Source organism: Sorghum bicolor, chromosome 9 (genome assembly GCF_000003195.3).
Source record: "Sorghum bicolor cultivar BTx623 chromosome 9, Sorghum_bicolor_NCBIv3, whole genome shotgun sequence".
NCBI classification, from domain to species: domain Eukaryota; kingdom Viridiplantae; phylum Streptophyta; class Magnoliopsida; order Poales; family Poaceae; genus Sorghum; species Sorghum bicolor.
The window spans coordinates 5,192,049-5,452,740 of record NC_012878.2 but is presented as its reverse complement, the minus strand read 5'-3'; the positions used below and the strand labels follow the sequence as shown (position 1 = coordinate 5,452,740).

The 260,692-nt window shown below is 41.6% G+C and overlaps 20 protein-coding genes, 4 long non-coding RNA genes, 1 other non-coding gene and 1 pseudogene across 36 annotated transcripts; 13 read left to right on the top strand and 13 right to left on the bottom strand.

Annotated features, from left to right (window-relative positions):
• Window positions 12,303-13,627, bottom strand: LOC8080913 (gibberellin 2-beta-dioxygenase 2). The gene is made up of 2 exons (XM_021448041.1): window positions 13,172-13,627; window positions 12,303-12,658 (listed from the first exon to the last, which is right to left on the bottom strand). The coding sequence occupies exons 1-2, from the start codon at window positions 13,625-13,627 to the stop codon at window positions 12,377-12,379; spliced, it is 738 nt and encodes a 245-aa protein (XP_021303716.1). The 3' UTR covers window positions 12,303-12,376.
• LOC110430382 (gibberellin 2-beta-dioxygenase 6-like) lies at window positions 13,771-17,149 on the bottom strand. The gene is made up of 2 exons (XM_021448040.1): window positions 16,710-17,149; window positions 13,771-13,819 (listed from the first exon to the last, which is right to left on the bottom strand). Exons 1-2 carry the CDS (start codon window positions 17,147-17,149, stop codon window positions 13,771-13,773), a joined length of 489 nt encoding a protein of 162 aa, XP_021303715.1.
• LOC8080910 (serine carboxypeptidase-like 33) lies at window positions 43,940-48,169 on the top strand. The gene is made up of 10 exons (XM_002440600.2): window positions 43,940-44,308; window positions 44,675-44,782; window positions 44,867-44,962; window positions 45,137-45,229; window positions 46,173-46,261; window positions 46,695-46,967; window positions 47,060-47,211; window positions 47,318-47,413; window positions 47,582-47,687; window positions 47,804-48,169. The coding sequence occupies exons 1-10, from the start codon at window positions 43,984-43,986 to the stop codon at window positions 47,948-47,950; spliced, it is 1,485 nt and encodes a 494-aa protein (XP_002440645.2). The 5' UTR covers window positions 43,940-43,983; the 3' UTR covers window positions 47,951-48,169.
• On the bottom strand, window positions 48,007-57,956 carry LOC110430506. Its single transcript, XR_002447848.1, has 2 exons — window positions 57,684-57,956; window positions 48,007-48,384 (listed from the first exon to the last, which is right to left on the bottom strand). It is a non-coding gene; the product is annotated as an uncharacterized LOC110430506 (long non-coding RNA).
• LOC110430381 lies at window positions 59,826-61,339 on the bottom strand (annotated as a pseudogene).
• LOC110430114 (endonuclease 8-like 3) lies at window positions 67,081-69,532 on the bottom strand. 3 transcript variants are annotated; one of them, XR_002447343.1, is made up of 5 exons: window positions 69,260-69,532; window positions 68,962-69,123; window positions 68,569-68,846; window positions 67,788-68,049; window positions 67,081-67,696 (listed from the first exon to the last, which is right to left on the bottom strand). XR_002447343.1 is itself a non-coding variant. In XM_021447117.1 (3 exons), exons 1-3 carry the CDS (start codon window positions 69,440-69,442, stop codon window positions 68,805-68,807), a joined length of 387 nt encoding a protein of 128 aa, XP_021302792.1. In that variant the 5' UTR covers window positions 69,443-69,531; the 3' UTR covers window positions 68,200-68,804. The 3 variants fall into 3 exon arrangements, 1 of the variants encoding a protein (XP_021302792.1); XR_002447342.1 differs by having other exon boundaries at window positions 67,081-68,049; window positions 69,260-69,530; XM_021447117.1 differs by lacking the exons at window positions 67,081-67,696; window positions 67,788-68,049 and having other exon boundaries at window positions 68,200-68,846; window positions 69,260-69,531.
• LOC110430091 lies at window positions 75,218-81,270 on the bottom strand. 6 transcript variants are annotated; one of them, XM_021447048.1, is made up of 9 exons: window positions 80,948-81,269; window positions 80,757-80,846; window positions 79,574-79,608; window positions 79,359-79,480; window positions 76,267-76,923; window positions 76,104-76,193; window positions 76,000-76,008; window positions 75,730-75,874; window positions 75,218-75,655 (listed from the first exon to the last, which is right to left on the bottom strand). In XM_021447048.1, the coding sequence occupies exons 5-9, from the start codon at window positions 76,439-76,441 to the stop codon at window positions 75,643-75,645; spliced, it is 432 nt and encodes a 143-aa protein (XP_021302723.1). In that variant the 5' UTR covers window positions 76,442-76,923; window positions 79,359-79,480; window positions 79,574-79,608; window positions 80,757-80,846; window positions 80,948-81,269; the 3' UTR covers window positions 75,218-75,642. The 6 variants fall into 6 exon arrangements, 3 of the variants coding, with proteins under 3 accessions (XP_021302723.1, XP_021302724.1, XP_021302725.1); XR_002447304.1 differs by having other exon boundaries at window positions 75,219-75,655; window positions 75,948-76,008; window positions 80,948-81,270; XR_002447305.1 differs by lacking the exon at window positions 76,000-76,008 and having other exon boundaries at window positions 75,221-75,655; window positions 76,267-76,409; window positions 76,540-76,923.
• LOC110430092 lies at window positions 79,049-79,481 on the top strand. Its single transcript, XR_002447306.1, has 2 exons — window positions 79,049-79,108; window positions 79,349-79,481. It is a non-coding gene; the product is annotated as an uncharacterized LOC110430092 (long non-coding RNA).
• On the bottom strand, window positions 86,832-87,405 carry LOC110430380 (bcl-2-binding component 3-like). The gene is made up of 2 exons (XM_021448038.1): window positions 87,252-87,405; window positions 86,832-87,127 (listed from the first exon to the last, which is right to left on the bottom strand). Exons 1-2 carry the CDS (start codon window positions 87,403-87,405, stop codon window positions 86,832-86,834), a joined length of 450 nt encoding a protein of 149 aa, XP_021303713.1.
• LOC110430100 lies at window positions 92,177-93,985 on the bottom strand. The gene is made up of 2 exons (XR_002447318.1): window positions 92,552-93,985; window positions 92,177-92,458 (listed from the first exon to the last, which is right to left on the bottom strand). It is a non-coding gene; the product is annotated as an uncharacterized LOC110430100 (long non-coding RNA).
• Window positions 105,724-107,142, top strand: LOC8080908 (aspartic proteinase nepenthesin-1). Its single transcript, XM_002440599.2, has one exon. The coding sequence runs from the start codon at window positions 105,832-105,834 to the stop codon at window positions 107,140-107,142; it is 1,311 nt and encodes a 436-aa protein (XP_002440644.2). The 5' UTR covers window positions 105,724-105,831.
• Window positions 114,758-119,122, top strand: LOC8071190. Of its 2 annotated transcripts, XM_002440598.2 has the most exons (12): window positions 114,758-114,972; window positions 115,355-115,403; window positions 116,016-116,168; window positions 116,360-116,496; window positions 116,584-116,653; window positions 117,008-117,098; window positions 117,198-117,267; window positions 117,394-117,489; window positions 117,832-117,931; window positions 118,031-118,117; window positions 118,237-118,313; window positions 118,534-119,122. In XM_002440598.2, exons 1-12 carry the CDS (start codon window positions 114,796-114,798, stop codon window positions 118,696-118,698), a joined length of 1,272 nt encoding a protein of 423 aa, XP_002440643.1. In that variant the 5' UTR covers window positions 114,758-114,795; the 3' UTR covers window positions 118,699-119,122. The 2 variants fall into 2 exon arrangements, with proteins under 2 accessions (XP_002440643.1, XP_021302671.1); XM_021446996.1 differs by lacking the exon at window positions 114,758-114,972 and having other exon boundaries at window positions 116,002-116,168; window positions 118,534-119,028.
• Window positions 120,162-122,887, top strand: LOC8079540 (universal stress protein PHOS32). The gene is made up of 4 exons (XM_002440597.2): window positions 120,162-120,464; window positions 122,132-122,241; window positions 122,324-122,442; window positions 122,544-122,887. Exons 1-4 carry the CDS (start codon window positions 120,278-120,280, stop codon window positions 122,629-122,631), a joined length of 504 nt encoding a protein of 167 aa, XP_002440642.1. The 5' UTR covers window positions 120,162-120,277; the 3' UTR covers window positions 122,632-122,887.
• Window positions 123,267-125,946, bottom strand: LOC8071189 (DNA-directed RNA polymerase V subunit 7). The gene is made up of 2 exons (XM_002439280.2): window positions 125,768-125,946; window positions 123,267-124,052 (listed from the first exon to the last, which is right to left on the bottom strand). The coding sequence occupies exon 2, from the start codon at window positions 124,040-124,042 to the stop codon at window positions 123,515-123,517; it is 528 nt and encodes a 175-aa protein (XP_002439325.1). The 5' UTR covers window positions 124,043-124,052; window positions 125,768-125,946; the 3' UTR covers window positions 123,267-123,514.
• On the top strand, window positions 128,381-131,792 carry LOC8076017 (pyrophosphate-energized vacuolar membrane proton pump 1). Its single transcript, XM_002440596.2, has 3 exons — window positions 128,381-129,332; window positions 129,764-131,032; window positions 131,115-131,792. The coding sequence occupies exons 1-3, from the start codon at window positions 128,490-128,492 to the stop codon at window positions 131,319-131,321; spliced, it is 2,319 nt and encodes a 772-aa protein (XP_002440641.1). The 5' UTR covers window positions 128,381-128,489; the 3' UTR covers window positions 131,322-131,792.
• LOC8071188 (serine/threonine-protein phosphatase 4 regulatory subunit 3) lies at window positions 132,509-144,453 on the bottom strand. 2 transcript variants are annotated; one of them, XM_021447010.1, is made up of 24 exons: window positions 144,070-144,390; window positions 142,743-142,823; window positions 141,695-141,794; window positions 141,525-141,609; window positions 141,390-141,439; window positions 140,499-140,554; window positions 140,034-140,093; window positions 138,792-138,891; window positions 138,642-138,719; window positions 138,438-138,502; window positions 138,290-138,358; window positions 138,110-138,187; window positions 137,931-138,026; window positions 136,862-136,932; window positions 136,056-136,133; window positions 135,853-135,961; window positions 135,120-135,212; window positions 134,622-134,836; window positions 134,391-134,502; window positions 134,014-134,145; window positions 133,791-133,928; window positions 133,417-133,526; window positions 133,241-133,300; window positions 132,509-132,986 (listed from the first exon to the last, which is right to left on the bottom strand). In XM_021447010.1, the coding sequence occupies exons 1-24, from the start codon at window positions 144,187-144,189 to the stop codon at window positions 132,875-132,877; spliced, it is 2,268 nt and encodes a 755-aa protein (XP_021302685.1). In that variant the 5' UTR covers window positions 144,190-144,390; the 3' UTR covers window positions 132,509-132,874. The 2 variants fall into 2 exon arrangements, 1 of the variants encoding a protein (XP_021302685.1); XR_002447280.1 differs by lacking the exon at window positions 132,509-132,986 and having other exon boundaries at window positions 133,248-133,300; window positions 133,831-133,928; window positions 144,070-144,453.
• On the top strand, window positions 148,500-155,126 carry LOC8071187 (dihydrolipoyl dehydrogenase 1, chloroplastic). Its single transcript, XM_002440595.2, has 15 exons — window positions 148,500-148,880; window positions 149,562-149,708; window positions 150,289-150,423; window positions 151,019-151,136; window positions 151,881-152,005; window positions 152,343-152,468; window positions 152,567-152,647; window positions 153,324-153,386; window positions 153,479-153,553; window positions 153,643-153,721; window positions 153,808-153,908; window positions 154,107-154,220; window positions 154,318-154,431; window positions 154,545-154,616; window positions 154,708-155,126. Exons 1-15 carry the CDS (start codon window positions 148,590-148,592, stop codon window positions 154,753-154,755), a joined length of 1,689 nt encoding a protein of 562 aa, XP_002440640.1. The 5' UTR covers window positions 148,500-148,589; the 3' UTR covers window positions 154,756-155,126.
• Window positions 163,968-169,044, top strand: LOC8071186 (tubulin gamma-2 chain). Its single transcript, XM_002440594.2, has 12 exons — window positions 163,968-164,364; window positions 164,998-165,198; window positions 165,272-165,383; window positions 165,599-165,999; window positions 166,218-166,271; window positions 166,353-166,457; window positions 166,980-167,054; window positions 167,156-167,200; window positions 167,314-167,442; window positions 167,811-167,915; window positions 167,986-168,047; window positions 168,435-169,044. Exons 1-11 carry the CDS (start codon window positions 164,236-164,238, stop codon window positions 168,037-168,039), a joined length of 1,410 nt encoding a protein of 469 aa, XP_002440639.1. The 5' UTR covers window positions 163,968-164,235; the 3' UTR covers window positions 168,040-168,047; window positions 168,435-169,044.
• On the top strand, window positions 171,001-179,035 carry LOC8076016 (putative disease resistance RPP13-like protein 3). Its single transcript, XM_021447034.1, has 5 exons — window positions 171,001-172,097; window positions 175,088-177,222; window positions 177,749-178,009; window positions 178,231-178,479; window positions 178,743-179,035. Exons 1-5 carry the CDS (start codon window positions 171,259-171,261, stop codon window positions 178,787-178,789), a joined length of 3,531 nt encoding a protein of 1,176 aa, XP_021302709.1. The 5' UTR covers window positions 171,001-171,258; the 3' UTR covers window positions 178,790-179,035.
• Window positions 180,778-182,712, bottom strand: LOC8071185. Its single transcript, XM_002439278.2, has 3 exons — window positions 182,347-182,712; window positions 182,155-182,269; window positions 180,778-182,070 (listed from the first exon to the last, which is right to left on the bottom strand). Exons 1-3 carry the CDS (start codon window positions 182,710-182,712, stop codon window positions 181,511-181,513), a joined length of 1,041 nt encoding a protein of 346 aa, XP_002439323.1. The 3' UTR covers window positions 180,778-181,510.
• LOC8076015 (F-box protein At4g27050) lies at window positions 186,587-190,254 on the top strand. 3 transcript variants are annotated; one of them, XM_021447256.1, is made up of 4 exons: window positions 186,593-187,529; window positions 187,624-187,761; window positions 187,901-188,299; window positions 189,194-190,254. In XM_021447256.1, exons 1-3 carry the CDS (start codon window positions 186,675-186,677, stop codon window positions 188,261-188,263), a joined length of 1,356 nt encoding a protein of 451 aa, XP_021302931.1. In that variant the 5' UTR covers window positions 186,593-186,674; the 3' UTR covers window positions 188,264-188,299; window positions 189,194-190,254. The 3 variants fall into 3 exon arrangements, with proteins under 3 accessions (XP_021302932.1, XP_021302931.1, XP_002440637.2); XM_021447257.1 differs by lacking the exon at window positions 189,194-190,254 and having other exon boundaries at window positions 186,587-187,529; window positions 187,624-187,778; window positions 187,901-188,038; XM_002440592.2 differs by lacking the exon at window positions 189,194-190,254 and having other exon boundaries at window positions 186,594-187,529; window positions 187,901-188,436.
• On the top strand, window positions 203,416-203,489 carry TRNAN-GUU. Its single transcript has one exon. It is a non-coding gene; the product is annotated as a tRNA-Asn (tRNA).
• On the bottom strand, window positions 205,056-209,520 carry LOC8070101 (dnaJ protein ERDJ3B). Its single transcript, XM_002439277.2, has 10 exons — window positions 209,204-209,520; window positions 208,821-208,969; window positions 208,606-208,732; window positions 207,515-207,635; window positions 207,184-207,300; window positions 207,013-207,099; window positions 206,188-206,247; window positions 206,015-206,092; window positions 205,572-205,643; window positions 205,056-205,497 (listed from the first exon to the last, which is right to left on the bottom strand). The coding sequence occupies exons 1-10, from the start codon at window positions 209,284-209,286 to the stop codon at window positions 205,339-205,341; spliced, it is 1,053 nt and encodes a 350-aa protein (XP_002439322.1). The 5' UTR covers window positions 209,287-209,520; the 3' UTR covers window positions 205,056-205,338.
• Window positions 213,292-217,451, top strand: LOC8076014 (protein disulfide isomerase-like 2-1). Its single transcript, XM_002440591.2, has 11 exons — window positions 213,292-213,509; window positions 214,591-214,675; window positions 214,847-214,944; window positions 215,024-215,079; window positions 215,638-215,755; window positions 215,850-215,877; window positions 215,967-216,058; window positions 216,315-216,471; window positions 216,551-216,675; window positions 216,794-216,893; window positions 216,981-217,451. The coding sequence occupies exons 1-11, from the start codon at window positions 213,334-213,336 to the stop codon at window positions 217,047-217,049; spliced, it is 1,104 nt and encodes a 367-aa protein (XP_002440636.1). The 5' UTR covers window positions 213,292-213,333; the 3' UTR covers window positions 217,050-217,451.
• LOC8069544 lies at window positions 217,598-220,748 on the bottom strand. Its single transcript, XM_002439276.2, has 3 exons — window positions 220,528-220,748; window positions 219,702-219,799; window positions 217,598-218,525 (listed from the first exon to the last, which is right to left on the bottom strand). The coding sequence occupies exons 1-3, from the start codon at window positions 220,666-220,668 to the stop codon at window positions 217,880-217,882; spliced, it is 885 nt and encodes a 294-aa protein (XP_002439321.1). The 5' UTR covers window positions 220,669-220,748; the 3' UTR covers window positions 217,598-217,879.
• Window positions 246,237-246,902, top strand: LOC110430084. The gene is made up of 3 exons (XR_002447292.1): window positions 246,237-246,451; window positions 246,526-246,620; window positions 246,715-246,902. It is a non-coding gene; the product is annotated as an uncharacterized LOC110430084 (long non-coding RNA).

The window sequence follows — 260,692 nt, the reverse complement described above, 5'->3', positions numbered from 1 at the left end:
TTTTATTGGGAACACATATGAGGCTAGTGACAAACTTCTCACCAGCTATGAATTTATTTAGTTGTTCTCTCTCCTCCACCTCGAAAAATATGACACCTGCTTAGAGTCTGTTGTTAAACCTTGTTTAGTTGGTGAAAATTTTTGACTTTGGCTACTGTAGCGTTTTCGTTTGTATTTGACAAATATTATCTAATTATGGACTAACTAATCTTAAAAGATTCGTCTCGCAAAATATAGATAAACTGTGCAATTAGTTTTTATTTTTATCTATATTTAGTGCTCCATGCATGTGTCCAAAGATTTAATGTGATGGGAAATCTTGAATTTTTTTAGGGACTAAACAAGGCCTTACAATAGAGACACCTTTACGTGTGGTGATGTGGACTGGTGTGGTATGCTTGCTCGTAGTCGTTAGCAAACCGGAAATAGGACCCTAGGCACAGTACACAACCACAAGTACCGAGTACCCTAGTTCAACTTAGTCATAGTTGTGTGCTATGGTTTAGATGAAAACTTAGTTGTAGTTATGTGCTATGGTTTAGATGAAACTTGTAGTTATCTCTTTTTTATAATGCCTAAGCTCATCGTCAAGTTTGTTATCATAGGTCTTTTATTTGGCATTGTTAACATATTCTTTATAACTATATAAAAATACTTTTTTGGCTCTCGAACTAAGGATAATCGGAGAGAGAGTGTTTGTCAATTTCTGCAATGGACCCAATTTTGGGGGAATAACTTTTAATTATTTAATGTTAGATATATAACATACATTATTACATGAATGATTTTAGAAGTCAGGTTGATTAAGAGATGCAGACATTTTATGCAACTGCATATGTAATTGGTCATCATTTGTAGAGGCATGCACCTAAAATAACCGCATATGTTAATTAATTATCAACTATTAATACCCCGTCTCTATAGACCAACTATTAATAAAGACAAGCATTCTAAAAGGTCCACTTCTAGAAATAGATTAATAGTGATGGCCATTATAAGGCCCCATCTCTCTAAAAATATTTGGATCCATCTATAGAAATAGTTCACTCTGGGCATTCGGTATTTCGGTTCGGTACTTCAGTTCTTATAGAAATTCGGTTCCTCAGAAAATAGGTACCGATCGGTTTCTTCCAAAGATCGGTACCGAGGAAATTCGGTTTCAGTATTTACCAAAAAATACCGACTTGATTGCATGAACATGCAATAACATGTTTAAAATCTAATTTTGACATAATTTAGAAATGATTTCATAAAGAATAGTAGTGTCAAACACATACATATACAAGTTCACAAGATTATATGAGTAGAATACCACATATACAAAAATATAATAGACTAAAATAGTGCTATTAATAATATAACTACACTCAAACTCAACATATTTTGTTAAATTTGGTTTCCGAGGTATAGTACCGACTTTACCTCGGTAAATTCGGTTCCTGAAAAATAAGAACCGAACAAGGTACCAAAAAAATTTGGTTTCGGTACTTTCAGTTCGGTTCTTGGTATTTTCGGTTTGGTTCTCGATTCTCGGTTTTCTGTGCCCAGGGTGAGAAATAGTTGTCTAAAATATTCATAATTCATAACTTTTTATAACAGCTCAAACAAAGACAAACTTTATACAAAAGTTATAGAGCTTGGCATAATCCATGACTTTATACTTGATTTTTTTGTTTAGAGTCCTAAAATTTCATTTTAGCTATCGAATTTTAAATTTTAAATTATATTTTTTAAACAACCCAAGTTGTAGTTATTAATAAGATCAACAACTTCATACTTAACAATTTTTTGATTTGAATGTATTTCTAAATATTCATTTTAATTTCTAAGATTTTAAAATTTAAAATTTAGAAATTTCAAATGACATTTGATGTGATATGATCTATATAAAACTTGTAGTTGTCAGTGAAATCTACAATTTTGCAGTTTACAAGTTTTTTTATCTGAAGACATTTAAAGTCTTATATATTTGTTTAAAAGTCTTAGATATTGGGATTCAAATTTTTTATTTGTAACCATTCACATAGATACACACCTAGATTGTTAGACCTCAACCAGATAAAAACTTTTAGTTGAAACTTTTTTATTTAGAACCATTTATTTAAGAGCTAAAATATTTAAAATATTAAAAAATGACATTATATATACACACTATTTATAAAAGAGCCAAAATTTCAGTTTGCCTAGTATTTTCTTCTGTTGCTCGTGTCCGCGTTCGGTTTGCCGAATCCATCGCCTCCTCCGTCCAACGTTTGTAGAAGAGCAAAAAGAAAATAAAAAACTTTTTAGAGTTCCTAATGCAAAATCTCCTATTACTTTTGTGCCGCTCCCGTCGATCGCCTTCCGTCGGTCGGCCCAATCAGCCCATCCGAAATCGGTACGATGGAAGAGAGAAAAAAAGAATAAACATTTTTCTAGGGTTCTCAATATAAAATCTTCAATTTACTTTTCTTTTATTCTTTAAATCGGCTAAAAATTGATAAATGCGTAGTAATTCATAGAAAAAACTAAAAATTATAAAACAAATTTTGTTTAGCTCCACATATGTAGATCCATGCAGTAAAAAAAAAGATCACAAATTTTAGTACACTTTTTTTTGTTGGAAATGTTTGCCTATGCTTTTTAGTGTAAAATTTAAACTGTAGTTATCTTACTCTAATTATTATAAAAATTTTATGGTAGCCTATTTAATGTGATGCTTGATTCAGATTTTATAGCAATCCTAATCTAAATAAAAAATAATGCTAGCATCAAACTTCTCATGTTTTAATATAATACCGAGGTATATTAAGAGGTAATATTAGAGTGAGATAAGGTTTAACTAATTTCTATTTTCATTATTAAATAAATATGTCTTCAAGCTAAATATTAATTTTTTTTGGAAATGTTTGCCTATGCTTTTTAGTGTAAAATTAAAACTGTAGTTATCTTGCTCCAATTATTATAAAAATTTTATGGTAGTATATTGAAAGCTCTAGTTTTGTTTTGGATAATTGATGAAACCCTAGTACTAACCTCTATGCTAAGTGTGTGTAGACTTAATGAGGTTGGTACATGCCAAGTAATGGAGCAAGAGATTATCATGGTGATGATGGTGATGACCACAAGATGATCAAGTGCTCAACTTGGAAAAGAAGAAAGAGAAAAATAAAACCCTATGGAGATCAAGACAATGGTATTGCTTAAGATTTTGGTTTTGGTGATCAAGACACCATAGAGGATGTGATCACATTTAGGATAGATAGTCGTACTATAAAAAGGAGAATTCTTTGGCTAAGCGGTTATCAAGTGCCACTAGGTGTCATTGTTCATGTGCATGCATTTAGAACCTAATGAGCTAACTTAACTCCTTCGAAGAAAAATAATTGTGAAAATGCTAACACACGTGCGCATGTTGGTTTATACATTGTGGTGTTGGCACACTTTGAGAAGGAGGTGGAGTTTGAAGGGTAGAGAGAGGATGCGCAAGCTCGGCGGGATTCAACACTTTTGAGAAAATAAAATGCATATTTTCTATTACGCCGGTGGAAAATTTTGGAGAAGTCACGGTGAGAAACACTCACCGGACGCTGGCCACTGAGGCACCGAACGCTGAGTCTATGCGTCCGGTGTAGTCAGTGCCTGGCCCAGCTAGGATAAGGCACCGGACGCAGGCTTGTGCGTCCGGTGGTACGTGTTCGGTGTGAGCTCCGTTTGTTTTTCTCCCTGGGTTTAAGTCCGGTGAGCACCGTACGGTCCGGTGCTCAGCGTCCGATGCCCTGCGCGTTTTGCGAACCTCCCTGCGTTTAAGACCGGTGTGCACCGGACCTTAGGAGCGTCCGGTGCTCTGTAGGTTACCGTTAGAGATCGACGCGCGGTGTTCGTTTGACTGACACGTGGCTGACTTTGGAGCACCGGACGCAGGTGTTGAGCGTCCGGTGACCCCGCGTTTTTGCCTAGTGAAAGAGCCAACGACTGTATTTGTTTGAGGGGTTTATAAATAGTTGTTGGCGGGCTTGGGGCTTACACTCTTGGCATTCTAACATACTTGACATTCTTGTGAGCCTAAGCAAACACCTCCCACTCATATCCTTCATAGATTAAACATCTTTGTGAGATTGGGAGTGATTCCAAGTGCATTTGCTTGAGTGATTGCATCTAGTGGCACTTGGGGATTGATTTGGCTGCGGTTTTCTTGTTACTCTTGATGGTTGCCGCCACCTAGACGGATTGGAGCAGCGGAGGAGAATTGGCACGAGTTGGTGATTGTTCGTGGCCATCTCCCGGTGATTGTGAGGGGTCTTGTACCTTCTCCGGCGGAGAGCCAAAAGGTAACTCTAGTAAAGTGCTCGTGTCATTGAGTTACCTCACTTGTGGGTAGGTTTTTGTGGTGTCCTAGTGAGGACGAGGTTCGTGCTACACCTCTTAGCCACCGAACCACCAAGTGTTGGTCGACACAACAGGGACGTAGCGTGCCGGCAAGCACGTGAACCTCGGGAGAAAAATTGGTGTCTCAATTGTGTTTGATTGGCATTCTCCCAGTGCTTGATTGTTTATATTGGTGATTGGTTCATCCCCTACACAGTGGTATAAATATATCATCCTATCCTTTACTTACCGCAAACTAGTGTAATTAGTTTAGTTGCTTACTTTGCCTTGTGTAGCTTAGTTCACTAGTGTAGCTTGTAGAGACTTAGTTCTTGTGTGCTTAGTGATCATAGCAACTAGAATTGTTGGGTAGGTGGCTTGCAAACCCCCCTTAGAGCTAGAGCAAAAAGCTACGCTTTGTTATTTACTAACCACTTGCTCTAGTGAGTTTTGTAGAATTTTTAAATAGGCTATTCACCCTCCTCTAGCCATATTAGGACCTTTCACCTATTTAATGTGATGCTTGACTCATATTGCATAGCAATCCTAATCTAAATAAAAAATAATGCTAGCATCAAACTTCTCATGTTTTAATATAATACTGAGGTATATTAAAAGGTAATATTAGAGTGAGATAAGGTTTATCTAATTTCTATTTTTATTATTAAATAAATATGTCTTCAAGCTACATGTTATTGTAAATATTAACTATCTAATACCATAGATGTTATGGTTATCAATAAAATAAATTATGGACTTTAAATTTTATAAAAAGGATAAATATAAATAGATATGTAACATTATGTCATCACTTTCTAGGGTTATTTGATGTTTTTCTTCCGTTGCAACGCACGGACATTTTTGCTAGTATAGATTACTTGGGATGAAACTAAAATAGAAGATAGAAGGACTACAACCTATTAATATGAAAACTTACTATGCTAACATACTTTTGCCAGGCCACTAGGATTCTTTGAACTGTCCCATATGAGGCTTGTATCGAGGACAACTATTGAGTAATAAACTTGTGGTAACATTGCACTGTTGTACAGGTTTCACAAAAGTTAGGAGCAAGAGGAGCAATTCAGTTAACCCGAACTAGTTCCATTGAGGTCTTCATGGAGGAAGATACTACACACTATGTTATTTACCATCTTAGTGTTATAGTTTTTTGAAGAACCGTTCAAAATTACTACAAACATATATTTCTAAATAATTATCTCCTTTATATTATTATAGGGAACTTGCTCCGCCGGTGCCTAAGACCCAAATCCTTCGGTTCTAAAGCTCAAGCAAGCAACAAGCAAAATCCTTAAGAAGTAAGTGTAGCATAGCTCTTGCTACTTCACTTTTTATGGAAACTATGGAGAACTCATAGCGTCCATGGGCTTATGCAAGTGTTGTAATCTTCTAAATTATGTTGCCTTATTATTGATAGAACTGCAGATCTCGCAGGCTTATATGAATCTAATAGCTACACAAAATAATCTACTTCTACAAATTCTGGTTGGTTCTTTCTGCTTGTTTTTTAATATATCCTCTGGACTAAGCTAGTGTATTTGTCTTTTCTATATCTTTTTTCTTGATTAATTTTTCTCAAAATAAAAAAACTAGTATATACACATACATATGAGTGCATAGTACAGGTGTTGTATATGTCGAAAGTCTTTTTTTTTTTAGAATCGTGTTGAATCTAGTTTGGGCGAAAAAGAAGCTACCCCAAAAGAAAACTCAATTATCTGGAACTAATGGGCCAAGCTGGCAAAGCTGTGGGCCGTTAACGTCTGGACTAAGATTCGGCCCAAGCCTTTCCCATTCCCAGCTGGCCGCCGAGGAGTCGCCGCCGAAATGCGACGGCGGGCGGATCTGCTGAGGTTCGGCGGCGGGCGAGTCCGCCGAGCTGATGGGCTGGGAGTCTGGGACCAGATGCTTGCTCCGTTAGGTCTTCGTGCCGCCGCCGGTAGCACCCTTGCCCGCCCAGGTGGGCCGGCATCATCAGGACTCAGGAAAGCTCGGCGATTTCCCTCGCTAACTGCATTTTGCGTGCCTGCAACCTCAAGCCCGGAGATCAGGTAAAAGGATGGGGGATTACTACTCAAGTATGGTCTTTTCTTGTCTCGGTGAGAGTAGACGTGTTGGGGGAGATATTTATATTTTTGCTACATTTTGTTTGTGCTCAAATGGTTCGGCTTTCAATTTACGAACTTTTTAGTGCGAAATTATCTATTGTTCATTCATCTCTCTAAGTAAAGTGAGCTTGCGTTAGACCAAGTGCCTGGAATTATAGGGATTATGTCGATTTGATGTGGATCTTTCAAAAAAAAAAGAAACTAAAACTGGCAGGGTATGAAGTCTGCCGCATGTTTTGAACTGCCAACCTTTGGGCCTTGTTTATGTTTTGAACTGCCAACCTTTGGGCCTTGTTTAGTTCCCAAAAAGTTTTGCAAAATTTTTCAGATTCCCCGTCACATCGAATCTTTAGACATATACATGAAGTATTAAATATAAACAAAAATAAAAACTAATTGCAGAGTTTGGTCGAAATTGACGAGACGAATCTTTTGAGCCTAGTTAGTCCATGATTTGACAATATTTGTCAAATACAAACGAAAAAGCTACAGTGTCGATTTTGCAAAATATTTTGGAACTAAACAAGGCCTGCAAGTGAACATTTTGTTTCGTGGACTTACGAATCTGGAAGTGTCCCCTTCTGTGCCATCCTTCAATGCAGAATCCACATACCATGCTGTGATCTGCTGGATGTAATTTTGAAGAATCAATTTCACATACAACAGGAATGAAATTGACTAATCTAGGCTCTAGTAGCTACTTAAATGCGTTCTCCATTAGAAGCTATTTTTTCCAATCAAATACATTAAACTAAGCATCTCAAGTATGCTCTACCCCTAGTCTAGTGTATGGATTGTTCATATAGGCGTGTCATGGAATATCTCATTGCCTTTCCGCACGCTCTTTCAAGCACCATGCCACCATGTAACATCTAATCCAGAAATGGAATTGCAGAAGCTTGAGGATTTGTAGGTAATGAAGTTAAAGCATGAATAAAAAGTGTTAACATCTATTTGTCCACTTAGTTGCTTAAAATTCTAACCTGTTAGACAGATGGTCAGTGCCCTAGTTCGGCTGGTTGGGCCGACATGTGACATGCCGCATCAAGCCTTGAGCCCTTGCACATTGTGTGATTAGTCATAGACTCATAGGCAAGATCTTCATTTATTGGTTTTGTTCCCGTAAGTCATAGATTCATACATGCGTGCATATTGCACCTCATAATCAATCTATTATTTCCCATGTGCAAACCTTGCTTACATGTCCTTGAACTGATATTTCCAGATTCTATCATAAGTGCAAACAATTTAAGCAATTCGGCTGATGTCTTATGATTTCTAGAGCTGGAAACCTGGAAGTATTCAGGGATCCTTTAGAATGCAGATGCTAATCCACATCTTATTTCCTCATCAAATTCTAGTGCTCAGCTGCCCTCCTGACTACAAGCAATTTAATACCTAGTACATCAAAACACAAATATCTTCTTTTTTTCCCCATCAGCATCAAAATTCTCATCACTAAAGCATGCCTAGAAGTACTGAAATTTTTGTTCACCGGTGATTGTAATTTATCCAGTTACTCTAGGCTTTTTTCGTTGCAGTCTTGCAAGCAACCAGTGCAGTTAATATTTGCAATTTGCTATGGAGACCTTTTCTCATCTGTTTGGTAGCATATATTTATACCATAGACCTATTTTTTCTTTGAGGTCTCACAACTCAAAAAAAATCACCAGAGCATGTCTGTTCTAACAAGAGTTAACCCCCTTTATTTCTGCTCATTGTGTTATCACAATGTTGGATCTCAGTTTACTCCATTTTGACATGTATATGCCGTCATCAGAAATACCTTTCAAGTTTTTTTCCCCTGTTACTGATCACTATACCTTGTTTCCTTAAAATAGATTGCATGAATATGCAGCGATTAGAGCTGTCTTGAACAACTATAAATGCATTGGTCAACTGCAATCATGGCTCATGCAGCTATGACGATGGCATCCTGCATAACTATCTTGGATGTATTAGGCAGGGCTCTTACTGTTTTTGTGAGATTCAGGATTATGCTGTAGTAACAAACATGGTGCTGCCATTCTAGCTCCCAAATAGGACCATAGCTGCTCGAGGTCTGCCTAATTTTTTTGAAATAAAAGGCAGGAGCTCTACCGCTCAATTAAGTAAGGATAAAGAAGTTTATGTGCACAAGGCACCCTCTGGTGCCAAACACTACGGTCCTAGGACCGGGGCAAGACAAGCATGTCGCACCGCTACTGGTGTTTACCCATCAAAGGATACAGCCCTGCGTCTTTGCATGATATCCTCTTTTGTCAATGAGGCCACCTGTAGGACCGTTTGCGAACACAAGGTTGAGAAGTACCCTTGTGGTTCGTTTTGTGATGAGTGATTGTCAACGTGATCCACGAATAGGTTGAGTCAGTGACTAACGTTACCATGGCGAAAGCTATGTGTGCGACATGTCTTTTGGCTTGTGGTCTTCAGTTGTGGAGCTCGGAGGCGGTGGTCGATGGCGAGGAGAAGGTCAAGTAGAGACGTGCCATGCCGATGGACCTGGAGCGGTGAAGGATGGACGTGAGGCTTGGACTGACGGACCAGGAGGCCGGATGACCAGCCGCAGTGGCTGACATCTGGGACATCGACAAGTGCAAGAGTACATGGGAGTGACCGTGTTGACCAAGTCAAGACGGCAGACGCGAGTCGAGCGAGGCTCAGGAGGACTTAGCGGGCCGGCCGGTCGAGGACGGCGGTGACACGTGTCGAGTGGCGGGGAAGCGTATGGAGTACGCTACTCGCGGCGGGTTTCGCGGGTTTGGGCCTCAAAACCCGGGCGGAGGTCCCGATGCAGACGGATGGCACGTGGCGGCATCGGTGAGATCGCTTTGGAGCGAGGCTACCGGTGAGGAGGCGCGGTGGTCGTCGGATTTAGGTCATGACGAGTTGGACTAGAATGCCCCTGGGGCTAGCTAGTTCGCTCAAAAATATTTAGGGACATTTGGGAAATATGTAATATGCCTGATAAATAAACCGGGAGTTCCCCATCTAAAAAAACCCTCTCCACCTACCGCTCTCTCTCTCCCGTAGCGCGCTCTCTCTCTAGGGTCAGTTTTTTTTTTTAGATTTTCTCAAGAGAGAGTGCCATGAACTGATTTTTCGTGGTGATTTTTCGTGTGATTTTGAGTTGGGAATGGAGGCCCAAATCCTCCACTTGTCCTCCGGGATTCAACATACTTAGCTGTGATTTTCGTGTATCATTAAGCAGTGTTTGTGTCTGTTATTTTTGCGAGTGAGTTACTGTTCACCTGTTTTTCGCTTCCATGATTCGTGCTAGTTTTAAGTTTTCTATGGAGTTTGTTTGGTCAGTTTGATGCTTTACCAAGTGATGAACAGGATGACCGAGTGATTTGAGCAATTTCCACTTGTGCATCAAGATCTGAGCAATTTTCGGTTTTGGGGATATTTTTCGAGTTCTTGCACGTGATCTGATTTTCCTAGAGATTGGCTTAATCCTAGACAATGATTTTTTGGGGATGAGTTCGTGCTAGGTTGAATTTGGTCTATGCCAAGTTTAAGAGTTTTTCGTGGAGTTTTTGGTTGAATTTTTTGTTGTTTTTGTGACCGCTCCTCTCTCTGTCTGTTCAGCTTCGTTCTTGTTCTATAGTTCGTGCTTCATACGGGAGTCTGGAAGGGTGCTGTCATGGCCTGAACTAGCAGCAGTGCTACCAAAGCAGCATTTAGTATTCAAGCACCTTGCTGGCTCACTTGAGCAGCACTCGTTGCAGTCCCAGGAGGGCTCCCGTTGCCTAGCGTTTTGCTTCAGTTGCCCTTCATTGCAGCGGCTCCTATGGATGACAGCCGGACAGCTTCAAACACTCAGCGCTGAGCCCGAGCAAGTGCTCATCCAAGCACGAACTGGCAGCTGCTAGTAGTTCGTTGCTCAGGCTGCTGTTCCATTCAATCTCTTGTTTCAGTTTGCAAGCAAATCGTTTCATCTTTTTGTCAGGAGCTAAGTAGCAGTTCGTTCATCTCCTAACTGGTTGTGTTTTTTTTATTGGTAGGCCGCGCACCATCGAGTGCCGAGCAAATCCAATTCAGTGATTTGTTTTGCAGGGATCCAGTTCTCGCTGGTAAAATAGAGTGCTCCATTTTTAAGCCGTTACTCTGTCCGTTTTTCTTGGCGATTTTCTAATGAATTTTCTCTGGCCCTAATTTTCCGTTTTGTCCACAACTTAGTTCTTTGGACTTCGATTTGTATTTTGTCTCTTGCATTGAACATCTATAGTCCTAAGAAATTTCTCTAGGTACTTCCGGCATCAGTTGGCGTGAGTATTCTAGATTTGGAGTTGTTGCGCGTTTGGTGGTGAACTCGGGACAGTGGCTAAATATTTCGAAAGAAATTTGAGGCTCCCATTCACCCCCCCTCTGGTCGCCGTTTTCGGTCCTTCACCGTTTTGTGTTTGTTTTCGAAAATCCTCCTATTCCTCTCCTTTTACAAGTTCCATATAATGTAAATGAGGATTCGGGATTCCATTGAACCACCTTCAATCCTGCTTTGGCACCTTGCTTGCTGCCTCCTCCCACCATTTGGCAATGCCTGTGGTGTCTTGCTGTGGGAGTTGGACATTGAAGTTTTCCCAGGACAGCACTCTGCCTAATACTTCTCCCAAATAATAGGCATACTCACTCCATGCAGCTAACTCTCTCTCTCTCTCAAAAAAAAAGCCATGCAGCTTCACTGAGTCTCTGTCTTTTCTTGCTTTTCTTGCCATCGCATACAATGTAAGGTATTAATTCTCAATCAGAGAGATTCACACTGTATAACAGTCTGAAAGACTGTAGGTGTGTGACTATATATGAGAGGGGCCAATACATTGATTTGCTCAAATCATGTTTTTTTTGTTCTCTCATCATTTAATATGGACAGTCGAGGACAACAAAACCAACTTGGGTTGAAATATCATCGAAATAGGCCATTGCTTTTGTAAATCGATCACCATAAACTCCATTTCAGGATGTACTGTGATATATTCCCCCTTTACCATTAATATGAGATTTGCTTATTCTTTTGTTGAATCCACATTTGGTAATTTACTTTGATTCTGATGTCATGAAGAATGGCAGATAACTAAAATTAACTCATTTTGTATTCGCTGCCTATGATTTGAAACTGAATTAGGTTCTTTTTAATAGTGATGAATAATGCTGGTCCTTGAGCCAGTTGGAGGCAAGCGCCCTTTAAGGCTGTAGCCTCTAGGATGTGGTCAGGTTGTTTATGGGCATGTGCAACTCACTGCAAGGTGTGAGGCATGAGTGTGTGGATTTTGTATGGAGTCAATCCGCTTTCCTTTTCTTCTTAATATAATGATTCATAGCTCTCCTGTGTGTTCGAGAAAAAAAATGTGCTTATTATTCATATAGATAATATGATATAGCTCAATTTGGGTCAATATTTGCACTGCGAAGGTGATAAAGAGTGGGGAATAGTTTGTGATGGAATGGATTTGCAGAATTAATTACTGGAACATTCTATCACTTCCTTGAACTAACTTATGCTTATAGTATATGTGACATTTGAACTCCTTCTAGCCTTTAATTTTAGATTTCTTAAAAAAGGATACTGTATCAAAATTTTCAGCAGGAGTCTGAGTTAGGTCTCACTTTTGTGCAAGGAAGAGGTTTCTTTAAGCAAAGGCAACACTAGAAAAGGGGGAGAGAGTAAATAAAAGTTAGGTGGAGACAACAAACTGCTAAAACAGGCAATAGTACATCAGTACCATACAACAAGGACTTCTGTACAATGCTAAATACTATTACACATTGGCAGACTCACAACCCTACACCATCATAATACTAGATATCTAGCTGTGGAAGCCAGAGAGCCAAAATTTTGGGGACAATTCTACCTACCTAGTCCCCACCATTAACTCTGCCTGCAGTTCAGCAAGTGCTCCCTATTCTTGTTCTCCTTTGCCGACATTGCTGTGGTCATCATGGTCGATGTGGAAGAGGTTGAGGCGGCTGTGGCTCAGGCGGAGGGAGTACATTGTCTTCTTGTACTCGGCCCAGGTGAAGGGCCGGTACTGGCGGGGTGAGTTGGCTGTGATTGTCTCTGGGAGGGCCAAAATTCGTGCATGCAGTGGCGGCGCAGCGAAGTAGATTGTGGACAGCCTTGCCCTGCAGGAGTTTGCAATTACCCTGTGCCGGACACTTATCACCTTCCCATTTGTCAAAGCCTGGGAACAAGAAAGGGAAAGGAGAGATGAATACAAACCAAGTATGAGAGACATAATATTGTATTGTTGCACTATGGATTGATATCTGGTTATTGTTAGATTCAGATGTAGTAACAACTAACAAGACAAAAACAGAAATTCTTGTCAGTTGGTATGATGTACTTGATGCAGTCCAAGAGATGTGTCCAAAAATATCAGTGCCGACCCATCTTTTCACAAAAGGAGCAATAGCTAACCTGGTGTCTATTTAGAGTTCGAATCAAATAGAGATACATTTCTTTTTCATGTTTTTAGTAAGTGAAGAATCTATTTCTATGATGCACTGAGACGGGAGTTGCATAATGCAATTTCATATGTGAGTACTAATGGTGGGGGTGCTGAGTTGTGCCTAGCCTCTGTGCTTGTTTTAGACTTAAGAGTCTGCTAATTTAATTTCTAAGTAGCTCATAGAAGCAATTTTCATTTACTTTATCTACTAGTGCTGTTTATTTTCAGGTAAACTGATGCCTTTACCTGGAGGAGATCACCAACATTGACAAAGAATGCTGATGGATCGGATGGCACCTGAACCCACACCTCCCTGCCGTCGCAGTTCAGAAGCACCTGAAGGCCGTCAACATCGTTTGATCGGAGCAAGCTAAGAATCTGCGGGTCTGAATGCTCCCCGAATCCGATCCGTGCACCTGCTGACTGGTTCACACCATTGCCAGTCTTGATTCTGAAACTGCTCTTCATCTTGCATTGGTTGTCATGGTCAAGCTTCTGAATGGTGCATGCTGGAGGGTAGTGGTTGATCCTCAGGAGTGAGTCGCTGTCTGTGTCAGTGATGAGCTTGCTGAAGGATCTGGGGTCCTTGAGCCCTAGCCCCTCTCCTAACAGGTCCAGGATCTCACATGCAAGCTGCCTCATTGCTCCCACATACTCGTTCACCACATTACTGCAACAACAGTGAAGAAAAAGCATCAACATGTGAGTTAAAATCTGCCCAGGATCGATTTGATCAATATAATGGAGTTATCACGAAGACCAATTGGATGTGTGCCATGAGAGAAAAAGGAGACTGAAGAAAGATGAGAAGATTTTGACTGATTGATGTATGAATATGCAGCAACTCAAAAGCTGCAGCCTTGAAAAGACGGTAGCTTGATGCTATGGATGCATCTGGGAGCAGAACCAGAATCCAGTCACATGCTATACATATTCGGTTCTTGTGATGTATGGATAGCTCCATCTTTCAAAAAAAAAAAAGCATGGATAGCTCTGGATCAGCCGTACATGAAACTTTGGTGTGACCAATTTTCCAATGGGCAAATGGGTTTTTTCGACAGGATTGGGCATGCTTTTTCGACTGCTCCATGGATAGACCCATCAGTGCTTGGTATCACTCATCACTGCCCCTGCCACTACACCCCTCCTGGGACATCTCATTCATCTTGCCATAAAGAGGACCCGTTGCATGTGTGCCTCCTTTCCTTTGCTTGGCTTTATATGGATAGCATGGATATGCTCTTTAGGGGGCCCTGGGGAGCATTTTATTTCTTATCAAGCTTTTGTACTTCAGTGGACCCTACTTGCTATTACCTATACTCGTGTTCTATGGCAAAATGGCTACTGCAAAGATTCTGATGCCATTTCCATTTTTATTCTTGTTGCTAGCATTCTTAGATTAGTTGGGGGTAGCGAATCCATATGGAATTTATGCAATACTCCGTAGCATTTTTACAGTTGTATGTTTCCCAACTGCTGTGTCTGTAAGCTTAGATTTTTTATGTGATCAAGGCTCTTCTACTTCTTAATAGCTGCTACATTATGAATATTGGACATTGGCCATATATTAATGATTCATGTCTAGTTGATAGAGAACAAAGGGAATTCATTTCAAAGTTCATATATGATGTGTATCCTGTGACCATCTAAAAACATCATTTTCTGTATGGAACTTAGTGTACTTCACTGAAAAAGCTGTAAGAGGTATCCAATAGCCATGGGTTCTGTTGCTAGCTGCATCAATTGGTGGTTGGGTATGTCCATTAATTGAAGACCACTGCGCCGCAGATATGTGATACTGATTGACATGCAAATACACATAGTTTGTTGGAGAGGGACCTGACACTGAGAGGGGTCTTCTAACTACCTTAGAGGGAGGAGGGTTTTCTTGTCCCTTTCATTTTATTTGCTCTCAACCAACTCTATTGAATTAGGCCACTGCCTGGGCCTGTGTAGTGTGTGAGGTCTCTCCTAGCAGGCTAGCATTGTTGTTTGGATGAGATCTCTCCCCTTCCCAATGCACAGAAATAGCTAAAGATATCTCATCTGTTATGTTCAGTCAATTGTTAGGCATTTAAATGTTTTCTCAGCATGGGCAAGGGCTGTCCCTCTCACAAGCAAAATGTACAAGCCATTTTACAGTGCAAAATGAAAAGCAGTCGATTGTAAGCCTTTGGAATGTTCTTTTGGCAAGGCAATTATACCTACCTTTCATCAGAAAATCGCCCAAGCCCATTCTGTGGAGCTGTCGAGTTTGTTATGTCCCATCAGTTTGTGCCTTTTCTTTTGCTTTAGAAACTAGCTGCTGCTACTACTACTACTGCTACTATGTATGCTCTTGAATTGTTGGAACTAACATATCATTGCTCTGCCTATTGTGGCATCAATTGCGCGCCATTATTGCGATAATTATTGTTTTGAAAACTATGTAGTTATGCATTTGCACAATTTATTTGATGGGGGCCTTTCTGACTACGACAACATACAGGAACATCCCCCTAAAGCTATCATAATCAAGGATAAAAGCATATAACTGGAAAAAAAATCAGTAAAGCTAAAAATCATGAGTAAGAATCTTGAATGAACTATCTTTCTTGTCTATCCCTTTATAGTGTAATATTCAGATTAATATATAGATGTTTGGATTTCGAATGCCCACATTGCTGTTGAACTATTATTCTCTTTTCCGTCGAAAAAAGTTGGCACTATCAATTATCAAAGGATGCTTTCTCAGGAAGTCTAACACTTCATGCTTCTTGCTGGGCTTAATTAAATCTATATATACTCCAAAAATTCAAGGAACACTGTCCAAAATAAACATTTTTTTTGCCATCTTTTCTTAACATTATGTGGATGTGTGTACTCCATCAGAAGTTGGCTACAAGCATCCCTAGTTGGAAGCTCTAGAGGAGTGCATACATGCATATGACACCATACCCCAAGTGGTCTTGACTTCTAAACGACCAAAGTACCAATATTGTAAATTAATGAGCAGGAATTAACAAAACTATACCAAACATGCATGCATGTACACATCATGCATGTTGACCTTAAGTCCTTAACTATAATATGCATGCAACAAAGGTTAATCTATATCAAATGCTTGCATCACCTTCCACACACAAAAGATAGAGAAAAACCTTACAAAAACAAACCTACTCTCACTACTATATATATGTACTCATCATTTGCTAGCTGCTGCTGAGAGCTTAGCATCAAGCGAGACATTCCGACAGGTGTAGGACTATGATATGCAAACCACACATCTATCACACACGCACTGTCAGTAGCATATATAGGCTGTTGGTTAATTAAGGAGCACTGCAGGCACAGTGCAGAGGAGCATGACACTCCAGGTAGCCATCAACATTAACACACACCTCACAACACCTGTTCTCGTTCCTTTGGCGTATGTCTCTCTTTGACAGCTTAAGCTTTTAAAACCTCAAGGCCTGCTATTAGCATAATAAATCACCATGACCCAGAGTGCGACACGTATGCTGTGTATACATAAACTTTTTTTTGAAGGTTTATACATATATTTATATACTTTGAGTGTAAAACATTGATGACGATAATGCAATAAAATTAGCTCTAAATCAGATACATTTGTGCCTAATTAAAATGAGTTAGCTTCGAGATTCGTGTTGGAGCTTTGTTAGAAGGATTTCCTTTCCCACTCTATAGCTAGCATGGATCACAATGAAAGATGTACATGCGTCATGCATGCATACTTGCATAGTGTAAGTGGTAAGAAGTAAGTGTTGTAGTGTGGTGTATATACCTGAAGCGCGAGGGGTCGTCAGTGTCGATGGACCTGGCCCTGTGCGCGACGGCGGCGGGGTTGGCGTGGAGCAGCAGGTACTCGAGCTCGCCGGCGTCGCCGTTGAAGCCGATGGTGCGGCAGCCGTAGCCGAGCGGGCTGGGCGGGCCGGCGCGCTGCTTGTCGTGCGGCGGCAGCGCGAAGAACGTCCTGGCGGCGGCGTCCAGCCGCGCGGCGGGGCCTGCCGCTGGCGCCACCGCCACGCCGTGGTTCACGGCGCGGAAGAAGCCGTGCTCCGCGCACGCGCGCGCCACCTGCCGCGACAGCGCGCCGCGGCCGCCCGGCGCCGACATGTCCACCGTCGGTATGCCTATTATGCCGTCGTGGGACGGCGGCAGCGGCAGCGGCGGCGGCGGCGTTTCTTGGCGCACCACCACCGGCGTCGTGGAAGGCACCACCATGCTGGCGGCGTGTCGATCGTGAGAGGTTGGCGCGCGCTGTGTGCCTTTGTAATAAGCTGGCTGTAAGGGCGTTCCTCGTAGTAGTAAGCTTAGACGTAAGGTGCAATGCGAGCTGAGGCCGGGGAGAGTAGTAGTGGTGTGCTTATATGGAAGTCTGGAAGAGAGAGAGAGCGCGCGCTAGAGAGAGAGAGAGAGGTGGTTTCTATTGAAATGCTGACCAGACCTCTGGACCCTGCTGCCCTGTGGATCTTTTTGACTTGAACTGCTGTGTGCCACGAGTCTTGACGACGACAGTAACCTCATGTTTAGTTTTAGTTTGACACTAACAGATCTCTGAACGTACGACAGATCAACAGCACGAACGATTATTTATTTCTGTAAATAATATGATCTATCTATCTAGCTAGCTATAGTACGTCGTTTCTCTCTCTAAAGCGGCAGTGTGAGTGAGCTCTTAAACAATTAAATCCATGCCGGCCACTGAAATGCATACACACGCGCGGCTGACGACGACGGTGGTAACCTTGTTTAACCTTTTTTCCAACCCTTTATTTCGCATTTGATTCTTGGGACGGATATATAGGATGGACATCTCCTTCTCTTTTTTTTTTCTTTGGAAAGGATGGACACATCTCCTTCAATCTAGCTATAAGCCGGTTGTAGCTAGCTAGATTCAAAGTTATCAAGGTAGATTTGTTGTGGGGCTCGAAGATCTTTTACGACCACTACCATGTAATTAATAAGGATCATGCTCCGATCGGATCCATCACTGTTTGGTTTGTTTAAAATTGATGGTAATAATGCATTGATAAGGATGGGCATAATCTGAGAAACTGAACCAAAATAACTGAGACAAAATTGAAATGAGGTTCGGTCTTGAGTTCTAAGGCCATCCTCAATGGGAGTTTCATGTCACAGTTTCCAACACATCAATATTTTGGAAACAGTGCATATGAGTTTTATGGGGATGAAACTCTCTCTACTCCCATGAAACTCTTATCATCTCTCTCTTCATTAATATAGCGCCACAACAGCATATTTAATGTGCATGAAACTCTAATGAAACCCCATTGAGACTGGCCTAAGTAATCAAAATTACAATCGTTACTCGATTTTAGATCTTGGTTAACCGAAGTAACTCATGAGATCGATTTTACAAAAAAAGCACACTAAGATCTTATTTGGCACAACTCAGCTTTTCTAGTGAAGTTGTTTTTTAGAAAAGAGCTTCATGAGCAACTTTTTAAGTAAAGCTGAGCTGTTTTAAAAAAAGTTGTTTGACAAAATAACTTCATGCATAAATGAAAGAAAAAAATAGGAGACAGAGCTAGAATAAGCTACTTTTTTCAGTTTTATCTCAACTTATGTCTTTGTGAGAGGAGAAAAAATAGCTTTATCAATGAAGCTATTTTGGAAAAAAATATTTGGCAAAAAAAAACCAGCTCAAAACAACACATGAAGTTGTTGTGAGCTATGGCAAATAGGCTCTAAGGCCTTCCAACCCTCCCCAAGGATGCAAAACCCTTGCTATACAAATCACCCATCTCTAGTTCTCCACTCGCATGGTGAAACACTTCGGACCACTGTCTTCCTCTTTTGTCTTCTTCCTGCCTCCCTTTGACCCTCGAGAGTCCTCTAGACCTCCACTTGAGCGTTTTCTGCATCCTCTACAACAAATGGCGGCACCTATGACCCTATGCAGCCAACCCCTATACATCTTCTGCACATTGTAGTGGTTTCTCCTCTATGCTAACAACAACATCTCGTGTGCACCCCTTGGTAACGTGTTCTCTGGAGCCGGCAACGGCATCTTGCCTCTTCGTACTCAAGCTGCAGCTGACGCAGTTGACAACTCTTCCTAGATTAGATCCGATGGCCCCTCCTATGCCTTGACGATGAGCATCACACCACATGCCCCTCCTTCCTCAATAGTTTTAGTGCTTCTCTTGACCATGAGGCTTAATGAGACAATATCTGTTCTGCCTTGGCCACTGCTCCCACCACCCCACACCGTGACTGATTAACAAATGAAAATTTTGTATATATTAGCTTTGTTTGTTGGATGCAGATATGCTTGATTCGTCGAGAAGTATGTTTGATTGGGGCTTTGATTTTGCTTTGTAGATGAGTTTTTTTGCTAATTATTTGGGTCAATTAGTTCAGTCGATGATCGAGACCTAATAGAACGAACCAAGACCTATTTCCTATCTGTAAGTGCAATCAAGCCCTATTGTGGGTTTTGGTGTTAATGACCATCAAATTAGAGGGCTAATGAGATTTATCGAGATGTTAATCAGGGAATCAAATACTGAGAATGATGAACAGGTTGCAGATATCCAAAAGTGTGTATGTGAGCTCATCCAAACTCAAGGAAGCTATTTGTTTATATTATTTTTGATTATTGAGTTTAGGAAAAGCCGTACTATAAAGGAGAATTCTAGAATAGTTGGTCAACTGTGCAACCAAATGCTTATCTTCTAAGATCAACATTCTCCTTCACAGCCAAAGCAACCTGCAAAATAGTTTGACATAATACCTGTTTTGGCCAGGGCGTCAGTGCCGCCTATTTCTAATCGTTGGGACCCAGGGGTACCTATACCTCTAGACTTGTTCCACAACGGTCGTCACCTACCTCAGTCGACACATCTCGAGTACAGACAGACCAGAGCTCTCTCTCTCCCTCCATTGTTGCTCCTTCCTCCCTCAAGCAAATCCTTGATTGCCACCATCAATCCTTGAGAGAAAAAGCAGCAAAACTTGATTGGAGAGTAGATCCACTGATTCCCAAAGTCTAAGAGCATTTGATTCACATTCGGCCGGTGGTTCTAGGGTTTGTTACTCTTGGAGCTTGCTCCTAGTTGGCTAGGTGTCGCCCTTGAGCTTGCCCCCTTGTGTGGCAGCCTTGGGAGGTTTGTAACCTTAGTCTTGCAGCTAAGAAATTACCCCTCATCTCAAGAGTTCACTCTCTTGATTTGAGAACGAGGGTAGAGAAAGCCTTTGTGGCAAGCCTAAGCCTTTGGTGGCTTCCTCAACAACGTGAACATAGGCAAACCTTGGTGGTGAGCTGAACCACAGGATAAATCACTGAGTCTTGTGTGCTTGCAGATTATCTCTTGTGTTTGACCCTTTCTAGGGTTTGGTGGCTCGATCTAGCTTTGTGAGACATTTCTGTGGTATTCAGTCTTTGCACTGGATCTTGGATTCATTTTGTAGGATTGTGGAATTTATAGTATCAGTTTACTTTCTGCAAAGTCTCTTTACTTTATGCAGTTTCATTGAAGGCCAACAGTGCCACCCTATAAGGCCGGCAAGCCGCCCTCTGTTCTAATAGAGCTTTGAGTTAAATTTTTACAGGCCTATTCACCCTCCTCTAGGCCTCATTTACCTTCCAGGAGATCCTACAAGTGGTATCAAAGCCTGGTTACTTCAGATACGCTTCACCGTGTGAAGTATGGAAGTCGGAGGAAGCTTCAAGAATTGCTCGTGAGCCAAAAGATGGTGGTGTGCTTGTCGAAGATGCTAGCAGCAGCAGTGACATGGCACTCTCGACAACAAGCAACACCACTCTCAAGAATGACAAGACCACCGATGCGGAAAGAAAGAAGGAAAGAAGAGCGAGAAGAGAAGCAAAGAGAAAAGCAAAAGCATGATGAGAAACTGAAAGGAAAAGAAGAAAGAAGACACACACATGAAGAAAGAGCCAAGAGAAGGGTAGCAAGAACAAATCAAGAAGAAAAGAAGGCATATGATGCTTCATCTAGTGAGCTATCTAGCAGCTCGGATGATGGTGATGATGATGCATCATATCATGTTTCCAAGGGAAACGAGAAGAACAAGAAGAAGGAAAGCAAGGACAAAGGCAGCAGCACCAAGAAGAAATATGCAGTCGTATCCTTTAATTATTCTTACTTGACTACCCATGACCGAAAGTCTTTCATCAATGTGCCCGTGGGCAAATTGCCTCATTTTGATGGGACAAACTTTGCCAAGTGGAAGCACTTCATATACTTCATAATTCAAAAGTAATACCACAAGATATAAAATCATATACTTCAAGTTAATGCAAAACCTCAAATTTTAGATTATGTGGTTGGTGTGAGATACTGAATACTTAGTGGAGGCAACTCAAACAACAAAGCTAAAGCATATAGACCACAACACCACGTTTACTTGTCTTCACTGAAGATCAAGAGTGAGAGGTAAGCAAGATCCAAATGTGCACCACCTAGTCACAAGAATGTCTTAGCACCAATACCATCATAGAAACAAACACAAACAATGGGTAACAAACTAGATCGCCCCAAACCCACCATTTAAGCACCTACCACTGCTCTACTATTCATGACAACAACACTATCTCTTCTATTTTCCATAAACATACAACCATTCATTAAGATGATCTATCTCCAACAAATGTGTTCTTTAGCAATCTGGAAACTACAAGAAAACTCCTACAACTTTTGTTTATACCAAAGGTTCACATTCTTCCATTATGATGGCAAAAACGAATAGATGTAAAACTGTCTGGATTCTTGTCACTGAAAAGCAGTCTACTTAAGATGATCATATCTCCAAAACTAAAGTATATGAGGGTGATCTTGGTGTGAAAAGAAAGGTATTGAAGTCCTCTATGACTTGTTTCATTGTGACAAATTTTTTTAAGGCCATTAAGATTTAGCTACTCAGTCTGAGAATTTCAAAACATGAACAAAATTAATTTGAACAATTTTGGGAACTACTCCAACTATACCCCTTGTAATTTAATGATTTGATTCACACAACTTGATCTAGAGAAGTGGATTAGGATTCGGCATCTCACCTAGGGCAACCGCAGTGAGTATAGCAACAAGTCTCCGATGATCCACTCCTTCCTTCCTCTTCTTCTCACAGCAATCTATGACACTATGACTGTCTCACCAGTTATTTACGACAAACATATGGTATCCATCATGGACGGGAGGGAACAAGAAATTTGAGGGTAAAAAGGAGAAGAAACGATGATGTCTAACCAAATTCTAAGGAAGAACGACACCACGGAAAGTCGTTTGGTTGATAAGTCATGTTAGAAAGTATTGTTGGTTGATTTATTGTGAGAAAAAATACTATTGAATGGCTGGTAGATTCGGCTGATAAGCCCAAACGAACAAGTTGGCAGCGGTAAGCTCTAAACCGTTTCATCTTTTTTTCCTTCTCTCCTCTTTTTTTTGTGCATCCAGGGGTGGCGGTCTGTCCAAGGGAAGGGTTTTTCGACAGGAAAAAAACGAAGAATTAAAGGAAACCACACCACGCAAGGGCAACGACTCCAACACGGCTCTGTAGCTGGTTTACGGTTACTGTAGCTCGCGTGATGAAAACGGATCGGATACGGACGGATATCGTCGATATTATATTTGTTTTCATATTTTTGGTCGGATTCGGATTCGAATACGGATAATATCAATCATGTCGGATAAGATACAATTAGATGTCGACATCATAAATATACGATTTAAGTATTCGGATACAGATACGGTATCGGATATTGAATATTCGGACTCGGATACGGACAGATTTGAACCTCTCTAAACGAATTCGGTCTCGAATACGGTCGGAAAATATCCGTACCGTTTTCATCCCTAACTGTAGCGCCTTTTCTTTTCTACACCATGCAACGAACGTAATTATATGATCTGAACTGCAATTAATGCGAATAAGCAGTCAAATGGAAAGTACTCCATATATCCTAAATTATAAGTCATTCTAAGAATCTTAAAGAGTTTGATCAAATTTATATAATAGGATAATAACATTTATGATATCAACTAATAAGTATCATTAGATTTTTCATTAATTATATTTTTATAGTATATCTATCTGATGCCACAAAATTTGTAATTTTTTATATAATTTTGGTCAAACTTGAGATGCTTTGACTCTCCAAAATTTTTAAAATAACTTACATTTTGGAATGGAGGGAGTATTCGATAAGCTCTACATTTTATCTATGCGAGCAACGGATCAAAAAGTCAACATTTTCATCTTTCCTTGAATCCGGTCAACCTTCGCCAAAAAAACATTTGATCCATATTAAAATTTATATTTTGGGCACTCATTCTTGGGGCATCACACTAGTATCCCTCTTTTACCTCTTCCCGCTTCTTTCTTCTAGGGATTGCACATTTTTTAGAGGATTTGCCCTCCCTATCCTTAAAAACATGTTTATATCTTGTATATCAAATATAGTTCCCCCGTTGGAAATTATAAGACGATTTGACTTTTTTAGATCCATTGATTTTACTAATAGCAAAAATCTATATATCTAGAAATACAAAAATGTCTTATAATTTGGAATAGAGAGAGTAAGTTGCACACACTACTCCCTCCAATTACTTAAAGACGATGGCTCAAGACAGCTCAAAACAACCGCATACATGCATGTAGCTAGCCAAAAAATTTAGTTTCAAGCGTCATATTTAGATGTTTTTTTGACAAGGAACCAAATAAATTATTTAACAGCAACTTGCTGTTAGAACCATTACAGAGTTATTGGTTACATTGTGAAGTGTCGTCAATAAAGAACACTCCTGCTCATGAGGTGGAAAAGAACAGTCACCATTGAAGGAAATCTGATTGGCCCTAATACATGTAAGAGCTTGTCTGGCGAGCCGATCTGCTATTTGGTTTTGTGTACGCCTGATCCTTTTTATAGATGATGTAATGCCCTGCAAGCTGATCTTAATTAACTGAGTAAAAGGTTTAACTCTCCAGTCAGGTGGGTGTTCCTGGTCTTGTCCATTTAGGAAGTGGACAAGCTGTTGATTGTCAGAAAGCATAGTGGTATGATCCAACTGCAAAGCCTTGATCACTGCAGCTGCAAGAGCAAGAGCAGCCGCTTCTGCCATAAGGATGGAAGAGGCATCCCTCATGGCTGCTTTGATAAAAATACTATGAGGGGGGTGCACCTGGGTGTTGACCAAGAAGATGCCAATCCCAGCCTCTCTAGGGGCAGAGACTGAGTGGTCCGGTTGAATGGAAGCATCCACATAGCATCTATTTCCTAGAATCTGAGAAGGGAGTAGGACTAGGCACCTATCCACTATAGAAGTGGCATTGTTGGACACCAGTATGGTGTCTGTATTGGTTCCTGCATGGAAATTGTTTGTACCTTGATGATGTGGTACATTGGGCAGATTGTCACCACTTGTGTTCAGATGGTTGTGGGAGTTTAGTTGATCAGCTTGGTGAAGCTGCGTGTTTGGGACACCTGTAACCGAAAACGCTGTACCTTGGTTGGGGATTCATGTAGTCTGGTTGTTGACAGCTATATCTTGAACTTGTAGGAGTGTTTTGCTTTGGACATCAGATGTTGTCTGTGCAAAGATGGCCTTAAGGTGGGACTGCATATGTGTTGACGTCGCCTGATGTACCTAAAATGAAGTCCATGTTTTTCTTTGGAAGCGGTTATCATTGCGGGCTTTCCAAATGTAGCAAAGAGTAAATAGCGTTTTGCATAAGGTAGTGTCTGAAGGGTTGTTAGATGTTGTACGCCGTCTTCATCTGCAACAATAATATTAGTAGACATTGGAGGAGTGGCAGTGGACCATACTTGTTTGGATAAATCACAGTGGAAGAAAAGGTGAATGTCATTTTCAATATTCCCACAATAGGAACAATGTTGATCTATATGCGAGGAGTACCTCCCGACTCTCTCTCCGGTGGCTAGAGCCCTTCTAATCAACCTCCAAGCGAAGGTTTTAAGGAGGGGAGGGATTGTTTTACTTTTCCATACCTTGTGTAGGATACTGTTGGCATCAGAATTTATACTCCTGGGTCCTTGGGTGGGAAGAATGTGAGACACTTGAGTAGCTAGGTATTTGTAAGTTGCTTTGGTGGTACATCGGCCATCAATGGCAGGGGTCCACCTCAGAATATCCTCATGATCAGAGAGCACCACCGTGGTCTCTTCAATGATTTGTACTGCTTGATGGGAGAATGTAGTTGATAGGAGCTGATGATCCCAGGTTTTGGTTCCCTGCATCCATAAATCTGATACTTTAGCTGGTAAGGGAAGGTTGACTACCGGTGTGATCAGGTGATCATGGATGTTATTCTAGAAAGGCGACCTTGGGGATGACCAAATGGAAGAGTTGCCTGCATGTAGTTGACAGGTGGAATTGGCAATGATATGGTGCCGAACCTGCATAATAGAGGACCAATAAACGGATCGGGGATTTTTGTTAGGAGCGGTCCAGAAAGAGTCATTAGGAAAATATTTAGCCTTTAGGATGGCAGAAAGAAAAACATTTTTATTGGTAGCAATATTCCAGGCCGAGTGAATAAGCAGGCTTTTGTTGATAGTTTCCATATCACGAATTCCTAAACCCCCTTGTTCCTTGAGTTTGCAGATGTCGTCCCAGGATCGGTATGCAATGGGACTGGTGCTCTGCTCTTCTTGAACACCTGTCCACCAGAACCTCTTAATTATAGTATTAATCTTTTCGATAAAAGCATTAGAGAATAGGACAGTCGACATATAATAAATCGGAATCGAAGAAAGCACAGATTTAATATATTGTAATCTACCAGCGTGATTGAGCTTGTTAGCTTTGAGCGTACCAAGTTTGGCAAATAATTTATTGTAAATAAATTGATAGGCTCTATTTTTATCCTTGTGGCTAAAAATCATGGGGTGACCTAGGTGCATAGTATTGGTTGGGAGATCAGGCACAGGGAAAATGCCTTTAATCTGGTTCCTAATGTTGGTAGGCACATTTTTGCTAAAGTAAATGAAGGATTTGTGGAGATTAGGTGTCTGTCCAGATTGACGACAAAAATCATATAGGATAGTCTTGATTGCTCGTGCTTCATTTATGGAGGCCTCTCCACAAATAATTAGATCATCTGCAAATAATAGGGAATGAATAGGTGGCCCGCCAGGTCCCAAAGAGATACCTTGAAGGTTATTATGCTGAAGAGCTTCCTGCAACCTTATAGAAAGTTCATTAATAGCAATAACAAAAATGTAAGGGGATAAAGGGCAGCCCTGTCTGATACCCCTTTGAGAGATGAAATGTTCTGAAGGTTCATCATTGATGAGCACAGCAAAGGTAGGAGAGGAAATGCAAGCATGGATGAGACCAATAAAAGTATCATTGAGTCCTAGCCTCTGAAGAGAAGCAACAATGAAATGCCATTCAATCCTGTCAAAAGCTTTAGCAAGGTTAATTTTTAAAATAAACGCATTGGATTTCCAAGTTTTTAAATTGAAAGAGTGAAGAATTTTCTGGGTGATGATGATATTAGAGGAAATATGCCTACTAGCAATAAAGGCGGATTGAGCTTGGTCAACATAATTAGGGAGATGGTGCTTCAGTCTGTTAGCTAAAGATTTAGAAATAATTTTATAAATAACGTTGCAAAGGCTAATAGGTCTTCGGAGGCCGTATCAATATAATTTTATTATATCATATGTACATCTTTTTATTCTAATACATTCACACCCATAGCTTTGCGCCTTGGATCGTAACTTAGAAATATACTGAAGAGAGTAATATACTCCGTCCATCCTAAAAAAAAGTGTTGCAATAGGATTCGTGTTGGTTAACTTCTTTAATTTGACTAAGTTTGTAGAAAATATTAGCAAAATTTATTATAAAAATATATTTAACAATTTATCTAATGATACTAATTATACATTATAAAAATTAATAATTTTTATATATTTGGTCAAAGTTATGAGAAGTGAGAATGACATATTTTTACAGGATGGAGGATTTATCTTCATGTGTGTACCCTACTTTGCTTCCCTTCTCTGGTTATCAAAGAGTGTGGAAAGTTGTATTAATAATCTTTCCTAAAAATAATAGAAATATCATTTCCATAAAAGTCAAATAATCTTTAATTTAATCAGATGGTACATAACCAACATCAAAAAGAATAGAAATCACATTTCCAGAAAAGTCAAACAATCTTCAATTTAATCAAATGATACACAACAAACATCACTAGATTAATTGTTGAATATATTTTTATAATAAACTATTTAAAAACACAATATTGATAGTAATTCTTTAAACCTAGTTAAAATTAGGATAATCTAACTCTTCGGCGAGATTTACAATTTGTTTGGAAACCGATGGACCAGCAGGTAGCAAACGGAACTGAGAAATAGATCAGGAATATATATACTAGCTTTAGGAAAATACACAACAGCAAAACAAGTTAGAACAAGCGCTAGGTACAAAGGCAAAAAAACACTTGCTCATCAATAATCAATAGGACGGAAGAGGAGAAGGGATGAACCAGATTTCATCAACACATCAATGAAGCTTGACTCTACATCATTTGGATTGATGTCATACTCAAAAATCTATTCCCCCACTCATAAGATGACCATTTAAAAATTAAAATATCCAACTATATATAATTCCCCACTGTCAATGTCTAACCCCACGTTCGTTCGGATAGCAGTCATCACCGTTCACCAGCCATTGGGGTCCAATCCACAATAGAATGATAGAGCAACCTATGACATCAACAGATCAAGCCTTGACGAGAATTCTGTGTTCTTTATTTTGTCCATCGCCAACAGTCAATTCATAATATCAATGTGATGGATGACGTGCAAATAAAACAATTATATTGAGTATTATTTACTTTTTATTATATGATTCGTATAATGGTTAAATTAGAATGCTAACTCTTAGCACTAGTTAGCAACCTTTATCTTGCTAATTTTGCTAGTACTAATATAGCTTTTAGCACTTGCGTGTTTGGATCATGGGTTGCTAACTTTTAGGTGCTAAGTACTCTATCTATTAGCACATTGGATCCAAAATTAACCTAGCTAGTTGGTATAATAAATCGTGCACCCACTACTATAGAATAGACAATCACTGCTGGTCCATAATTGTCGGACAATTTGAGACTGGCAATGATAGATGTATAACTGCAGGTTCATAAGCGAAAAGCCTATCACTGTTGGATTTTAAAACCAACTGTGCTGGTTGGTAATATAACCCCAGCTGATGGGAACGTTACCGCTGGATTGTATTTCCATCCAGCAGTTGGTACTCAAACCCAAAACTTTGTTTCAACACGTTTAAGTTCAAGATTTCACATCCGCCTGCACTCTCCCTCGTGTTTTTCTCTCCCTTATCCTTTGTTTCTATGTCATGTCTTTGTCTCACACTCCATTCTCATATCAGTAGATATCTCGATCTCCTCGCCTCACCCCGGCCCTGGTGTGCGGGTGGAGCTCCTCGACGAGTGCACCCTAGAGCAGTGGTGGCAACCCCTATACGGGGAGCAGCCGGTGGATCTAGCGTGAGAGGAGTTGGGGGAGTAGGCAACATCCCTGACACGTGTCCCCAGTGTTGAAGCCGTGCCCTAGCCTATGGCTAGGCCGATTTGTTGAACCGATATGTGATTCCATCTCTCTATGATGTGATAAACTGATATATGATTTGTTCAATCTCTCCCTCTATGTGATGTGGATGTGGATGAATCGACATGTCATGTGTTTAATCTCCCTCCCTCTCTCTCTTTCTCTCTATGATGTGGATGAATCGATGTGTGATGTGTTTAGGTCCTGTTTGGATATCCTGTGATCATAATAATCAGATTATATAATCAAGCTTGATCTAAACATGATTGATTATATATGTGATAGAGAGAGGGGATCACAACCCCTGATCTTATCTTATACTTCTATAAAGCTAAACCCCACTACTTATTTCTCTCAATATGCAAGCTGTCCAACTAAGTAACCCACTATCACACACAATTAAAAATATACTAGCCCATGTAATTGTAGTGTCCACAAGTCACTACATTCTCTCAATATGCAAACTGTCCAACTAAGCAATGCACTATCACTCACAACTAAAATCTACTAGCCATACAATTATAATGTCCACTTCAGCAAAACACATAAGTATTTTGTTTGTCCATGTTATCATGCCACGTAATCCACTACATTCTCGCAGCAATGCGTGGGGTATTCTCGTAGTTACTATAATCTCATAATCCAGGTGGGACCTTGTTTTAGGGAATTAGGGATGCTGAAAGTCTAACTTGCCCTCTTATCGATTGTCCAATTTGTGCCAATCTAAAGGATAATATAGGAATTTGTCACTTTAACAACCACATCTATATTATAATATATAATCTTTATTGTAACAATTCTATGCACAATCTAATTTATAATAATTTAGCCATGATCCAAACAGGCCCTTAATCACTCCTCTACACGGTGCTCACATCATCTTCGGTGGCTACTAGGTGGGGCCGTGGTGGCGGCAACTATGCGGCATGGATATTTTTTATTTTTTGAAACTAGTATCACTATCGAGTGAGAAACCGATTCCTAGGCATCATTCTTGCTTGCCCACTGCAAGATTTCAAAATCTGACAATGAAGCAACTTTATGAAACAACAGAGATTGATATATAGTCCCTCCATCCCTAAAAAAAATATTATTCTCACTTCCAAGAAGTCAAGCAATTTCAAATTTAACTAAATATAAAAAATTAATAACATTTATGATACTGAATAAGTACTGTTAGGTTAATTATAGGATGCATTTTTATACTAATATAATTGGAGACCTAAATGATGATATCTCTACTAGCTTTTGGTACCCTCATATAACTATGATTCATTTATTTAATTAGATCAACTATGACATAATAAGGGAAATATATATTTATTTATTATTTTTTGTAAAATGGAATAAACAAAGATATTTTTAGATATAAAAACTTTTTTTTCTAAATCCGATTGATACATGTGTGATCTATTAGATATGATAAATCTTTTTATTTTGCAATTTTAGATATGACATAATTTGATTAGCAAATAACTTAATTTGACTATCATAATTTGGATATGATATAATATGACATGATACGATTAGTTATATTAAAACTAACTAACAAATTTGCCCGTGTATTGTTACATGTAAATGCCAAATTATTCGATTCAATATGTATATTTTTGTGGCCATGCTCTTCTACCGACATGGAGCACCTCGTGGCTTGAGAGTGCGAACCCGGCGAGCACGCGGATTTGGTGGGATGAGCTCCCTCGTTGGAGGCAGAGGCGGCCAGCGTCGCACGTGCCTCGAGCGGCCTACAGCAAAGGCGAGGAAATTTGGCGGCTCTATCCACAATTAGCACAAAATCCGGACTCCTGACTCCTTGTGCATGTTAGGCTTCTTCTTGGAGAAAATTTTCTTTTATTTGAGCTGTTATTTATTTTCTCCTGGAAACAATCAGTCCTTGTCTTGGCATAGCTTCTCAGAGTTCTTTTTATCTTGTCTTGAATCCTTTTCTCTCTTAGTCTTTGCTAATAATCTGTCTTAGTTTTGAGTGTTTGATTCGATTGATTAATTTGATTCTTGGGAAGCTATTTTTTCAAACATAGCCGTATCAACTATCCTCGGATCCCTTTCTCTTTGCCTCTTGATCACATTCCTTTATCTCTTTTCCATTCACGCATCAGCGCCGCTTGCATACACTGTCGAGGTCAGCGCCCAGATCAGCAACAACACACCCCTCCTCCCTCCTCAGCCCTCCCTCCTCTCTTGTAAGACGCTAGCGCAGTGCACCTCCTCAAGAGATCCGATGACATCATCTCTTCAAGATCCGAGCGGTCGTTGCACTTTCAAGATCTGTCACACCCAATTTCAAGGAAGAAATTGAATGCATAAACTTATGTGCGCCCAGAGATCAATCACACACATAAGTCACAAATTAAATACCATCATCGCAGTGTTTACAACAAACGTAGTTATTACATCACAAAGTCTGGTATAACAGCGGAAATATAAATATGATAATCTAAGATAACTATCTCATGGCCCTCACACAGGGAAGGTCGACTGGTGAAGCACAAGCCTAATAGTCCTCAGGGTAGTCCTCGTAGCCACCACCATCTGTTACCCATCCGGGATTTTTATCCAAAGAAAAGAAATATACAAGCGTGAGTACATCTCGTACTCCACAAGCATAGCATGAGGATTTATGAGACTCAAACAGGCTAGACTAGGTTTACTGCATCAGCTTTTTAGTAGGTCAGTGTTTTATCATTAATTATTTTAGTTTATGCTTAAGCTCCCAAATATCCCATATGATCAGTTATTAGAACCATAGTAAGTCAATAAGTCACATTAAAGCATAATTATACATCATCATGCACCATATAGCCATCAGTAACCAGTTATTCTGTGAGTTTTCCGGGCCGCTCGTGACCGTGAGCACGGTTGTTATAACAGTTTTACACTTTGCAGAGGTTGTGCACTTTCACCATGAGTCGTGTTGCCCATATGCCCGGGATCCGTCGACCCCCAAACACTACCATGGTGAGCGGGCAGGGTACACTATGAAGCCTTCCATAGGCCTATTCTAACCAGTTAGGGCCGCGAGATTTTCTCGGCAGGCAGATGTAGAAAACCCCCCTTTCCTATGGCACATTTCCATCGCGGCTATACTCATAGAAACAGGGGCAGCCCTACACCCAAAGTGGCAAGCGCCTCTTGCGCCTTTTCGGGTAACCTCTAACGAGTTAGAAAAGGTCCTATTACTGAGCTAAAGTCAGAGCCATATGACTCTCCCGGTTGCACTGTAAGTCCCAGCTTTTGCCGACAGATAAGTCCTTACGGAGGGTCTAGGACAACATGACCAACAGTCATTTGTACCATAGCCCTATGTTCCATTTATCATAATCATGTTTAATCAATTAACCATGGTTCCATCACTGATTTCAGATCATATATAATTGGAGTTAGAGCACTAGCACTTCTACCCATATGCAATAAAAACCCTTGGGAACAAGGTAATTGTCATCAACAGCTAGGATGTCCTTATAGTTTGCAATATTATACAAATGCAGGGTGAAATGCTTAAAAATGAGTAGGACAACAAGGTAGGCCCATGCTATAATTGCCTTGGTTCACGTACTCCTGCTGTTCTTGCTGGTCCTGCTAGTCCCCAAAGAGCTCCGGACTCCCGAAATACTCCTCACCGTCTGGGCTCGATCAATACATCACAATCATCACGCATACCAAGACAAACATGCAAGAGAACAATTCCTAAAGTTAGAACAGTACACCAGCAGTAAATAAATTAAATAAAAGTTTTCCAAAATCATCTACGTGCTGCTACGATCACGTCAACGCGAAATTCACGAAAAACGGACTTACGACGCGAAAGTTACGCTTTGAACGGGATTTCAACAGCGATCTACGGACTTGTAGTTAACTAGGAAATCTAACAGTGGTAAACCTAAACAACAGTGGTACCAACGCGAAGCTTACAAAATTACGAAACTAACGCAACTTGAACGGATCGATTCGGAGTTCAAACGACGATTTTATAGCTAAAACAATGTAGTGGCAATTCTGTAAATAAGGTAGAGTTTAAACGATTTTAAATAAATGAATTAAATCCTGGAAATTCCTCTGGCCGAGGACTGCGCGCGCAAAATTGAGATTTCCGGGGGTCTCTTAATCAAAATCGCCCCCGAAGGGGTATCGGCTCTTCTCAGCCGTCCGATTAGAAACGGACGCGCGGGATTAAACAAAAAAAACAGAGGGGGAAAGGGGTGGCGCGCCGGCCGGAGAGGGGAGAGGAGGCGGCGGCGCCATTGCTGGCAGGCCCGAGGCTCGCCGGAGTTGGGCGCGAGGGGGCTACGGCAGACCGTTTTCTAAACCGAGACCGCTGGGAGAGAGAGGAGGGCGAGGGGAACGCGTCCCCGGCCTTGGAACGCTCCGGGAAACACCCGAGCTGCTGCGCCATGGCCGGCGGCGGGAAGCTTCTCCGGCGAGCGCGGCCGGAGCGACTGAAGACCCCGTTTTGCTCGGGAAACGGATGGGGAGAAAGAGGGAAGGGAGAGGAAGCTCACCACGGCGCCAAATCGGAGCGAAACCGGCTCAGGAAGGGAGCTTCACGCGGCGGGCGAAGAACTCCGGCGACGGTTTCTGCGCACTCGCGATTGAGAGCAGAGCCGAGGGAAAAGAGGGGGAAAATGAGGAGGGGAGGACTCGAGCGCACGGACTCCCTCCACTTGAAGCCGAGACGCGCGCGGGGGGGGGGGGGGTGGGGGGGGGGGCGGAGAACGTGGGCGCGGGGAGAGCGGCTTCGGCGGTTTCCAAACGGGAGAGAGACTCGGGGCGCAGCGGTTGGAGGTAGGCGGTGGTCCTGACGGGTGGGCCCCACCCGTCAGCCGCCAGGGAGAAAGAGGGGGGAGAGAGGGGATCGGCTGGGCGAGGCCCAAGAAGGGGAAAGGGGGCGCGCGGGTTTTGGGCCAAAATGGCCGAGAGAAGGGGAGGGAAGAGAGAAAAGCTTTTCCTTTTTATTTTCCAAACAAAATTTTCAAACTCTTTTCCAAATGAGTTTTTGAATTCAAACATCTTTTCTTTAAATCCACTCATCACATAAATAAATGCACCAGCATGTATGCAACAAAGTATTGGCCTAACTTATATTTAATTTTATTTTCTCCAAATTTATTTATTTTCCTATATTGAAAATGCTCACAAAATTAATTAATAAAGTCAAATTCATCTATTTTTAAAAGAGCCAAATTTTGAGTGTTACAAGATCCAATCATGGCGGATGGCCCTAGTACGGTAGCAGCACCCGTCCCCACTTCCAACACCACGGTCGCACATCAACAACAATTGCCAGTGTCTAAGCGGTGGCTTGGCGGCTACGGGAGGGGATGAAAGGGCAGTTGCGGCGGCGAACTAGCGAACGACAGGGTGGCTACGAAGGTGAAGTCACGGCGACCATGTGGCTGTGATGGCGAACTCGTGGAACGGGCGAGCGACTGGGACGGCGAACTCGCGGACGAAAACATAGATATTTGCATTGTTATGTGTGAACATCTTGAAGAAACATTTATTTTAATTAAATTGGATGAAAAATTGCTCAATATTAATTTACAATTTAATAAGTAGTTAAGCCATCGGCTAATTCATGTCATAATTTATTCCTATTTGAAACTAACAACTTAGTAATCAAAGTGTTTATTTGTTAAGTACGGATCAAAGTTTCAAAGAGAAAACCAGAGTTACTTCATCAGAAAACTAAAACCAAAAAAAATAAAAAACGTAGAAAGAATAACAAAAAGAATGAATGGAAATCACCGTGGGGGGGTGGAGGCGCCACATTCACCGAGACCCCACGTACGGGCCCATAAGCGGTATATAAGGAAAAAAAAGAGAGAAAGCAGCGGGAGTAAAAACAAAGATGGAAACGAAAAAAAAACACGAATACAACATGAACGTAATGATTTTAGGTTGGACTAAAATCTAAAAGTGACAGAAATTTTTTTAATATTATTATTAGATATAGATATAGATATAGATATCGATATAGATATCGATATCGATATAGATATAGATATAGAGTGGATATTTGATATTGATGATTAAATTTAACCTTGGTCCACAGGTAGCTCGGCTGCACGAACCAGAACGGCCGCACTCACACGAACATGGAAGGTCCGCAGTCCCGCTTCTTTTTCTCTCCGTGAGGAGGAGATTTAGGAATATTCTTTTTTTCTTTTCTTACCTAGGTTATTTATTTCATAAAATTTTAAAATGATCTAAATTCGTTTAAGGTATTATCTCTTAGCAAGTAAATGGAACCATATCATTACTCTTTTTAAGTATAGATGGTCAAAATTAGAAAAGTTTAACTTGCTTGAAACTCATAATTATGACATATGGATGGAGGGAGCATGTACTAGTGACCCTATGGTAAAGAAAAAAAAAATACTCAGAGTGTTCAGTATGGTGTATGTCATTTCATTGCAGTACGGTAAAAGGAAATATACCACTATGAATCATGGTTTAATTTAGGCCTTGTTTAGTTCGTAAAAATTTTCAAGATTCTCTATCACATCGAATCTTTGATCGCATGCATGGAGCATTAAATATAGATAAAAACAAAAATTAATTGCACAGTTTACCTGTAATTTGTGAGATAAATCTTTTAAGCCTAGTTACTCCGTGATTGGACAACGTTTGTCAAATAAAAACAAAAATGCTACAATAGCCAAAAACCAAAATTTTTGCCAACTAAACAAGACCTTAGGGGCCGTGTTCGCTACAGAAGAAGTGTACTACTACTGCAGGGCTGGGTGATTGCCGAGGAACATGATTACATGACCAAGAAAGGAGGCTCATGCATAGTCACGTGCAAAACATACAACTAAGAGCATCTCCAAAAGGTTTTGACAAATTGACTTGATATTTGTTGCTATTTGCAAACTTCCAAAACAAAATACAAAGCATAAAAGTAGGCCATCTCCAAGAGAATTGGCATATGGACTTGGCAAAGGATAAAAATAGAAGGTCTCCAGGCGCGCGCGCTTTCTTCGCGCGATCAGGTTTGCAAAGTCGTCCACAGCTTGGCATTTTTGTCAAGTTTGCTCCCTCATTTGCCAAGTTGACCAAATTGCAAACTCCAAATGCAAAACCGCTGGATACCTCTTTTGGAGCTTTTTGGCAAATTACTCAAATGCAAACCTCAAATGCAAAACCCTTAGAGATGCTCATGAAGAAGATCACGACGACAGTATAGCTAAACGTTTTGGGTGAGAAAATGACGATAAACTTCATATTTTGGTTTTATCACAGGAGTAAAAACAAACCAGTCTTTACCGGTATATTTTGCTTGAATTTTCCCACGTATTTATATTTCCAATGAATTGTGTTTACCGAGATAACCTCTAGAATTAAATAAATAATATGTAGACAAATCTTTCATCCATTACCTCTACGATATATAAGGTAATAGCTCATATTTATCTAGACATAACTAAATAGATGGCCAAACATGCGGTTCTTTTGATGTACCGTAGAAATCGTATGAGACCTTGTTTAAACACACTTATATCCACCTTAATTCATGTACGTTGGAGATCCTAATCCATTCTAACATAAATGGATTGAGGTAGATACACAAGTGCATCCACAAAGGCCCTGAAGTGATGCTCTCTAACATCCTCGTAGTAGCATATGCGTGTAAGTTGCGAAATGAGATCATCACATACATAAACATGCTTTGTGTAAGAATATATTGATTCGCATATATAGTGCCAACTTAACTGCCTCTCGAGCGCTCGGCCTTAACCGATCGAGCATCAAACTGAGAAAATTAATGAAAGCAGGTGCATCCATTTCCTAGAGTCAAAGAAATTTAAATTAGAGCAGACAAAAAGGCTACAAAGCATCCGCCTTTTGGTTGCATAGAGAGAGCTACAACACGGCATCTAACCCTACTTATAGTCTGTCCGATAGATATATAGAGAAGCACACATGCGCCAACAGATTCCCAAACAGTGGTCTTCAGCGTGATCAATCTTAGTCTTGTTTAGTTCGCAAAAATTTTCAAGATTCTCCGTCACATCGGATTTTTAGTCGTATGCATGGAGTATTAAATATAGACGAAAATAAAAACTAATTACACAGTTTACCTGTAATTCGTGAGATGAATCTTTTGAGCATAGTTACACTATAATTGGACAATGTTTGTCAAATAAAAACGAAAGTGCTACAGTAGCAAAAACAAAAAAATTTACGAACTAAACAAGGCCTTAGTCTAATGCATGCAACAGGCACATCACTAGCTAGCCACATATATAATTAATCTATCATCCTCCATCATCAGCTACTGCCTAATGGCCTAACTAACAAAACAAACTCAATTAGATACATAATTGGGGCGTCGATCGAAGACATTGTTCAAGTGCAATGCTCCTCCATGCATGCATGCATGAACCGTCAATAATGCATGCATGCTGATGCATACTTGCTTCACAGTGTGTGATTGTACCTACGTGCATGCATGAATCATTATTGGTGTATAGTTTCACGGAACTTTTGCTTAATCATGTATCATAACAGTATTAAATTAAACTACCTGTACTTATCCTCTCAAACAGGCCGGATGGATAGATTATGATATATGCCAGATGCAATGTTTTCAACATATATATATACATACTTCATTCATCACTTTCTCACCTGATCTTTATAAACTACAAGTGCATGCCATCACTGAATGTCGTTTATGTAGTAGTGATAATAGTATATATAGTCAAATGAAATTCAATTCGTAGCAGGAGAGTAGTACTTAAATTATTGGCAGACAGGACCCAGTTCCGTTCGGCGCAGTGCATGATTGAACAATGTCACGGATTAATTAGTGGTGCTTGCTAGTTTGATAAAGCTATTAGGGCATGCACGTAAGGTCAAGTGTTAGTTTGGAAGGTACTACCGGCAGGACACATAGAGTCCTGCATAATTTATGCCTTAGATTCTTGGAACAAATGTCATCAGATGATAAGAACAACATCTATCATCCCGGCCGGCAGGACGATGGCGCTTTTAGTTTTAATTTTAATTAGTTTCGCTTGCACACGCACGCATGCATGGAGGAGGAGGTGTAGCGAAAGCTAGTTTAATTAATTATGGTCAGAGGGCACCGACTTTACCAGACAGAAAGGATTTGTGCAATGCTAGCGTAGTTTAGCCTCTCTTTTTGTCTCTTTGTCTGAATATCTTTACAAAAAGTTGTAGTTGCCTGATGACTGCCTGATCTTACTTGCTGTGATGTTAATTACCAGCTCCTCCTCCGATCCTTCTCAAAAAGAATACAATTCCCACTTCTCTAGAAGAGAAACAATGTGAAATTTAGCAAAATCTATATGAAAAATTAATAATATTTATGATACCAAATTAGACGTGATTGGATTAACTCTGAAATATGCTGTTACTATTTTTCATAAACTTTATTAAACTTAATTAACAAAGTTTAACTCATCTCAAAACTATAGAATTTCATTCTTCTTGGGACGAGGGAGTATATCCTAGATTCTAATCTTTGTAAATAATAACTATAGCAAATGTGCGCAAAGTAAAATAAAACCCTAGGCAAGTAGGCATACACATAGCCTTTTGTCACTGTATTCTTGTGGTTCCTGTGGTCTTGGTTTCTGGTTGCACCACGGCGACATATCTATGTATCTAATCTACTATCGTTACGATCGTGGATAATTGGGATGCACACTACATGTTCGATCGAGCTAGCTAGGTACATATATATAGCTACTATAGCTTATGACTTGTGCACTTAAGCTCACTAATTTTAGTGTTTACTTAAGTGACGCATGATCGCTAAACGTGGCACTTACTACAGCCATCCATTAATTGTAGGTTGATTTGAAGAACACCAACATGGCAACATACATGGTTTTATTTGAAGATTTGATGGTTAAGTATTTGTGGGATATAAATGAGTAAAACAGTGCTTGTGACAACAATTTTGATGAAGTTATATTAACATGACAAATTCAAATAATTGTATGCTCAGTATATGTGGAAACTTTGGTTTTTTACAAACATATACATAGTGGCACATACATATGGACTCTCACTTGTCTATTCCTCTTGGCATCCAATATAATTAAGGACCATGATGAAGGCAGCATTACTCCATTAGTTAACAAATCTAAGTTTAACACTTTGCTTAAAGTGCTGATGTGTGTAGATGCCAATCAAATAAAGACAATAATTAAACTTAATAAAAAAAGGCAATAATTAACATGATGAGTGAAAAAGGTTGGTGTTATTTATTTGCCTAATTGTACGTGATGTATTTTGTTTATCTTGCACTTTTTTTCTTGTCGAAATAATACATTCTGTGAGAGGAGAGACCACACAAACACACGGAGAGAAATTAAATGAAGACACATACACTGCGCTACTGTCTACAACAACAGTTACCCAAAATACAAGACCTATTCCAAATTTAGGTAGCTGAAAGAGCATCTAGGCCCTTAGTGATTTCGGTGATTAATGACATTGTTGATTACTATGACTAACGTGTGTTTTGCAGAGGCAAAGTCATAGGTAAGGTCATGGTATATAGGTACTCGATGAACAAGGACGTACATGCCTGCTTAATAGTGGAAATCGTTTTGGTTTTCAAAGGATGGATGGACATCGTCAAGACTAGACTAGGTCTAAGTGCCATATGGTGAAGAAGGGCACTTAGAGTAGTTTAGGACTTTGTTTTCCTTTGACCGTACTATTAAGAGGGGCTTTGATCTAGTAGCTTGACTTAGGCAAGGCTTTAGGTTTAGGTGTGGTGCACACTTGGTAAACCTAGCACTAGGCAGCTCAGAGATCGAGAGGAACCAACTTCGTTTTGGAGCGTTCGCGTTTCGACGAAGTTTGGGTGCCCAAAGGGGCACCGGACGCTGCACCGGACGCTCTGTGAGTGCGTCCGGTGAGGTCCTTAGCAGTTAGAACAGGCCAGTGCTTAGGGTTAGGCACCGGACGCTAGCACCGGACGCACCGGGTAGCGTCCGGTCCCATGCGCAGGGAGCATGTAAAATTTCCCCGAGCACCGGACGGTGCACCGGACGCTGGGAGTTAGCGTCCGGTGACCTGTCAGAGAAAAGTGCAGGTAGCCGTTATGTCACACCGGACGCTCGGTGCAGTGCGTCCGGTGCAACATAACGTGCGTCCGGTGACCCCGTTTTCAGTGGAAAACGGTTGGCCGACCTTTGGACTTCGTGGATAGTATTTATACTTCTCCACCTCGTCCATGAGACCTCTCTTGCCCATTTGAACATCAGAGAAACTTGTTGTGGAGAAAGAGAGTTGCAAAGAGCCTAGAGAGGATTGAGTTTTGAGTGATTTCTTGAGAGAATCCTCCTCTAGTGAGTTCCAAGAGTCAAGTGTGCATCCACCACTCTCTAGTGCCTTGTTTGGGTCAAGTGAGAGTTCTTTGCTTGTTACTCTTGGTGATCGCCATCACCTAGACGGTTCGGTGGTGATTGGAGGCACGAAGATCACCCGGAGTTCTTGTGGGTGGCTCGTGTCAAGCTTGTGAGCGGTTTTGGGCGATTCACCGCGACGGAGTGTCGAAGAATCAGCCCGTAGAGAGCACTTGGTCCTTGCGCGGACCAAGAGGGAGCAAGACCCTTGCGCGGGTGCTCCAACGAGGACTAGTGGAGAGTGGCGACTCTCCGATACCTCGGCAAAACATCGCCGAGCATTTTCTTCCACTACTCCTTTACTTTCTAGCATTTACTTTGTGTTTTTACATTCTTAGAATTGCCATGCTAGAATAGGATTGGAACTAGGTTGCAAAACTTTTATCTGGTAGCTCTCTAAGTCACACTAGGCACAAGGGGTTGAATTGGAGCTTATAGGTTGCTTAAATTTTTAGAGAAGCCCAATTCACCCCCCCTTTTGGGCATCTTGATCCTTTCAGTAGCGCTGCAGGCAAATGGTTCCATACATATTTTTAGTTTTCTCCAACAATAAGACCCAAAAAGAACTCTTCCTGCAAATAGGTCTCGAGAAGAGAAGATACTTATATTTGGGTTATACCTCTCCTCGTGCCTAAAATGAGATTTCTATATAGATATTCTGTTGGAGGTTATACGTATTGTGACTCATTTTGAATTTGGGACTTCTAAAAAGTTATCTGTTGGAGACAGCCTTTACGTTGATTAGTTTGCATAACATGCATAGGTGTACCAACGGCCTCCTCGCCTTTTTGGAACATGGCCCCCAAATATGTTTACACTATGTAGAAGACGCCTTTTAGGCCTTGTTTAGTTGGGATTTTTTTTTTGATTTTGACTACCGTAGCACTTTTATTTGTATTTGATAATTATTATCCAATCGTAGGTTAACTAGACTTAAAAGATTTATTTCATAAATTAAAAGCAAACTGTGATTAGTTAATTTTTTATCTATATTTAATGTTCTATATATGCGTCTAAAGATCCGATGCGACAGAAAATCTTAAAATTTTTTTGAACTAAACAAGGTCTTAAAAAAAAGTTTCCCGCCGTCTACAAAGCAAAGGAAGCAGAGCACTGAGCCACTGACAAGGAGAACATAAGCGACGACGTCAATCGCCGTCTAATAATTAAGTGATTAGGCGAACAAAGATTAGATTAAGACAAAGCAGGTCGATGATTCGCTTCGCATGCATGCATGCATTAGGCCGCAAACACGACACGTTGGATGCATATGCATGCATGACAACCTACGTGTGCATGCATGCATGTCGAGCCATGCATATTATTATAATGTGGCCGCGATCGATGATCGTCAGAATTCAGATGGAGAAAATGCAGACGCCGGCAGCTTGTCATTTTCATGGCCGGTTTGTGACGACTGTCATTTGAAAAGTCCGCCAGTGCTTTAGGCCTGGTTCAGTTGCATGGGAATAAGGCCTTGTTTATTTTCATCCCAAAACCCAATTTTTTTTTAAGATTTCTCGTCACATGGAATCTTTAAACACATACATATAGTATTAAATATAGATAAAAATAAAAACTAATTTACAGTTTGGTCGAAATTTACGAGACAAATCTTTTAAGACTAGTTAGTCCATGGTTGGATAATAATTACCACAAACAAACGAAAGTACTATAGTGTAACAAAACTTTTTTCGTTGAGGAACTAAACACGCCCTAATTCTCAGTTGCACAATTTTTTTTTGTAAATTTGTGCTAGCGCGGAAGATTTGCGCACCTGGAACGGCAGCTTCCGGTAGAACGGAACGGGGCCTTACGATGTGTGCAGTGCAGCTGTGTTTCACCCTTCTTTTTTTCCCCTCATCGTCATCACGCTCTTCCGTGGCCAAATTATGCGTTCATGTTGTTTCTTTACTTGTTGGCCCATGGGCCAAGGCAGCCCAAGCCTAGGTCATGAAGAGCTTCGGCCTCATGGGTATGCATGCCATTTGTGGGCCAGGATTCTCCTAAAAAAAATAAAATCTGTGGGCTATGATGGCATTGCTGGCTTCAACTCGGGGGCATGCATACCTGAAATACAAAATGTGTCCCTATATTTGAAAAATGCAAATAACCGAAATGTTTTTGGATTTCATTGTAGCATTATATATTTTATGTATCTATCTCTATACCTTTTAATAATCTATATCTATACCTATTAAATTTTAGGCTCTTTTTTTTCATCCATCCATTTTTTTGGTTCGTCTTCCTTTGACTACCGAACGACGTAGACTTTCTTTAATCTAGACTTATATATATAACCTGTGTTCATACGATTTAGAGTAGCTTTCGGCTAAACCAATATAAATAGGAATTCTAATCTAAATAAATTTTTCGTACTCAGAATAGAACTCTGAATAATCAAATAGAAATTTTTCAGGCCACTTTAGATTTTGGTCCATCGCCCCCTTCCTTTCTTATTCATCCACGATGGTTTCCTTTCATGTCCCTATCTCAGTTTGTTTCAGTTTCATTTAGTACGAGATCGCAAGGAGGGCATACAAAAATACGAGTCTCCATTACCTCTATCTTCTTACTTCTACTTAAAGAAAGACAACATTTGTTTGGAGCATTATTCAAAGTGAAATCTTCAATTATATCTTCATCATCAATCATTATTGTGACGAGATAAAATTTCTGCAGCAACGCGTGACGGCATGAGTTTCTCTAGGTTTGAGTAGGAGTAAATTTGTTTTTTATCCTCATTTTTCAATCATAAACCCCGATTGATTTGTGTCCCATTTTTTTGTCACACTTTACTGATGGTCCCTTGCTGATGTGTCAAGACAGAAAAACGGCTAAGTATGATGTGGCCAAATGTCCAAATTAATGTTTTCAAGGCCTAGTTTTTATGCCTAAAGAGAGACAGGAGGCCGGCTAATTATGGGCCTTAAAAGCTGGCCTCTCAACCATACCCGGCAACGGCACGCTCCAAGCCCACTGTAAGAAACAGCTAAATAGGCCGACGGCGTCTTAGTCAGGTTTATGTCTCTTTGTTAAATTTTCAAATTCTTTATTTTATTTGATTTGAACCGGCGCAAAGTGCTGTTATAGGGACCACTTATAATTGGAGGATTTTTTATAGAACGTTAGTAAATATACTATGTTCATAGAAAACTTGACATTATTATTTGGATAGAGGGGATGTGATCGGATTGGATGGAGGGGATGTTTATAGAACGTTGGTAAACATTTGACATTCTTAACACATGCCCTTAAAATAGCATGAGCACAAACAAAGGTTTAGTCGTACATAACAAGACACAAGAGAGAAAGAAAGAATGAAAAAAATCTAAAAGGAAAATTACAACGATTTTAGATCAAAATGCTTGTCTTTGCTCCAGCAAAGAGATTTGACCATTAGGCTAGTCCCAATATGAAAGTTTCATGTGAGATTGCCACATAAACATTTTTGACGACATGATTGTGTATTTAAGATAGAGAAAAGATCTCTTGTCACGATTAACAATTCTCTCCAAGTTATTAAATTAAATACCTATGCATCTTTCATTCAAGTTTCATTTTAATCTACGTTATATGTTTTTCAGAAACAACGCTATAAGATCATTTACCTGGCCTTAAAGAAAGTCCCGCAATCTTGGGCAGTGCCATGAATTCCTCTGAATATGGACCGAAGGACATTACCAATCTCATTCATATTTCTTTTTAGATTTGGAATCGGACATGGATAGCTAATGGATAGTACCTGTTTGCTTGTCTAAAAAGCCGTAACTAAAAATACTATTTGTAAATTTGTTGTGAGAAAAAATACTGCTAAATGATTCGGTAAATAAGCTGAAGCGAACAGGCTTAAACACGAATACAGATCATTTCAGTTACTATAATATGAGTAAGTGCATATCGAATACGAGACGAGTCAATCCATGTTCTGCATTTCAGTCAAAAGTTATTAACCGATCACAATATCTCTCTCGAATTTGTCCATTTGGACTGTCCGAAACGATGATGCCATCTTCTTCTAAAATGTGTTGCCCTCGGTTGATGTGATCTCTGTATCGCTTATGCGAGTTGCCAATCATTCCCAGTCCCAGGCGCCCGCCCAAACCATAGCCGTGGCGATGGCAGCAGCACCTCTCTTCCTCTGCCTCGTCTCCGCTCTCGCCTTGCCCACCTTCTCTTCCTCCTCGCCGTCGCCGGCCAGCACCAGCGACCAGCGGGACGCCGACAGGGTGGCGCGCCTCCCCGGGCAGCCGGAGAGCCCGAGCGTGTCCCAGTTCTCCGGCTACGTCACGGTGAACCAGCGCAACGGGAGGGCGCTCTTCTACTGGTTCTTCGAGGCGCAGACCACGCCGGAGGAGAAGCCGCTCCTCCTCTGGCTCAACGGAGGTCGCTTCTTCTGCTCTACCGTACCTTTTAGCAGTTACAAAAATTTCAAAGCATTAGTTTCCATTGGAAATTAGTTAGTGACCTTTACTCGATTCTTAATTAGTGTACTTCTCCTACCATTTGGTCTGCTTCTTCTTTAGTTGTTGAGCAGCCATGACCTCTCATCAGTACATCTGTTCTTGCTTTTGTAGTTTGTTCTTCTCTGTGCCAATTCATGTTCTTGGTATTTGTGATCATTTCTATGCATTGATGATAACTTTTCTGAATTACTACCTTTTTGTCTCATTTTAGAACATGAGTTCTTGCTACTTTTTTTGCGTGTTTGTTTTAATTTGTAGAAGGTTTAACATGTGATTACCGATTTAGGACCTGGTTGCTCCTCGATTGGCTATGGAGCTGCATCTGAGCTAGGGCCTCTCAGAGTTGTCAGACGTGGAGCAGCGCTGGAGTTCAACGAATATGCCTGGAACAAAGGTGCCCTGCTTCCTGAATTTCTGATTCTTTTTCATTCTCAAGGCTAGTTGCATTTGTTTGAAAAGTCTTTTCTGTGCTTGCCAGAGGCTAACCTGCTGTTCTTGGAGTCTCCTGTTGGAGTTGGCTTCTCCTACACCAACACATCCTCTGATCTCGACAAACTCGATGATGACTTCGTAGGTAAATTGATCATGAAACAGAGTTAAATTGATTATAAAAGAATGCGCCCCGCTAAAGATCCAATTCTTCGAAAGATTAAACTTTGCTTTGCTGTTCAGCTCCGTTCATTATGTGGTCGTTTACTGATTAACAGATGGGATTCTGTGTAATTAATTAAATCCTTTTCACTTTTAGCGGAAGATGCGCATAGCTTCCTAGTGAATTGGCTAGAGCGGTTTCCGGAGTACAGGGACAGAGAGTTCTACATCGCAGGAGAGAGCTATGCAGGTAATTTTGGCTAGAAATCATGAAAGTTTTTTTTTTTTGAATGGTTTAGAATTCTGGACTTCTGTTGAGAAACGTAGACAATGTGCTAGAAGGAATCTACAACACACAAAATCTGGTGCAAAGCAAGGGAGTGTAGCTTTATATGAGTCCTTTTCCATATTCCACTACCACTATGCAGTCCAAATGGAAGGCAGCAACTCAGGCTTTCACCAACCTTCTATTCTTGCTTGGATTTCTCAATATGCCAAGTATTCCTGTTTCTGGATTGTTTTATCAATATGCCAAGTGTGCTTTTTTTTTTGAGTGAAATATGCCAAGTGTGCTTGACAAAATAGTTCCACCATCTTATCTGAAACTAGAATTTCCCTACAGAAAAAAATCAGTTACTTTCCAGAAAAGCTTGACAGCTTGGTTTTCCACTGGGTTGGCGATTATGACAACTCATTGTCCACGGTCTCCTACGTGAATAATAGATATACAAAATGGAGAAAATGTCAGATCAGAAAGCTGCAATTCGAAAGATTGTTTTTTCGAAAGATTGTAGGCATCATTTTCAGCCTTCATTTTCATGACGTACTATGTGCTGACTGTCATCTAATTGCTCAGAACTAAAAAGAAAGCCCGAGTTAAAATGATTTTTTTTGCTTGGATCTTAATTTGAGGATGCAAATGGTGCCCATACTGAATTAATTTGCTTAATTTGGTTGAAATCAAGTACAAAAATTCATTTCTGTGTATGTGAACATGGACACGGATAAATATTTTTAATGGTTCATTGGATCTCCAAACGTATGTCTCTTAAAATAATAATAAAATAACTAGTGTGGTAGGTTCACGAGTCACATCGGTCCTAGTTGATAGCAACATCTATGGAGAAATATGCCTTCAAAACTGTATCTCCTGTACATCACTGAAGAAGAAATCTCAACTTCCTATGCTGCAGGTCACTATGTGCCACAACTGGCTGAACTTGTTTATGATAGGAACAAGGACAAGGAAGGCAAAACATATATCAACCTCAAGGGGTTCATTGTGAGGATATGAATTAGATTTATGCTGCAAGAATTTTTTTTCTTTTAAATAAATTGTTTCACACATAAAAAGATACAGCACCTGAATAGTATATCTGCTGGTTGTCTGAATGTTATATTGCTTAACATATTTTCACAAAAAAATATTGCTTAATAAATTTTTTTGAACAAATGCAAGTCTGACTAGAAGTATTCACAATCTCTAAAACAAATGAAATATCACGTGAATTGAACATTCAGAAAACCAGAAGAAAACATTTTCCACCTTTTTTTGGGATAGTAGTACATGTTTCTAAACTTTCTATATGGATATTTTTTTAAAAAAGATTACATTGGGTATATGAACCAAAAAAAAATGAATGAATGTTCAAGTTATGCACATGAGAAATCAATTCCTGCAGGAACATGACACATTCAGAATGAACTTATTGTAGGTTGGAAATCCTATTACTAATTATTACTATGATTCGAAAGGGCTAGCTGAGTATGCCTGGAGCCACTCAGTTGTGTCTGATGAAATATACGACCGCATAAAAAAGTATTGCGATTTCAAGAACTTTAATTGGTCTGATGACTGCAATGCTGTCATGGATATCGTGTATAGTCAGTACGACGAGATCGACATATACAACATCTATGTACCAAAGTGCCTTCTAAACCAGAGTTCAGCGTCTTCTGAAAATCATGCACCCTTCAAGAATGATCAGGTATAGTATCGTTGCATATGAATGCAGAAAGTTCCAACAGGTCAAAGATACTTCCTAATTAAAACTATTGATGCTTATCTTCGAAATGCCAGGAAAAGTTCAGGAGAAGGGTACGGATGTTCTCTGGCTACGATCCATGCTACTCATCCTATGCTGAGGACTACTTCAACAAGAAGGAAGTGCAGAAGGCGTTTCATGCTAATGTCATCAGTGAATCGCTTCCAGTGAAATGGCATGTCTGCAGGTGGATTTCTCAAAGATGTTCAATTGGATATACTCTACTTATTTAGTACCAGTCACTGAATTCTTCTGGAACAAAAAGAACATGAACTCATCCATCTCTTATGCAGTGATCCCATCCTGAATTCCTACAATTTCTCCGTATTCTCAGTCCTACCCATATACTCTAAGCTCATAAAAGCAGGGATGAGAGTTTGGCTCTACAGGTCTGGTTCTTTGAGGACTCCGAGAATGTCCTACATCTGTGCATGTTAGGCATAACATCCTTCTCATGTGTACCTTCATAAAATCTCACAGCAAGTGCATGCTCAAGTGGATTCTTAACACACATCAATCACTCTCTCTATAATGCATCCGTTTATTTGTCAATGAAGCGGTGACGCAGATGGTAGGGTCCCAGTGATCGGCTCCCGGTACTGTGTGGAAGCACTCAAGCTGCCGATGAAGACCCAGTGGCAACCCTGGTACCTTGACAAACAGGTAGGTCTGAAGTCTGAAGTCTGAACTAACAGCTTATCTGAACATATTGCGTGTTGAACATATCAGTAGCCAGTGATGCTAAAAAATTAAAATGAGGGGCACAACGAGGTATGCAGGTTGCTGGGAGGTTTGTGGAGTACTATGGGATGAGCATGGTGACGATCAGGGGTGCCGGCCACCTGGTGCCCCTTAACAAGCCTGCTGAAGGGCTGACACTGATCAACACATTCCTCCGTGGTGAGCAGCTTCCTACACACCGTTGAACGTTGATATGATAGAGGGAGCGGTGGGATAGAGCAAGATTTCAGAGAAGATGACATAGGATAAACTGCAATGATTGTGAAATTGGAGTTACCATGATGCCCATTAGGGATCACGGTTCCGTGTTACATAGCCAAGAACAGCCCCTGAGTGTGGCTTGTACAAGTGTAGCTTGCATTACATGATTACAGAGAAAGGAAATAAAACAATTTGTGCTAGCATTCCTAATCTAGAAATACAAGAATCAATCACTCATACAAGGGAACAAGCTACCACTGATATCTTAACACCCTCCGTTAACCACAACTTTCTGTCAAGTTGAGATTACTTCGAAATGTGAGCAGCTGTCGCTCGGGAAGTGCCTCTATGAAGCCATCAGCCACCTGATCTTCTGAATGAATAAACCAAATATCCAGAAGCTTTTGTGCAACTTGTTCTGTTACAGAATATAGTCAATCTCAATGTGCTTAGTGCGAGCATAAAACACTGGATTAGCAGATAGGTATTTTAGCACCCCATGTTATCCCACCATAAGTGAGATCTGCAGCGGCGGGAAGGGGGGGGAGGGGATTTTGTTCCTGACTCACGAAGTAACTTTTGAACCTACAATCAACTCAGCAGTGGCATTAGCAAGTAAGGGCATTAGCAAGCTATGAATGGAGATTTCGGTAAAAACTACCCTCCAACAACTTCTCTAAATGGTCATCTAAATATAGTCATTGTCTATTCCGGATAGCCAAATATAGAAGACGAGAATGACTTCCTAGAGTGCGCATGAGATTTACCAGAACTGTTGGATTTAGAAAGTGAGATTTAGAAAGACTATTGGAGATGCTCTTACGCTCACTAATTTGCTACCAAATGGTATAATTACCAAAAAAAACTCTAAAGCCAGGAGCCATTTAACAAGTTATAAAACCCTGCCTTTTGCAACAGAAGGGTGTACAAACTGCGCAGACAGGAAGACCAACATGACCTCAACTCCACTGCAAATTTCCAATCCCAGGCGATGGCAGCAGCAAGTCTCTTCCTCTACCTCGTCTCCTCTCTCGCCTAGCTCACCTGGACCTTCTCTTCCTGCTCGCAGCGACCAGCGGGACGCCGACAGGGTGACACGCCTCCCCGGCCAGCCAGAGAGCCCGAGCGTGTGCCAGTTCTCTGGCTACGTCACGGTGAACGAGCCCAACGGAAGGGCGCTCTTCTACTTGTTCTTCGAGGCGCAGACGACACCGGAGAAGAAGCCACTCCTCCTATGGCTCAATGGAGGTCACTTCTGCTTTCCTTGTGTTACCTTCAGCACTCAGCAGTTAAAATTTCAAATGTTTTGCTTCCAATGGAAATATAATCAGTGAGCTTTTACTCCTTGAGATTCTGAGTGTACTGTTGCTACAATCTGTTCTCTTCTTTAGTTTTTGAATAGTGCATACTCACTCCATTACAAATTATAAAGCATTCCAAGAAACTTAGAGAGTCAAAACCTATTAAGCTTGACCAAAATTATAGAGAAAAATTATAAAGATGGAACAATGGGCAAATATAGGTGCCCCGTTGCAAGGGCCAAGAAGTATTTGTGCAGGCGTGCAACGCATTCTCCTTCGAGCCGGAAGCACAAACTCATTTCGCCTAATGTGAAAACCTTCCTCTTGAGACTCATAAAAAGAGCACTTGCTACTTGAGACAGAGCTGGGAGCTTATCAAACTCTTGTGATTTGGGGAAGCTTCTGGTGTGTCACACACACACCCACTCTCTATTCATTTTGTTTCACTTTTACATAGAAACCCTCTTACAAACTTCTATTTACACCAACACTCCCCCTCAAGATAGGCTAAAAATATCTATCATGCCCATCTTGTCACAACTTAACTCATTCTCACTAGGTCCTAAACCCTTAGTAAAACAATCTGCTAGTTGACTACGTGACTTTACATATTCTAGCCTTAGAACCCCACTATCAAGTTTTTCCTTGATGAAGAATCTATCAATCTCAACATGCTTAGTGCGATCAAACTGGACCGGATTATTTGCAATATTGATTGCAGCAACATTGTCACAATGAAGCATCATGGTCTCATTTCTCAACACTCGCAGCTCCTTCAATAAACCTTTTAACCACATCTCGCATAAGCTCAATGCCATTGCCCTATATTCAGCCTTTGCAGTAGACCGCGCCACAACCGCTTGCTTCTTGCTACGCCATGAGACAAGATTGCCTCCTACGAACACACAATAACCAGATGTGGACCTTCTATCATCTCTGCTACTTGCCCAATCTGCGTCACAATATCCCTCCAGATTTAAATGCATGTTCTTCTTGAACCATAACCCTCTTCCAGGTGTCCCTTTTAGGTACCTCAATATCCTGTAGACCAATTCAATATGTCCTGTTCTAGGATCATGCATATATCTGCTTACCACACTCACTGCATAAGAAATATCTGGTCTTGTATGGCATAGGTATATCAATCTTCCAACCAGCCTTTGATATGTTTCTTTGTTAACAGGATCTCCAGACTCGACACTAATTTGATGATTTTTATCAATAGGGGTACTGCACGGTCAACATCCTAGCATCCCAGTTTCTGTCAATAAATCAAGGACATATTTTCTCTGAGAGAGAACTATCCCCTTAGGTGACCTAGCAATTTCAATCCCAAGGAAATACCTAAGTGGTCCAAGATCCTTTACCTCGAAGGCCTTTCCCAAATTCTCCTTCAAACATTTGATTTCCCCCACATCATCTCCTGTAATCACAATATCATCCACATAAACCGCCATAATGGTGATAAACGCTCCCCTATGCTTATAGAAAACCGTATGATCTCCATTACATTGAGTGTAGCCCATACCACAAACTGCCCTCTTAAACCTGTCAAACCATGCCCGGGGTGATTGCTTTAGTCCATCGAGTGATTTTTTAAGTCTGCACACCTTGCCAACAGTTTGACTATTAGCAAAACCCGGTGGAATTTCCATGTAGACTTCTTCTTGTAAATCTCCATGGAGAAATGCATTCTTCACATCCATCTGATGTAGAGGCCAACCAAAGTTAACTGCACAAGAGATTAGGGTCCTAACGGTACCCATCTTTGCCACAGGAGCAAAGGTCTCATCATAATCAATACCATATGTTTGACTATACCCTTTTGCAACTAGCCTTGCTTTGTATCTGTCCACCTCTCCTTTTGGATTTTGCTTCACAGTGAAGATCCACTTACAACCCACAGCTCTTTTTCCTTTTGGAAGTGAAACTAGTTCCCATGTCTTGTTCTTTTGAAGAGCATTCATCTCTTCTTCCATTGCTGCCTTCCATTTAGGGTCCTGTTTTGCACACTTCCAGTCCCTTGGAATAGACACTGTTTGTAAAGATGCAACAAATGCTCTATACGCGGGTGAAAGGCGAGAGTATGAGAGGAAATTAGCAATGTCATGATCTGTACTAGGATGCTCAAATCCATATCGAACATGCGGTTTTCCAAAATTAGATCTAGTGTGTCTACGTTGTGCAAGAGATAATTCTACATGCTCAAGAGTAGTAGAGACATTAGTGTGTCTACGTTGTGCAAGAGATAATTCTACATGCTCAGGAGTAGTAGAGACATTACCACTTGGCCTAGATTGGGTCGAGGAGCTCAATGGAGAGAGGTCCGTGGAGAGATCTGGGACTGGTGAACCAGGCTGCTGTGGCTATGGTATACCAACTTGCTCCCCCTGACTCCTAAACCATCTCCTTTGATATACAATTGGCTCCTTTGCAACTATTTCTCTATTCTCTTTAATTCCTTCATCAATTGACTCCTCAGTCCCATCACCAACTACCTCATTACCAACTATTTCTTCACCTTCACATTCACCATCATCCTGATGAATTACCTTCTCAATTCCAGACCTATCCATTGGACATGGAATGGTACCAACAATTACCCCTTTTTGAGCATCAACATCAGCTTCTTCATTCTCCCCCTCTCTACTGTCACCATCAGTGACTGAAGAGAATTCTTCCAAGAATGGATCAAGATCCCATGATTTTGTATAGTATGGTTCAAACTCACGGAACATCACATCCATACTCACAAACAATTTCTTTCTAATGGGGTCCCAACACTTGTAACCTTTTTGTGTGGAGGAATATCCAACGAAAACACACTTTACTACTCGAGGATCTAACTTGCCAACTGAAGGTCTATGGTCCCTAACAAAGCAAACACAACCAAATACCTTAGGGGGTACCTAGAATTCTTGATGTCCCAACAAAAGTTCAGCTGGAGACTTCATTCCAAGAATCCTAGATGGCATACAATTGATTAAGTATGCTGCTGTCAACACTGCCTCACTCCAGAGATACTTAGGCACATTCATTTGAAACATCAATGACCTCGCTACCTCCAACAAATGTCTATTCTTCCTTTCAGCCACGCCATTTTGTGATGGAGTATTAGGACATGTGGTTTGATGAATAATGCCATGACTCGAAAGATATGCCACAAAATCATTATTCACATACTCCTTTCCATTATCTGTACGGATAATTCTAATCTTGGCATTAAACTGATTGACCACCAGATTATGGAAGTCTTGAAAGCATCGGAGAACTTCATGCTTACCCCTAAGCATGTAGATCCATGTCATACGAGTATGGCAGTCAATAAAAATGACAAACCACTTAAACCCACTCAACGATGTAACTGAGCAGGGACCCCACACATTAGAATGTATCATCATAAAAGGTTCACAACTACGAAGCCCAATACTAGGATATGTTGTCCTTGTATGCTTTCCAAGTTCACATGCATCACACACAAGTTTGTTTTTGTCCACACCCTTAAACACAGCAGGATATAATTTGTTTAAACTTTCAAAAGGCACATGTCCTAACCGACAGTGAAGCAAGTAGACCTCCCTCTCCTGTGCTCCAACAGCTGCTGCCAATGCTGACTCCTCCTGGTTGATTACCCACAACCCATTATGCCTGACTCCAGTCCCAATCACTCTCCCCATCCTCTTCTCCTGAAAAATACAAAGGTTTCCATCAAATGTAACAATGCATTTGAATTGATCAACTAGTGAACTAACTGAGAGGAGGTTGACTAGGAAGGAAGGGACATGCAAGATAGATGATAAGTAAAGGGATGGGGTACACTCTACAGATCCTACACCATGAATGGGTTGAGATGTGCCATCAGCTGTTTGAATAGTTTCAGAGTATGAGTGTGGAGTGTAAGTTTTAAAGGAACTAGATATGCCTGTGACATGCTTGGATGCTCCTGAATCAATAACCCATTCTATGTTATGCCTATATGTGGATGCAAGTGCCTGTGCCTGAGTACCTTTGCCCAAATGGGCATAGTTGGCAAAGTTACCAAAATGACTGGTGGTGGCAATTACAGGACCATCTGAAGTACTTTTGAAATTTTCGGATCCATCTTCTGCCATTGTTCCCACTGCTTGACCTGCTCCCCGATCCGTGTGACTGATGGAACATCACCCGTGGTAGCAGTTGTGACCTGAGAACCACTCTCAGAGGTAGCCAAATTGGCATGAGGACCACCACGACCTCTGCCACGTGCTCATGCACGTCCTCCACCACGACCACCACGACCTCCTTGATCACCACGAGCACCACCATGACCTCCACGAGTTCCACTTCTGCCACCATAGCTTTTGGGAAGGGGACAATTATAGCTCAAGTGCCCCTCCTCTCCACAATTGTAGCACTTCCTCTCTGCCACTGAGGTGTAGGCCGTCTTTACAGGGTTATTACCACTCATCATGCGCAATCTGCTCTCCCCAATAACCATGGCTGACACGGCCTCCTCCATGGTAGGAAGACTATCCTGATGGCAAAAAGCAGCCCTCCTTCTTTCAAACTCTGGGTCTAAATTCTTCAGAAAATGAGTCACTCTCCTGTCCTCTATCCACTTCTGGACATCCAATGTATCCTGTGGATCCCTCATACGAAGTGGAGCATAGTAGTCTAGCTCTCCCCACAAGTACTGTAACTCACTAGCATATTGCTCCACTGATTGCCCCGCTTGTTTCACTGCGTCAGCCTTATTCTGAATCTCCATCATCACCATCACGTTACCTCGCCTGGAATACATGTTACTTAAGGTTCTCCATATTTGTGCTGCAGTGTGCATACCTTCCACCATTTTACTGACTGAAGGTGACATGGATGCCAATAACCACCCCACTATGGTAGAGTTTGTCATACGCCAAACTCTCCACTCAGGACTAAGCTTGTTAGGTGGCTCAACACAATCCTTCGCCAAATAGTGCTCCACCCCCTTTCCACCTAGGAGCACTTGCACTCTTCGAGACCAACTCAAATAATTCTTGCTTCCCTCTAACTTCACATCATTCGGAATGAGTTCTAATTTTAGTTCACGCACCTCCCTCGGGCCAATCAAATTCATCTCCATGAGTCCCTGAATCCAGGATCTCATCTCATCTCTCAGCTCACTTTTGGTAATTAGCGAATCATCACCACCATTACCACCACTCCCTTGCTCAACTGCTGCCTTCTTTGCAGCTTCTGCCACTTTCCTCTTTTCCTCCTCTGGATCCATCTTCCCCTTGAATCAGGCCTCTCACTAACAAACAGATCACAACCAGCAAGCAACAACACCTTTTCCTCCCTTCTTCTCAACTGGAGGAGCAGCACCACCAATCACCCAACCACTGAAATCACCACACACTACTAATCTACCAGGCCAGCAACCACAGGCATTCTGGTCAGACCGCAAATAAACAGAAGCTTGGCCTCACGCTTGAGCTGCCCAAGCTCCTTCCCTTGGCAAAAGCTCCTGCTCGCAAAAGCTCTTGACCACTGAAATCCCTCCTGTTCGCAGCTTCCGTACAGCCACTCTCAGGTGCCTGCACGCAAATGGCAAAAGCTCCTGTCCGCAGCTTTCGTACAGGCACTCCCAGGTGCCTGCACCTGCACTCGTGGAGTCGGGCCACAGCTCGGTCAGTGTAGCCGCACTGCGCCGCCTCGCGTCCACCCAGCTGCGCCCAGCAGCGCCGCGCCGCCTCGCAGCAGCCCAGTCGCGCCCCCAGCAGCCGCTACGCCTCGCAGCCGCCCAGTCACGCCGCTCTGCTCGCGACCTGCGCCAGCCGCGCCGCTCACGACCCGCTCCAGCAGCAGCGCCCAGCAGCGCTGTTCACGACCTGCTCGGGCCGCCGCGCCGCGCCCGTGCCGCGCTCACTGGACCGCACGCTCGCGCCTCCACCACCACGCTCACACTCGCCTGTTGCCGCCACCGACGCCGCCGGAGGTAACCCTAGGCTTGGCTCCGAATACCATCTTGTGATTTGGGGAAGCTTCTGGTGTGTGTCACACACACCCACTCTCTATTCATTTTGTTTCACTTTTACATAGAAACCCTCTTACAAACTTTTATTTACACCAACACAAACAAAATTGACAAAAACTGTGCTTACTGTGGTATGTCTGAAAATGACTCTCACTTATTTTTTTCACATCAATTTCCCTAGAGCTGTCTGGTTCTCTAGCAGAACTCTGTTCAAATCTACTTTGCTTCCACAAGAGCATAATGGTGTACAGGCAGCCCTGCAAGTGCCGATTATGCCTCAGACCTCTGACCACACCATGTTCTTAACTGTTACAACTCTTTGGTATATCTGGAAAGCTCGAAATGAGCTACGTTTTCGTAAACAAAAATGGTCAGTTTTGCAGGTTCACTATGCTGTTCAGGCACATATCAAAACCAACATTTTGTCCATAAGCAGGGAGGAGAAGCAACAACTGACATCACAAACAGGTTCAGATAGTTTAGTTTTTGCAGGTTGCCAAAATGGAACCAGCACCTTCCGTCAGGGTGACTGACAGTTCAATAACTTGGAAGCTGGACGAAGCAGAGGAGAGACCCAAATCCTTGCCTTACTTGAGGGCTCTAAATGTTTTACAGATGCCTCCTCGCTCCAGATGGACAGGTGGAGGAGCCAAGGAATGCAGGAGTAGGAATCTTCATTTTTGATCCAGGGAGAAAACTCAAGCTCTTCATCAAAGCGTGTGCTGAGAATTGCAGCTCTGTCTTGATGGCAGAGGCCATTACTCTTTCCTTAGCCTCTGTCATCAGCGCAAAATTGGGGATGCAACACACGAACTTCTTCACCGACAACCAGATGATGCAACACATTTCTGAATGGGAATCATTTTGAAGACCCTCCAGATTGGAGGATTAAGCCTTATACTCAAAGCTTCTTATCTTGCCCGCTAGGTGAAACACCCCGGCAGATCCCCTCGACGCAGCCACGCGCGACAAAGTCACGCGGGTGCGCCGGGGAGAGGGCCCGCGGTGGCGCTGGTGGTGGCGTGTCGTGCCGTGCGGCGCTTGCTCACGCTCCGTGGACAGCTAGGGTTTCTACGAAGAGTCGGGCCATCCAGCACCAGCAGGCTAATTTGGGCCACTTGCGCCAACAGCGGTTTCTCCCGACAAGGCATGTGAAACGTCTCAGCTTGATGAAATAAAACAAAAGAGATCGTAATGGGGTGATTAGATCGATGGATTCTTCAGACAAGGCATGTGAAGCTTCTCGGTTTGATCTCCCTCTCCCACAAATAAAAAGTAAGAAAGTAAGATTACTGTTTCATACTTATGATTAAATCAACAGATTTCTAAAGGCAACACCGATAGTCCGTTCTGGCTGGTACAGTGCTTGTCCGTTTTGGCTGGCACAGTGCTTGTCCGTTTTGGCTCAGCAATTTATGTTGTTGTTATTTAAATGTTGTAATATACAAATATGTTCAAGCTTTTAGATATGTGGTATACATAAATATGTTGATTTTCATTATATGTTGCAGTTAGTACACATGTGTTGATCTCTATGAAAATGTAGCTTTTGAAGAAATGTTTCACTATACAAACGAATGTTCCTTTTAGTTACATATTGCGGTATACACAAATATGTTGATTTTTGATATATGTTCCTTTTAGTTACATGTTGCGGTATATACAAAGATGTTGATTTTAGATATATGTTGCTTTTAATTACATATTGCGGTATACACAGATATCTATATTTTGCGGTATAATATATGTTGATTTTCACTATATGTTGCAGTTAATACATATGTGTTGATCTCTAACCAAATGTAGCATTTAGAAGATGTGTTTCACTTTACAACCCATGTTGTTTTTACAATACGTTCACTTTAACTATATGTTCACTTTAATAAACATATGTAGCCTGTACGAAACCCAAATGTAGCATGTACGAAAAACGAATGTTGCTTTTAGATATATGTTGCGGTATCCACAAATATATTGATTTTCAAAATATGTTGCAGTTAATACACATGCGTTTATCTCTAACAAAATGTAGCTTTTTGAAGATATGTTTCACTAGACAAACGAATGTTGCTTTTATATATATGTACTCCCTCCGTCCCAAAATAAGTGTCGTTTTCGCTTCTCGAGAAATAACTTTAACTAAATATATAGTAAAAAAATATTAGTATTTATAGTACATAATTAATATCATTGGAAAGATCTTTAAGTCTAGTTTTTTAATAAATTTATTTAGAGATATAAATATTGCATATATTTTCTACAAATCGAGTTAAACTTATGGCACAAAAACCTAAAACGACACTCTTTTTGGGACGGAGGGAGTAGCTTTTTGAAGATATGTTTTACTAGACAGTATATGTTGCATTTAATACACATGTGTTGATCTCTAATAAAATGCAAAGCATCTCGTGTTGATCTTACCTCGATTCAGCGCTCGTGGCCCCTCCCGCCGTGACGTGCGGCGCTCGCTCAGGCTGAATCCCCATCGCCGGACTTCTACCGTGATTTCTTGCCTGCCAGGTGAAGCACCCCGGCGGATCCCCTCAACGGAGCCACGCGCAGTCGCGCGGGTGCGCCGGCAAGAGGGCCTGCGGTGGCGCTGTTGGTGGCGTGCAGCGCTCGCTCAGGCTGAACCCCATTCGCCGGACTTCTGTCATGATTTCTTGCCCGCCAGGTGAAGCACCCCGGCGGATCCTCTCGACGCAGCCACGCGCGACAAAGTCACGAGGGTGCACCGAGGAGAGGGCCCGCGGTGGCGCTGGTGGTGGCGTGCCGTGTCGTGTGGCGCTTGCTCAGGCTCCATGGACGGCTAGGGTTTCTACGAAGAGTCGGGCCATCCAGCACCAACAGGCTAATTTGGGCCACTTGCGCCAACAACGGTTTCTCCCAACAAGACATGTGAAACGTCTTGGCTTGATGAAATAAAACAAAAGAGACCGTAATGGGGTGATTGGATCGATGAATTCTTCAGATAAGGCATGTGAAGCTTCTCGGTTTGATCTCCCTCTCCCACAAATAAAAAGTAAGAAAGTACCATTTTGGCTCAGCAACATCTCTTCAAAACGCTATATTTTCATACAGATCAACACATGTGTAGTAAGCTCAATATAGAGTTACAATCAACGTACTTATGAATATAGAGTTACAATCAACGTACTTATGAATAGGTCAACAAATTTCTAAAGGCAACACCGATAGTCCGTTTTGGCTGGCACAGTGCTTGTCCATTTTGGCTGCATAGTGCTGGTCCGTTTTGGCTCAGCAACATCTCTTAAAACCGCTACATTTTCATATAGATCAACACATATGTAGTAAGGTCAACATAGAGTTATAATCAACATACTTATGAATAAGTCAACAGATTTTTAAAGGCAACACCGATAGTCTATTCTGGCTGGCACAGTGCTTGTCTGTTTTCGCTAGCACAGTACTGGTCCATTTTGATTCTTTAGAAAAACAATAGAGGAGGTTGCAAAAATGAGAATCGACAAGCAGAAATAGTGAAAAAGTGACCTATACATGTAAGAGGAATCAATGAAAAAAACAGAATCCTAACTTGACAACAAGGATACTACAAAATAACAAGATTCTACCAGATAACATGAATACTACAAAGTACTACTACTATTATTATTACATCCACCTTAATCATACAAGTTCATTACATCCACTACAACAAGAATACTACAAAGTACTACTAATAATATTACAAAAGGCACTCCATATGAACAAGGAAATCTTGCACTTCCCTTCCACCATGCCTGCAAATTAAATAACAAACAATTCAGTGACAGATTTCACAACAGGTTAAAAGAAGGCATACACTAAATAACAATAAAGAAGTGACAGTGACAAATTCAGTGACAAATTAATTAACAAGGAATTCAGTGACAATAAAGAAGGCATACACTGAGAACAAAGGGTTCTCTCGGTGACGACGGGTGCGCCCACGGGTGTGACGGCGCCTCGCAGGTCGGACACGGTGACCTTTCACCCCCGGCCTCGTAGGTCGGACACGGGTGTGCCCACGACATCACTTGAACCCTAGAATGGGGAATCTCTAAAAAACAAATGGTGGGTTAGGCAAGTACTTCCAGTATCAATCAATCCAACTGGGTGATCGCCTCCTGCTTCTACCCGACACCCGACTGAATTGAACCAGTTCAATTTTCTCAAGCTCAGCAAGCGTACTGGGATCTAGTAGCTGGGTCGAAGAGACAGAGACACCGACACGCACCTTGAACGTCAGCAGCGGACGAGGTGACGAGGCGGGGACGGTGGGCGACGCAGCGGTGGCGGCGGAGCCTTCTCGATCCTCGGCACTCGTGACGAACCTGCAGGAGGAGGACGACGATTGGTCGAGGGCTAGGGTTTCATAGCGAAGAGAAGCGAGGGTGGAGGAGGAAAGCAGTAGTGCTTGCGCGGTACGAGGGCATACCCGGTGATGTACGGTCCGCGACGAAGAGTTGCGACCCTAGCCGCGACCCGAGGTTTATGTGTTTGGCACATTGTCTGTACTGCTTTCACTGCAAGTAAAATGCACAGAACAGCTACCACTTGTCATCATTCCTTGTTCAGTACAGTTGCACATTCAGTTACCACAGATGCATTGCCCTCACACTGCATGTATCACTTTGATTTTCAGATATCATATAGCCCAAATACCAACAGATATGAGATAACATACATACTAGTTTTCAGATAAGAGGGACCACTAGTGTTCAAATAACAGTACACTGGTTGGTTTTCAGAAGCCAAAATTCGACAAAGAGGTGTCAGTTAGTACTGTAATCACATGCATGTGTCTTAGGCCAGTTAGAGAAAACATGCACAATATCAGGCCAGGCCAAAATATTTTAAGACGCGCCGAAAATAGTAGAGTATGTATCATATGTGTTCAACAAAATGTCTCATTGGTAGAAAATGCAGAGACTTACATGCAAATAGAAAGATCACTGCCCATCTGAGTATAACATGCTTGGGTAGACCCAGAATGGCCAATACCCAATGCCTTGGAAGATGTTTTCATCCACCAAAACGACATCACCCAGCCTAGGAGAAGCACAGGGTTGACTGTAATGGGCACAGTACAGGCAGTTGCTCCTCCCGCCCCATCGTCCTGGACTCGTACAATAGAATGGCGAGCTCCTTGGATCAAGCCCAATAAAGAGAGTGTCATTCTCCAGATTCACCACCTCCACGCAAGTTGTAGGCTTAGTTGACATGTCCAGGCGGTAGACTTTGTACACACCTGAGCTAGTACGAAAGCACAATGGGTCCTCAACAATATGAAGGATTCCATTGCATACCACCATGAAATGTCTTAATGGCCATCCAATGGTGGCCCACCACTCAACTTCTATCTCCTGTAGACCAAGCTGGGGGGCTAAGGACAGGGTGTATAGCTTGGACCTGAATCCCCGCCTAGGCGCCAATCCCATAGCGATGAAATCACCCTTGAACTCCACAATCTGCACAATCTCTACATCATTATTGCAATCTATGCAACATAAATCCAATCTTGACCAATCATTATTGCTGATCACCCAATCAAGCAGGAAATGATGATTGCTATGTTCTAATAGTGCGCAAAGTAGGAGGTGTGAGTCTCGTGATGAAAGGGGAGCTGTCAGCATGCCATACAAGCTAATAACACTGTTCTCAAATGGGAGATGTGGAGGTACAACTTGGGCACCAGTGAACACATCCACAACACGACAATCTTCATCACAACCACAAATCAGCTAGCCATAGGAAGAACCAGCGAACCACGGCTAACCAAATAACCACGCCACATCAAATGTTAATTCAGGAATCTGACAGCAAAGGGTTCTTCTCAATTCTGCTGGATCAATGACTTTGCATGTGCGAAACACACAACTGTCAGTGCTGGAAGGGACAGTAATGTGGGGCTGGATGAGGAGAGGTGGCAGAAAGGTGAGGAGTGTAGATTTGGATGGGTGTGATGACAAGGCAGCGCGCCAAGAGTGGCAGGTGCTGGCAAAGGCAATGAGCTCAGGGACGGAACCCAATAGAGGAATGATGAAATGGAGAAGACCTTGTGGGAGATCTGCATGATGTCAGTGCCTATGCAACAAAGTAAAAAAATAATGAAAAAGTTAGAACTAGATGAACTGAATGAGAAATCAAAAATAGACATGCAAAATGTTAAGACAGATAGACAATTGGCAACAGGAACGATGGAATGGAGAAGACCTTGTATCACTTGCTTTTTCTTTCCTCTTGTGCTAGGTTTCAGCATCACTGGCGATTTGTTAGGGTTTCAGATCACAGGGGCATTACCGGTGAGGTTGGTGCTACTCTCCTGTCCGCCTATGCTCAATCTATTCGCGCTGTCCAACACTTGATCTCATATCGCTTGTTTTTTCTTTCCTCTTGTGCTAGGCGACGGCTGGTGGCTACTGTGCGGTGGACCAGGCAGGTCGTTCTCGTTCCCTAGTCGAGAGCAGGACATCTAGCAGGCAATGGACCCAATTGACAGAGCAACGCGGCGGCAGGTAGAGTCTGCGCCTGGATCCCCTCCCGTATGATTTCCTTCTGTTTTCGTGTGTGGGAATACACTCTGTCGTAATAGTACAGAAGAAGATAAAGTTCAAGTTCCACAAAGCACCATACAGTTCAAGTTCACCAATTACACCATAGGACTTGCCACTGAGGTTTGAATGTCGACACCAATCCCAATCTTGCACACCTACAGTTTGATGAATGAGTTTGAGATGAAGTCGGCACTTCCATTCATTAAAAATTAATAAGCAACACTAAGGTCCAAATTATTTGGTTCAGATCGATTACAAACCTGGAAATATCAATACTCTTATCGCTTCTAGTAATCGTTCCATACACTTGGGCCATCCATTTTTTTCAACTCATTCAATTGCGCTTTTTTCAATCTATCAAATTTCGCTACAGATTTGAAGTTATATTAGTCAATGGCATCACTAGGCAAAGAACCAACTGAAAATTTTGAAGAACCAACTAAAAATTTGAACAATACCTTTTGCGTATCTGAACTCTGAAATTTCAAAAAAAAACATATTTAAAGTCAGTGATATCACCTGATGATCAGCAACACATCAAAATTCCAAACAATACCTGGAGCATTGATGACACTGTCATCAACATACGAACACCGTGTAAATGCTGTGGACTTATAGGGAACACCAATATTTTATAGTTAACTTATATGCTTTTGGGCGTGAAATCAGCCAATCAGGGACATGTTGCATAAATAATTTGCTAATTTGTTAGAGCATGCTGCATAAACAAAAAAATTATTCTAAGTGGCATCATGTATTCTTCTTCAGCCAGTAGTTTACCATAAGATATTCATCTTCAGTAAGATGCAAAGTCTTTTCTTCTTCATCGGATGGTACCGCAGCATTGCGAGCACGGTGTGCTTCTTGGACACACCACCAATGAGTCTGCTCTAATTTTCTAGTCACGAAGAGACACCTACACGCACCTCGAACGTCAGCAGCGGACGGGGTGACGAGGCAGGGACGGTGGGTGACGCTGCGGTGGCAGCGGAGCCTTCTCGATCCTCGGCACTCGCGACGAACCTGCAGGAGAAGGAGGACAACGATTGGTCTAGGGCTAGGGTTTCGCAGCGAAGAGAAGTGAGGGCGGAGGAGGAAAGAAGCAGCGCTAGCACAGTACGGGGGCATACCCGGCGATGTACGATCCGCGGCGAAGAGTTGCGACCCTAGCCGTGACCTGAGGTTTCGCCGGTGAGGTCGCGGAGGGGAGGCAGCGGTGGTGGCGGTACCCTAGAATGGGAGAGGGAGAGGGGTTTTGGAATGGGGAATGGGTGCTCGAACCCTAGGAGCAAGGTTATGTGCCTGTCGCGCCACTCGTTGGGCCCTGGGCCGTCGCTGGAAGCTAGAGCTAAAGTGAACCCAGTAAACTCACGCTGAGCACTAAGTGAACCCAACCCCATAAGTGTTGATCTGTATGAAAATATAGAATTTTTAAGAGATATTGCTGAGCCAAAACGGACCAGCACTGTGCCAGCCAAAACGGACAAGCACTATGCCAGCCAGAACGCACTATCGGTGTTGCCTTTAGAAGTCCGTTGACTTATTCATAAGTACGTTGATTGTAACTCTATGTTGACCTTACTACACATGTGTTGATCCATATGAAAATGTAGCATTTTTTAAGAGATGTTGCTGAGCCAAAACAGACCAGCACTATGCCAGCTAAAACGAACAAGCATTGTGCCAGCCAGAACGGTCTATCGGTGTTGCCTTTAGAAATCTGTTGACTTATTAATAATAACGTTAAGTTTAACTCTATGTTGACCTTAATACACATGTGTTGATCACACGAAGATTATATAAGAGAACGTTAATATTGTATTGTTTGTCCACACACCCCGTACTAAGGCACAGAGAAAACGTTGTTTGTCCAGGCACCACACACTTACAACACATGAAATGACATCACAATCAAAAGAGCAACACGCCGACAACAGAACACTCCGGCAATAGCAAACACGCCTGCAACTACAATACCAACAATTACAACTCTTCCAGAACATCACTGCAGGTCTTTGGGAACTCAGAGGTGTTTTTTGCATGGAAGAGAAGGTACTCCAGGACCGCAGTACTGTATCCCTCCAAGCAGAGCTCAAATAGAAGACCACCAAAAAAGCAATCCATAAAATGCAATGCCAGTAAACCATTTTTATGGGGAGTAGTCAGGTCAACCCTAGCATTGGCGGCAGCCTGAGTGGATTCTTTTGTTTTCGCCTGCGTGGGGTGGACCTTCCTGCAAAAATGTTCACTCGTGAGTTCAGAGTTTAAATTCTATCATATATATATAAAGTGACACCATAGATTAATTCTATCATATATAATAAATATATGTTAAGCAAGCATTTGCATGACAGGGACAGTGCCCTAATATGATACACAACCTAGGTGGGCCTAGCCGGCCGACCATTGTAATAGACACCAGCAGGACACAGGTGCATCATACAAGCAAGAGGAGTGCTTATATTAAAGGAAAATATGATTCTTTGTCTCTCTTTGGGTGCCCAGTGCCATCCTGTTTTGGAGTGGTCTAGAGACAGTGATGATGGTTAGGAGGGAATCAGTGTCCCCCATCGGGTAAGTCAAGAAAATCTGCAACTATCCAGAAAACATCAGGTAAGTCAATATAAGTTCGACAACTTCAGAAAACTTAGTCTTTCACATATTTATAAATCATCAGAGCCCCTTCTTCAAGTGCACAGTTCTCTATTATATTAATCTCGCTTGGGGCTTGCACTCGTTGCCTCCTCTTATGACCTGTACTTAAGATCTCGGTTGGGGATAGGTTATCAATCCTCTTCGGTCTGTGCTTCTTTTGTCCCGCTGTTGGTGTAACATCTTCATGCTTGTCCTTAGACTCCCCTTTAAACTCCTCTTGGCGAGGGCGCTTATTAATCTTTGCTGGTGTAACCTTCTTATGCTTGTCCTTAGACTCACCATGGGAGGGCTCCTCACAGCTGCATCGGCCAGTCTGTAACACCCGGCCCAGGGCTTAATAGGATTAATAGAAGACTCATCAACAAGTTGCAACTTCTTTCCGGAAGCCCATCTCCAAAGAACTCTAAAGTTAAGAGTGCTTGGCCTAGAAAAATTTAGGGATGGGTGACCGACCGGAAAGTACATCTCGGGTGCGCACGAGTGAGGACAAAGTGTGTAGAAAAGAGTAGTGTTGGTCTGTGGGGGCTGACTATATCCTAGAAAAGCTGCCAGATGTAAGCGGGTCCGGCCTCGTGAGGCGGGACGTTACAGAATGATATCAGAGCCGACTCTTACGGTTTCACAGACGCGTGTGTCACAATTGCACAAGCATGGTGTGCATGACTGGTGTGGACCTAGAGTGGTCACACAGCATGGCACATGCGCTAGCACTGGATGCACAGACGTGGCCAAAAGAGGATGTTCCTGGCTTAAGTGACACGCATCTGAACGGGCATAAGTGACACAAATAACACTATGTGAAAAAAGCTTAAATTCGCATGTCATGTATAAGAATTGTTAAACATGCGTCTGTGATAAGTACTAACACAGACGTCTGTTGAATCACAAGCGTCTGTAATAAGCGTCTCAATAAACACCTGTCTCTGATTAGCTGGAACACAGACGCGCATTGCACAGGCGTTAAATTACAGACGTATGTTTGGTGCACATGTCTACAATATTCTATACTCAGACGTGCGTTTAAAGAGGTGTCTGTAGTATTGTTTTGGAGCTGGGCCTCTAGCCAAATTGGGCCTGTTTGAGTTGGGCCTAGTGTCCAGTTGATATTTTTTTATACTAGACATTTTGTATCATAATAGGAACAGTCCCAAAACCTTCTTTTAAGGGTTATCTGCAGGTCTCCAGTTATATAAAAGAGGTCTCTTGCCTTCTCGTTCTTTAACAATGTGACTTTCAAAGTCTTCTTCAGTCCAACCCTCGTCTTCCTCTTTATTAAACACACCCTCAAGTACCAGAATGTCCAATTTCACAGATGACTCAGGTCCTGAAGTGACAACATGTCGAGTGTTCGCATAGCAGCACAACATGAATTGCTGCTCCCTGCTCGCCTTTTACTTACCCTGTAAAGAGTGGAAGGGATAACCTAGTCCTAAACTGAAGCTGGAGGTTTCTACCATCAAGGCCTTCAATTCGTTTGGGAGAGCTCCTGTTTTTATTTGGTATATGAAGTTCACAATTTATTGGAGCATATCCAGGTAAAACTGTAGAAACAGATCAAGTTGCAGATTTTGTGCCTTCCTTGGATCCTAGCAGGACCTGCAGGACCCAATTTGGCTAAAGCACGCTCTACATCTTCAGTGACCTACACAGCAAACGTTGGTTGGCTAATGACAAGAAAAGCAATCAGATGGTTATATAAAAAGTTGTCCAAAGGCTTCAACTCACAACTCTGCGCAGAATTGGCTCCAGTGATGAGCAAAGCTTCTGTGTGTACCTTGAGTGCTTCTACAATGACACTGCAACCATCAAGAAAATATATTAAGGCATGGTAGGGATGAACTTCAATTCTCACCACACAACACAGCTGAAATAATTGTCCGTCTTGATTTACAGATATTGTTGAGGCATATTCATTGTTTTCACACACTTCTGCAGAAATGGATATTCAATGTCTCGTAGAAACTGCAAAGTTGTAAATACCTTTTAAGAACATCATTCGTGAAAGGATCTAAACAATGCCTAAAGGGAAGGGGGGTTACATGACGTTTCTTGATGAAGTTTTAAGAAACCATCATAACATTCTATTATTTATGACGATCATTCATTAGGTGATTTATCTATGACGGTTTGTTTAGTAACCGTTACTGTTGAACGTCATCAATTATTTTGGCAATTGAGTGATTTATCTATGATGGATAGTTTCCGTCACCGATTATTTTGGCAATTAAGTGGTTTATCTATGATGGATGGCAATTGAGTGGTTTATCTATGACGGATAGTTTCGTCTAACATGTCCACGGTCATAGATGAATCATCCAACATGGCGCTGACATGTTCACATGGCATTTTTTTCTGACCAAATGGACCCACCAGTCTTTGAGATTTAGGCCTTGTTTAGTTCCAAAAAAATTTATAATTTTTTTCATATTTTTGTCATATCAAATCTTGCGGCACATACATGCAACATTAAATATAGATAAAAGAAATAATTAATTGTATAATTTACCTGCAATTTGGGAGATGAATCTTTTGAGCCTAATTAATCCGATTGAAAAATATTTATCAAAGAAAAACGAAATTGCTACAGTACCTATTTTCCAAAAAAATGGAACTAAACAAGGCCTTAATAGGCAATTTCATTACTTGCCATAGTCTGAACTAGGCGCTGGAAGTGCAATTTACATAACAGAGAACGTTGCCATTGTCATTGGAACTGCAAAAGAACTAGTTCAAGGACACTCTACCATTGTCCAAACTAGTCGCAAAAGAACTACATATTACATCAGTCTCCGAACTAGTGGCAAAAGAACTACATACTACATATTACATTGCAACTGTCATTGTCTGAACTACATTTTACATACTACACAATGCTACTAATCAGTCTCAATTGTCAATAGTCTTCCAGCACACACCACACAAGACCCCAACTGCAAACACAAAGACAATGCTACCCATCTGAGTTCCAAAAGTCTTCCTTGCAGCCAACACTTGCAAGGCTGCATCCTTTGCATCAACCTGTTTCTCTTTCTCCAGTAGCAGCTCCTGTTTCACTCGCAGCTGTGCCTCATACATGTTTTGCATTTTGTAGCTTTCTTGTTTTTCATCAGCAATATCCCTCTTCAATGTCCTAACTGCATTGTGAAGATCTAACAGGAAGGTGCTCAGAAACTTATTGTACGGAGGATCGATCCATTTAGAATAGTTACAATCCTGACAAGTCTACAAAATTAGTTCAAAAACAGGTCAAATATGTCATCGGCATGTCAGTTTCATCAGTTCAAATACCCAAAAACAAATACAGAAAACTCACCCACACATTACTGCATCTGTAGTACCTCCGGCCTTGGTAGCCATCAGTCCATGAGATCAGCTTGAGGCATTTCAGGTGCAGGAGCAAAGTACCGGCGGGTCGTAGTCGAGAGGTTCATGGCGGGAAGGGACAGAGGGGGCATTGTGGGATGCAAACCCATCACGATGGGCTGTAGATGTTGGCACCTGAGAAGCAAGGGGGCTTGGTGCAGGCTGCAGCAACCAAGGTACAGCTAGCTAGGGGTGTGGAATCCTCCCTGCTCCTGTTAGTAAGACATGTGAACCAATGCACTCTGTCTGAGTTAGTCAGTGTGATGTGAGATATCAACAATGAAGCAAGTTGTCACTAGTACTCATGGTATTTTCCAGTGAGCACATGTGACAAGCAAAAATTGAATCATTCACAATAAAACTGAATCACGAAGTGCAAGCAGGCACATTACTTAAAGCCATGATGGCCATTAGCATATTTACATATGTGGTGCATGCATCAGTTATAACAAACTGATTTGCCCATAGACAAAAGAAGCGAACTTGTGGCTGTCAAGTTCTGAGTTCTACCCTTAAACTAACCTAAGTGAGCTGACTGACCACCAGAACCACTAACCTAAACTACTGGAACTAACCATCAGCAACTACGACACACATGACCATTTGAACAAAAGACCACAACCCATGCACTTGACGATATGAACAAAAGATGATCTGGGTAGCATTAGGACTTGTGGACGATAACAAGCATAAGGAAGAAGACCACTGCTAGAAGTACGTAGAAGACGTACATCAACCGGATCTTGTCGATGGTTGCGTAGCGGACCTCCTCCTGGCAGTGGGTATAAGCACGCTGAGCGACACGCTTTGTCTCTTTCACTTCCTCTTGCAGAGCGACCCTTGCCAAGGTTGCAACATCACTAGCCTCCAGGGAATCGTGCAGTGCTTGAGTCGCTCGTGCTTCACTGCGCTTGGTGGCCTTCAGTTCCTTCCATAGGTTCTTGAGGGTTTGTTGGGCCCTGTTTGGCTAGGGGGCGTCCAGCCATTCTGTAAAGGCACACTCGTTGTCCTACAGATTCAAGCAATGCAATGAGCTAGTTAGCAGAAGTCAGGAAACTGTATTTTTTTGAGATTGATAGGAAACTGTAATTTGAGAAATAGAAATAGCAATGGTCGGTTGTTACCTCCAAAGGGCACCCCAAGAACCGCCTACCGGTGTTCTTCCCCCCTATGACTGTTTTCATCACAGAAGGACGACCATGCTCACACCTTGTGACCCTCACCACATGCAAATCACTCCAATCGGTCTCAAACTTAGCATCAGGGACAGACATTTCACTTTCGCCCTATGAACAAAATGGGGAAAAATCACAAATCGGACACAGTACACCCTATCCAAGTTCATCAATCTTGAACAATAAAATTGGTGTGATTTGTTTATACACAACACATAGGGGTGGCGAGGGAATTGCAGTTGTTTACCTCGGATTCGGATGCCGATGGGGTGCTCAAGCAGCAGGAGTCTGTGTCATCCCCCTCCTGGGAACGGCTCCTCGATGGCGAGCCACTAGGCAATGGAGGAGAGGGGGATGGCGAGCCACCCGTGCACTGCACGAGAGCGCGGCGAACGGCGAAGGAGTCCTGGACGTCGACACGGTCGCTCATCTCTCCGGTGCAGGAGCCTCGATGGCGACGGCAACGAGGCAAGGGAGTGAAGGTGTGAGGGAGACGAGAAGCCACGGTCGGTGAGCGGAGTGATTGAGGCCTTGTTTAGTTTCTAAAAATTTTCAAGATTCCTATCACATCGAATCTTGTGGCACATGCATGAAACATTAAATATAAACGAAAACAAAAACTAATTACACAGTTTGCCTGTAAATCGCGAGACAAATTTTTTGACCCTAGTTAGTCTATGATTGGACAATATTTGCCACAAACAAACGAAAGTGCTACAGTAGCGAAATCCAAAAATTTTCATGAACTGAACCAGGCCTTAGTTTCAAAAAATTTTGTAAAATAGGAATAATACCACTTTTGTTTGTATTTGACACATATTATCCAATCATGGACTAACTAGACTCAAAAGATTCATCTCGTCAATTCCGACCAAACTGTGCAATTAGTTTTTATTTTCGTCTATACTTAATACTTCATGCATTATAACACTCCAAAATTTTAATTTTTGGATTGTTATTAGAAAACACTAAATTAAATAAGGATTTAAATTTTTTTTAAAATATTCCAAGGGTTATTTAATTATTGAATTCAAAAAGAGAGAAAAATGTGAAATTTTAAAACTTTTATAAAGATAAGTGATAAGTGAAGGGTGTTTGGTTTTGATGTGTGCTTTGTGCTCTAGTTTTGTTTGTCTGAGAAAAATAAATTTTCAAAATTTCTAGCGAGCCACGTTTAGGTCCTGTTGGTTTTCGGAAAAAAATAAAACTCCAAAAGTCCTATTTGAAAACTAATTCAAATTCGAGTTAAAAAAACAATTTAGAAATGTGTTTTAACTAAAATATATTTGGATTTCAAAATAGTCTAAAAACAAGTTCCAAATGATCCCAGGTTTTGTTTGAATTCAAAAAAATGGTTTGAAATTTATTTTGCAAAATAATTCGTAAATCACTTTTTATTAAAAAGAAAGGAAAAGAAAAGGAGTTTTCTTCCCTTCCCAGTTTTTGGCCCAGCTCTCGGCTGCGGCCCAGCACCCCGCTCGGCTTGCTCGGAGCCCGCGCGCGCCTCCCTCTTGGGCCTGGCCCAGCAGTGCCACAGCCCAGCAGCAGCCGCGCAGCCCGCCTCGCCTGAGCCGCTGCCATGTGGGACCCGCCTGCCAGCCCGCATCGTGCCGCTGACGCCCCGACCCCACCTGTCAGCCGCGCTGGTCGTCCCCTACCTCCGGCCGGATCGGAGCCGGACGCAACCGCCGCCTCGGTTTCCGCGGGCGCGCAAAACGAGGATCGCCTCCACCTATTTAAGGGCACCCGGCCGCCGCCCGCACGCCTCCCTAGGAGCCCTAGGGCACCGCCGCGGGCCACCCTAGAACCCTAGCAGCGCCGCCACCATTGCCACCGCTCGAGCTCCACCCGCCGTCGGTGATCTCCTCCCCGACCCCATCTCCGACGACGACGACCGGCCCTCAACGTTCGCAGCGAGGTGACGACCACGTCCGTTCCCTTTCCGCTCTCTCTCCCTCTTCCGTTTGCGCACACGAGTTCGCTGGAGCACGCCACCGCCGCGGCCAACCCCCGCCGCCGTGCGCGCTCGCCCCGGTCCCTCTACCGCGCGGCCGACCCGCGCAACGCACTCGCCGCGCCCCGCGCGTCTCGACCATGCCCTCGGCGTGGCTCCCCACGCCCTACAGCGCCGCCGCGGCGAGCTCACCGGCGCGGCCATGGCGCCGCCGCCGCGGCCGGCCGCCCCGACCCGCCCCCGGTCCACGGTGGACCGGTGGACGAGCGCCCGCAATCCCGGTCCACAGCCCCGCCGTGGACCCGCCACTCCCAATCCGACACGTGGCCAGCCGGGTTGGCCATACTTTTGCAAAAAGGTCCCTCAGGTTTTGCGAAATAAACCCGCAGTCCCTCTCAATTCAAAAGTAATTAGATTTAAGTCCTGTTTTAAGCAGACTAGCCCCTGGATCCGTTGGTATTCGTAGATTTAGTCCAAAATGCTTTTTAAATTCAGTTTTTATTTATTTAAAATACGAAAATTAGTTTGGTTTATTCACAGTGTTGCCACTCATCTAGTTTTGGCCATAGAATGCGCGTTTTAACTCCGTTTGGGCCCGTTCTTGTCGCGTTAGGTTCGTATCGACGTGAACTACGCTTTAGCAGTAATAGTTACCTCGTTTGACCATTTATATTTTCACCATAAATATAAAATAATTAATGACTAACTAAATGCCCTTTTAATCTACAAAGAACAATTTAGGTTTACACTTTGGTATATTCTTTTATAATCTAATATCAACTTTGTTAATATTAACCTAAGTATTTATTAACTATGATTCTTTTAGTTAAACATAAATTATATAATTAATTTGTTTAATATTTATTTAATGACTTTTTGATTAAAAGCAACTTAGGTTTATAATTTGATCTTTTGTAAATAAATAAATGCCCATGTTATTAATATCAACCTTAATGTTTCTTTATTAATTATAACTTGATTAGTTGCTTTCATATATGCTATATTTCAAAAAAAACTATAAATGCTTTATTAGCTTCAGTGGTATATAGTTATTTATTAAATAAAATACGACTAGCGTACAGTCGTCTTCTCCGTTACACTTCGAACCCCGAAAGTCGTGTCCGATTAACGATAGCTCCGTTCTCAATCGTTCTTGCATTGTCACGATCGTAGCAAATAGCAATAAGTCGTGTCGTTTAGTGCGCTCTTTCTAAGCTTTTCTTTTGATTGTTGTTTGTTCTTAGTCGTGATTGTTTGTTTGTCTGTTCGTGTTGTTTGGTTGCTACGAGTAGAAGCGTGGTTCATCAACAGTGAAGATCAGGAGCTGAGGACCGACAGTCGAAGCAGAAGTTGGAGATCAGAAGAAAGAAGCTAAAGAATTCTGAGCAGATATACACTGGGAATTAAGGCAAGTGCAGACACCCTTTGATCATATTGTACCTATGAACTTTAAATACATTTACTCTCCATTGCATGTGTCTTAATACTGCAAACCTTAGGACATGACTAGTCTTCTACTATATTCCTTGTATACCTGGGTATATACATGGGTAGTTTAGTGAACAGTAGATATGCTTAGTTGCTCTACTCATCTAATCTATATAATAATAAAAATAATGATCTTGCCTAATAAATTCTTCAATGATGATAAATGATTAAATGATGAACAATGGTCACTTCGGTGATGGAGATGTTGCGGTGCTTGCGAGCATCGTGGTTTTGTTGAGGACAGGGGGAGCGGGTACTGTTGGTGGTCCGGTTTGCCGGGCGTACCCGTCTCTGCTCTCCGTAAGGACTTAGTCAGGGAGCGGCCCCCTGGGACTTACAGTGCAGCTCCAAGCTATATGGCTCTGGCTTGACTAATTATCAGGACCTCCGCTGGTAGGGTGTTACTTTCCGGGTAGGCGTAAGGAATGTAGCTTGGGTATTCATATTAAGAGGTCGGTCAGTTCGGGGTCCCATTGCTATGGGCACGGCTGCCGCGCGCTCCGACAAAAACTTACGAGTGGCATCCTATTAGTTGGACCCTGTGAAAGGTCTCGTAGTGAAACCCTGCCTGCTCACCTTGGTAGTGTTTTGGGGAGTCGCGACCCCGGGCGAATGGGAATCACGACTTGGAGTGAAAGTGCACACCTCTGCAGAGTGTAAAACTGATATATCAGCCGTGCTCACGGTCACGAGCGGTCCAGACCCTCACTTGATGAGCAAATTGGATTCACTGGATACTTGGAGATGGATCTTGGCGAGGTTGCTACCTCGTGTTTTGGCGGAATGGCTATTCCGTGTTGGCAGGATTGCTATCCTGTGTTAATAATTGGGGTTAATCCCTGGATTACTATAATAATTATGATAGTCTTTTATAAGATGCTAATTTACTTTCACCTAATTAAGGGTTGGGATGCTTTACCCATATTTAGTAATAGGTTGTTTTAATAATAGAGTTGTAATAAAAGCTTGTCAACTTAAAAAAGCTCACCTGCAGTTAAACAGTGTCAGCTTTTCCATTGATTAAGCCTTGCATGTCATATACTTTCCGCCTGTACTTGTTGAGTTCGACATGAACTCACCCTTGCTATTTTCCCCACACCCCAGTGTGTAGTAAAGTGCTGCTCAGAAGAAGGGCATAGATGCTATGGAGTTTTCTAGAAGCTTATCAGAAGTGCTTGGCGTACGGAGCCCCCAGTCAACCGTCCCTGAGAAGATTGGAGCCTAAGAAGTTTAGCTACTGTTTCCGCGTACTCTGATGTTTGTAAGTGTTAATATAAATATATTTTCCGCTATATATATAACATTGTTTCTGATATTTCTATTCTTTTGTTATATGTGTGGACTTCCTGGGCACACATATGACGACTCTGGTTTCTTTTAAAAGCCAGGGTGTGACATACATGCGTCTAGAGATTTGATGTGACGGAGAATCAGAACTAAACAAGGCCCGAAGTATAAATGAGCTTAGGGGCGTCGATGGGTGTAATAATTTCCTATGAATTTTTTTAAGATTTTTGTGAAAAAACTTTTTTAGAGTGCGTGGGGTGCTCAATTTCTTGATAATTTTTCTAACTTTTTACCCTATCCAATATGCTGAAATTAATTATAATCTTGTTTAGTTCCCAAAAATTTTCAAGATTTCCATCACATCGAATCTTGCGGTACATGCATGGTGTATTAAATATACATAAAAATAAAAACTAATTGCACAGTTTAACTGTAAATCACGAGACGAATCTTTTAAGCCTAGTTACTCAATAATTGGATAATGTTTGTCAAATAAAAACGAAAGTGCTACAACGTCAAAATCTAAAATTTTTTGCAAACTGAACAAGGCCTAAAATAAAAATTATACAAACTTTTGATATTACAGTTACTAAAAATTCTATACAAAACTCAAAGTCATTTGTCAACAACTGTCGGAAGTCTCAACAGTCACGTGTGCTTGATATGCATGTATTTATTTGAACCTTTAGTTTTGGCTATATATGTGTTTGACATGGAAATTGATCTCATGGCCATCACTTCCTGCATGGTGACACACATCATGCACATATACCTTGATTGTTTTATGTTTACAATAGAAGAAAGGGTAATTTAGAAGCATATATAGGAATACTTTGGGATTTTCTATAATGGCATGGTAGTTGATTTAGATGCAGGCTTTGGGCTTGGTTTAAGTCAGTCTTAATAAGAGGTGGATAATTTAGATGTAAATTTAGGAGGTTATTTCTTTATAATGGCATAGGTGGATAATTAAATGAAGATTTAGGGGGGTAACTTTAGATTATTTTCAAAATGGCAGAGGTGGTAATTCATATATAAATACATAAATTTAGGAAAATTACTTTAGACTATCTCAGAAATTTGTCAAGGTGGCTAATTATTTTTAATAAAAAAAGCGGAATAGCTACAATGTCTATTATTGTCGGTGGTTGTTATAGTATGCCGATTTTATGCCAATTTTCTAGTGCATATGATGAGGATTAAGGTGGAGGTTGCAAAATGAGCGTCAAATTAGTAATGGTAAAATGTCACTTTAAACAAAAAGGAACATGGGCATTGTTTAGTTCTAAAATTTTTTGCAAAGTAGGAATAGTAACACTTTCGTTTGTATTTGACAAATATTGTTTAATTATGAACTAACTAGGCTCAAAAGATTCGTCTCGTCAATTCCGCCTAAACTGTGCAATTAGTTTTTATTTTCGTCTATATTTAATACTTCATGCATACGTCTAAAGATTTAATGTGATGGGGAATCTGAAAAATTTTGCAAAATTTTTCAGAAACTAAACAAGGCCATGGTTTATGTGCTCCTCCAGTTCAAGTTTGATTATACATTTAGGGTCCCTTTGGAACGCAGGAACTTCACAGTAATCGTACACAAGTTTAACAGGAGTCTTCACAGTAATCTTCACGGAAAAATACAGAAAACAAGGAAAACAAACAGCAGTCCAAAGGGGGTCTTAAAGGTAAATATGTAAGATCAAGGATGTCTGGAAGGGTGTGGGAACTGGGGAGTGCTCTCCGCTCTTTCATAATCCCAAACAAAGGCACAGATTCTATGTGGAAGAAACTACAGTATAGAGCTGAAATCGCCTCATTCTAAGCACTTCTTTCAGCAGTCGTCCGATCAGGCACAGATTTCTTGAGTGCTTGAAGCTCCTCATGTCTCCATAACTTTGGATTTAGTCGACATTGCTGTAAAGGAGTTGTGTTATCATAGAGTAGGAGGATTGAAGTTCAACTAATGAATGAAGTTTAAGTAAACGTACTCTTCTTGTGTCTCTGGCACTTCGGTGATTTGGCTAAAACTTGGTACTAGGCTCAAGGGTAACTCAAATGGATCATAATCTGGTGTTACCGGTACTGTGCAATATGAATCTTCAGATGAATCGTCGCGTGACTCAACAAAGTAGCCTACATGAGAATCCACATAAGGTAGTTTAATATTTGAATTGTGATATATCTCAAGTATGTGGTTAGGGGTGACCTATAGGATGGTTGTACCATAACTAATAGCCCAAGAGGCATTTGTTATCTACCTGTGTAACCTACATGAGAATCAGCATGAGGTAGTTTAATATTTGAATTCTGATATATCTTAAGTATGTGGTTAGGGGCGATGGATAGGATGGTTATACCATACCTCCTTGATGTCCATCTCCATCACCATGTCCAGACAGACCTACACTAGGTGTGGGGAACAATGAGAACCGGACCCTCACGTTGCTCACATCTGCAATAAGAGTGAGATTTGTTAGCGTAGAGTGTAACATTAATGGAGCAAGGTTCTGTTGTAACTGAATTACCTTGTCGGGCCCGCGACACTTGGGTAGGAGGTGCACAGCTTTTTACATCGATCCAGATTGGCCACAAGTGCAACATAGTACCTCGACGGATGCCTAGATTCCATGTACTAGGAATATCAGCACGACATGCATATGTCTTGAAGCTATAAATGATATTCTCCTTGTCAATATGCATATTGGAAGGCTGACATATGTTTGGAAATACTCTAGGTATGGTTTGGGCTTTCGTAAGATGCGGTGGCACTCCATAAACTGTAATTTTTAGATGCTCACAAATTTCATCTCGGGGCCGTTTGGCTGGTGCAATAGAGTGGTCGTGGAGTGGCAAGTTAATTAAAGGTAGGAGTCCATGGATAGACAACAATCTTGACACCCGCAATGTCGATATCTGTTATCTGCATGATTTGAGTGGCGTGATCGGTTGAAGCGGTCCACAGCACAAAATCATAAAAAACTTTAAAAATGTTGTCCTCCGGAACATCAATCCCACACTTCAAATTAATTGCTTGTTGTATTAGCCTGCGATTAAGCTGCTCTGGGTTGGCTGTTGGTGGCACCCTAAGAAGTACAGTCACACCATTTTGGATCCTCCAAGTTGATCTCATCACAGCTAAAGATTGTGGTGTTTGACCGGTGGAAAATTGCCATCAGTCTCTCCTGCACAATAAAGAACAAAAGTAGTTATGGAGTTTAAAAAAACTAGAAAAATGAGTACATCTAATTTGTCCAGATGCAAATAGCTAATATAAAAGTACACATGGTTTTCTGTTCTTTAGTACCAAAATAGTTGTCAATAGTTGTCAAAAAATACCCAGTTTAAAACTTTGAAGTAACACATTATAAACTTTATACTGCTAGGTTCAAAACTTTAACTCAGGATTTATAAAGTTTCAACTTATATTACAAACTTTATACTTCTAGGTATAAAACTTTGAGCTATCATATTTAAAACTTTGTGTTTCTAGGTAAACTTTTAACTATGACACTACAAATTTTGAATTACTAGTTTTAAAACTTTAAATTATTACACTAAAAACTTTATAATACTCGTTTGAGAACTTTAAACTAGATTTTATAAACTTTTGATCCACGACAATATAAACTTTGTACTAATATTGTACTGCTAGTTTCAAAACTTTGCACCCAGAATTTATAACCTTTAAAAACTATGATACTACGAACTCTGTATTTCTAACTTCAAAACTTTATACTCTGAATTATAAACTCTGAACTATGAAATTACAAAATTTGTAATGCTAATTTAAAAGTTTGAACTATCAAATTATAAACTTTGCACTGTTAGGTTCAAAACTTTGAATTTATAAACTTTCAACTATTAATTTAAACTTTGTACCACTAGGTTCAAAAAAAACTTTGAACTCTTACATTATATACTTTGTACTGGTAGATTCAAAACCTTATACCCAGAATTTATAAACTTTGAACTAACTTCACAATCCTAAGTGCAAAACTTTAGCATCACGAAAATTGTTACTATTTCAAACGAAAGTTTCGAGTAGTGGACAGGAAGCTCGAAACTTTCAAATTTGAAATGAGAAACTTTCATATGTTCACAGAAAAACTTTCATACATGGCATATGTTCACACCTACTTCTATATGTTAAAAAAAGTGAGAAACTTTCACAGAATTTCACATAAATATTTAGGCCACCACAGGCCTTGTTTAGTTTCCAAAAAAAATTCAAGATGCCCATCACATCGAATCTTACGGCACATGCATTGAGTACGAAAACAAAAAACTTTTTACCCTAATGAGTCTATGATTGGACAATGTTTGCCACAAACAAACAAAGGCCTTGTTTAGTTCACCCTAAAAATCAAAAACTTTTCAAGATTCTCCGGAGCACATGCATGAAGCATTAGATATAGACAAAAATAAAAACTAATTGCACAGTTTCTCTATAAATCACGATATGGATTAGTCCATAATTGGATAATATTTATCAAATAAAAACAAAAAATGCTACAGTGTCGAAATCCGAAATTTTTTTTGGAACTTAAGGCCAAAGCTGATACGGTACCCAAAATCCAAAATTTTTGCTAATTAAATAAGGCCTTAATCCAAGATACAAGTTCTCATAAACAAGGCCTAAATGTGAAACGGGAGCGAGAAAGTATGAAATACATCGTCCTTGTGCATTTCATGAGCACACGCTGCTCTGCTTCGGCCAGGCAGGCGCAGCGGCAGGCTGGCTACGTCGTTCGCCGCGAAGGGCTAGAGCCTAGGCAGCTGGTTAACTCGGGTGGGTGGTCAACCGGACGTGATGCGACGAAATGACGAGACGTCGGGCAGTTTTTTTAATACGGACTATCAGGCAGTTTTTTTAATACGGACTACAGCTGCATCATGAAGCCAGTGGTCGATCCACGGTGCCAGTGCTCGATGCTCGATCTATACATTCACATACAATCTTGCGTCACATGTATAAAATATAATAAAAAAACTAATTACATAGTTTGTCTATAAATTATGAGACAAATTTTTTAACTCTAGTTAGTGTATAATTAAATAATATTAGCAATAAATAAATGTAAATGCTACAATATTGAAATCTAAAAATTTTCACATTTAAACAAGGCTTTAGAGCAGCTCCAGTGTGCATTGAAACCGAAATATGGGGAGAGAGGAGGAGTATGGTTCGCTTTTGGGGAGAGAGGAGTATGGTTCACTTCGCAGGTATCGAAACAAGGCGTTTAGATGTGAAAATTTTTTGAATTTCACTTTCGTTTGTTTGTAGTAAATGTTGTCTCGCGATTTACAGTGGAATATCTTGCATTGGAAGGAAATAGTGGAGATTTTACATCATTTGGATTGCTTGAGGTCTGAATACCCCCTCTTTGTATAAGCTTTCTCTAGTTTTTTGGTCTTTTACCAAGTATGATATGTTTATTAACTACTGAGTGATTATAGTTATATAACAACTTGAGTGCATGACCAAGGATCAAACTCATTTCTTTTTTTTATATTCCTACTTACTACTGTATGATTTAGTGGCTCATAGTTTTTTTTGGTGTTATACCATTATGTCATGTTTTAATTTGTTTTTAACTTTTTTAACAGCTGAAGGAACCTGCTGAAACTCCATTTGTAGTTGCTTCAGTATCTTCTTCCAGCTTTGCAAGATTGTCTGCCCAAGTTGAAAGCTTCATACAGAACTTGACGTCACATAATGACCAGTCCAATGTAATGACTCTGTATTTTTTTTATAAAAAATCTATTTGAAGATCCAAGTAAATTTAAATATAAATTTTCTTAAAAATAGAACTTGACATCATGTTTTCTTACCTTATTTTCCTATACCATCCAATTCGAATAAGTTTCTGTGACATGAAAAATATAAACATAGTTAGATAAAGGATACGTTATGAATAATTTGTATTAATCTATCTTAGATTATAGCACTATATATCCCATATTCTTATTTCGGTTAATTATGAATTCATAATGTGACGGTAGCCTATAGTTCTCTAAGACAAAGAAACAAGAGACCATACTGGCCTAGATTTATTTTTTTTCTTTAATCGGTTGACATCTCACAAAATTAAAAGTAGGATAAGAGACCCACACGAATATACCTACCAAGGAAAAAGAACAACATGATAACTAACATATTTGTGATCAGGTTGATGCAATTCTAAACTTAATATATAACTAACACATTCGACAGAAAAAAAATGGTAAGTTACAGATTGGCCGTCTCATCTAAATGAGTTAACGCCAAAGAAAATATACTACATTGTTGACAAATCCTTAGAAAATATATAACTCTCACAAATAATAATAATAATAATAATAATAATAATAATAATAATAATAATAATAATAATAATAATAATAATAATAATAATAATAATAATAATAATAATAATAATAATAATAATAATAATAATAATAATAATAATAATAATAATAATAATAATAATAATAATAATAATAATAATAATAATAATAATAATAATAATAATAATAATAATAATAATAATAATAATAATAATAATAATAATAATAATAATAATAATAATAATAATAATAATAATAATAATAATAATAATAATAATAATAATAATAATAATAATAATAATAATAATAATAATAATAATAATAATAATAATAATAATAATAATAATAATAATAATAATAATAATAATAATAATAATAATAATAATAATAATAATAATAATAATAATAATAATAATAATAATAATAATAATAATAATAATAATAATAATAATAATAATAATAATAATAATAATAATAATAATAATAATAATAATAATAATAATAATAATAATAATAATAATAATAATAATAATAATAATAATAATAATAATAATAATAATAATAATAATAATAATAATAATTTGTCAACCAGCCTAATTCTTCGGACGGCTACTCACCGTTAATTAAGAAGAATTATATAGTTATTAACGCCAAAGAAAGAAACAAAGCCACATAAACAGCATCATACCACATCACATTCGGGAGTAGCATGGTTGTTCGCTGTCCGGAGGCTTCTTCCTACTTTTGCTCATCTTAGAGACTAGATGAGTTCAAGAACCTGACAACATACATATGTACCAAAGAAAAATAACAAATCAAACAGATGTTAACAATAACGTCTAGTGGAGTACCGTAGCTGGCATAGATGAAGCTGCTCACCTTCGCTCACCGGCTGGCCAGTGATGAATGACCGTCGGCGGAGAAGGCAGAAATCCAGCAGAGCCAACTGTGGTGCTAGCTCGGGAACGAGAATGGTTTTGAACGCAGATGGAGATGCAGATGCTTTGACCCTGAACTCAACAAAAGTCACAACTCGTGGTGACGGAATCTGGTGGCGAAGGAGGGTGTGCTCGACCGGCCGGTGGGGATCACCGGCGCCGCCCAGCAGGTAGAAATCAGAAGAGCTGGGGTGAAGCGGTGGTGGTGAATGAAGTGAGAGATAGCGCGGCCTGCGGTATGTGAGAGAGTGGGCCTGGGAGGATGAGCTTTTAAAGAAACTCGCTGCTGTTCACGAGACGCTTGCGTTCCTAGGCCTTGTTTGGTCCATGACTATAATTTAATTTACTTTTAAATGTTCATAGTTTTTACTTCTTCTGCTCCAAAGTAAATATACATCTCAATCATATCATATATTTAAGTTTGACCAATTTTATAAATATGTATGACATTAAATAAATATCTTATAAAAATATATTCTAAGATAAGTCTAATGGTATTAATTTGGTATTATAAATCTAAGCATTTTTTCTAAAAAATCAATTAAAGTTTTAATAGTTTGAGACAACTCTAGGAGTTGAAGCTTTCAGGAATAGAGGGAGTCAGCCTGGCAGTTCGGTTCTTCGGTTTTTTACACAAATTCGGTTCTCTATAAATAGGAACCGATCGGTTCTTCACAAATCTTGAAACCGAGCAAAATCGGTTTCGGTTAGTTCGGTTCGGTTCCGGTTTCGACCTAACTAACCGAAAATTTACACAAGCATAAAAAAATAGAAAAATAGGGAAAAATATTTTTTAAAAGTAAATTGTCGTTATTTTAAAAAAATGAGAGGATGTGAAGCTATGAGAGGGTGTCATTCACCTTTTATATTTAGGGTTAAGGTGGTATCAGGCCTATATTGTAAGATTTATTGGACTTGTTTTATGAATTTCGCTTCTTTCGGTTAACCGAGCCTGGGAACCGAAATTTGATCGGTTAACAGCTAACCGAAATTTTCGGTTTCGGTTATTTTGGTTTTGGTTCCGGTTATTTTAGTTTCAGTTTCGGTTCTCGGTTATTTTTGCCCAGCCTTAGACTATCTCCAACAATCATCACCCAAAATACAAGACCCATTTGTCCTTTGGGTAGCGCTACAGGTAGAAGGTTCTATACCTATTTTTAGTCTTCTCCAACAACAAGACTTAAAAGACAACACTCTCTGCAAATGGGTCTCGAGGAGAGAGAATACCCAAATTTGGGTTATGCCTTTTTTTATACCTAAAATGGGTCTTCTGTATGAGTACTCTGTTGAAGGCTATAGGTATTGTGTTGGAGACTCAGTTTACGACACCCTTAAGAGGGAGTACACTTAGTCAAATCAAGAAAAAAAAACTTCTTGATAAGTAAGGTCTTGTTTAGTTCCCAAATTTTTTTAGTTTTAACTACTGTAGCACTTTCGTTTTTATTTAGTAATTATTGTCTAATCATGGAGTAATTAGGCTTAAAAGATTTATCTCATGATTTATAGGCAAACTGTGTAATTAGTTTTTGTTTTCGACTATATTTAATGCTTCATACATATGCCGTAATATTTGATATGATGTAAATCGCGAGACGAAGTTTTTCATCTTACTTAGTCTATGATTGGACAATATTTGCTACAAACAAACGAAAGTGCTACAGTAGCGAAATCCAAAATCTTTTTACATCTGAACAAGTCCTTATTTTCTCAGTATTTTTTGTTACTAGTTTGGCTTCGATTTTGCTACCCCTTCTTTCAGTGGCAGCTACAGTTTTAGCTGAGATTAGGCATGTAAAAAAAGGTACTAAATACGAAAAAGGAATCATATCTACGTAACACTAGGCTCTAGCTCTTCCTTGAACTATACTCTTTCATCCCATTATACATGGTCTTCTATATTTGAGCACGAGAATTATGAAGTACAAGACACGAGAAGAAAAAGAGGCAAAGTTGAGATGTTTTAGGAAAAAAAATATGCATTGAGGAGTGATATTTCCTGGTCTAAAAATTTTTCACTCGTCATATCAAATCTTTGAACACATGCATAAAATATTAAATATAAATAAAAAAACTAATTACATAGTTTAATTATAAATCTCGAGACATATCTTTTAAATCTAATTAGTTTATGATTAAACACTAATTATTATAATTATGATGTAGTATCTAATTAATTCATAATTAAACACTAGTCTTTGGCAGCAAAAGCGGGAAGTGACTGGACATGGACAAAGTTTTTTTTTTCTTTTCAGAGCCACAGCCCCCGTCAAATCCCATTATCTGTGCAACTGCAAACTAGAGAGAGAGAGGTCACGGGCCAGGAAAAATTTGTACTCCGTGTGCGACGCCGTTGCCCTGCGCCATCAGAAGAGGTCTCACGGGTCACGGGTGTACAGGAATCTCGGGTGCCGTCGCTGTCACACGCACCTTCTCCGCTGCTGCTGCTGTGCATACATGCACATGCACGCTGGCGTGGCTACAGGCCCACAGCGGCGGCTTTGTCACCGTGCGTGCATGCACGCCGCGCTATCACCTTCTCTGCTGCTGCAGCATGCAATGCATGCGCCAAAAGTTGAACAGCTAGCCTGCATGCGCCAAAATCATCAGTATTTTTTATTTCAGGCCATCACAAATTATTTGAAAAAAGTTTACTTGAAAAAAGTTTATAAAATAGATACTATAGTATTTTCATTTTTATTTTATAACTATTATTTAATTATAGATATCACAAGTTACAGATAAATTATACAATTAGTTAATTTTTAATTTATATTTAATGATTCATATATGTAACAGAAGAGTCGATATGATGAGAAATCTAAAATTTTTTGCAAAATTTGTAAGAAACCAAAAAGTTCTATAAAATTTTTCAGATTCCTCATCACATCGAATCTTACCGTACATACATAGAGCATTAAATATAGATAAAAAAATTAACTAATTGCGTAGCTTGTTTGTAATTACGAGACAAACATTTTAAGCCTAGTTAATCTATGATTGGAAAAAAATTGTCATATATAAACTAAAGTGATACAGTATCCATTTGTAAAAAGAAAATTGAAACTAAACAAGACCTAAAATTAGAAAACTTTTTAAGACTTCGCTTGTAGTACATGCATAAAGTATTAAATATATATATAAAATAATGAATTGAACGTTTGATTATAATTTATGGGATAAATCTTTTAAACCTAATTGGTATATAATTAGTACACGCAATTTTTTAATCTATGCGCATGCGTGTACCACATTCAAAGGGAGCATGCGCATGGATCGGCCTTGTTTACTTTCGAGACAATTTTGCAAAAGGGTAGAGTACTGCATGCGTGTACTGCATGCGACTCCTCTTTACATATTTTTTCAAAATGAAAAAATTTACATTTTTGTTTATATTTAACAAATATTATCTAATCATAAACACTTAAAAAGTTTATCTTACAAATTATAGTCAAATATATAATTCATTATTTTTTAATTTATATTTAATATTTTATGTATGTACCAATGAAGTCTTGAAAAGTTTTCTAATTTTAGGTCTTGTTTAGTTCTATTTTTTTCAAATGTACATTGTAGTACTTTTATTTATATTTGATAAATATTGTCCAATAATGAATTAATTAAGCTCAAAATATTTTTCATAAATTATAGGCACACACTGTGCAATTAGTTAATTCTTTTATCTATATTTAATGCTTAATGTACGTGCGGTAAGATTCGATGTGACAAGGAATCTGAAAAATTTTACAAAATTTTTTTACTTCCTCACAAATTTTGCAAATAAGTTTAGATTTCTCATCATATTGACTCTTACGGTACATCTCTACAACTAAAAGTTACGAAGAGGACCCGTCTACCACATATGGTGAAGCCATGATTTCAATCTCCTTTGTTGACACATGGGCCCCATCACTGACACATGCACATAACCAACATAGAAGTCACTTAGATTTGCGTGCAGTGACCATATTTACAAACTAAAAAAATCATAACCGCAAAACCAAACATCCAAATTAAATTTCGATTACACCATCAGATTTCTTGTAATAAATCCTTCAAAACAAGATCCCACATAGATATATTTAGATAAAAATATTTTAATGAACATTATCTTATAAAGTATTAATTACTGTTGTTAATGAGTATGTCTAACCTTGTGGTTCTGTTTTTCAGTGGAAATCATAGGGTATTAAGGGGACCTTGAGCTTCGAACTAAAAAATAATCTTGTACCTTTTTTTTCAATCTGATTCTATACTTAGTGTCTCATGAAGTGTTTCTTCCTTTGTTGGATGGTTTGATTTCAAGTGTCATTGGCCTTGCTACAACCCATTTATAGTTTTAGTGATGCCCTTTCAAATTTGTATGTCAGGCAATTTGTTCTTTATTGGCTGCATGCATGGGCTGAATAAGAAACTAATGGAAATAAGAAGAGAAAGGTTGGACGAGCGTGTTCAGATGTAAATTGCTACCAATCAAGAAGAAAGTGTTGCTCTTGCATGTGTTCCTATTGAATTTAACAAATCATTTATGTCTAATAAATTAGTTATTTTTAGTTGATTGATTTTCAAGCGGCACTAAACTAAAGTGAACTATAATCTTCGCTCACAATTTGCTTGTCCATACAAGATGTTTTAAGATGTTTGACTATACAAGGTGTTTGGTTACTGAAATCGAAACCATGATGTCATAAGATTTTTTTTTATGTGTTAGCTGAAAATTACTTAAAACTATGTAGATTTTAAAACCCGTAGCAACGCACGGGCATTAACCTAGTATATATATATATATATATATATATATATATATATATATATATATATATATATATATATATATATATATATATATATATATATATATATATGAAGCATTAAAAATAGATTAAAATATAAATAATTGTATAATTTGTCTGTAATTTGTGAGACAAATCTTTTAATCCTAATTAATTTATAATTGGATAATATTTGTTAAATACAAACGAAAGTGATATATTGTTCATTTTGTAAACTTTTACTGTGCAATTAGTAAAGAAGCCCGTGTGATGGCCTGAAATAAAAAAAATACTGACAGATTATTTTATCTGATTTTGGCGCATGCCTGTTAAACTTTTGGCGCATGCATTGCATGCTGCAGCAGCAGAGAAGGTGATAGCGCGGCGTGCATGCACGCACGGTGACAAAGCCGCCGCTGTGGGCCTGTGGCCACGCCAGCGTGCATGGATGCAGCAGCAGCAGGGTGCGTGTGACAGGGAGGACGGCACCCGAGATTCCTGTACACCCGTGAGACTTTCGGATGCATGGCGCTTTTTTTTATGAGACGATTTTTTTTTAATTTGTGGCCACGCCAGTTGTAATTTGTGAGACGATTTTTAGGATTATTTAGTTAATGATGGGATAATATTTGTCAAATATAAATGAAAGTTCTACAATGTCTGTTTTACTGAATCTTTTGGAACTAAACTAATTATATAATTTATCTGTAATTTGTGAGATAAATCTTTTGAACCTAATTATTTAATAATTGGATAATATTTGTCAAATGTAAGCGAAAATACTATAATAACTATTATGTAAAAATTTTTGAAACTAACTAGGATCAAAAGATTCATCTCGTGAAAAGTGAAAAGTTTTCGGTACTGTAGCACTTTCGTTTGTTTGTGACAAATATTATCTAATCATGGACTAACTAGGATCAAAAGATTCGTCTTGTGATTCACAGCTAAACTGTGTAATTAGTTTTTATTTTTGTTTATATATAATGTTTCATGCATGTGCCATAAGATTCGATGTGACGAGAATTTTAAAAATTTTTTAGTTTTGAGGATAAACTAAACAAGGCCTAAACCATAGATGGCCATGCGGCCCGTGGCCCGTTGGCCCGGCCCGCGGCCCGTCATTTTGGCCCGGCCCGGGCACGGCACGGCCCGACTACTACCGGGCCCGGGCCGGCACGGCCCGACGTACCGGGCCGTGCCTGGACCGCCACCGTGGTCCGTGGCACGGCTCAGGCACGGCCCGACGTACCGGGCCGTGCCTGGACCGCCACCGTGGTCCGTGGCACGGCTCAGGCACGGCCCGACGGCCCGATGTTTAATATCCCAGTAAAAAATATAGCTTTTTAATTCTAAAAAAATGAAAATATAAATCTGTTGGCTCATCCATTCATCCTAATTGGCCTGTTAAAAAATGTAGCTTGCTAATTCTAAACAAAAAAAGAAAATATAGGCCTGCTACTGGCCTGGCACGACCTTGGCCCGGTGGCCCGCCGTGCCTTCGGGCCGGCCCGACAGCCCGCGGGCCGTGCCTTGGGCCATACCCGGCACGAGGCACGGTGGTGGCACGGCTCGGCCGGCACGACGGCACGGCGCGGCCCGGGGCAGGCACGGCACGGCACGCAGCCATCTATAGCCTAAACGAGGACTGGATTCTCTCAGCTACACATGCACATGCACTGACGGTCCCGATGCAAAGCTGCCGCTCTCGCCTGCAGCTGCACGGACGGTGAGTCGAGCCACTGGTCGCCCCGCATCGGCCAGTGCATGGCTACGCTATGCATTGGCGGGCGTGCGCGCTTTGGTCTGTACAGCTGCGAGCCTACGCTAGCTTTTTTTTAGCAGCCTACGCTAGAGGCCGCAGTGCTTTGCCATCGCCGGACCCGACGAGGCAGGCCTCTGTGGCTGGAGCTCTCTGCGTGCAGCCAAGGAGGAGGACGGCTTTGCGCCCGTGACAAACAGAAACACGGCAACTTGACCGCCTTCTTTACTTTCCAAAAATTTTCAAAATTTTTGATTTTTTAATTACGTCGAATCTTATGTCACATATATAAACATTATATATATATATATATATAACAATTAATTACACAGTTTCCCATATAATTTATGAAATGAATCTTTTAAATTTAATTAATCTATAATTAGATAATATTTGTTAAATACAAACAAAAATACTACACTATTCGTTTTGTAAAAGAAATTTTAATTAAACAGGCGACAATGCGAGGTGACGCGGTACCAGCGTCGCTTGCCTCGAGAGTCATGGGCCTTGTTTACTTCCACCCAAAATCCAAAAACTTTTCAAGATTATTCGTCACATCAAATTTTTAGACGCATACTTGAGTATTAAATATAAACAAAAATAAAAACTAATTGCACAGTTTCGTCGAAATTTATGAGACGACTCTTTTAAGGCTAGTTAGTCAATGATTAGACAATAGTTATCACAAACAAACGAAAGTGCTACAGTGTCGTGAAAAAATTTCAGAAATAAACTAAAAACTTTTCAAGATTCTCTGTCACAGCGAATCTTGTGGCACATGGAGCATTAAATATAGATGAAAACAAAAACTAATTACACAGTTTGCATGTAAATCGCAAAACTAATCTTTTAAGTCTAATTACTCTATGATCGGACAATGTTTATCAAATAAAAACGAAAGTGCTATAGTGTCAAAATCTAAAAAAAATAGATCTAAACACGGTTGTCGATAAAAACCCTACCTGAATGATAAAACTCCAGAACGAGGTGTTTTACCACCACTAAAGTTTTCTTGAATCCTACCTGGATGATAAAAATCCAGACTGAGGTTTTTTTACCACCACTAAAGTTTTCTTGGATCGATAAAACACAACATGCTAGAGTTTTATTATATTCTAGAGTTTTATTGTCTATGTAGGGTTTATCCTCGGCAGGTTAGTGCCGATAAAACGAGTATGCTGGTTTTATTTTATCGAAAACATGTTCAATAAAAACCCAACAAAGAGGGTAAACCTCTAGCATGCCGTATTTTTCTTGCACTAAAACACCTCCCTCCGATGATAAAACCATATGTGATTAATAATAAAACCAGACCTATATTTTATAGCTAAGGTGTTTTATCACAACCTGGTCAACAAAACCCCTACAAAGATGATAATAAAACAGACTATGAACATGACACAAATGTTTTCTACTTTTGAAGTTGTTGACAAGTCCCAAGTGGAGGTGATGTGTTTTATCGCCACTAAGTGTATGTTTAAAGTTTGCTCTGTTTTACCATGCTAAGGCCTTGTTTAGTTCACCCCGAAAACCAAAAAGTTTTCAAGATTCCCCGTCACACCAAATCTTTCGACACATGCATGAAGCATTAAATATAGACAAAAATAAAAACTAATTACACAGTTTACCTGTAAATCACGAGACGAATCTTTTGATCCTAGTTAATCCATAATTGGACAATATTTGCCACAAACAAACGAAAGTGCTACAGTAGCGAAATCTAAAATCTTTTCGCATCTAAACAAGACCTAGGCACAAATGTGCTTAGGCCTTGTTTAGTTCCCAAAATTTTTCAAGATTCCCCGTCACATCAAATCTTGCGGCACATGCATGAAGCATTAAATATAGACGAAAACAAAAACTAATTACGCAGTTTACCTAATTACGGGGAATCTTGTAAAGTTTTGGGTTTCTGGGTGTATCTAAACAAGGCCTCGGTTTGACGCGGTCCCCTCCATTGCTGGAATTAATACACCCATGAATGCAGTGATTTAATTCCCCCTGAAAACGTCGTGGCTCCTTCCCCCAAATTACATCGCTACTACTCCCTCCGTTCCAAATTATAAGTTATTCCAAGAATCTTGGAGAGTCAAAGCATTTTCAAGTTTGACCAAAAATATAGAGAGAAATATAAAAAATTATGTCATAAAATAGGTACATTATGAAAATATAACTAAAAAAGAATCTAATGATACTTGGTTGGTACTAAAAATGTTATTATTTTGCTATATAAATTTGGTCAAACTTGAAAAACTTTGACTCTCCAAGATTCTTGGAATTTGGGACGGAGGGAGTACCTTTTATGCGGAGGCAGTATGGGTCAGATGACTCACGCTATAGACTGGGTTACCTCCTCCTCCACCGACGGCCACGACCGCTTCTCCCCCATGGCGGTGCTATCGGCGGCGGCCACACGGTAGCTCCTCTCTCATGCGCCACTGTCTCGCGTGGATGTTGTCCGGTGTCGGTGTGGCTCGACCCACTGCACGGGAATCCTGGCGGCAACGCGCCTGCCTCCGCATGGAGGCCGCCGCTGCTTCTTCCTCGTGGCTGCGTAACCGGCAGCCATGGCTACTCGTCCCCAGCGCCCACGCCTCGCGTGGATGTGGTGCGATGTCGGCGCGGGTCGACCCACGCAGGCGTGGCTTCCCGGTGACGACGCGACCCACCTCGCTCGGATGGCAGCCGCGGCTGCTTCACCCCCACAGCGGCGTAACTGGCGGCCACTGCTGCTCCTCCCCACTGCGCCTAGATCCGGGATCCCCTTGGCAATGAGTGTTCTCATGGTGGCAACGCTCCTTCCTCTGCAACAAACAGGCTCCCAACGATGGTGTGGTCCAGAGGAGGCGCAACCCGACCACACCTTCCAGAGGAGTCGCCCCTTCTGCTCGCTGGGCAGTGCCAGATAGAGAAGTGCCGGATAGAGACTTCTCGTAAATTAAGATGGATTTGTAGAATACAAAATGCTCGTAAATATTACCAGTGCAAATTCTCGTAAAGACTTTCTAGTGCAGATTCTCGTAAATATTCTCAGCGTAAATTCTCGTAAATATTTTGGCGTAAATTCTGGTAAATATGTGGTGTGCAAAAATTCTCATAAATATAATTTGGTGTAAATTCTCGTAAATATTATTAGTGATTGTCGTAAATATTATTTGTATTGTCCAAAAATTTTTTAGTCTTTCTCAACCAGAAACTTGGGCCTGGTTTAGTTCCCAAAAACTACATTTTTAAGATTTCCCGTCACATCGAATCTTAGGACACATGCATAAAGCATTAAATATGGATAAAAATAAAAACTAATTACACAGTTACTTGTAAATCGCGAGAAAAATCTTTTGACCCTAGTTAGTCTATGATTGGAGAATATTTGACACAAACAAACGAAAGTGATACAGTACCCGAAGCCAAATTTTTTTGCAAACTGAACAAGGCCTTGGCTCAAGCCTTCCTTCATTCATCCCGTCAGCAGAGTAGGGCGACTGCGAGGACATCGCACGAGCGCCGAGTCGGGTGCGGCCGCTCCCAGTCTCCCACGCGTGAGCACGCGACCTGCCGAGGAGGAGCCGCCGCACCGCCGGCGCCGTCCCGCCCACGCCCACGCCGGCCGGTCGCTGGGCGCTGGCCTCCGAACTCCGGCCTCCGGCCTCCCTCGCACGGATAGGGACTGCGCCTCCCTCCGGTACGGTCCCTGACTCCCTGTCTCCCTCGACCCTCGCCGCTCGCCCCACCGTCGCTCGTCGGCCTCCCTCGCCCTGCCCGACGCCGTCGGCGGTCGGCCGACACTGGACAAGTGGATTGCGCCTCCATGCACCCTACAGCTCCCTCCGTGGTGAGTTGATTTTTTCTCCCATATGTAGATCAGTAGATGGCTATGGCTTTCTGTCTTTTTGGTTTAGGGATTTGATTTTCTTCTAGATCTGTGAGACTGTGAGCCTAAGAATTGAATCAATTTATTAAATTATATTGTCGCAATTTGCTTATTTTATAGTCATTTTACCAATTTTTTTCTTTAAATTTTGTCGTGCTGCGCATGAAAATTTTTTTAGGACTACCCTAGTTTCAATTCCTGGGTCCGCCACTGGCACTCTCGTAATAAGCAGGAAAGCACTCTCCGTCCAAAAAATGCATGCATAGAGTATTTTTCAAGATTCCGCGTCACATCGAATCTTTAGACACATGTATAGAGTATTAAATATAAATGAAAATAAAAACTAATTGCACAGTTTGGTCGAAATTGACGAGACGAATCTTTTGAGCCTAGTTAGTCTATGGTTGGACAATAATTACCACAAACAAACGAAAGTGCTACAGTGTCACGAAAATTTTCATTTCGGGAAGTAAACAAGGTCCAAATCTAGCAACAAAAATACTACTCGTTCACCCAGTATCGAAAGGTGTATATATACGACCTGCATGCATACGTGGCTTTAATTACGACCTACATGTATGGCGTTAATTACGCATGGGTCTAATGCCGCATACAAGGTTTGGCTCGGCCAGGTGCGCAGGTTACATGAATACAGATGCGTCCAATGGTCTGGCTACAGAATAAGATGTTTTGTAGCTAGCTACAGTGTATACTCTCACTATATATATATATATATATATATATATATATATATATAATCAACAATAATATATCACAAGCTACATTTATATATCACAAACGAACAAATTTATACAAAATCCACGATATATTACAAACCACACGTTCAAAATTACACATTATTTCAAGTTCACAAGTTTAATACATAAAAATAACTCCGAAGACGGCTTACGGCGATGGTCTAGTATGCGATGCCGGCGAGGGTTGGGACGCTCCAGCGTGCGATCCTGACCACGGTCCAGGTAGGGATGACCCGATGTATGATGCCGGTGACCCTTCGACATGGTTCGAAGCCGCCCCCGATTGATGCTGAAAAAAGAGAGATTGCACGTGAGCAAGCTCAAAGTAGTAAGCAAGTTAACTGATCCTTTCCTGCACTGTTCTTTACTAATGGGTAATTACCTAGTAAAACAGGTAACTCAAAATCGGACACCTGAGAGTTGCGTCATACATTTAGTTCATCATCTGTATTCACTTGAACAATCATTTGGTTCTCTCTACATGAGGCATCATCTGTTGAGGTAAAAAAGATAAAGAAAACACGGTATAGGACAAACAGAATACATAGACTTGCATAAAAAAATATAGCTGAACTCATAGACTAGCTCTGTACTAAGGCCTTGTTTAGTTCGCAAAAATTTTCAAGATTCTCCGTCACATCGAATCTTTGGTCTTATGCATGGAGTATTAAATATAAACGAAAATAAAAACTAATTGCACAGTTTACCTGTAATTTGTGAGATGAATCTTTTGAGCCTAATTACTCCGTGATTGGACAATGTTTTTCAAATAAAAACGTAAGTGCTACAGTAGCCAAAAACCACACTTTTTGCGAACTGAACAAGGCCTAAATCTCAGACTCATATCAATCAGTTATGAACAAACATGTGCCAAGTTAAGAGTTGATCAAATAAAAGGGCTACGGTCTGAATTCTAAGGCCTAAAATTTTTTGGGTGGGGGACTAAACAGGGCCTAAAATGAGAGTATCACGATCAAATAAAAACCTATAGTAGCAAACCAGCTACTGAAAACTATCGATGTTGCAGCATGGAACTGACATTTTACATGGCTAACCGCATCTGTTAGAGTAGTCTAACCAAATGGCAACTTATACATTATAGTACTGTATAAAATCGTATCTATCAAAGGACTTTGCAAGACAGGAGAAAAGCACCCTCTGCTACTCTGAAATAAAACTGCATCACGGTACTGTCACGCAAAATAGAGCTTTCTTTAGTTAAACAGACCAAACTATTTCAACATATCATTCTGCTTGCAGCCTTATACTATTGCAGAGAAATACCATCGATTGCAACCAGACCAAGACCAATCTAGCATGTGAAAATAAAGTGAAGCTCCAAAACTATGAACTGGTAGCTATTGAAAAAGTCAGGAATTAGATCTAGTCTTATGAAATTAAGGGTGATTCACTCCATGAGTTAAGCAAATATTAGAATGAACAAATAAAAAGAGGAGAGAAAGGAGATCCTCAGCTTGTGGAGCCAATCGTTGCCGTGCTGCCTCCGTTGCGGACAGGAGGGCAGCAGACCCTGCACGACCCGCATAGATCTGCGCAGGCGCTGCCGCCGGGGAGGGGGTGATGGGGGCGCAGGCGCGACGTCCAGGCTCCCTTCAGGCCGCCGGCGGCCGGCGAGCTGGGGAGAGCCACGGACGGCCGCGGAGGCGGGCGAGCAGGGGAGGCGGGGACCCACGACTAGGAGGATGAAGGCCGCGCTGCGCGGTCCGAGTGCCGAGATCCGTGCACGGGCGGGGGCAAGCCGCGGCAGCGGCGGGCGGGCGGCGGCGTGCGGCAGGCAGCCGGCGGTGGGCGCGCGAGTGTTCGCGAGGAGCGGCGCGGCGCTGCTACGTGTGTGTGTGCGCGCGATGCTGTGTGTGTGCGGGCAGCGCTGTGTGATGTATGTGTGCGTGGTGTCTTGCTGAGTCCCAAGGCCGGCACTCAGCAAATATTTTTTTATTTCCATTTATTTCCAATCCAAATTTTTTATGTCGGTTTCATACACTATCATAGACAATATGTTTCAATTTGGAAAATTTTTATGACTTTTTGGTATATATTTCAAATTTTTTATGTTCACTTAAATTTTTCTCAAAAAAGTAATTTTGAACTGCAGGTGCATAAAATATCAAAATTTAGTGATTCGAAAAATGATATTCATGTTTTTGACTATGTTTTGAGGCCGTGTGCAAAGACACACTTCAAATTTCGAACATGTTCTTCAGGAAACATGACCACCAACTTGTTAGAAAAGCGGTTTTTAATTATAGAAAATTCAAATGGAGTCTGAAAATTAAGAAACTTGTTAAGGTGTCGTGTCATCGTATGTAGAGGCTATGGTAAAAATTTGAGAAAAATTCGAGTAAGTTGTGACGTACCATGTCCAAAACCTAGAGATATCCCCATATAATCACAAGTGATCACATAGATGTGTGGATTTTAGGACATCCGATGTTGTAACTTGTTCCAAACTTTCTTAATTTTTTATCATAGCCTCTACATGCGATAAAATAACTCCCAGACAAGTTTCTTGATTTTCCGACTTTTTACGGATTTTATATAATTTAAAAACACTTTTTCCACAAGTTGTTTATAATGTTAGATGTTTCACATTTCATTGAGCTTGTGGATATGGTCTTAAAATACATTAAATATCTTGAATATCATTTTTTGAATAAATAAATTCCATTATTTAATGCACCTGCAGTTCAAATTTGAAGTTTGCAAAAAAAAATCAATGAAACGAAAAAAACAAATGAAATATACTTAAAAAAGTTTAAATATCCCCAAATTTGAACTTGAAGTTTGAAATAATGTGAGAAAGCCTCAGAAAAAAATTAGAGCAAAAAAACTAAAAAAAGAAAATTTCTTCCCCGAGTGCCTTTCTTGGCTCTCGGGGAAGGGACTCTTCCCCGAGTGCCAGGCCCGCAGCACTCGGGGAAGCCAGCATTTTCCCCGAGTGTCATGCAATAGCACTCGGGAAAGGGCGTCTTCCCCGAGAGTTTTTTTGGCACTCGGGGAAGAACTTTTTTCATTTTAAGCTGCGACGACGCTGTTAGTTTGGGCCGTCAAGTAACACTTTTCTCCCCCGAGTACGGCTCTTCCCCGAGTGTTGCGCTCGGGGAAGAGGACCTTTTCCGAGTGTCGTTCTTCCCCGAGTGCCAGGTAAGCTATGACACTCGGGGAAGCCTCTCTTCTCCGAGTGCAATTCTTCCTCGAGTGCAACACTCGGGAAAGACGGCCTTCCTTGAGTGCTCGATTTTTGGCACTCGGGGAAGCCTGCGACACTCGGGGAATTTCAATTCTCCCGTAGTGCATTAGTAAAGTATCTCTAATGATAAAATAGGTCTTAATAAAATATATAATATTTATGTAAAAATTTTGAATAAGACGGATGATCAAACAATATGTCTAAACAATATGTCTCTTTTTGGACGGAGGGAGTACACCCTAAATCAGTAAACCCTAACTTCACCGATGTCGTGGGGTATTTTTGCCCACGATGTGCCGCCACGATGCCACGACGCCCTAGCCATCGCGTGGGATCGCCACGACGCACCGCCGGCGACGTCGGTGAAACTCGACGCCCGCCCCAGCCATCGCGTGGGGTCGCCACGACGCGCTGCCAGCGACGTCGGTGAAGTTTGACGCCCGCCAGGCGCATCCCGCTCGGCGAGAGAAGGGTCGAGTAGCAGACTAGCAGCAGCTTCTTCAAGTCCTCCTAGGTGCTGCCACTAGGTGTGCCAACCCCTTCTCTGCAGTCTTCATGTACTTCATTCTCTGCTGTGAATGGGTGCGTAGGATATGGAAGTTCTTTTCTCAGTTAATTTCTTTTTGCAACTTCATTTTTTGCCAGTCCGGCTGTCTCCTCTTCCTCTCCAAGAGAATCCAGAGAAGGCGCGGTAAAGTGCCACCAACAATGGAAGATGATGGTCAGCACAACGATCATCCAAAAAAAAGGTACGATTTTTGTGATAGCCACAGCTATTTTTTTGAGGCAAAATTGGAGCTTTCATTAATCATGTCCAAAAATAAAATCATTGTTTATGATATCCATAATACCAGGTGGGGTATTATGCCACTCCACCACCTGATTATCATGGGATACCAAGTGAGCACAAACAAGTAATTTGCGATCACCAATTTCAGTTTGTGGTAAGAATCCTTCGGGATCAAAAAACAGCTCATGGGGTAGGTTGACACTGCTTGAACAACTGACTTGAGCAGCACCTCCTGTCCTGCACAGCTAGCTTCGCGGCCGCTCCAAGTTCCCACCACATTCCTGATTCGGTTTGGCATGAATTCAAAAGCCTCCTTGGTAGCACATCCGAAGGCAGTAGGTAGCCCCAGATACCTCTGTAGCCTCCGGATCGCCAGCGCCCGTCGCCGGAGATGGAGAAGATGAACAGTGCACTCGCCTGGAACGCACGAATACAGTGGCAACACGAGAACGCAAAACACACACGAGTTTGTGCTGCTAACAAGCGCAGCTTTTCTTGACTCTATTGTAACATAAATAGAAGATTACAACGACGCTGCGGTCTCCACGCACCCGCCAATGTCGCGCCATCCCACGACTGGGTGCATGCCGATCGCCACTCCTACGCGCGCGCCAACGAACTCTGACCGGCCCGTGCCATCCCACGGACGAGAACGACGCGCTCGCGCTCACCACTACCAACTAGAAAGAAGGAAGACCGCTGCATGAACCAGCATGCGTCTGGCCTTTTACAGGACGCGCTCAACTGAATTGAGCTCGTTTATTCACTGAACGAAACCTATAACAGATAAAGGAGCAGCCGAGCATGGGTTATCTAACAACCTCTCCCCTAAATCTTCCACTTCAATGTGTAAAATTTCCCGTACCTCTTGCTTGCTATTTTCACCACAATTTGCACTAAAGAAAATCGCTGATTTGTCTCTACTGACCAGCTGCCCCGAAACCCTGCCATAAACATTCAGGATCTCTTGCAAACGTTGGGCACCTCTCTGAGAAGCTTCTGAGAATACGATGCAGTCATCAGCAAACAGCAAGTGCGAGATCCAAGGTGCATGAATCCCAACTCTCACGCCTCAGGCCAAGTGCACCTGACCAACTGATTTCAATAAGCAAGAGAGGCCATTAGAACATATCAGAGAAAGATATTGGGAGATGGGATCCCCCTGTCTAATCCCCCTTGATGGTTTAAATGGCTTTGATAGGTTCCCATTACCCTTACTGAAAAAAGATACAGAGGTAACACATCTCATTATTGTCTGCACAAAACTTTCTGGGAACCCAGTTTCAACATCATGTCTTGCAGATGACTCCACTCGACTAGATCATAGGCTTTTGCCATGTCGAGTTTTATTGCACAAGCTCCAGTTTTTCCTTTCTTTCTCTTGAGGTAGTGAATACACTCATAGGCTACAAGCACATTATCAGTGATCAGGCGACCAGGCACAAATGCGCTCTGTTCTGCAGAAATGATCTCATCTAAAAACACCCGCAGTCTATTAGCTAGCACTTTAGAGCACAATTTGTATACCACGTTGCATAATGAAATTGGTCTGAAATTCTTGAGTTCCTGTGGGTGTTTTACCTTTGGGATCAACACAATCGCTGTTTGATTGATGGCCCTCTAAGATGCAGGAGATTCCCCATTTTAGCCTTTGTAGTACAAGACTAAGATGACTGATTTTACGGGTATTGCAGATGGTTTAGGTGGTTTTACTAGCTAGGTTGAGTGATTTTACTGGTAAGGTGCAAAGGTTGAGTGATTTACTGGCTAAGTATGATATTTTACTGGCTAAGTATGTCATTTTTGTGATAGCCACAGCTCTAAGTTTCCCCATTTCAGCCTTTATTGGGATTTTTAGATGGTTTTACTGGCTAGGTTGTGTGATATTACTGGTATTTTTATGGTTTTACTGGCTAAGATGACTGATTTTTTTTTTGCATGGTACTAAAAAGGGCAACACGGGCTCCACAAGATGTGTTCCTAATGAAGTTTCAAAAGCAGCTGAAGCTCTATAGAAGCCGCAAGACAAAAAGTGATTGACATGGGTTTTGAAACCTTTTTGAAGTTGGACTTGAATTAGGAGGTTTAGTGTATTTTTTTTTCTTTTTCCCATTGACTTATGTAAACATTATATCTATAAACATTGTTACCAAAATAAAAATTGGGTATTCATCAAAACCAGCTTCTTTCATCTCATTGCATAGTTTTATGTATTCATTCATTTTTTTTTCTTTAGCAGTAAGCTTGCTACACAATAGGCAACTGTTATTGTACCCCAACATCGCGTCTCACTACCGGAGATTCATTCTTTGCCTAGTGTCACACACTTTGCCTAGTGCAATTTATCGGGCACTCGACAAAGTAGTATTTTGCCGAATGTCGCCCTCGGCAAAAGGAAGCACACGGTAAATCGATAGTTTGCCTAGTGCCAAACACTAGGCAAACTCTGACACTCGGCAAACCAGCCCTTTACCTAGTGTCCAACACTAGGCAAAGTGGTACACTCAGCAAAGGCACCGGTAAGCAACGGTGGCTAACGTGCAGTTAGGCTTTGCCGAGTGTTCCGTCTCACACTCGGCAAAGTGATAATTTTGCCTAGTGTTGTACGCAGACACTAGACAAAGTTTTCATTTTGCCTAGTGTTTCTTTGTGACACTCGGCAAACTTTTTTTTTTGGCCTCCAAACTTTTTCTACTAATGTTATACAATAATCTTGACTCCATGTGAAATGTTGGTACCTTTCTCAATCTATTTGCTATATTTAGTTAATTTACCTCATGATATTTGTTAAAATGTCATGATATCATATGTGGAGGCTGCGATAAAAGATTGAGAATGTTTCGCAAAAGTTGTCAAATACGATGTTTAGAAATCAGTACATCTTCGAAGAAGTTTCATATAGTTGAGTAGGATCTGGTAAAATCTGATGTCAAATTTAGTGTCGAGTTGGAGTTTCACTTCAAAACTTTTTTATATAGTGAATAGACGACAAAGATCGTTTCTTGTGAAATTTTGGTATTTTTTTGGTTTCATTTGCTAATTTTAATTTGTTAACTACAATTATAGAATTTTATAATGATAAATAGAATTAAAGATATATATAACCGTATGAAATAATGGCCAAATATTCATATAAGCTTTGAATATACATTATAGAGTGCATTTAACAAGTTATTTTAAAAATTAATTAGTCACAACAAATTAGGTAAACATAATTTTGAAAACAAATAAAGACAATAAACACATCAAATAACAAATGGTCTTTGCCGAGTGTCATATCAGGGGCACTCGGCAAACTCTGTAACCATATGTTTGTATTTGATTTTTTATATATATATAAAAGGAAGAAAGTCCCAAATCATGCATTGGCCTTGCCGAGGCTCAAATCAGGAGGACACACACTTTTGCCTTGCCGCACGCACCGTCGCCTGCTCCCGGCCGCCGCCCACTCGTAAGGCCGCCTGGCCCGCCCCTTGCCGACGGCTCGCTGGATCTGCGCCCGCCCCCGACCGCCGGAGCCGCGCCCACTACCGACACCCACTCCAGCCCCACCACCACCTCTCCCGCCGCAGCCGCACGCCCTCAGACACTAGTGCGGCGGCGCATCCCTAGCGGGCATCTCTGCTCGGCACTCGGCGCATCTCTAGCGGGCATCTCTGCTTTGTCGTTATTTTTTTTCGCCGTCTCCTCTTTGCCGAGTGTTTTTTGCTGTTTGCCGAGTGCCCTAGACACTAGCCAAAGCGTGCGATTCCAATAGTGTCTTTCTGCCAGCCATATTTTTCTTTCACTGCTTTGAAGGCTTTCTACGGTGAGATCCAGCAACTCACCGAAATCAAGAGGACGGACCTTGTGTTTTGCACCATCTGAAAGAACTCCAGCTGCCAATCCTGCTTTTCCATCCTTTCTAGGTCTGAACAAAAAGCTATGTTCTCACCTGTAATGTAATCAGAAGTAGTGGGCAGAAGAAGTCGGTTCATCAAAATACACAATAAACATTTGACTTGCTTATCGACATCCCTTATTGCGTTCATGTATTGATGAAAATATCCAGTTTGATCCTTGTTTGTTTCTCTTTTCGTGGCATCTTCTTACGATCTTTGTACTTCAGCTTGATCGCAAAATCCACAACAAAACCAACTTGTTTCATCTCATGACATAGTTTTATGTATTCATTCATTTTTTTCTTTAGCAGTAAGCTTGCTACCCAATAGGCAACTGTTATTGTCCCCCAACATCGCATCTTTCTGCTAACATACATGGGAACATATCTAGTACAAACCACAACCTCGGTGAAAACTCATGCAAACCATGGCAAAAAAGTCGGTCTAAATTCACCAAAAAAATCACACATGTAGATGATATGATGATACACAATCTTGTAAAATATTTTATCCAAACTCGAATTTGTTTGTAAGATATAAAAATAACAAATTTCTAGCAAATCACGTGGACAGCTTTCTTGCTTGAAATTTGTTATTTTTATATCTCACAAACAAAGTTGAGTTTGGACAAGATATTTTACAAGGTTGTGTATCATCAAATCGTCTATATGTGTGATTTTTTTGATGAATTTAGACGAATTTTTTGCCATGGTTTACACAGGTTTTCACGGAGCTTGTGGTTTGCACTAGATATGTTCCCAACATACATTACAAGAAAACCTTGTGGATACACATCATCTTTACTATACAAAATACATAACTACTATATATAGAAGATGCTCACCACAAGCAGGGCCGTCCCCGGGCAAGTGCAGCATGAGCGACGGCTCAAGGCCTCCAAATGTTGTAGGCCTCCAAATATATAATACTTTATATAGATAAGCACATCATTAACTACGACCTTTGGCCCATTAGCAAGCCAAATTATGCAGCGTGCGGCACTACAGCCCAATAACTTGTTGGCCAGCGCTAGCGCTACTCTGTCTGGACGGTGGGCACTGGCATCAATTTGTTTTGACGATCCAAATTCACAGCGTGCAGTTAGGTCTCGCCTCTTGTCTATCGTCTCCTATCGCCGCCAATTCTGCCGCCGAGCGCCGGGCGCGATCATCAACCACAAGAAACTGACGACAACAGTCAACACATAGCGAGGTGCCCCCGCTGAGGCCCTAAGGTAATGTTAATCATTCTTTTTTTTCAATTCATTCACAATCACAGCGCAAAGCATCGAACTATGAGTGGTGCCTGGTTAGTCGATCACTAAATTTTATTTTTTTTATTCTTTCATCTAGAGACTAGACACCTACTGGAGTTGTGTTCAAAGATTAAAGCTATGTCTTACGCAAATTGTTCTAGAAAATAACATAGGGTAAAAACATAGGGTAAAACACACAGGTGATAGTTATTACCATTGAAGAAATTCTGGTGGACGGGGCGGACAGTGGCGACTTCCTCGTAGTCTACCGGACGAAGTCAACCTTGGTCCACAGGTGGCAGTCGAAGCCATCGACGTGCTCGCCGCCGAGGTGAGGTAGATGGCATCGGCGGCAATCCAGTTGGGAGGCAAGAGCCCCACGGGGAACAGCATGGTGCTGCAAGATCTAGAGTCGAAGTAGTAGGACCTGTTGGTTTGGTGTGGTTGGCTAGGCTAGCGCCACCGGCCAAAACCCTAGCCGTCTGCTGAACTGCATGCGAGAAGGAGATGGAGGTCCTCACCGAGGATGGAGAGAGGAGCTCGATGCCGGCCGGAGTCAAAGATGGAGGTGCCGATCGGAGAGGGATGCACCAGGCGGAGAGGTAGGTGCCGCCGAAGGCCTACTCGCGAGTTGCGACTGAAGAGGAGACCACGCATGGGGAAGAGTACTAGGGGAAAGGAGGAGTCACTCCCACCCATACTCAGTGCATGGAACTCACCTTGGCCGACACATAGGCCGGTGCCACGGCTTCCGTCAGGGCAGGGGCGTCCCCAAATCTGGCCGAAGCCGCGTCCTCAGTGGGGCAGTGGAGGAGGGGGGTCACACGGCGCGATGGGGCGGGGAGGGGAGAGGAGGTGTCAGATGGGAGGGGAGGGGAGAGGAGGAGTCAGAAGTCAGCATGTGGGAGAGAGGGTGTCGGGGTCGGGGGAGAGGGAGAGCCGCGCGTGGGGTGGGCACAGGATTACTCGAGATGAGTGATCAGTTTGATCCGAGAGTTTATGACCATTGGATGTGATTGAGTTAGGGGAATGAAAGATTAGAGTTAATCTTGTCCTTTAATTTTGGAAGATAGATCTTTCTGGGTGCTTTTTTCTGTGTGTACTTAGTGTACCTTATGACTGTAGTAGTAGTTTATGGGGTGTATTTAGTTAAGTTCACAACTGGTGGATTATATAGTAGTGGAGATATGTTAGCTGAGTTCTATATTATGGCCATAAAACTGTATAATTTGTGTCATGTGACTTATTTTCATTGCTTCTATCATTGTTTAAACACTTTAGTAAATTAATCCATCATCTCTTTATTTCTGGTAGTTATATTGTCAATAGACACTATCCACGTTCATATGTATTGCCATATTCTTGATTGAATCAGCTTATGAGAAAATTGCCTATGTGAGACGCAGCTAAGATAGATTTCTGTGGTATCTGTATTCAGCTAGCAGTGGCTGAAATCCTGTTTATTCGTATTACATTGACGGATTGTGGCTGCTTTTCCTTGTTTTTCAAGTCAGGCAGTCAACTGTTATATTAGAGTTATTTGTAAGAAAACAAAGAACCAATTCAATCTATTGGATAATCTACTCTAAATGTTGTCTTGTTATTGCCAAGTTCACTATAGGGGTATAGTTAACACTGTTGCGTTACCTCTGAACTTCCCGTAATTGTTCATGAATTCAAACCCTTCCTCCCTTGTGTGTTGTTTTTGATTTTCCATAATAATGTCATTCAAAACTGTGGGCCATCCTTGTGTATTTTCAGTAGTGTGTATGGATACCTGATGTAGATCTAGCTCTAGCTCTGCATTATACACGGTATCTCAATGCTTATTTGCACTTCCTCCTGTGACATTGCACTATCAACCTCATTCCTCAATTCCTTCCTAGAGTTGCCTCTCTGCTTAAAAAGGTCATAATAGTGTGTGGAGACATGAGCTGATGTCTTTAAAGAAATAACCGTGAACGAAGAGCTATGTTTTTGTGCCTGAAAATATTAGGAATATGTATTTTTCTTCCTTTAGAGAGCGGAACATCTAATGTACTCTTATAGCGTGGAAAATTTTGAGGCTCCAGACCCGCTATTTACTTCATACATGTTAGATTGAAAAATTTGAGTCACCCGCAGCAATGCACAGGCATCTAATTTCGTTGTCTATGTTCTGTTTGTATTGACGTGAGCACTGGCATTCTGATTTCAATGTCTGTTCTGTGCAGGTTATTGATTAGAACTGGCTGCCTTTTTCTCAAGTTATTGATTAGAACATATTGCCAAGTTGTCATTCCTTTTGACTAAACTGATATCGTTACTTGACACTTATTTATTTGAATGTGGCTTGAAACAATATATTGCTAAGCCAAGTTAAAGTTCATTTGTCTCAATTTCAACCAACTTTATGCTCTTACTTAATTTGTTGAAAATTTGAGGCTCTTAAACTATTTTTTCTTACTTTATTATGTTGAATTATATTAAAAATTTCAAGGGTCGAGTAGCAATGCAAGATCAACGATATTAATATTTTTCCATAGCAACGCACGGGCATGATCCTAGTTACCTAAATAAACTCGCTAAGTGTGTCACGTGCAAATAAACGATTAAGTAAGCACAAGTCTTGTAGTTACCACACACATTTTCGCCATTGATCCATATAAAGTCATTTTCTTTCCTAGAGACTAATGACGTCTTTTCCGTGCACTATTACATAAAATGTTTGAGGTGGCTTCGGATGCTCTTTAGAGGTAGGTGCCTCAGCCGCCTGTGCTTTTGTGTTTCTAAAAATATATAATTTGTACAAATGGATCTTCAACTGCTTCTACGAATCGAATTATTAGAGGCGGCTGAAATCACGCTCACTCCTACAAATCCAATCTTTACAAGTGGCTGAAATCTCACCCACCTCTGCAAACGGACTAAAAATTAAAACAAGATAGGCAGGAGAAAATGGCTCAAATATATATTTACTGTAGAGGTCCATACAACACTATATATTACTATAGCACGGGAGAAAACTACTCTAGTTCTACGTAAAATGAACTACGAAATGGAGTTTCCGGAGCAGCTGCGTTTTGGGGGCTTCTCCTGGCTCCGCCAAAGTACTGCTACTATGCTAGAACCGGAGATGGGACAACCACCTCCAATGAGGCCTTCGTATCTTGAGAGTCTAGATCCACATATATGACACTTGATATTTATTTCTAGTCAGAGACAAATAGAGCTGGAGCAAGCCCATATATAAGAGATCGTGGTGTGAAAAATACGCGGGCAACAAGTGGAGTCTGATTCTATTAGAAATTGTGTTGATCGATTTAGCCTCCATAAAACAAGGAGCTAGCTTAAGTTATTCACGACCGCTTGTGATGGCTGAAGGCAACCAACAGGTGGTGCTCGAAGCAAGTTTGCATTGCAGGAGTTTCCTGAGCTCGAAGCAAGTTTGCATTGGAGGAGTTTGCGAGCTTTCAAGACAACGAGGCGCACGGAACAATTAAATCGCATGTGGCAGTGTGGATTGAAGGGTGTAGGGTTGAATTATAAGGAAGTATAGACAGTGAACGTTTGTACTTGCGACTGGAGTAATCTAGTTGGTTATAGTGCTGAATAAGGGTATGGTGTAAAATGTCGGGTGTGGCATTGCAGTTAAAACAGAAGAGCAAGCTAATGTGGCAAAATTTTCATATATGACTCAAAGTGGTTGTAGTGGAAGTTCTTGGTGCCACGTGCGCATTCAAGTTTCTGTATGGTGTGTTAGATTCAATTAGCATGTGCATTGCCTAACACAGAGCAGACGTGCTTTAGGAAGTCAAAGCATGTCAGGGTTGTAGAGGAATTTAATTTTACTCAACACATACTATGATGCATGATACAAGAGAAAAGTGCACAGTTATACATGGAGTCATGCAGTACGTATAGAGTTACAAAAATAGCGGAGTTTCTTGTTTAGGGTGAGTCTGTGATCAGATTCGTTGGACAACTTTCGTGAAACTGCAAAGGCAACAACTCAATTAGATACAGAGGTTCACGCATAGATGACTTCAAGGTGGCGTGCATATTCTTTCATACGTGTAATAGATGGCGTGCATATACACGTACGTATGAAAGATGTATTTACTACACTTTCTTATTAAATTATCAATTGTTACGCGATCGAGGCTACACAGAAAAGAATATACACGATAAACCCGAGGCTCTCATCCATTGCAGCGACGACCTAGGTCGTGCTGTTGAAACAATGCAAATGCAACAAGAGGTTCTTCGTGGGGGTGCAACAAGAGTGCCGTACGACTCCAACAGAAATTTCCAAGTATTTGCACGATCACAATTCACAATGCGGTGGACGTACGTGCTAGCTGCTATATATATATATATATATCCATCTTTGCATGCTTGTGAAAAATATAAGCACAGGAGGCGCGGCAGGTCTTGTGAAAAAACCAAAATGATCGTCACTGCTCATCACGTAGTTACCCTCGTCTTCTTCCTCGTCGTCGTTCCCGCTCTCCCGGCCCATGCCGAAAGCCGAGGCTTTAGCGGCACCATGATCCGCCGCGGCCGCACTGATACCACCACCGCCGCCATCAACTTCACTCAGGCCGCTCTCGAGTCTCACCGCCGGCTGTCATTCCTCGCCTCCCGGTCGTCCCAGGTCGACAAGCCGCAGTCCTCCTCGGCGAGCCAGTTGAGCAACAATGACACAGATACAGTACCCCTGAGGATGGACGGCGGCGGCGGCGCCTACGACATGGAGTTCTCCATCGGCACACCGCCGCAGAAGCTAACAGCCCTCGCCGACACCGGCAGCGACCTGATCTGGACCAAGTGCGACGCCGGCGGCGGCGCCGCGTGGGGGGGCTCCTCGTCGTACCACCCCAACGCGTCGTCCACCTTCACCAGGCTCCCGTGCTCCGACCGCCTGTGCGCCGCCCTGCGGTCCTATTCCCTCGCACGGTGTGCCGCCGGCGGCGCCGAGTGCGACTACAAGTACGCGTACGGCCTTGGCGACGACCCCGATTTCACGCAGGGGTTCCTCGGCAGCGAGACCTTCACGCTCGGCGGCGACGCCGTTCCGGGCGTCGGCTTCGGCTGCACCACCGCGTTGGAGGGCGACTACGGCGAGGGCGCCGGCCTCGTCGGGCTTGGCCGCGGCCCACTGTCCCTCGTCTCCCAGCTCGACGCCGGCACCTTCATGTACTGCCTCACCGCCGACGCCTCCAAGGCCAGCCCTCTCCTGTTCGGCGCACTCGCCACCATGACAGGCGCCGGCGCCGGCGTGCAGTCCACGGGCCTCCTCGCGTCCACCACCTTCTACGCCGTGAACCTGCGTAGCATAACGATCGGCTCCGCGACGACGGCCGGCGTCGGCGGGCCCGGCGGCGTCGTGTTCGACTCCGGCACGACGCTGACGTACCTCGCCGAGCCGGCGTACACGGAGGCCAAGGCGGCGTTCCTGTCGCAGACGACGAGCCTTACCCCGGTAGAAGGCAGGTACGGCTTCGAGGCGTGCTACGAGAAACCTGACAGTGCCAGGCTGATCCCGGCGATGGTGCTGCATTTCGACGGCGGCGCCGACATGGCCTTGCCGGTGGCGAACTACGTCGTGGAAGTGGACGACGGCGTAGTGTGCTGGGTCGTCCAGAGGTCTCCCAGCCTGTCCATCATCGGCAACATCATGCAGATGAACTACCTCGTCCTGCATGACGTCCGAAAATCGGTTCTGTCGTTCCAGCCGGCCAACTGCGATAGCTACAAAGCGAACGGGGCATCAGGCTCGCTGCCTCCCTTTTATCAGTTTTCTATCACTGTGCTTCTATGCTTCTATATCTATAATATGTATACTTCTGTATTTTAATATGTATACATGTTATAATATCTATAATATGTATGCCTCTATGCTTCTATATCTGTAATATGCTTCTATAATACGAATATATATGTACGTGTATTGAAATAAATGATTAGTACTCCTTGGCCTCATAAATTTGTAGTGTGAGAATTTTTTAAAGGTTCAATCAACTCAATGAATAATAGAAAAAAATTGCATAAATATGTGATAAATTTAACAAACACTGCTACAGAAACCATTTTCCAGGCAGTCTCCATGACCGCTAGATTCCAGTGAACCGATCGTGATGCATTTTTACTGCTAATTCTGAAGTGGGTGAGCCTAGTTCCACCCATTTCCATTGAAGCTTCTTTGTTGGAGCCGGAGGTGAAAAATAATTATCATAGTTGGCTCTGAGTTCCATCACATCGATCACCTAGCTACTCCCTCCATCTCAAAATAACTATCGTTCTCACTTTTCAAGAAACAACTTTAACTAAATATATATTAAAAATTAATACTTGTGGTACATAATGCGTATTATTGGAAAGATCTTTGAATCTATTTTCGACATATTTATTTAGAGATACAAATGTTACATGTGTTTTTTTATAAATCTAGTCGAACTTGTGATACGCAAACCCAAAATAACAATTATTTGGGACGGAGGAGTAGTTTAGAACACGGTGAAATAGACATCCTCGCCGCTTCTTATATCAACCCGGTGGTGAAAATGTGCAGCACAAAACCACCTGTCCTCCTCATTCTCTAGCCAGCTTCTCACCGCCAAACTCATGGAGAATGGTGGTGTTTGAAGAAAGCATACCACTCCTTATTCTCCAGCCAGCTTCTCACCGCGAAACTCATGGAGAGTGGTGATTTTTGAAGAAAGCTACCACGGTTGGTAATTAGCCTCCCTTTCATTTCAAGCTTGTTGCATTTGTGTAGATTGTCTTACATTTTGAGATGGTTCATGGAGATACTCTTCCTTCATTTAGACCAATTTCACCATTTCGCTCGATCATGGAGGAGTCTGCCTAGCATGTTTGGTTTCCTTGATTGTGTGAGATTTTGGAATAAACTACAAGATACCTACATGTTGCTGCCTAAATTGTGAAGAATTTGAAATGAGTGCATAACGCGTTGGTGTTTTGAACCGCGACCAACTAGTAAATTTATATCTACGTGTCTAGGTTCGGATGGTGCACAAACAAACACAAGGATTAAAACTAGTTCGGACAGAATGTCTCTACGTCCAGTTGTGAGCTGCTCGTGTTGCTTGCGAGGTTGTTTACAGTAGGGGTTACAAACAGTCGAGAGAGAGAGAGAGAGAGAGAGAGAGAGAGAGAGAGAGTGGGCTTCCAAGTCTCCGTGGTGTTTGAGAGTTGTGAGTGTGCGTGGGCTTGAATGTTGATTGTTGTTGTGCCCTTGAAGGGGCGTCCTGCCTTCCCTTTTAAAGCTCAAGGGAAGGGACTAGAGCACATGTGTAAAGAGAAGACAGAGAAGTTAAAAGAAGAAAGAGAAAAATGGGTCTCCAAGGGGTCGTCTCTCCTCCTTGCGGATGAGCGGATCGGATCCTGCCGACCCTGTAGATCTTGTAGCGTTGACATGGAAGGCGCCATCTCATCGTCCTTCTAGCCATAGCGATAGTGTGACATCCATCAGGGTGCATATCCATTGTCTTGTGCTCCTGGGGTGTGAGAGATGGTCAACTGGATCCTTAGTGAATCTCCATGCCATTTTAGGTGACACAATGCAAAAAGTACATGTGTGGTACAAGAGTTGGCACCACAGTGTCGCCCTGTGGCTATGTGTGACTCTGTAGCTACACCTGATCTGGGCTAGGGTCATGTCAAGGTGTGACATCCCATTCTTCCTAGGTGTCGTTAGAGGCGCACATGCGTGGCAGTTGGTCATGATGCAGGCGTGTTGGCATGATGTACCTTCCGCCCTCAGCCTAGGGATTCTACGTAAAACCACCATCGGATGGGGCGAAACCACTGCACAGGGGGCCGGACGAGGCAGAGCCCCACCCTTGGGTTCGGACGAGGCGAAACTCGTACCCTTGGGGTCGGGCAAATCGGAACCCAAACCCTTGGGGTTGGGCGAGGCGTGAACCATGCATTTAGGGTCGGCCGAAACGTTGGCTTTGCCTTAGGGTTGGATTGGTACAGCTGATCGTTGGATAAGCCAGTTTGGATGAGTGCTAACCCCGGACAATAGATATCCAGATATTTATATCTGACATGACGTGACTATTATTAGTGGAAGATGACGTGAATAGATAGTGGAAGATGATGTAGATGTTTTGCATGTTGAGATAGAACTTGTAGTTGCTTTTGTTTGATCATATGAACAATGGAGGTTCTCGAGGCAACCTCAATGGTTTGCACCAGGGGCATCTTTTGGTCAAGTTCTATGTCAAGCGTCCTTTGTTCTGTGTCTTTGTGAATCTCCTTAACGGAGATACCGGTGGTCACGTCATGTACGACAGTAGCTTCCACACACACACGTGTCAGACAACAAGGAGTCAACAGGTGCACAAGCTGCCACAAGAGAAGAAGGATCGATGATGTCGGAGAGCGCCAAGCAAGAGAACAAGGGACCAAAGAGGTCGTCATGTCAACAACGAAAGTATGCTGTGCATGTGGCTCTGAATGTTTTTCCAAATGGTTGGCCGCATGCGCTAGCAATAACTTGATGGTAGAAGCCTCCTCCTTGAGGGGATGCATCACTTCTTCTAGACAAATATATAATTGCAATCAAGTTTTTGAGCTCCAATCAAGGACTCCACCAAAGGCGTGATCGTAGACTTGAGGTTCAAAGGCATCGAAGCAAGAGGGACACAACAACTACGACAGTTGTGGTAAACGGTACTAGAATCATAATCCTTGCCACACAAACTATAAGGCGTAGTCAACGATGAGTTAACGTTGACATGTCCTTGCGGTGCAGACATAGCCACGGAGTTTATTGCTAACATTGTAGAGCAACATCCACTTGGAGTAGGCATATATGGCCACGACGTTAGCCCAACTCTTTGTTTGTTGGGGATGGTGAAGTTTCACAGAGCTGGAAACAACTTGTGAAGTAGGATCCACTTTGTTTGTTGCGAATCTTGCTCAAGGTTCAAGATGCATGGATCCTTCCTCAGGGGCATCATTAAACAAAGAGTAAAGAAATAAAGAACCACGTGAACACAGGAGGTTCAGAACAAAAGTAAATATCATGTATATATATGGTGTGTATTACACATGTGTCATCTCAATTCTCAAGCCTAACAAGAAAGAAAATGATTAATGCTTTGCGTCCTCGAGCACGTCGACCATGAACTGCATGACCGTCACCTGCGCCTGCAGCTGCGCGATGTAGCCGGCAGCGCGCAGGAGGAGGAGCTCGTCGACCTCGTCGCCGTCGCCGTCACCGCCGCCGCTGCTGCTCGGCACGAGGCGCCTCAGCACCTCCATCTTCTTCCTCACCTCCATGTCGCGTCGCCTGCTGCAGGCCTTCACCCTCGCCTTGCCTTCCGCGGCATCGACGTCCTTGCTCATCGTCGGCTTCGTCGTCGGTGAAGGCCTTCTTGCGGCGGCCATGGCGGCGGAGGATGCCACCGGCGGCCTTGTTCTTCTCCTCGCCGTCGATGTCGACGGGCTGCAACCACGGCTTCCGGTGTGGGCACCCATGGCCAAAACGTTGTAGGCTGTATAGCTACTTGCAGTTATGACTATATGGGATAATGAGGAGAGAAACGAAGAATGGAATCCGATAAACTAGAGGGAGATAGATGAAGATATGAGGGGATTGATGCTAAAGAGAGGGGGGGCAAGGGGTGTTTATATAGATGCTATATAGGAGCTAGCTATAGGCTGGAAGAGAAGATATGTGTGGGGGGGAATTATTAGGTGGCATGACAAAAGACGGATCAGGAATAGTTAACTTCAGTTTATGTAGTGATCATCCAAAGCAAGCTAGCTAGTAGATCATATATATTGCATGTGGATACGATACGGTGCAGATTGACAGGGGAGAATGCAGGCAGAGGCAGGGCAGGCATGTTGTTGGGATGCAAGCATTGCATTGCTTGAAGGTGAGGGCAGGCATGCATGCATGCATGTTCTCCTAACTCATCATGGCCACATGCCACCACATGATTCCTTAAACAACCAACCAACAAAACACACACACACCCCTCTCTATCTATCTATAATCGATCCAAGCAGAAGCAGACACCTCTGAAGCGCCACCAACCATGCACTACTACTACCCTATACTATATGCACTTCACTTGCCTTTTAATTTTTCCTCGTCAGAACACTCTGTAACGTATCTGTATGTATCCCGGCCCCATGCATGCATGTGTGATGTGTAGTGGGCCCCACGCGCTCCACCCCTCCTTTGCCAGCCTGCCACCTCAGCAAAAAGTGTGCAGCAAAGAGCCTGCATCATGTGTGAAGAAAAGTCGCCCTGTATCATGTGTGTTCAGGGTGCATCCGATCCCTACATATATGCATGTTAGCTAGTAGGGATATAAAATAAAATAAACAGCATGGATTATTAGCAGGCTCTAAACTAATGTGCCAGCATGTTCCCCGGTGGGGAGCTGGTTATGATAGACGCAAATGCTCCAATCAATCAATTGCATGGACTAGCTAATGGGATGCATCGCACATGTAACAATTAATAATCTCCATGATTTATTAGGCCAGCGTACCTTGATTTTCAGCCATGTTCCCCTCCTCCCCCTCATGACATATGTCAACGGGGAACCATGCATGCATGATGTGCGCATCGTTATCCTCGATCACACATATATATGTATCGACTATCAACATGACATGTGTGTCCAGCCGTCGATGGGGACCGTACCGCGATCTTCGGTACAGGGATTAGTGGTTAGCACGCGCAAATTGGGCAATTTCCATGAAGATCCCCGTTGCATAAATTCAGTTGTTAGTATTAGTGCATAGTCGTGCTGTTGCAACTCATGTGCATATGACGGCAGTTGAGCAACCAGGTGTTGGTTGGTTAGTAAAAGGAGGCATGTGGCCAGTTAGACTACTAATCATGTGTCCTAGATCAAACAACGGTCGAGGAGACCGTACTATGTATGGATGAATTAATCATCTCTCATCATCAGGTATATTACATATAGGGCACATGGAGAGTAAAGTTGACCTTATACAGAACCACAACCAGAAATTTATATTTGTGACGTGAGGTTGTTCTAGTGTTTTAGCATTCGAAATTTAGTATAAACATTTCCTACCAAATGTCTTTTAGCGAGGATTCTCATATGCTATGACTTATGGCAATGTTTTATTACTATTTAAAAATACTAAGATAACTCTGCCATTTTAATAGTGAACCGTGTTCTTCTCGAGTTCTCGTATGCGTTTATCGGTTGGTCTTTCGACATTGCACATGGATACAAGTTTAGCTAGATCATCAACCCCTAATAAGCTAATCACATTTGCTTGCGTAGGTTATTGCTTTCTGTGGTTGCTGACTTGTTGCTTGCTGCACTATGTTCGTGCCGGCCCGTTTATTATATTCTCAAAGTTAGTATTCTTCCTTTATTTCAAATTAGAAGACGCTTTAGATTTTTACTATATATATATATATGTGCATAGCGAAAGTTATGATCTAGAAAAGACAAAACGTATGCATGAAATATTACTTTTTTAGAATCATGCATGAAATATTACTTAGACCTGGTCATACATCTAGTGGGCCTGAAAATAAAAGGAAAAAATCCGATGCCTTTCTTTTTTCCTGGTCCGTGCTCCTGGGCTGGAAATCGCAGCCCAAGCCCGCCCGTCGTCTGGCCCGACGAGGCAATGACGACAATCCTTTGGCCTTGTTTAGTTCAAAAAAAATTTATCAAAAATTTTAGATCCCGTCACATCAAATCTTGCGGTACATGTATGAAGTATTAAATATAGATGAAAATAAAAATTAATTACACAGTTTACCTATAATTTGTGAGACGAATCTTTTGAGCCTAGTTAGTCCATGATTGGACAATATTTGTCAAATACAAACGAAAATGTTACAGTATCCAAAATCCCAAAATTTTACCAACTGAACAAGGCCTTTGTCCCGTCAGCACCGCACCATTGTTTCCTTCCACCTCTCTCTGTCCAAGGTAATACAAGAAACACGAACTGGCTAGGTTTTTGTGGTAAAACCTGTCCACTTGAGTTCTAAGTGTTCAAAATTTTCTAGATTTATTTTATTATTTAATGGCGCTATACTTTTAAAGTATCAAATCGCATGATGAATTTTGAAATTTGATATAAAAAACTAAATTCAGATTTTAAAATTGGAAAAAGTCTATATAACCCCCCAAAGTATCTAAGGTGGAATACTTTATCCCCCAAAGTATAAAACCGGATATTTTACCCCCTGAACTTTCAAAACCGGTCAAATAACCCCCTCGAGTGGTTTTAGAGGGTGGTTTTGTATTTTTCTTTTTTATTTATTTCCGCTGAATCTTTGAAAAATCATAATAAATCACAGAAAAATCATAAAATGAAAAGTTCAATTTTGTTGGACTTCTGATGAGTAGATCTACACAATGAATATATAATATGGTATACTTTAGTACAAAGTTTTGGTTGTAGATTTAAATCTATGTTTTTCTATAATTAAAAAGAATAATTCATATATGTAGTTCCAATGGTTCAATTGTGGTAAATTTTTTATGGTGGACTCATTATTGTATGCTTGAACTATGGTAAAAGTTTCGTATCCATTGGATCAAGTAAAATTTAGTTATAGATTTATTTAGCTTTATTCTTGTTAAATCTATGCTTTATCTATAACTAAGTTATATGTGATCCAGTGAGTATGAAATTTTTACCATAGTTCAAGCATACAATAATGAGCCTACCATAAAAATTTTACCACAATTGGACCATAGGAACTACATATATGAATTATTCTATTTAATTACAGGAAAACATAGATTTAAAGCTACAGAAAAAACTTTGTACTAAAGTATATCATATTATATATTCACTATGTAGATCTACTCATCTGGAGTCCAACAAAATTGAATTTTTTATTTTATAATTTTTCTGTGATTTATTATGATTTTTCAAAGAATCAGCGGAAATAAATAAAAAAGAAAAAGACAAAATCACCCTTTAAAACCACTCGAGGGGGTTATTTGACCGGTTTTGAAAGTTCAGGGGTAGAATATCCAGTTTTATACTTTGGGGGGTAAAGTATTCCACCTTAAATAGTTTGGGGGTTATGTAGACTTTTTCCTTTTAAAATTTGAAGATTGAAATTGAATTTTTATATTCAAACTTTTTATTCGTAAAATTATGAAAGTTGGAATTAAAAAAATAAAATAAAATAAATTAGAAGTTTAAAGTTCAAACATTTTAAACTTAAAATATTCAACATCTCAAATCTAAAGGTTCATGCGTTCATTTTAGAGAAAATTGAATAGAGCAACAATGATTCCATTCTCTTGATAACCTAAGATGGCCAGCGGTAGATTATCAATGACCATTTAAATGTTCACGTCTCAGAATCAGCTACCTCCATATTAGCCGTCCATCTCGTAATCGACGGATGTGAGGTCCTCCGACCACCGGCCAAACCGTTTCTTCATCCAAGAGATATTTCTCAGCGCCGCTGTGAAGTGGCCGCGCGAGGAGCCAACCAGCCATGGCCGCCGTCCCGGTCCCGCCACCGCCTCTCCTCGCCTCCCACGCGGCCGTCCGGGCCGCGGCCTCCGCCGTATCCCACTCCCGCCGGGTCCGCCTCGCCGGCGACCACCCGCCGCAGGTCGCGGCTCTCCGGCGCGGCGACTGGGTCAAGCTCATCTGTGGCGCCAGCTTCGAGGTACCATGCGTCCATGCCCCCTTCCACCTTGTTGCTTCACCCGTCACTAGATTGGGCTCCAGGGACTACCGGATGTGCACAGTAGGGTCAAATGGATAGGAAGAGCAGCGGGCGCTTCATCTCCATCTGACGGTGAAAGCTTGAAAGGCAGAGGGGGGAGGGAGGAAGCTACGCACTTTATGCTGCTGGTGTTAGCTTAGAAGGAAAAGTGAATCAGGTTTAACCTGTGGAGGACAATTCTCTGGTACAGTTGGTGTTTGATGTGGTAGCACAGTGAGAGTAGCAGTGGCCGCGATGCAATATGCACGAGTGAAGAATTACTGACTGACTGTGGCACTGCGCTATAATCCTCATGTTGTTTACATGTTTATTGTTCATGCAGGATGCTGCTGATGTCAGGAACCTCTCCCTTGTCTACACTCTTGCTGGAGGTACGCGTGTTGATTCAACTGGGAGACATTCGTTTGGATTGGATATTTTTAGCATTTTAGATTGACATTGTAACAGTCCACGTTGCAGCCCACATGTTTTCTTTATATATCTTCACTTCAGTTAGTCAAGAATTGAGATTTTAATTACTTGTAGCTTGACCTTTTGTTTAACAACCAGAATTGCAGGAAAAAAAAAGCCTAAAACACTGGCATTAATAGAGCACAAGGACTTAGTGATTTTGAAAAGCAGGGCAAGATAGGACTAGAGTACATATTACACACCAAATGGAATACAAGCTACACATATGCATATTGCAACTTTTGTTATGAAGCTTCTATTCAATATCTCCTGATGAAGTGATTGGAGAAACTTCCCTTAATGCATGACAACTTCAAAGCTTCATGAAACTAAACTTAATGATTAGTTCATCCAATATTTTAGTTATTAGATAAATAACAAAAGTTTGTGGTGTTTTTCAAAAAAAAATAATTGCGGTGGCTGTGGGTATATATTTCTGCTAAGTTAACAGTTCTCCTGCAGTGATTTTACCAATAAAAGAAGACAAAACTTGGTGTTACACTTATGAATTACGGACAGTTCTATGCATGCAGTGGATTGCATCGATTGTGCAGCAGATGCATCTGTGGTGGGTGCAGTGAATGAGGGTATTGATGTAGCGGCATCAATCGTACCAGAAGTTCAAAGGCCATGGGTGATGATTAGTGTTAATGATGATTGCAGAGATCTTCATTTCCGTAAAGCTGGTAAGAACATGCTGCTTCGAAAATCATCTGTTATACTTGTTTGTTTGACTTAATGCATTATCTTTAATGTCACTTCAAAAATATTGTTTTGATTATGATATTGCTATTAGTTTCCTGCTTTCGCTACAAGTATTTGCCAACCTGTTAACTTTGAACTTCATTGTGTCTGAAAAACATTGTTTATTATCTAGGGTTTGATCCTGAGGATTGCCCACCGGATTGCTCAAAGCCATGTGAGAAAGTTTGCCCGGCTGATGCAATATCACTAGAGCATTCCATGGTTGGTGGAGAGCACACTGGATCTGATCCTTTACGTGGTAAATATGAGGTATCAGTTGCTTTGGTTCTTTACTTCTTTTATTCTGCTCCTGTTATCTTTTTCATTAGCTTTATTTTCCTTATGAGTCTTGGGTAGGGTGGTGTAATTACAGAGCGGTGCTATGGATGCGGTCGATGCTTACCAGTTTGCCCATATGACAGAATAAGTGAGTGCTGTATTTTGTCTTTGTTCGGTTCTTGTCTTTTTGGCACCATCTTAATAGTTCACTCGGTGTTAATAAGACAAGCAATACCTTGAATCATAGTTCTTAAGGCGTAAAGGCGAGGCATGACAATGCACCACCGCCTGGACGCCTAGGCTCCCGCCTTGCCCGCCTAGGCGAGCATTTTGCAAGGCGCTAGAGGGTCGCCTGGACGCCTAGGCGTCGCCTTAAGAACTACGCGTTGGATTGCACATAGCCTTCATTGGATGCAAATGTAAAGTCACCTTCTGTTAGTTCTGATCCCTCCTCCCTTGTGTATCTTATAGAAGCTGCAAGCTTTGCTTGAAACCATTTCAGGAGCTGTGTCCTATGTTCGGGACCCTACTATGACTGCTGAATTATTGAAAAGTAATGATGTTGATGCAATAGAGATACATACCACTGGAAAGTATGTTTTTCTTGTCTCAGTTGTTTTGTTGGTTGAGTTAACTTTCGACTTTTCTCCATTTCATATTACACTTGATCTGATATATTCTCACCACTGTAGGGGAACTGATATGTTCAATACCCTCTGGGACAGCTTGAGTGGGTCCATCAATAATGTGAAGCTGGTTGCAGTAGGTTCCACAATTGGTTACATGCTTTATCCACATATTTGTATTGCTGAAAATGTAACCGTGTCTTTTTATTGACAAAAATCTTCCATTCCATCATTATTTATGTGAAAGTTTCCCTTTTTTCAGGTTAGTCTTCCTAATATAGGAGAATCAACTGCCGATCTCATGAATGCAATGTACATAATAATGGAGTCCCAATTTAAAGGGTATAATCTTTGGCAGGTTAGTTCTCAAGAGAATGATTACTCAATTGCTGCTTTCCAATATTGTGTGTATAATCCAGTGTTAGACACATCCTTGTTCATGACCTTATTAACATTTTTTTTAAAAAAAAAATCATGTTAGCTTCAAACTAGATATTTGAGATTGTCTTGATTATGTAGTTTTAAATCTATTAAGTTTGTTGTTACATTTTCTGTAAATGCCAGCATCACTTTGCTAATCATCTTGATGTCATGGGAACCTAACATGCATATCATTTATGTTGTACATTTGAATTTTGACCCTGTAAACGTAATGTGCTTTTTTGCTGGGACTTTCTAAATTGCTTTTCTTTCGGAACAGTTAGATGGCCGACCTATGAGTGGCGACATTGGCCGAGGTGCAACAAGGGAGACAGTTTCTTTTGCCACTCATGTGGCTTCAATGTCAGAAAGACCTCCTGGTAAATGAAGGCAACAATTGAAATGTTTTTGGCCTTATGTGGCTGTGGCTCTGTCGTCCTTGTATTTTCTAATTATTTGCTGTGCCTGTGGTTTTGAAGGCTTCTATCAGTTGGCCGGTGGCACCAACTCATACACTATTGACTGCTTAAAGAAAGCTGGTCTTTTCCAATCTATTTCTGTTGCAGGTAATTTGTTTCTTACATTCCTTTCCTTGTGCAATTTGTAATTTTAGAAAAACTTATACAACCTATCATTATGGGGTGAATGTCTTTCTGAAAATATGTTTTATTTAATTGAAATTCAGGGACCGCAGCCTCTGAAATAGCCAGTTCTCACCAAGCTTTAATCGGAGGGATTGCTTATGGTGGCTATGCTCGCAAGGTTTGAACTAGTAATATTAAATCTCCATCCCTTTCCTAGAGGAATGATCTTTGAATCATCATCATCATCAAATAGGCTGGTTGCATTTGTTGATGATGTGGCATCTACTTCCCTATTGTGGATTTTGTTCCTTTACTATTAGTTCAGCTCTTACTGAAAACATGGTGCTCACATGTATGCGATGTGTTCTCATAATTTTTTTTCCCTGCATACATCGCAGATCGTTGGACGGGCTTTGCGCAAAATACCAGAACAGTTTGGTCGTGTGCGCATCGAGGATCATCCGGATCATCTACTGGAGGCACTACAAGAAGCCATGTCATTAATAGGACCTGTGAAGGATTATAATCCAGTCCTTCCAAGCCTTTCCCATGACACAAGTTGACAGACAATAAAAAGAAGATAGCTACAGTACTTTCCAACCCAGTTTTGGGTCTGCACTGCCATCCAGAAGGCGAAGAAAAAGCGCAGCATATTGTAGCCGTGGCAGTGATGTCAATGTGGTGATCATTGGACGAGGAAACTAATGCTAGCTGTTGGTCGATCGCTCGTTCTAGATGGATCAAGGGCTACCTGTGGAACGTGGAGTGCCGTGGTCCTGCAAACATCTCACGTTTCCTTCTGTCTTTGTAGATGCAGCAGTTGAATTTTCTGGAATACAAAAAACAAAAAACGTACATGTGAAACAAGTTGCCTGGTGTTTTTGCCTTTCCAATTGGCTGACCCTGACCGGCCATATCCATATCCTTATGCAGGCACATCTGCAGAGATGACCTTTGACAAATTCGAGCAGCAGCCACCATTTTTTAGACGATGTGTTTTGTAGCGTAGCGTAATGCCTATGATCTGTTGTCTTTATATGTCTAGATAGATAGAGTTATACTATCTAGTTTGAGTATTACTATGGCAGCATGAGAAAGAGGTGACAAAAGATGACAAGTTGGTAACAAAAAAAAAATGAATGCATTACTTTTCGCAGAAGGAAGAGATAAAAGGCAAGGAGCTAAACGTACTTGCCGACTGCAGGGATCATTGTCACTGCCACATGCCCACATGCACATCCAAGATCAAGTTGGTATTAACCAAAACAAAAAATCTACTACCTATGTCCCCAAAAAAAATACAATTCTCATATTTCGAAAATTCAAACGATTTAAACTTTAATCAAAGTTATGCGAAAATGTACTAATAACATTTATAATATAAAATAAATATTGTTAGATTTACTATAGAATGTGTTTTTAAATATAAATTTGTTCATATAAATTTTAATTAATATTATTTACTATAAGAGCAAATCCAATAGTTTGCTAAAACTCAATTGGCAAATCTATAGTTTTGCCAAGTCTTAAAACCAAATGCCAAGTAAAAAAAGAGGCCTTCTCCAACATTTGGGCTTGGCAAAAGAACTTGGCATCCTAGGATTTTTGCCAAAATCACAAAATTGAGCCTCCAACAAGTTGGCAAAACTAGTTGGCAAATTGGGATACACGTGATGCCAAGTGATGGAGGACTTGGCATATTTGCCAATTGAAGGGGGAATTTTGCCAAGCTCACAAAATTGCCAAGTAGTTTTGCCAACTTGTTGGAGGCTGTTTTTTTTGTTTTGGTAAAAATCCTAGGATACTACTGTTAGTAAACTGTTGGAGTTGCTCTCTATATATGGTTAAAGCTGAGATTGTTTGACTGGCATTATTCTCGTAATTGCATGCATTACGGAGGGAGTAGAATCCAAGGTCACGGAAGCAAAACTGCAGCGTGCAGGGATCGGTATCATTGTCACTGCCACATGCACATCCGTGGCAGCGTCGTTTGGCATCTATTAAAATTATCATATAGACAGAGACCGGAGGCCACCGCCTTCTGCAGTCCATAGACGGACCTCCACGAAACCACCACCAGACCACGAGCACAAGAGGTCAAGAACCTGACAACCTGTACGAGGAGAGGAGGAGGAGGAGGAGATGGCCGGCGCCGAGGGCGAGAGGTGGGTGGGGCTAGCGACGGACTTCTCGGAGGGGAGCCGGGCGGCGCTGCGGTGGGCGGCGGCCAACCTGCTGCGCGCCGGCGACCACCTGCTGCTGCTGCACGTCATCAAGGAGCCCGACTACGAGCAGAGCGAGGCCATCCTCTGGGAATCCACCGGCTCCCGTACGCGCACCCCTTTCTCCAATCTCCTCCTCCTCCTCCTCCTCCTCCTCCTCCTCCTCCTCCTCCTAGTGTTCTTGCTTGCAATTGCAATTCCTAGGTGCTAGTGCTACTACTGCTAGCTAGGAGGTAGCCGTTCCTCTTCTTTCTCGCTAATCTTTTTTTTTCCCATAAACACAAGCGCTAGCACGATTTCGCGGCCATTAAAGATCCGGGAAGCCTAGGATTACTTGCTGCTCCATGATCCATGCCGTGTGTGCCATGTACGAGGCGATTGACTGATTATAACGCCTGATCTTGCCCCATCAATCTAAGCACGGTGGTTGTGATTCTTGCCTTTCCTGCCTCTGCTTGAGGTTGTTGGAGTTACTGTTCCTGCTGCTAAAAAAAGGCTGCACAACTTGTTCCTGCCGATCATCACATTTTCAGAAAACGAAATATCTTGGCCTACTGGCGTCCCTCTCCCTCTCATGTGTTTGGAGAAAGTAGGGAACCAATCTAATCCAATTGTGGGATTCGGAGTAACAGTCGTTGATATGATGTGCGTGGTTGAAGCTGGCATCCTCGCCATCGTATCTTTGATATTCCAGCCTGGACTAATTTATTTCCTTTATTCGGTTTACCAATTACCATGCTTTCCTAAAACTGGATCACGACCTACCTTTTTAACCTAAAGATTTGGGGTTGGGATAGAATGGTACAGGGGAAATTGGTGTGAGCCTGGGAAAAGTGTGTGTGTGTGCCTGCAAGTAATCATGCCTTAAATTAAATTCGTGTCAACTTCATCATCAGTTTACTTGATTTTCTAATAGCAGCCAGTGGTCAGTGGATGCTATTGCTAGTTCAGTATCATTTCCTAAGGACAACTTGCTAACTACCATATGCTGCCTTGATGGAGTCACTTTTGACCATAAGCTTTTTGTTCAGCTCAGAGGTCAGAGCTGTTTTCCATTTTGTTCAGAAAGGTGTCACTGCTCAGCTGATTTTTACCCTGCTATTGTGCTAGGCGGTAAATTTGCTGCTAGTAAACATTGCAAACTACTAATGGGCAGTTCACTTAATCTTCTCTGAAGAGTATTAACCTGGCTAGCCTGTGACATCACGATTTCTTTTAGAGATGACGTGGTATTCTTACACAGACGTAGTATATCTTTCGGATACATAACGTGAAATCCAGATTTTCTTTTTATTTGCTTCATTCTATTCTGCTGCTGTAAATTTCTAAAGGTAAATTTAGCCAAATCATTTTCTAAAGGTAAATTTAGCTATTGTTGAAGGAAAAACGTCTCCAACAGACTTTGTAAATAACTCTTCAAATTTAGCGGCTCTCCATCGCACCTTATTCGCTCTCTACTTATAGCCTACCTCACTAGCTATCCTTTATAGAGTCTGTTGGAGTACTCTAATATCTTTTTGTCAAATCTATTTTAGAGAGTAGCTAAATCAGTAAATTTGACTAGTCTTTTTGGCTAATCTCTTGGAGATGCTCTAAGATTCAGTGATCAGTTCTAGCAACCTATATGTTTCAGCTTAGTATCTATACTTTCGATATTTCATAGCATCAATGTAGATGTTTACTTCCATCCTAACATGATTTAACATCATCAATGTCGTTATGTGATGGCCTGAATGCTCAATAACCTCACTGCACTTTTTTTTATTAAATATAGCGTTGATTCCCCTCTCGGAATTCTCTGACCCTATTATCGCGAAGAAATATGGAGCAAAGCCCGACATAGAAACCTTGGACATCCTGAACACTACAGCTACCCAGAAGGAGGTGAGCACACCAAGCCATCGTGTTCTGCCATTTCCTTCTCAGTGTTGCTTTATTGAGGTTTTGTGTTTCTTCTGACAAACAGATTATGGTGGTTGTGAAAGTCCTGTGGGGAGATCCACGTGAGAAGCTCTGTCAAGTTATCCATGACACCCCGTTGAGCTGCTTGGTTATAGGAAGCAGGGGCCTTGGCAAGCTCAAGAGGTTGTACCAAGCTGCTCGCAAAACTGTTCTTGTGACTTGTGTGTCATTGAGCGTACTGTCTTCGCTGATCGCAGTGCTGATCTTCTGATATCTTCCTGCAGGGTGCTCTTGGGAAGTGTCAGCGACTATGTCGTGAACAACGCAACCTGCCCTGTCACCGTCGTCAAGTCATCAAGCACCGAAGGTTGATCTCATCACCGAAATGCCTGAATGTGTTGTTATAATAAAGATGGTTGGCCTGATGAAGAACATGCACTAGTTTCTTGCTATCTGAAACATGTTGAACCAGGCAGTTCTATTGTAATAATAGATAAACTACCTTATGAAGGACATGGTTGTGTAATAGCACTGTTTGCCAGAGTAGATGTACTATGCTTTTGTTGCTGTATGAGTGATGTTTATATCTTTGAGGTTTTGAAGAAGTGGATCCTATTATTCTTCTGCAGTGCTATGTGATGTCTATGCTGGTACTTCAAAAAAAAAAAAACCCTTTCGATTTTGACTATAAAAATCAAAGGACTGCATATTTCAGACAAGATAGATGAACATGCTCAGAGAAAGATTCCGGCGGTGAGTTAATATGACGACAGATGTTATGGGTACATGGATGTATCAATATGCAATGCAAGTCAAGCAGCACTACGCATGCAAATTCAACCACTGACCAGATTACATGGATGTATCAATATGCAATGCAAGTCAAGCAGCACTACGCATGCAAATTCAACCACTGACCAGATTACATGGATGTATCAATATGCAATGCAAGTCAAGCAGCACTACGCATGCAAATTCAACCACTGACCAGATCAGGGAGCGCCATGTAGCGTGAGCTTCCAAGCAAGCATAGAAAGGGGACATCCATGGACAACCACTGTTCATCAAAGTACACTGATACATTCAGACCAGAGCCAAATGTCACCGGTATCAGCATCTAAAAGACCTACCATGTCTCAGGCACTACAGAGCAAACTACTGGCAGCAAAGTTTAATTCCACACATCAGATCCACCCATCCATCCACCATCTAACGAGCAATGTACATTGGAACCCATTTAACCTGTGGAAGCAGTTCACAGTGGCCCAAGGAAGTCACCAGCAATCGTAGCAAGGAGCTGGAACTGGCGGTCAGCCTCCATCCAGCGGAACCCCAGTACCTTGAAGCGCACGGCAGTGTCCTTCTCCAGCTTTGAGTGGTCGTTCATGAACATCGCATTCTCCCCACCTATGTACTTGTAGTCGCTCATCGATTTCTCAGCCAGGAAAATGCTCTCCACGGGTCCAGATTTCAGGAACACACCATGCTTGAGGATCCTGTCCACGTGGCCAACCATGACCTCACCCTTCATAGGCTTCAGTGTGATGCAGGTAAATGAGACTGGGAACAGTACATCTCCAGTTAGCTCACGCACTTTCCCTTCAGATATCGCCTTCAGCTGACTAACGGCAACGTAGTAGCCATGCTCTTTGGAAGCCCTCCTGTTTGTGACATCCTCCAGAAGACGCACAATGATAGCCTTGCGGAGCAGGAGGCCCTTGCGGTCCAGCTGGCTAGGTGAGATCAGCACATTCCATGACATCTCTGCCTCAAGAAAAACCATGGCTTTGTACCTGCCAACAGAGAAAAAGAAAACAAGATATCTACCTTTTAGTGGCTTGATAAAACTCAGCTGAACAAAGGACATGCTTACTAGATCATTTCAGGTAAAACTGGGGTAAACCATTATTTCATAGAAAACATACAATCGTGCATGCAGTATTGTCACACAGTAGATTACGAGTATAAAACAAAACTATGTTGGAGGCAACATTAACTAAAATTTGAATGTCAATACATAGTTATGGAGCATGACTTCTGTTATGGGTTGTAGCCTTGTAGGAAATATCCGAAGGTTGGAGGATGCTTGCACAGCCACACATGTGGTGCACTGCTGCTGGTTGGGACTCATCCCCCGTCATCATCACAAGAATTTAATGCCAGGGATAAGGAAAGGCTTTACAGGGCACTCACAATGCAAGACTCTATCACAGAGTCCAAGACAATTAATTATATATTATTTATGGTATTTTGCTGAAGTGGTAGCATATTTATTTAAGAAAGAGGTAGAAAAAATAAGACTCCAAGTCTTATTTAGACACTAAGTCCACATTGTTCGAGGTAATAAATAACTTTAGACTCTATGATAGAGTCTGCATTGTGAGTGCCCTCATTCCTTCATAGCTTGGTCCAATACAGTTCACTTCTCTAGGCTTATATAGAGGGCTTCTCCTAAAAGCTTACAGAAACTACTGAGATCAAAACAATGCTGGAACCAAGGCTTATAGTCTGATACAATTCTCCTCTGTAGGTTTATGCAGAGGACTCCTCTTATTAACAGCTTACAGAACTCCCTTTTTGTTTCTTGACCGTATATATACGCTTTTGTTACCCTTTATTGCAATAAAATTCCAGTTGGGGCTTAAACCCCTCCTGTTTCATCCAAAAAAAAAACAGCTTACAGAAACTACTGGAATCAAAACAGCGCGGGAACCTAGCCATTATATAATCTAACAGCAATTATCTACTTGCAATAGTTGTTTCCCCACAGCCCACCCTATACTGTGTCTCAGAGAAGTTCTGACGAAAAATGATTCAAAATAAAGTTTCTTTTGATTGGGGTTATAAGGTAAAGGTTCATATTTTACACTGGCATTTCAATAAGACTACAGAATTGTTAGCACTTAACATTTAACAAAGTATGCTGTATGCAGTGGCAGCAGAGAAGATTAGGGATAAGAGATGGTTGCCCTGACACCTAAAGGCCCCCATCAACCACAGCTCTGAGGACGTGCCCGCTGCAGCAATACCTGGAGTACAAACAATTGAATTCTACAAGAGTTGTATAATTGAGCTATCCTAGTGCAATACATACATCAGAGGATGAGACATTCCTATACAGCTATTGTAGCAACCTACAAAAGCAATGAAACAGCAGAACAAATTAATACGTAAAACAGCATGGGTCCATTATCATTTCTAGTTTCCAATTGTAGTTGCACAAGCAGAATGAAACTAGACTTGACTTATTATGTACGGATCCCCCCCACCCCTTCTCACTTCTACCTGACGGCTGACGAACCCAAAGTAACAATTTCAGACAATTTCAGACAGACCAACGCAGATCATTCAGTATCGCAGAGCAGAGGCGGATCCAGAAAAGGGACAAATCTGATTTATTTATTTATTCAAAATGTTCGAAGGTAGTAGGCATCAAATAGCCAAATAGTAGTTAGGGTTTGGCGCTCGGTTTTAAATAGCAGGAAGGGAAGAGAAGGGATGGGAATACCTGGTGAGTGCCCGTCGCCGGCGAAGATACCGACGAAGGCCTCGGCACCTAGCGCAGGGCGGTGACGGCGGCGCTGACGGCGGCGGGAGTCCACCGGTCGTCGGAGAGAGAGAGAGGGAGTGAGACGTGCGGTGGGCTCGCTATCCACCTTGTCCTTGTGGAAGTGCCGCGTGGGTACTTGGGTGTCTGACGAGAGGGGCCGGGTCCAGGTGGAGGTGCCGCCTGCGGGCCGAGGCCCAGCGGCGAGCGGTTCGGGCCGCGACCAAGCCGCGCCGTCCTTTGGGCATTTGGTCATTTCAGTGTGTCTTTCAGGTCTTTTTTTTTTGGGGAATTGTGTGCCTTTCAAGACATGTAGATAAATTAGAAACACTTGGACACATAATATAATTAATAATGTCCCCTACAAATATATATGGTACAATAATACTCCTTTTTTAGTTCCACAGGGGAAAGATCTTGTTTTCACGTGAAACAAATTCTACTTGCTTTTGTTACTCTCTGGATATGCTCTGGGAGACTAATAATGTGTTTAGTTTGGAAAGTCATCTCATGCTTCATGAGGTGACACATCATGAGTTTATTCCATGATTTTTTATGTAATCAACTCATCCCTTGTATATATACTAAGGCCTTGTTGTTTAGTTCCAAAAAGATTTCGGATTTTGGTATTGTAGCATTTTCGTTTGTTTGTGTCCAATCATAAACTAAATAGGCTCAAAAGATTCGTCTAGTAAACTATAGACAAACTGTACAATTAATTTTTGTTTTTATTCTATATTTAGTGTTTCATGCATGTGCCACAAGATTTGATGTGACGGAGAATCTTGAAAAGTTTTTGAATTTCAGGGTAAACTAAACAAGGCCTATCTTAATTTTATTAGTTTATGAGGAGTGAGAAGAAGATGAATCACTTTATTTCTCAAACCAAACATATCTTAAGTATAGTTGAGTACGATACACCACAAATGGTTGTAAGGGACACATATAGACATAAAGAGGATAAAGTCACATATTTTCAATAGTTTGAAAATGGTGAAAAGGAACACTAAAAACTTATAAAAAGGGTTCTAGAAGTATATATGACCGTACAAGCCCGCGTTCCATGGTCCTCCAAGGTACATATCTCTCCTCCAACTTTCTGTGTCCAACTAAAAAGGAGAAAATGTCATAATACGATGACAACCTTTGAGTCATCTGAATAAAGCATAATACTAGATGCTAAAAATATTCTTTTTTCGAATCACTTTAGAGATGAAAACACCCATGCATACACATATATTCATCTCTATATAGGTGCATCATTATCGGCTGACACATCGCCTACCATAAAAGAACAATGCTAATAAATACGGAAATAAATCTAGAAAAATAAAAGCACCTGCGTCAAAAAACTTAACTAGTTGAGCTACCAGATTGCAATGCTATCCTATTAATAGGAATTACAAGAATGATTATAATGATTTGTTAGCTAGACCCAGTGTTATCCTATACACTAAGCCGTAAAATAGTTGGTCATTTGCTATGTAGTCATTATTCGACCTAACCGAACACTTAAACAGGCAAAAGGGATGTCTAAACGGGATAAATGGTTTATTAAATGGAAGTGGTGTATCACTGTACATGTAGTGTTTTAGCGGTGTGTAAACGAGCTACATGACCGTTTAGGTGAACCATAGCTAGACGACATGTCATGTAGAACTCTCTAGTATTCGAAAACGGATGCCTATAAAGAAGGTAGTCCACGGAACTTCTGTGACCTGTAAAAAATGTGAATGCATACATAAGGATAGCTACAATGAGCTGTCTAGGAGAAAAACACTAGAGAGGAAAGTAGGTGAGACTCCTGTCGTATTTGATGCTTTTCTCTGAGTACCCGCCTTTTAAACTATAGCTTCATCCGAAGCCGTCCACGTGTTATGCATGAGACAATTATTGTTCATGCATCCATCAGGTGTGGTAACTTGACACGAAAAATATCTTAACAATGTTTATTTAGGGATCCATTCTGTTTCCCTCTTTGTTTTGGTGAATGATGAGTAGCAGAGATTATTAGAGAAGGTTTAATTTAGTGCCTAAAAGCTTTGAGGTCTTGAAGATGAGACATCATCTCTTGCCGTCCTAAGGCTTATCGAAACACCTCACCTTCATGAACCACATATAGATAGGTTCCAACTTGTACATACTCACCGTAGAGAAATCTAGACCAAGTATCTCGCAGGCACGTTAGGCTACTTTTTCTCCAGAAAAGCATGAGGCAGTGACAAAATTAGTTGCATAAGCAACAAATTTGTGAACTCACCGTGAAAGCATCCACCGTACGTACAGTCCCTACTGAGTACTGTTACTCTGTCTGCAACAAACGGTCGCCTTGAAACGTTGCCACTCGGTGGTCACACTACGCAAGGATGCAAGCATGACTGGTTATTTCATTTAAGCCCTTGAAAATGTAGGATATTATCATGCTCAGTAGTTGCTCACCTTCACAATCTCTCATAAGAGGGACCAATTTGTGATACACGTTGAAACCAAGGTGTGCGGCTGTAAATTGTTATACAACCGTTCCGTTTCCCTTCCTTTTTAAACCCCCTGTTGGGTCATCAGTCATCACCACTCTTCACAACATCTTCTTCCCCACAAGAACTCATTCCATCGGAGCTCAACTCAAAGAGAGCAAAAAAAAGCTTTGGTGAGCTTGAGGGCGTAAGTGTGCACGCGCGCAGCCATGGCTGTCCTCGGCACCGCGGCGGTTGAGGCGCTCATCCCGGTGGCGGCGTTGATTGGCATCGCTTTCGCGATGCTGCAGTGGTACGTGGTGGCCAGAGTCCCCGTGCCTTCGCACGCCGGTGAGGACGACGGCGACGGTGGCGGAGGCGGCAGTAAGCAGCACGGCCACGGCGTGCGGGGCACGGAGGAGGACGAGGAGGAGGACGGCATGGACTACCTGCTCGTGGAGGCCCGGTGCGCCGAGATCCAGCGCGCCATCTCCATCGGCGCCACGTCGTTCCTGCTCACCGAGTACAAGTACCTGGCCGCGTTCACGGCGGCGTTCGCGGCGGTGATCTTCGTGTTCCTGGGGTCGGCGGGGCGGTTCAGCGCGCGGCCGTCGCCGTGCGCGTACGACGCGTCGAGGGAGTGCCGTCCGGCGCTGGCGAACGCGGCGTTCAGCGCGGTGGCGTTCCTGCTGGGCGCCGCCACGTCCGTGCTGTCGGGCTACCTGGGCATGCGCGTGGCGACGTTCGCCAACGCGCGCACGGCGCTGGAGGCCCGCCACGGCGTGGGGCGCGCCTTCGCCGCCGCGTTCCGCTCCGGCGCCGCCATGGGCTTCCTCCTCGCCTCCAGCGCGCTCCTCGTGCTCTACGCCGCCGTCAACCTCTTCGGCCTCTACTACGGCGACGACTGGGGCGGCCTCTACGAGTCCATCACGGGGTACGGCCTCGGCGGCTCCTCCGTCGCCCTGTTCGGCCGCGTCGGCGGCGGCATCTACACCAAGGCCGCTGACGTCGGCGCCGACCTCGTCGGCAAGGTCGAGCGCAACATCCCCGAGGACGACCCTCGCAACCCCGCGGTACGCTACGCACGTCACTGTCACGCTCTCTGCATGCAACGTCGTCGTCCTGCTGGCTGTGCCTGTTGCTTTACTTGCTTTGCTTCATCATGTCCTACACGTATCTCAAAGCAAAATCGATCACCGTTGCATGCACCGACTACTCGTGTTTCTTTTCGGCTAGAGATAATTATTATACTAGTATTGCTACTTTCTCTTCTAGCCGTATCTTTTCTGTCAGCTAACAATATTTTTCTGTTAAAATAAATCAGCGAACAGAGCTATGACTTTTTAGAGAAACAAACAGGCTCATATGACGTTAGTTATAGATGAGGGTCGGTGTGTTTGGACATGCTTTTTCGTACACGTAGTACGTGTGAGCAGCGTGGTCGTCGTCGTCCACAATGTACGTGATGCCGTGCCGTAAGTGTGTGATGATGAGAATTTTGCAGGTGATCGCCGACAACGTGGGGGACAACGTCGGCGACATCGCCGGGATGGGGTCGGACCTGTTCGGGTCGTACGCGGAGTCGTCGTGCGCGGCGCTCTTCGTGGCCTCCATCTCCTCCTTCGGGGCGGAGCACAACCTGACGGCGATGATGTACCCGCTGCTCATCAGCGCCATGGGCCTGCTCGTGTGCGCGATCACCACGGTCGTCGCCACCGACGTCGCCGAGGTGAGAGAGTCCGACGAGGTCGGGCCGGCGCTCAAGCGCCAGATCCTCATCTCCACCGTGCTCATGACCGCCGGCATCGCCGCCGTCACCTTCCTCGCCCTGCCGCCCAGCTTCACCCTCTTCGACTTCGGCAACGACAAGCACGTCAAGAACTGGCACCTGTTCATCTGCGTGTCGGCCGGTCTCTGGGCCGGGCTGGTGATCGGCTACGTCACCGAGTACTTCACCAGCAACGCCTACGGCCCCGTGCAGGCGGTGGCGCGGTCGTGCAGGACGGGCGCGGCGACGAACGTCATCTTCGGCCTGGCGGTCGGGTACAAGTCGGTGATCGTGCCCATCCTGGCCATCGCGGCGGCGATCTACGCCGGCTTCCGGCTGGCGGCCATGTACGGCATCGCGCTGGCGGCGCTGGGGATGCTGAGCACCATCGCCACGGGTCTGGCCATCGACGCCTACGGTCCCATCAGCGACAACGCCGGCGGGATCGCGGAGATGGCCGGGATGCCGCGCCGTGTCCGGGAGCGCACCGACGCGCTGGACGCCGCGGGGAACACCACGGCCGCCATCGGCAAAGGGTTCGCCATCGGGTCCGCCGCGCTGGTGTCGCTGGCGCTGTTCGGCGCGTACGTGAGCAGGGCCGGGATCACGGCGGTGGACGTGCTGAGCGCGCGCGTGTTCGTGGGGCTCCTCGTCGGCGCCATGCTCCCGTACTGGTTCTCGGCCATGACGATGCGGAGCGTGGGGAGCGCCGCGCTGCGGATGGTGGAGGAGGTGCGCAGGCAGTTCGAGGTGATCCCGGGGCTCGCCGAGGGCCTCGCCGTGCCGGACTACGCCACCTGCGTCAGGATCTCCACCGACGCCTCGCTCAAGAAGATGATGGCGCCCGGCGCGCTCGTCATGCTCAGCCCGCTCGTCGCCGGCACGCTGTTCGGGGTCGAGACGCTCGCGGGGCTCCTCGCCGGCGCGCTCGTCTCCGGCGTCCAGGTCGCCATCTCTGCCTCCAACAGCGGCGGTGCATGGGACAACGCCAAGAAGTACATCGAGGTCTTATATATATATATCCCTCTCATCAGTGCCAAGAACTCCATTGATTGGAGTGACCAAGCAATCATTGTCTCTCCTGCAGGCCGGCATGTCGGAGGAGGCGAGGTCGCTGGGGCCGAAGGGATCGGAGGCGCACAAGGCGGCGGTGATCGGAGACACCATCGGAGACCCGCTAAAGGACACCTCAGGACCGTCGCTGAACATCCTCATCAAGCTCATGGCCGTGGAGTCGCTCGTCTTCGCGCCCTTCTTCGCCGCGCACGGCGGCATCATCTTCGACCACCTCTGAATCATCTGATCAACGCATGCTCTGCTGCTGCCCGTTCCATGGCAAATTAAGGGTCGTCGCGGCGAGCCGCCTCTTGAACTTGCATTGCGGTGACCAGTCAGTAAGAAATAATCTCTCGTCGTGTATGTAGCTTTGCCGTGCCGGCTCTCTTGAACTTGCATTGCGGTGATCAGTCGGTGAGAATAATCGTCGTCGTCGTGAGTGTAGCTTGCAACAATGTAGTAACAAAGTAATGGTGTCGATCGGTGCCTAGTTCCAGTGAGGCAGTGATGCCGCCAGACCACCAGAGTTGGAGGCTTATTCATGTATGGCCCTCTTATCTTACCCTTGAATTATGGTCGGTATGCTGTGAAGCGAACACTGTCGCTAGTATGCTGATCTGCTGCCTGCTAGATAAGTGACAGGACTAACCTGAGACTGGTTCCTAAAGGAATTCCAGCATTTTCGCCATGGAACATTTCAATTCCTACAGCCTGTTCGCTGTTCGTATGTGGTCGGGTTCAACTCAATCCACATGTGCTGGTGTGATCGATGTAGAATTTAGTTCAAGTTTAACTTCAATCCACCCGAAAATTGAGGTGAATCCGACAACATCCAAAAAAGGCCTACAAGATTTGGAGAAAACTTTAGTTTTCTAAATATGACCTTAACCTGCTCACAAAAGATAGAATAACACAACACTGAAAATTGCCATCCGTCAATCATCAGACTTTTTTTTTTCTAGAACACAACTTCACATGTAAGAGAGACTTCAAGGTGAACACACACAAGCAAGAAGGTCCAACGGCGAGATGCCTGGACCCGCACAGCGCACCCCAGACAAGCTTAAAGGACTAAGTACATGACTGAACTAACAAATGCGACTACGGGTAAACCACCCAAGGGCCAAGGCTAAGCAGCCATCGAGGCTAAGAACACCGCGACAGCCGAAAACCCGGCATGAAGCCACCGGTCTCCCTCCTGGAGGACCTCCCTGGCGACCAAAGGCACCGATGAGTAGACACCGGAGAAGACACGGGAGTTGCGCTCCTTCCAGAGGCGTAATGGATTTCCTGCTTTCTCTTTGTTTCGGGTTTTTCGTTCTTGGCTTGCAGCCTTGTTGGGCAACCCTTGGTTACCCAGTCTGTTCTTGATTTGGATTCGGTGTTCTTTACTTCCTCTTAATGAAATACGTGCTATAGTGCACGTTCGCGAAAAAAAAGGTGTATTAGAGTCCAGCCAAACAATATTGACGAATCAACAAATCACAGTTCTATGAGATTACAATGCTACTGACGCCAAACTAACCTGTGTCCTTCCACTTCTACAAGAGTAACAGCTTAGCTAGCTAATGGTCCCAGAGGAAACAGTTTCGAGCAGGGGCGTGCAGTTTTTGCCCATATGGCCTGTTATAGTCTTGCTACGCTGATTCAATAGAACAAGGATGAGCTTTCCTTCTATAATGCTGCACAAAAAGGAGTTCATACTTCATACTCAACTTCCAATTCTTCTCTCTTTCTGGGGTATGTTGTTGATTCTAAGAGCCTCGGTTTCCATCCCCTTCGCCACTGCCTTCAGAACTTTTCGTGCTTCTTAGATGGCGAGGCTAGCTTTTTGTGAGGTGAATGTCTGCCATCATCTGGATTGTTCCCCACCACTTGGGCCTCATCAGCATTAACAGGCTTTCTGGGAGGTGGATCGAATATTTATCATCAACATCACAATCCGCAAGCCCAACAGATTCATGCCAGAAGAAATAACAAAATATCAGTGAGATACAAGATACAGAGTATGGTACAAAGTTCAGAAAATACAGATAGTGCAGTGAAAACGACACTCGGCAAATTATCATCAATCTAAATAGCAAAAACTAGCAAATAAATGTTAGATATAAAGTGAACTGGACATCCATCCAATGCACTTGCAGAAGATTGAGATACCTTGCAGGGATAGATTGCTCCTGCGAATGCATTGTTGGTGTAGAAGAATCTACTCTGTCACTAAAAGGGAAAAGAAAAGGAATTTCATGTTGGTTAAGTAAACAATGGAATCCCAAACTTCATTGGGCCCACCAACATAAAATAGGCAGCAGACAAGGAAAATGAAACAAACAAACCTGTCCTTACTAAAATAACCTTCCTGTTCCTTATCAGCACCTCTTTCGTCTGCTTTCTTTCTCATGACAGCCACACCAGTACTTTGCTTTATTTCTGCACTCTCCACAATCTAACAAGAACACAGGCCAACCGATCATTGCCTGACTCTATAGTAGTACATAGCACCCTAAGCCACAATTAAATATGAATGATTTCATTTAGCTAAGTACAGAAGTACAGTTATCCTTCAAATAGCTAAATGTTCATAAGGTTGATTGATAATGACAATGTGATATATTCGAGTTTCATTTATCAAGCATACTAGTATACTACCTTTGTTCGGCAAAAGTTGTTGATGCATACAAGCAAAATAAGGAGCAAATAAGTTACTTGCCTTTTCTGGAGCATCGGATTTTATTGACATGAGGAGGTACCTAAGTTTGAAGGCCTGAATACTCTGCAATCGTTCAAACCTCACAAGTTGGCCCCAAAAAGACTCAGCAACATATTCAATAAGGGGTTCAATATTTTGCTGTACACAAAAAACATCAAATAACAATTATGACATAGCATGCTGAATCGTGATTTGCAAATAAGCAAACAGCTCCAGCACATACCTTTCTTATGTACTCCAACAGTTCAAGGACCACAGATTGTAGCATGTTGTCTCTATCGCCATTTTCATCAAATGCCTTAATAACTGGCTTCAACAAGTTCAGCTTGATAACACGGTCAACAAGAAAGTCATCCTACAGAACACAGACAATTTTGTCAACTCAAGAACAAACCTGAGACGGAATGGTAAATTTTAATAACATGGCAATTAAAATATGCTTGCTGGTCCCAAAAAATGTGATCAAGGACCAATCAGCTTAATAGTGCAACTGAAGAACAAAGTCTTTTATTTTGAATTTTGATTATTCCTGTCATAATGCAAAATGAACCTTCAATGCTGCAACATGACCCACTTCATGGAACAAAGTAAATTTCTTACGTTTTTGCCAATTATAGTCCGAATGAATCGGACAGCTGCCACAACCAAAACCTTCTCTGTCCGATGGGCTAAAGTAAGAACTTTCTCCATTGCATTGGTTGCAAAAAATATCCTGCAACATCAAGAGCTTTGTTTTAGCAAAGAAACAAAAAAAAATGGTAACACAGAAAAGCGATAGCACAACTGAATGAGAAAACAGGGAAAAAGAGAAGCTTTTGGATAGAGGATTACTTCATCCTGTTTGTATGATGATGTGCACAGAAGGATAAAAGCTCACAAATTTTCAACAATGTTTCAGGCTTAGCAGAATGCAGTTCAACCATTGTGCGAACACCCACTGAACCTGGCATTGATCTGGCAATGCTCTTTGGAGCGCAGGACGAAGCTATTACGTCAATCAATTTTTGAATATGCTTGTCAAAGAAAACCTTAAGAACAACATCTTGCTGCAACAGAAGAAAAAGGAGACCTTCACACCAATGCAATCTCATTGAATACCAGCAATCCAAACTTCAATATTTGAATTTATCATAAAGCTACTCATATGCATCCAAAATCAAATCAAAATAAGGATAGAAAACTAGCAATAATATGGCAAATACACTATTTTCCTATTCTAAAATTAGTTTCACTATCCTATAGGTTCCTAACACTCTTAATCCAAAAAGACTTACTATCCGGTCATCAAAGTGACAGAAGAAGTAAATCATATTTGATAATGCATCTTACATGATGTGTAGTTGTATTGGAAGAACCCAACAGTATCTCTAGACAAGACTGATAGAGCATTTCCTCCGCAGAGTCAATTAACATCCCTTGAACCTGAATTTGAGAAAACCATAAATATATATTGCTAGATGAGGCAGTGATGATAGATATCCATGTAATTTAATCAGAATGACAAATGCTCAATGCTACTAAACATTATTTGAGAACAGTAAGCAATGCCTGCAGTAGAAAAAAAAAAACTCAGCCATCGGTTACTTAAGTTGATAGTTCAACTACCAAGGCACATAACAAAAGGAACATAAAGTTTATAAGGTTCTATTCATGGCTACCAATTAAAGAAACCATTGCATGAGTCTATCGTAATTTGAAGCAGATGTACATCACAGTGCGGACTGTCAAATCATGCAGTTATTGGCAATGGCTACAACAAACATCAATAGAAGAAGAATTCCCATAAAGTTGAAGGACAAAAGGAGAAGGGGGCAAGCAATTCATGCTCAAGCTCAACAGGGACCAACAAAAGCTCAGACAGCAAAACGTAGTGACCAAAGGATAGAATATCTATACAGTGCAATTCTCCTAAAAGAAAGTACAACTCTACAGAAGAAGTGTTCGAGAAAACAAGAAGAAATACACATAGGAATAGATGGTTCTAGAAATACAATTCGCTACTTGGACTAAAAGCAGATATGAATGTTGTACAATTACTTCAAAATAAAGAGTGCAAACTTACCAGAAACTCAAGAAGAGAATTGCCTTCTAGGTAGTTCTCTTCATGATTGGCAATAAATGTTCTAACTAAGTTAGGATGCAGATTGACAAAATACACAAGTATGTTTGCCCTGCATTTCCCAAACAAGTAGTGCAATCAGAGGGAGAAAAAAAGAATAGGTTTAAACAAATAGCAAAGAATCCATTGATTGCTCTATAGGTTACCCAGCTGAAAAGAGTTCTTTATCCTGACTCTGTAACACATCAGAAATTATGTTGAGGGCACCTTCATCAATGAGATCCCTAGACAAAAGAGCAAAAAATATGATTAAAGTGATACAAAAAAGTTTGATGGCCATCGATATAAAAATAAATTGTACTTGAATGCTGTGTCATTGGAAAATTGCCTGCATTTTTCAATAGTGCATCAAAGAACATGAGAAACAATACTGACAAGAGGTAAATGAGTTCCCCTAATGAATACAGTATGCTTTTTTTAAGAACAGCAAGAGATTTGCCATAATTTATATTAGAAGAGAAAAAGACAAAAAAGAAAATAAAAGCCAGTTACAGAACGTCAGGACATGTCATTGGAAAATTGTCTGCATTCTGATCCAATCATTTTCAATGGTGCATCAAAGAACATGAGAAATAATACTGGCAAGAGGTAAATGAGTTCCCCTCATGAATACAGTATGTTTTTTTAAGAACAGCAAGAGATTTGACGTATTTTATATTAGAAGAGAAAAAGACAAAAAAGAAAATAAAAGCCAGTTACAGAACGTCAGGACATGTTTATGGTTATGAATACAATATGAAGTATCCTAATTATTTTTTTGAGAAAAAAAAGTATCCTAATTAAACTTCTAACATAAAATGGAATGGCTAGTAGACAGTGAGCCTCCTGCATTCATGGCTGAGATAGATGTTTACTGATCCTAGAAATAACTCTTCAGTATTTGATCACGTCAACACGTCAAAATTGCCCATCACAATCATAACTTGCATTCAATTTAAGAGTAAGTACTAACCTAGACAGCTGTGATTGTCCCTGAGGCCCCAAAATTTTGCTGAGAACGCAAAGCTCACGCAAAAACAGGACCTTCAAAGAACAGGATATTGTCAATGTAGACAGCATGACCATTAATAAACAAGATCACAAACACATGACAAATGAGAGGTCATACCAATACAAAAATGACTATTTGTACCCTTCTTTCTCTTCCTCTGCTAGTTTTATTTCAGATAAGTATAAGGTTCCATCCCATATCTTTACAAAAGTTTGGTCTGTACAGTTTCTACTACATATTCAGTAGGGTTCTCACTCATTATTCCTATAAAAAATATTTGTGTAGTGGCTAAAGTGGCAACGGTCGATATGCATCCACAGTAGTACAGAATTACTACATTTAATGTCTATGTAACTCATACACCAAATGTAACACCGCACTTGAACTGATTTGAGGTATGACTCAACTCAGTTTTGTAACACCGCACTTGACATGCCAACTGGTGACATGTCACTGGCTACTCCATGCAACCTGTATTTTGTGCAGAACCTATGAACAGCTAGTATGACTGTTACACCTGAGAACTGAGTACAAGAAGCAGATAGGCATCATGACAAAATAGGTCCTGGTGTGACAGGTTTTATCTGTTAAGCTTATTAACTGATAGGCTAGGGAGCTAACTATCTCTTCACAATTTTGTTGCAGGCAAGCAGGGGCGGGAGCCCAGTTTCGCCTCAACTGAGTTCCACCCCTGGTAGTACACATGGAGTTAACATTGCAAAAGTTCAATGTAAAATTCATCCTAGCTGTCAAGAAACAAACGAGAAAATCACATCATGTACTAACAAGTAACAGCACCACAAGACAAGTAGTCAATCATGCATGCTAACAATTTGCAATAAGAAATTTTTTTCCCTTTTGCAGCAACATAATATGGAACAGATATTTCTTCTGAGAAAATCATTGTTAATTCATAATACGATAAATCAATAATTATTATGTCTAACAAATATAACATAAGATTTTCGTAAAGAAGGTAATGTCTCAATACGGAAAATGAAAAGGCAGTAGAACACAATACTAGTCTCACCAGTTTGCTTTTTGATTCAGCAGAGGTATTCGAAGATGTTATCCTTGCAATCAGATCTTGGATAAAAGAAGCATCGTCCTTTAGTACAGAAACAACCTACAGACAGATTATATAATTGAATTGGCAAAAGAAAATTTTGATTTGAAGCATGTGAAAACATGAAGTGTTGAAACACTAACAAAAAGCTTGTTCCCCTCAATAATTGAGTTCAGGCTTGACATGGTAGGACCATCCAGTGCATTCAGTAATATAGCATCCTGCCAGTACCAAGCATTCCAATTTGAAATGGTTGAGCACAAAAGATAGCTAGAAGATAAATAAACTCCAAGTAGGGAGGGGCAAAGTGGGGTATGGCTGACCTTTATATAACCTATTATGTATGTTTGACGAATCTTTGAGGCCACAGAAACATTTCCAATGTGTATGGCCTATGTGAAAAAAAAGTTCACACAAATAAGAAATATATCTCAATCAGGCTCGGGCTAATATGCATAAGAACTCCATTACCTCATTGAGGGCTTGATTCTGCACGAATTCACGATGACTCTGCACATTGGGAACCTCTGGATCATCTGCTCACACAAGAGAGCATTATAAAGAACAATGCATGCAAATTCATAGGTATGTGCGTAAAAGTTTCAATTAAAATGGACACAGCACAAATTTCTTAAAACTGCTGAGGTGGAGCACAATGAGTAGTACAGTGCTTACACTCAAGGGCCCGAATTATGTCAAGGATAAAATCATCAGAGAAAATCTTGTGAAATATTGCAAGATTGTTCAATGATACTGCAAAAGAATAAATAATGTGAGCTGCATTCTAAAATAACCTTTGGTCATGTTTAACAGGTTTTTACATACTGATTCCCTTGACTAGTCTGAAGATCATGTGGAGATCATCCATGTTTCTTGAACCTTCGCACATTCTGAAAAGGTCCACTAGCTTGGGGAAAAAATCATCCTGCTACATATGACAAATATAAAAATTAAAAAGGTTCAAAAAACACCAAGGCATGCATACAAAAAAATATATCACTAATCTAAATTTCAAACTTCAAGCTATCTATCGTGAATAGTTCAAACAATGAGGCTAATATATTCAAGCAATTTCAGCCTTGGCCTGTGGAGATGTAATAAACAAAGGTGCTTCATTGTGTGCATCAGCTGATGCAGAGGATGCAATTTATTTGTTCCATTATCCAAACAATTATCAATTGTTCAAGGAAACCTGGCCAGAACAAAATACAATAGCACTCCATTCCAAATTATAAGTCATTCTAACTTTCTTGGAGAGCCAAAGCATCTCAAATTTGACCAAAATTATAGATAAAATTACAAAGATTTATGACATCAAATGGGTAATACTATGAAAATAATTAATGAAGAATCTACTTATTTGGTATCATAAATGCTATTATTTCATTATGTAAATTTGGTCAAACTTGAGACGCTTTGACTCTCCAAGAATGTTAGAATGGCTTATAATTTGGGATGGAGGGAGTATAACAATCCAGTGACTTGTCCTGATAAGCTGCAATGTGCTGAAGTAATTTCATATTCTCATATAACAATTAGTACCTTTGTAATTTCGTTACTATGGTAATGAAATTCGGTTTACCGGTGTGAAAAAAAATATAACAATTAGTACCTATATTTGAGAAAGAGGTAAAGTACTCCATAGAAGACTGCTACTCCCTCCACCCAAAACAAAGAGTGACCACAATTCCATGCTATGAAGTTTAACATGAAAAACAGCCCTTCAATGCAAAACAATTTCAGGATTACATTAGTTCAGATCATAATTAAACCATCCTCTACATGGTTATTACACGACGGACACAAGACTAACACTTGATAAGTTGGTAATTCACACTTCTAAAACAAGAAGTGTCATTTTACTACAAAATTTACTGGCCAACCTCATATTTGTGCAATATACACAGCCATGTTGCACGCCATATAATGACACTTACCACAATCTGCTATCAAAATACTCTCTTCTATGTTTTGCCATATGCCATTTGAGATGTGTCAGTTATCCACAGGAGCATAAACATTCTTAATGGAACACCATGCCACCATAAAAATAAATTCATAACTTACATTTTGGGATATTAACTCTGCAACGCGCGTCCCATCCTTCGTTCCCCACTCCAATACAGTCTGCGCATTTAGTTCACAACATTTCAACAATCAATACATAATGTAAAATGTATTATGATTCATAATTACACGATGGTTCAGGCATATAAACCATATATTACTCGTGAAATTATATGTAGACATCCATTTTCCAAAGTTTGCGGACCATGTTTTGGAGCCCATGCTTTAGACCATGTTCAAGTGAAATATAAAGCCCTTGTCACCCAACTACCGTACCAAGTTAGCAACCCAAACGATATATCGATATTCAGCATCATGAAGACATTAGGAATGTTTTTTGAAGCTTGCTCTAAAATTCTTGGGAATTGTTTATTTCAACTAAATAACACTAGTTCCCTGCCAAAACATGCACAAAATAAGAAAAAGATTATATGAATCCATAGGAAAATAACAATGATCTCACACCTTTAAAAGCAAAGGAAGGCTGGACAGCTCAAGAGAAGGAAGATCCTTCAACCCATCTGCAGGTAAAGTGATAATTGATCATGGCATTGCTACAGACCAGTATACACCAGACAATTACAGACTTGTAGAAATAAAGATGAGAATGATATTATGGGCTAGTTTGTGGTTGTGGTCCTGTGCTATGCTGGGGTGTGCTGTGGAACCTGGTTACTTGACAGAAGAGCACTGTTATACATAGAACTCATTTGTAAAACTCATCTACATCCAGATGATCAAAGGGCTCAAATCAATTGAGTGATGTATTACTTAAGACTCAATGGGCCAAACGCACCTTGGTTGTACTGGAGTTATACAAGTGGGTTATACATGAAGTATTTCCCCTTAAGGTAAGGTAATACTAGCAGAATTTTGCTATTACAGATCCAGAAAAAGAATTTTGCTGTTACAGATCCAGAAAAGATACTTCCAACTAACAGCTGGATCCACAGCTGGGAACAAAATGCTTTCGATAAAACCATCACAAAACCAAACAGAGGAATAAGGATTTAAGAGCATTAAGGCATTGGCTGTCAGATAATCAGAATTTCATATTTGAACCTTTGGGCATTGTTCCTGATCACAATCAAACAACTTTGTCAAGGCCATTAAATAAATTAATAAAAACGAACGAAGCAAACAAATATGGATTGTTAAATCACTTTGATCTGAAATTAGTAGCAATGTGCAAGTACATGCAGGGACAGGCAAAAAACAACTAGTTACCGACCTGCCGTACCATGTAACAATGAACCAGTAGAAACATCTAGGGATTCAAATGTTGGACATGGAAAATAAAAAGAGCACACTAGGGCAACAGAAGTAAAAAATACACATTATGTTTAGCAAACTCACAGCCAAGGTCACCAGATTGTAGCTTTTGCTGTAAGTAGATTATGTTCTGCCTGCATAAATAACCATAATGTAAAGACATGTGTAAGCATATAAGGGGGCACAGGGCACAGCAATATTCATTAATCACTGAGTCACCATATATATCCGCATCCTTCAGCTTCTTGAAAGCTCAGCAGTAAATCTAGTGCTTGTTCAGGATCCTTCCATGAGATAATTGTTTCTACCAACAAAAAATGGACATGTGCATTAGTCTATCAGGGCAAGGAAAAAATGTCCACGATTAAAAGAATAGAACACCATCTTACGGTCTTGTTTCCTGTAGATATTATCTGAAGTAATACGGTGAAGTAGTAGCATGTCATTATCCACCTCATCCACGACAGCCAGAGCACTTTCTCTTGACCCCTAGATCAGAAAAAGATTGAAAAGCTAAACCCCCAATAGCAATGAGTAAAAAATTAAGGCACTATATACCAAAAAAATCGGTAATGTGCTATGGCTAGTTGTCATTTGCCAATTGTATTGTACAAAATCATCCCAGGAAATTGCTTCATCTCTTACTATTTTTGCTAGAGTCCTTTTCATTTTTTTTTACTCCGTTGAGTCAAAAATAATTGATGTTTTGGACAAGGTTTCAGTCAAACTTTTGGACCTTTGACTAGCAATATATTTTAATATGTAGCTTCAAAATAAGGTTATATGTGTAGATTTGCCTTGAAAGTACCTTAATAACAATATAAGCCTATAGTACAGATAATCTAATACAAAGAAGTACTCAATTTGGAGATTGTATTGTTGTCCAAAACATCAGTATCAGTATCTGTGACAGAAGGGAATAATAGCTATATAAAGAACTATACGCAAACCAAACCATGTAACAGGGTAATGCCATGAGCAGCATTTCGAAATCAGATCTAAAATATAACAAGAGTCAATGGAGCAAATATAATGGCCCAAAAATTATGCAAGGACAAAAATAATTCCATTGTATTTGGTAAAATTAGAAAATAGGATGATAATCTTTTTCTAAGAAAAATAAAATAGCATGATGACAATCCCATCAAGACCTTAGCAGGATACATATCACTCAAATGGACAATCTAAAACAGAAATGTTCACATCATCACATGATAGTGGAAGCTAAAAATAGGATGATAATCTTTTAGGTTAATTAGAGAGGAAATCGAATCCAGTTACATGTGTAAAGCAATGCTCACATCATCACATGATAGTGGAAGCTAAAAATAGAATATCAACAGAAACTATTTACCAATACTTCAATATGAGACCAAATATTGCAGTTATCATTTTAGAGAATGTTCACAGGAGATGTGAGTCAAGAGTTGACCATACCTCAATATAGTCAATTGTTAAGTGGCCTGTTCCCTGATCATCCCACTGCCCGTCATTGGTTAAACTGTATACTTTGACACGCTGGACATTGTTTTGAAACATCACAAAATGCAGACACAGTAAGTAGACCAACAGTTAAAAAGCATAACATCTTGCGTAAGAGTGACTTTGCAGAAAAAAAATAAAGATAATATACACCTTGTAAGAGAAGGATAACATATATAGCCATCCTAAGTTACTTAGTGCAGGTAAGACATTGCAATTGATGGTTAGTAACTCCTCAGCACTGGCAATATTTGTTTTTTTTTAACGCAACTGGCAATATTTGGTTGACACAAAGTTTAGATGCCACAGGTTCGTTCATACTTGGTAGACACATAACTGAGAATGAACACAAAGTAGCACACTAAGCAATGAATCGATACAATCTTCTCATGGTGGCCAACAGGCTGGTCTGAATTCCCTATTCTACATTGTTTACAAAATATTGCTCTTAATAAACACAAACTAGCAAAAGCTGGCAGTCCAACAACATCAAGTATATCTACATGCAGGATCCAGGATCTTCAATCCCCAGGCATGTTCAATGTCCTCAATCCTCAAAAGGGGCACTAACGAACGCATGGTTTGTTGATACTACCATCAGACATACATTTCCATAGAAGCAACGGGGTTCTGTGAATCATTGCTTCACTGGTCCCTCAATAAATTCGCCGAACTACAAAGCGGAACGGACAAATCCAACCCACACATCTCTTCTGAACTTACATGTGGACAGTAACCAAGAGGCATGGCTCTAGTACTCAGAGTTGCTAGCGATAATCTGCACATGTTGATTATCAGGGAATCACGGTTTCTTCATCAGACTACTAAATCACACAAAACATCCTCCCCAGCCAACAGCTCTGAACCAATTCGTTTCGAAATCATCAACCCACACGCCACCCAGGCACCCACACTTCCCTGAGACCCCGCCCCGAGCATTAACAGCCAACAGCTCTGAAACAATTCGTTCCGAAATCATCAACCCATACGCCACCCAGGCACCCACTCTTCCCGACGACCCCGCCCCGATCGTTAACAGAACACCAAAATTCCCGGTACGGTACCGCAGCAGCAACCGCACGGAGTTCTAGAAGTTTCCGTGTTCTCGAACTGCGCAGCAAAAGGAAGCACAACAGCCACGACGACAGCCCGTCGCACAAAAGCCGCAAAAACGAAGAAAACGCGGCGGAGCAAGCATAGAAACAGCCGCAGGTGTATCATCCACCGCACAGAACTCGCCACGAAAAAGCCTTCCAGAACCTTCCAAGCGGGGAGCGCTCACCTGCATGTTCCCGTGCACCTGCACGCTCTGGTGGTCCGCTGCCTCCGCGCCGCTCCTACCGGCGTCCTCCTTCATCGTGGCCAAGGCCGCGGCCGCCGCCGCGGCCTCCTCCGCCGACATCCTCTCTGGAGCCGAGACGCTGGTTAGAAGCGGGAGAAGGAAGGTGGCGAAACCCTAAGCCTTCACGAGCGAGCGTGCGATCGAGCAAGCGAGGATGCGCGCTCTCTCTCTCGCTCTCGCTCGCTTCGCGGCTTCCCTTGGCGTTCCCTTCTCCCCTGCTTGTCCCCTCGAGCTCTTCTTCCCCCCCTTTCCCGTTGGCGAAAATATTTGGGGAGATGCGGGATGCCAACGGCCAAGACGGAAAACTCGGAAACGTGTGCGCGTACGAGGGATCTCTGCTTCGAGTACCCACGTTATATACACAAGGAAATGGCACGGCCCAATTCCATTGCTCCAACGGTTCAACAACCTTGGCGGTTTGGCGGCCCTTTGGACGCGTGGGTGCTACTCTTTTCAATTTCTGTAATCTTGGAAGTGGCAACGTGGCAAGAGTTCGTGCCTTTACTCTTTTTTTTTCGCCAAAGGGATGTATTGGTGTACAGTGCTATACAATCCCGTGATTTTCTATTAAACTAGAAGAATATCCTGCGCGTTGCTGCGGAAATTTCAAATATTTTTTAAAAAATAAACTATTTATATTTATAGTTATATGAATAAAATTATTTTAAATTAATTTTGTTGAATGATTTGACACATCAATATGAACAGCTAAATGCATATTAGTAGATGAAGAAATGAATATCATAATTACATGTGCTAGTTGGCTATTATTACAAGTTTTACTGGATTGTTGATGTGGATAGCTTGCATGTTGAGAGAAATCTCTAGTGGAGTTTAGCTTTATAAGAGTATAAGATACCTTAAATAAGATTAAAATTACAATACGGAATGACCAAACTCTAAAATGTTATTGTGTGCTATGCATAAACTTCCCGTCTATTGAAGATGATTATAGGAGCTAGGCAAGGCCACAAGATCCACCTTGCATCTCTAAGAATCTTTACAAATCTCACTCTCTAAATCATCATTTAGAAAATTATTTTCAAATCGCTTTCTATATTTCTTCACTCTCCGGCAACTTTTTATCTCTCGTGCGCACTCTAGAGAGCCATTCTCGTCTTCTATTTTTTGTTAGCAAAAAATCTAAAATAGAAGATAGCTATATTTGCATAATCATTTAAACAAGCTGTTGGAGGATAACTTTTCATCAAAATCTCTATTCCTAGTATTTAGAAAAGTTTTAGAGAGTCTCTTGGAGTTGCTAAGGATGCCAAATCTTTAGATATACACATGAGTGAAAGGTTCTAATATGGCTAGAGGGGGGGTGAATAGCCTATTTAAAAATTCTACAAACTCACTAGAGCAAGAGGTTAGTAAATAACAAAGCGAAGCTTTTTGCTCTAGCTCTAAAGGGGTGTTTGCAAGCCACCTACCCAACAATTCTAGTTGCTATGATCACTATGCACACAAGCACTAAGTCTCTACAAGCTACACTAGTGAACTAAGCTACACAAGGCAAAGTAAGCAACTAAACTAATTACACTAGTCTGCGGTAAGTAAAGGATAGGATAAGATATTTATACCACCGTGTAGGGGATGAACCAATCACCAATGTAAACAATCACGCACCGGGAGAATGCCAATCAAACACAATTGAGACACCGATTTTTCTCCCGAGGTTCACGTGCTTGCCGGCACGCTACGTCCCCGTTGTGTCGACCAACACTTGGTGGTTCGGCGGCTAAGAGGTGTAGCACGAACCTCGTCCTCACTAGGACACCGCAAGAACCGACCCACAAGTGAGGTAACTCAATGACACGAGCAATCCACTAGAGTGGCTTTTGGCACTCCGCCGGGGAATAAGCCCAAGAACCCCTCACAAATAACACCTAACGACTTTCAATGAGTCAGAGCCTAAAATATCTACCAGCGTGCATTTTTTACACTAAGTGAGCATCAACTCATGTAGGGAGAGAAAGAAAGATATGCTAGTGATAACATCGAAAAAGATAATATGGCTAGCAATATGCATATGGAACCCGTCAACAGGGATGCCAAATATTTCTACCCTTTTCACAAAAAAAGTAGGAAAGAAAACCTCATATTTTCACAATAATAATTTGAGAAAAAAATATTTTCACAATATTATGTATCTACTCACTCCATTCCAAACAAGTAAATTAGCTTTCTATATGCATCTAGATACATTATATTTATGTATCTAGAAAAACCAAAATCACTTATAATTTTGAATGGAGAGAGTATAGAACATGAATATAGGACGATATTTGTCATGTATAGTTATTATAGGATGTCGGATTATAATTATCAAAGTAGCAAATGCATGTATTGTGATGTTATTATTATTATAAATCTCTATAACAAAATGCAAAAAAGCCCTTGATAACCTGAACCCGACGGCATGAAAAACATTATGTGATGTGTTTCCTCTAGTTGTTTTTTTCACGCCAACAGGTGGTTCTAGGTCTGATATACACCCTTCCCATGTGCGCCCCACACCCCCCCTCTCCACAATCAAGCGTTCAAGCCTAGCCACTATTGTCTTAGTCCCCATCCACCTCCGTGTCTCCCGGCATCGCAAAATTTAGGAGTGTAGATTTTGAAATTCGTGGCAACACATGAGCATAAACCTATAATTTATGTATAAAGGCTCACAAAAAAATGGCTAAAAATGCTAAGTATTCTTCTATCATATTAAGTTCCAAAAAAACATTCTAATTTTGGCTTTTGCTTCCAAACATACTTCTTAGTACAAAGTCTAAATCGTAGCCATCAATCTTAACTAGTATGGTGAAGATACCTTGTAATAGTGCATACTATCCATAAATAACGAACCATATTGCACATATAAAAGCTAAAATAAACAAAAAAAATACTTTATAGAAACTTCTTCTGCTTCTTTTTAAAAGCTTAGGAGTTTCTTATATAACATCCATGTATATTAATGGGGCAAAATGGATGCTAACAGTTGTATAGGTTGGATGGCCCATGAGTTACATTAGGCATTAGAATACTTGAGAATTAGAAACATGTCTGTCTAGATTGAAGTAGCAGGAGCTAAGTTTTTACTAGTCCAGAATGCATTTTTTTTGTTTTATCTAGCACATTAAATAGGAAAACACTCATTTAATAAAAAAATATGAACCAAGAAAAATGAAATCCACTTAATCTAAATAATTTAGATGACAAAACAAAGAAAATGAGATACAATTGTCGTGTTATTTTTTTAAGTTTGACCAAAATGTATACAAAATAATAGTATTTATAACACCAAATAAGTACTATTAGAATAATTATGTCATATACTCCCTCCGTCCCCAAATACTGCTATTTCTAGCAGATTTCAGACAGATTAGTGTGGTAAACAAAAGACTATTCTACCCTCAATTAATTTGTGTTCCACCATTTAATCATGCACGTTAAGCCATGGTTCTCTGGTTCCAACGAGCTGCATTTAATGCCAATTAAACAGACTCAAACAATTAACATGCGCCAAAGTACTACTCCCTAGAAGAAATTAAATGGGCTGGTGGACCACGGAAGTTCCGAGGAGAATTAAATGGGCTGGTGGACTGAGTATGCTAGTAGAAATAACAATATTTGTGGACAAAATTTTTTTCTAGGAATAGCAGTATTTTGGAACGGAGGGAGTATTGTTATAGTAAACCTATTCAGAGACATCCATGTTGATACTATTTTCTCTTGGTTGAGGTTAACAATAACTTGCTCCAATTACTTAAAAAAAATATTCTCCAAACATAGAATTGCATTTTAGTAAACCTACTCGGAGATATAAATGTTAGATATGATTTTCCGTGACATCAAATCTTTGGATGCATATATAAAACATTAGATATAGATAAAAAATAACTAACTACACAATTTATCTGTAATTTGCGAGACGAATCTTTTAAAATCTAATTAGTCTATAACTGAATAATAATTGTCAAATACAAACAAAAGTGTTACAGTAGTCAAATCCAAAAATTTTCAACAACGGCCAAGTATTATCCATGTGACATGTACAAATTAGGATGGTCACAGGTCATGTAAACCAGCATAAACCACGCCAGCAGCTGACCTGGCGCCCTTTGCTAAAAAATAAGAAGAAGAAGAGCTGACCTGGCGCCCACTCATCTCATCAGCCTCATACTACACTGACATGCGGGTCCCATCGCCCCGCATGATCTGGGTCATATTTCTAAAGGCTTACGAATTGTGGGTCAAGTTTCAAGGGACACGAATTGTGGGTCAAGTTTCAAAATTTCCCCTCCCTCGGCCTCCTCGGCCCTGTGCCAGCTTCGAAACCTCCGCCCCGTCGCATAAACCCCCCCTCGCCTCCTCCGCCCGCGCCTGCCTCCTCTTCTTCGACTTATACGCCTCCCTCTCCCAACTCACCGCGCACTAGCTCCCCAGCCTACTGTCCCATTTCGTCCGCTATGCAGTCCACCGCGGCCGTCTCCGTCTCCGCCTCGGCGACCGCGTCCCGCGGCGGCGCCAGATCCGAGGCCGCGCGGCGGCCAGGTGGGGTCCGGGTCTGCGGACTCCGGGGCGAGGCCCTAGCGTGCCCCTCGCTGCGGATCTCGCAGGTGCCAGCGAGGCTGGCGGTGGCGAGGGCCGCGGCGGCGACCAATGGCGCGGTGGCGGGGAGCGGCGGCTTCGATTACGACCTCGTCATCATCGGCGCGGGCGTCGGGGGTCACGGCGCCGCGCTCCACGCCGTTGAAGAGGTCTGCGTCTTTTTATTAAGTGCTCGGTGTAACATCAGCACTGTTTTAGTGAGTAATCCTGGGATAGCGGAGCTGCGGAATTGGTCTGCCATGGGATGCGTTAGTACTGACCAGAAACGATAGCACGTGATGCCTGATTGGTAATTCGGCGTTAGAAATGGAAATTTTGCTTGAATTGGACTATCGTTGTTTTTTTTGTGTATCTGATAAGAATTTTAGATCGATGAGTTGATGAGGTGCCTCTAGGCCGAGGTTGGTGGAAGGCCCAGGTGTGTACCTGTAATCTGGGCGGCAAACTTTCTTGCTAGCAGTTAATTTTAAGTTTGAAATACTTTAGTTTTGATGCTAAACCACAGAGTAAGGCAATTTGCAAACCTATGTCTTGTCTACAAACACTTCCAAATTTGTCTGCTAATTTGGGTGCTTGTTCAGGGATTAGCATCGATTACTTGGGTGAATTTGGAGGTTTTGCTGCCCTGCATACCATTGTTGTTCGACTGTTGTTAGTTGATCTAGTCCGTGCTAATTTCAAGAGACAACAGTATTTTCCCATTTTAACCTCATGTTTTATGATAGTCTAGCAAATAAGAATGATGCCAAACATTAGCCATACCAATAATTTTCTAAGAGTTGGTACTGCTTCTATATTGATCTTGTTTCACTTTGCTCTAATTTCTTCAGGGTTTGAAAACAGCCATAATTGAGGGAGATGTTGTGGGTGGGACTTGTGTAAACAGAGGTTGTGTCCCATCGAAAGCACTCCTTGCTGTCAGTGGTCGAATGCGGGAGCTTCATGATGAACATCATTTGAAGTCTATGGGTCTACAGGTAATGCGGTCAGTTGAATTGGGCGAGGGATTTGCTGTTTCAAATAGGCTCATATAGTGCAAAATTGACAAAAAGCTACAGCTAGGAGCTTGTCTGAGTACTTTTGTCCATTCTAGCACCTAACTGTATCCATTTTAATTGCAACTAGTAGAATTCTACTTAATCTGTTCATTCCAATTTCTTAATTTAGAGTCAAATCTTTCTTGGTGTTTGTCAGAACCCAATAGACAAAGTAAATCTGTAATAGACAAGGGAAGAACGTACAGTGCAAGATTCAGGTTCCCTGGTTATATATACCTCCACAAGTTTAAAATTAACAATTAAATTTAAATTAGTCACATGCATTAATCTTATGGATGCAAGGCTTTTAGTTACTATATGCCCATGTTACTCTTTATTAAAGTCTCCCCCACCCCTCACACCAAAGAAAAAAAAAACAATTTAAACAAGGATTCTGCTTGTTCGTAGGAGGCATGTGAAGGTCTCAACCATTTCCTATGATCATTAGCAGTTCTTACTCGAACATGTTATATATTATCCTGATTGATGCTGAATTGTTAGGCATATTACCTTGTAACAGGTTTCTTCTCCTGGATATGACAGGCAAGGTGTTGCTGATCATGCAAGCAATCTTGCCTCAAAAATCCGTAGCAACTTGACTAACTCAATGAAAGCTCTGGGAGTGGATATATTGACAGGTGTTGGCACTATTGTGGTAAGTTATCTATAGTCCTTGATTGATGTGGAACAAACAGTTATGTACATGAGAATCTTATCCCGGTTCTTTCGCCGGAGGTTGATAATTCAGAGTTGTTTGTGTTTGTAAATTTTATCTAAAACTTTGCTGTGTACTATTGAGCTTCGACAACACTTGGAGGAATTATTAATGCTAAATATTTAGTGTGTGTGCCCTATATACTGTTTTTAAATTGTTAATAAATAATAACTATGTTTGTCCTTATTTTTTTAAAAAATCAATTATGTTGTTTTTTCTTAATATGCATAAACTTAAGCAAAATCACATATCTATAATCTATGAGTAGATTGAATACTAGTTGGGTATGGATCAGTTAAAAGTAAACTGTATGATCTAACCAGAAATGAAACAAACTCAATATTTCTGGTGAAGATTATGGCATTAATTATGTCCAGTGAGATAATGCATAACAAGATCTTATCCATGAATGTGAAAAATGAGCTCTCTGTGTGTCCTGATCTGGAATATCCAGTGACACTTCAACCAGAAAATGAGCTCACAACCAGGGAAAGCAAAGGGATGTTCTAACATGTTTTCACTGATGTCTGATCAGGGAAAGCAAAAGGTACGATATGGAAAAGCCGGTTCTCCAGATAAAGAAATCACTGCCAGAAACATCATAATTGCCACTGGTTCAGTTCCTTTTGTTCCCAAAGGGATTGAGATTGATGGTAAATACTTCTCTGTTTGAGTTCTCTTTTTTGAAAACTCAATACTTTAGGAAAGGTATGGACTTATGGTGCATGCTGGAGATTTATTATAAAAAATTATTCATTTCATTTCTGTTAAACTTCAATACCCATAATGAGGAGGATATAGATATGACCGTGAATTGTAGTGTGATAGCCATTTTTATTTTTAATGCACCTTATGACTTTCGGCACTGCTCTGCTTTTCAAAACTTTCTGGTGATTCATGTTGATGCAGTCATTCCTAATTCAGTGTTACATGCAATGCTGCTTTGCTTGTCTGTTTGTTTAATTCAACTCTGGCTATTTTGCTTTTCATCATTGTTAGAAAGACCCAAATGTTATACTGTTTCTGCACCAAGAATCCAATCCCACCACATTGATTTAGATTGGATTTGGAATCACCAGGGACAAAAAGCTAAGTATAGGTTGTCATTTGTTATGTCTTGAATATCCATATGGTTATATGCCTGTTTCTAGATATTTTTCAGTGTTGAACTCATACTTTGAGACCAAAAACTGGATATGTGATCCTTGTGACCATTCTGTTGTCGCTGGCACAATTGTTGTCACATCACAAATGTAGCCTAGAAATTTAGAGCATTAGAGATATAAACATTGGGTGCATTCTTTATTGTAACATGTGGTGTATTAGTTGTCATTTTTGGTGTACTTTTTCCTTGTTTTGTCTGTTCTCATAAAACTCTGCCGGATGATTATTTGCAGGGAAAACTGTATTTACCAGTGATCATGCACTGAAACTTGAGTCAGTTCCAGACTGGATAGCTATTGTTGGAAGTGGTTACATTGGACTTGAGTTCAGTGATGTATACACAGCTCTTGGAAGTGAGGTACATTAGAAGCTCTTGCTTTGAAATTATTTGCTAGGTTGCTTTCTCCAAGAACCATTGTCCACAGCACCAGAGAAACTATGAAACTTGCACAGTGTTCTGGTGTTCTTTAAATGTATCTGCTGTTATTTTCTCTGATTTTTCATCTTACCTCCATTGATTGTTTGGCTATTGTGCAAAATACGATTCCAGCATTTTGAACTTAAGTAAATGCTAAATAATTCAGATAAGGTGGATGGATTCTAGAATGCTCCTTACGCATCATCTGCAGTTGCCTGTTGAACATGGTTGTTGTGAGTTAATTTTCACTTGATTTACTCAATTCAAAATTGGGCAGGTTACTTTCGTTGAAGCTCTTGACCAGCTGATGCCTGGATTTGATCCTGAAATTGCAAAATTAGCCCAGAGAGTTCTTATCAATCCTCGGAAAATTGACTATCACACTGGTGTTTTTGCAAGCAAGGTTCACCTTTGGTCTAGCTTTCTCAAAGTATTCCAGACTTTTTTTTTTGACATGGTTGAATAATCTATATGTTGAATGGTCTATGGATTTTTCACTAGATTACTCCAGCAAAGGACGGAAAACCTGTGCTCATCGAGCTTATTGATGCGAAGACAAAGGAACACAAAGAAACCCTTGAGGTAACATTTCTGATATCTTTCTTTGGCAACTTGCTTTTGTTCTTGTTGATTACTTTTGCCAGTCATCTCTTTGTTATGGTATAACGGTGCCAAGTGGAACACACAACGGGGCTAAGTACAACATACATAATCTTTTATTATCTCGTTGTCTAGAGCTGCATGGCTTTACTGAGTGAATGCTTCATATTGGTCCTATACCTGCCATATGTATAGTTGGTTGAGCACAGAATTCTGTAACAGTTACTTGTTACAAGCATTGTAATCAAAATCAGGTAGTAAAAATGTTTTGTATCAATAATATGTTATGATTTTACTTCATTCGAACAGAAATGCATGTCTGTTAGGACATTGACACAATCTTCAAGGTGACACTTTGACTAACAACATCTATAGAACATATATTATTTTATATAGAACACAATTATATTATTATGAAATTGTTTCTGTAATGAATGTAGTAACGTCAATCCATATAAATGTAAGATATTCAAAGTCATAAGTCCACTTGCAAATGCAAATAGTCATCAAAAGCAACAATATGGTAAGCAAGACCAAGTGCACTGTAAATCTCATTGGATTGCACATAAAGCATTTCTGCTAGCTTTCCAATTTACTATTTGATTCTTTATAAGTTAACCCCAATGGCTCACTCGGGAGGTTGGAAATTTGTGTGCAGGTTGACGCAGCTCTTATTGCCACAGGAAGGGCGCCATTCACCAAAGGGCTTGGCTTGGAAAACGTGAGTATCTAGAAATTAAATCTAGTAGCTACCAGATCTTATGCTACATTTTAAAATATAAGAATGCTGAAGCTTATTTTCCTTTTCTTAAGATCAATGTCGTTACACAACGTGGTTTTGTGCCTGTTGATGAACGGATGCGAGTCATGGATGCAGATGGCAATGTGGTATGTTGCAACTTTTATTGCGTTACTTTTTTCTTGAGAACAAGTGTCTCCTCAAGATTTCTGCATAATTCACATATAATATTATATAGGTACCCAATTTATATTGCATTGGAGATGCCAATGGCAAACTCATGCTTGCCCATGCTGCCAGTGCACAAGGAATTTCAGGTATTCGAGAATTTTGTTTTCTTGTGATTTCTTGGAGAAAGCTTATTGGTGTACTTGTCTGATGTTGAATTCCTATTCAAATGTAGTTGTTGAACAAATCTCTGGAAAGGATCACATCCTAAATCATTTAAGCATCCCGGCCGCATGTTTTACTCATCCAGAGATTAGTATGGTTGGGCTGACAGAGGTAAGTTATCTCCTTATTGAAATTGTTAGACATGTCCTTCATGCATTCCTTTCTAATCAATGTACATGAATTTCATTGGCTGAATATTTGGACATCATTTTGTTAATGGCCGTATTTTGGTCATTTGACTAATAGGCAATGCCTTATTTGTTTATTTATTTATTTATTGCTAATTTTCTGTTTTTGAAACTTTCTCAGCCACAAGCCAGGGAGCAGGCAGACAAAGAAGGATTTGAGGTAAATGTTGTGAAGACTAGCTTTAAGGCTAACACTAAAGCTTTGGCAGAAAATGAAGGAGATGGGATTGCTAAGGTCATTCTGTTTGCTACTTCAAGTTCATGTTTTCTCCATAATTTATTTTCACAAGTTTGCACTAACAGAATTTGACAATATGTGCTCCTCACTGCAGTTGATTTACCGACCTGACACGGGTGAAATTCTTGGGGTTCACATTTTGGGTTTGCATGCTGCTGATCTCATCCACGAGGCCTCCAATGCCATTGCCCTAGGAACACGTGTACAAGTGAGTGTCGCCGACAATCTATTTTTTATTAAGCATCCACCTTTGTTGGATTCTGTCATACGCATAGCTACCAATTCATCTTGAACCGATACATAATTGTTTCTGTAATGCAGGACATCAAGTTTGCTGTTCACGCTCACCCCACATTATCCGAGGTCCTGGATGAACTCTTCAAAGCAGCAAAGGTATACATCGACGCCCTCATTTCTTGTTGCTATCACATTTCTTGGTCCACAAATCTGAACAACTGCAAGCCACACTCTCTGTTTCCAACAGGTTAATTCCGGTGTTTCTCATTCTGTAAATGAACCAGTTGCAGCCTAGAGAAGGGCGGGATAGCAAGCCAAGGCAGCCACCCCAACCGCTCCTGAAGGTCCTCAGCTTCCTCACGACCCTGTTTTCTTCCCCAAAACGAGATCGGCAACGGTAAAGGGGAGGTTGTTGTTGTAGGTAGTATCTGTAGGTTACAGATTTGAGGAAAGAAATTATTCATCAGTGTCGAAAATACATACAAGCACACAAATGTTTCTTTTTTGGGGGTCCAGATTATATGTAGAGGGTCTTCTGCCGTTGGGGTGGGTTTTTGTTGGCTTCGTTATTGCAATATTTGTTGTTGGTTGCCCTGTAAGATGAAGTGACGAGACTAGCTCAGCTCAGCTTGTTTGAAATAATAATCCATGTACCATGATTCAAAACTCAGGCCTTGTTTAGTTGTTTTCAAGATTTTCCGTCATATCAAACCTTAGGCACATACATGAAGCACTAAATATAGACGAAAATAAAAACTAATTGAACAGTTTGTCTGTAAATCACGAGACAAATCTTTATCCTAATTAGTTTATGATTAGACAATATTTGCCTCAAACTACAGTGCTAAAATCTAAACAACTTTTCACGCCTCAGATGTATCGTGGGTTACCACGGAGGTTCCCGATTCGATTCGACACCATGGATGTCGCTCGCCTCAACGGGGCCGGTCCGGTCCGGACCAGAATTACTAGGCACTTTGGCAGATCCGACACGGATATGTTCGGTTGGCGGCGTAAGTGTATTTAAAGGCAGATCCAGTGCAATTGATCGAGAAGCTCTTTTTTTCGTGTGATCTGTTGGAGCCGACCCCGACTTCATGGAGGGAGGAGAGCCAGCTGCCGGCGGCGGCAGCAGCGCCGCAGAGGAAGACAAGTACACTTGGGTGCCGGTGCGTGTGGCCAGGCTGTCCAACTTGTCGCAGCACCTGAGCGCCGTGCAGCAGTCGCGCTGGCTGGACCACCGCGACGAACGCAGGTGGTTGGAGAGGGCGTCGACGTCGACGTCAGCGGCGGAGGCGATGGCCCCGGACGACGCCGAGGAGCGGCAGCTGAAGCTGGCGCGCGACCTCAGCAACGTCATCTCCACATCCTGGTACGGCTTCTGGTGCCCACTGCACGAGATGGCGGAGAACGTGGCGGAGGCCGTGGACCCCGGCGGTGCGGTGCGGCCGCGCCCCGAGAGCGCCGCCTGGTGGCGGTTCGGGTACCTCGGCGACGAACTCCCCGGCAGCCACGGCTTCGTGCACCTCACGCGGGGCCAGGCGGCGCGCGCCCGCGGGCTCGTCGCCGACGCGCTTGCCCGGACGCACCGCATCAAGGCGGCCTTGGATGACCTGAGGCGGCAGTGCTGGCCTGGCGCGGGAGCCGCCGCCGCCCCCGCCGCTGCGTACTCGACCCCGGCACTGCTTGCGCGTATGCGCCGCGTCGAGCGCCTCGCCGATGCCGTCCTCCTCCCGCTGCAGGAGCTCCAGCGCCTCGTCGACCACCTGATGGAGGTGAACAGCAACAACCTCCGCGGAAGAGGTGGGAGGGAGAGACGGCGACGCAGATCGGCGCCACCGTCGCGCCGGACACCTGCAGGAGAACCCTTGCTCAGGCGTAGCGCAAGCATGTCGTCGCTGAACGCTGATGCTAGCTACGTAGCAGGTAGCCACCTGCCACCGATGTGTCGACCGTAGACAGTACTGGTGTACAACAGGGATTTTTTATTTATTTGCCACTCTTAAGTGTGCCAACCCTGTATGTGTCAATGACATGTGGGATCATATGAGTCACTGACATGTGGGTCAGGAATGGCAAATCTGCAAGAACCCACCATAAGGATGGCATGTTGGTGGCAAATAACTAAAAAGCCCGTACAACAGCTAGGTGTGTGTGCCGCCGATGACCATAATAAATATAAATAGTGCAGCAGCTAGGTATCGGTCATACCTCACAGCACACAATGCCGACTCTGTTACCTACATAGAGTTTAAATACTCCCTCCGTCCAAAAAAAAGTCAATTCCTAAAATCCGTGTCAGTCAAACTTTTTAAAATTTGACTAACTTTATAGAAAAGAATAACAACATCTATAATATAAAATGCACATTATATAAAAATATATTCTATGATGAATTTAATGATACTAATTTGATACCATAAATCTTAGTATTTTTTCTAGAAATTTGGTCAAAGTTTAAAAAATTTGACTTAGGACAACTCTAGAAATTGATTCTTTCGTGGACGGAGGGAGTAAGATTTAAAGTCTTATTTTTTCTACCTCTTTCTTTAATAAATATACTGCCACATCAGCAAAATACTATACATAATATGTAATTAATTGTCTTGGACTCTGTGATAGAGTCTTAGGCCAGTCTCAATGGGAGTTCCATATGAGTTTCATTTGCATTAAATAGGTTGCCACATAGGATTTTTTGATGACATGGCTGTGTATTTAAGAAGAGAGAGAAAAAATGAGTCTCTTGGCACGATTACCAACTCTCTATGAGTCTTGGAATTAAATGTCTATGAAACTATGAAATGAAACTCTCCATTGAGAGTGGGTGTTTCATCTAAGTTTCATTTCATTTCACATGACATGAGTCTTGGAAACAACACCATGAAACTCTCCACTGAGACTGACCTTATATTGTGAGTGCCCTCAAAGCACTCCCAATACAGAAACTATCATGGTTTCCATAGACATTAATTGTAGTGCCACCTAAACATTTTGCTGATGTGACAAGGTAGTTATTGAAGAGAGAGAGTAAAAATCATAGAAACTGGGTCTAAGGGCACTCACAATGCAAGACTCTATCATAGAGTCTAGGGCAATTAATTACATACTCCCTCCGTCCCCAAATACTGTTATTTCTAGCAGATTTCAGACAGATTAGTGTGGCAAACAAAAGATCATTCTACCCTCAATTAATTATGATTCCACCATTTAATCATGCACGTTAAGCCATGGTTCTTTAGTTTCAATGAGTTGCATTTAATGCCAACTAAATAGACTCAAACAATTACCATGCGCCAAAGTACTACTCCCTAGAAGAAATTAAATGGGCTGGTGGACCACGGAAGTTCCGAGGAGAATTAAATGGGCTAGTGGACGAGTATGCTAGTAGAAATAGCAGTATTTGTGGATAAAATTTTCTTCTAGAAATAGCAGTATTTAGGGACGGAGGGAGTATTATTTATGGTATTTTACTGATGTGGCAGCATATTTATTGAAGAAAGAGGTAAAAAAAATAAGACTCCAAGTCTTATTTAGACTCTAAATCCACATTGTTCGAGGTAATAAATAACTTTAGACTCTATGACAGAGTCTGCGTTGTGAGGGCACTCACAATGTAAGACTCTATTACAGAGTCCAAGACAATTAATTATATATTATTTATGGTATTTGCTGATGTGGCAGCATATTTATTGAAGAAAGAGGTAGAAAAAAATAAGACTTCAAGTCTTATTTAGGGCACTCACAATGCAGACTCTATCATAGAGTCTAAAGTTATTTATTACCTCGAACAATATGGACTTAGAGTCTAAATAAGACTTAGAGTCTTATTTTTTTTACCTCTTTCTTCAATAAATATGCTGCCACATCAGCAAAATACCATAAATAATGTGTAATTAATTGTCTTGGACTCTGTGATAGAGTCTTGCATTGTGAGTGCCCTTAGACTCTAAGTCCACATTGTTCGAGGTAATAAATAACTTTAGACTCTATGATAGAGTCTGCATTGTGAGTGCTCTGAGGGCAATCCCAATGGATAGTTTCTGGATGAAGTTTCCAAGAGAGAAAAAGAACAATTAATATCAAGTAGAAACTATCCTTCACAATCCATGATTTCTATAGCAGTTTCTATATAAATGAAAACTTAAATGTAGCACAAAAAAGAAGTGCATCAGTTGTGGCAAGCAACCATGTAGCCCTCCTTTGCACAGTCAGCCCTAGATAGCATCAAACACAAAGAAGACTGAGTGCAACAAGGAGCCAGTAGAAAGAGGTCGAGTCTGTCCTTGTTCAGGTCATATTTGGCAAGCTGACCATCATTGCTTACTGTGGAGGTGGAGCTACTAATGATCAGACATGAGCACGAAGCCAATGTAGAAGTCGAAGGAGTAGGAGCTGTAGGTCATGGATGTCAACAAGGCCTGCATGCTGGCAAGCGATTGCTTGACAGCACGATACACAAAAGATGGAGAGGAGCCGACCATCCGTGGCCACAGCATGCCGACACCGGTGAAAGCCCTAGTTTGGTTTTGGATAATTGATGAAACCCTAGTACTAACCTCTCTACTAAGTGTGTGTAGACTTAATGAGGTTGGTACATGCCAAGTGATGGAGCAAGTGATGATCATGGTGATGACCACAAGATGATCAAGTGCTCAAATTGGAAAAGAAGAAAGAGAAAAACAAAACCCTATGGAGATCAAGACAAAGGTATTGCTTAGGATTTTGGTTTTGGTGATCAAGACACCATAGAGGGTGTGATCACATTTAGGATAGATAGCCGTACTATAAAGAGGGGAATTCTTTGGCTAGGCGGTTATCAAGTGCCACTAGGTGTCATTGTTCATGTGCATGCATTTAGAACCTAGTGAGCTAACTTAACTCATTCGAAGAAAATGGTTGTGAAAATGCTAACACACGTGCACTTGTTGGCTTACACAATGTGGTGTTGGCACACTTTGAGAAGGAGGTGGAGCTTGAAGGGTAGAGAGAGGATGGGTTCCTCTCTCTCTCCCGCCGAGCTTACGAGGCGGGATTCGGCGCTTTTCGAGAAAATGAAGTGCATATTTTCTATTGCGCCGGTGGGAAATTTGAAGTAGTCGCGGGAGTGTTTTCTCGCTGAGAAACACTCACCGGACGCTGGCCACTGAGGCACCGGACGACGAGTCTGTGCGACCGGTGTAGTCAGTGCCTGGCCCAGCTAGGGTAAGACACCGAACGACAGGCACCGGACGCAGGCTTAAGCGTCCGGTGGTGCGTGTCCGGTGTGACGACTGGTTTGCAGTGCTCCCTGGGTTTAAGTCCAGTGAGCACCGGACGGTCCAGTGCTCAGCGTCCGGTGCCCTGCGCGTTCTGCAGACCTCCCTGAGTTTAGGACCGGTGTGCACCAGACGCGTCCGGTGCCTACTTGCTCAGCGTCCGGTGCTCTGCAGGTTACCGTTAGACTCTGACACCTAGCTGACTTTGGAGCACCGGACGCAGGTGTTGAGCGTCCGGTGACCTCGAGTTTTTCCCAGTAAAAAGAGCCAACGACTCTATTTGTTTGAGGGGCTATAAATACGTGTTTGGCCGGCTTGAGGCTCACTCTCTTGGCATTCTAGCATACTTGACATCCTTGTGAGCCTAAGCAAACACCTCCCACTCATCTCCTTCATAGATTATTCATCATTGTGAGATTGGAAGTGATTCCAAGTGCATTTGCTTGAGTGATTGCATCTAGTGGCACTTGGGGATCGTTCTAGCTGCGGTCTTCTTGTTACTCTTGGTGGTTGCCGCCACCTAGACGGCTTGGAGCAGCGGAGGAGCATTGGCATGAATTGGTGATTGTTCGTGGTCATCTCTCGGTGATTGTGAGGGGTTTGTGTCTACCTCGACGGAGAACCAAAGGCTACATTAGTGGATTGCTCGTGTCATTGAGCTACCTCACTTGTGGGTAGGTTCTTGTGGTGTCCTAGTGAGGACGAGGTTCGTGCTACACCTCTTAGCCACCGAACCACCAAGTGTTGGTCGACACAACGGGGACGTAGCGTGTCGGCAAGCACGTGAACCTCGGGAGAAAAATCGGTGTCTCAATTGTGATTGATTGGCATTCTCCCGGTGCTTGATTGTCGATATATTGGAGATTGGTTCATCCCCTACACGGCGGTATAAATATCTCTTCCTCTCCTATTACTTACCGCAAAGTAGTGTAACTAGTTTTACTTGCTAGTCTTGACTTGTGTAGTTAAGCTCACTAGTGTAACTTGTAGAGACCTAGAGCTTGTGTGCATAGTGTTCATAGCAACTAGAATTGTTGGATAGGTGGCTTGCAAACACCCCTTTAGAGCTAGAGCAAAAAGCTTTGCTTTGTTATTTACTAACTATTTGCTCTAGTGAGTTTGTAGAATTTTTAAATAGTCTATTCACCCCCCTCTAGCCATATTAGGACCTTTCAACCGGGCCTCGACGAGTGCGGCGGGCATGAAGAGGAGCTAGCAGTCTGTGGCCGCGGCATGCCAGCGTCGGACCTCGACGAGTGCGGCAGGCACGAAGAGGAGCCAACAGTCCGTGTCTGCGGCGGCATGCAAGCGCCGGACCTCGACAAGTGCGGCGGGCACGAAGGCAGTGTCCTACAAACATCGCTTCGAGTGACGGCCTGACGAAGGGACGGGTAGCAGCGGTGCAAGCGCAAGGGATCCGAGGAGGAGCAAGAAGAAACGACTTAGGTCTCCCCAACGCAGATTCACCAGTTTCTTAGCCCATCCGTGCGTGTGAAGACTCGGTTTCCTTTCTAGAAAACAGTTTCTTTCTTTTCTTTTCTCTCTCCATAATAAATCTACTGCCACATCAGCAAATTGTTTAGTTGGCACAACAATTAATAGGGATAGAAACTACAATAAATATACCATTGGGACTGCCCTGAGTGCCCTAAGTTAGAAACCATGTCTACACGAAATCCAAGAAATGAAGTGATATTATTGGCTGAGAATGGAAAGAGAATGAATGTGATTCGATAAAAATTATTCTATAGAAACTATCCATTGGAGCTATAGTTTCTATATATATAGTGTCTATAAAAATTAATAGATATAGAAACTATATGTAGTTTCTAGCATTGAGAGATTTCCGGCAGGACATTTTTTTTTTCTTTTTGCAGATACTTGATCCAATCGACCAATTTAGCTTCATTGTACACTGGCCTTACATCTTGAACAATACTCCTTCCGTCTAGAAAGGGCACAATACTCAGCAAAAAGTAATTGATCAAATCCATAGAAAAGATATTAATATTTATTATACTAATACATATCATTAAATAGTTCATAAAATATACTTCACAATATATGCATCTATATATACTTATACTATTTTTATAAATATAGTATAATGTTATAAAATTCCAAGAAGAAACTTGGAGCATAGTATCTTTGACTCGTAGACGTTCATTGCTAGTTTGTTACTAATGCTGTTACAACAATGCCACGGTCTATGGCTTTTACTTAAGAATTGCTAGAGTCCATGTGAGCTTGTCCATTTACTTAAGAACCAAGAATCTCTTGCTAGAGTCCATGTGAGCTTGTTCGTTTGGCTGAAAAGGCATAACTAAAAATATTATTCGCTAATTTATTGTGAGAGTAAAACATTGCTAAATAGCTGACACATTCATATAGGCTTAATAATTTTGAATAGACCCACATGACGTCACTGCTCGTAGCATACTCTTTTCATCACGTGAAAAGAATTGTTATAAGACTTGTGTTGATCTATCTAATCTTTCTAATTATGTACCATAAATATTAATATTATTATACATATATAGTCAAATTTAAATATGTTTAATTTCCCGGTAAGTGAGAATTACACTTTTCATAGGACCAACGAGCATATAATTTTGGGTGGTCTAAAGAAAGCTAAGACAAATGCTAAAACATTGTTGAAGCTTTGACAAAATGCTTGTTCTAGGCCTTCTTGGAACATAGAGAATTTTATGGTCTATTTGGTAGGGCTTTGTCTCATCCTAAAAGGGCTTTAGTTTTAGTTTTTCATTGAAGCTAGAGTTGTTTTGGAAATATTTGAGAACAACAGTTACTTTACTTTGTAATGATTTGTATTAAGTTTGAAAAGAGCCGATAAAAACCACTTTTTTTAGTTCTTCTCCTCTATTAAAAAACAACCGACTCCTTCAAGCAAAGTCGTTTTTTAGTATCCATTTGGTAGGGCTACTTGCAATTTGCCTAGAGCCGTAAAGGGTGTGTTTGGTTAGTTGATCTCATGGAGCTTGGCCAACAAACTTAGCCTGGGCAACCTAGATCTGCTCCTAGAGAGCCAACCAACATGTGTTTGTTTGCCTGCAAACATGAGCCTGGCTAAGTCGAGTTCTTGTTTGGTTGGCTACGTTTATTGGATAGAATCACCACATCTGAACATTGGTAAGTTTACCCCCCAAATCACATCTTGGATAGAATCAATTCGTCGAACACCTTCTGGGCATATCACCTCTACCGTCGCCATTATTTCTTCTTGTCATCCTTGTCCTCTTCCCATCAGTCTCCACCATGAGCACAACAGAGCAAGCAGGGAGAAGACATTCCACCATGAACAACATAGCATAGCACGAACACGTTTTGAGCAAAGTAGAGCAGACGAAGGGAGAAGATCCATAGGCACCAGCAAGAAGAAGATCCACAGACTCCACCTTATGTTTCTCCTCTGCCTCATCGACGGAGCTGGAGAAGAAGGCATGGAGCTAGAGTGGCACTGCAGAAGGATGTGGAGGAGGCGGCGACAGCCATTTCTGTGGGTGGTGCTTCTTCTTCTTCTGGTGGAGGCGAGGTGGAGGCAAGGCAGCCATCTCCGATGCTGCTGTTGCTTCTTCTTCTTCTTCCACACGCCGGCGCGTTGGGTGCCAACACCGCCGACTTCCGTTCTCCGACTCGAACCGCCGCTGCTCAGGGGCCAGCAGGGACGCCGCGCGCCGCAGCTGCAGCACCAACAGGCCCATCTCCTCCGATCTGCTCCACCTCATCGCACCAGCGGGCCAATCTTCTCCAACCTGCTCCACCTCGGTGCACCTCGCCGTAGCTTGCTCACCGGCATGGCACCCTCCGCCGTGTGCTCTTGCTCGACCGGCAACAATAGGAAGAGAGAGGGCGAGGAGAGGGTGAGCGTAGGAGGTGAGCAGAAAGGGAGCAGAGAGGGTGACAGGAAGCGCCGACCGAGTTGGCGCAAGCGAGGCCTCAGAAAAAACAGATCCACCCTCCATTTTCTGGGAGCCAAACCCCGACGCGTACAGCGGCTAGCTGAGGCCTAGCTTAGAGATGAAAACAATCAACCAAACAGATCCATTTGAACCCCAACTAGCCTGTCTAGAAGTTAGCTAGCTTAGCAAGTTTGAAGCTGGAGCCCTGCCAAAAGTGGGCCTTGACAAAAATGAGTTTCCCCTAAACCCGTGGAAATTCGAAAATTGCGCCCATTTCGTTTCTTGTCGTCCAAAATTTCTGCCGGGTCCGCCCCCTTCGGCTTGGGCGCTTCCCCTCCCCTCCGCCTCGCTTCGCTTGCCTCGTCACTTCGTCAGTCGTCACCTCACGCTCCGTCCCACCGCCACCAATCGCACTCGCAGTTGGCGCGCGCTCGCGTCCAAACCAAGCAAACCCCCCAAAACCCTAGCCTCCGCCGGCGCCGCCACCGGCCGGCCTCCTTCCCTCCCTCCCTCCCTCCCTCACTCAGACCCCTACCCTCGCAGCACCCTTAACCCTACACCCTCTCCCGCCGCCGCCGCCGCCGGAGCAGGGAAAAAAAAATGCCGCGCGAGATCATCACGATCCAGGTGGGGCAATGCGGGAACCAGATCGGGATGGAGTTCTGGAAGCAGCTATGCCTCGAGCATGGCATCGGCAAGGACGGCCTCCTCGAGGACTTCGCCACTCAGGTACGTCCCCCACGCCCCGCATTCCCCTTTCTCCCCGGTCCCCGTCAGCGTGACCTGTCCGAGTCCTCCTCTCCTCACGCGCTGGCCGCGGTTGAGTCGATTGATGGCGGTTTCCGGGTTGCTCGAGATCAGTGCCGCGGGTGCTCTGATCTGTGATGTTTGTGGATATGGCGGCGAGGCCAGGTGACTAGTTTTTGGACCTCTGCTGTAGGGAGTATTCTAGTAGAATTCTCACAAGTCGCGCCTAAGTATTTGTGAGAATTTTTGAGATTTCAACTGGTATTGTGATTGGGGTGCGGAATTTAGCTTTCCTTGAAGTGTCAACACGTTTTTTTTAAGGGATTAGTGTTTAAGTGGTTTTTGGTATCGGTGTGTAGTGTTAGATTTAGCTGGAATTAACGAGAACTGCATACAAGAAATTAAATGAACATTTCGAACTTAGAACACCCATGTATCATGTGCCTCATTATGCTGGAAACTGCTTCTCCAACCTAATTGTGCAGCCCTTAAAAGCATCCACTGTAACACTTATGTTTCTGTCTGTATTGGATCGATGCAGTATTTGCCCTTTCTGTTTATCTGGGAAGGCTAAATTAAACAAGAGCCAGCTTTAATTGCTTAAGTTACCTGCAGGGGGGCGACAGGAAGGATGTCTTCTTTTACCAGGCTGATGATCAGCACTTCATACCCAGGTCTCTGCTTATTGACCTGGAGCCGAGAGTGATCAATGGAATTCAGAACAGCGAGTACAGGAACCTGTACAACCATGAGAATATATTTGTCGCTGAGCACGGTGGTGGTGCCGGGAACAACTGGGCCAGTGGGTATCATCAGGTAGAGTCGCGCTGTGTATCTCTGTTTCGTGTTTTAGAAAGAAATGCTCAAATGCCTTTTGATATTCTCATAGGGTGAACAAGTTGTTGATGATATCATGGACATGGTTGACAGAGAAGCAGATGGAAGTGATAGCCTTGAGGGTTTTGTCCTTTGTCACTCTATTGCTGGTGGAACTGGTTCAGGTTGGCTATCTGGCTCTTGTATTTTCATTTTCTTTCTTTGCATTTTTCTATTATCCTCCCACTTTTCTGTTCATACTGCATATTGTGCTTGGAGTATTTTGTGGTGCTTACCATCTGACTCACTGTACATTGGATGTTGCCTTGTTATTATGAAACATTTAAACAGTTATTCTCCTTCCATTTGTCTAATTGTCCTGTTGCCCATGTTCATTCAGGTATGGGTTCTTATCTATTGGAGACACTGAATGATCGATACAGTAAAAAGCTTGTGCAGACATATAGTGTTTTCCCAAATCAGATGGAAACAAGTGATGTTGTCGTCCAACCTTACAACTCACTTTTAACTCTGAAGCGGCTGACACTGAACGCTGACTGTGTGGTTGTTCTTGACAATACGGCTCTTAATAGGATTGCTGTTGAGCGCCTTCATCTATCAAATCCTACTTTTGCACAAACAAACTCTTTGGTCTCTACTGTTATGTCTGCAAGCACAACTACTTTAAGGTATCCTGGATATATGAACAACGATCTGGTTGGCCTTCTTGCCTCCCTGATCCCCACTCCAAGGTGTCATTTTTTGATGACAGGTTATACTCCATTGACTGTTGAGCGCCAGGTAATTTGATATCCTCTGCCTCAGTTGTTACATTGGTTCATGTAGCATGTTTTATGTCACATTTTGTAGCCTTTGTGGAATCTGTAGTTACCTGTGCTTGTCCATTGACTGCAATTTTGGGACACTTCATCAAAAGAATTAGGGAAAGTAATTAAATTGATGTTTGTTTTGGGCGAATTGTTGAACAATTCAGTTATATTGGATGTGCTATGTGGCAGGTTAACATGATACGCAAAACGACGGTATTGGATGTTATGAGAAGACTTCTGCAGGTATTACCTGTTACTGTAGGATGGGTGGTTAACTATCAAGTGTTCATTAAGTTTGAATCCTTTATTTATGAAATATTGCAGACAAAGAATATAATGGTGTCATCTTATGCTCGGACAAAAGAAGCTAGCCAAGCTAAATACATCTCCATACTGAACATCATTCAAGGGGAGGTGGACCCTACACAGGTACAGTTTTGTCAAATGATTTTTCTTCTGAAGTGTGGATATATCTTGGTCAAATCTAATGGTGGCATCACGAGATAAGATTTGCCAAATGCTGAAGTGTAGTGAGTAGTTACTTAGGAGTTACCTACATGGAATGGTGAATGGTCATCTGAAATTCTAAATAAAGAATTCATGATAAAACATGGTAGTTTCATACCATTCATTCTCTTCCCATTTTACTAGAAGAAGTTGCTGGAAACCTATAAAAGTTTAAGATATGTTGTTTCATCATTACATCAAACACCTTTCTCCTTAGTCTTATACAATGTACACTCCTATATATACTCCACATTGGCTGGAAATGACATGAACGTTCAGTACAAATCTGTAAATTGATTTTCATACATACTAGCATGGTGGCATGTTATTTGTTAGTTAATAACTTTTAGTTGGAGTAAGATATGGTTTAAGTTTTTTTCCTTTTGTGTACCATGAAATTATTTGTTTGATGTCTTATTTTATTTGGTCTTGTCATGGATTTAGGTCCATGAGAGCCTGCAAAGGATACGCGAAAGGAAGCTTGTTAACTTTATAGACTGGGCACCTGCAAGCATTCAGGTTATCCTTTTTTTTTTGTAACCATTCAGGTTATCACACAAAAAATACCTTTTTGTTTCCTTGCCTGGCATTAAAATCCGTAAGCATTTCAACTGCAACAGGTTGCTTTGTCAAGAAAATCCCCATATGTTCAAACAACCCACAGGGTACAATTATCTCTTCCTCCTACCTTCTCTCCCTCCCTCACCTTCTGGTGGGATTTCAGTCTTTTATTTCTTTTGAAGAAAATGGATGATGCTGTACTAACGCTGTGCTACAGGTTAGTGGTCTGATGTTAGCAAATCATACGAGCATCCGTCACTTATTCAGCAAATGCCTGGGGCAATATGAGAAGCTAAGGAAAAAGCAGGCTTTTCTTGACAACTACAGGAAGTTCCCAATGTTTGCGGTAAGAACATATTTCAACAAGTTTTGAATCTCCTAGATCATTGCTTTGAATTGTTTAGGGTACATGCATATTTTGAGCTGCTTACTTAGCTGTCTGTTTTGAAATTACTGTATTCCCTGTTTAGTTGGTGTTGTCAAGTTCAGGAACCTTTCTGATGCCGGTTCAACTAAAACTCTAATCTTGCAGTTGCAAAGGAATTTAGATACCGTTTCATTATTACTTACAAAGATTACAATTGCCAACGTGGTTCCTTGGATAATGACAAGCATATGTAAATATTCTTGAGAACAGTACTTCCAACTGTGTTTGACCTTGTGGATGACTTCATTCTTTTGTGTGACATGCTGACCTCTGACAACTTCATGCAGGACAATGATCTCTCTGAATTTGATGAATCTCGAGAGATAATAGAGAGCCTAGTTGATGAATACAAGGCCTGTGAGTCGCCAGACTACATTAAATGGGGAATGGAGGTAAGTTTAATGCAATTCAAATCTTGTTCTGTGCATTATATAAAATGCTGAGCAATCTGTTCCAAAGCAGGACCCTGGAGAGGCAAACGTTGCGGCAGCACTTGACTCTAAGTTGGTAGTGTAAATGTAAAGGTACCATCTCACGATCAGGCACTTCTATGCATAAACAATTTGATGCCCAATCATATTGAATTGACCATCCATTTGAAACCTTGATTCCTTGCTTTCTTTTGCCAACCATGTGGACTAATCTCTGCTAGATTTTAAAAATGACTGCTAAATACCTGGGCATATTTTTGTATATATTGCTGGCAAACAACAGCTTCACACTGCAAGGCTCTACTTTTCTTGAGGGAGCTATAATGTTCTCAGTATCGAGAAATTCTTAGACAGTTTTCACTTTCAGAAGCAGATAATTATGGTGTTGATATCCTGACATACTATGTTATGAATTTGATAATTTGGAAACTGCACTGTTCCAGCAAATGACACAACTGAAGGAAGGCTCTCTACATGCAGGTCCTGTTGGTCATCCAAAGATGCTACTGGCACTATCTTGTAGTCATCAGTTCGACGCCGCCTGCCTATCTAGATCCTATCGGAGTGCAGCCAAAGCGGGTTATGAAGTTATTTCGACCTCAAAGTTTGTCTTTCTTTAGTCTGTGCTATGTATATTTTGAAACCCACTTGCCCTGGCCTGTGTGCATTTTCCCTTTAAGGTCTTGTGACTGCGCTCTTTGGTGGTGATGGTGATGGTGATGTTTTCGGTGTCCTTTAAGGCTTCGATGCTGATAGTTCCAATTGTGCCGAGTGTTCCTTGCTGATGACTTAGAAAGAGTTTTAGTTGATCTAATTTGTGGGCCTGGTCCCCATCCTGTGATGCTGTGCAATCGTCTCTGGCAATGTTTTTTTAGCTTGTTGGGTATGTAAACATGATTTTTTTTTCTCTGAAGAGAGCATTTACTGTCTTAAAGAGGGGACATGGTCACATAGAAGTACGAAGGTGGAATGGCTCCATCTTCTTGTGGATCTGTAAAAGCTAGTATTGATTCCCATCGTCTACTGATTACTGAAGTTTCTGAAATCGCCTTTTACTAAATTATGTTGTTAATAAAATATGAAAATTGGTGATCTGGATTTTGAGACCGCACATTTGTGCAATTCTGTTTCTACCATGTGTTTTCAGCTTCATCATCTGAAATAATCCGTGTTAGATCTGGGTAGGATGAGCAGTCTTATCTGCACTTGAGGTACTCATGGATCTGATTTACCGACCCTTGATTCTTTATATTATGGATGAAAGTAAAAAAGAATTGGACGATCTCATTTACTGCGACTTAATTTTTGGGTTCTTCGTCTCGTACCTTTTCACTCACTCAATAGAATCAATATAACTAAGGAATGTCTTCGTTGATGTTTCTCCGCCAGCAGTTACACTCCATAGTCTGGATTGTTCCTGCACGTTACAGTTGCTGACATTTCATGGGCTGAACCGTGTGCCTGGTGCACCACATTGACACGGGGAGTAAACATGAGGACAAGAGGTGATTATGGACCATTGTCAAAGGAAAATTGTTCAGTCAAAAAAAAAAAGAAAAGAAAATGGTTTTCTACCCTTGTGCCTGCACACCAGGCAAGCTCTTGGCTTCAAAAATGAGATTTTTTATTGACTTTTGCTATTTATTTGTTGAGATTTTTATTGGTACTAAATTTGTTAAATTTTAATATGTTTGATTGTGCTTTAGGATTTATGCTATAATTGTCTTTTGGGTTGTATTTATAAAAATCTAACAGATTTATCACATAAAATCTGTGAACAGACAATTAGACATTCCCTTTTTTTTTGACAGTGGACTAAAAGATGCGATTTATATCGCTTACTTTATTTTAGCATGGGAGTAGTACATATAAGGTAGAAGGGTAGATAAGTCAGGTATAATGGTAGCTGTTTCTTTTATTCTTTTAGTTTTTTAGAATTAGAATTAGAATTCCACAGGCACTGCAACTTGGCTCGGGTGCACGCGCTAGGCAAAGAGGATAGAGAGACGCGATTTTTCATTTGGGCCGGATTGGGCTGAGGTGGGCTCGCTTCACAGGAAAAAAGGTCCGGAGAAAAATGAACTTTTAGATGAAATTCCCAAGGCGTTTTTTGTCGTCCAAATTAGAATTCTGTTCAAGTCCAAAGCAAATGAGAGGATTTTCCTTGTGTTTTGTAGCAACCATATGCGTGCATGTAACTTCTTATGTCGATTTGAGTTCAAAACGAATTATTTATACATGTAACTTCATATTGGGTTAATTCAAAAGTTGAAATTTTTAGTACAAATTACATGCTAGGAGGATCCAAGGGTTTTTATAATGAGAAAATTCTGAGGTCCAAATCCTCTATTTCCTACGTCCTAAAAATAACGTAATTCCAGGTTTATGACAAGTTTTGTTTGACTAAATTTATACTTCCTCCATCCTAAATTATAAGTTATTTCAAAAATCTTGAGTCAAATCATTTCAACTTTGACCAAATTTATATAATAACATAATAATATTTATGATACCAACTAAGTATTATTATATTCTTCATTAGTTATATTTCATATTAACATATATTAATTTATAACTCTTTCTAATTTTTCTATAATGTTGGTCAAACTTAAGATGCTTTGACTCTCCAAGATTCTTGGAATGACTTATAAATTGAGATGGATGTAATAGGAAACAGTATCGGTATTTACGTCTCTAAATATATTTACTATGAATATATATTTGATAACTAACTATAGTATTAATTTATATAATATACATAAAAATCGTTTGAAGTGCTGAGAATTTTTTTTGGGGATGGAGAAAGTATAGAATAATCATTGATTCATTGTCACCTAGGCCAGATTTTGAGCCTGCGCCATCCAGGGAGCTTTGAGAGTGTGGGCACTGCTTTATTCCGATTGTTAGAAAAGTGTCTGATTATAATGCTTTACCAGCACATTGGGCGACATCTGTTGGACAACTTTTGCATTTTGTGTATAACAAAAGCTCAAAATGCTTTTGTTGGAGGGAGATAAAGCTGTCTTCTTTGCTACTTAGTACTACTCTCCCCACCAAGCCACCCGTACCCTTTCTTCCCCTGAGAAACTGAGTGAGAGTTGAGACATCTCTCCCAAAACAATCTCCTAGCTAGCTAAACTTAATCTCTGTTTCCAAATCCATGGCGAGCTAGAGGTACACTGCCTATGGAGAGTCCTTTTTACACAGCTACTGCCTGCATCTCATTCTCATCCACGCAGCCACTCCAACTGAACCCAACAAAAAAGCTTTGCTTTGAGCTTGTTGTTCTAGTCTAGCAGCGGCCATGCCGGATTTTCTGGTGAGCGCAGCGACGGGGGCCTTGAGCCCCGTCCTGCATAAGCTTGCTGCTTTGCTCGGCGACGAGTACAAGCGTTTCAAAGGCGTGCGTGGTGAGGTCAAGTTCCTCATTCGGGAACTTGAAGCCATGCACGCATTCCTTCTGAAAAAGTCTGAAGAGGAGAATCCTGATGAGCAAGACAAGGTGTGGATGAAGGAGGTACGCGAGCTCTCCTACGACATCGACGACAGCCTCGATGACTTCAGAGTCCGTGCTGATGCTGATGATGACTCAGCCAAGGCCAAACCAGAAGGCTTCATCGACAAATGTAAGAAACTACTGCAATTGGACAAGACCAAGGCCCGGCGTCGGATTGCCAAGGAGATTGAGAAGCTGAAAGGCCAAGTCAAGGAGGTGGGTGAAAGGAGTGCGAGGTACAAGGTCTGCGGCACGGCCGTGAACACAAGCAGCAAAGTGACAGTTGATCCAAGAGCTCTTGCCATATTTGAGAATGCTTCGAGGCTTGTGGGCATCGATCAACCAAAACAAGAGGTGATTTCGTTTCTAGAGGAGGAGAATGGGTGTTTCTCATCACAACAACCGAAGGTAGTCTCTATTGTGGGAATTGGAGGAATCGGGAAGACAACCCTTGCGAACAGAGTATATGAAGAGCTGAAGAATCGATTCCAGTGCCGAGCTTTCTTGTCGGTGTCAAGGAATCCTGATATGGTTAAGATTTTGAGAACTATTCTCAGCAAGGTGACAGGTCGGTCTTATTATAAGACAGAAGTAGGGAGCATACAACAACTGATCATGGAAATCAAGGAATTCCTTCAAACAAAAAGGTACACACGGCTGTATACTTTCAGCATGCATGCTACATCCATTCAATTAAGTAACTGTCAGTGTCACGAAACCACCGGCTACTAACTTTACATGATTGCGTATTTCGACTTGGATGGTTAGTTAAGGTGGGCACCAGGGATTATACTGGTTCGGACCAAAAGTCCCTAGTTCAGTCACGGCGTTGTTGTGCTACCTGCTGTTTTGATTAGTTGCGTAAGGGTTACAAACGAGCAAGAGAGGAGAGAGCTCCCAAGTTTCTACGTGGTGTGTGTGGTCGGTGTCGTGTGCTGTTGAACTTGAGAAGTCCAGAGAGCTTGCCATAGAAAGGTCCCAAGACCTCCCTTTTATAGTTCAAGAGAGGAGCCTAAAGGAAGGAGGAGAAACGCAGGAGTGCAAGGGAAGGAGTTCCATGGGCGTCATCGCTCCTCCCCCGCATGTGGGTCCCATTGGCCCGATTGTCGAGGGAAGGGTGATTTGGTCCCCCATGTTGTCGTGCTATCGTCATGGTTGGTAGTGGTGGTGTGTTGTCACCCAGCCATGGCGTCCTGCATTGCGTGGTGTGGTTTGCAGTGCCCTCCATGATCCTTATGTCTAGGGCCGTACTAGGCCCGAGTAGCGCAACACTATCCCGTTCGACACAATTACATAGGAACGTTTTTAAAGACAATACCCCTAGTCATGGATAGCCTAGGGGTGTGATGACTTTCTCATCACAACAGGGGGGTGTGGTGTTACCCCCGCTCCAGCGGATGTTTCCTTTTTTGACCCCCGAATCCCCTCGAGTCGTCGGGTGAGTCGGAAGCCCCCCTCAAGGGATCAGGCGGTGGAGGGCCGGTGTTCTATCGAGCCAAGGGGTCCTAAGCCCATGTCCTAGCCATCGGGTCGAGGGAGGCGAAACTCGCCCTCCAATCGTTGAATGGGCCGGGATCATTGTCTGAGCCATCCAATTCGAACCGGGCCTCCTCCGCAAAGGCCCATGATCGGGTTGGTCATATTTTGTTGGCACTTAAGCAATCCCTGGATCAATATTAAAGCCCCCAAACTGGACATCCTAATATTGATACCAATAACCTATTTTAGTTTCCTTGTAATGAAGCTTTGTCTATTATAAGAACTTCCGTTGAAGGAAATGGACTTCTTTCTTTTTTTGTTGTTTTTATCTTGGTCTGATAGGCTTGAAAATGTGCATAGTACACATACAAAGTACAGTCACTTGATAAGGATAAAATCCCTTAAATTATCTCTAAGAGCATTTATAAGGAACATTTTGATTTATCACTTGTAATTAGTTAGAGTTTGATTAAGTATCACTCTCAATATATTGTGAAAAGTTAGAAAACGGATAACTAGTTTTTAATATTAATCTAGTGGTATAGTTTCCGCACCCCTAAGCTGCCTGTTTATAGGCTGCCTATTTGTTAGGTCAAATACTGGTGTGTACTACAATTTTGTGTGCCTAAGTATGTTCTAAAGATTCTTAAGTGAGTTGTCATTACAAATGTGTGTGTTCATATTGGTAGAACTTGTAATGAAGCCGCTCATGAGTTGGCTAGAATGGGTTATCTATGTTCTGAAGGTGAGGGGATCATTTCTGATTCTGTTCCTAATGACATAGCTGTAATTGTCGCTGACGATTTGTTAGCTAATGAGTAATGAGGATACCCAGGGTAAAAAAACAAGATAGGAACCCAGGATGCAAAAATTTGCCAACTCCTTGTTGTATGGTGATTTAAATTTTATTTAGGCTAGAACTTAAGAAATGTGTGATATTAAGACTTCTAGTTCTATTAGGACTTGAGTATGAAATTCTACTCGGAGTTGGACTCCTACTTACCTATATGAGGGCTTGGAGGGGACTATATAAAGAATGGGTAGAGACCATAAGCATCAACTTGTCATCTGATGCCCTTGTAAGAGCAATTAGGAGCGCTCAAGAGGATTAGGCTAGATATAACTATTGTACTAGGTTCTAGTCAAGTAGGGTTGTGAGAGACACATGTACTCTTTTGGAGTTATGCTTTGTTGCTTCACCTTTGCAAAATCCTAATATCTTGTCGTGGTTGCTTCAACATTGTCATTTAGAGTTTTCTACAAGATTCATCTATGTTGTTCTTGATATGGTGCAAGCTTATGTCATACTTGCATTATCCTTTCAAATATCTAAGGGCTACTGTTCTAGATTCCGGTCAAGAATAGCTCTGAGCTCTCCAAGAGTTTTTTTAACAACTCACTGCTTTGATTTTTAGCAAAAAAAAAAAGAAAAAAACCTCCAATAGTTTGGTAAAAGAGTTTCTTAAAAATAAAAAAATTACCAAATATCCTCTCTAACTCATAAGATTTTGCAGTCCAAAGGAACTTCTTATCCGCTCCCCATTCGATGTTTTTCTTGAGAGACAAGAGTAAATTGAATGCACGATTAAATTAAGAAAGTAAAGGGTTCGATGTGAGAAATGTAGGATACAAAGAAACTAGTAGAAAGAAGTTTGGTTGGTTAGAAATAGTTCAGGGTTCCCAATGCAAAATCATTCTAAAAGCTTATACAGGAACTATTGGAGAGGGAAATAAATTAAGGTGGCAACCTATTTTGTTACCTCGCTAAACTTATTGGTTTAGCAAGTTAATTATAGGAAACATCTGGAGTACTCTTAGAACATGTCTATACAAATTTGATGTAGGTTTTCGTTTCTTAGTATTGGACCTTTAATTGTACAAATCCTAGTCTAGATGTATCCTCTTAGTACATCAGGATCTTATGTTGTGTCTTTGTTCTAAATCCTAAATCATACCTGTCCTCCTAACACCCCTTTCTGAGTATGTGAAAATAAAATTGACATATCTTCAAATAATGCTTATTTACTATATTTTAAAGAAGAGAGTTTCATACATTATGATCGTCTATCATTTTATGGTATTGATTATCCATGAAATATTTATTTGAGCTAAAAATGTACTCTTCAATACTAAATAGCTTTATCAAATCATGTCGTAGGTACTTCATTGTGGTCGATGATGTATGGGACAAGGAAACATGGGATACAATTAAGTGTGCATTGTCAGACAACAGTTGTGGTAGTGTGATAATAACCACAACTCGAGTACATGACGTGGCCAAAGCATGTTGCTCACTATATTCAGGTGGATGGGTTTACAAACCCAAGCCTCTCCAAGAACATGACTCGAAAAAATTGTTCCATAACAGAATATTTGGCCCTGGCAATGAATGCCCAGAAAACCTAGAAGAAGTCTCTAGTAAAATCTTGAAGAAGTGTGGAGGTCTACCGCTGGCCATTATTGCAATATCTGGTTTGTTAGCTAACAAAGCACGGAATAGAGTTCACTCAGTCATAGAGTGGGATCAAGTTCAAACTTCTATTGGTCATGGACTTGAAAGAGATTCTACTGTGGAGGGGATGATGAGAATACTATCACTCAGTTACTTTGATCTTCCTCATCATTTAAAAGCTTGCCTATTATATCTTAGTACATTCCCTGAAGATTATACTATTGAGAAAAGACGTTTAGTACTGCTATGGGTTGCAGAGGGGTTCATTCCTGCTGAATCTAGATGCACCTTGTACGAGTCGGGTGAGAAGGCTTTTAATGAGCTCATCAACAGAAATTTAATCCTCCCAAAGAAAACATATGAGTGGACTAGAGAGGTAGACAGCTGTGTTCTCCATGATACAATTCTTGACTTTATCGTGTGCAAGTCCATTGAAGACAACTTTGTTACAGTACTACATAATATTCCAAGACTACCACCTCCATCAGGAATCAAGATTCGTCGACTGAGTCTGCAAGGTAAAACTGAAGGAGATGCGACGACCTTACACTTGAACCAGAATTATGCAAATGTCCGGACAATTATTAGTTTTGAATTCCCCTGTTCTTGGTTGGGTTTTAGATTCGTGCGTGTTCTGGACTTCACGGGCTGTTGGAGATTATTAGAAAACCATCATCTTGCAAACATTGGAGAATTGCTCCAGCTGAGGTATTTGAGCCTCAGTGGTACATCGATAACTGAGCTTCCAGAAGAGATCGGAGCGCTACAGTATTTGGAAACACTTAACTTGTGGGGCTGTGGCATAATCCAATTACCAACATCTATAGTTCGACTAAAAAGACTTGTCAACCTACTGATGGGTAGTCTGAAGCCAAACGGCTTTCCCAGTGGAATTAAAAACATGCAGGCATTGGAAATGTTATATACAGGATACCTTGACATGAATGCAGCTGCTATTTATTTTGAAGAAATTGGCGATTTAACCGAGATGAGGCATCTGGCTATTACTATGTTACTCATTTCCAATTCTGGTATTATTGACGAGGAAAACTACGTGGATCTTATAAAAAAGATGGCTTCTATTCGTCGGCTAAGTAAGCTTCATACTTTAGACGTATTTTTGGGGGACGTGGGTGTTATGCAAAATATGTTAGGTGGAGAAGCAGGGCATGCTGTCATCTTTGATGGAGTTGACGCCATCCTTGAGGTGCCGTGGTGCTCTCCTAGCCTAAGAAAGCTTGTTTTCATGGTGTTTCCCATGTCAAGGGTGCCAAGATGGATGAAGTCACTTGTCAACATAGAAGAATTAATGCTGAGAATAAAGAATTTGGGCGAGGAAAGTCATTGCATTCTTGGTGACCTACCAGCTCTTGTCCATCTAACACTGGAGATAATAAACAACGTTGAAGGTGTACACTGGACTGACAAACAACGACTTGTGGTCAGCAACAGGTATGGATACAGAAGCTTGAGGCATTTCAGAGTGGCAATAATAGGGTTACGGTTTGTCCGTCACAGTATCCCCATGCTGACGTTTGAAGCTGGATCCATGCCAGAGCTGGAAGTACTCCATATTGACTTTGATGCAGATATAACAATTTCTGTGAGTAATGGCCATCTTGATTTTGGTCTCAAGCATCTCTCCAAACTCACCGAGATCGAGTTTTATATATTCGGCACCAAACTTAATGGTTTGCGTGTACAAGATGCCATTAAGGAAGGACTTGACAACCACCCGAATCCACATCTCCATATTGGTTGTAACTGTATTCTAAACGAAGACGAGTCGGAACAAGAAGACGAGTCGGAACAAGAAGACAATGTCGTCGTCTGCACTCGAGGTATGGTTGATCATGATCAGAAACGGCGCCGATTGGAAGCTCGCCGGGAATTGGTTCAGGGTGCACCACTTATTATATGCATTTATGCTTACCAAACAATTAATTATTCCAGGGAACAATTTTTCCCTTGACGCTCGAGGTATTATATGCATATAATACCTCAAGCGTCAAGGGAACTTCAGGGTGCACCATTTATGCTTACCAAACAATTATTCCAGGGTGCGTTTTAGGGCAGTGATGATCTCAACCAAGAAACTACGTGATTTTTATGTTCATTAATTAAAGAGCCAACTAAGGAAAAAATATGATCACACTATAATTAAAGAAGAGAGATCAGGAAATGTAACCTCCTAAGTTTGCATTCAACCTATCCATATATGTCATTATGGAAGGTAATATAAAGTTTGGGTTCTTTATCCGAAACAAAACCAGTACTCCATGCATCCCAACTTCTCTCTTCTTTGTCATTGAGGTTTTTCATCTCCTTTACTGATACCACTCACCCTCGGTTTATGCAAATTTGCAGGTGGTGATGACAGGATGTGCTCCTCCACCACGGATGACAACAACGGACAGTGGTTGACTGCAGCACTGCCACTACCCACGGACCTCTCCTTCACCATCCACCATCAACCTTACCATCGACATGGCGCCTCTTTTGAGCTTGGCCATCGACATGGACAGCGACGGCACCGATCGAAAGCTCGCCAAGGCGCCGCCATAGTCCATGGACGAGAATTGGTTCAGGGTGCACCAGTTATTCCTGATCATGCCAAGGGAACACCAGGTACGCACAGTATATATATGTATTTTTTTCCTACCAAACAACTGGTCCAGGGTGCGTCCAATTTGATTATTCCTTCAGCTTTGTATGTTCTAAACTTGGCTGTGTGTGGTTGCGAGACCGGAAACAATTCCATTTTCTAAAAAACCCTTCATATGTTCTAGTGTCCATGTTCTAACAGAAACTTGACAATGCTGTTGGCTTACATTTTAACCATTTTTCAGGGGCTGCCCCAACAATCTCTGCTGTTCTGGGGCCTCGACTCATTGCTGCTCCTGCTGCTCAGAAACAGGAGGCATTCGTGCCGCCGTGCTTCACATTCAGTTCCAGATCACCTCCCAAGGCTGAACCTGAACAACATGACGATCTAGCAAATGCCTTCAGCAGCGCCTTCGACAGGCTTTCCTTGGGCAACGACCACCCTGTCCCTGGTCACAGTGCCACGGCTGTTGAAGCAGCCTCCTCGAACACTGGTAATGTTTTCCTCTCTTCTGCTTGCTCTGGGTCTCCTCTGTTTTGAAAGTAAATTATTTGGCAGTTCATTCTCCTTTTGTTTCTGAATGTTACTGGCCTCATTTCTTCCTTACGGTTTCTGACTTATGGGATGAGAACAGAAAAATATTGTGTCCATTTGAAACTTTCAGAGGACTTCCTCAAAAGTGGACTTCCATGGTACCTTTTCTGATAAGTAAGCTAGTCTTCTGGCAGAAACTCAAACAATGAGGCTTTTATGTAGGATCTTCATCATCCCAAGAAGGAGGAGGTCGTCAGGAACAACAGTGAAGTGATCAATAACCTCGTCGCTCTGCAGCTCCATCATCACCTCGATCATGCATGTACTTGCAGTGGTCAGCAGCGTCTGCCAAGTGCCAACCTCTGCTGCCACTTATTCACTTGCCTCTCTTCGTTTCGGCAGTAAACTTTGTTAATCCTTATGTTGAAATTTGGTCTAAATACTAGGAGTGGATCTGTATTGTTTGGATATATTCATTGATTTGTGAATGTTAGAGACTGACTTTATGTTCCTTATTAAATCTTTGGACGGATTATTAAAAAACCATCATCTTGCTAACATTGGGGAATTACTCCAGCTGAGGTATTTGAGCCTAAGTGGTACATCGATAACTGAGCTTCCAGAAGAGATCGGAGCGCTACAGTATTTGGAAACACTTAACTTGTGGGGCTGTGGCATAATCCAATTACCAATTACCAACATCTATAGTTGGACGAAAAAGACTTGTCAGCCTCCTGTTTCAGCTAAACTGCTTTCCCAGTGGAATTAAAAACATGCAGGCATTGGAGGAGTTCCTTCAGCTAAACTGTTCCCTTCAGCTTCGTATGTACGTACTAATGTCGCATGCTTACACGGTCCATGTTCTAACAAAAACATGACAATGCTGTTGGCTTAAACTTTAATCGTTTTGATGGTCTGGGGCCTCGACTCATTGCTGCTCCTCAGCAACATGTGGGGGCATTCGTGCCGCCGTGTTCCAGATCGCCTCCCAGCGCTGAACCTGAACAACAGGCAGTGGACTGTTACCAGCCGTCGCAACATGACGACCATGCAAATGCATTCAGCAGCGCCTTCAACGCCCTTTCCTTGCACGACGACCACGCTGGTCCTAGTGCCACGGCTGTTGAAGCAGCCTCCTTGAACACCGGTAATGTTTTCCTCTCTTCTGCTTGCTCTGGGTCTGGGTCTCCTCTGTTTTCAAAGTAAATTATTCGGCAGTTCATTCGGACACCGGTAATGTCTTACTTTGTTCTGCTTCCTCTGGGACTGGTGCGTCTCCTCTCTTTCAGAAAGTTAATTATTTGGGAGTGCATTCTCCTCTTGTTCTTTTTTTCTCAATCACGCAAAAGGCTTGCGCGTATTTTCATTAAGGAGAAAGAAGTTGAAGTACAAGTGGGCGGTTTGAAAACGAGCACGCCCTGTCCCCCCCCTACAAGGACTTAGGCTATTACTCGCTGGAGGAACCTCCCTAAGTGCTTAGTGCCGGCCACAATTCAAAGCTCTGCTTGATGCTTAATCAGTGCCTTGAGCGCGTCTAGCTGGGTCGTTGCTCCGCGGAAACACCTCGCGTTGCGTTCCTTCCAGAGCTCCCATGCTATTAGCGCAAACATGGTGTCCGCTCCCTTGGCGTAGGCCGTCGGCCATAGCACCCGCCAAGTTCCCCACCACTCTACCATGGTCCCATCCGGCTGTTGCTGTACCTGACCTCCCAGAGCCGCCGCTGCTTCGACCCAAAGCTGTCGTGCGAAGGGGCATTGGACAATGATGTGATCAATCGTTTCTGCCTGCTGGTTACACAGGAAGCAGGCGTCGTGAGCTTCTAGTCCGTGGCGATGGCGTCTATCCGCTGTCCAGTGGCGTCTGCGCAAGGTCAGCCAGAGGAATAGCTTGATGCGAAGCGGCGCCCACACTTCCCAGACTCGCACGCATCCCGGGATGGGGTGTGAGCCGATGTGCAGCGCCAGATATGCCGACCTGACGGAGAAGCTTGGCCACATTTCTTCCTTTCTGCTTTGGATTTATGGGATGTGCTTATTATGTACTAGTCCATCAACCTCATGCTCTCGTACAGGCTACTATATAAGGATACATGGGCATTTAGTTTTTATTTATTATATACTAGTCCATTAACCTATGCTCTCGCACGAGATAGTATCTTAGGATACATAAGCATTAGTTTTTGTTTAATACCTTTGACTCATAAAATAATTTATATGAAATTGTATATTTTTCTCTTTATTAATTTTCGACAATAGGCATAACAGATACTCCTACTAGCTAGGTAGTCTTTATCTAGTTATGATAAACTTATAAATTACTAATATAAATTGTACATGGCGCAGAAGCTCATCATCCACCCTCGGTGCCAACCAACCAAGGTGTACATGGCGCAGAACTTGACACCAAACTTCATGCGTGAAGACACACAAAGTGAGCAGGTGATAAGTGGTCTCGCACCCTTGGCAACGAATCGGTGATTAGGCACTTTTCTAGGTTATTACTGAGTAGTCCCAAAGCGCCTACAAAGACTTCAAGGACCTCCCAGATACAATGGAAGTCTTGTTGCTTTGGCAGTACGAATAGCACCAGGTCATCGACAAAGACTGATGATCTGAATTTGATTAGGTTGCCCAGTAGCGAAGAGAGCATTCCACGCCGATTCGCCTCGGAGTTCATAGCATTGAGTACCTTCATTACTATGATGAACAGTAGGGGGAGGTGAGGTCACCCTAGCGCAATCCGCGCGCATGGAAGATTCACCTTCCCTGCCGTCGCATAGAATGTTTTTCCTTTATCAACACCTTGGTGCTGGCAGAAGAGAGCAACAATGTGATCCAGTCCCACCAACGCAACGTGAAGCCAATGTGCTCTAGAAGTTCAAGCCAACGTGATCATTTAGCCCTTCTTAAAAAATATTTACTCAAAACTAATTTAGTGAACCTATCCCTAATCATTGGATCAAAGATGAAAACTAACAACATACCACACTGTCAGTCCCTGCTAGGCTTCTTGGCCCTGGCATTCTTCTTATCAATCAAAGACCGGATGTGATCGAGGTAGTCATCCCAGTCAATATCACTATACAGACACTGGCACTCTTCCTCGGTCCAATCTGCGGTATGGTTTGTGATAAAGACAGCCCCACCTTCTGCGGTTGCCTTGTCCACCATATTTGCAAACGCCTTGAACAATTCATAGCGCCGAGCCTTCTCCTCCTTGTTTTTGTATCTCTTGCCATACTCTTTGATCCACTCCTCGAACCGCGCCTTCATGGCCGCCTCATCCTTCATGGCTGCTTCATCCTTGATGGCCTCAATGTTTGTCGCCTCCTCCTTGACAGCCTTCTTGCAAGACCTTTCGTAACGAGCCTTCTTCTGCGCAGCAGCCATCTTCGTCATCTTAGCAAGGTACTCCTCCAAGGAGAAGTCGTCGTCGTCGTCATTGTCCTCTTTGGTTTCTGCCTCTTTTATGGCCCCTTGCTTCCTGGCTCCATCCCCAGCCAACTGCTTCTTTGCTTCCTGCCGAGTCACCTCCTTAGTCACCTCGCCGGCTACAGGTACACAAAAAATGATATGGGTATGAACAACGGGCAAAATTAAAGCAAAAGGCGAGGAATTTGAAGATTATTTCATACCTGACTCATCTGCACCTTTCCTGAAATACAGAATTCCAACCAATCCAGCTAAGGCAGCCGCGGCAACACCACCATAAGCGCCTGCGCCTGCGCCATCACCAAGAGCGAAATCCCTCTGCATCGCCACGAGAATTATGAGCCGCGAACGCAAATTGAAGAAAGAAAGAAAGAAAGAAAGGAAGCGCTTTTGACCTGGGTGAAATAAAACTCACGAGTGAGTGGAGAGAGCGTGGTGGCAGTGGCACGCCTGCCGCCGGCGCTAGTGCCTTGTTCGCCTGCGCACGGGGGATCAACAACCTTCGGGTGAGAAGGGAACCCAGAGACCGGAGGGACATCCTCTCGACCGCTCTGCTCTTCCTTCGCCGCTTCAATCTCCTCCTCGCTCGCCGCCGCCGCCGCTCTGCTCCCGTTCTGCCTCGATTGTTGGCTGCCCGTGGACACCGAACGGGACCCTTTTATTTCTGGCGTGCTCCAAGTCCAACTCGTACGAGAAGCAGGCCCAGATGGGCTCAAATTGAAGGCAGGCGGATCCTGCTTGGGCGTGACCGGGTCCAACATCACGTCTAGACTTGAGTTTTGGGCCTTGAAAAAAAAGGACTTGGAGTTTTTTGGGAATTTATTTTATATTTTAGGGTGTGTTTGGATTGAAGAAAAGAAATACCATAGGAAAATTGGAGGAATTAGAAACAAAGGAAAAAAAACTAGAACGAGCGTTTGGAATGCAGGAATCGCCCCAACCTGTTCCTCTGGAATACTGTAGTTGGTGAGCAATTTCACATGAAAGAAATAATCCAATCTGATCCATTGTTTTCTTTTTCCTTCGCTGAAGCCCGAGGTAACGCGTGTGAAGAGGAGGAGAAAAGAGCAGCCCTCCTGTGGCCCCTACACTTAGCGCTAAGAACTAAGGAACGAGGACTCTATCACAGAGTCGAAAGACAATTACTTACATATTATTTATGGTATTTTGCTAATGTGGCATCATATTTATTGAAGAAAGAGGTAGAAAAAATAAGACTCTAAGTCTCACTGTTCGAGGAAATAAATAACTTTAGACTCCATGATATAGTCTGCATTGTGAGTGCCTAAGGCCTTGTTTAGTTGGAGAAAATTTTTGGCTTTAGCTACTGTAGCATTCCAAATAGACCCTTAGCAAAAAAAATTACTTTTCCTAAAAAAACAGAATTTCTATATATCTTGTAGCAGTTTTTTATGTTTGTTTTCTTCCACTTTTGCATGGTGGAGATTGTTGTTAAGATTCGTGCGCAGCCATGTACCTAACGTTTTCCCTCTGCTCTCTGTAATGTTGTCTCCGTTTTTTTTTGTAAGAATTGTCCCGCTGCTTTTTTTAACTTGGCCTTGTTTAGCTAAAAAAATTTACAAAATAGATCCTGTAGTACTTTGGTTTGTATTTAACAAACATTGTTCAATCATAGATTAACTAGGGTCAAAAAATTCGTCTTGTAAATTAAAGGTAAACCATGTAATTATTTTTTTAATCTATATTTAGTGCTCTATACATATGTCGTAAAATTTAATGTGATAAAAAATCTAAAAAAAATTACAAAAATTTTTGGAAACTAAACAAGGCCACGCCGCCTCATTTCAGGTTTGGACTGGTCCGCGGCGGTGGCGGCGACTTTGTCCGCGGTGGTGGCGGCCACGTGCAGCCGACGCCGACTGTCACACCTGCCCGGTTCTCTCTGCTCCTCACGCCTCGACGCTGTGCTCTTGACCTCTCCTTCTCTTGCCGCAGTTGTTTGTACTCTCTCTGTAATGGTTGTGGGCTTGGTGGGCGTCAACTGCGCGACGAGCAGGCGGCGCTGCAAGCGCGGACGCGCGCGTCGTGGAGTAGCGGCGCGGCGGTGGGCGCGAGCAGCAAGGCGATGAGGTGTACCAAGGTTGTCTGCGCCTGTGTCCAGCGGCGCGCGGAGGCGACGTCGAGGGCCACGACGGCGACCGGGGCAAGGCACTGCCATGCGGTGTGCTCCGGCGACGGCTGACAGATTTAAAAATTTCTATCTTTTTAGGGAACGTATAAGAGAGATTTTTTTATAGAGTGAGGCCTTTTGTGTGATTTTTTTAAGTCTCATTAAATATTTAGACATATACATAGAGTATTAAATATATATTATTTACAGAATTAAAAATGGCAACATATCAAGTGCAAACCAAGCAAGCTGTGCAAACTTACAAACTCTCAATCGAGACAACTAGATCCCCATCCGATGGCTAGCAACAGAGTTGGGTATTTTTATAAAAAAAACACCCACCATCCATCATTGCTAATTACTTCTTTTGTAGTTGACCCCTCCCTAATCTCCCGTAGCTGATTATCACATCGCTTGGTTCCTCCCGTACAGAGGTCTCTTCGGTTTCCCTTTTACCGTGACTAGCCGCCGCCACCTATCCCCACACGCGCCATGGACTCCGACGCCCATCCCCATCAAGAAGGAGGCCACGAAGCCCGTCAGGATGGAGAGCCCTACGTCGACGCCGCTCGTCAATGCGCTGCACGCAGAAGAGGCTGCGTCGGGCCTTCAGGTTGTCAGCACCAAGGGGCGGGGCGCTTGGACCAAGCCGGGGCACAGTCGGGGCGAGGGCCGACGGTGACGGTGCCGAGACTTGGCAGGCGCTGGGGGCGCTGAGGGCGCCGGGAGCCGCCGGATCCGAGAGGGCGGGCGCTGTGGTCGCCGGGAAGCGCACTGGGACTCCAAGGACCGGCCTCCAGAAGTCATGGCCGTCCACGAGCACGAGCTCGAGCGTCGGCTGGATGGGAGGCTCAGCGGTCGGCTGGCTTGGCGGCCGCCCAGGGGTTGGGCGAACGTTGCGGGACTGGGCCGACGACGGAGGAGAAAAGAATGAGGAGATTGACTGGAGGGCACGAAGGGGTCTTTTTGCAAAACGGATAGAGGGGTGGCGGGCGGTTTTTAGTAAAATTGACCCACCTCTGTTGCTAGCCATCGGATGGGGATCTAGTGGTCTCGATTGAGAGTTTGCAAGTTTGCACATCTTGTTTAGTTTGCACAGGATATGTTGCCATTAAAAATACAGCTAAAAATATTTTACGAGATGAATCTTTTGAGTCTAAATAGTTCATGATTGGACACTAATTATCAAATACTAGTAAATATGCCCGTGCGTTGCAACGGGAGAAAAACATCAAATGGCCATAGAAAATGATGACATAATGTTACATATCTATTTATATTTATTCTTTTTATAAAATTTAAAGTCTATTATTTTATTGATAACCATGACATCTATAGTATTAGATAGTTAATATTTACAATAATATATATAGCTTGAAGACATATTTATTTAATAATAAAAATAGAAATTAGTCAAACCTTATCTTACTATAATATTATCTACAATAATATGTAGCTGGAAGACATATTTATTTAATAATAAAAATAGAAATTAGTCAAACCTTATCTTACTCTAATATTATCTTTTAATATAGCTTAGTATTATATTAAAGCATGAGAAGTTTGTTGCTAACTTTTTTTTTATTTAGATTAGATTTCTATGAAATATGATATATCACTTAAATGTATGTAGATTATGAATACATGCGCTTATGAAGTGTTCATATGACATAACAACACATCGTGCAAAGGTAGTGTAAGCATCCTCAAGCATAAATTTAGGTAAATTAGTAAATTAGTGAGATATGCAGAAATGGTGCTAAAACTTTTACCACAAATCAAGCATCACATTAAATAGACTACCCTAAAATTTTCAAAATAATTAGAGCAAGATAACTATAATTTCAATTTTACACTAAAAAACATAGGCAATCATCTTCAACAAAAAATATATTAAAATTTTTGATATTTTTTGTTTACAACATTGATCTACATATGTGGAGCTGAACAAAATTTGTTTTGTAATTTTTAGATTTTTCTATGAATTACTACGCATTTATCAATTTCAGCCGATCAATTTTACACTAAAAAGCATAGGCAAGCATCTCCAGAAAAAAAGATAAAATAAAAATTGTGATATTTTTTGTTTACTGCATGGATCTACATATGTAGAGTTGAACAAATGCTGTTTTGTAACTTTTAAAATTTTCTATGAATTACTAAGTATTTATCAATTTTCAGCCGAATGAAATAATAAAAAAAGTAAATTAATAGGATAAATATTTTGTATTTAGGCCCTATATAGTTTCTTTAATCTCAATGTGCTGTAATATATAAAGGAGATTTTATATTGGGAACTCTAAAAAAACTCAGGCGGGCCGAGTCGGCACCGAGGCAGAAAAAATTTTGGGGCAGACTGAATTTTCACAATTTAGTAGTAGAGAGAAAATGAAAATATTACAGTACTGTTAAATTTTAACACTTGCAATCAAACACACATGTAATGAGATAGCAGGCTGAAAATTAAGGAAGATTAGCCCAAAAGCCCAAATAAAAACCATGCTTAATTAGAAGCCAGGCCTCCGTCACAAGTCACAGCTAACCTCGACGTCCCGATCGGCCACCGCGCCTGCGCCGCGGCGCCGCCATCGCATGGAGATGGAGTTGCTCACCACAGCGAAGAATAGGAGGCTGGAACTGGAAGAGCGCCTCGCCGTCGCCGACCGGATCAGCAGCCTCCCCGACGGCGTTCTCGGCGACATCGTCTCTCTTCTCCCCACCAAAGAAGGCGCCCGCACGAAGGTGCTCTCCTCCCGCTGGCGCCGCCTATGGCGCTCCGCTCCTCTCAACCTCGAGGGCTACGTCCATGGCGTCCCTGAAGGCAGGGAGATCTCCCGCATCCTCTCCTCGCACCCAGGCCCCGCCCGCCGCTTCTCTGTCTCTTATTACGGCGACTACCACTCTTTCTTCGCCGCGGATCTGGGCGGCTGGCTTCAGTCCTCCGCCCTCCACAAGCTGCAGGAGCTCCAGCTCCACCAAGTGATTCGAGTTCCAGAATCAGCACTACACCGCTTCTCGTCCACCCTTCGTGTCGCCACCTTCAGCAGCTGCATTTTCAAGGACGGCAAAAATGGCAGTGCTGCGCTTCAGTTTCCGCTTCTCACGCAGCTGAGCCTTGTGAATGTCGTCATCTCGGAGAGCTACCTCCATGCCTTGCTCGCCGCCTGCCCTGCCCTGCAGAGCTTGTTCATACGTTGTGACCAGGAATTGTGCCCAGTGCAGATCGTGTCACCTAGCATCATAAGCATCGGTGTGCATTCTGGCTGGAGAAACTTTAAGAAGGTACAACAGCTCGTCATCAAGGATGCTCCATGTCTAGAAAGATTGTTACTTCTCGGAGGAACTAAGATCGCCGTGTCGGTAATCTCTGCGCCAAGATTGCATATTTTGGGGAAACTCCGTAATACTAATTTCCCCAGGTTTCACTTTGGCACTTCAACAGTTCAGGTATGGGCATCATGCATTCTCACCTCATCCATTTGCCTACTACATGCAAGATACTTGTGTTAATGCTAAACATGCTTTAAATTAAACTGATCAGGGACCAAATATTATTGCTACCATGACGGCGGTGGTGAGCAGTGTGAAGGTTCTAGCATTATCTAATGTGAAACTCTGTCTGAATGCGGTTATTAACTTAATGAAGTGCTTTCCTCACTTGGACAAGTTGTACATCCAGGTGACATTTGTACCAGAGTGTGTGCAAGCAGTGCATTCTTCTGCATTAATTTACTCCTATAACATCGATGATTGGTTGCTCTAAATATAACGGTTCGCATTGACGCTATACTTATATATGTTCAGTTTTGTTTTTTCAGATAACAAGTCATGAGGAGGAAACTTGGTTTAGATACCAGGAAAACATTATCGCCCTAGACATCCGTCTAAGGAAAATTGTGCTAGCAAACTATCGAGGCTACAAGTCACAGGTTATGTTGGCCAAGTTCTTTATATCAAGAGCAAGAGTGCTGGAGTTAATGAGGTTTGAGTCAGTATTTCCAAGCGTTAGATACAAATGGATTGAAAGGCAACGTAGTCTGCTGGAGGTCGAAAAGAGGGCTTCGATGGGTGCACAATTCGATTTTGTATCCAGAAACATCTTTATTGGGTCATGCAGCCGAGATGCGGAAGTAGTACATGATTTGTCAATAACGGACCCCTTCCAAAGGATTCATCGTTAAGTCTGATGGCACAAATGAAAAATATTTTATTTTTAGGTAGGAATATATATTTAGCAAGATTTAATTTAGTCAGTTTGACATTTGATATCTCATTTCCTAGAACACTGTAATTTGCCAACTGATTTGATGCTATATTTTGCTTAATAAATAGATAAGACCTCTTGAGATATCCATTGTTATTTTCCATCATGTTGTCATTATAATGATTGCAATTTGCATATATCCCCATCTAATCACAAATACAGTCAAACCCATTCAATTTTCTCCCGGTCCAAAAAGAGATTGTCGTTACTCGTTACCTACTGTTTGCTTATTTTGATTAGTAGCCACGCATGTCTACATCTTGTTGGCCCTTGGCTGCTATGGATGGAAATAAACATAAGTTCATTGGGAGTGAAAAATTGATTCCACAACCAGGTACACTTAACTTTTAATGTTGTTCTTTTTGCAGCACTTGTAGCAGCCTCTATAATTAGAAACCAAGAGCTGGTGCTGTAAGTGCTTGACAAACATGGGAAGAATTCTCTCTGCCCCTGATAAAATCTGAAATCCTTCAATCACATTAAGATGCCCATGCATGTCATTGACATATTGATGGCATTTAAGGAATTGCAAAAGTTTTTAATAGCACAAAAGAAATTGACCCACAAACTTGAGGTGCTCCTAGGAAGGCTTCTCATTTAGGTTTAGATTGGCTTGGCGGAATGGAAAATAGAATTAAATTTTGGCAGGAAAGCTACTATTTAACATCAATGAAATTAGTGCTAGACTTCATTTCTTGAGCTTAGGTGTTCTGTGTTTCGCTTGATTGTTAATCTCCTAATGTTCATAAATCCCATCATTGGTGACAAGCTTTATCAGTCTTGGGCTTGTCTGTAAGAAGGTACAACCTTAATGTCATCTATTGCTGAACTTCGATTTGCAATGCAGCGAAGAATGGATGTCTTTTTATTATAAGAAGCAAATAAGTATTTGAATTCAAGACACTAGAAAAGAAACCGCTGAGTTGTTTCTACCTAAGTTTACTCATGGATCAACATCCTTTTGGCTTCAAATTTGGTGCATATATGCTGACCATCCATTCAGGTACACCTTATGCATGGCAAACTGGCAGTTGCCCATTTTTAGTTCTGGTTTTCACCAATGTTCATAAATCAGAGCTTGCTGTTGGGGAATCTACTTTGAGGTTGTAAATACTTTAACTACGTGGTCTTGCTTGCATTTGGCGTCGACCCAGTTGTACATTTGCTGTTGGATCTCAGTCAGCTGGCCATTTCCCTACGTTGAATTTGAATCCAATGAAAATATGAAGAGCTAGTTTGTTATATATATATGTCCTGTTTGGAATGTATCATGTGTCGAAGAGCAGGGAGTTTCAGGATATATCACTCAGCCTGACAGCCTAGAAGTAAAAGAGCATTGGAGGTTGCTGATAGCAAGGAGCGCAAGGGACGAATAGAACCTGGGGAGGAAGAAGAACAGTGGGGAGGAAGAAGAACAGTGGGGAGGAATCTCAGATGAGTGCTTGTTAGAGTTTAGAGTTTCACAAATTTCTTAACGATCCCTTCTCTCTCGCTCACACACGACACTCTTGGCTGAGCACCGCCAGGTTGGGTTTCCTGAACCTCTTGGGCCGCACTTCGACAGGCTGGGTCTGGGAGTCTTGCTCACTTGAGTCTACAGCGGATCCTCCTGCTGATGTGGAAGCTGACGAGTGACCTAGGCTGCTGACAGTTGCAGCCTTTGAGGATAAATCAACGTCGACGAGCAACATCAGGCAGTGGAAATCGACTAGCAGAAAATCGCTGCCGTGGAAAACATCGTCATTACAACTGAAGTCTGAAGACATTGTTCTGTAGGATCAGCACATGCTTTCTCCAGGAGATGCCGTAGAAGTGTGTTATGGCTCACGTAATGGCGGCTGGGATGAGATGGACCATTTGAAACATTTTTGGTTGGCTTCCCATTTGTTCTAAGTATCTGAGAATTTTGTCTGTCCTGACCCGCCCATTTGTTAATGTTGGTGTAAATAATGAATTGTAAAAGGTCTTATATGTAAAAGTAAGAGAAAGAAATAGAGAGCCCCTCTGTTCTGAGACAGAGCTTTCCCCAAATTACAACATGATATACAGAGCTAGCGTTAGGTTTACCAGTGGAGACGGCGTTATGCGGAGCTGAGCGGCCCTATGTGGCTGCGCGTGGAGGCGAGCTGCGCTCACGTGCGGACGTGCGAGGAGGCGGCCCACGTGGCTACGCGTGGAGGAGCGAGCTTTGGCTATTGTCTAGCACCGTAGTTTCGGGATACCCAGCTGAGATACATTGATTCGCGAATCGCCATTGTTATCAGCGGTCTGACTTGGCTATTGTCTAGCACCGTAGTAAGAATGTGGAAGTGTGGAAGTTGGTAAAATGGGTTCTGCTTGCTCAACTCTTGCTTGAAAGTAGAACAGGTGCTTACCTAGAATGGTTAGCTAATGAAGTAAAACTTATAGCTAAATAAAATAAAATCTAAGGATGAACTCTTAGTAATGCTTTCTGCAAAATAAATAGCACACCAGCCATAAAGCCTTTCATAATCCTGAGAGTCGCGGATATATCGCTTTGGGTAAGTCTTGCAAGTACATTGTGTACTTAGGGTTTATTTTATCCTGTTGGAGGTGCAGCTTGAGGAGTGGTCTCTGTGTCAAGGGTTCCGCTGGTGGGCACAACTGGATGTCCTTGTATCGTCGTCGTAGATTTATTTCCGCTATTTTATTTATGCACTCTGAACTATGGTATTGTAATAAATAAATTTTGAGACTTGTAGTATGAAATGGATAAGCTCTACTCATTATTGGATTCTGGAGGTAAATGTGGATTGTTTCGAGTTCTCTCGCTGGGTGTGCTCGACAAAACTGACTGGAATAGCTATTTTTTGGGATACTTAGGCCTTTGTTTAGATACACCCTAAAACCCAAAACTTTACAAGATTTCTCGTCATATCGAATCTTGCGGCACATGTATGAAGTATTAAATATAAATAAAAAGAATAACTAATTGCACAGTTTACTTGTAAATCACAAGACGAATCTTTTAAACCTAGTTACTCCATAATTAGACAATGTTTGTCAAATAAAAACGAAAATGCTACCGTGTCAAAATCCAAAAACTTTTTACATCTAAACAAGGCCTTAGTGCCTAATGAAAGACAAGTGCTCCAAAAGTGTGTTATTTCGGACGGTTCTGTCATATCAATGGAGCATCCATGGCACTTGGTAGGCATGTAAGAACTTAGACAATTTTCGCTTAGCTTCCTCCCCACTGACAGCGGCGGCCTCCCATCATTGGCTTCCTCCCCTGCAGCGTGTCTTCCTCCTCAAGCCCCGCCATTCTCTACCTCGATTTTGAAGGAACCAGATGTAAATATAAACTTTCATCTAGTGCTAGTTGCAAAGGTATAGAAGCACAGGAATAGTATAGTAAATAGTGCTATGTAGTTTAAGAAAAGCCTACGAGTCCTAGTGCAAAATGTTCTACTCGAAATAATCGGGACAGTCAAATAGCCAGCTTTACATTCTACATGTCGTGGCTCATCAGATAAATCCTGCTCAGCTGCTCAGTTTATAAGCCAGGCTTAGGTAAGCTATAAACCAAACAGGGCTTTTATGAGACGAGATGAGTACACGAACCAGGTATATGTAGGAAAATAAGGTTCCAAGTACACATTTGTAATGCATTTCTTATGGAGTGGAATGTTCATGTTCCGGCCCAAAGAAAACGTGTCCTAGTTTACTTTCAAATTTTTTTGCAAAATATGAATAGTGACACTTTCGTTTGTATTTGATAAATATTGTTCAATCATGAATTAAGTAGGGTCAAAAGATTCGTCTCGTCAATTTCGACCAAACTGTACAATTAGTTTTTATTTTCGTCTATATTTAATACTTCATGCATGCGTCTAAAGATTCGATGTGACGGAGAATCTGAAAAATTTTGTAAAATTTTTTGCAACTATAAACAAGGCCCTAGCATGTCAGCGACGTGGGCCCGTGGTGCAGTGCAAAACGTGCTCACGCGCGCGCTCGGAAGGAACACGCGGCGATCGAGCGAGCGAGCAATGCAAGCCCACGGGCTCCGTGCTCACGCGCGCCCGGCTTCTGCTTGTCCCATGTGGGTCCGGCGTAGTTGCAACCTGATACGGTCCTAAAAAAGCGCGGTTAGCATATGGAAGCAAGTTCTGTGGCTTATTATGTCCGTTTGGCACGCCTCCACTTCATAAGTGAAGCTGCTTTTTAGGGCTTCAGCTCCATGAACAACTCTATCGGTAGAGCTGGAGCCATTTTGATAAACCGTTTGGCAAAACAACTCTTTCTTTAAAATGTGCTCTCACAGAACGCCACGTAGGATGAGGTGAAGCCGGAAGAAGCCACTATTTTTGACTCCTTCACACCCCAAAATTCTGTGAGAGCATGTTTTTAGAGGCTTTATTGGTGGAGCCATTCTATTTTACCCCGTTTGGCACAAAACGGCTCCAAACAGCTTCTGAAGCCGCTGGAGAAGCCGTGCCAAACGGGGCCTATATGTGGCAAAGCTAAAGCGAGTCTCAATGCATGTTTCATGAGAGTGTCATGCATAGGGCTGAAAGTAGTATGGATAATTCTCCGAACCGATCCGATCCGAATCCGAATTTTGAGGATATGGAGAAGAACTTTTAACATGCGTGCGAATACGGATAATCCGAATTCGATTGTATGCGGATACGGGGTAGGATATGGAATAGTTAAAATTCGGCGGATATGGATTATCCGCAAATTTTTTGCGGATTATCCGATGTTCAAAATAGGATATCCGAAGGTTTCTCTTCCAAGACTAAAGAATTTAGGATTTTAAAAAGTTTGTTAGCTGAGGACTTTTATTTTATGATGTGGTTGTTTAATGTTCTAATTTTAAAATTAAGAAATTTGCTAAATGCTATTATTTATTGGCTAATAACTTATTATTTTTTAGTGGAGATATCATGTAAAGTGTTAATTATTAGTGTGAGAGCAGCAACATGGAATAAAATGCAAGATTATTATCTATTGCCTATTCTTATTCTGTACTAAATAAATTCTTGATAAGCATATAATTCTCTATGTATGCACATGTTACTCGACTATTAAAATCCGTCTCCGATCCATTTCCGCTCCATATCCGTACTAGTTCCGACTACCAAAAAAACCGTATCCACATCCGCATCTGTATATTATCCGCTCCGCACCGAATCCGACAAAGAAAAGCGGATTAGGATATGGAAAAGGCATTACCCGCACCGATCTAATCCGTTTTCATCCCTAGTCATGCACATTAAATAGAGTGCCACATAAGCAAAACTGCTGATTTGTCAGAGTCATTAAATGAAGAAGTTTCATCAGATGAGAGAGGAGTTTCATCCCCATGAAACTCTTGTGGCTCGGTTACCTAGTTTATAATCTTGGTAACTGTGTCATTAAACTATGCATTGAGACTGGACTATATGCAAACCACATCTCCGTTTTTTTCTGTTGTTTTTTGGTACCCATTGGCTATCATTATCTTCAAGTTTTGTATAAGGGGTCAAGGGGATCCCTAGTATTTTCTTTTTTTTTAAGTAAATCACTTGGATAATTTGACGCACTCGTAACAAATATTTTGATCAAAAAGAAGTTTCCTGAATCCCCCCTGAAGTTCTTTATCTTGAAATATCCTTTATGCATGCAGAAAGCTTCAGTGCCGGCTGGCGTCGAATGTAGGCCCTGTTTGTTTGAACGGGGGTTGTTTAGTTTCAATTTTTTTTCAAAATGGCACTGTAGTACTTTCGTCTGTATTTGATAAATATTGTTCAATCGTGAACTAATTAGGCTAAAAAATTTGTCTCGCAAATTCCAGATAAAGTGTGCAATTAGTTAATTTTCTTATCTATATTTAATACTTCATATATGTGCTGTAAGATTCGATGTGACGGGAAATATAAAAAATTTTGCAAATTTTTTGGAACTAAACAAGGACCACGTAAGCCACGAGACGGCTGAATTATATTCACTTAAGTTTAACTGAATATTAGTTCCAGTCATAGCTTGTTAATCAAACGAATAGGTTGAAACGTTCGTACTGGGTAGCTGGAGTTCCCATGTTTTCTTTTGTAGAAACTTTGTATTCTACTACTTCCTAGTAAAAGCAAATGTTTACTCCTTTCAAAAAAAAATAGTCACATAATAGCCTATTCTTCTATCGCGAATCAAATTCTGTTTGTGGGTGACTTCTATAAATTACTACCCTGCCCTGCCTGGCATTTCTACCGAATCCTGCCCTGCCGCACCAGTTCATAGCCAGCAGTTCGACAAATGGAGAAAAAATGCATAATATAAAGAGAGTTCGTCGCAAATTAGACGAAACCAGCAGTGTGATGTGGAAATATGAGGCATCAGGAATATCCTTTATAGACCTTGGAGAACTTATAGTTAGACTAAGAGTACCACTAGTGAAGGAATGTGCTCCTAGACTGCCAGTGTGGTGTGAAGCGTGTTGTACCTTGAAAAGGAGTATGATGAACAAATTAACTTCCTTTCTAGTTTTTTTTTTTGCGAGAACTGCCTTAGCTTCTTGTACTATCCAACGATGAATCATTGTCTTCTCATTCACGTGCATCAAACTCAAAATAACATTCCTTTTACAAAATAAAAACATGATCATCACATGTTGCTCATGCCAAACACTAAACCGGCCACCTCCGCTCCATTTTGTAAAGATTAACAAATTAGCATTCAAAACATGTCCCCATAGAGTGTCATTATATTCTAATTTGTGGATACATGCATGTACCAATTTATCCCACCGACTGTGGCCTAGAAGATAGTAAATTATCTGTCGGTTCCAAAACCATCTTCGCCACCAGTTTCGGATTCTGTTCGCGGCAAGCATGAAAATTAGATCCTCTTATACCCAATGTATGTATATAATCACTGCTTATCTATTTTTAGATTTTTCAATAGATATTTGGTAGCATAAGTTGTATATGTAGTTTGTAATAAAGAATTTGATTGCTGAAACATGCATGATATATATAGGATCCAGGTAGAGATTTTTCTTTTGTTTTTCTAAATTGTCATCAGAGACTCTTCTAGCCAAAACATGTCTGATGAGACCCTCTTCAGAGGCAAATTTTGGCTATAAGAGTTTGTGATGACTCACGTCATAGACACGTATTGGCTTTACACGTCACCGATGACTCATATTTGTTCGTTTGGCTGATAAGTCATGGCAGAAGAAAGTACTATTGGTTGATTTGTTGTGAGAGAAAAATACTGCTAAATGGCTGGTAGATTCGGCTAATAAGCTTAAGTGAACAAGGCGGTGACGCATTTTTACACATCACTGTTCTTTTCACATGAGAGATGTAATGTAAGTGACGCATTTTTTCTGCCTCTTTGATGACTGCCTAGAGGTGTCACTATAATGTGTCAATCTACCATAGTGGGACACAGTCCGACGCGTACAATTTAATTTCATCACTGTCGTACAGTCCAGTATATGTCTTTCATCAATTTGTGTTTTTAACAGGCCGAGTGCTGTGTAGGAATTTTCTGTAACGTGCGATTTCATCACCACCGTACCAGACTGTCCAGTGTATGCATCTTACCTCTCTTAATTTAATATGTGTCCCAGCGCGCGTAGGGGTGATCCAGTGTGCTATTTTATCACGGCCAGACATTCCGTTTAATGCTGTTTCACGGTTTAAGCACAAAATTACTATCATGTTTGTCTTCCAATGCCAAGAATTATCGCGGGCGGGATCAATTAGATGGTACATTATTGGTGGAATGTAAAGATGAGGACGATGCTCCAAACGGGTACCCGCGGTTCTTTTCTAGTGTAGCTAAATGAAAAAAAAAGAGAAAAAAAATTGTATATTTAGTTCATTTAGTAGAACCACGAGTATCTATTTGGAGTCTATCCCCATCCTTAGTGGAATGGACGACAGATAGTGCGGCCACTGGGAAGCTGTTATGTTCATGCACTTAGTTCGCCTACCCATTGGACCACTAACTTGTTCTTGAACAGTGAAGCACCCATCCTGTAATGAAGATATATGATATGCAAGAAGCTACGTACCATGCTATTTGGGATCGGAAATGTGTGTTTATATGATGCCATGCGTGCATTTACTATATGGATCGGAAGGTATCTGTGACACCACAAGGATGATCCAATCGAGCTGGTGGCGGAGTTCTGCTACATATATACCCTCTTATACGGTTCTCCTAGTTCTTTGCTACGATGAACAACAGAACAAGTGTCAGTCTGTAGCTTGCGTTCAGAAAGGGTTAGCAGCACGCATGTGCTTTTTGCACGCAGGTGGACACAGAACTGTGAATGCAAGATCGATGTACGTAGGTGGACAAAATAAATAACATATGCATATTTAATCAAACTTGGCTCTAAAGTCTAAAACTCAGTAGTCGGTGGAGAGAGAGAGAGAGGAGGGGGGGAGTGCATGGTTGCGAAACTAGCATCTAGAGAGATCAATGGGAATGAGACACATGGACACACATTGATCACAAGCAGTGCTTCAAGTTGTTGCTTCATGAAAATTTAGTCTGCAGAACTGAGCTTACGTGCGTGGAGCAGATCCACACATGGAGATGCTGTAGGATCTCGCCGTGACACACACGCATCATGAAATTTAATTCAGTGTCTCGTGCCGGACCACGACTCATGGATGCGTTTGCCTTCCTCGTTCTTCTGAAAAGATAATAATCTTTGCAGTGTTGAGGTGATGGTCTGCATCTCTTCGCAGATCCGACCAGGGCCACCCACTGCCTTGTAGTGTCCAATCCTGGAAGGAGCCAACAAACAAGAAACTAACAGTACTTCTCCAGCCACAGGATGCCAAACGAGAGTGTGATCTTGGAAGATGCTCGTGACTTGAATTTTGGCTGTCTGTGCGTGGCAGCGTTCTCTTCAGATTAGTATGTGACCAAGTCAGACATGTTGAGTCTAGGGAGGTTGTTGACGGCAGCGATATTGTTGGTTGCATCACTGAAGCAGTATACTAGTAAACTGATTTAGTAACTTATAAACAATTAATTAACAAATATAGTTTAGTGCTGAGATTATTGGTCACAATCATGCACTCATGTTATAAGATCTACCTTATCCTAACAAATATTTTTGGAGCCTTCAATCCTAAGTTTGAAGTTTCCTTGTTGGTGTTCCAGAATAGTGAATAAAAACCAGAACATGCGTGCTTTGGTCACCACATAGCAAGAGAGCAGTCACATGAGAATGGATATTAAGGAGGACGAGCATGCATAGAGGTGATTGTAACACTAGCTGGACTGTGGACCATGGGTCCCACATGTGTAAGAGTAAGAGAGAAGCCACAGGCGAAATTCATCTGACTTCTTTGAAATTGCCATCGTTTCACTCAAACAAGAAAAAATGTGGCATATATACAGAGTTCAAAATTTACTTCATCCCCATGATTTTTATATGCATAAACTAAGTATTATTTATTATACATGCATACAACTTAATATCCAAGCCTTTATTATACTTATCCAATATATTTATGGACAACATCATGTCTTCCTCACTCTGCAGTGAACTTCATTATTTGACGCACTAGTAGTCTTAGCTTCATGTCGCCTCTACACCTAACTCATAACTAGTATATTTACTTGTGTGTGAGTACCTCAAGCCAGTCCAAAAGGAGAGAGAGAGAGAGAGAGAGAGAGAGAGAGAGAGAGTAAAAGTTTGTGACAATGTAGATTAATTCATAACTCATAACAACAATCCGCTTGTTGCATTGGAAAGATAACTTGATTATCTTTCCAACCATGTGTAGTATGCACTCTGATGTATTGCATAATATTACAGTTTTGCACGGGAAGAAGTTGTACCAAGATATTTTCCTGAGTAGAGTTTTAGCTTTACGAGCAGTCTGCCCTAATATGATCATAACTCCTTGGTGCAAGGTCCAAATGATGTGGAGTTGGCTGCATTCCAAAGCTAACTTGATAATCTTTGCAACAAGTTCTCATGGACCTCCAAAGCTTGAGAGAATCAACAGTTATGACTGTTTCTTTCTACTGGTTCGTGCTGTCAGTGTCAGCCAGATGGTGGTGTGTTGGTTGAGCTTCTGTGTAAACTATCTTCTCTCCTTTGGTCTAACAGTAGCTCCATCTTGTGTAAACCTTTGTAAGCCATATGTAGTGCATTTTAGTATAATGTTCTCAAATATATGAAAGTTAATTTCAGCTAGGAGTGAGTTCACCTCTTTTTTGTAGCAGTTTTGTACGGCTACGCGTAATTGGCCCATCATACACATGCTTAAGTAAAACTTGAGTAACCAGTGGCATATCCTCATCAAGAGGTATGCCGCACATGATGTCAAATGAATGGGTGATGCTGCCATCTATGTTCTAACCCACATGTTAGGCTCTGCCTAATGAGGAAGATGGGGTTCAAGATTGTTTGCAAAGAATAATCAATTCAAAAACTACTTATGATATCTTGACGCAGGTTGTAACGTACCTTTTGGTTCATCTGGAAGGCCAGAAACGATCGCCGTTTCAGGCAAAGGAACTGGTCTGTTTTGCAGGTGCACTTGGCAGTGAAAGCCCACATACAAGCGTACAGCGCTGTCCTTTTGAAGGAGCAATCGCAAAACCACCAGAGACAAAACAAACATGACAAGGGGACAAATGAAATCCGGGAGCCTAATTGCTCCACTCACAACTCTTCTCAATGCAGGTTTGCAGATGGTCCAGAGGAATTAAGGTGCTTCACTGATGCCTCCATTGATCCGGGAGTATCCATTGACTCGCCAAAGGAGGCCGGCTTAGGAATCCACATACAAGAAGTCAAAAATTTTTACCGACAATCAGTTGCTTGTCAACTCCCTTAATGGCCACAACACTTCCTGGCTGCCATCATGGGATTCCAAACCATTCACTCAGATGTTCATCAACTTCACTGCTAACAGAAGATCCCAGGTTCTCAAAATACCAAGAGCCAGGAACGCAATTGCCCATTCGTTGGCGAAATCAGCAGCTATTAGTACAACCACTAGCCTGAGTTTTGTGCACTCATGTAACAATGCAGCACATGTAAACATCTGCCCTCTAAAAGAGGCGCTATGTAATTTACATTGGGACTCAGTCTCAAATGTTGCAGCCTCCTGCTGCTAATAATAAACATTGGCTTTTGTTCAAAAAAAAAAGAAGACTACTCATTGAAATCTAGCAAATGGTCTGGTAACAATACTTGAGGGATAATGTGGAAGTTAGTAGTGTTCAACAAGAGTGCCAAGCCACTATAATAAAAATACCCAAACTATTACATATATACTACTTCCGTTTCAATATCAAACCTCACCTCGATCGTCTAGATACTAGACATGGAAAGATTCATGACGCGGTTTAATTTGGAAATCAAATTTGCCTCGGCAATAAATTAACTTGATTGCTTACGAATCTTTTTGCATAATTTCGTTGTTCTGTATATGTACGATCCTGATCGATAGAGTCAATAGGCGGCATTGCCTATATTAACTCTGACTAGTATCCATTTTTCGGCCACAAAATAAAAGAAAGTATGTGACCGTCGTGCTAAGTCTGACCCCGGTTCTTTTAATATAAGATCTTCAACTTTATGTCACATGAATATCTGTTGTTTTTAGTAGCTTTGTGTCCAGTCTCCTCCTGCTATATATATAGTCATAGCTATACTGATTCATTAGACGTTGCTAACTAAGTGACCAATGCAAAAACGATGTAACCCGGCCTGGAGCTAGCAGGAGCACAGAGTGTGCTGACATATATAGGAATGTGAGTCATCCGGGACGGCATATATATCCTTGAATCTGTATGCGTGAATGACAAAAACCCCGCCAAATCACCGCCACCGCTCTGCCTCTCGTCTCTCCCCTCGCCTCAACCGCCTCCGCGTCTCGCTGCGGGCCGGGAAGCCGCACCAAGCGGCAATGGAGAGGCCATGGCTGATCCTCAGCCGCCCGCACCCTCGGCGTCGTGCAGGCGCGGAGGCGCAGCACGCGGTGGTCGGGCCGCAGGCGTAGCTGGAGCAGCGCGTCACAGAGGTCGACGGGAAGGAGGCAGCGGCTGAGGCCCGACTTCACCATCTCCGTCAAATATGGATGTTTGGAAAGACAGGCATTCTGTTATCTCCAGCTCTACACCGGGCTGTTGTTTCATTTTATTATCTAGTCATGTTTTGCCTCCATCACTATTTCATTCAATTCGGCCGACTGTATAGTCGAACTCGAACAGAGCTTTCAGCAATGGTGTCTTCCTTTGTTCCACCTGCTTGCAGCAGAGCAGACAAACATTCCAAGGTTTTAAATAGCGGCCTAAAGTGTTTAGCGATTTATGTCTAAAACAGCTAACAGCAGAGCTAAATCGGGCTATAGCGGAATATAGCGACTAAATTGTACATGAACCCTACCTTAAAAGGCTATAGCAGGCTATAGCGACAGCTATAGCGGGAGATTTAAAACTATGTTCGAACTAATTACTAATCATTCAACATTATCTGAAAATAGCACAGACAGATTTGTCAGGACCTAATAATAATGCAGCATTTCATGCAGCTATGGAATGGAGATTTAAGTAACAGATCGAGAAACCCACCAAGAATATATGATCCCTGGGCAACAGTCCTAGCGGCTGGGTCGGTGGCCACTGCCGGTCCCTACCTAGACTAGACTAGATCTAGATGGAGGCGGCGCGCGTGGAGGGTGTAGCAGGAGAAGAGGTAGTCCGGAGGAGCTGCAGGCCCTGGACTCCTGGAGAAGGAGCTTCAAAGGCGGCAAGGCGCGGATGGAGGCGCTGGCTGGAGCATGCCGCCGCAGAGGAGGCCGAGGACCTGCTGAGTAGCCCGCGGAAAATACTACTCTCTCTCAGTCTCAAAAAGACTGATATTTTTTTTTTTACTTTGAGACATTATGTTTGACCGCTTATCTTATTCAATTTTTGTGCAAATTATAAAAATAAATAAATTATTATTAAAGTATCTCTAATGGTTAAATAAGACATCAAAATAGATGATATTTATAAAAAAAGTTCTAATAAGACGGATGGTCAAATAATATGTCTAAAAGTCAACAACAATAGTCTTTTTAAACCGATGAAGTATTATATATGGTCAAGTAAACGTCGCTCTCGCCTGGTTCCAAGGTATGACTCGCTAACTCATGATTGGGAGTAGTGATAAAAACGGATCGATACGAACGGATATCATTGATATCATATTTGTTTTCATATTTCTGATCGAATTCGGATTCGAATACGGATAATGTCAATCATGTCGGATAAGATATGATTGGATGTCGACATCATAAATATGCAATTTAAGTATTCGGATACGGATACGATATCGGATGTTGAATATTCGAACTCGGATACGGACAGATCTAAACCCCTCTAAACAAATTCGGTCTCGAATACGGTCGGAAAATATCCGTACCGTTTTCATCCCTAATTGGGAGTTTAGGGTGTTACATTGGATGTTATATGAAGGTGTTATATCAAATGTTTGGATAGTAATAATAAAATAAATTATAGAAAACTGCTCAGTAATCCGTGAGAAGAATTTATTATGGCTAATTAATTCATCATTAGCACATATTTACTGTAGCACCACATTATTAAATCATGGAAAAATAATGCTTAAAAAATTCATCACACCAATTATTCTCAAACTGTATATTCTGTTTCATAATTATTCTATATTTAATACTTATGCATGTGTCACATGCTTACTGTATCACATCGGATGTTTGATATAGAGTATTAGATATATATATACTTTCTCCATATCAGATTTAGAAGTCGTTTATGACAGCGACACTGTCTCCAAAATACAACTTTGACCTTTTATTTTTATAAAAATATTTAGAATAAAATGATATAGGTATACTTTTATGAAAGTATTTTCAAGACAAATCAATTCATATAATTTTCACATTTGTAAACTCAATAATTTAAAAGTTATCGATGATTTATATTCCCAAAGTTTGACCTAAACCTTGTCCAAAACGACTTCTAAATCCGATATGGAGGGAGTACTAATTAAGAAACTAAACGCACAAATTGAGACTAATTTGTAAATATATTTTTAAAACCTAATTAGTTCATGATTTGACAACGTGGTGTTACAGTAAATATGTGGTAACAGATTAATTAGGCTTAATAAATTCGTCTTTCGGATAGGACTTGCTATGTAATTTATTTTATTATTACTATCTAAATACTGAATGTGACACTTAATGTGATATCACTAAACTAATTTAGTCCCTCGATTCAAACATCCTCTGGCCCTTTTGTTTGATCATTAAGTAGGGCGAGAACAATTTAATCCACCACTAGGGGTGTCAATTACTTCGTGATCGTGAATATAGTGCATCACGTAATGACCTTTTTCACGCACCTCTCACCTCGCTGGTGGGTCACATGTAGAGGTACATCGGCATCATGCGTTTAAAAGAACACTATATTGTACGTTTCCGCGAGATAAAAAATGACACTTTATGTTGCTCCATCCAAGGACGGTCAAGCAAGTTTACTAATGTTTCTTTTTTGAAAATATGAATTTGAAAAACATTTACACTGCAGAGTCCTAGAGCGACATGGGCGGTGACCCTGCTCCCTCCCCTCGGACTCCATGTTGCTGCTGCTGGAGATTTGCATTGCATGGTACCAAAGGAAGTGGCGGGACACACCATCTCCTTTCAAAGAAACTAAGACAAAACTTTTACAGTCCTTTTTAATAAATTGAATTATAATACTAAAGATTTTGTGAAAACCTGTATTACAATACTCCCTCAGTCCCAAAATAAAGGTCACCATGGCATGCGTGTGGGTCAAATTTTCTCAACTTTAGTTAGGTTTGTAAAAAATATATATAATATTTATATCTTCAAGTAAGTTTATTATGAAAGTATATTCAATGACCTCTCTAATGATATTAATTTATGTATTATAAATATTAATAATTTTTTAGATATATTTAGTTAAAGTTAAAAAATATTTGACTTCTTAGAAAGCGAAAATGACACCTATTTTTGGGAGGGAGAGAGTATTGATCAATACTTGTCGAACAGACATAAATAAGAAATTATTAAAACATGTATGAGAGCTGGAGTAGCTCAGTTGGTTAGAGCGTGTGGCTGTTAACCACAAGGTCGGAGGTTCAAGCCCTCCCTCTAGCGAATTTTTTTGATTATTTGTTTTTTCTTCCATTCTTCTTGCCATGCTGTTTTATTAATTTTTTTTTATATCCCCTTCGATTGTTTGTTTTTTCCATTCTTCTAAACATGTTGTTTTCTTTTTGTTTTTATCATTGTGAATATCTTTTTCATTCTTCCTCTCATGCTGTTACACCCTCTAAGGTCTTATTTTTGTGGAATGCAAATTTGATGTTCCTAAATTGGAAGAGTTGTTTATAAGTATACAAAAGGACATGAATGATGGTTTCGCTTTTAAACTATGTGGATTATAAGACAACTTCGCTATATGAATATGATTCTCCCATAGTTTCTATAAGTTTTATTATTTTTCCTTAATGGGCCAACTGTTTTTCTAGTATATAAAATTTACATCTTTTTCAATAGTTCAATCAAATCCCTAATAGCGTAATCCTCATCAACCAACTAATTATCAAGACAGGTTAGTTTGATAATTTTTGAAGGGGTGAGGGGGTTGGAATAAACTGATGGATAATAAGTTTGAAAGAGTTACTAACTTCTAGGAAATGAGAATAAAATGTGTTTCTTGCATATTCACAAGCAAATAATGATAACAGATAATTGGCATATTTTGAGGCATATTAGTATATTTAAAAGTAAGTTAAGGCTTAACATGATAAAATAAAATTATACACTTGATTCAAGAAAAATAAAGGTTATCTTAATATTTACTATATACTTCATAGGAGAATACGAGAAATGAAGGTATGATTCCTTGACTTGTACATTGAATGGTTCTATTTTTTTTATGAGACCCAGTTACAGACGTAGATGCTCACAAACATGAGCGCACACTCACCCCTATGAACGCACGCACGCACATCCTACCCCTATGAGCACTTCCGTAGAACCGAGTTGGACCGGCAAATCTTGAGATTGACGTAGTCACCACAGGCGCCTCGCTGTCGACGGACAACATTGCTTACCGCTGAAAGCATAGCGCTGTTAAATCCTAGAATGAATCTAGAAAAATGCGAGCATCCGTATCAAGTCAGGGCTTGAACCTAGGTGGGTAGATTCTACCACAAGGAACTCAACCAGCTGATGCTAGAGCCTATTCACTTGACTAAAAAATCATGGCTAAACTATTCGCTGATTTGTTGTAAGAGAAAAACACTACTAAATGGCTGTCAGATTTAACAGATAAGCTCAAGCAAATAGGCTCCTATAATAAACATAAGTGTTGATTTTAATTGTCTACAGGGCTTCCCGAAATGACGTAAATGGGTACTCTCTTTGTACCCATAAAAAAGCCATTTAGAGCAATGACATAGCTTCCAAAACACTCTTTATTTTTTAAAAAATATTTATTAAAAATAGTATATGTATATTTTTATGAAAGTATTTTTTAAAACAAATATATTCATATGTTTTTTATATTTTCAAACTCAATAACTTGAAAATTATTCATGATTTATATTTTCAATGTTCAACCCAAACCTTGTCAAACAGACTTTCTTTATGTGTATGGAGGGCATGACATATACGGAGAACTCAGCTAATGGCCTGCCTTAGCAGTGGGCATAGAACAAACAAGCAACCGAACTGTTCTACAATCTATGTATTCAGAACTCCAAAAGTACAAATATCCTGGTACAATTTTGTTGTGCTTTCTAAAACTACACTGAGCTGTTAAGGGCGCATGACAAAACCAAAAGGGAAACGGAAAAGAAGACCAGGCTGCAAGTATTTGCAATGCAAAATCACATACAAGAATCGCAGCAGCTGCTGCTTCCTATGCAAGCTACTTGGAAAATTTTCCTCGAGGCGCTCGCCTCAAAACTATCAGTAGCATAGATGTGAAAGCAATGGTCTACACGAGAACATCCTTAAGCTTTGCCTTCTGGTCATCGGTTAGGGTTTTCGGGAACAACACCTCGAATGTCACATACAGGTCACCTTTCTTGTTGCTTTGGTATAGTGGCATGCCTTCACCTTTGAACTTCCTGATCTCCTTCGGTTTGGTGATGCCCTGTGAATTAGGGCAAAAATTGAGCCGGTCTGTTGCAAATGATACAAATCATGTTGATGGGTGGCTGTCTTTACCTTGGTGCCAATTTCTACCAGATGGTTGTCAAGATGCTTGATGGTCTTCTCGAAACCAACCAGAGCTTGCACCTGCAATAACAAAATGTGCCCAGAAAAAAAAACACAAAGCTGTGATTAGAGGGGATCTACAGCGAATGAGTCAATGCATCTTGCATGGGAAACTACTAGATAGAATCACTGGACAGGTAGAAGTTGGTTAAGAGGATAATGCATTTTCAAAAGTAGAATGGTGGTATTGGTTCTTTAAGAGGGAAAGTTTAAGATGCAGTAGTCTATTTAGATCAAGTCTAAGCTAAATTAGTAGCCAAATTATAATTCTGGCTTGTATTGAATTAATAAAGTCATTGGTAAAAGAAATGTTTTTTTTTAGTTCATGTGAGATGACACCATGCTTTTCAGGTCAAGATGCAGAACATGCACAGGACAAGAGAGGGCAGTACCAGGGATATTGTGACTGTTGCATGCAGGTCATTGCCTTCTCGTCTAAAGCGGCTGTGTGGTGCTGTTCGGATCCTGAACTGCTTGCAAGGTTATTTAATGGAAGCCCATAATTAGTAAACATGGTGGCACACCAAATAAATTTCAACCAAATAGAGATAGGGACAAAACAAACCTTCAAATCGCCAGGTTCGCCATCAATCTTAGGCTCGCCTTCCTCGAAAAACAAAACCTCCTGAAAAAAAAATCATATGATTGTATCAAGTAAAAATTGTAGTGCAGAGAACCTGTACATAACAGGGGATTCATAATGAACCACTTAAGATCTTTAAATGTCTATAACCAAATGTCAGATTATGGCATATTAACATGCGACTGTAACAGGCAAGCATACAAACTTAACAGTCTACAAAAAGTGACACTTGGATGTATCAAATGTCTAAAACAAGGGAAGTGTTCAGGCAGAACACTCAAAAATGACACCAAAAGGCAAAGGAAGACATTCAGATGACACCCTTAAATTAGCTTGTGAAGGGGAACTAGAAAAGAGAATGTCCTTTGTAGTGTCACAAATCAGAACTATGGCATCTTGTCTGCAAAGCTGTCTTTAAGGAAACTTAAACATACATCAGAACCTGTCGTATTAATTTATTATGTTTTGAAGTAAGGGATAAGGCTGCAATAACTAGTAGCAATTCAACCCTAACAAGTCACAAGCAGCAGTGGTTGGCACTAGCAAAGCAGGAAACCAGCCAGTTTGTCTGAATAATCCAAAGAATTGCTAAGCTTGAGTTGTATAGTTTCAGACATTCGCTGTAGTATTGAAATCAAGTAGTACATAATATGTACACGGCATGTATCGTTTACCTACATGGCTTAATTTGTAAGCTATATCAAAATTACAATATAGGACAAATAGCACATACAGCAATATGTCAATATGGTACAGTCCAACAATGGTTAGAACTGGAGGACCGAGGACATATAAAACAGCTTATACCTGTCCATCTTTCATTCCCTTCTCAATATCAACAGTCAAGAATTCACCTTCTCGTACAAATTTTACATTTGGACATTGGTCGCAGACCTTAGAAATAGAAAACATCCTCAGTATATCAGAACTCTCAATGGATTAAAATATACATCATGAACAAAGTAACTAGAAAAATACCTGCTCAGTCATCTGTTGATACATTCCAGGACCTATTTGTCGGTGGTAAACTTCGTTCCTACAGTTGCAGCGCCTCTTTCCAGGTGCTGGCTTTATGACATTTTTCTCTCTCCAAACCTATGACACGTTGAAAATAGAAAAGTGAATATAAATACTATACTTTTCCCTTCTGCACAACACAGTACAGCTTTCTAAAAAAATAAACCAGAAATGGTATCTGTGGAAGCATTTTGTTAAAGCATGATTGAATGACAGCAGAAAATTTTAAAAAGCAAGGCGAAAACTTAGCTATATACTTATTACAGTCTGTCAGCTAGGCAAATCATGTTACCTTTAATGAACCGCCCATGTACAAGTCCTCTAATGAAGCATCCAGTTCAACAATCACCTCATCGCCTTTTACAATTTGTTCTTCCTCCTCTTCCATCCCACCACCACCACCACCAAAAAAGCTGAAGAAAATTGTGGAAAATAACTCAGCAAGGTGAACACTAAATAATTGGCCACTCAACCATTTGGGGTGCAGTAAGAACAGAAAATTATTAGGAATGACTAATTGAGGTGCATCTAGCTGAAGCATTGCAAGAGACATGTTCCTATGAACAAAAAGGCATCCGACCAAGCTATTTCTAGTCATAACTTCAAAATGATACTCTCCAGCCCAGAAAAAAGGGACCATTTTAGATTGCTGCAGTTCTACATGAAGATCGAAATATTGAAACATTATACTTTTGCTATCTTTTAGCCTACACCAACTCGCTATGGACTGAAGGCTTCGTTGTTGTCGGCTTGTCGCTGCTTTTGTCTTCCACCTTTTGTAAGTAAATTACAAAATTTGGTTCCCATGATTGTATTAAGGGAACTAACCAATGCCGAAAAGGGCACTTCTATGACCCAAGGGAGTAGATATGTGGTTATGGTGGATTAGACACGTAGTTGGTTGCTTGTTAGGAAATGCAGGAAAGGCACTCATTTCTCCAACATTCCATAATAAATCTTCCACTAGAATGATACAGCCAAGTGACACATTTGCTGGCAAAAGAATCATTAACGTGGTACTCTGAAATCCTACAGAATGGAAGGTACACATTCCAGATGTGATATACTCTATGGCGCTGTCATATCGGAAATTCCATCTTGCAAATTAACACATGCCAATGAGTATTCTTTTGGATGATCAAGTGCGAACAAGCCAAGTTACTCCCTTCATTTGAAATTTCATCCTAAACTGTGCACCTGCTATGTTGACAATATTTTTGGGGGCTACCATCTGTATGCTAGATATCCACGTGAAGCAAAATCTATGCTGAAACATACACACCAATCTAGGGGCAAGTGGGCAATACAAGCATGATCATTGATGTTTCAGTAGCAAAATTTCTAGTTTATCTGTTGAAGCCCTATGCTTAGAATTCAGCTCACCTGCTAAAGATATCCTGAATATTCATTCCGCCGCCACCGCCTCTCCCACCTTGGAACTGCTTCAACCCCTCCTCGCCATACCGGTCATAGATCTTCCTCTTCTCCTGGTCCGTCAACACCTCATATGCTGCAACAAAATACATTTGTTAAATTTCCAGCGCAACTTATCAATTCCAGGTTATCGATTCAATTGGAAAGTACTCAGCGACTAGTACCATTGTTGATCTCGGCGAAGCGCTTGTTGGCCTCCTCGTTGTCGGGGTTCTTGTCGGGGTGGTACTTGAGCGCGAGCTTGCGGTACGACCTCTTAATCTGATCCTCGGACGCGCCCTTGGGAACTTGCAGCACGTCGTAGTAGCTCTTCCTGCGCCATTGCCATCGATATCCATTCAAATTAAAAAGCATTACTATGGATTAAACAGGACGGAGTCGAGCACACAGATCTCGACCTGACGCATAACAAAAAAGACTGTAAAATCGGGAAAACAAAGCGGATCAGACCATCGAAGTGGGTGTTTTCGAGCGCCAAATCGGGCAGTAACGGAAGGGATTTTGAGATCTCGAAGAATCAACAGGTGATCCGAGCCCAGAAACTTACCCCGCGATCGCCACAGCGAGATTCAGGAGGACGAAGAACACGGCCGCAAAACGCGCCGCCCCTCCCTTCCCCGGCGCCGCCATCCCGCCCCCGCCTCCTCGAGACGCCTCGCCGCCCGTCTCCCCTCGGCCTCCCTCACAATCCGGTGCTTCCGCGAGGTTGGCAGCTAGGGTCAGCGCTCCCGCGCGTGGAGAGAGACAGCTCCTCCCTCGCCGTCGTATCCCTCCTCCTCCTCCTCTTCCTCGCCGCCGGGGCGTCGCCGTGCTCCGTCTCCCGCAGTGGCCCTTTTGGTTCCTGCGGTTTAAAACTTTCTAGAAGGAATCGGGTGCCTGTTCGTGGGAGAAGCGCGCGGGGGACGTGGAGCGCGTGACGTGGACCAATAGGGTGCGGGACGGTGGGCTCTCCGACGAATGGGGTGGGTCCACGTGGATACGGTTCGCGCTTTGCGGTCCGCTGGAATTGCTAGGTGCACCACGAACCTATACACGTCAGCAATGGACGGGAGAAGCGGTGCGTTGACGTGGAGCGTCGGTCAACGGTTTGCCATGCGTCACACCACCTCATACGGTGCGGCCTTGTGGAATATAAAACCGTGTGACGACCGCCGTGGAACGATGAAAACAAGTAATCTACGTTTTTATTTACATGTCATGTTAGATTAGATTTGTACTAAGGTTGTGTTTAATTTCCATCTAAAAACTTTTCACTCTATTGTATCAAATGTTTAAACATGCATGAAACATTAAGGTCCTGTTTGGTTCCTCTTGCTAAAAATTTTAGCTAGTCACTTTAGTAGCTAAAGTTCCAAACACATTGACTAAAAGGAGCTAAAATAGTTTAGTTTCATTAGTCACTCAAGAGTAGCTAAAATAAATTTAACTAGCTAAAATTTAGCAAGGGGAACCAAACATGCCCTAAATATAGATTAAAAAAATAACTAATTGCACAGCTTGTATATATTATGTGAGATAAATCTTTTAAGCCTAATTAATGCATAATTGGACACTAAACGCTATAGTTACAAATATGCTACAGTACCCAAAAATTTTTCTTTTCGTGAATTAAACAAGTCAAATATTTATACCTTTGTCATTGATTTAAAGAAAAATCATATAGTCGTGACATAAGATTTTGTATGTTTAGATTCACCATCAAAAAATATTTTCATAATATAATTTATAGGTTGTAGATAAAACAATATAATCTTTCAAAATAGATGGTCAAAGATTTAGGACGAGCCTAATGTGATATGTAAAAAACAACATGGTGTTTTGGTGAAAAACACCTTTCAACATACTTTTAAATTAGATCTCTAATATAATAATACTCTATTTTATATTTTTTGGGTAGCCAAAGATATAGAGTGAGATTGATTTTTTAGATTATAGACAAGATACAAAGAAGTTGTTCGAAGGTGAAAATATAGGAAGAGAATAGTTCTCCAAAAAAAATTCGGAGAGTAAGTTTAAAAAAGACCTTTGAAGATGCTCTTAATGAGAAGCCTCTATTTGAAGTTTTGTACATAAATTTAAGTAGTGCTAGCATCCTTGCCAAAAAAAAAGTAGCACTAGCATGCGTTTATTAGCTTCATCATAATTATTTGAAACTATTGAGTTCAAAGTCTTAAAACTCATGGTACTAATTGCTATCGATTTGAGTTTAATGTATGTATCGTACAGTCGAAGCTAACACATTTATTGTTGTTGTTAATTTGTCTGAGAAAGTTGGATAGATGTTTTTGTAGGAGTCTATTATGCCAAAAGGTTATCTTAAAGCTGTGTATTACATCATCACTCACAAAGTTGTACAAGGATGCATTTAGATGCAATTCCAAAAGTCATTGTATCCTATCGTATTGATGTTGTCTATAAGGATGAGACTCGTCAATATGTATAGTAGTCTCTAGGATAATTTATTGAGAAATATATTGTGTATTCTAAGAATCTTATTACATGCTTTTACTTGTGATAGTTTAGTTGAGATATATACAGTCCTAAGGAAAAGTTTAGTCTTGATTATTAGTGTGGCGTGTCAATCTTTTTTAAGTGGCACTGTCATTCAAAGTTCGAAATAAGAAATGAAACAAAATTACTTGCTACACATAATTAAGTTACTCTCATCCAACCTATATGGGGTACTCTAGCAACTAGATTGATAAATGCAAGTCGACATATGAGTTTTTCTTTGAAAGAAGGGTTTTATATTACTTCAATTCTTAGTATGAGAGTCATGTTGAATACACCAAAGTAAAAATTTAGGAATATTGTCATATATCCACCTACATTTGATATCAAAGCAAACTTGGCTATATTAATGCAACCATATTTGCTCTCTCCTAACATAAACAAACAAAATCAAAATGTGTGGAACTCCAACAAAATTCTTGACTTTGGTTTAGAACAAGAATAATAACACACCTATTATTTAAACGGCAATATGAGCTATGAAATATAGATAGCTTATTAGATACTGGTGGTTAGACCTATGCTTTGCTTTGATCTAGTCTCGGCGATTTTCTCTTGATTCAACAAGGAGTTAAATCTATATAATCATAGTATTAACCGTATGGATGACTGAGTGCTTAGTATAATTGCTTGTCGACAAGTAGTACTTAGACATGAGTCGCAAAAAGAAAGTATTATTTAGACCAATCTCGAATTATATGTTGTTTTAATTCTTTTATCGTAGTTTTCAATTATATAGCTTTTACTCCTTTCGTTTCAGATTATAAGTTATTCTAAAAATTTTAGAAAAAAATCTAAAGTTTGATTAAAATTATAAAGATTTAAGATATTAGATATGTATACTATGAAAATATAATTAATGGAGAATCTTAGATACTTAGTTGACATCATAAATATTATTATTTTATCATATAATTTTGGTTAAACTTTAAATGTTTTGAATCATTATGATTCTCAAAATAACTTATAATTTAGAAGGGAGTACTATATATATATATATATATATGCTATTCCCACGTCGTTCACGTTAAAAATATATAAGTCGAGAGCTTAAACAGTATATAGCTAAGAATCGAAGAGTACCTTAATGTAGAATTCTTGATCTTGATGTTTTGTGACGTCAATTTTATGGAAGCATCTTACAAAGGATAATCTAAATAAGAGTTTGTGATGTATTCCATTTTCAGTCCATTGTTTTTTTTTTGACCAGAGTCCCTCGAATGCTAGGCCTCGTTTACTTCCACCTTAAAAACAAAAAAATTTTCAAAATTACCCGTCACATCGAATCTTTAAACACATGCATGGAGTATTAAATATAGATAAAAATAAAAATTAATTGTACAGTTTGTTCAAAATTTACGAGACAAATCTTTTGAGCCTATTAATCTATGGTTGAATAATAATTAGCGTAAACAAATAAAAATGTTACAGTATCGTGAAATTTTATCCTTCACCAACTAAACACGCCTAACTATCTTCTATTTCTCTACACGTATAATCCTGCTGGAGTGCTGGCGTAGAAGAAACGGATCCTCGCAGCCTGCAGGCAATGCGTTTCACGTGCCCTGGGCCCACCTTCTTCGTCTAAGGCCTTGTTTAGGCCTTGTTTAGTTCAAACTAAAAAGCAAAAAGTTTTCAAGATTTCCCGTCACATCGAATCTTGCGGCACATGCATGAAGTATTAAATATAGACGAAAGTAAAAACTAATTACACAGTTTAGCTAGAAATCACGAGACAAATCTTTTGATCCTAATTAGTCCATAATTGAATAATATTTTTCACAAGCAAACGAAAGTGCTACAGTACCGAAATCCGAAATTTTTTCGGAACTAAACAAGGCCTTAGTTCTTTGGCGAAATGTTTTCGCGACACTGTAGCACTTTCGTTTATTTGTGATAATTATTATTTAATTATGGACTAACTAGACTCAAAAGATTCATCTCGTAAATTTCGACTAAACTGTGCAATTAGTTTTTATTTTTGTTTATATTTAATACTCCATGCATGTATCTAAAGATTCGATGTGACGGGAAATCTTGAAAAGTTTTTGGATTTTGGGTGGAAGTAAACAAGGCCTAACTCTAATCTCCCTTTATAATAACCAAGTAACTGTACTATTAATCGGCTTCACTTCTCTCCCGATTTTTTTCATTCGAGCTCGCATCATGGCGTCCCCTCAGATCTCCCGCAGAGCCCTGGGCCTCCTGCTCGTCCTCGCCACCGCTGCCGCCGCGGTCGTCTCGCCGGCCGCCGCCGACGATGTGGTGGCCCTGACGGAAGCCGACTTCGAGAAGGAGGTCGGCCAGGACCGCGGTGCTCTCGTCGAGTTCTACGCGCCATGGTTCTCCCCTCTCTCTCCCCTCCTCTCTCTCTCTCTCTCTCATAATCGGGTCGGATCCGTGGTTCGTGGGGTCTAGGAGCCGAGAGGCTGGAATATGTCCGGCCGGTGTTACATTTACATCCTTGGAAATTGCTGTGCTCGTCATTGCTCAGGTCTGTAGTATGTTTTTGTAGCTATGAATCCGTACCAGCTTGACAATTGAGTTGGCCAGTTTGGATTCTTGGGCGAGTTGGATCGGGAGGCATTGCTCTATGGGAGCCAGAAAGCCTGGATCCTTCGGCTGCGTGTGTTTGTGCTTCTCGTAGCTAAGTAGCAGGCTAGTAGTTCTATGTGTTAAGGATCCTTGTTGCCAAATGGGATTGAGATCCCAAACGTTTGCCTAGTAGATATGGGCGAGTGCGGCATGGAGACTCACGGGATCTGATCCTGTAACCAATTCGTATTGTTTGATTTTTGTCTCTATGGCTGTAGTCTGCCTAGTGCTTTGGCGTTAGTAGATTTTCATGAGTGGGGAAGGTCTTACTGCTAGAAAGGGTCTTCAGTGCTTGATTGTAGAAAGGAATGAAAGGGTCAAATCTTATGTTGTGATGTGTTCATGATCACTTGCTCGTAGTTCATGAATCACTAGATATTTTGTTTCATTGCATTAGTGAGTATCATCCACTTTCAGGTGATCGAAAACTGCTATGCGATCTGATGAAAATGAATGAATCACACGGATTACTAAATGCCTTTTATCAGGCATATAAATCAGAACTCAGGATTTGGTTCTGTTATACTTGGGTAGTTATTCTGGAACTCAACTGTCTGAATTCCATTTGTTCAGAAAACTTTTCAGCAAGTGATAGTGTTGCCAACCAGATGAGTGTTTCAAATAAGTAATATTTGATTGAAATATTCTAGAGTATACTGTAATCTGTAGAATCAGTTACGTAAAATCTTGTCTTCTTTTGCAATCTCTCTCATATTCAAAAACCTTTCTGCGAGCACAACTCACTTATCTGAAAATCTTTCTATGACCATTTGTTTTTAGTGATCTTTTCATCAGATACTGTTTTTCTGACCATCTTCTGTTTCTTAGGTGCGGCCACTGCAAAAAGCTTGCCCCCGAGTATGAAAAACTTGGTGCAAGCTTCAAGAAGGCTAAATCTGTATTAATCGCAAAGGTAGATCTCACCTTGTTTAGTCTCCCTAGTGGAATGTTGGTATTGCAACAGTTTTCATCATTTACATCCAATAATTTCCTATGTTATCGAAACTTATTTTGAATATCTAATTGCATTACATTTATTTGATGCAATGAATTGACTCTTTTCTTTTTTGTATCTACTACCTAGGTTGACTGCGATGAGCACAAGGGTTTGTGCAGCAAGTATGGAGTTTCTGGGTACCCCACAATTCAATGGTTTCCCAAAGGTTCCTTGGAGCCGAAGAAGTGAGAATGCATGACTTCTGTTTTGTACTTTCCATGATTTTTTTATTGTGAAAATAATGTGAAATTTACTCTTGTGCAGGTATGAGGGTCAGCGTTCTGTGGAAGCCCTTGCAGAATATGTTAACAGTGAAGCAGGTAGGTCTCGCCTGTTGCTAAGAACAGTTCTCAACCATGTTGTGTTGTTTTCTAATTATAATTACCAAATTGGTGGACAATGAAGCATATATCTACATTTATCACAGTAGGGGTAGGGGCTTCCCCTAGTGTTATTCTTTCAAAAGAAACAAACAGGTTATTTGTAGAAGCACTAAATCTTGAGCAGTGAACATCAAGTGCATCATATTAAGAAGAAAAAAGGGCCAAACAAAACCACAAACACCAACACCAACACACACACTGCGCACACCACTCTATTGTTCTGTGATTACATGTGCTATTTACTGCCATCCACTGGCCCCTTTGATACTTATTATAGATGCTGTTAGTCATATTTGTATATATTTTTTCTATTCTGAAGTTCAATACTTTGGTTATGGTCTTATGGATAAGCCCCTAAGCCATTTGCTATCATGCAAAAGCTCCTCTAGTGAATTATGTTTTATGCACATGATGGCATCTCTATTTTGATCGAAGTCCTATCAAGGGCTACTTGTTGAAGAATCGGCAGTTGTCAACTAATGCACATTGTTCCAGGTACCAATGTCAAGATAGTTGCCATTCCTTCAAGCGTCGTGGTTCTGACTCCAGAGACTTTTGACTCTATTGTCCTTGATGAAACCAAAGATGTCCTTGTTGAGTTCTATGCCCCATGGTTGGTTATTATGTTCAACTTATGTCCACCTAAATTCTTATCATCACACTACTTTACTGAAATTGAATTCCATTGATGACCCTTCTGTTTACAGGTGTGGTCACTGCAAGCATCTTGCTCCGGTTAGTAGAGTGTTAGCTTGAAAATTTCCAAATTATTGCAGCATCTCTTCATTTTTCACTGGGCTGAACATATACTTGTACTTGAATAGGTTTATGAGAAGCTGGCTTCAGTTTTCAAGCAGGATGACGGTGTTGTGATTGCCAATCTTGATGCTGACAAGCACACTGACTTGGCTGAAAAGTATGGATTCTGACTTGTCTACTTCAGTGGTTGTTATGTACAATAGCTTTCTTTCTTTAGTTTAACATCACTGGATTTTTCATCTTATATTGTGACTGTGATGGAAATTTTTCCTGAGGAATCACAGAAGTGATTCTCTCGTAATTTGACAGACTGTTAGGGATAACACAACCTATGACTGAATTTATATTAAGTTTGGCTATGTCTGTCCTTTCTTCCATGATCACAGCAGAACTTTAATAATATACCTTTGCAGGTATGGTGTTTCTGGTTTCCCTACATTGAAGTTCTTCCCTAAGGGAAACAAGGCTGGTGAAGATTATGATGGTGGCAGGGACTTGGATGATTTTGTCAAGTTCATTAATGAGAAGTGTGGCACCAGCCGGGATTCAAAGGGCCAACTGAATTCAGAGGTTGGTTAAAATTAAGCAAATTCACTTTGGAATCAAGCCGATGAATTCTAAATCTGATGCATTCTGTTCACTTCTGTAGGCTGGGCTTGTGGCAAGCTTGAATCCTCTTGTGAAGGAGTTTCTCAATGCTGCTGCTGACAAACGGAAGGAAGTCATCTCTAAAATAGAAGAGGATGTTGCTAAGCTCAGCGGTTCTGCTGCCAAGTACTTTCTTCCACCTTTCCCTCCACCATGTTTGCAGGATACTTGATTTGTCTAACATTTTTATGTTGGTAATACTATAATCAAATTACTAGTATTAACTATTTTGCTTCTAAACCAGGCACGGAAAGATATATGTGACAGCTGCAAAGAAGATTATGGACAAGGGCTCTGACTACACTAAGAAGGAGACTGAGAGGCTTCACCGCTTGCTGGAGAAGGTGTGCATATAAATTTCCATCCCCCGTTCAATCTGTGAACTATATTACTAATTCAGAAGCTAATTTCCATATTTCATCGTATTGCAGTCGATCAGTCCTTCCAAAGCTGATGAATTCATCATTAAGAAGAACATTCTTTCGACATTCTCTTCTTGAAGTTGATGACCCACAGCCACGTCTGCCAGTGAGTCAGTGACTTGAGCTGATAATGCAACCACCTGTGAGGAAAGTTGAGCAGTAGAAATCGGATGATATGGGAGAAAGGTGGTAGTGGAAGTCCAGTAATGGCAGAGCTAGTTCATGCACGTAGATCCCTTTTGTCTTTTCTGGTTCCAGGGATTGACTTCGTACTCACAGTTTACTTCACACAGAAGAAGGTTAATGTAGCCATCCTGTGATACAGCCCATACTTTGTTTTTGATCCAATAAACTGGTTATTCAGATTTTGCGAGTTATTTTTCCCTAATGTAATCTGGTGAAAGGTGAAATCTTGATGCATCTTATTTGGATTGGTCACTCTGTTAGCTGGCAACATGGGAATTACCTAAATTTGTTGTCGGCGAGAGGGTCACTCATGTGCTTGTGATGTCAATTGCGGTTGTTCTAAAAAAAAACAATTAGACAATGTGTTGATTCACAGCACTTAAGGTCCCATTTGAATCACAAGAATTCTATTTTTGCCAGTTTCTGCGAGAACTTAAATGTTCCTTATCAGAACAAATTTTCCTGTTTGCTACTTGAGTTGCATTACAAGGGCTAATGTGCCATTTCAAACAATTTTGTCGGTGAGCTTACATACAATCTGATGGCATTGCAACGCTCCAAAGGTTATTTTCACTCAAATATTACAATGTCGCTACTCAGAACGCTGATGCCCAAACCACGGACAACAGTGGATAAGACAACCATCAAAACTACAACAAAGTTAAGCAGAGCTATAATCCAAAAAAAAAAAAAAGTGAAAGTGATACAGTATGTTCCCTGTGCTATGTATTCTTGTCCATACGGGTATCAAATTTACTATGGCTCTTATCTTCATGCTTAAATTTTAGGTCACTTGGACAATCATCTGATGTGCAGTTGTTGATGTAATCTATCTCGTGCTCTGGTTGACCAAAATCATGGTCAGGTCTCTGGTACGCGATTTCGTCAACGATTGACTTATTGCAAGATGATGACCTTTCTGTCCTTTCCAAATCCTCTAGATGTTCATGCTCATGTTCATCTTCATGCTCATGTACATGTTCTTGTCCTTGTCTCATGCCGAATGATAGGTCGTACGAATGGGGTCCCTGCACCCTCATTTGCACTGACCTCAGCAGTGCTGTTCGCCTCAGATCTGCCCCGTGGCACATGTCATTTGGTGAGGATGGGAACCGACCTTCATTATCGGAGCCACGCCGAGCATGAGAGCAGACTACCGATGAAAGGGAGCAGCTTGGGAGAGGGTATGGGTTTGAAGGTAACAGAGGAGATTGTGGTCTCTGGTGTCGGTGGGGAGATGACATTGGACTAGTTGAAGGGCTGATCATCGCATCAGGATGATTCCCACTGGGGTTTAATTGAGTGTCATAGCACCGGTAATCATCTGAGTCTTCTGACATTGGCGAGTATTGGGATAATATCTCATCCCTGAAAGGAGGCAAGCATGATCATTCAGTATGAAATTCATATCATCAATGCAGAGTACCAAATCAACAGAAGTAAAACCCACAAAACAAGATGATGTCTCCGAGTGTATTTTTGTGCCTCCTGACCACAGTTCCCACATGGCTAACCAACTACCAACAAAGTGTGGCGGAAATCAACGTTCATAGCCACATGCAACATTCAAGTACTAACATTAACTACCTAGCGATAACTTGACATGATCTGGAACATTAAATAGACCTATTATGTTTAAAATACATTTAATACTTAATTGCTTACATGTGAGTGCAACCACTGGAGCAATTATGTGTGAACAATCATACTATCTCCGGAATCTCCAGATTTACTAACACAGACAAAATAATCTCTGTAAATGTATAGTGAAAAACATGCATACATGTTCTGTTATAGCATGGAACTTAGTATGAAACAAGTAAAAAGTATGAAGAATCAATTATTGATTTCAGAAGATACTAAGTTGCAGTGGCATGTAAACATAAGTGCCAGTTAACTCAAGACAGAAATGAGATGGAAATGGCAATTGAATCTGACAACAAACTAGCATCCATGCTACAACGGTACTCTATAATTATATATTCAGTAGCAATTGCGCTAAAGCCTTCTCTAACAACAGTTTTGTTGCTTCCTAACTGTACTAAAAGCAAAGGCCGGATTCCTTGACTTGCATACATATTTCCTGTTACCTAAATTCTCAGTTAATGAACAGGCTTTCTCCATTTTTTTTTTGGTTAGGAAAACAGGGAAATTGGGGTGCCTACATATTTACAAATGCATGATATAGAATTGGATGAGAATGAAGGATCATGCATTTCACGGGAAGATGGATTAGCAAATTAAAACAAATGGAACACTAACACTGTTTGTCTCATCTGTCATCTTACAACTAGCCTCAGATGAACCATAATTTTTGAAAGATTTATTTCTGGAGAAGTGGAGAAACAACTTTGTTAAATAACACTAAGACTAATGGTGACATTGCGAGATTGAGTATTGTAATTTATTCTCATCTTGTCATTTTCAAGTTTCAAGCCTACTGCTTGACGATACCACAATGCATGATGGAGTATGCATTTGTAAAGAATCATTTATAAATTGTTTGTAATTAATGAATATGAGATGAGATGAGGGCACACAGACCTGAAGCAAGAAGCAGTCTCTGACCTTGCAGGGGACTCCATGATGTTGTCAGGCAGTGAATCCCCAACAGACAGTCCATTCAGACTGGACGCCATTATCTGCAAATGTTAGCCTATCATCAGCGAACAACACACAGGGAAGGGGAGGATAGATAATCAAAACATCTGAAGGCGAAACGCTCAGCTATTCTGATTTGGAGAGGAGAAATGATGGATGCAGAGCAATCAGCAATGTGTAACCCAAGAAATTGGAGGGAGAAAAAAAAAGCAGCACCGGTTTCACAGAACAGGGGCTCAAAAGTAACCCAAAATTCCACCATGAGGCCAAAACTAGGTTTCAACACCACCCAACGTTGGAGCCAAAGAATCAAAAAAATCGAAACAAAAGCAGAAGACTAATGCAGCAACAGACCGCAAACAGTGAAACCGACCTGAACCCATCCAGGAACCATCTAAGGCAGGCCTTGTTTGGATGTTGTCGGATTCACCTCAATCCACATGTGTTGGAGTGGATTGGGGTGGAATTTAGTTCAAGTTCCACTCCAATCCACCCCAATACATGTGAATTGATGTGAATCCGACTACATCCAAACAAGGCCTAATTCGAGGAATTAACACCCAACCCGGGAGCCCAGACTGAGAAGCAGAGCAGCACAATCGATTCGAGACCGGCAACGGCCAACGGCTGTATCCGATGAACTGGCCAACGAACCACCCGGAACCCGCACTCCCTTCCCGCACACTCTCGCTGCCCAGCCCGAGAAGCAACCACCCAGATTGAAACGAGAGAGAAGGCAGCGGAGCAGGGCGCGGGACTGGCGACCGACCTCGCTGAGGTACCGCTTGTGGGAGTGGAGATTGTCCACGTACACGTCCTCCTCCGGGTCCCGCCCGCGCTTCCCGCCGCCGCTTCCGCTGCCGCCGGAGGACGGCGGAGACATCGCCGCCTCTCCGCTTCCGGCCCCCATTCGCACCGTGGGGGGATCACGGGGCCACCAGCAGCGAGCGGTAGAGATGGGGAAAGAGGGAGGGGAAGTGACAGCACGCACACGAGGCCACTAATTTTTTTTTGTTGGAAGCACGAGTGCATGCCCACGAGAATATTTTATTTAGGATTATTTATTGATTTATTATAAACTAATATATTGTCCGTGCTAATGTTACGGTAACAGATCATGTTGACATCTTAAAAGAAAGCGACACCCTGTAAATAACAATGTAGTTTCAATTTAATTCCTAAAATATTTCCAAAAAAATTGCAAAAATTTCAATATCAATACAATTAAGATCTGATGCATCAGGTATATGTCCATGTAATGGATGAGTAATTTACCACTTTTTATATCTTGAATCCTACAACGTGTACGTGTCAGCTCTTATATAATATGTGCAGGTGAAAAGTTGTAGATTCTAGCAGTTCTAGAATTGCTTGCCTCAGTAGCAGGCGTGTTGCCTCTGATCCATGTCCTCAACGGCTGAAAATAGTAACCCGCAAAAATGACGACGACGACTAAACATATTGCGGCAAGCTTTACAACCTCGAATATGATTTTCTTGGTGCATGACTCCGATTGAAAACATGTGGATTCACTAGTACAACACAGCTTTCTAGTAGCGGCACTCTCATTTTCTAGCAGCGGATGCAGATGACCAGGCGCCAGTAGAAATAAGAAGATGGGCTCCACGACATAAACCGCCTGTATAAACAAATTTACACAAGCGGTTTGTTAAAGGAATCCGGCTGTAAATATTCATATTTTCTACCAGCGGTTTTCGTTAAGAAACCGCCTGAAGAAACATATTTACACAGGTGGTTTTTTTAATGAAACCGCCTAAAGAAATATAAGTTACACTAGCGGCTGTAGTTGAGAGACCGCTTGTAAATAGAGATTTATAATGTGAGCCGTTTGTAATAATCAACGTACGACCAACAACCAACAATTATTGCAGCAGTTTCCTCTTCGGGGAGTTCTGAGACCGACCGACCGCTACCATTTGTGGGGACTGTTGGAGAGCTCCAAAACACGAAATCGAAACAAGCTTTGAGCAGCTGCATGCGCGCGCAGCGGATCGAGAAAGGGCGCGCGGCTGCATGCGCATGCGCGCGCGTGCGCGTGGCTAGCTATAATTAAAGAAAGGTTAGTTATATGGGTTTTCCATGCTCTTATATATATATATATTAGCTGCAGGTTGCTTTATATATATAGCTATTTCGGATTCATATATTTAACTATATATATATATAGCTAATAGATCGACGACAAACTTAATTTGCTTGCGATATATCATCTTATGCATGTCTTCGCCCAGACGCGCGCGCGGCCATGTGTGCAATCTCAAAAGTTAAGAAAACAAGATCCAATAGCTCGAAAAATAAAATTATTATATTAATTCATATATTTTCATGTAATTTTGAATGGACTACCCGTCTTACCATTATCATTATTATTGATATATAGTTCAAGAGATGGAACGGGCGTTATGGATGTATAACTTGTCAAGATTAGATTCGTCATACCAGTTGGAGGTTGGTAGGTTCATTGATACAGCCAAGAGGCATGCTTCTAGTGAGAAGAGGAAGTACATATATTGCCCCTGCGTTGACTGCAAAAATATTGTTGTATTTGAGGACGCAGACCAAATCAATTCTCATTTGGTTCGCCGAGGTTTTATGAAGGATTACTTGATTTGGACAAAACATGGAGAGGGTAGTTCCACGCCTCGTGCAGTAGGAAACCCGGAGCAGGAGATAAGACACGTCCCAGATCCAGCTACAAGGGATGATAGTGATGATGATTTAGCTGGCGTCCAAGATGTGGATGACGACATCGGACTTATAAATGAAAGCGAACAAGCAGATTTCTTCGAGGCTTTGTTGCATCGTCATTCCGATCCGTCAATGTTCTTTACAAAGGGTATGGAGGCACTAAAGAAGGCTGCAACAGAGCATTTGTATGATGAGTCAAAGGGTTGTACCAATGAATTCACCACACTGAGATCTGTCCTTCAGTTCTTGGTGCTAAAAGCTCGATTTGGCTGGTCAAATGCTAGCTTCAATGAGTTTCTGCGTGTTCTTGGAGATCTGCTTCCAAAGGGGAACAAAGTGCCTGCTAACACATACTATGCAAAGAAGCTAATCAGTCCGCTGACTATGGGTGTCGAAAAGATCCACGCGTGTAGAAATCATTGTATCCTATACCGAGGTGACGATTATAACAACTTGGAGAGCTGTCCAAATTGTGGTGCTAGTAGGTACAAGACGAAGAAAGATTACAATGAGGAAGACAATGGAGCCTTTGTTTCGATGGGAAAGAAGCGAAAGAAGACCAAAAAGAAGACCCCGCATAATTCAAAAACAAGTGGTTCTAAAGAAGAAGTAGACTATTACGCAAAGAGAAAAAATTCTGCTTTAGTGATATGGTACCTTCCTGTGGTTGATCGGTTGAGGTGTTTGTTCGCAAACCCTGAGGATTCCGAACTTATGTGTTGGCATGCTTCTAGTGCGCGCAAAAATGATGGAAAACTTCGACATCCATCAGATGCCAAGCAATGGAAGAATTTTAATGACACACACCCTGAATTTGCTAAGGATCCAAGGAATATAAGGTTTGCTCTAAGTACTGATGGAATGAATCCATTTGCCGAGAGGAGCAGCAAGCACAGTACATGGCCAGTGATCCTGACCATCTACAACCTTCCTCCATGGTTGTGCCAGAAGCGAAAATACCTCTTGCTAACCATTCTTATTTCTGGACCTAGACAACCTGGTGTTGATATTGATGTGTTTTTAGAGCCCTTAATGCAGGAGATGCAAAATCTATGGGAGGGTGTGGCCATGTGGGATGAGTTTCGCAAGGAGGATTTCACACTAAGAGCAATGATTTTTGTTACCATCAATGATTACCCAGCGCTCTTTGCATTATCTGGCCAGTTCAAAGGAAAGGTGGGTTGTGTAATGTGTCTAGATGAAACCTCACACTTGTTCCTTGCTGCATCCAACAAGCTAGTGTACATGAGGCACAGACGCTTCTTACCAAAAAGACACAAGTACCGAAAGATAGAAATGAATCAATACTTTGACAAAAGGGATGAAACAAAATCTACAGCTCCATCAGGTACAAGTGTGGGTAAAAGAGTATTCTTAATAGTCAACAAAATCAATTTTGTTTTTGGGAAGAAGACCAAAGATGGAATGAGAAAGAATGTGAAGCCAGCAGAGGGGGATACATTCAAGAAGATGTCAATTTTTTTTAAGTATTTGCCATACTGGAAAGAACTAGACATACGACACGCAATCGATGGTATGCACGTCCAGAAGAATGTCTTCGATAGCATAATTGGGACCTTGCTCGACATACCAAGCAAGACAAAGGAAGGTCTCAATTCACGTTTGGATTTAGTCAACTTAGGCATCAGACCGGAACTTCATCCATGTCAAGAAAAAGGAAAGAAGGTCCTTCCGGCAGCAAGCTACAACCTCAACCCAGATGAGAAACATGCGATTTGTGTGTGGCTTAAGACTTTGAAAGTTCCATCTGGATTTTGCTCAAACATCCGGAGTCTAGTGTCGATGAAAGACCTTACACTAACCAACTACAACTCTCATGATTGTCATGTCATGCTGACTACTTTCCTCCCTATTGCCATCAGGGCTATAAAGCCGGTGTTTCTAAAGATGGCAATCACACGACTGTGCTACTTCTTCAACAAGATCTCGCAGAAGGTGATTGACCGTGCAGAATTGGGATCGCTACAAGAATTCGCCACAGAGACATTGTCACAGTTGGAGATGTGTTTCCCTCCCTCGTTCTTTGATATCATGGTACACCTCATTGTTCACTTGGTTGATCAAATAGAGGCATTAGGTCCCATGTATCTACATGAAATGTGGTCTTATGAGCGTTTCATGTCGATTCTGAATGCCTACATGTCAAATCGGGCTCACCCTGAGGGGTCCATGATAGAAGCCTACACTACCGAAGAGGCAATTGAGTCTGGAGGTCCATTCTGTAATAAATGCCTGCAAGACCAGATTGCAATTGGTTTGCCTCCATCACGGTACGAGGGTAGGCTGTATGGAAAAGGGCGTATGGGTAAAAAGTCATTTATTCTGTTGGATTACAACACAGTCCTAGAGGCACATCATAGCGTCCTACATCAACTCTCAATAATGGAGCCATTGATCCAGCAACACATAAATGAGCTTCGTGAACAAAACAATGAACACACAGAAGATTGGGTCATGAAGGAGCACAAGCTTAGGTTCAGCACATGGCTTATGGATCAGGACATTCCATATGGGGAGTCAATGCATGAGAAAACCATCAAGATGCTGGCATCTGGACCATCACGCCAGATCACTACATGGCAGGTCTACGACATTAATGGCTTCACATTTCATGTCAAATCCAAGGACCAAAGGAGTCTGAGACAAAATAGTGGGGTTCGTTGTGATGCCTTTGATGAAAATGACAGATATACTACATATTATGGGTTTGTTCATGAAATATGGGAGCTACACTACGGTCTCAATTTTGATGTTCCCGTCTTTCGATGCCAGTGGGTAGACAACCAACAAGGCTTCGGTGTGGACAAATATGGCCTGAGAATTGTAGACATGGATAAAGTGGGTTACAAAGATGGCCCGTGGGTCCTTGCTAACCGTGTTGCACAGGTCTTTTATGTAGAGGACATAAGCCCTGAGAGCAAAAAGGCAAGTAAGCCAAAACATGTAGCTATCTCTGGGAAACAACAGATTATTGGAGTTGACGGTGCTGAGGACTTTATCAACCAGTTTAGTGAAATGCCTCTTTTCACAGACCTGCCAAAGAAGATAAAAAATGTAGCACGCAGTATACCAGAAGATGCAATTCCCTGGTTCCGCACCGATGGACAAGGGAGAACAGTGTAGCTGGCTTAACTCTGTGCATCGATGATTGACATGATTTATCATGCAAATCATGTATCCAATTATATATATGGATGGTTTGTCACGATTTTAACCCTGTGAAAATCACATGTCTAAATCCTGCACCAGCCATGCATGCAAGAAAATGACCTATGAAGAATCAGCTGGCCAACAAAGGTGAAGAAGCAAAGGGGAAATGAACAACTTGTCATATTATGGAAGACACGACTAGCTGCATGCGGTTGTGATCGATATTTTGGACTTGTAATGGTATTTGAAGTTGAATTAAAATGACCAACGACTTATGGTTTTATTAATTGTTGCCTTCATGAAGAACTTGTAAACATTACCTTAAGGCTTGAGTTGTAATGACTGTAATGTAGATTTTAACCAGTTTATTGAAATGCCTCAGTGTGCTGGGTCTCACTTTTGCGCTTCTTTAGCAAAGTCTGTCTGCGCAGAACCAGAGGTCTGGTAAAGGACCAGACCTCTGGTAGTAACGCTCGACATTGCAAAAGATATTTTTAGTGAACATTCCAGAGCTCTGGTTTGGAGGGCCAGACCTCTAGGAGTGACTCTCAGGTTTGTAAAAATCATTTAGCGTGATGTACACTAGTAGGCATACAACATCAAGCCTTAACGACGCTACTGATCACGGCATCACACTCCATCTCCAAGATATCGTTCTCATACTTGGACCAATTCATACACTACCTTTATCTCACTAGTCAAATGGAAGTTTGAAAACTGAACATATTGTACATTTAGAGGCAATGTTTGAGTGAGATGTAATCAACTTGTTAAGCCAGTGAAATTCGTTAGCAATTCAGAATGTGGAGAAGGTGCCTATATCTCTTATCCCTCTACAGGAAAACATATAAATAATCTCACATAGGAAAATTGCTACTTACATATAGCGAGTAATAGTCATGAGCCCAAGCGAGTGCTATTCTGTTGCCTAGCGCTTCAAGAGCTTTATCGAGTGAGGGCGTTCTGAGATCATTGAACTTTGATAGCAACTGAAACTAAAAGATGGCCAAGGTGTCACCGGCCGCATCCCAATGCCTTGTCCACCATCTCTATTTACATCGGTGGTGACCAAAGGGGTCCGTTTTTAGAGAAAAGAAAAAGAAATTTTATTCCTGCCCACTGTACAAAAATCGTTTTTGCTGGCACGTTGTTTTTTTTTCGCTGGCGGTTCACAATATTATGGCGCTAGTAGAAAAATTTCAGAGGGCCCAACAAGAAAACCGCCTGTGTAGACACGTTTACACAGACAGTCTTCTTAACTACACCGTCTGTGTAAACTTCACATTTACACAGGCGGCTTACAATACAAACCGCCTGTGTAAATACCATTAACACAGGCGGCAGAATTACGACAACCGCCTGTGTAAATGTGTCTGTTTACACAGGCGGTTTGTATAGAGGACCGCCTGTGCTAATGTATTTACACAGGCGGCCCTCTTTATGAGCCGCCTGTGCTAAGTCTGCTATAAATACCCTTCGTCCACCTCCAGACAAGAACAGAGGGGGGAGGTTTTGATCCTCATTTATTTGGTGAGAAACTTCCAAAAGGTTAGTTGGAGCCCTTGATGCTATTTTTTTAGTGATTCTTTGGTTCAATTCTTGTATTGGAGGTGCTCTAGATGTAGAGTTCATGAAGCATTCTTGCTTAGGGTTAGGGTTCATAGGGCAAGAGAGAGAGTTTTAGCTAAATTTTTATGTAAATTCATAGTAAATTGTAGAAATTAAAAAAATAGAAAATAAATACTTTTTAGAATTCTTGTGAGTAGATCTATACAATAGAGTAATGATGAGGACATTTTGAAGTTTATAATTTTGATTCAGTTTTAACTTTTCTTTTTTCAGATGAACTAGACTTTATAAACTCAAACATTAAAATGTTGAAAATCATAAAATGGCAAATAAATACTTTTTCAAATCTTTGTGCATAAATACTTCATAGAAATCCTTGAATTATTCCTAAATTTTATATAATTATTTTTTATATTTATGAAAATGAGTTTCAACAATTATTTGAATTCCATAAATTGTAAACTCTCTAAAGGGTAGGTTTTCATCTCTGTTTAGTAGAAGGAGGTTAGTATCTTAGTTAAATCTGTTTTCGGGAGTTATATTAGTTTTGTTTTTAGATTGACCTACATTAATTGTTCTTAACTAATTACAGCTAAATATGGAGAGGTCATTATGGATGTACAACTTATCAAGATTGGACCCATCATATGTAGTGGAGGTCCAAAAATTTATTGATGTCGCAAAGATACATGCTCGCAGAACAAAGGCGAAGCACATATGTTGTCCATGCGCAGACTGCAAAAATATTGTGGTATTTGACAATGTAGAAGCAATTACTTCCCATCTGGTTTGCAGAGGATTTATGGAGGACTACTTGATTTGGACAAAACATGGTGAGGGTAGTTCTGCACCTTATATGCGGACAACTGACAACACTGCAACTAACATCAATGTGGAGGATCAAATGCCACCTCTCAATGAATTTCATGCTATGCCAGATGTCAATGAAACTCATACGTCTGATGTCAATGAAACTCAGCATGCTAACACAGATGCTGTTGAAGATGTAGATTTCTTAGAGGCAATAATGAACCGTTGTGCAGATCCATCAATATTCTTCATGAAGGGAATGGAAGCATTAAAGAAGACAGCAGAGGACACTTTGTACGACGAGTCGAATGGTTGTACCAAAGAGTGGTCGATATTACGTGCTGTTCTTCAGTTTTTGACGATGAAGGCTAGACATGGTTGGTCCGATGCTAGCTTCAATGATTTCTTACGTGTACTTGGAGACCTTCTTCCTAAGGAGAACAAAGTGCTTGCTAACACATATTATGCAAAGAAGCTAGTCAGTCCACTTACGATAGGTGTTGAGAAGATCCACGCATGTAGAAATCATTGTATTCTATATCGGGGTGATCAATTTAAAGACTTGTCCAAACTGTGGTGTCAGTAGATACAAGACAAACAAAGATTATCGGGAGGAAGAGAATCTAGCCTCTGTTTCTACAGGGAGGAAGCGAAAGAAGACCCAAACAAAGACTCAACAAGACAAACGCTCGAAGCCTAGTAGCAATGAAGAAGTGGACTATTATGCATTGAGAAGAATTCCTCCTTTGGTGATATGGTATCTCCCCGTGGTTGATCGTTTGAGGTGTTTGTTTGCAAACCCTGAAGACGCTGAACTTATGACCTGGCATGCTTCGGATGAAAGGAAAGATGATGGAAAGTTACGACATCCAGCCGATGCAAAGCAATGGAAAGATTTCGATAAGAAATATCTAGACTTTGCTGACGATCCACGGAATGTAAGGTTTGCACTGAGTACTGATGGAATGAATCCATTTGGCAAAAGGAGCAGCACACACAGCACATGGCCAGTGATCCTGACAATATACAACCTTCCTTCATGGTTGTGTCAAAAGAGAAAATATCTTTTGCTAACCATTCTTATTTCTGGACCTACACAACCTGGAGTTGATATGGATGTATTTCTAGAGCCATTAATGCAAGACATGCAAACACTATGGGAAGTAGGTGTGGATATGATCGATGCGTTCCGCAAAGAGACATTCACACTGAGAGCAATTATTATTGTCACAATTAATGATTACCCTGCTCTCTTCTCATTATCAGGCCAGTTCAAGGGAAAGGTTGGTTGTGTAGAGTGCATAGATGGAACATGGCACGTGTCTCTTCCTGCATCTAACAAGATAGTGTACATGAGGCACAGAAGATGGCTACCGGCAGGCCATAAGTACCGCTTACAAAAGATGAATAAGTACTTCGACAATATTGATGAATCAAAATCTACTGCTCCATCAGGTTGTAGTAAAGGGCATAGAGTGTACAAGATAGTTGAGAATGTGAAGTTTGTTTTTGAAAAGAAGACCAAAGATGGGAAACCAAGAAAGGTTGTCAAGGCAAATGAAGGGGACACATTCAAGAAGAAGTCCATTTTCTTCAAGTACTTATCGTACTGGAAAGACTTGGACGTACGACATGCGATCGATGGTATGCATGTTCAGAAGAATGTGTTTGAAAGTGTAATTGGAACCTTGTTAGACATAAAGAGCAAGACAAAGGAAGGTCTCAATTCACGTTTGGACATGCAACATTTAAAGATCAGAAAAGAACTTCACCCTGTAGTCCTAGAGAATGGGAAGTACCACCTACCGGCAGCAAGCTACAACCTGAACAGAGAGGAGAAACATGCAATGTGTGTGTGGTTGAAGAATTTAAAAGTTCCATCTGGTTTCTGCTCCAACATAAGAAGTCTTGTGTCAATGAAAGACCTTACATTCACCAACTACAACTCACATGATTGTCATGTCATGCTGACCACTTTTCTTCCTATCGTCATCAGGGCTATAAATCCAGTGTTCTTAAAGATGGCAATCACACGGTTGTGCTACTTCTTTAATAAGATATCTGAGAAGGTAATTGTCTGTGATGAGTTAGAGTCCCTACAAAAATTTGCTACAGAGACATTGAGCCAGTTGGAGATGTGCTTTCCCCCATCGTTCTTTGATATAATGGTACACCTTGTTGTTCATTTGGTACCTCAAATAGAGGCATTAGGTCCCATGTATTTCCATGAAATGTGGACGTATGAGCGTTTCATGTCAATATTGAATGGCTATATGTCAAATCGTGCTCATCCGGAGGGTTCCATGATAGAGGCGTACACTACAGAAGAGGCCATTGAGTCTGGAGGACCATTATGTAATAATCTCCTAAAAGACTAGGTATCAATTGGTTTGCCTCCATTGCGACATGAGGGAAGGCTTGATGGACGCGGGAGAATGGGACCGAAATCATTCATCCCACAAGATTACAACATAGTCCTAGAGGCACATTATAACATACTACAACAACTCATAATAATGGACCCATTCATTGAGCAGCACATGAAAGAGCTTCGTGAGAAGAATCCAGGATGCACAAATGATTGGGTACACAAGGAACACAAGCGTCAGTTCACCACATGGTTAAAGGATTTGGACATGACAGAGGAATCAGAAACCATTAAGATGTTAGCATCTGGACCATCAAGTCAGGTCACATCATGGCAGAGCTATGACATTAGTGGCTTTACATATATATGGTGTTTAGCACTGTGTTTGGTGGGAAAAATTAAAATTTGAAATATATATAAAAAATTATTTACACAGGCGGTGTAGTGTGAGCCGTCTGTGTAAAATACATTTATACAGGCGGCTCACATTGTCAGCCGCTTGTGTAAAAATACATTTACACAGGCGGCTGGCTAGGTGAGCCGCCTGTGAAAACCTAATTTTCACAGGCGGATCACATAGCCCCGCCTGTACTGTGGTCCATTTTGTACTGACCCCTGGTACAGGCGGTGGGCTTGGCCGCCTGTGAAGATGCCTTTAGCACCGCCTGTAGTAGTGGCCTGAGCTAATGGGATCCAATGGGCTTTGAATTGCACAAACACTCTACAGTTGAAAAATTGACAAGACATTGGTTGTATTTGGTATCCATGCATCTTTTACCATCTGGATAAGCAAATAACTTAGGCTTAGCTTGGATCTTAGAATTGAATTCATTTTATAATCATAATTTAGACACATATTAATTAAGCTAAGATGGTTGTATATATGGATTATATTTCTATATTATTGTGTTATATGAGAGAGAAACTTATGTGTTGCATTTCTACCATAGGTTGTGAGTTGAAGAGATTTAGCATCAAATCAGTTGGCAAATTACAGTGTTCCAGGAAATAAGATATCAAGTGTCAAACTGACTAAATTAAATCTTGCCAGATATTCCTAGCTGAAAACAAAATAACTTTCATTTGTGTCATCAGACCTAATGATGAAACCTTTGGAAGGGGTCCGTTATCGACAAATCATGTACTTCGGCATCTTGGCTGCACCCAGTCAAGATGTTTCCAGAAACAAAATTGAATTGTGCACCCATCGAAGCCCTCTTTTCGACCTCGAGCAGACTATGCTGCCTTTCAATCCATTTGCAGCTAACGTTTGCAAATATTAACTCAAACCTCATCAACTCCAGCACTCTTGCATTTGATATAAAGAACTTGGGCAAGTTAACCTGTGACTTATAGCCTTGATAGTTTGCTAGCACAATTTTCCTTAGACGGATGTCTAGGGCGCCAATGTTTTCCTGGTATCTAAACCAATTTTCCACCAGAAGGCGTTTTATCTGAAAAAACAAAAGTGAACATAAGTATAGTGTCATCGATGTTATAGGAGTAAATGCAGAAGAATACACGTGGACACTCTGGTACAAATAATGTCACCTGGATGTACAACTTCTCCAAGTGGGGAAAGCACTTCATTAAGTTAATAACCATACCCGGACAGAGTTTCACATTTGATATTGCTAGAACCTTCAAACTGCTCACCACCACCGCCGTCATGCTAGCAATAGTATTTGATCCCTGAGTTAAAAAGCATGTTTAGAATTAACACATGTATCATGCATGTATGCAAATGGAGGTGAGAATGCATGCATGATGCCCATACCTGAACAGTTGAAGTGCCAGAGTGAATAAACCTGGGGAAATTGTTATTTTGGAGTTTCCCCAAAATGTGCAATCTTGGCGCAGAGATTACCAACACATCCATCTTATTTCCTCCAAAAAGTAACAATCTTTCTAGACATGGGGCATCCTTGATGACGAGCTGACGTACCTTATTCAGTTTTGTCCAGCCAGAATGTACACCGACGCTTTTGAGTCTGGGTGACGCGATCTGCACTCGAGGCAAGTCCCCGTCACAACGTAGCAGCAAGCTCTGCAGGGCAGGGCAGGCGGCGAGCAAGGCATGGAGGTAGCTCGCCGAGATGACGACATTCACAAGGCTCAGCTGCGTGAGAAGCGGCAACTGAAACTGAAGCTCAGCACTGCCATTTTTGCCGTCCTTGAAAATGCAGCTGATGAAGGTGGCGACACGAAGCGTGGACGAGAAGCGGTGTAGTGCTGATTCTGGAACTCGAATCACTTGGTGGAGCTGGAGCTCCTGCAGCCTGTCGAGGGCGGAGGACTGAAGCCAGCCGCCCAGATCCGCGGCGAAGACAGAGTGGTAGTCGCCGTAATAAGAGACAGAGAAGCGGCGGGCGGGGCCTGGGTGCGAGGAGAGGATGCGGGAGATCTCTATGCCTTCAGGGACGCCATGGACGTAGCCCTCGAGGTTGAGAGGAGCGGAGCGCCATAGTGTCAGGCTGTCAGCAGTTCTCCACCTGACGAGGCCACAGGAGAAGAAGCCCATGGGCCAAGCACTCGGGTTCGCGTGAGGAAGCCCAACGTCCGTTTAGCCGGCCTAGAATGGATTTAGCGTGCCTGCGTGCACGGGCGGGGCTTTGCCCATGTATCGTATAAGACTTGGCTTGGGAGAGAAGAGAGGCATTCAGAAAGTTATAAACCAAGTTCTAACTGCCTAAGCACTCATCTTCGTTTCTTCGCCGATCTATCTGCGTCTTTGCTTGTTGTTCGTCTTAATTCCCTTCCCCAATTTCTCCAACCCTTGCCTACTGCTAACAATTGGTATCAGAGACACCGATTTTGGGTCTGCTTTCAGATCTGAGCGCACACATTCCATCGGTCGATTTGGCAACGGATCTGGTTGGCTTGATTCGATCGCTAGCAGTGAGCTGCTGATAGCGATTGGAACGCTGTAATTCCACTCCACGCTTTGAATCGGTTTGTGGGTGCCTCGATCTGGATCCGTCCCCCACCCTCGCACACCACCACTTTACCCGTCGTCAACATCGACTGGGCATGATGAATCCGGAGACTCGCCTCATCCTAGATGAACTCGCCAAGCGCTTCAACGAACACGATGCGAAGTGGGATTCGCGGTTCGCGGATTAGGAGGCCCGTCTGTCGCGCCAGATCGGGGATCTGGAGGCGGCGCAGGCGTCTCGCCTGGAGCAGCTGGAGCGCGTCACAACTACCTTGGACGAGTGGCGTCCATCCATTCAAGGCACCGTCGACGACATCAAACTGGAGGTCTCGAAGAGCAAGCTGGAGATCTCGAAGATTTCTCGCAACTGGGAGCGCGCGATCCTCGACCAACCGGCAACATCGCCGGGTGTTTTCGCTGCTGCTCCCGCCGGTGCTGAACGTCCCCCTGCGGGCGCTACAGCCACTTCGCCCAACGGGCACCGCGTCGACAACAGTAACCGGGAGAGTGGATTTGGGGTGGTTTCCACCCTAGTTCATTCCCCGGTCACGGGTATGAATCCACCTCCATCTGGACTTTCTTCCGTTTCTTCTATGCCACCACCCATGTCGCATGCTATGCCTCCTCCTATTGATCATGGTTTTCGTAGCGGGTCTACTGGTGTGGGTCATAATGGGTTTCAGAGTCCTAAGTTACCTAAATTCGATTTTCCTAAGTTCGATGGTTCCCATCCCAAGTATTGGCTTAGTCAGTGCAAAGATTATTTCGAGCTATATGGGACTGACCAAAATCTGTGGGTTCGAGTGGCTAAAATGAACTTCACGGATGACGCTAAGCGTTGGTATTCATCCGTTGAATCCACCTTACAAAACTGTTCTTGGCCCACTTTCACCAGTCTGATTATAGAGCGTTTTGGGCAGGATGAGAAAGAACTTTTGCTTAGACAGCTTTTCCAAATCCGCCAAACTGCTTCTGTCAATGAGTACATTACTCAATTCACCCCTCTCATTGACCAACTCACTGCTTATGGTGGCACTTCTGATCCATTGTTTTATACTATGCGCTTTATTGATGGCTTAAAGGATTACATTAAAGTTGCTGTATCCTTGCATCGTCCACAAACATTCGATACTGCGTGTGTTCTGGCTCGCTTGCAGGAGGATGTCGCGGACCCTGCCAGGAGGCGTGATGTGAAGCGATGGGATAACACAGTGGCGATGCGTCCTAACATGAGGACGGCATTGCCGCTGCCAGCCCCACCTAACCGGTTGGCATTACCAGCTCCTGAAGCCAAAGTTATGCCTGAAGGTGGCCGAGTTCCTTCAACTGAAGAACGTTGGTCGGCGCTTCGTGCGTCCCGACGTGCCCAGGGTTTATGTATGCGCTGTGGTGGTAAATGGTCACGGGATCACCAGTGTCCACAGGCAGTGCAGCTCCATGTGGTTCAGGAACTTCTGGATGTTTTACAACTGGATGAAGCTTCTGAGGTTGATGCAGCTCCTATTGACCAGACAGATGAGCAATTGTTCCTGACATTATCTGTTGCAGCTGTTTCTGGGTCTATTGCACCTCGTACCATGTGCTTCTGGGGTTGTCTGGATACTCAGCCGGTGCGTATTCTTCTGGACTCGGGCAGTTCACATACATTCATCAGTTCAGCTGTGGCCTCCCAGCTTGACATTCTCCAACCTCTGGCTGTTCCATTAAAGGTTCAGGTGGCTAATGGTCAGTTGTTACAGTGCTCATTTCATATTCCGGATGCTCAGTGGTCTATTCAACAACATCAGTTTACTTCGGACATCAAGGTCTTGCCGTTATCTTCCTATGACATGATATTAGGCCTGGATTGGCTGGAAACCCATAGTCCTATGGAGATACATTGGGCCCAGAAGTGGATACAGTTTTTTCATGAAGGACATTCGGTTCAGTTGGTGGGTATATTGCCAGAGTTGCCTGCTGGTGCTGTTCTGCATGTTGGGATTGAGCCTCCAACCGAGCCAGATCAGTCTTCTTGGCCTCCAGAAATCCAGGAACATTCAGCACTACTCTACCTTGTTTGAGAAACCGCACCAGCTTCCAACGTCTCGCAGTTGTGATCATTCTATCCCTCTTGTTTCTGGTGCTTCTCCAGTCTTTACTCGGCCGTATCGGTTTTCACCAACTATCAAGGATGAAGTGGAACGTCAGGTCAAGGAAATGTTGGACTCTGGCATTATTCAAAAAAGCACCAGTCCCTTTTCCTCACCAGTGCTGTTAGTCAAGAAAAAAGACCATTCCTGGCGTTTTTGTGTTGATTATCGCCATCTTAATGCCATCACTGTGAAAGGCAAATACCCAGTTCCCATTATCGATGAATTGTTGGATGAGTTAGGGGGTGCTTCCTGGTTTTCTAAGCTGGATTTACGTTCAGGGTTCCATCAAATCCTGCTCAAACCTGGAGAGGAATTCAAGACTGCATTTCAAACACACTTCGGCCATTTTGAGTTCCGAGTTATGCCATTTGGTCTCACTGGCGCTCCAGGCACATTTCAGGAGGCTATGAACTCCACATTGGCTCCTTTCCTCCACAAATTTGTACTTGTTTTTTTTGATGACATCCTTATTTTCAGCAAATCTTATGAGGAACATCTGAAACATCTTCAGTGTGTCTTCCAACAGTTACAAGTTCATGATTGGAAGATTAAGTTGTCTAAATGTGATTTTGCACAACGTAGCATTGCTTATCTGGGGCATGTTATTTCTGGAGCAGGTGTTGCTACGGACCCTCAAAAAATTGCTGCAGTCTCTGGTTGGCCTACTCCTACCAACCTCAAGGAATTGCACGGGTTCCTCGGGTTGGCTGGCTACTACCGGAAATTTGTGCGCCACTTTGGCATCATTGCTAAGCCATTGACTGACTTGTTGAAGAAGAATGTTCTGTTTCATTGGACTCCGGCCCATGAAGATTCCTTCCAAGTGCTGAAGACTGCATTAAGCTCTGCTCCGGTTTTATCATTGCCAGATTTCTCTAAGCCGTTTAGCATTGAAACGGATGCTAGTGCTACAGGGATTGGCGCTGTGTTATCTCAGGATGGTCATCCTCTGGCATTCTTAAGCAAGGCGCTGGGTCCTCGCAGCCGCGGGCTTAGTACTTATGAAAAAGAATATTTGGCAGTCCTTTTGGCAGTACAACAGTGGCGCTCTTATCTTCAACTGGCGGAGTTCATCATTTATACCGATCAACAAAGTCTGGTCCAACTCACTGACCAACGGTTACACACTCCTTGGCAACAAAAAGTGTTCTCTAAGTTGGCTGGCCTTCAGTTTCGTATTGTGTACAAGCCTGGATCCTCCAATCGGGCCGCTGATGCTTTGTCCAGGAAGACCTTTCATGACTCTGTCTGTGCTGCGGTGTCTGTTGTCCAACCCTCTTGGATTCTGGAAGTAACTTCGGGTTACGATAAGGACCCGGCCACCCTGGATATGATTGCTAAGCTGTCGATTGACCCTCAGGCTGTATCTGGTTTTCATTGAGGGATGGTGTTCTTCGCCGCGGAACGCAAATATGGATTGGGGATAACCCTTCTCTCCAACAACGGCTCATTCAAGCAACTCACTCTTCGGCCTTGGGCGGTCACTCCGGATTTCCCGTCACTTATGCCCGCATGAAACAGATGTTCTATTGGCATGGCATGAAGACCTTCGTCCGTTCCTTTGTCGAGTCTTGCCTGACTTGTCAACGGGCAAAACCAGATCGTTCCCGCCTCCCTGGTTTACTTCAGCCTTTACCGGTACCCGCTTCAGCTTGGCAGATCATCTCTCTGGATTTTGTCGAAGGGTTTCCTCGTTCTGGGAATGCCAATTGCATCTTAGTGGTGGTGGATTCCTTCACTAAATATGGCCATTTTATTCCCCTCTTGCATCCATTTACTGCCCAGCATGTTGCCAAGGTATTCCTAAACCACATCTACAAATTACATGGATTGCCATCGGTGATTATCTCTGATCGGGATCGTATCTTTACGAGCACCTTCTGGAAAGAACTTTTCCGTGCAGTAGATGTGTCTCTGCAAATGAGCTCCAGTTACCACCCCCAGTCGGATGGGCAAACAGAGTGTCTTAATCAAACCATGGAAACTTTTCTTCGCTGCTTTGTGAATGCTTGTCCTCACAAATGGTCTTCTTGGTTGGGCCTGGCCGAGTTCTGGTATAACACTTCCCCGCATTCAGCTACTGGTTTTTCTCCATTTGAAGCCCTCTATGGTCATGCTCCGCGCCACTTTGGTATTTCCGTCTTGGATGACGTGGTTGTTCCAGACATCCCCACTTGGCTTCGCGTCCGTCAGGTGATCACTGATCTGATTCGCCAACACTTGGCCCGAGCTAAACAACGCATAAAAAAGCAGGCTGACAAGCATCGCTCTGAGCGTCATTTCAGTGTGGGGGATGCGGTCTTTGTGAAGCTCCAACCTTATGTGCAGTCTACTCTGGCCCCTCGCGCCAACCAGAAGCTGTCCTTCAAGTATTTTGGACCCTTCACCGTTCTGGAACGAATTGGTAGTGTAGCATACAAGTTACAGTTGCCACCTACAACATCAGTTCATCCGGTGTTCCACGTCTCCCAGCTTAAGGCGGCTGTCTTGCCTGGCACTCAGGTATCCCCTGTTTTACCTTCTGACACCGAGCTCCCTCGTATACCCATGGCTGTTCTGCAGACTCGCACGGTTCCTGCTGCTCATGGCTCGGTGGAACAAGGGTTGGTTCGTTGGTCTGGCCCAAGGAGATGGCTACCTGGGAAAATTTGGCACATCTTCGTCAGTCATTTCCCCGTGCTCCTGCTTGGGGTCAAGCAGGTCCTCAAGACCCGGGGAGTGTCAGCAGTTCTCCACCTGACGAGGCCACAGGAGAAGAAGCCCATGGGCCAAGCACTCGGGTTCGCATGAGGAAGCCCAACGTCCGTTTAGCCGGCCCAGAATGGGTTTAGCGTGCCTGCGTGCACGGGCGGGGCTTTGCCCATGTATCGTATAAGACTTGGCTTGGGAGAGAAGAGAGGCATTCAGAAAGTTGTAAACCAAGTTCTAACTGCCTAAGCACTCATCTTCGTTTCTTCGCCGATCTATCTGCGTCTTTGCTTGCTGTTCGTCTTAATTCCCTTCCCCAATTTCTCCAACCCTTGCCTACTGCTAACACATAGGTGGCGCCAGCGGGAGGAGAGCACCTGCGTGCGGGCGCCGTCTTTGGTGGGTAGAAGAGAGACGATGTCGCCGAGAACGCCGTCGGGGAGGCTGCTGATCCGGTCGGCGACGGCGAGGTGCTCTTCCAGTTCCAGCCTCCTATTCTTCGCTGTGGTGAGCAACTCCATCTCCATGCGATGGCGGCGCAGGCGCGGCCGCCGATCGGAGCTAGCGTCGAGGTTGTGACTTCTTGTGCTTTTTATTTGGGCTTTTGGGCTAACGACCTTCTTTAATGAGGAAAATCCACCGCGGGTGTCTCAACTTAGGCGACGGTGTCATCTAGCTCTCTAAATTTTTAAAATGATATCTATAAGTTCATAAACTTGACAGAAGATGTCATCTATATTCTTTAACTCCACATGTTTCTAAATTTGGCCGATGATGTCATTCCATTCCTAAACTTTTAAAGTGATCACCGCAGGTCTCTAAACTTGGCAAACAGTATCATCTTTGTCCAATACGATCTAACCTACTCTATAAGCTATCATAAATCCAATCAACAAAAAATAAATTAAAGTGTTAAAATAATTTACACCAACAAATATATTAGGTTTAAACTAAAGATGAAAATAGTAAAATTAATTAAATATTTATTTATCATTGATAGTATTATAAAATAATATTAAAATTCTTATATAGTATTAAAAGTTTTCTCTATTAAAAGTTACTTCTAATTTTAGTATTATTTTTAAAATTTTAATAGTACAATTAAAGAAGTAACTTTTCTCTGTTATTAATACTATCACATTATTATTAAATATTTTAATACCATAATACTACTATTAAAAATTTTAATATTATAATACGAAAAGGTTAACTTTTTTCTGTTATTAATACTATCACATTATTATTAAATATTTTAATACCATAATACTACTATTAAAAGTTTTAATACTATAATACTACTATTAAAGGTTAACTTTTCTCTATTACTAATGCTATCACATTATTATTAAATATTTTAATACCATAATACTACTATTAAAGTTTTAATACTACAATACTACTCCTTGCATCCCAAATTATAAGTCATTCCAAGAATCTTGGAGAGTCAAAACATTTTCATGTTTGACCAAAATTATAGAGAAAAATACTAAGATTTGTAATGTAAAGTGAGTATACTATGAAAATATAATTAAGAAAGAATCTAATGATACCTAGTTAGTACCATAATAATTATTATTTTATAACATAAATTTGGTCAAACTTAGAAAAGTTTGACTCTCTAAGATTCTTGGAATAACTTACAATTTGGGATGGAGGGAGTACTATTAAAGGTTACTTCTATAATAACATTATTAAAAGTTTTAAAATAATACTAAAATTAGAAGTAACTTTTCATAGAGAAAACTTTTAACACTATAGGAATTTTAATATTATTTTGTTATACTATCAATGATACATAAATATTTAATTAATTTTACTATTTTTATACTTTAGTTTAAACCTAATATATTTGTTATTGTAAATTATTTTAATACTTTAATTTGTTTTTTGTTGATGTAAATTATTTTATTATTTATATTTTCATAATAAATATGAGATAAATAATGATTGATTAATTGACACATGTTGGATTCATGTTAGCTTATAGAGTAGGTTAGACTATGTTTGGATAGGGATGATACCGCTTGCTAAGTTTAGAGACCTATAATGATCACTTTAAACAGGGACTAGAATGATATTACCGGCCAAGTTTAGAGACCTGTGGTGATTAACTTGAAAATTCAGGGATCTAGATAACACAGTCTGTCAAGTTTACGGACTCATAAATATCACTTTAGAAATTTACTGACTTAGATGACGTCGGCCAAGTTCAAGGACCGGCGATGGATTTTACTCTTCCTTAATTTTCAGCCCGCTGCAATCTGACTACTACCATGATTAATCTGTCAACACTGGAACCCGGTTTTAGTTTCAGTTTTCTTTTTTTCAGTCCATTTTGTTTATCTTTTTGCCCCGTTTTTTGCCGTATATACTCGCTCCATTCCAAATTATTTGAATTTTTTTATAGAGTTAAAGCATCTTAAATTTAATCAAAATTATAGAGAAAATTATGAATATGTATGACATCCAATAGATATATTATAAAATATAATTAATGAAAAAAATATAATACACTTATTAGATATTATAAATATTATTATTTTATTATATAAGTTTGATAAAACTTGAGATATTTTGATTCTCCAAGAAAAAAATTGAAATGATTATAATTTATGATGAAAAGAATACTTTTCTATATGCCTGTCCGCATAGACTATTTTTTTTCTTTTTATTTTTTCTATCAGGAGGAGGATCCGCTGTAGACTCACACACGTCACTCATCACCTTCCACATTAGGAGGAGGATCCGCTGCAGACTCAAGTGAGCAAGGCCCCCTAGACCCAGCCTGTCGAAGTGCGGGCCAAGAGGTTCACGAAGCCCAACCTAGTGGTGCTCGGTCATATACCTCTTGGACAACACTAAAAGGTAAGGAGATCTTGTGCCATATTTCTTTCCCAACTGGCCTCCGTGCCGGTGACCGGAAGTTAGGCCAGGGGCATGTGTTCCACATCACTTAGGTATTCCCACTTCTATGTTATAAAAAAAAGTCAAATCTATAGGCTTAAAATATGATCAATAACACTGTAAATTAGCAACTTTAAACCAATATTTACTTTCTAGAATCTAAACTTCTAATTGAAATGCTAGTTTTTTTACCTTTTTTGAGCTCAAATATGGGAAAATATTATAGATTATAAAATTGTATATATATATATATATATAAAAGTATATACACATATCTATGTAAAATTATACCAAAATAGTTGGGTATTACTGGGTCCCCAAGATCCGCCCGCCCATGGCAGTGGGGAGCAAAGATTGAACATTTGGGCCACCAACAACGACAGCATGAGGGACAGCAACGGATGCAGAGGAAGTAAATGCTAGAGCTCGCTTATCTGCCCTGGAACAAGCGCTCTCTAAAGTCAAATGTGGACAAAGTTTTAACTTTTCCCTACCAATGGGTCCACTATAGAAGACGACCATTGCAACGTTGGCAACCTCGATGGTGAAGACTAAGTCCACGGTGCACCGGACCGATCGAGAGTCTCACCTGTGGAGCCATTAGGTGGTGGAACAACAAATTGGCCAACGAGAAGTTGGCTTTGGAATTTCAACGCCTGGTCTAAGAGCTTGTGCCACAACGCCTGGGCGGGCTGGCGACATCGAGTCGAGGAACCATCAGACATGCTGTTTCACCTTGTTGTTTGTCGGCTGTGAGTTGGTGGAGAGCCATGGTTGAGGAGTTCACTAGAGCACCCATGGCTGGGCCGCAGGAACCCAAGCAAGCTACTGGACGGGGAGGTGGCGGTGGTCGGGGCAGCCGGGGCGGAGTGGCTGCTCCAACTGCTCTGGGGTTGTGGCGGTGGGCATAAACGCATCTTGTGGCCAACCTCCCGTCCAGAATCCTTTCAACCTATCATCACGTACGTTTTGTTTTGGCATGTCATCACGTCCGTGTTGGAAATGCTTCGTGAAGAATGTGTTCCGTGACGTACTCCCCCCAATGGACCGAACAAGTTGAACGACTCGCCGCGCATGCACTCGCGCTGCTGCTGAACGTCCCTGGCACCATGACGTTCGCGTATGCATCCGGTAAAGCAGGAGCTGGTGTCGCAAATCAAATGCGAAGCATTTTGTTAACAGAACAACAAAACAAACGGGGTGTCAGGCGGAAATGCAGAGAGGAGAGGATAGAGTGGCATGCAAGCAGCAAGAGAAAACCAATTCAAGCAGGATTATGGCAGGCAAAATGTTTCAGTTGTTAGGCCCTCTTTAGATTGAGGATGAATTTTTTTTTTATGTTTATGTCGGAAGGATGTCGGGAAGAGTTTTTAGAAACTAATAAAAAAACAAATTACATAGCTTGTCAGGAAACTGCAAGACAAATCTATTAAGTATAATTAATGTATCATTAGCACATGTGGGTTACTGTAGCACTTAAGGCTAATCATGGAGTAACTAGGCTTAAAAAATTCGTCTCGCGATTTTCAATTAAACTATATAATTAGTTTATTTTTGTATCTACATTTAATGTTCCATGCATGTGTCCTAAGATTCGATGGGATGGACGAAAAATTTTTGGGTAACTAAACAGGGCCGTCCATCCCCATCCATCACATTCAGCTCAACTTCTGTAGCAAGTACTCCCTCCATCCCAAATTGTAAGTCATTCCAAGAATCTTGGAGAGTCAAAACATTTTTACGTTTGACCAAAATTATAGAGAAAAATACTAAGATTTGTAACGTAAAGTGAATATACTATGAAAATATAATTAAGAAAGAATTTAATGATACTTAGTACCATAATAATTATTATTTTATAATATAAATTTGGTCAAACTTAGAAAAGTTTGACTCTCTAAGATTCTTGGAATGACTTACAATTTGAGATGGAGGGAGTAGCAAGCACGCAAACCACGGGGCGGTATATAGCTGAGGTTTGGAAGTCCAGAACTCGTTGCAACTCATCACTGGCGGCGGCTGACTCTCATCGGCGTGATCCTGATGGAGTTTGGACCCCGGCGACCCCAGGCGGTCGTCTGCCATTCCCTGTTCTCAATAGCGCGCTATTTACCATTTTTGAAAGAGAACTGATAAGCTATGAAGATTTTAGCGCTAAATGACTGTTTCCGCTATTGGCAGCTAATAGCGCGCTAATTTCACTAAATTGGGTTAGTTTAACGCCGCTATTTGGCCTTGGGCTTCATTTCCATCGGCCCAAATAGCAGGGATATGTCCCCATGTGATGTACTATAAATTTTGATGTAATATGTTAGTAAGACTTTGAAATATCTATCCCTATTGGTATTCATAATGTTTTCATCTTTATTATGTGTAAAATTACATGATGTTTGATAAATTTTTTGCTCAGCCGTTAAATGACTTAGCCCGTTATTAGCACGCTATATCTTTTCTTAGCCTTTTAGAGAGGCTGCCGCTAAGAGGCTTAGCCCGCTATTTAAAACATTGCTGCCATTGCTCCTCACGGTCGTCTTGGACCACCTCATCCTCATCGTCGGAAACATCTGATGGGAGCGTGACGTATGGTTCCTGTGAGACATGCCCAATGTTGCCTTGTGGTGCAGAGAGAAATGGTAGTCAGACAACGGTGACTGAGTGAATTCTAAACGGGAGCACCAAAACTATTAACACAGTTATTGTCACTTAGAGGTTGTCAAGTTACTCTGCTATGGCAACAACAGTGGTGTTTACTGCACAGCAATATCGCACAAGATAGATGGATTATCTCCTCGGGAAAACTACTGACCAGCCGAATCTGACAATGGTGGTCACTCCAAAAATTACCAATAGAAAATCTATAAAAGGTTGCATATGCCATACAAAGTGTCACTTTTTCCACGGGTAAAAAGAAATCCTCCAAGAAACACAGTGATCATAAACAATTAATGAAGTCAGAGATAGGAAAGTGTAATTTTAGATGAATGCAGAAATAATCAGAGCTAGCATGCATCCCAACTTCAGTTGAAGCATTAGCACTGTGAACTACATTTGAAACATGTACTAATCAGCTAGTGTGCTATGTACTAGTCTACAGAGAATAATCACAGAACGTTAAATTGATGATAAAGCACCCATGGGTACTAGTGCATGCTACTGGTAGCTTTGTCAAATGTGTATCAGCTAGTGTGCTATGTGCAGGTTGATGAAATCTATTTCTGACAATTGGGATCAGAAACAGAGGAATGATAACTCAATTAGTAGGAAAACAACTAGATGACCACTGCTCAAGCACACACAGCGGAATTAGCAGAAACGACACACACAGCGGAATTAGCAGATTTGCCGAAACGTACCTATACGCCTTGTTGGTGCAGGTTCCAAGTGAAGTGACAATGAATCGGCCGGAGGCCTGCCGGGGCTGCCGTGGCACGTCCACCAGCTGGTAATTCTCGCAGTGCACGACGACGTGCATGGTTGGGCACATCGACGCCGAACAGACCAGACTTGGGTTCACGGGACTGACGCACACGAGGTCGGGGATGCCTCGATCTCTCTCTCTGCGGCAGCTCGGTCGCTGCTTCGCCATTGTTGGAGACGATGATCTCCACGTACCGCACGCCACCATGTTCGCGCTCACTGCGATGCAGCAGCGCTTCTTGTGGATGTTGGCGTTGGAGCCGAGGGGACCAAGAGTCCGACCAGATGGGAGTTCGTAGAAATCCAATCCGCTCCTGTCCATCGAGGTCGTCGCAGGTGAGCATGATATCCCGCAAGAGAGGTTTTTGTACCATATGACGGTGTTGTTGACGGTGACTGTGCCATGGGCAGGGTTGAAAGTGGTATGGATAATTCTCCGCTCTGGTTCGCTCCGAATATGAATTTTAAGGATATGGATAAATGTTTTAAATATCCATGCAGATATGGATAATCCGAATCCGATTATAGACGAATGCGGTGTAGGATATGAGATTAGTGAAATCTGATGGATATGGATTATCTGATAATTGAACACGGATTATCAGACGCTTATATTAGGATATCCGAATATTTTAAGAAGCACAAGTGAAAAGAATATAAGTCAGCCTACCCCATGACACAAGTATTATTATATTATAGCCCACAACAAAGCTCGTCTAATGAAAGAATTCTATCAAAGTGAATTACTAGTACAAGGCAAATAGTGAAGATAATATTTTGCCTAATTAAGAATATCTACTTATTTTACATATTTTTTCTACTTTTAAATTCAAAGTGAAGTACTAGTACTTTTAAATCGGAGGGCCAGATTCCGTTCTTACTGGGCCGTGATGGGCCTTTGCAGGCTTCCCACGTCGAATTCCAATCCGGTACTGTTGCTTTCACAACTATTGCCATGTTGTTGCTCCCAAAAAAAAACACTATTGCCATGGTTCCATTTACCATCCATCCTCGATGAATTTTACTTATGTCCACAAATCTACAAAGTTCAACGGCCAACGGCTATGTACAGGGCCGAGATGAGCAAAATAGTGGGATGGAATGGAAGAAGCATTTGACCAAGAAGGAGGTGCAGAGATTAGTGCACATCAAATTCATCGACGATGGATGATGTCAAACCAGAGATAGATTAATTAGCCAGGAATTGGATTTAATTAATCATCTTCTAAATTTCCATGGCAATTCATATTTTTTTTACTTAAAACAAACTTTCTATGATTTTTATAACATTAAAAAACATTTTAGTATTATTAAATTTATTATTATAGTATTATTACATTTATTATAGAATAATTATTTTGACTTTTTGAAAAAATATTTCTACAACTTTTTATAAAGTCTAATGGACCTTCCTGAACTATTAAGGGATGTATCCAACTTAATAGCCCCTAGTGGACTATCATATTGGTTACTAATGCTTTTACAGAAGCGGTCAATATTGCCTTTCTCGAAAAATTGATTTATGGAGGTAGTAAAAACTGCCGGTCTCACAAAATCGATTTACGGAGGCAGTCAAAGTATGCAACGTCCTAAAATTAATTTACGGAGAGGCCTGCCTCAGAAAATAAATCCATTTTTAGAGGCGGACCCCTTAGAAGACCTGTCTCGGTTAAAAGGCCCGAGGCCCATCAATAGCCCACACCAAACCCTAACTATAAAAGGCAACCTTCTCTCTCTGCTTCTCCACCTCTTAGCCGCCACACAAAAGCTCGGTTCTCTCTTGTGCTGAAGACTTCATCCCATTTTTCGTTGCGCTTGGGACTCCTTTCCCTTCTCACCTATGGTCGTGACTCCTAGAGTAGAGCAGCAGCCACCGCTCCCTCTCCATGCTTCTCTGGGCCCTGCGTCTCTATGTGCTACTCCTCTCCACACCACTAGAGTAGCCACCACTCCATCTCGACTCCTCTTTATGAACGACACGCGGGTGGCGGTAGGTGGCCATGGTGGCACCCTACATGTCCTATGGGCTTGCTTCTTTGATGTCTGATGTCTTGCACCTTGTAGGCTTGATCTGATGGAATCCGGTGGAGGGCGGCCATATCTAATGGATGGGGCCAGATCTGATCGACGGCAACCAGATCCAGTGGAAGGCGACAACAGTAGGGCAGATACAGCTCTCTCCATCTCCCTCTCTCTTCCCCTTTGCATCACTCTCCCTCTTTCCTGCTCCCTTTGCTAACCTACGGGTGGTAGGACTTTGGATCAGGTAGATCTAGAGGACACTGCGATTGGTGCATGGAGGGCGACAAGTGGCGTGCATGGAGGATACCGTAGATGGTGGCTCTAGAAGCTGGAGCTACATCCAGAACCTCAAGTATTTTTTATTTTTATTTTTTATGTTTGCTGGTAGGTGTTGTAATGTATCTGCCTCCGGAAATACTATTTCCACAAGCATGCTTCGTAAGGTGTCCGCCTCCGAAAAGGTATTTTGTAGGCAGTCCTTTTGACTATCTCAGTTAAAAGCATTTAACAGAGACCTTTGATTATAGGTAGACTGCTTCCTCGCCTGGGCAAAGTGATTTTGATCACCCACCATAAAAATATTGTAGTAATCCCGCTCTGATGAGGTAGTTTGTGCTTCAACGAGGACACATTAATGGTAGGTTCCCTTCCCCTAATGGTATATCCTCATCCATGACATGATGTGTCAGGTGGAGTGAGCGACAGGTGATGGTCACCATGGCATGGCCTGCCACGATCATTGCCTCTCGTGCAGTGTGGCTTGTGCCGATAGATCAGGCCCCTCCGAGCCTGGATCTAGCATTTCTTATTAGTCTAGATCTATGCTATTGGATCTGTTGTGTCACACAGACGATGTTAGAGGCCATTGCAATGCATGGCAATGAATGGTCATGGGCTCAATGTGTCTATATTGAACGACTCAACATTAGTGAGGCCACACTTAGACTTCACGACGATTATGGCACCATATCGGTCAACCATGTTGTGGGTGATGCCTAGCCTTGTCTAGGAGGGGGTTCAACACCGCGCTTAGCACACTGATATGGTTCCATGGGTTACAGTGCGGCATGGCAACACTCGTGGGCATGTTTCCCATATGTGGATGTGTGGTGACGTTACCTGCATGTGGCATCCCATGGTACTGCAAGGTCCCATTATCGTCCTCAACAACCGTGCCATCGTGCTAGCCCCCCCTTGAAAAACCATAGGGTGACATCACCTTATTTATGGGGGATTAGTGAACAAAGGGCCACATAACTTGAAAGCAATCACTTCTTGTCTATTGATGCAATTTAGATGGTGTGGCCGTTAGGGAATTATTGAGCTTTGTTAGTATTTTGACATAGTGATTTGATTTTCATTCTTGGTACATTTTTGTTACACAAATATATGCTTAAATCATTTCCATATAGGATATTAGGGAAAACATTAGTTTTCATTTGAGAATTGCATTCGATTTACAACTTAATGAAATAGGAATTGTACTATGAGATTTCATGAAAATAGAGTTGTGAAATATGTTGCTTGGTACTTGAAGATTTGCGAATTCATCTTATAATTTGAGATTGTCTAGTTATAAATTATTGAACATGCTAATGACCACTAGGGTCTACAGGCACCAAATGCAATTATGATCGATTGAAGGGCCCCTTACGGGTATAACAAGGTTCTAGATGGACTTAAGTATGAAACTATCTGAGTTGATCTGGGATAGTGTAGTTATATGTTCGCTGGAACTGCCACTGTTATATCTGTAAGGTCCCCTTCCATTGATTAGAAATGCATCTGGTGCTCCAACACCTAGCCATCATCTAGCCCATTCCTCTGTTTCTAATTGGACAATTACATAATTACAAGATGAATATAGTCTTAAGTACCAAGTAAATACTGCACAACTCAAATTTTCGTGAAATGCTTTAAACTACGATTCTTATACTGTTACATGAGAAATCAAATGTGATTATCAAATGAATATTCATGTTTATTCTTATATCCAATAAGACAAAAAAAATCTGAGGATATATCTGTCTTACAAAAAATATGCTGAAAATCAAGGGATCATGTGTCAAAGACAATGAAAGTTCAATATTTTTCATGACTACCTCCATAACAGCACACCATCTGAATTGCATTAGGCATAAGGACGAACTGCTTGACACTTGCCTACAAGTTATAGTGTGGCTATTGGTGTACCAAATGAACTGGGTGATATCAATGTAGAGGAGGTCAAAGGGACCCACATGGTGGCATGGAATTTGTTGAAAGTGATGGTGCTATGCAGTAGCCGTACTAGGCTGCACGCAGATGACTTTATCGCACATGCATGGAACTATCATTACGTTGCTCGTGGTGCCATTACCCCTGCTGGTGCCTATGGCTAAGGTGCTGTATCGAGGAGCTTGATATGGTGCCACTGCTACCACAAATTAGCCGACAAGCGGAGTTCATCAATGCACAAACATGGTTGGCGTCTGTGCTTATGTGCCATAATGAAATCAAATGGTACAGTTCTGGCCAAAGAGATGCTTGATCCAGGCTCTGAAGGGCCAGATCTATCCGCATAGGCTGCATGTGAGACATTGACTATGGATGGTGAAGCCATGCCATATACATTGTCACTCTATCTCTTGCTCCACTGGGGAAGGGAGCCCACTATAGCTAAACCTGGTCTCTGACAACAAATCAAAATTTAATTGTTTCCCTATCCTTGTATAACTGTAGAATGAAAAGAAACAACAATGTCTCTACAGTAATGTTTGCATTGCACCTCCCTTACCGACCTCATCGTGTGGCACTTCCACCGTGATCTAGCCTTAAGTTTTAGATGGTGCGCTAGATGCTGGAAATTACAGCTTGTTAATTTTGCAGTTCTGCCTTAATTAGAATCACCATATTAATTGTGTAGGTTTGAATGGACTTCATTCCTGAAATGATGCTGTTTGGGTCATTGCGAAGCAGGCAGGTTATAGTTTGTTATTGATTTTGTTGCGGTTGCACTGCAATATAAACTTCTTCGTATAGTAGGAGCACTGAACTCAGTCCTGTTCATTGTTTAATACAAGAACACCCTTCTGTTCAGTCTAACATCAAGTAAGTTTGTTTTGTTAGACTTGCTACTATTGAGCTTTACTTGAATATCTGTCCAATTAGCTTCTCCATTTTTTTGTTTTTGCAGAACACACATTGATTTTGTTCCTTTCTCTTTGCATGAAAACATGTAATGACGGAGGAGTCAGAGAAAACTCAAAGCCGTGTGGTGAAGCAGGCAACAGCGAGCCATGCTCAGGTGATTGAACTATGGAGAAAGGACTAATAAAATTGATGTGTCCACTGAGTTGGTACCTGCTCCTAATGTGATGAACTTGACTCTCTCACCAATTGATCTCTCTCTTTTTTTTTCAGGTACACCGTTGGTACCAACAGATGTAGGTAATGTGATGTTTCCAGCATTAGTTTCATGTTTATGATTACTAGTACAATTGGTGTATCTTGTTCATACCAGATTACTGATTTGCATGTGTCTATCTAGCTTTTGGTTATTTTGGTCTGTGTATGCTAGCCGCTATAGGAAACATGCATGTTTCCATTTGACACAAGCTTTCAATTGTTGATATACCTTTAGATCTTTGAAAGAGCACCCTTGGATCGGGGCAAAACTTTTATTTCTAGCACTTGCAGTGAGCTTGGTTGAAGTAATGCAACAACTGAGAGACATAGGCAAAGAAAGATGCATAAGTTAATTGTGCTTTGGTTAGAATGTCGATTGCATTTGTGCCTAATTAAATATTTATATTTATATGGATGATTGCAATTTTGGTCTAGGTTTAAGCTACCTTTTTCTGAATCAATCATGATCTGTAATAATTTTATTGTGAAACTATGATTTACACCATTTTTTCATGATGTCTATTTTTATAATATTTTCTTTTCCGGTGCTATGATGAAACATATCACTTGTACTTCAGTTTCCATGTTACCACTTTGTAAAGTGGTTATGTGGAAATCGATTTAAGAACTGGGTCAACAAGGCTACTTAATCAACCTCTCTAAACTTAGCTTCTCCTCTCGTGAGCCGATTTCAAAGTAAGGCTGACTTTTCAACCTCTTGGTTTAAATATCCAATACCATAATTACACAAGGGATCAGTCTTACAAGGTTTCTTTTTTAATTTGGAATCAAAACTTAATCTTGAGCATGTGCTTTGTTAAGAAACTTTGGATTTCACTTGAATACATATACTAAGAAAAATTACATTATAAAATGCTACTTTCTAAACCATGAATTTAGATGTTTTTTGTAGATTTTTTGAGATCGTTCACTACTACATAAAAGATTTTATAAAACAGTGCTATTTAATTATCCAAGTTGGGCGGGCTGGCCGGCCACCTGCTTAATAGGTGGCAGGGCAGCCGGCCGAGCACCTGCTTTGGTCAATGCTTAACGGAGGCAGGTAACATTGGGCGTCCACCTCCGTTAATCCATTAACCAAGACAGACAACTGAAAATATGCACCATTTAATCGATTATTTTCAGTGACGGTCGTTCTAAGCGACGGTCGTTTTAAGCGTTCGCTCTGTAAATCGATTTACGGAGGTGGGTGTCTTATGATGTCCGCCACAATTAATGATTGCAACAAAAAATAATTTATAACTTTTTCATATGAACTCGGATGAAGATAAAATTTTTATAAAATTAAAATTGTAGCTCTCAACGAGATCAACAACTTTATAGTTAAAAGGTTTTTGAATTGATACTGTTTAGTGTCCCAAAATATTATTTTAAGTGCATAGATTTTGAAATTTAAAATTATCAAAAGGATCTCGGATGTTGACTTGCTCTATACAAAAGTTATAGTTCCTAATAAAATCTACAACTTTGTAGTTAAACTTTTTTTAAATTTGAAGATATTTAGAGTCCCAAATATGTGTTCAAAAGTTATAGATTTTGAAATTTAAAATTTATAATTCCTAAACTGATCTCAAATGTTTATAGTTATTACCAAAGTTCTAGTGGTTAACCTGATATACATGCTTGATATTGACATGTTTCTGATTTAAAGTCATATAGAGTCTCAAATATGTGTTTGAAATTCACATGTTTTGAGATAACTTTTTGAATTTTTCAAACTATCTCTGCTGGAGATACATCCTATACCAAAGTTACAGTACTTGATAAAAATTAAAGCTTTATAATTAATTTTTTTTAATTTGAGTTTATTTAGTAGCCAAAATATCCAATATAAGATTAGGAATATTGATATAAAATAATAATATCTATATCAAATATATAATTGTGAACAGTCTGCCAGCATATTCTGTCCGCTAATCCGGAATCTTATGATGGCTAAAAAATAGAATAGAAGTTTTTTTAGGGTTGCAGTACAAAGGACGAGCGGTGCTGTCGCTACGCCCGAGCGAGCCAGCGAGCGGGCGCCCGCTCCACTCTCTGTTCCGATTTCTGATTTTTTTTCCTTCTTTTTGCTGCCGCGAGGGGCTCCAGGCCCAGTTCCCTGCCCCTCCCTCTGAGGTTGAGAAGAAGGTGAGGATACGCTGCCCGCTCTACTCTGTTCTGATTTCTGATTTTCTTCTTCTTTTTATTGCTGCAATGGGTATATTAAAACGTAGAATGTTTTTACAATGGTTGAAGAGGCGATGAGAAGCGATTTGTGTGTCTATGATTGATGGGCCCAGAACATGAAAAGCGATGAGAGGCGATAAGAGTAAGGCGATGGGAGACGATAAGTGTGTCTATGGAAAGTGGGCCATATGCGTCACGTCGCCTCTCATCGCCTCCGAAATTGAGGGGATTAGGACCCCAAATAGAGGACTGATAATTCCTTTTTTCGTAGTTATTTTTTTAATAAAGGGTAAAAGAGAATATGCACAATTGTAAAAGTAGTATAGTTGAGATGAATATTTGAAGTAATATAGTTAGATGAGACTCTAGTTAAATTAACATTTTATTTCTAGGGTTCCAGTGCATCCTCCTCCACCGCCGCCTACAAAAGAAAAATCAAAATTGAAGTATGATTTACATTAACCTGAATCGTTAAACTATGCAATTTTTATTTTTCTCTTCAAATATTCTGCTGATACATGCGCGTTATTCCACTCAGATGTATCGCAAATAATTGTTTGAATATCACTACTCCATCAGTAAGGACAGTATTTACGTAGGCATTGTTTACTTTCCAAAAGATTTTGCAAAATGCTATTTTAGCACTTTCGTTTGTATTTAGCAATTATTGTCCAATCATAGATTAACTAGGCTCAAAAGGTTCATCTCGTAAATTACATACGAACTATGCAATGAGTTATTTTTTATCTATATTTAATGCCCTATGTATGTGTTGCAAGATTCGATGTGACAAAAAATCTTGAACGTTTTGGAAAAATTTTGGGGAAGTAAACAAGGCATTATTCACACCTTGTCGTCAACAATGTTAGAAACTTAAAATATTAGACTTCTCAGGTCCTACAAGAAGGGTGCTCCTGGACGCTGTCCAGGAATATGTTGTAACAGTCATCAGTGACCTTTTTAGATAGTTTCAGAGTGATCGTCTGAAGCATCGGTGCACATCTGAAGAGCACTTTGAGGAAATGGATTTGACCTCTCCAACACTGTATATACATCTTCACAAGTAAATACGAGTTACATATTTTGAGTGGAGTACATAAAACAAGACTACTTGGGTCGATAGATCTGGGTCGACAGATCTCGAGTTACTTCTGAGACATTAGCTATGGCCTTGTTTAGTTTCGAAAAGTGAAAAGTTTTCGGTACCGTAGCACTTTCGTTTGTTTGTGACAAATATTATCCAATCATGGACTAACTAGGATCAAAAGATTCGTCTCGTGATTTACAGCTAAACTGTGTAATTAGTTTTTGTTTTCGTCTATATTTAATGTTTCATGTATGTGCCACAAGATTCGATGTGACGGGAAATCTTGAAAACTTTTTGGTTTTCAGGGTGAACTAAACAAGGCCTATGTAGCTTTCTTCCTTATAATGCCTTCCAAAGTGGGATCATTGATCTTCGCAGCAAGGATGAAATCATTACTTGTTAAACCTCCTATAAACACAATAAATATGATCTGGTTATTTGGATGGGAAAATTGCAAACTGATTGATAACAATGTCCGAATCCTTGATGCAATAAATTTAATGATGGGAAGATTGCCTGGTCATCAGACTTACGGTGACCAAGGTGATGTCTAGTTTTGGAATGAATAATTTGGAAAAAAAAGCTAAACAGAACCACTTGAATCACTTACTTGACAAATGAGTCCAAACATCAATTTTCACGTCATTCGAACCAACAAGATGAAGATCTGGATGATGAACTAGAAAAGACACATCTATTTGAACGTAATGCCCTTACATCGTGAGGCACAGGACAGGGTGGAGGTTTGCGATGCGGCGGACGTCGGCAGCCACGACGGAGTCTAGAGGTCCATGTGAACGGCGTTGTGGCGGCAGGGGCGAGGGTAGGGCGGCCGTAGCGGCAAGCGAGAGCGAGGGCGAGGGCGAGGCAGGGCGGCTACCGCGACGAGCGAGGGCGAGGGTGAGGGAGCACGCGAGGGCGAGGGAGGTGCGTGCGGGCGCGATTGGGGAAGACGGTAAGTTCGTCGTGGGGTCTTGGGAGGCAATGGCCATATTGCCCTTCAACATATTAAATCAACAAGAAGGACTATTTTGCGGAGACGATGGAAAACGATAAGAAGCGATTCCAACCATTATAAAAGGTCTCTAAAACGTAATATTAGTGTAAGGTAAGATTTGTCTAATTTTTGTTTTTATTATTAAATAAATATGTCTCCAAACTACATATTATTGTAAATGTTAACTAATACCATATATGTTATGGTTATCAATAAAATAAATTATGGACTTTAAATTTATAAAAAGGATAAATATAAATAGATATGTAATATTATGTCATCATTTTTTATGGCTATTTGATGTTTTTCTCCTGTTGCAACGCACATACATATCATTCAACCGTAGCAACGCACAGACACATTTGCTAGTATTATTATATAAAGACATGAAAGTGTGCGTGCTGCAGTGGTAAAAATGTGGTAGTGTTGGGCACCAAGTCATGGGTTTGAGTCTCAAAAATCACAAAGTTTTTGGGTTTTCTAGAGAATATTTAACACGCCTAATTAATGGGATTAATGTCACACCCATATCCATTAATAGATTAATCCAGATGGGCAAAGCAACGTCTCCATAGGTCACTACTAACAGAGGTCTTTGATTGGAAGCGTACAACCACCTTCAATCGCCAGCCTCCATTAAGTATTGTGTAATAGGGATTTGGAGGTTAAACAGCTTAACCGAAAACTCAATGTTTCAAAAGAACGAGAGTTATGACCGTAGATCCAAGAAAAATGAGTCTCGCTTAGTTTTTAGTATCTATTTCAAATGTTTGAAGACATTTGGACATTCATATAGATCCTTTGTTTTAAATTGACAAAGCAAAGCTCAAAAATTAGAAAAAATGGAGGACACACGTGTCACACCATTCACTTGACATCATTAAGCTGGCGAGCCATGTCAATTTAGTAGTCACACAAATGCGTGTGACATGCTGAGGTTACCAGTCGCGTGGGGTCTCACGTGTGACAAAAAGGACTTGCTTATAAATAATTAGTTGGGTCATGTTATTTTTATTATTTTTTGAGTTAAATTTTTGCTAAAATAAAAGAGAAGGGACTAAAGGTTAGTCCGTATAACATCAGATGTTCAGACGCTAACTTGGATACTAAACATAAGGTAATTATAAAACTAATTTACAGGAGAAGACTAATTAACAAGACAAACCTATCTATTAATCTTAATGAATCCATCATTAGCACATATTTACTGTAGCACTATATTTTCAAATCATGGGCTAGTTAAGGTTTAATGGATTCATCTTGCGAATTAGTCTCAATATGTACAAATACTTTTGTCGTTAATCTATATTTAGTACTCTAAATTAGTGTCTAAATATCTGATGTGACAGGTGTAAACAAACGTAACGGGTCAGGTGAATCAAAGCTTTCTCTCTTTGCGCTCGCGGCTCATGTTTCTAGTCATGACGCAGAGGGATTTCGCTGTTGGTGATGGCGCAGGCGCACAGGCACTTATGGTGGTGTAGCTGCGGCTGCGTTAGCTGGATTGGTTGGAATTCTGTATTTCATGAAAGGTGCAGATGAGTCAGGTATGAAATAGTCTTCAGATTCCTCGCGTTTTGCTTCAATTTTGTGCATTGTTCATACGCATATATGTGAGTACCTATAGCCAACAAGGTGACAAAGGAGGTCACTCTAGAGGAAGAAGCCAGAAAGCAAGGGGCCAGAACAGAGGCAGAAACCAAAGAGCACAATGACAACGATTTCTCCTTGGAGGAGTACCTTGCTGAGATGACGAAGATGATGAAGATAGCTGCCGCGCAGAAGAAGGCTCATTACGAAAGGTCTTGCAAGAAGGCTGCGAAGGAGGCGACAAACATTGAAGCCATCAAGGATGACGAGGCGGCCATGAAGGCGCGGTTCGAGGAATATTGGATTAGAGGGTATGGCAAGAGATACATAAGCACGGAGGAGAAGGCTCAGCGCTATGAATTGTTCAAGGGCTTTTGCAAATATGGTGGACAGGGCAACCACACAAGGTGAAGGTGGAGCCGTCTGTGTCACAAACCATACTGCGGACTGGACCAAGGAAGAGTGCCAGTTGTTGGTTTGATCTCCCACCAATATGGCCCAACGGTCTTATTGGGCCTTGTCTCGCGCCCTGATCGGGGGCGCCCAACCCCATATGGTTGGTGGGCCCCCGTCGCACTGCGCTATAAATAAGAGGTGGGGGCCGGCGGCACTGTTCACGAGTTGAACAGTTACCACTCCTCCCCACCGACATCAAACCCGAGAAAAAACCCTAATCCGATCTAGGGAGCGCAGCCAGCGACGGGAAGACTCACCGACGCCGGATCTGCGCCGCCTCGACGTCCGCATCACTGCCACCGCCGACGTCGTCGAAGATCCACTCCACCACTGACGTGATGGCCTCGGGATCGTCTTCCGCTGCCCCTGCTGCTCCTTCCGTCGACGGTCTAATCCTATTAACCCGATCTATTAATTCCTTTGTATTTACAGTTCTTGTATTAGATCTTGTATAAGATATGCATTTGTTGTTTACAAAAGAAAGGAATGTCCCATCTAGATCTATTACTAGTCGATCCTGCACAGAATTTATCCATCAATGGTATCAGTCGCCTACCTAGCTAGTAGATCCAGATCGGGGTATAAAAGAAAAATAGACCATTTTAAATCAAGAATCACTAGATCCATCCGGTTTTCCAAATCAGGAAAAGAATGTTTTTTTTTCTTCGAATCGACACACAGAAACTGCAAACAGAGATGGCATGCCATCAAACAAAGAAAATCGACTCGAAAAAAAAAAATCAGAAAACAGATAACTCTAACCCTAACAGCACAACGCTTCGGCCTTGAGCGACCGGGCACCAACGCGCGACCTCTCGACGGTGGCGCGCTCAACCTTGTGGGAACGCGCACACCGGCGAACGGGCGCGCGGCGGCGCCATCCTCAGCACCGGCCGCCAGTTGCGTCCCATGCGGAGCGCGCGCAGGAGAAACAGACAGGGACGAAACAGGGGGTGGCCGGCTCCCACCGGCGGTGCCCGAGTGCCTCCATGGCAGCCGCTTTTGGCTGGGAAACAGAGAAAGAAAAAAAAAGGGAGGGAGCGGGTGTTGTTGGCCACGGCCGGCGGCGGCACAGGAGCCGTTGGCCACATGGCCGGCGCCGCCGTGCCTTTTGCTGTGACAGAATGAGAGAAAGAAATGGATTAGGGTTTAGGGAAGCTGGCTGTTGCGCCCTTTTATTCCAGCGAGAATGAAGGAGAGCCGTCCGATCCAGATCAACGGCTCAGATCAGCCGCGCGGCCTTGGGCCAGATTGAGCCCAGGCGGCCTCCCACTTTCCCGGCCCAGGCCCAGGTTGCGGCCTGGGACGTGGGACACCTGCGCGTGGCTCCATTCTTGGGCCGTTTTGGCCACTGGGCCGAGACCAGATGACAAAAAAAAAAACCCGGCCGCTGGGCCGCACAGAGCCGGGCCGCGCGCGCGCCAGCCGCTGCTGGGCCGCGAGTGACGCCAGGCCGAAATGGCCGGTTTTACACAGTAAAATAGCACATTTTTTTTTCTTTTTCTTTTTCCAGAAGCAGTTTTATGCATATTTAATTAAATTTTGCACAGTTTTCATTGCTTTTCTCTGTATAAATTTTGTCCAACGATAATTTTATTCAGAGAACAGTAAGTATTCAGATGTTTCTGGAAAATAGATAAAGAAATTATTAAAGTTTCCGCTGCGTATTTACAGATATTTGTTTCACTATTAAATTCGAACCAACGGGAGAATTTAATTTTGAAAATAGATATGTTTTCCAGATTATTATAATATTGTTATTATTCTGACCAACGTTGATTAATGGCAGTATTATGATGTAATTAAAAGATTATTATGCATTAATTCTATTTCTGCCCAACGGTGATATAGTTTTATTGCATAAACAGTTGTATGTTTTAATTTTGACCAACGTTGATACTAAGGCATACAATTGTGATTATTCATGTTCTCACCCAGAGGTTTGTGTTTCAGGAGCTTACTCGTTGATGACGTTCATCAACACCATTCCACCACTCAAAGGGGACAACTACGTTGAGTGGAGGAAAAAGATCGACATGGCCTTCATCTTTGCTGAGGTGGACTGGGTCCTTGACACAGAGCGTCCCGTCCAGCCCGTGCCACCTGTGCGGGCAACAGATGACACAGATGATGCATGGCAGAAAAGAGAAAGAGAGTTTGCTCCCATCCAGATGTCTTATGACCTTGAAAAGAAAAAGTGGGAATCAGCAAACAAGAAATGTAAAACGCTTGTACAGAACACGATGGAGTCTCACATATCAGATTCCATTCCAGTAGTAGACAGCGTTAAAGATTATCTAGATACTATTAAGAGGCAGTTTACTGGCTCTACAAAAACGTATGCAACAGAAATGATCAAAGAACTGATCTCACAGAGATATACTGATGGTGGCACTGGTATTAGAGAGCACATCCTTAGAATGAGTCACTTGGCATCTAAAATCAAAAAGTTCAAGGATCTCACCATTACTGATGCTTTCCTTGTTCATTTGGTTTTTGCGTCGTTGCCAAAAGAATTTAAAACCTTTGTTGTTAACTATAACATGCAACCAGAAACATGGGGCTTAGAAAAGACTATTGCTATGTGTGCTCAAGAAGAGAGAATCAAAGCCTCAAATGGTGGTTCAATCAACCATTTGAGGGACAACAAGAAAAAGATTTACCATTCTCCTTCAAAGAACAAGGGAAAGGGCCCTATGCAGCAACAGGGCAAGCCTTCCACCCAGCACCAGGGCCAGAACCAGTCTCAGCCTACCATGCAGCATCTCCCTCAACAGAACCAGTTTGTAGTGAACCAAAACCAATGTCTCTACTGCAAGAAAGAAGGACACTACAAGAAAAGATGCCCTGATTGGCTACAGATGAAACTCAAATCATGTGGTGAGAATATTATTACCTTTGTAAATGAATCACTGTATATAAGTTATTCTAAATCCACTTGGTGGGTTGACTCAGGTGCAACTGTTCATGTTGCTAATTCTTTACAGGGGTTCAGTTCGACAAGGACGACAGCAAGAAGAGAAAGACACATTAGAGTGGCGAATGGAGTCAGAGCAGATGTTGAAGCTGTTGGCGATGTCTCCCTGGAGCTTGCTAGTGGCTTCACACTTTTACTTAGAGATGTCCTTTATGTTCCTTCGCTTCAGAGAAATTTGATTAGTGTTTCACGATTGGACGATGATAATTTTGCTTGTCATTTTGGTGATGGCAAGTGCCAGATTTATTGTAATAATGACTTTGTTGGTGTTGCATTCCAACAACAAGATCTTTATTTATTATCACTTCGTGAAACAGTGAATTCCGTATGTGATGCTACAGAAAATACGTCCTTGTCTCAGAATGAGAATAGAAAAAGAAAGCGAACTCAAGATGTATCGTCGAAATTATGGCATTGTCGATTAGGCCACATTTCGAGGGGGAGAATAGAGATATTAGTAAAGAATGAAATTCTTCCTCCACTTGAGTTCTCAGAATTAGATCAATGCATAGACTGCATTAAAGGAAAATTTGCAAAGAAAATTAAAAAGAATGCCAAAAGAAGCACAAGGATTTTAGAAATAATCCACACGGACATCTGTGGACCGTTTCCTGTGAAAAGTATGGATGGCTATGACTCGTTCATAACATTCACAGATGATTACTCCCGATTTGGATATATTTATCCAATTAAAGAAAGAACAGAGGCATTAGATAAATTCAAGATATTTAAGGCTGAAGTTGAAAATCAGCACAACTTAAAGATTAAGATAGTTAGATCCGACCGTGGAGGGGAGTACTATGGTCGGCACACCCCTTATGGCCAAGTTCCTGGACCTTTTGCAAAGTTCTTACAGGAGCATGGCATAGTAGCCCAGTATTCTACACCGGGCGAGCCTCAGCAGAATGGAATAGCTGAAAGACGCAACCGTACCCTGATGGATATGGTGCGAAGTATGATAAGTTACTCTACATTACCGCTAAGTTTGTGGATGGAGGCATTAAAAACCGCCATTCACATTCTAAACAGAGTTCCCAGTAAATCGGTGCCTAAAACACCGTATGAGTTGTGGACAGGAAGAGTACCCTCGCTAAGCCACTTGCGTGTGTGGGGGAGCCCAGCTGAGGCTAAAGTATTTAACCCAAATATTGGAAAGCTAGATCCCAAAACAGTCAGTTGCCATTTCATTGGCTACCCAGAAAAATCAAAGGGTTATCGTTTCTACTGTCCAGACAGATATACAAAGTTTGTAGAAACGAGACACGCCGTATTTCTAGAGGATGAGCTGATCAGGGGGAGCGTGGTAGCTCGAAAGATTGATCTTGAAGAGAAGCGGGTGTATGCACCCACTCCGATGATTCAAGAGCCATTTTTTGAATTACCCATTGTGAATGCACCAACAGTGCCCGACACTGTGATGCCAGAAACAATTGCTCACTCTCCTGTGGCAACAACAGATGAAAATGAGGAACCTGTCCTTCAGGAGCCCATAGAAGAACCAGTTGCCACAGGCGAGGGGGAGCAA

Excerpts from the sequence above, each read along its gene's own strand:
- LOC8080913 (XM_021448041.1), bottom strand. The coding sequence starts at position 13,627 with ATGTTGATGCTTTTTCTTCACTGTTGTTGCAGTAATGTGGTGAACGAG. Across the intron at positions 12,659-13,171 it reads ATGTTGGTGATCTCCTCCAG|GCTTTGACAAATGGGAAGGT; the intron begins GTAAAGGCATCA and ends TCTTGTTCCCAG.
- LOC110430382 (XM_021448040.1), bottom strand. The coding sequence starts at position 17,149 with ATGGTGGTGCCTTCCACGACGCCGGTGGTGGTGCGCCAAGAAACGCCG. Across the intron at positions 13,820-16,709 it reads GACGACCCCTCGCGCTTCAG|ATGCATCCATAGCATCAAGC; the intron begins GTATATACACCA and ends TTCTGCTCCCAG.
- LOC8080910 (XM_002440600.2), top strand. The coding sequence starts at position 43,984 with ATGCGAGTTGCCAATCATTCCCAGTCCCAGGCGCCCGCCCAAACCATA. Across the intron at positions 44,783-44,866 it reads CGAATATGCCTGGAACAAAG|AGGCTAACCTGCTGTTCTTG; the intron begins GTGCCCTGCTTC and ends TGTGCTTGCCAG. Across the intron at positions 45,230-46,172 it reads CGCAGGAGAGAGCTATGCAG|GTCACTATGTGCCACAACTG; the intron begins GTAATTTTGGCT and ends CCTATGCTGCAG.
- LOC110430114 (XM_021447117.1), bottom strand. The coding sequence starts at position 69,442 with ATGAGCGACCGTGTCGACGTCCAGGACTCCTTCGCCGTTCGCCGCGCT. Across the intron at positions 69,124-69,259 it reads CATCGGCATCCGAATCCGAG|GGCGAAAGTGAAATGTCTGT; the intron begins GTAAACAACTGC and ends TTTTGTTCATAG. Across the intron at positions 68,847-68,961 it reads TCTTGGGGTGCCCTTTGGAG|GACAACGAGTGTGCCTTTAC; the intron begins GTAACAACCGAC and ends TTGAATCTGTAG.
- LOC110430091 (XM_021447049.1), bottom strand. The coding sequence starts at position 76,441 with ATGCATATTGACAAGGAGAATATCATTTATAGCTTCAAGACATATGCA. Across the intron at positions 76,194-76,266 it reads AGTGTCGCGGGCCCGACAAG|ATGTGAGCAACGTGAGGGTC; the intron begins GTAATTCAGTTA and ends CTCTTATTGCAG.
- LOC110430380 (XM_021448038.1), bottom strand. The coding sequence starts at position 87,405 with ATGGCTGCGTGCCGTGCCGTGCCTGCCCCGGGCCGCGCCGTGCCGTCG. Across the intron at positions 87,128-87,251 it reads CGGCGGGCCACCGGGCCAAG|AATTAAAAAGCTATATTTTT; the intron begins GTCGTGCCAGGC and ends TCATTTTTTTAG.
- LOC8080908 (XM_002440599.2), top strand. The coding sequence starts at position 105,832 with ATGATCCGCCGCGGCCGCACTGATACCACCACCGCCGCCATCAACTTC.
- LOC8071190 (XM_002440598.2), top strand. The coding sequence starts at position 114,796 with ATGGCCGCCGTCCCGGTCCCGCCACCGCCTCTCCTCGCCTCCCACGCG. Across the intron at positions 114,973-115,354 it reads TCTGTGGCGCCAGCTTCGAG|GATGCTGCTGATGTCAGGAA; the intron begins GTACCATGCGTC and ends TTGTTCATGCAG. Across the intron at positions 117,268-117,393 it reads ATAATGTGAAGCTGGTTGCA|GTTAGTCTTCCTAATATAGG; the intron begins GTAGGTTCCACA and ends CCCTTTTTTCAG.
- LOC8079540 (XM_002440597.2), top strand. The coding sequence starts at position 120,278 with ATGGCCGGCGCCGAGGGCGAGAGGTGGGTGGGGCTAGCGACGGACTTC. Across the intron at positions 122,242-122,323 it reads CTACAGCTACCCAGAAGGAG|ATTATGGTGGTTGTGAAAGT; the intron begins GTGAGCACACCA and ends TCTGACAAACAG. Across the intron at positions 122,443-122,543 it reads GGCCTTGGCAAGCTCAAGAG|GGTGCTCTTGGGAAGTGTCA; the intron begins GTTGTACCAAGC and ends ATCTTCCTGCAG.
- LOC8071189 (XM_002439280.2), bottom strand. The coding sequence starts at position 124,042 with ATGGTTTTTCTTGAGGCAGAGATGTCATGGAATGTGCTGATCTCACCT.
- LOC8076017 (XM_002440596.2), top strand. The coding sequence starts at position 128,490 with ATGGCTGTCCTCGGCACCGCGGCGGTTGAGGCGCTCATCCCGGTGGCG. Across the intron at positions 129,333-129,763 it reads ACGACCCTCGCAACCCCGCG|GTGATCGCCGACAACGTGGG; the intron begins GTACGCTACGCA and ends AGAATTTTGCAG. Across the intron at positions 131,033-131,114 it reads ACGCCAAGAAGTACATCGAG|GCCGGCATGTCGGAGGAGGC; the intron begins GTCTTATATATA and ends TCTCTCCTGCAG.
- LOC8071188 (XM_021447010.1), bottom strand. The coding sequence starts at position 144,189 with ATGTCGGCGGAGGAGGCCGCGGCGGCGGCCGCGGCCTTGGCCACGATG. Across the intron at positions 136,134-136,861 it reads GGACAATCACAGCTGTCTAG|GGATCTCATTGATGAAGGTG; the intron begins GTTAGTACTTAC and ends TCTTTTGTCTAG. Across the intron at positions 133,929-134,013 it reads TGTTGGAGTACATAAGAAAG|CAAAATATTGAACCCCTTAT; the intron begins GTATGTGCTGGA and ends TTTTGTGTACAG.
- LOC8071187 (XM_002440595.2), top strand. The coding sequence starts at position 148,590 with ATGCAGTCCACCGCGGCCGTCTCCGTCTCCGCCTCGGCGACCGCGTCC. Across the intron at positions 152,648-153,323 it reads AACACAAAGAAACCCTTGAG|GTTGACGCAGCTCTTATTGC; the intron begins GTAACATTTCTG and ends ATTTGTGTGCAG. Across the intron at positions 154,432-154,544 it reads CCCTAGGAACACGTGTACAA|GACATCAAGTTTGCTGTTCA; the intron begins GTGAGTGTCGCC and ends TCTGTAATGCAG.
- LOC8071186 (XM_002440594.2), top strand. The coding sequence starts at position 164,236 with ATGCCGCGCGAGATCATCACGATCCAGGTGGGGCAATGCGGGAACCAG. Across the intron at positions 165,384-165,598 it reads TGCTGGTGGAACTGGTTCAG|GTATGGGTTCTTATCTATTG; the intron begins GTTGGCTATCTG and ends ATGTTCATTCAG. Across the intron at positions 167,055-167,155 it reads GGGCACCTGCAAGCATTCAG|GTTGCTTTGTCAAGAAAATC; the intron begins GTTATCCTTTTT and ends CAACTGCAACAG.
- LOC8076016 (XM_021447034.1), top strand. The coding sequence starts at position 171,259 with ATGCCGGATTTTCTGGTGAGCGCAGCGACGGGGGCCTTGAGCCCCGTC. Across the intron at positions 172,098-175,087 it reads GAATTCCTTCAAACAAAAAG|GTACTTCATTGTGGTCGATG; the intron begins GTACACACGGCT and ends ATCATGTCGTAG. Across the intron at positions 178,480-178,742 it reads AGCAGCCTCCTCGAACACTG|GATCTTCATCATCCCAAGAA; the intron begins GTAATGTTTTCC and ends GCTTTTATGTAG.
- LOC8071185 (XM_002439278.2), bottom strand. The coding sequence starts at position 182,712 with ATGTTGGACCCGGTCACGCCCAAGCAGGATCCGCCTGCCTTCAATTTG. Across the intron at positions 182,270-182,346 it reads GTGAGTTTTATTTCACCCAG|AGGGATTTCGCTCTTGGTGA; the intron begins GTCAAAAGCGCT and ends GTGGCGATGCAG. Across the intron at positions 182,071-182,154 it reads GAAAGGTGCAGATGAGTCAG|CCGGCGAGGTGACTAAGGAG; the intron begins GTATGAAATAAT and ends GTGTACCTGTAG.
- LOC8076015 (XM_021447256.1), top strand. The coding sequence starts at position 186,675 with ATGGAGATGGAGTTGCTCACCACAGCGAAGAATAGGAGGCTGGAACTG. Across the intron at positions 187,530-187,623 it reads TTGGCACTTCAACAGTTCAG|GGACCAAATATTATTGCTAC; the intron begins GTATGGGCATCA and ends TAAACTGATCAG. Across the intron at positions 187,762-187,900 it reads TGGACAAGTTGTACATCCAG|ATAACAAGTCATGAGGAGGA; the intron begins GTGACATTTGTA and ends TTGTTTTTTCAG.
- LOC8070101 (XM_002439277.2), bottom strand. The coding sequence starts at position 209,286 with ATGGCGGCGCCGGGGAAGGGAGGGGCGGCGCGTTTTGCGGCCGTGTTC. Across the intron at positions 207,636-208,605 it reads ATTCAGGATATCTTTAGCAG|CTTTTTTGGTGGTGGTGGTG; the intron begins GTGAGCTGAATT and ends AATTTTCTTCAG. Across the intron at positions 207,100-207,183 it reads ATCAACAGATGACTGAGCAG|GTCTGCGACCAATGTCCAAA; the intron begins GTATTTTTCTAG and ends TCTATTTCTAAG.
- LOC8076014 (XM_002440591.2), top strand. The coding sequence starts at position 213,334 with ATGGCGTCCCCTCAGATCTCCCGCAGAGCCCTGGGCCTCCTGCTCGTC. Across the intron at positions 213,510-214,590 it reads GTCGAGTTCTACGCGCCATG|GTGCGGCCACTGCAAAAAGC; the intron begins GTTCTCCCCTCT and ends TCTGTTTCTTAG. Across the intron at positions 215,756-215,849 it reads GTTGAGTTCTATGCCCCATG|GTGTGGTCACTGCAAGCATC; the intron begins GTTGGTTATTAT and ends TTCTGTTTACAG.
- LOC8069544 (XM_002439276.2), bottom strand. The coding sequence starts at position 220,668 with ATGGGGGCCGGAAGCGGAGAGGCGGCGATGTCTCCGCCGTCCTCCGGC. Across the intron at positions 219,800-220,527 it reads ACAAGCGGTACCTCAGCGAG|ATAATGGCGTCCAGTCTGAA; the intron begins GTCGGTCGCCAG and ends TAACATTTGCAG. Across the intron at positions 218,526-219,701 it reads GAGACTGCTTCTTGCTTCAG|GGATGAGATATTATCCCAAT; the intron begins GTCTGTGTGCCC and ends GCCTCCTTTCAG.